Below are 288358 nucleotides of genomic sequence, written 5' to 3'. Positions count from 1 at the left end.
AGATTTCTCTTTAAAATACACAACATAAAATGGCTGTGTTTGCACAATAAAATAGGAGAGGTTGCCTATCGCATCATGTTATGCTGTTAGACACAAAGCTGAGTGCCGCAGCCAACCTAAAAGGTGATGATAGTTCAATATGAGCTAACCTCGAGCGATCCAGTGGTTCAGTTCAATTCACATTAGCACACAAACATATGGCTAAACTTCTCACTGAAGTCAATGGGCCTACTCACATGCTTAAGTTAAGCAGGATCAAGGTCTAATGTTACCATCCCTAAACATGCCATGCCATAAGTGCCTTGTTATGATCAAAATGTGAGCCTATGAAAATTTGTTAGGAGAAAAAGTATGAGAAAGAAAATTACATTTTTCAAAATATCTTCACATCACTAAAAATAGCTACAAGAAGAAATTTGAAAGATCCCTTTAAAGTGCAAAACTTGGACCAGTTATTCACCTTGATTTACTTTTTTCCAGCTGCCTTGCATCTCAGAATGAATATGGCCTTCTCCAGGCCATTTCTCATCTCTCCCTCCTACATCTCCCATTTACAACCCTTTGTTTGTCTTCCCCTTCTTTCTAGATCTTTACATTCCATTGTGAGGTTCCTCATCCTGATCACCACTTCTCTTCAGAGAAGGAGGATGATCCAGGGGTTAGTGTGCTCGTCTGGGATTTGGGAGAAGGGGGTTGAGTTCCCTGCTCTGTCACAGACTCTCTGACTTCGGACAAGTCAGTCTTTCATTTCCTCATCTAGGGATAATAGCACTTCCTTGTTGTGAGAATAAGTGTGTTAAAGATTGTGAGGTTCTCAGATACTACAGTATTTGGGGCCTTAAAAGTACCCTAAATAAAGAGTCTCTTTTTAAAAATAACCTTTCTTCGAGAAGTAGTGACTGCTCGGCCCACACTTCCCAGCAGCTCCTGGCTTTGTTTCAATTACAGTAAGCAGGGCTTCCTTCTGTCATCAGGGAAAGTGCTCGTAGGGTTGTTGTTCTTACCTCGCCCAGAGGAGGGACAGATTATTATTATTGATATATAACAATTTACAAAGATTAGAAGAAGGCAGGCCAGAGGTCTCAAGGACATTTAACCTAGGGCCCTGATCATGCCATTTACAAGACTGCCTGCACAAGGCCCCATTGAAGTCAATGGAGTTGCACTAGTGTAAAACCAGAGTACATGAAATCAGAATACAGCCCTTAGGGCCAAATGCTGTGCTGTATCCCTCAGAAGGTACAGCACAGGAGTCAGAGCTCAGGAGTCGGGCAAAGGTGGCTTTAAATCACATGTATGCCCCATAGATTCTGAGTTACTCTGGAGACCTATATGTCCCCTGCTGGTGTAAATTAGAACCACTCCAGGGACTGCTCTAATTTATGACAGATTTGCAGCCCAGAATAGCCAGTGTGCAGAGTGCCCCAACCACTCCCATTCCTGCTGAAAATTTTCCCGTGTAGAATTTTTTTGTGAACATGTTCCCATTTTTAGACCAGCACTAACTGGGAGAATTCGACCTGGTGCCATTCTGTTCCCTTTACTCTGCTGGTGTGACATAAAGAGGCCTTAGTGGGGACTAGAATCTTGCCTCTTGTCTTTGTATTTACTTGTAAAGTACTATGCTCAACTATTGCTTTCATCTGATAAATAGTTATAATAATAGTCTGGTGTCTGGATATTACTGTGGCTACTGACCCCCGAAAGCAGGATTTCTTAACACTGCTTTCACATTTAATTTAGCATATTAAAACCAAAACTATAAAAAACAAGAACCAAGCTGCACTTCCATTACATTTAGTTGGGCTTTTCTTAATGTTGCAATTCAACACTGGGTCCTTTTGAAGAAAAATAAATTAATCACCCTGTTGCAATAATAATTCCATGGGAATCCCACAAAAGGCACAGAACACTTTCTTTGCATAATTTACTTTTTCCTCTGACTCATTAGAGCACATTTCCTTGGTACGTAACTGAAACCCAACACTTCTCATTACACACCTTGGGAGTATATAACTCCTAAAGAAGGTTACCAGAGTATTTACACATTAAACATGTGTATTCATTAAAAACAATGTCGGAGGCCAGGAATAACTTATGCACTGACAACTTACAAGGGTTTTTTTGAACACCCATTTTTCTGTTATTCACAAAAATGTCTTCTTGTTACCATAGAAACTGACACACTTCTCAAAGAAACACACCAGTACACTCCTTTGTTTTTTGTTTTCCTTCCCCTCACAGTACCTCGAAGTACATCTGGGATCCTATTGAGTTAACAAATTGCGTTAACAGAGATAAGTGACAGTTTACTGTCAGCAAGCCCAAAAATATGTAAGCAAACAAATTTGGCAAAATCCACCCAGCAGAGTTGATCTGAAGTTCAAACTAAGGCCCCAGTCATGCAAGCTGCGTTTCATGGGCAGATCCCAGTGCCCACATGGGCAGCTTTTGGGATTAGGGCCCTCTGTCCTCACAATCAGCATTGTAGCAGGATGAGTCGGAATATAAAGAAAATTTTCTCAAATACTCTAATGGAAGACAGGTTATAATTATTCTTAATAGGCAAGATCAATAGTCCGCATCACCATTTTTAATTGTGAAGCTCAAAATTTCCATTAACCATTTTTTTATTTCCCTCCTGATTTTGTTCCATCTTCTAAATTCTATCATCACACCTTCACTGCATTATGGAAGGAAAGGGTTCTGACCAAGTGAGGTAGTTAAATCAGTCTCACCCTTATATTTTAATTATTTTTGTGGATTCTCCTCTCAGTAAAACATTGCATAAATTGAGATCCAAGAGACCAAAGTGAGGGATGGGGACATAGTGCTCCCCAAGAGGGGGTTTGGGTACATTAAACAATAGGAGGAATGCAACCCAAAGTACAAGTTATTGCTATGCTACTATGTAGAAGTTGACGTTAAGAGGTGAAAATGCCAAGTTTAAGTATGAAGTAAGTAATGGTAATGTAAGGTTTAAACCCTGGCTTTTTGGTTCCTGCCTATAAAGCCCCTTACGTATAGGTGTTAAGATCACAAGATTTTTAAATGAATAAAAAAATTACCCCGTGGCTACCCATTAACCTTTTCTTATAATTACCTGATTCCTTTAATTTAACACTGGGTTGTGGAATTTTTTGGAGGGTGGATTTTACATTTAAAATGCCTGATCTCTCACCCATGGAAATCAATGGCAAATCTCCCTTTGAATTCAGTGGTGCAGGATCAGGCCCTCAGTTTGATTAAAGGCAGAACCCAATATTTTCTGTGGTCCACTGGCTCTAAATTCCAAGGCTAACTAAAAATTGTATGGCAGTCTAAAACAAATAGTAGAACATTCACAATCAAAGTTTGTTGGGGAATTAAATATTGATTGCATTCTTCATTATAGTATCAATTTAAATAAACCCTGTTTGATACGGTTTCTGCCATTTATTTTACACAGTGGTTAAACATTTTGTTTTGCCATGAAATGCAGTATTGACACTATATATAATTGGACTGTAGCAGTGTATGGCAGAGGTAGGAATTGGCTACTGGTAGGTTGAAAGGGAGGTTTTTGTCATAAGCAGAGGGTTTTGCAGGTGGAAGTCCGATGATGCCATAGGTGGTGGTAACCTGGAAGAATCTTTCCAGTTGCACTGATTATGGGAGAGAAGGAATGCTCCCAAAGTGCAGCAGTGTGGCTTTGATATGCCTGTGTAGCATGGGCAAGTAGCTTTAGGGATACTCATGCAGGAAAATGTCATAGAACTGGGGTGTGCAAACACAGTTTTGACTCATTTCAAACCTAATGGGACAGTGTGGGTTTGATGGCTTGATTCACACCCAAGGATTGGTTGGCTTTGTGCTCTTTTTAGCAGAGATTGTGAATAAAGGAGAGGATAGGATGAGATAGATGACTGCATAGGGTGGATACAGTTTTTGTCTTTCTTTCTGCCTGCTCCTGAGAGACTGTGGGTGGAAGGAGTAGCAACATATGGCGAGAGAGGACTGTAATAGAGCAAATAAATTCAGTCTTTCTTTATTCCATACACTGGGCCTAACTCCTGGGGTTGCGATGAGGTTCTTTACTTGCTACATAGTACTGACTTCCTTTTAAGTAGTGAAATATTGCCCTGATCGTACAATTGAGCATGTGTGGAACCCAGATTTGTATTTTTAAAAGTGATTGAGACATAGGGGGTAGGGGATCATGTGATTAAATTAACAGGGAAATGTTACAAATTCAGATGAGTTTTGTAGAACCAAGAAATAATTTGTCTTAAAGGGCCTTGAACTCACTGAATGTTATCCTTAGAAGGAAGGAAGGAAGGAAGGAAGTGAAGATGTGAGACTACAAATGCGTGAGATTTAGTAGTTCAGGTGTGAATATTTTCTATGCTTTGATCTCCAGGGATTTGCTTGGCTCAAAGAAATTATAGGTCAAATCCTCAGGTCCTTACTTAGAAAAAACACCAAGTGCGTGTTCTAAACAGAGCTTTGCCCAAGTAAGGACTCAGTAAAAGCTGAGTGGGTGGGGGAAACACGTCCTATCATTGATAGGGAGTCAGTTACCTCTGCAGCACCATCCTCATCTTCTATGGAGGGCACTCTTCCAGATTGAGAATCCATGCAGGGAGGGAGCAAATACTGGACGGGCAGGCCTTTGTAGCATGTGGGTGGGGCAAGAAGGCCTATTTGATGTCTATGGGTGGGGTGAGGAGAAAGAGTCCCCTGCAGTGCCCAGCCATAGAGAACAGCAATGACCACCTCCCAGGAAAGGGAAGGCAGGGCAAATAGAGATGAACGTTATCCCTCACTGTGTCTGCCTGAATTTATGTGGAAAGATAATAGAGTCTAGAGTTTTATTTCCCACCGAAGGGAAGAGAGAGTCTTCAAGAGCATACATGACCTAGGGATGTCCTTGGTCAGGTGGCTCGACTGGAGCTGTACTAAAAGGGAGTGACTGGGAGGACACAGAGGTTTTGGATCAGCTATGGTGATTTGTGCCTCTGTGCAGATAGCCCCTGACCTTCTGAAGATCCCTTAGGATCCACATGGATACCAGCATATTTGTGTGGTTTGAGGCTAAGCTCTAAGGCACATTCCAAAAGCGGGAAAACCTTGCTACCTCCCTCTTGTCAGAACAATCAGGGAGAAACTCCTCAAGTGGATCCTAGCAGAACTTTCCTTCCCCTTGGCCCCTCCTGTGGGTTTCTTTGGACAAGGGGACAATCTGGTTCTAAATAAGGGCTTCAGGATTTGATATTTTGGTTGAAGTTTTAGGTTCAAACACTCTCCAGCACTCAAACTTAACCTTGTGGAAATCACAAAGGTCTACCTTATTTTATGCTTCGACCATGCAAAACCATTAACTTTGCTATGGAATTTCAACACAAAACCATAAATCAGTTCAGGCTCACTCAGAAGGCTTGTGGAATTGGTGAACCTGCTCTGAGTTTTGAATTCATAAAAGAAACCAAAAGCTAAGTGAATTTCATCTTGAACATTCCACACAGCTCTGTTTAAAGGCAAACTTGGCTCATGCCTTGTCTCCCACCTTTTTCCAATATTTAAGAGCATGAGAATTAATAAGACAATCAAACAAAACACCCCAAGTAGAATTAGGCACAAATTGCGTGAACCAAGCTACTTAGTGCTATGGCAGAAAGAGATTAGCCTTAATACACATTTGTGTAATAACCTCAGGATTATGTTAGTAGTGTTTGAGATCCCTGTATGAAGAAAGAGTGAATAACTTTATAAAAACAATACTTTCTGTGGCAGAAAGTGTGCTCGGAACATTTTAATACAATAGGAATAGGAATTACCTGGAAATACTACAGTTCTCCTATCAGTAATGTCATCATGCAGCCAAGACAGAAGATAGTTAATACTGACAGAGTGGGGCATGTATTCTGTGTAACTGAAGATCTATTTCAGTATATATGTCTCTGGGGATTGCATTTTCAGTATATTAAATACGTTACTGTAGGTGTACGTGCATTTCTAGTATGAGTCACCGTTGTTTCGGTACATGCATGATATCTCTGCATTTTCTGTATAATATGTAAGCAATAAGCATCAGTAGAAAGTAAAAACATTCAGTTTTTGAGTGTATATGTATTCCAATGTGGCGGAACAAAAATATTTTTAAGACACTTTCCAAAATGGAGGAGAAAAATCTCAAAAATGTTCTGTTCTACCCCATAGGGATATAATAGAGATATCATCCTGACCCATTTACAGCACCGTTAAAATATATAGTGTGGATGGCATGGTCCAGTTGTAGGGACAGAAGAGCTGATTCATCTCTATTAAAGTTAGTGGAAAGACTCCACTGACTTTAATGGGAGCTGAATTGGGCCCATACTTAGGTCGCACATGTTAATTATATTGTAATTGGATTGGTGGGGACAATGCATTATAACCATGTTGCAACCCTGACTTGTTGCAGGGTAGCCAAGCCCCTTAGGGTATGTCTATACAGCCTGCAGAAGAGAGCCTCCCCTGCTAACCCTCTAAAAATAGTTATGTAGGCAGCACCTTGCTGTTGCGGCTCAGGCTGGAGCTCGGGCTCCAAAGCTTAGGGAGGAGTGCTGCCTACACACCTATTTTTAGAGGGTTAGTCCAAGTCTGTCAGCCCAAGCTGTCCGGCTCTCTTCTACAGGCTGTGTAGACATACAGGGTATCTCCCTCATGCAAATTTCAGATGGACAACAGCAGTCCTTGTCCCTGCTGGGCTCCCGGTCAAGAATGTTAAGGAAAAATTCTTCCAGAACTTTAAGGTTTGTTTTGACTAAGAAAAAATCTGTTTGTTTAGGTTTTAGAACTTGTTAGCTAGCATGTTCTAGGACTCTAGTGTAGACAAGGTAAATTGTTCTTTCGCATATGCTAGCAGGTTGAGTTGAAGCCTGTTTTAGAATGTGCTATACGTGCTGGTTAACATTCTAAAAAACCCACCTTTTATCCTCGTCAAGAAAAACTCTTACATGATCTTGCTCAAGAGTTTAGGCTTTATTAGGCCTTGCTAAAATCTTTTCCTCTTTCTTAAAAAAAAAAAAAATCACACTAAACAAGAATTTCTCCAATCTGCATTTCACTAAACCATACACTTTATAATCTCCCAATCTCTTGGCAAGTAGCAGATGCTGCTGCAAGGTGTTGTATTATTAAGATTGCATCATTTTTATGGCATATATTTCATTTACTAGCAAATTATGAAAAATCATTATCAGCAATTTAAGCTCAACTACAGTTGACAAAAACAAATGAACAAAGAATATTTGGGATGGCGTATCCCTGCCTTTTCTATTGTATTTCTCTGCTAGTTGCTGGTTTGTAAAATTAAGTCATTTGCAATGGGTCTCCCAATCAGTGTGAATCAGTAAAGTCAATGCAAAGCACTATGGCCCTGATTTTGGAAACACATACATGCTTAATCTTGTTGATGTGAGCAGTCCTACTGAAGTCAAGGAGACTACTCCACATGAAAAAAAAAAAGTGCATGCTTATACTGTTAATGGTACACATTTAAATAAAGAAAGTTAATTTTTTTTAAAAGCCTGTGGTTCTCATAGCAATTAACTACTGTAGCTATACTGTACTACTGTAGCTATCTAGTTATCAGAATATTACAATTGTGCAATATACATCCGTTAATATTTTAGGAGGAGATTTTCATAAGTGAACAATGGAGTGGCTTTCTGTCACACTTATACTCCTGTGTCCCTTAAACATGTTTGAAAATTCCATCTTTATTTTTTAACTGCAAATAATGGTTAAAATATCTGACCTAGCCATGTGATTCTAATTCTGCTTTCCCTTTTCAAAATTAAATGAAGGAACCTAAAGTTCACAAACCAAAAATGTGAAACAACTGACTTTTAAAACAAAAAGAATTTAATCAATTATTGATAATGCCTACAATACACTGAAACAGTGCCAGATGGACTGTGTGAAAGGCTACCTGATGGCAGGGAGTAGAAAAAGTATATATAATATCTCTCAAGAAACTGATCCAAGGTAAAAGGAACAAATAGTACACTTTGATGAGTCATTAACAAATGTTTTAGCAGAGGTGAAACTGCACTATGCCAGCACTTTGTTAACAGGAGTGGTGCATCTTCATTTTGTGCTTATTCTGCACTGTTAGTGGAAAAATATTTCCACCACAGGAGCAGTGAGCATATGTAATGCAAACATTTTGACAGCGAATGTAAACAGCTTTACTGCATTTTAAACCATTAAATCAAGGACACAACTTCCATGCATTTGCAGATTGCAATCTTCTCTCACTGTAGTGAAGATGGTGCTGCATCTGTTTTGTGTTTGTAATTCCATTCTGTGTTGTGTCACTTTGACTGGATTTAAAAATATATGGATATATGATATTTTTATTGTCATGGACACCAAAGCCACACTTGTAAACATAATGGGGCGATTCAGTAATATATTCTGAATAAATATCTTAAACAAATAAACACTTGGATTGGGATCCTGACTCGCAGCCTTACTCGCCTTTGATTTGTGGCTTCTTGCATTTTGATTTGAATCAATTGGCTCAAGCTATATATTTTTGGCTTAGCTCCTGAATGTGAGCCTCAGAGGAGTCCATTCTTGTGAGGCTGCCATAGCTAGGTGTCTAACATTGTTTCTGTCATGGGAAAGTGCATATAAAGGGTCTGTCCTGGAACGCAACTTTTTTTCAAGCTACCCCATTCCCCCCACCCCCTTATCTTTTTACAGAATGGTTCTACAGGGAAATTGAAAGTATTCTTGAACAGGAAAGGAAAGTGTATGTCAGGATGGGCCCTTTATGTGATGGACTGGTGCCCCGGGAAAGAAACAGCGACAAACGTGCGGTGCAGGCAGCATTTTGTGGAGGAGGAAAAGAAAAAGTTAGTTACCAATGACAAAAGAAATGATTTGTAAAGGAAGTAATGGGATTCCTTCAGATTAAAGGGAAAGTTTTCCTTCCTAATAAATTATTTCTCTCCCTTGTTAGTAAATCATTTCCCCCTCTGAATACATTTAATTAGCTATTCCTTTTAATTATTACTTGTCCAAGTGGATCTCAAAGGCTACAACTTAAAAGGAGCCCAACAGAACACTGGCAGAAGCCACCACCAGCCAGCCATGTCATTAATTGGGAGACAATTATACTCTGACTTTCCTTTATAAAAATATACTACAGTTAGGGTCCAAAATGCTGCAGTAGCACCATTGCAAGCTGTGACACCATGGGCTAATAGGAAAGGCTCCCATTGATTTTGATTGACTTTGGATCAGGCCCTTACTTCGTGCGAGTGTGGTATGCTAATGTCAGAGTTTGCATCCTTAGTATACTGCAGTCTTGGAGAGTGGCTAATATGATAATGTGTTCTTAGTTCAGGAAAAATTGCCTCTGGACTATTCTTGCTTACCTGTGAATCTAACACATTACAGTGTATCAGAGTATATTCCTCTTGCCCTCCAGCAGGAAACAAACTGGGAACACTTGTTTTATGGGCAAAAAGAGGTTTTGCCATCATGTCATGCCTGTAAGTGCCGAGCTGTGTTTTACCTTATAGCCCTGCCTCTATCCAGTATGTGGCTGGCAGACTTGTACATTGAGATTTATTTCTGAATCAGCAGCACAGCAATGTCGCCTGGGTTCTGAACACACACAGGCTCACAGCTGGCTTGTCCTGATATTTTAAAGTCACTTCCAGTAGTGCATGATGTGTTCCCTGGCTATTTATATTTGTCTATAGACTAGACATAAAAACTATTTGAAAATGTAACCTTAAATCTTTTGGAGTAGTGGTTTGGTAGTGTAAGCACCCAGAAGTCCCAGTGGTTACCTGATCCCCAATTTTACCCCATTGCTCCCCCAATTGGTGTGGCTCCCTCTACTTTAAGCAGCTAATGTGTGTATGACATTTATAATATGCTCCTCACCAAAGTATCTAGGAGTCACTCTTTATGGGAAGAGAGCAGCCCTCTCTCCCTTCTTCACCATTTGAAATGTGAAGATGCTCTGGGGTTTATTTGCATTTAATGACCCAGAGCACACTGCATGCTAATTTCCTGAGAAATAGCAGAGGAGGATCTTAGGAGTCTTGGAATGTACAAGAATATAAGATCGTGTGTACTCTGGGTCCATAAACTGCAGAGAAATTCTAGAGTGCCTTTACATTTTAAAGGGCTAATATGAGGGCAGGAAAGGCTGCTACTCTGATCATCAAGAGACCCACTTGACTTTTCCCCAGAAGTTGGGGAGAGAGGGTACCCAGCCTTGCCCTAAAGCTCATGGCTGGGAAGAGCTTTTAGATTGTACCCTGAAATGAAGAACTGACTAACCAGTGGAAACAGGCTGTTGGGGAGCCCCTGTCCTGCCACTAAAGAGGGGAGTTACTAGCAGGCTGTCTCTATGCCATGCCAGACTTGTCATTGCAAAAGAAGGTTATTGGTAGGCAGAGTCAGGTGAAAGGTTTAAATCTTAATCAGAATTTCAAACCTTCCAAATGATTTGGGTTCAGTTGTACAAATCGGTCAAGGTTTGGGGAGGAGCTTAATTTAACTGAGCCAATTTGTCCACCTAATTAGGGCCTTTTTAAACCAGTCAATTAATCACCCCCTTGAATAGATCTCCTTTAGTAGCTACACTCAGCGCCACCAGTTGTGGCCACTACTTTATACCAGCTCTGTAATCCTTTGCCTGGTTATATAGGGAATATCTTCCAAAATTTGATTCAGTGAAAATTTCATTCTGTTTGACCAGCTGGTTGGTGAATTTAAACAATTCAGTGCAATTTTTCATCTTAAGTTTTCATGGATTTCTTTTGTGAAAATTACATCCCATGCTTGATTTGCTGTAGAGGCAGTAGAATGTCTCTACATCTCCATCATATTAGCCCCCAGCCAAGGGGTGTGGCCTGAAGAGAGAGGGCCTGGCCAGAGGGCCTCTGTGCTCCAGCTATTAATAGCTGCCATAATGACTCCATAAGGCCTATTGCAGCCAAATATAAGCCTAGCTTATGCTGATGACCAGATTGGTCCCTGGTCAACCCAGAATCCAGGGCACCACAAAGATGGCACACAGCCAGCCTTAGCTCAGCTGCAGCACACAATTGGGGCCAATAGTTGTAATACTAATTAGTGATGGGAGATTAGGGCGATCTCAAGAACTTCAGAAGTTGGTTGCAGAGTGGGTATCACCCCAGAAATTGGGTTATTTATTTGAATCTTATCAACCCCTCTTGGGTTTTCAAGCTAAGCAGGAAAATTAGCAAGAAGAAACTTTCCTCATAATTTTCTAATGCTTCCTGCATATGACTGGTCTTAAAATCTCACAAGCGTATCCTTTCATGTGGTATTTCAACCATTTTACTTCCAGTCCTACATGGAAACAAGAAGGGTAGAAGGCAAGACAATAATAGTGGGAAAACATACCCAAACTTTTGAAAATCTCCTGAATGGTTTAGTTTGAATTTAGTTAGTCTTCTAGGCAAAGGTTTGGATCAGGGCTTATTTTTATCCAAACCAGTCCATTGATCTACTGAGATGGGCTATTGTGACAAAGATCAATAATAAATAATTCATTATTAAATTTTCCGTGTGTGACTGGATACTGAGTGCCTCACCATATCTCAGTTTCTTATCAGTCAATGGTACTTGTATGAGCCCCATTACCGGGATATCTGAGCCCCACAGTCTTTAATGTGTTTATCTTCACAGCAGTCCTGAGAAGGAAGGAAGTGCTATTATCCCCATTTTACAGATGGGGAACAGAGGCACAGAGAGACAAAGGGCCAGATGTTTAAAGGTGTTGAGGTGCCTAACTGCCACTTACCTTTAAACATCTGGCCCTACTTGACTTGCCCAAGGTCAAGCAGGAACTCTGTGGTAGAACAGGGAATACCCAGGCTAGCACCCTAACCAGGGGACCAGTCTTCCCCTCCTTCTGTGCCCTGGTGATAACACACACTGCATAACAGGTGGTTCAATTTACATTTCCCCCCTCATGGGGTCTGCTTTATTAAGCCAAAGCAAGAAAACAAACAGTTTAGCTTGGCCCATCCAAAGCACAATCAGTTCCTTCGCTGGTCAGTGGGGTTGTACAGATCAGCTCATCTACTCTTTCAAAGCCTCACAAAGACCTTCCAGCTCTCAGATGCCTGTTTTATTTTTTGCTTTGTGAGCAGAAGCAAGCTCACTACCACATTTTAATTGCAGTTGTTTAAAGAAGGGAGGGGGGGGGCGGGGAGGACTCAATATTGGATTTTCTTGCTGTTATTTTGTTTGGGATATTTTAAAGCTTGTCATTTCCTGGAGGAAAAAAGTTTAATGTGTCAAAATATATCAAGCTTTCTGATTTTGAACAGGGCTCACTGAGTTTTCTTGCTAGCTGTTTCAAGGTTCTGCTGCAAATTAAATCTGTTATGACCAGAAGTGTAACTCTCATTAAATGGTAAACATCTGTGGAGAATACCTACAGTGTCCTTCCTTATTTAAAAAAAAACAACTCAAGAAAATCCATTTTTAATGCTAGCTGTTGCTAGCTGTGTTAGGATGCTCTCATTTTTTATAGTACTTGAAAAGAATTCATGTTTGCATAACAAATTAAAGAAATTCAGATTGTCAATGCACACCTCTGCAATATGTCCTCTGGGCTCTAACCTTACCCACAAATTCAAAGTCCTTGTTATGATATGCAAACTAATGAATCAGTTGAAGGAAGTTTTTATATTATGACAGTGTTTTAATGTTTTTTTTTTCTGATTTGAAAATTAGCTGTGACTGTGGCTGTAGATTCTGTGAACTTTCTAGCTAAAATTAGTCTTTCCACTTGGGGATGTTATCGTAGAGAAGTGATGGTCTGAAACTAGAATCATTGATCTGAAACTCCCCCTTCCTTCCACACCAGCACCCAAACTCTGATGTTTGGATAAAATAAACTACAGATCACAACCATCCTGCCTTTGCAAACATGTCTATAATGGCTGGGCATTATATATTAGCCTGAACTGGTTTTAAACTAGGTTCAGTAAACAGTTTTAGCCACAATTCAAGAAGCTCAGATCACTTTAGAGCAGTGGTTCCCAAACTTGTTCCGCCGCTTGTGCAGGGAAAGCCCATGGCGGGCCGGGCCGGTTTGTGTAGGTACCGCGTCCGCGGGTTTGGCCGATCGTGGCTCCCAGTGGCCGCAGTTCGCTGCTCCAGGCCAATGGGGGCTGCAGGAAGTGGTGCGGGCCGAGGGACGTACTGGCCGCTGCTTCCAGCAGCTCCCATTGGCCTGGAGCAGCGAACTGCAGCCACTGGGAGCTGCAATTGGCCGAACCCACGGACGCGGCAGGTACACAAACCGGCCCGGCCCGCCAGGGGCTTTCCCTGCACAAGCGGCCGAACAAGTTTGGGAACCACTGCTTTAGAGGAAGCAAATACTCTGTGTGTGTGTGTGGGTGGGTGTGGGTGGGTGGGTGTAGGGAGTGAACAGGTGAGCCTGCACTCTGATCACTTAGATGCCAATTAGTTCCCTAGAGAAAGCTAACTGAGGTAATTAGAAAACCAGGCTAGTGGTCTGAGTGGAAAAAAGAGCCAATTAGCCCTCAGCCCAAGTCTGATAAAGAGGCACAGGAAGGAAGTGGGGGTTGGGGTGGAGAGGGAGAACATGAACATGAACATAAACATGAACATGAACATGGCTAGTTGAGCCCAGCCACACAGAGGCCTCAGGGAAGGGAGACCTCTGTTTCCCTCAGGTCCTGATGAGAGGGCGGAGAGCACAGAAGATATTGTAAACAGACTGTTGCACAGGGACTGTAGTGGTAGTGGTGGAGGGAACTCAAAATAAAAGGCCCTGTGCATGCACAACTAGTGAAGTCTGCACAGTTTCTGTGGGGCAAGAAGACAGGAGCAAAGGCGTGCCCTGTTGCATATAGAAATCACTTCTCATCCATTGTAAATCCCTTTTCCTAAATCAGTTCTTTCTGAACTTTAACAGTTCCAGAAAGTTGCAACCAAATGAGTATCTTGATCCATTAATTGAGACAATACCCCTCCTATTCTGTCTCCATGAAGTGCTTCATCCTACTTTTATGACTTTGTAACTCTCCAAGTAATTTCCAACCACTCACTCTGTACATCCTCTTTTAACTTCTTCTAAGTCCCCTCTTCATACTTGGCGGTTCCTTTCTCACTCATTCTTGGGCAGGTCTAGATCTTTTCCACTTCACTAAACTCATCTTTACTGGGATATAGACAACTTTGTTCTGGGATATAGACAACTTTTTTTTACTTGGGGGTGCCTAGAATTAAAAAATAATAAAATGATAGTTGTTGGATGTTGGTTTAATGAGTTAATTTGTCCACTTTAAATGGGTTGTCATCATAAGAAGATGAAAGGGTTTCAGCCTTTATGATGCTTTATGACTTATTGTGCATAAGATGTTACCAGATTGTAAGGATTTCTGATTTGTAAAGTCTTATGCTGCCTTAATATTAAAGGTAATTTAGGTGCTTATACTGCATTAAGGATATTTTCTTTTAAAAAAAATCCCAAAGGAATCCCCAAGAAACGAAATGCAACCCCCACCTCCCATTAATACATTGTTAAACAATCTAAAAGGGCCTAATCCTGCACCAATGAAGTCAATAGTTGATTTTCAGTGGGACTTATGCTCCAAGGCCCAGCTTTTTAAAGGTATTTAGGCATTGCACTGGTCAGTGTTGCAATGGCTTACTGATCTAGGAACCTAAATCTCATTTCCAAAAGGGATTTAGGCATGTAGGAGCCTGAATCCCACTGGCAGTCAATGGGGTTTAGGCTCTTAAATTCCTACATCCCTTTCATTCACACTAAATGACTTTCACTGTGATTTAAGTGCCTAACTCACTTAGGTTCTTTTGAAATTTTTGCCCATAATGATTTTCTTTGATAAAGTTTAAAATACCCACATAATGTGAGCAGTTGGATAAAAAGAATGTATATTGTGTTGGATGCTTAGTCGGAAGGATATAACTTTAAAATTTTCCCTGCATCTGTGTGTGTGTGTGTGTGTGTGTGTGTGTGGCTTCACCACACATAAATTATCTGTTTTTTCTTTTTCCTCTTACATATGGAAAAATATATGGAAATTTAAAAGATGAGAGAATATCTGACATTTGAACCAGTCTCTGTTTATTCACATTTTAGATTCAGGCTGGAAGGTAATTCAAGAATCCATCCAGATAAAAAAGCACTGCTGTGCAAAGTAAAAGAAAAGAACAACAAAAGTAAAAGCCCAGATCTTTAAAAACTATGGAGCTGAAACTCTGTTTAGCATTCAAGAAACTATCTCTAGAAGAGGAAGCACGTTACTTGGTATCATATTGCAAAAGGCTGTTTAGCCCTGTTGTGCTCACTCAGAGCTACGTATTTACTTTTGTCACTGTGTAGCAGCGATTGCATTATATCCTTCCTGCCAGGACACCAAAGAGAAACAGAAGGTTAAGTATAAATGGGGGAGGGGAAAAGAAGGATGAGATGTGGCAAGAAAGAAGCAAGAAAGTGAGGAAATAACAGTTGAAGAGTAAGGAAAAAGGTCTTAACTCAGTAAAGAGTAAGTTATTAAGGAAACAGGGAGGAACAGGAAAAGATCATATGTTGCATATTTGGGATTACTACTGCGATTGTGTTTCTTTTGCTGATGTCACTGAGGGCAAGATAATTTGATCAAAATACAATAGATACATTTTTATTAGAACATACATAAAAATGGGATGCACAGAGTCTGTCTCTGCAGTGGCCTAGAGGAATTTCCATGATTTGGGCCATGAATGTTGAATAGAAGACTTGTAAAAAGTATGTCTCCCTTAAAGATAGTTTGCCAGAGTTTGCAAATATGGCTAAAGGAAGCTGAACAAAACAATGGTCATCATGAAGGTCTGATCTCCAGGCATGCAAACTCTCACCAGACACCCTCTTGTGAGTCCTTCACCTCATTGGAAGAGGTGAGGGGGCTTTAACGTCAGATGCATCACTTCAAAATAATCTGCTGGAGACAATTACACCATGACCTAAAGCTAGGGTGACCAGATGTCCCAATTTTATAGGGACAGTCCCAATATTTGGGGCTTTGTCTTATATAGGTTCCTATTACACCCCACCCCGTCCCGATTTTTCACACTTGTTGTCTGGTCACCCTACCCAAAGCCCACTGAAGTCAGATGGACCAACATTTTTAAAAGTGTCAAGTGATTTGGAGTGCTTCGATGTTGGTTGTGCAACAGGAGAAAGTAAAGAGGCCCAGCACTTCTTAAAAATCAGGCCTCTGTAGTGGGGCCGCAAGCTGAGCACTCAAAAACTGAATCATCCAAGATCACTAGTCACTTTTGAAATTGTAGGCCTGGGATGGTGTGTTTCATTTGACTTCAATGGGCTTTGGAGCAGGCCCTGATTGCAAAGTATGACAATATATAAAGTATTCTCTAATGGCAGAGAAGGGAGAAGGACTTTCCATCTCATTAAGAGTACATCTCAACTAGGATAAAAGGGTGTTAATTCATTTCAGCTGATGTTATAAAACTCTAGTGTAGACAAAGCAAATAGTAAATTGACATGTAATAGCTGGTCTAAGTGAACAATGACGGAAGCCATCTAATTTCAGTTTATTGGGTTTAGTGTGCAGGTGCTGGGTGATGGTGCCTTTGATATACAGTAGGTCAGATGAGATGATCTGGTGGTCCCTTGTGGTCTTAAATTCTAAAGTCTATGATTCTATGTATTAAGATATAGTTCACCCTATCTATACCAGGGTTTTAAAATCTGTTGGCTAACACATTTAAAAAAAACAAACCGTTTTTATCCTAGTCTAGACAAGACCCAAAAAGGGCTTGAGGACTGGGTGGGGCTTGTGGATCTCCAGATGGATTCATGAGAAGGTGAAGTGCAAAAGGCAGCCAAATGGGTGCATGAAATTGCAACTACCACTTAAAAAAATGGTTTAAACATAGCTTATTGGGGGCACAGAAGACAGGTGGATCTAGAGAATCAGTTGGTGCCAACAATGTGAGAAGAGTAAGGATTTCTGGGGATTAAAGACAGGAGTGAGAATGGGGCATTGTTTATGGAAAATCTGATTCCCATTCTACTGGAGTTTGATGTGAAGTGTGACCCAATAATCACTGAAAGGGATTAGTGAATTCTGATGAGAAAGAAAAGCAACCTCTGCTTTCACTAACACTGAGTAAATCAGGAGTAACTTCATTGAAGTCAGTGGGGTACTCTAGTGTAGGGGGAAGCAGAATCACCTCCAACAAGTGGGTTAATATTAGAGACTGGACAGCCTGATTCTTCACTGCCTTGTATAGTTATTTACACCTATGCAAAGAGGAATAGAACTGGTTATAAAAACACTTCCTAACCAGAATTCTCCTCTCACACTAGAGGTTGCATTTTACCCTCCCTTTGCAGAGGTGTAAATGACTGCACAAGGTGCAAGGGACTGGAGAATCAAACCCTGGTGTTAATGGGTCAGATCCTCCTCTGGTGTAAATTATAAGAACATAAGAACATAAGAAAGGCCATACCGGGTCAGACCAAAGGTCCATCTAGCCCAGTATCCTGTCTACCGACAGTGGCCAATGCCAGGTGCCCCAGAGAGAGTGAACCTAACAGGCAATGATCAAGTGATCTCTCTCCTGCCATCCATCTCCACCCTCTGACAGACAGAGGCTAGGGACACCATTCCTTACCCGTCCTGGCTAATAGCCATTAATGGACTTAACCACCATGAATTTATCCAGTTCTCTTTTAAACTCTGTTATAGTCCTAGCCTTCACAACCTCCTCAGGTAAGGAGTTCCACAAGTTGACTGTGCGCTGCGTGAAGAAGAACTTCCTTTTATTTGTTTTAAACCTGCTGCCTATTAATTTCATTTGATGACCCCTAGTTCTTGTATTATGGGAATAAGTAAATAACTTTTCCTTATCCACTTTCTCCACATCACTCATGATTTTATATACCTCTATCATATCCCCCCTTAGTCTCCTCTTTTCCAAGCTGAAGAGTCCTAGCCTCTTTAATCTCTCCTCATATGGGACCCGTTCCAAACCCTTAATCATTTTAGTTGCCCTTTTCTGAACCTTTTCTAGTGCCAGTATATCTTTTTTGAGATGAGGAGACCACATCTGTACGCAGTATTCGAGATGAGGGCGTACCATCGATTTATATAAGGGCAATAATATATTCTCAGTCTTATCAAATGGAGCGATGCTGATTTACATCATCTGAGGATCTGACCCAGTAATACTGCAGTCACAGAGTCTGATTCTCCTCTGCATTGATGTCAATGGAACTGCGTCAATACACATCAGTTGAGGACCTGGCCCATGCATCACAATGAATGTGCATGACACTTTAAAAAACAAATACATGACAGTTTCCTGCCCTGAGGATCTTACAATCTAACTGAGACATAACACAGCAAAAGACGACCGTAAACAAAGGGAGGAAAAGGGGGAGGATGAAGGGAACAGTGAGAAATCATGACAAGCTTACTTTGTATACACAGGCCATTACTTCCTTCTCATTGTAAGTGTTTTGTTTAAACAGGGATGGGATATTGAGTGTGTATGGTTGCATTAAAGTGAATGTTGTGTATACACAAAGAGCAAAACCTTAACTGTCAATCAGGCTGTGAAAGGAAAGCACAAAAAAAGCACTAGGAAATGTCTGAGCCCAGTGTGTTACTCACTCTACAACTGCCATCCTGCATCGATTCACAGCACTGGGCCCTCTCAATCAGCAGGCAGGCAGGGAGTAGACTCATCCAGCCTGATTTGCCATCGCTCTGCCCCACAGTAAAGTGGGTGTAAAACACTACCATTATGAGTGTGGTCCTTGTACACCCACTTGACCCTGGTGTAACTGATTACGCAAGGTGCGGGGCGACAGGGCATCAGGCCCATTACTATTTAAATGGGCACTATACAGAAAGCAGATTCTTGCTCCATCCCCTATGTTTACATAGCTACATGGAAAACAATTAATAAACCAAGAACCAAGGGAACAAAAGCAGATAAGTGGACAGGGTGGATGGTGCTGGTGTGGTGACTGGAGCGGGAAGGCTGAGGAGAAGCAGCAAGTCTGTGGGCAAGATTTGAAGTAGGTGAAGGAGGCTGTCTGGTGTACAGGATCAGGGACACAGGGCATGTAGTTATCTTGTCAGACATTCATGCTAGGGAGAGAATTTTGAAGACTTCTTCTAAAAAAAATAACTCCTGGACAAAGGAACCCAATTCCAAATCCTTTTCTTCCCAGGATTGCCATACAGACCTGGTGGAAAGAATTTATTCTTTTGAGACAAAGAGAGTGAATGTTGCACTACTTCTCCCCTCCTCTCCCACCCCCAGCTCCACCACCAAATGGAACACCCCCTCCCCCCCGCAACAGTAAAAACTAACATTTTCTGCAGAGAAACTGCTAGGAAAATATTAACAGAGGAGACATCAATGAAGCATGGAACTGAGAAGAGATGGGTCATGAAGAGGAAACAGGTAAACTAGCTGTTTGTTGCCTTTTAGGGTATTCTCACTCAAGTACAGTGGTGACAAGTGACATATTGGCCTGAAACTCAGAGTTTGGACATGTTTCTTCACTTCTTTGGATTAGTACTTTCCATTTGCTTCACCTCTCTTGAGTATGGTTACAGGAGAGTGAACACTGCAAATCTGAGATCGTTTTGATTTGAATTTTCTTCCCACTTGATACTTAGGACTCGATCCTAATCCTATTGAAGTCAAAGGAAGTTCTGCCATTGACTTCAATGGGACCAGGATTTGTCTGTAATGGGATCAATCTCAAATCCAGACTGATCTTTATTATGTGTATATAATATACAAAGAGCTATCTGTTCTCCCCTGTGCAGTGGGGAGAATCCTGGGCCTCAAGGAGGATTCACCCCCAAAGAAGTACAAGTGGTATTTGCACCACTCTTCTACACTGGAGATCCTGCCAGTGAAGGGCAGCTTTAAACTGTGATGGCATTTCTGTATAAGCCCCTCTGATAGAGGCTTCCATGGGGACATGGTGAATCAGTGTCTTGACAGTGTCACCTCCACAGCCAGCACTGTCCACATTGTGACTACACTGGTCAGCTGCATCATCTCTGGTGGAGTGATTGTGGGCACCTTGTGCCACTGTATCTCTCTTTCCACCAGCAGGGGCACTGTGTATTGGTCATCTTCTGTCTTTTTGGTATCATTATTGTCAAGCAGCCATTGTTAGTGCAGCTCATACATTGCAAAGAGAATGTGTTGTTCCAAGCGATTGCACTCTTTTGTAGGCAATATAAAAGTATCTTGCTCAGTCCAGTCTTTCTTAAAACATTGAAATGAATCCTTTCAGATGATCCATTTTAAGATGTAAGCCTGATTGTATTGTCTTAGCAAACATCTGGTTCTGTTGAAGATTATTGAATAGCATTTGTGAAACATAAAAATATGAAACATGAAACATATTAACTTTTTCCTGTTTTAAAAATATTTGAAATAATGGGACCAATCTGATAGTGTTCAGAAAGACCTCAGTGGCTGGAAATCTGTAAAGGAAAAAAGCCAGACCCAGGTCTCCTTCCACCATGGAAACTTCTGGTAAGACTTGCACTTCTATATGTTTTTTAAAATATTATCTTTGCTAAATTGCTTTTTGCCTTCAAAAACATCTCTCAGATGTTTTGTTGTTTTGCATGTGCTATAATGATCACAATTAAACAGTATATCAGATACTGTAAAATGTTGTAAGCATAGATGGGTCAATGAGGCCATGTTTAGATCAGTATCTGCATTAGGCTCAAACCTGGGTTTGAGTTTGAACAGATTAGGAATAGGAGTTGGATTTGATATATGAATTCTTGTCAGCTGTTTTTACAAGATTTCAACATCTAGTGGCAGAAATTCCATAGGATCACCTGATCTCAAAAAATTTCTGTCGGTCATGACATCATTTGTCCTCATGGTTAATCTTGTGACATTTCTTCTCATGAGACTTCAGCTCCCCCTCTTGAAAATGGCCATGTACACCACCGTGGTTCTCCTGAATAAGTACTTATATACTTAACGGACTACAGCCTCACCTGTGGCTCAGATATACTTAATGCTATTAAGAAGGTGTGGAACAGAGATGGCTCTAAGATACCTTTCTTTATCTTTCCCTAATTCTGAGGCTGATCAGGGGTTGACCATGCCCTTGAAATAATTTAGAGCAGACTCAGAGCACTCTGTCTCTGTCCTTTTTCCTAGCCATGAGCCAGGGTGACTTTCCTGTTGACTTTAGTGAAGCCAGGATTTCACCCCAGGTTTGTAATAGTTTTATATCCCAGCAAGATTAACTCACTATTTAGCTTTAGGGATGAAGGATGGTTTTCTGATTAAGGCACTGCACTGGGACTCAGAATATCTGTGGTTAGTTCTCTGCTTTGCCACAGTGTTCCAGTATGACCTTGGGTAAGACACTTGAACTCTATGTGTCTCAGTTGCTCATACATTAAAATGGGGATAATAATACTTTCCTATCTCACAGCAGGGATAAAGAAATTCATTACTGTCTGTGGGGTGCTTGGATCCTGCAGTGGGTGCCATGTAAGACCAAAGATAGGGAGGACATTGTGAGGGTAAATAATTTGAGTACCATGCAGTTTCCTGTGAGGGAATTTGGATGAGCTCTTAAAAAGCAAAGTTCTGTTCTGCATGGACGCTGAAAGATTCCATAGCAGTTTTTTAGATGTAGGTATTGTCCCAGTGTCCTTGCTAAAATTTCCATAGCCTCTATTGTACAATTTGCTTGTGTCATTTGGTGGCTCTCCTACACCCCAGAGGTGGCTATATTTCAGTACTACTGCATGTGTAGCACATAAAGGGCCTTCTTATTCTCAGTTATGTGAAGGATACACAAATGCCTAACCAAACAAAATGTGGATTGGGTGCTTTCTACTTAAATCCTGCAGATAATTACCTCATCCACTTACCTGGAGCTACCGGTAGTAGGTGCGTTCCACTCCTGTGGGGTAGAAACGTGCAATACAAATTCCAATCCCAGCCCAAACTCTCATGTAGAATGCTCTAAGAATAGAAGAATGTAGCCTGTGCCATGTTACTGCTGCCAAGCAATATCAGACATCACACAGAGTTCATTAGTCAGTTTAAAAGACAAGTCTTCTAACTAGACGTGTGGTTTAAAACTATTCCCCAGTGATGTTCTGGGCTTCAGACTGAGATGCTTGAAAATAAGTCATATCTGCTACTGTTTTCAAAAGAGTTCCCCAGAAATATAGCATGATTGGTTGCCAGGTATAAAAATCTGTGTTCTAACAATTTGCTCCTTGCAAATACAAAATGGCAATAATCCACCTCCCTCCATTTTAAAATAAGCAATTTAAATTATTTGTCATATTTCATTACTGGTGTTGGAAGAGAGATTGACATGTATAATTCTGTTATGGCTACTTTTGTACATCAAGTGTTACAAATTCATCATTTCACAATAGAATTATGGCATGGTAATTAATCACAGATTGTTGTCTCCTAACTGTCTTTCCAATTGTGCTGTTCTGACTGCTAAATATTGCAATCACACACATGTTTTGCTATGTATCGCTGAACTGAAAGCAGCCAAAGACCATTGGGTTATATTTTGAATACCTGATTCAAAAAGAAAAACAATCCAGTCTTGACACAATGTAAAGGTTAGATGCGAATACTATGCTTGTTTCTTGCCAAGATTTTTTAATTTATAAAATTTGAAGGTATAAAAAAGAACATCTGCATTGTATACACACAGCAATATGAGCTGGATTTTTGTATATGTGTAGTTGCTCATGAAAATTAGGTACAGGCAGGGAAAACTTTTTGAGAAAGTACTACTCTGCAGAAATACATAGCTATTAAGATAAAAGCAGATGAGGGCCTTGCTGGCTCAGAGGATTGGTAATAGGATATGGCACCTTTTTCTTCCAGGTTGCTGACTTGAATCAAGTCCAGATTGTTAGTGACTGAAAATTGCTGAAGTACCATCCAATATGTGTTCAGTGGCCTCTGTCAAATGGGCTTCTGGCTGCAGTCCAGTTTCTTGTAACAGGTGTCCACCTCTCCAGGACCACCCAAGATGGCATCTTTGGGCCAGTCTGAGAAGATTTGTATGGACACTGAGAATGAGCTGCCCTCTCACCTCACTTCCAGGGTATATCTATATTGCACCTTTGAATGAGCTTCCTAGCCCAGGTAGACGGACTCACATTAGCTGGGCTCAAGATAGCATGCTAAAAATAGCAGTGTGGTTGCTGCAGCTCTGCCAGAGACCCAAGCTAATCACCCGAGTTCAGACCCAAGGGATCAGGTGGGCTTGAGAGCCCAAGCTGCCGCCTGAGCCATAACATTCACACTGCTATTTTTAGCACCCTAAATTGAGCCCAGCTAGTGCAAGTCTGTCTACCAGGGCTGGTAGATTCGGTGTAGATATACCCCTACAGAGTCTCTGAACCAGGTCAGGGTATATACAATGTGGGAAACTTGCACCCTCACAGTCTTTGTTATACTAGTTCTGTGGATAAATATGATTCTGGTTTCTATAGCTGTCAGTCAGCACCTTTTACTAACAGTGCTTCCATTTTAAAGGGGTTCTTTAATGATGAAGATCTGAGCAGATACTATTTTCTCTGTTCCTAAATCAAAACTGGTTTCTCTGGTACCCGTCACTTCACTTCCCTCTCATTTGTTCAACCACTTTCCCCCTCCTTGCGCCATAGCATCCTTATTTATTAAAATGCTGTTTAAATAATGACATGAATAGAAGAATACGTCAGCCCTGCTTCTGCCAGTAACATATTCTAGATTAAATGGCAAAAAATTGCATTACCATGGAGTTCAGATTGCTTGGTGGCATGTCACCTCTTTGCAGAATGCTAAGTTGAACATAACTCAAAACATCTGAAAACCAGCATATGCCCAGTTAAGATTGCCCATGCAAACTAAACTCTGCTCCAGTATGTCCTGTTAACACACATACCTTTACTCTGCCAACCACACAGTTGCTGAAATGTACATACCCATTCACTCTCACCCACAGGATTCCATCTGACACTGCTAAAGGACAAAAGGTGTGGGGAAGAAAGAAGATTGAGTGTACCACCTTCCTTCTGTTCCCCTGGAGCTGGCAGTAGCCAATGGGAATGATTTGGATACACTCTTAGTGCAGTCAGTGTGTTACACTAAATGGTGGAGGCAGTAGTTGGGCCTGCTTGGTAAAGATTTGTCTGGGATATGAGGACATGTGTGGATTACTTTGTGGTGTGTGACAGCTGTGACGATGGTATGAGATCTATGTTTAGCACCCTCTGATGAGTGTGAGCAAAAGGCAGGGCTGCATGTGTACCTTCAGGATCCAGAATGCATCATTTCAAAGCAGTATTGTGTATGTCAGATAATTAACAGGGCACAGGCGTTTTATTACAATGGGTATTGTCAGTAGCAAGCTGCGATATGAGAGTTGTCTAAGCATTTATTATCTGCATGCACATCAGGTAAAGTGAGCATGGTCAGTGTCAGGTGTAGCTGCACTAAATGATGGAGGCAGTAGTTAGCTGTGTATGGTAGACGTGTGTTTGTGAGATCTGTGGATTACTCTGAGGTGCGTAACAGCTGTGGTTGTGATATGAGGCAATCTCTGTTTTGCACACTATGAGGATAAGCAAATGGAAGAAGTGCATATTTACTTTCAAGATGCAGCTGCATCATTCCTATGCAGAGTTATGTAGGTTACGCCACTAGCACGGCATAAAGCTATTACAAAGGATATTGTCAGCTGAAGTGGAGTAGAGGAGAGGACTCTAATGCTTTAATGATGGTTAAGTGAAAGTGTAGGCTGAGATGTCACCCTGTGGGTAAGTGTATGAGAGCTGTAAAAGGCTGTGTTGTGGATCTTAAATTGTACGTGTGTGGTATTCATTCTGGGGAGCTGGCTAAATATGTGAGTGTATGCCAGGATCTGGAACCTCCTGAATCTTATAGTGCCAAAGGCCAGTGTGAGTCTGTGCTACATGCCTAATGAGGCATTGCTCAAAAGAGGGTAGAGGGAAGGTGGCATGAGCAAACTTTTTTTTCCCTTTATGTCCTTTAATAATGTTAGATGGAATCCTGTGGGTGAGAGTGAATGGGCTGTAAAAAGAGCTGAAGAGCTTATACATTTCAGCAGCTGTAGTGTTAGCAGAGTATGTGCGTTAGCAGGGTGTACTGGGGCATTGCTGAAGGATGGTTTTCAGTTTTGGTGTGAGCTTTGCTCAACTCAGTGTTCTGCCAGGGAACGACATACCACCAAGCAACCTTAACTCTGCATTAACATTGTTTTTTGGCCCTTGAATTTCTTAGTTTTCTGAACAGGAAAAGATATGTTATTGGTAGGTGTGAATAGTCATTGAGGCTGTTGTGCATATCATGTTCCGCACTTTTCATACTAAGCCAGCCATCCCCCTCACCTCCCGACACACACACACCAGCTGGCCCCCTCAATGCCTGCTTTGGAACACCTCCCTAGCCGTGCCCTGACCCATTCACTGCATTCCTCCTCCAACCTGGCCTCCACCCATGGGCATAGTTTTGGAGGGATAAGGGAGCGTTGCCCCCCCCAAACTGCAAGCCTCAGGCAGGAGTAGAATTTGGCCCCCCACAGCCCCATTGGCCTGACTGGAACTGCCCCACCCCCAAATATAGAAGTCAAACTACGCCTATGCCCCCACCCCATGACCCCCCTCCCCGAACCCTTTCCCCCTCCAAAGGGGAAGCAAGGAATTCATCTCGCTGAGGTGTTCACTCCCTGGTATATATACCCTTCTATTGTTGTTACTTCCCCCTCCCCCCCATATCTTGACTCACATGCAGTGTCTGGAGCAAAGCACAACCTGTTACAGTGGAATGGTGTTCCTGGTCATGTTTCAGAATGGTTGGAAGGTGATATTTGTGGCAGGGCCAGTAACAGAAACAACAGAAAGCGTTTCTGTTCCAAAATACTGGACATTTTATGTTTGAGAGAAAGATCCTTTAACCCCTGCCTAAAAGATGTACCCCATCTCTGAGAAACAGTCAGGTGTCAGAGCTTGTAATGTTTCTATGCCATACAGTACACATTTTCTGGTCAGCCATGAGCCCGCCAATTTCCCGATTAATTTTCTTCTAATACTTACTAGGAGTTTTCATTCTGTTGCTGAAGCAATCAGTCAGATGCTCAGTCCAATCAGAGTCCAGCCTCTCAAGTCACCAATTAGATGCTGCAGAGTAGGCATAGACAATGCCTACAGAGGCCACCTTTCTCCACCCAAATCAGCCTGTAGTCCGCAATCTCCATGTCATGGTGTACTCCTTGCTGTCCTGCAAACTTCTATGCCTTGTGATCCAGGACTCACCCAGAAGCCACACATTGGAAACTGTACTGGTAGAGAGCACATTTCTTTTCCCTCAGAGGTCAAGGTACCTGAGCTGTCAGTTCTAAACCTCTATGCTATAGGTCTTTGAAACACCACATTAATCTGCGCTGAAATCAGGAAGCAGACACTTTCCTTCCCTGCGCCTATGTAGGGGCTAGTAAAATACAGATTTTCTTAAACAACCAATCCAAGGCTTGCTTACCACCCGTTCTCATGCCCAACCCTTCTGCAGCTGCAACCCTTCTTTCCGGCCCCATTCCCACACAAAGTCCTCTGGATCTGGCTCCTTCCCACCTGATAACAAAAATTATGGTTAGACTGGCTGATGACTGTTCTCCTGTGTTCACAGTAATCATCCCCATAAATTAAAGACAGACACAACTTGTATCAAGCAACCTGAGTTATTAAATCTTTATTCCACAGGTATACAAAGTTTGGACTAGAAACGTCATTGGTGGGGTGGTCAGTGGGGCAATGGTATTGGCATGCTCCCTTGAACTACCCAGACAAGCACAAAGTTGCAACCCCTAGCTCAAATGACTCCAGGTTTGGGTCACTAACCCTGCCTTGCACCCTCTAAGTGCACGGCCGTGCAGATGCTTATTAAGCCCCGCACAGGGGCTCAGGGCTGTGGCGAGGAGAGATACCTCTTCCTGCTGGCCCCAGCACAGACCTGCTGCGGCGGGGAGAGGCGCCCCTCCCCGCTAGCCCCAGCACAGACTTGCCCCGGACTTGTCATGGCCAGGGGAGAGGAGCCTCTCTCCTGGCCTGGAGCTGCTGCAGTGAGAGAGGGCTGGGGGGGAGTCCTCTCTCCCCACCACAGCCCCGAGGCAGCCTGCACCCCAAACCCCTTATCCCCGGCCCCACCCCCCGCACCCTAACCCTCTGCCCCAGCCCTGAGCCCCCTCCTGCACCCCAAACCCTTAATCCCCAATCCTACCCCAGAGCCCTCCCCCTCCCCCCCGCATCCTAACCCTCTGCCTCAGCCCTGAGCCCCCTCCCACACTCCAAACCCGTTGTCCTCACCCCTACAACATGAGTTTTGTTATGTGCACCAATATGAAGGTGATGTGTCACACATCACCTCCATATTGGTGCACATAACAAAATTCATTCCGCACATGGACATAAAAAAATTAGAGGGCACACCGGACGCAACCCTAACTATAGGAGTGCTGCTGCACCATTATGATTTCTTTTTAACAGCTGTGCTTTTCTTATTTGATCTCATCACATTTTCCCTATTTCAACCTTAAGCCACTTTCACTTAACCAGCACTCAGGATCCTAGAGAAGAAAAATGCAGTCATTACTATTGTTATTTCATTATTATGAATCATGTTTATTTCAGTAGTGCCCAGGGACCAACAAAGAATGGGGTCCCATTGGGCTAGGCACTATAGAATACATAGTCATAGAGAGTTTAAGGCCAGAAGGAACTACTAGATCATCTAGTCTGGTCATCTGTATATCACAGGCCACCAACACCACCCAGCACCTGCCCACTAAATCCAACAATCAAAATTAGACCAAAATATTACAGCCCACTGGAGACTAAACTATTATGTGCCACAGGCAGAGAATAGGAGGGACCCAGGGGCACCATCCCCCCAAATGGCAGGAAAGTGATTAAGTCATACATACCCAGCTAATCCCAGCAAGTGATCTGTGCTCCATGCTGCAAATAAAGGTGAACCCCCCGCCCCACCAAGTCACCGTGAACCTGACCTGGGGGAAAATTCCTTTCCAACTCCACATATGGTGATCAGTTAGACCTTGAGCATGTGAACAAGAACCAGCTAGCTAATCAGTCCCTGCTCTGAAGAGCTTACAATCTAAATAGGCAAGATAGAAAAAAGAGAAGAGAAAGGGAAATCAAATGAGTTATAAAGAAGCACGAGAGGAACCACTTGAGTAATTCTGTTAAAGTAATATTGGACCCCAGATTTGCTGAGATATTGGTTTTTATTTTAGCATTTTTAGATTGTTCAAGGCTAACAATTTTTGAAAGTTCTTGAAACAGTTTCCTAACATTTTAAATAACTTTACTATAAGGAAAGCAGCCAATGTTTTATGATCCCAGACTGGAGGTCTGACCCAGTGTGGTGCTGAGGATCTGTAATCCCATTGACTTCAAAGGACATTAGGAGTGCTGAGTAATTTGTAGAACTGCGTTCTTAAATGCCTGAGAAGTAAACTGTAATTGTTACCCTGTCCAGTCCAATCAAGCTGATTTTTCCCTCCTCAAGTTGTTCACTCCTTTTACATGATAGGTCATAAAGCACAAAAAAAGAAGAAGAAAGTTAGCACTTTTTGGTGTCTCCCTATAAATAAATCCATGTACTAACATTACAGCTGATTGGAAAACAGGCCACATTTTTTTTCAAAATTCATACTCATTTTTATTTCAATTTTTTCAGGCTTTTTTAACGGTTTGTTGAAATTTTGAAACTTTTTGAAATTTCAACATTTTTCAAAAATTGAAAATTTTCTTCCAGCTTTTTAGCTGGTCAAAACCAACCAACCAAAAAAATCACTGAAAATGTTCAGGTTTTTTTGTTTTTGTTTTCTTTTGGGGGAATTTCTTTTGAAATTCAAATGTTCAACAAAAAATGTAAAAAAATCAAAATTAAAAAAATGTTGATCAGCTCTACTATCTGTTACTTGGCATTATTTTTCTGCCCGATTATCTCTCTCTCTCTCTCTCTACATAAAAAACATGCTATTTTAGAAATCCAGGAAGTAATCAAACAGCAGCCATTTAAATAGAATATCATACCAATTAGTAAATAAGAGACCAGTCTTGCTCTCATTCAGATCAATAGGAGTTTGGTGGATTATTTCAATGGGAACAGAGTAGGCTCAAAGTTACTAACTGCATACAGTAAATGAAGAGAGGCAAATTCAGTTATGCAAGCAGACACAAGTTTTTAATTCCCAAGGACAGGGCATTAGTAAAATGAGTGCATTAAAAATATTTTTAAAAGTTTTCAAACCATGGACCTAATAAAGGACATTCTCTTATTTTGCATCTTAAGTGTCTATAGAGTTAATTCTTATGAGAGATGAAATTTCCAGAAAATGTAAGGGAAGACTCATTTTAGCTTTGCAGAAACGTGGATAATATAATATTGATTACTATGGCAGTAAAAACTTGCACTCATACATACATTACTATACTGTTCATGCAGTACCTGCATATATTCAGATGTGTGTACTTGGTATGCAGAGTTTTGCTAAATCACTACACTGGAGATGGCATATCCTCATTAAAACCTGCAGGGCTTTTTCATAGGGAATAATGAACTTTTTATAGCCTTTTAAAACTAGCAATATCATTTAATGGAGAATTATATCTCTGCTATAGAATTATATAGATTCATTTTAAAATGTTATAGAAAGGCTATAATTCTTCATTACATTATATAGCTTTTTATAGTAAATTCTACAGAAGGGTATTGATTTTACCCCATTACAGTCTATAGGAGTTTTCTATAAGGGAATAGAGTATTGTAGTGTTTTCAAAGAGATGTTTTTTTGAGAGTCCTTTTTCTCTGAGCCTAACGGCTGTTTTAGCATCAATGTTAATTAAAAACAAAACTAAGATAAAAATAGTTGTTTAGTTTCTAGTGTTCATTACTTGAGACGTCATTGACTGTTAGTCAGTTGATACTACTGCACTCTGAAACCTTCATGCTGATACACAGAGTGTTCCCAGCCTAGCTGATAATGTAGAATTAAGGAGGCAGCATGATCTAGAGTATAAGGCAAGGAACAGAGAGTTAGGAATGGATCTGTGCAAATGTCTGCCATTTCTCTTTGTAGGGATTGGGCAAACAATTTATTTTGGCTTTCACTTTTCGAGTGTATGTTTGGGGGGTTGTTTCAGGCCTTACATTTTTATAAACAAAATTCAAATTGCAAACTGAAATGCAATAAAAACTGCTAAAATTCACCTATCATGTAAAAATCAGATTAAATCCCAAATTGTATATGATGTCAGTGTGAAAATCATGCATTGGCTCAGCTTCACATGAAAGGTTGGTGAACTTTTCATTGAATCTGAGCTGAATTTCAAGTTTATAATTAAACCCAAATCAGGAGAGTTTTATAACATTTTGATATCTCTATTCAGGGAATCCATCTTTCCCATTGACTCATGACCATAGGCAAGTGACTAAATCATTCTGTGCCTGTATTTCTCAAATGAATACTGCCCTACCTCACAGAGCCATTGTGAGGCTTAAAACTTACTTTTAAAGCACCCCGGGTTCTTTAGATGAAAGATACTGTAGACATGAGGTAGTATGGTTCAATGAATTGGGAGTGGGAGACAGGATACGTGGGCTCTATTCCCTGCTCTGCTACTGACTCACTTTATGTCTGAAAGTGAGTTATTTTGCATATCTGAATCAGTCTGCCCATCTATAAAATGGGTATAATGATACTTGTGCACTTTTTGAAACACACTGAGCACAGGGATGAAAAGCACTATGTAAGGACTAAGTTTTATTGAAAGTACAATATTTTATATACCACCTATCAAACAATGAGAGAACCGTGAACACACAAGAAAAGTATGAAAAATATGCAACAATTGTCACTCTATTAGGGCCAAATCCAGGCTTCGAATATACATGTTTACCAGTAAATCCAGGGCTAGGAGTGCACTCCAACTCAGCTCCCTAAAACTAGTAGAGTTAATTTTCTGTAGGCTACAAAATGGTATTCCAGGTGGGGCTTACAGTGTAGGTGCATGCATTATGGCACATAAATCCCCTGAAATTCTCAGGACCCTCACATGCTATACCTTGAACAGATTACTTGTGCTCACTGTCATGAGTAATATGTGCAGGCAGTTGTGCAGGGATTGTGTGAGCATTCCCAGGCTGGCTAGAATATGATGCCAAAGTATATATCATTTGCATCATTAATTTGCACCTATTTTAGGTTCAACTTGAAGACACTCCATGTTCTGAGCTTTGCGGGCTTATTTAAATGTATATTTAGGTCAGTACTAATAATTCTAGAAGGATTTCCAATTAAGAAGCATTGTGGGTTCTGAAGTACCCAGTAAGCACTCAGGTGAATTAGGGCTAGCTCTACCGTATAGGCACAGCAAGAGAGGAGGGCAGGCCATTGTGAACAGAGAATAGAGTTAAAATCATAGAAATGTAGGACTGGAAGGGAACTCAAGAGCCCCCTGCACTGAGGCAGGACCAAGTATACCAAGACCATGCAGGACAGGTGTCTGTCTAACCTGTTTTTAAAAATCTCCAATGATGGGGATCCCGCAATTTCAATTGGAAGCCTATTCCAGGGCTGTATAGGTAAAAAGCTTTTTCTAATATCCTAATATGCTGCAGATTATCCAATTATTTCTTGTCCTACTTCAGTGGACATGGAGAACAGTTGATTAATGTCCTCTTTATAACAGCCCTTAACATATTTTGAAGACTGTTATCAGGTCCCCCCTCAGACTTTTTTCTCAGAACTAAACATGCCCAGTTTTTTTAACCTTTCCTCATAGGCCAGGTTTTCTAAACCTTTTATCATTTTTGTAGCTCCCCTCTGGACTCTTCAGTCTCTCCAAATCTTTCTGGAAATGTGTCACCCAGAACTACACAAAGTACTCTAGCAGAGACCTCAACAGTGCTGAACAGAGCAGGATAATTACCCCAGTGTCTGACATACAGCACTCACATTAATACACCCCAAAATGATATTAGCCTTTTTTTTGCATCTGTATCACATTGTTGACTCATATTCAATTTGTGATCTGCTATAAACCCAGATCCTTTTTGGCAGTACTACTGCCTTGCCAGTTATTCCCCATTTTGTATTGGTGCATTTAATTTTTTACTTCCTAAGGGTAGTACAGTAACTCCTCGCTTAATGTTGTAGTTATGTTCCTGAAAAATGCAACTTTAAGCAAAACGATGTTAAGTGAATCCAATTTCCCCATAAGAATTAATGTAAATGGGGGGGTTTAGGTTCCAGGGAAATTTTTTTCACCAGACAAACTATATTATATATATATATATACAAACAGTATACGTTTTAAACAAACAATTTAATACTGTATACAGCGATGATGATTGTGAAGCTTGGTTGAGGTGGTGAAGTTAGAGGGTGGAAGAGGGTGGGATATCACCAGGGAATGCCTTGCTGCTAAATGATGAACTAGCACTTGGCTGAGCCCTCAAGGGTTAACACACTATTGTTAATGTAGCCTCACACTCTACAAGGCAGCACGAATGGAGGGAGGGGAGACAGCATGGCAGACAGAGACAGAGACACACATCCTGTGTGTGGGAGAGAAAGAGAGATATTCACTGCCCCTTTAAGTATGCTGACCCCACTCTAAGTACATTGCCTTTAAAAAAATCAGGAAGTTGAGACAGCAGCTGCGGCCAGCAAGCTCTCTCCATCCTGAGCCCTGTCCTGTCCCTACCCTGCTCTATATGGAGAAGGGGTAAGTGGGGGGCAGGAGCAGGGGGGAGGAGGACACCCTGACATTAGCCCCCCCTTTTCCCCCCTCCCCTGCACAGCAAGCAGGAGGCTCCCGGGAGCAGCTCCAAGGCAGAGGGCAGGAGCAGCACATGGCAGTGGGGTGGGGGGGGTGGGGGGAGAGACAGCTGAACTGCCGGCAATTGGTAGCCTGCTGGGTGGCTGCTGCACGGGGAACTTAGGGGGGCTGCCAGTCCACCCTGGTTCCAAGCCCCCACCAGCTAGCTGCAACGGACTGCTCTTCCTGCAAGCAGTGGACAAAGCAGGTGGCTGCCAAACAACGTTATAAGGGAGCATTGCACAACTTTAAAGGAGCACGTTCCCTAATTGATCAGCAACGTAACAATGAAACAACATTAACCAGGATGACTTTAAGTGAGGAGTTACTGTACTATGTACTTATCTTTATTTAATTTCATCTTGTTGATTTCAGATCAATTCTCCAATTTGTCAAGGTCCTTCTGAATTCTAATACTGTCCTTCAGAGTGGTTTCAACCCCTCCCAGCATGGTGTCATCCACAAATTTTAAAAGCATACTCTCCACTCTATTATCTAAGTCATTAATGAATATATTAAAAAGTACCAGATGCAGGAATGACTCCTGTAGAATCCAACTAGGTACATCCTCCCAATTTGACAGCAAACGATTGATAACTACTCTTTGAGTACAGTCTTTCAACCAATTATGCACCCACCTTATAGTAATTTATCTAGACCACATTTCCCCAGTTTGCTTATGAGAATGTCATGTGGGACTGTATCAAATGCCTCACTAAAATCAAGATATATTATGTCAACAGTTTCCCCTCATTCACCAAGCCAATAACCTGTCCAAGAAGGAAATTAGGTTGGTTTGGTGTGATTTGTTCTTGACAAATTCACATTGGCTATTACTTAGTGGCCTATTTGCCAGAAGCTGGGATTGGGTGACAGAGCATGGATCACTTGATGATAACCTGTTTGTTCATTCCCTTTGGGGCACCTGCCATTGGCCACTGTCAGAGGACAGGATACTGGGCTAGATGGACCTTTGGTCTGACCCAGTATGGCCATTCTTATGTACTTATATTAACCTCTAGGTGCTTATAAATTGATTGTTTAATAATTTGTTCCAGTATCTTTCCAGATATTGAGGTTAGGCTGACTGGTCTATAATTCCCTGCATCCTCTATGTTCCCCATCCTCCACGAGTTCTTGAAGATAATTGCTAACAGTTCCAAGATTGCTTCAGCTAGTTTCTTCAGTACCCTAAGATGAATTTCATCAGGCCCTGCTGACTTGAATACACCTAGCTCATCTAAATATTCTTTAACCTGTTCTTTCCCTATTCTGGCTTGCATTCCTTCTCCTGGCTAATATTAATTGTATAAAATATCTTGTCACCTACGTTCCCTCTCAGTTGCGTGCCTGTGCAGCTGTGCAGGAGGCCACCAAGGGCTGCGTAAGCGTGCACACTGCACTCAGGGGCATGGAGTGAGGAGGGGGGGTTGTGATGGGGGAGCTTGGGGTGTGCCTGGCTGCGGCAATTCCCCCAGCCCTGAGGCTGCGGCGGGACGAGACATCTCTCCTCCCTAAAGCCTCAGGGCTGTGGCAGAGAGAGAGGACTACCCCAGCCCCAGAGCTGCTGCAACCAGGGAGAGGTGCCTCTCCCACAGCCCAGGTGCTGCTGGGGGGAGAGAGGGCTGGGGGGAGTCCTCTCTCCCTGCCACAGCCCCGGGCAGCCTGCACCCCAAACCGGAGCCCTCACCATCCTGCACCCAAGCTTCTGCCCCAGCCTGAGCCCCCTCTCACACCCTGAACCGCTCATTCCTGGCCGCACCCCAGAGCCCACACCCCCAACCCTCTGCCCCAGCCCTGAGCCTCCTCCCACACTCCAAACCCCTCAGACCCACCCCGTCACACATCACCTCCATATTGGTACACATAACAAAATTCATTCCACACTTGGATGGGAAAAATTAGAGGGAACACTGCTTGTCACACTTAATCTTTTTAGTGAAGACTGAAGCAAAATAGGCATAAACACCTTAGTCTTCTTGATGTCATCCGTTGTTAACTGACTTTTCCTGCTGAATAGTGGACCTATATTTTCCATCACCTTTCTCTTGCTCCTGATGTATTTATAGTACTTCTTCTTCTTGCCTTTTATGTCCCTTGCTAGGTCTAACTCATTTTGTTCCTTATCCTTTCTGATTTTGTCCCTACGTGCTTGTGCTATTCTTATGTAATCATCCATTTGTCCATGTTTCCACATTTTGTAGGATTCCTTTTTGATTTTCAGGTCATTAAAGTGTTCCTGAGGGAGCCATATTGGGCTCTTATTATTCTTCCTATCTTTCCTTCACATCAGGATAGTTTGCTGCTGTGGCTTTAATATTGTGTCCTTGAGAAACTGCCAGCCCTCCTGAACTCCTTTTTCCCTTAGATTTTCTTCCCATGGGACCTTATCTACCAGTTCTCTGAATTTGTTAAAGTCTGTTTTTTTGAAGTCCATTGTCTTTATTCTGCTGCTCTCACTCCTTCCTTTCCTTAGAATCATGGACTCTATCATTTCAGGATCACTTTCACCCAAATTGCTTCCACCTTCATATTTGTAATCAATTCCTCCCTGTGAGTCAGAATCAAGGCCTAAAAGGTTGTTCCCCTTGTTACTTTCTTCACCTTCTGAAGGAAGAAGTTGCCCCAATACATTCCAAGTACTTATTGGAGATTTTGTGTTTGGCCTTATTACTTTTCCAACAGATGTCTGGGTAGTTAAAGTCCCCCATTACTACCAGGTTTTGTATTTTGAATATTTCTGTTATTTGTTCTAGAAATGCCTCATCTACTTCCTCCTTCTGATTTGGTGGTCTATACTATTGTTGACTCCTACCATGACATTGCCCCTGGTTTTCCCCCCTTTTATATTCACCCAGGGGCTTTCTATGGTCTGCCTCTCACTTCCTTCTGTACTCAGAACAAGTATGTATATTCTTGATGCATAATGCAACACCTCCTTCCTTTTTTCCCTGCCTGTCCTTCCTGAACAAGCAATACCGTTATACCAATATTTCAGTAATGGAATTCTGGAAGATGGTGAATTAGGGGAGAAAAAATCCCAGAAAGAAACAGATCCTGAGAAGAAAAGAGAGAAGCAGGGAAGAGGAGAAGAGAATAAAGAAGGAAGGGTGAAAAAAGATAGGGGGGGACTCGATAGTTCAGGGAATGGAAAGAGAAGAATAGAAACTCTCATCTCTAGCTTGCAAGGTCAAATCCTGCTTAGGTTACTGTAACCAAAATTTGTTACCATACTTTGGCTGCTGCTGCTACTGTTCTTAGTGTTAGTTGATGGGCATCCATATTATAGGAACCACCACCACCTCCACAGGTTGTTGATGCTTCATTGGTAGTCTCAGCAGAGAGGTGAGAGGCTGAATTAACTGGAAAGTGATCCATGATCCCTCCTAATCAGGGTTGGGCAGCGCGGGGAGGCTCACAGTGCCACTGCCCAAGGTGTAGTAACTTCGTGGATGAATAGAGACCCTGAGTTGTCACTTGCTTAAAAAGGAGGAAGAAAGGACATAGAAATCCTACATTGCATCTTGTAATACTTCTACATTACAGCTGGAAGGGGACTGGATTTTCCATTTCACAGGAAATGCCTTGATTTTTTTATTTTTTTTCCATTCCAAAAATGGAACAAAGCATTTTTTAAAAAAAATTATTCAACAAAATGAAATTCAGAAAAAAAATAGTTTCAGATTGAGTGAAACTAACCTTGTGTTTAAATTTTGATCTCGTTTAATGTTAAAGAAAAATTATATATATAAGAGAATTTTGTTTTGAACATTTTTTCCTAAACAAAAAACCAAAACCTTTTGTTCCCAAAATGCCAAAGCAGGAGGTTTTGACATTATCGAAACACTTCACTTTGTGTTTTTTCTAAACAAAATTGTCAAAATTGACTTTTTAAAAATGTTTTGATTAGGGCTGTTGATCAATCGCAGTTAACTCACGCGATTAACACATGATTAAAAAATTAATTGTGATTAATCTCACTGACAATAGAATACCAATTGAAATTTATTAAATATTTTTGGATGTTTTTCTACATTTTCAAATATATTGATTTATATTACAACACAGAATACAAAGTCACTTTATGTTAGTTTTTATTATAAATATTTACACTGTAAAAATGATAAACAAAAGAAATAGTATTTTTCAATTCACCTCATACAAGTACTGTAGTGCAATCTCTTTATCGTGCAAGTGTAACTTAAAAATGTAAATTTTTTTTGTTACATAACTGCACTCAAAAACAAAACCATGTAAAACGTTAGAGATTACAAGTCCACTCAGTCCTACTTCTTGTTCAGCCAATTGCTAAAACAAACAAGTTTGTTTACATTTACGGGAGAAACTGCTGCCTGCTTCTTATTTACAATGTCACCTGAAAATGAGAACAGGCATTCATATGGCACTTTTGTAGCTGGCATTGCAAGGTATTTACATGCCAGATATGCTAAACATTCGTATACCCCTTCATGCTTCAGCCACCATTCTGGAGGACATGCTTCCATGCTGATAATGCTCGTTAAAAAAATAGTGCATTAATTAAATTGGTGACTGAACTCCTTGGGGGAGAATTGTATGTCTCCTGTTTTGTTTTACACGCATTCTGCCATATATTTCATGTTACAGCAGTCTCGGATGATGACCCAGCACATGTTGTTTGATTTACGAACACTGTCACTGCAGATTTGACAAAATGCAAAGAAGGTACCAATGGGAGATTTCTAAAAATAGCTACAGCACTCAACCCACGGTTTAAGAATCTAAAGTGCCTTCCAAAATCTAAGAGGAACGAGGTGTGGAGCATGCTTAAAAGAGCGAAAGTCTTAAAAGAGCAACATTTTGATGCGGAAACTACAGAACCCGAACCACCAAAAAAGAAAATCAACCTTCTGCTGGTGGCATCTGACTCAGATGATGAAAATAAACATTCATCGGTGCACTCTGCTTTGGATCGTTATCGAGCAGAACCCATCATCAGCATGGACGCATGTCCTCTGGAATGGTGGTTGAAGATGAAGGGACATATGAATCTTTAGCGCATCTGGCACGTAAATATCTTGTGACGCCGGTTACAACAGTGCTATGCAAATGCCTGTTCTCATTTTCAGATGACGTTGTAAACAAGAAGCGGGCAGCATTATCTCCTGCAAATGTAACCAAACTTGTTTGTCTGAGCGATTGGCTGAAGTAGGACTGAGTGGACTTGTAGGCTCTAAAGTTTTACATTGTTTTATTTATGAATGCAGGGGTTTTTTGTACATAATTCTACATTTGTAAGTTCGGTCTTCATGATAAAGAGATTGCACTACTGTACTTGTATTAGGTGAATTGAAAAATACTATTTCTTTTGTTTTTTACAGTGCAAATATTTGTAATAAAAAATAAATATAAAGTGAGCACTGTACACTTTGTATTCTGTGTTGTAATTGAAATCAATATATTTGAACATGTAGAAAACATCCAAAAATATTTAAATACATGGTATTCTATTATTGTTTAGCAGTGCGATTAGTCGCAATTAATTTTTAAATTGCTTGACAGCCCTAGTTTTGATGAAAAAATTCTGTCCAGCTCTATGCTTGCCAACTGGTCCATGACATTGATACAATGTGGGCCAAATTTTTTCCTTTAGTGGAGTTACTCATATGAATAAGGTAAGCAAGGTTTGACTCTGCTTTTACAGCTCTGCTTGTACAGAGGTTTTTCATAGTAACTGAGTCCCATAATATTTTCCAGAGCTAAGTGATACAGTGTAAAATAGATGATTGTTTCCTAAAACACTGAATTATAATTTTCATGAAGCTATCATTAGGGGTGGAAATAAACAGGTACCAACTGGCAATCAGGAACAGCACAAACATATTTTGTCTTCCAAATAAGCAGTTGTTCTCTAAGATTGTGGTTATCAGTATCAGGCAAAAACAAGATGCCTTTGACAAGGTATTAAAAGCATCTGGCAAAGGATTGAGATTTTTTTAATTTTTAATTTTAAGTCTATCATTCGCACTAAAAGTGGACTGCAGAGGCTTTAAATATCTTGAAACAATCAGGTGATCATCAACATTCCAGAAGGGTTTATTTTTTGACAGTGAAAGCTCTTCCAGCTTGCATTGTTCTATTGCAGCTTTTTTCAGTAAGTGCTCTGTGCATAAAAAAATGTGTGGTTTATGTGTTAAAAGCATAAAATATGTGTGCTTGGGAACAGGGAGAGATGTTCCCTGTTCTTCATCAAACTGACTTTGTCCTGTGCAGAAAGGCTATGCTCCTGCACAGGGGCATGCAACTCACGCGAATCAAAATAAAATTTGGGATTAATTTCTTAGGAACAAGGATGGTTAGTTTGTCCCTCACTCTATCCCCTCCCACTTAGGGCACAGTCCTGCCACCTTTACTCAGGTTAAGGAATACCTTACTCCATGAGCAAGCCTGCTGAGTTCAATGAGACTGCCTGAAGAGTAAGGTACTATTCAATGGGCCAGAACATCAGCCAGGGTAAAATGTCATAGCTTCATTGGCTTCAGTGGAACTACCAGGATTTGCACAAGCAGAGAATCTGGTTCAGTGTGAATAAGAATAGCAGAATCAGGCCCTTTGTGTTTCCTTTCTTTTGTTCTCCCTCTTTTTTTCCCCTAGTCTTTTCTTTTTACCTCTTCTGTTTGCACCCAGGAGGAAAAACTTGTATAATTATTAATGGTTAGGATTGGGAAACAAACATTTTTATCTTGTTATCTATGCAGTCTCTGTTTGATTTTATTGTTGCCAGAGAGAGGTTTAGACTCAATGCTTCTCTCTATATTTCTTTTATTTAAAAATTGTTAGAATAATATATGTTCCTGTAAAAGCACAAGATATGACCCAAACCTATTGTTAAATAAAATTATATATTTCTGAAATATGTCACACTTTTTAAAGAGGTGTTTTAGACCATAGCCAGAATTTTCAAACCTAAAGTCAGGTTCCTAAATCTATATTTAGGCATCTAAATAAAAGTGGCCTCATTTTCAAAGGTGCAGAGTACATGCATCTCCCATTGACTTCACTGGCATTTGTGGGTGCTCAGTATACTGGTAATCAGGCCAGTTTTATTTAGAAGCCTGACTTTTGGCACCCTCGGTATGAACATTTGGGCCCAGATGCACTAGCAACACTGCCACATGTGAGAGCCAGTTCAAGACATGTCATGACTCCTGCTTCAGGTGGACAGGAATGGATACAAGCATCATGATTTGATTCTCTCTGTATTTGGATTGGGGGTGGGTGCAGTCTGTTTCACTCCACAACCCCCATCCATGATGACTAATTGTAAGAGCTGCTGTGTATCCTTGGAAAGAGTTGTTCCCTTTTTGTCTCTAAGATGAATACAGCATGCACAGTGTGGATGCAGAGTGTTGCAGGGTGAAAAATGATGAGCCGGGCAGTCTGACTCTGCATCATTGAGAGCACAGCTGCATGGCCGCCTCCTGCTTCTGCTTAGCAGCAAGAGAACGGTCTGGAGGCTTGATCCAAAGCTCTCAGAGTAAATGGGAATCTTTCCACTCATTTCAAAGGGCTTTGGATCATGCTCAGAGAGGAATGAATAGTCTCTTTAGCTTGCTATCACCCTTAAACCCATGACCACTCATATAAACTTGTTCTCTGCCTACAACTCACCTCTTACTTACCCTGCATAGTTGTGAGTAAGGGAGCAGATGCACAACGAACATAGGTCTCAATGTTAAGGATTGTGCCTAGTGCTTAACCTTTCATATGTCCTGTGCATGGCTTCCACACACTAGCACCAAAGTACAACAACTTTGCCTTCCCGGCTGCATGCTGCTCAAAGTCTGAGAAGGTCAAGAGGAAGATTTTCAAAGGTTTCCAACTCCTATTGACCTTCACTGAATGAAACTCATGGAATTTCACTGAGAGTCAATGAGAGTTAGGCATTTAGCTGCCATGTGAGCTTTTGAAAATATCCCCCGGATACATTAGTACTCCTGACTGTTGGGTGAAGGTAGAGGAATGGGAGTTGGACAGAGGCAAAACATGTCCAGGGGTTCGGGGAACCTCATTTCCTTACGGCCCCTTGAAAATCCCAGCCCAAGAGTGTGGCAGAGAATGAAGAGGTGGTTGGAAAATTTGGTAGAGAAATTGAAAATAAACAAAAAATGCAAAAATGTTTTCCATTTTCCAGGCACATCTACTTGTTGACCCTTACTAAGACCAGCTTGTTGTCCTCAAATCACTGTCCTCAGAGGTGGGAGGCAGACTTTCAAGGTGTACGTTATGATTGTCATCAAGTGGGGAGAGAAGAAAGCCTATATTTAACTGTCTGATGCCCCTATTTCTTGGGAGGGGGGGAGGAATCTCCATATAAATTATAACCCTATCTGTGGGAAAACGCTTGCTATTGTTATCCCAAGGGGTTAGATGTTCTCTTGTACAAGTAGGAATTAAGTATACACACCTTTTTAATACCTGAAGAATTCAGTTTGTACTCTGAAATGACATAAAAATTTAGTAATTTCTCTACATGCCAGAATTCCACCTGCAGGCAGAACAATATGCATTCTGGATCCTCTAACATCTGGTCCAGAACAGGGTGGTGATGTTATGAATCAAGATGAGTACAATGTTCCTGTGCCTTTTAGATCAGATTAGATGATCACGATGGTCCCTTCTGACCTTAGAGTCTATGAGTTTGCTAAACCCACACTAAAAATGATTGCATCCACAGGACAAAAGGATGTCTACATAATTGACTATCCCTCGGCCTGCGTCGCTTCCTGCAGCCCCCATTGGCCTGGAGCAGCGAACCACGGCCAGTGGGAGCCGCGATCAGCCGAACCTGCAGACGCAGCAGGTAAACAAACTGGCCCGGCCCGCCAGGGTGCTTATCCTGGCGAGCCGCGTGCCAGAGGTTGCCAATCCCTGATTTGTACCAATCATAATGTTGTCATGATTACTGTTCTCAGCATCTTTGAAATGTAAGGCTATAGGCCCAAATCTCAGAATTCTTACTCAGCAGTTACTCAGTCCATACTCAAGCAAAGCTCTTAGGGGCAGGGACTGTATCTATATTTTTGAGAAGTTCCTATATGAATGGGGCCCTGATCTTGACTGGAGCTTTTGGGCATGCAACAGAAATAAGTTAATAATTATTAATGGGACTTTTACCCACCCAAGGACTGAATAAATGCTAAGTGTTTCACAATCTGTACAAAACAGTTGTTGCTTTTAAAATAAATATAAATATCTGGATAAGTATTATTTCTGGTACCAAAGGAATATAACATTTGGTACATGTTGCCCTCTTTAAAAACTACTTTTTGGTGAATATTTGTACTTGTGGAAAGTACCAGCCTGGCAGAAAGTATGCAGTGTTATTGGCAGAGTCAAATTCTATATTTATCATTAAACAGCTACAACCTCGGGGTGAGTGCCAGTCTGTTCCTATAGCCCGCCTACTTTCTTCAGACATGGTAGTATAGCTGAGTGGGTAAATAGCAATTTATTTAACCAATTTCACCTCAATTTCAATTTTAAAAATGTCTGTGGGTAAAGCTGGATGAAAAATAGGAAAAATTTCATACAAAATTGTCCCTTTTTTAGTTAAAATTTTGAAATTTGGAAAATTTTAACCAGCTCTAGTCATGATCAGATTATTTTTCTTTCATTTATTTGTTATTTAAAATATTTGATTAACTGTTTCAAAAGTTGTTTACAGCATGCTATTAAATGCTTGTATCAAAGCTCCATTGATTTCACTAGTCTACAATTTTTGAGAAGTCATCTGCTTCAGAGATAAAATGTGCTATTTATTATGTATTTTGATGTGCTGAATTCAAATATGACAATTAAAACAACTGATTGGCTACTGTTTCTAAGATATTTAAGTTTTTACATTTTATGTCTATGTATATTGTGTAGAGTTTTAATCATAAATTGTAAACCTAGGTCTTTTCATGTGTTGATGGTTGCTTTACATGATAATATTTCACCTGTCCTGTTTATGTAACACTTTAAAAATCAGCAAAAGGGTTATATAAATAAAATTTATTATGAAACAAAAGGCAAAAAACTATTCTGTATATAGTTTAGTCCTATTCAGTGTCTACTTGGCGCTTCTTGGCTTGTCTCTTGTATTCATTAAATAGAGCATCTCTTGTCACTGTCCAGCAATAGTCTGCAAGCATTGATGGGCTCCATTTGCCCTGATAGCGTTTCTCCATCAGCGGCACTGCTATGGGTACCCGCATGGCCCCGCAGTATGCCAACATTTTTATGGCTGACTTAGAACAACGCTTCCTTAGCTCTCGTCCCCTAACGCCCCTACTCTACTTGCGCTACATTGATGACATCTTCATCATCTGGACCCATGGAAAAGAAGCCCTTGAGGAATTCCACCATGATTTCAATAATTTCCATCCCACCATCAACCTCAGCCTAGATCAATCCACACAAGCGGTCCATTTCCTGGACACTACTGTGCTAATAAGCGATGGTCACATAAATACCACCCTGTACCGGAAACCTACTGACCGCTACACTTACCTACATGCCTCCAGCTTCCATCCAGGACACACCACACGATCCATTGTCTACAGCCAAGCTCTAAGATATAACCGCATTTGCTCCAATCCCTCAGATAGAGACAAGCACCTACAAGATCTCTATCAAGCATTCTTAAAACTACAATACCCACCTGCTGAAGTGAAAAAACAGATTGACAGAGCCAGAAGTCACCTCCTACAAGACAGGGCCAACAAAGAAAATAACAGAACACCACTAGCTGTCACCTTCAGCCCCCAACTAAAACCTCTCCAGCGCATCATCAGAGATCTACAACCTATCCTGAAAGATGATCCTTTACTCTCACAGATCTTGGGAGACAGACCTGTCCTCGCTTACAGACAACCCCCCAACCTAAAGCAAATACTCACCAGCAACCACACATCACTGAACAAAAACACTGACCCAGGAACCTATCCTTGTAACAAAGCCCGATGCCAACTCTGTCCACATATCTATTCAAGTGACACCATCATAGGGCCTAATCACATCAGCCATACCATCGGTGGCTCGTTCACCTGCACATCTACCAATGTGATATATGCCATCATGTGCCAGCAATGCCCCTCTGCCATGTACATTGGCCAAACCGGACAGTCTCTACGCAAAAGAATTAATGGACACAAATCTGACATTAGGAATCATAATACTCAAAAACCAGTGGGAGAACACTTTAACCTGTCTGGCCATTCTTTGGCAGACCTGCGGGTGGCTATCTTAAAACAGAAAAACTTCAAAAACAGACTCCAAAGAGAGACTGCTGAGCTGGAATTGATATGCAAACTAGACACAATCAACTCAGGGCTAAATAGGGATTGGGAATGGCTGAGCCATTACAAACATTGAATCTATCTCCCCTTGTAAGTATTTTCACACTTGCTTCTTATCAAACTGTCTGTACTGAGCCATCTTGATTATCACTTCAAAAGTTTTTTTTCTCTTACTTAATTGGCCTCTCAGAGTTGGTAAGACAACTCCCACCTGTTCATGCTCTCTGTATGTGTGTGTATATATATCTCCTCAATATATGGTTCACTCTATATGCATCCGAAGAAGTGGGTTGTAGCCCACGAAAGCTTATGCTCTAATAAATTTGTTAGTCTCTAAGGTGCCACAAGTACTCCTGTTATTTTTGCGGATACAGACTAACACGGCTGCTACTCTGAAAACTCTCCATTGTTGCAATGTCCTGGTGAAATCGCTCGCCGTGCTCGTCGCTCACTGCTCCGCAGTTCGGTGGGAAAAAATCTAGATGAGAGTGCAAAAAATGTATCTTTAGTGACATGTTGCAACCAAGGCTTTTGTATGCCTTGAGGAGGTTTTCCACCAACAACCTGTAGTTGTCTGCCTTGTTGTTTCAGAGAAAATTTATTGCCACTAACTGGAAGGCTTTCCATGCCGTCTTTTCCTTGCCACGCAGTGCATGGTCAAATGCATCATCTCGAAGAAGTTCACGAATCTGAGGACCAACAAACACACCTTCCTTTATCTTAGCTTCACTTAACCTTGGAAATTTTCCACGGAGGTACTTGAAAGCTGCTTGTGTTTTGTCAATGGCCTTGACAAAGTTCTTCATCAGACCCAGCTTGATGTGTAAGGGTGGTAACAAAATCTTCCTTGATTCAACAAGTGGTGGATGCTGAACACTTTTCCTCCCAGGCTCCAATGACTGTCGGAGTGGCCAATCTTTCTTGATGTAGTGGGAATCTCTTGCACGACTATCCCATTCGCAGAGAAAACAGCGGTACTTTGTGTATCCAGTCTGCAGACCAAGCAAGAGAGCAACAACCTTCAAATCGCCACAAAGCTGCCACTGATGTTGGTCATAGTTTATGCACCTCAAAAGTTGTTTCATGTTGTCCTAGGTTTCCTTCATATGGACTGCATGACCAACTGGAATTGATGGCAAAACATTGCCATTATGCAGTAAAACAGCTTTAAGACTCGTCTTCGATGAATCAATGAACAGTCTCCACTTATCTGGATCGTGAACGATGTTGAGGGCTGCCATCACACCATCGATGTTGTTGCAGGCTACAAGATCACCTTCCATGAAGAAGAATGGGACAAGATCCTTTTGACGGTCACGGAACATGGAAACCCTAACATCACCTGCCAGGAGATTCCACTGCTGTAGTCTGGAGCCCAACAGCTCTGCCTTACTCTTGGGTAGTTCCAAATCCCTGACAAGGTCATTCAGTTCACCTTGTGTTATGAGGTGTGGTTCAGAGGAGGAGGATGGGAGAAAATGTGGGTCCTGTGACATTGATGGTTCAGGACCAGAAGTTTCATCCTCTTCCTCTTCCTCGTCTGACTCAAGTGAGAATGATTCTGGTGCATCAGGAACTGGCAGTCCTTCTCCGTGGGGTACTGGGCGTATAGCTGATGGAATGTTTGGATAATGCACAGTCCACTTTTTCTTCTTTGACACACCTTTCCCAACTGGAGGCACCATGCAGAAGTAACAATTGCTGGTATGATCTGTTGGCTCTCTCCAAATCATTGGCACTGCAAAAGGCATAGATTTCCTTTTCCTGTTCAACCACTGGTGAAGATTTGTTGCACAAGTGTTGCAGCATATGTGTGGGGCCCACCTCTTGTCCTGATCTCCAATTTTGCAGCCAAAATAAAGGTGATAGGCTTTCTTAACCATAGTGGTTATACTGTGCTTTTGTGATGCAAAAGTCACTTCACCACAAACATAGCAGAAGTCATCTGCACTGTTCACACAAGTACGAGGCATCTCTGCTCACTTTGGCTAAACAGAAATGTGTCCCTTTGCAAAATCAAACACTGACAAATAAGAGAGCACGACACTGTATGATTTCTAGAGCTGCTATAGGGCAATTTGTTCAGCAGAGTGATGTAAGCTTCGTTATGACTGCATCATCCATGACTTCTAGGAATAACACGATGCAATTCATATCATGTATGACGCAATACCAGCTTCAGATTGCATCATTCATTGTTTTGCCTAAAAAGCACGTACTGTCCAAACCCAGTCATAGATTTATTCATAGATCCAGTCAAAGATGTATTTTAGTCATTTCTGGTTTAAATTGAGATCCCTTCCCTTTATAACTCACTTATCCTCCGCCATTCCCAAGTCAAGGGTCGTATATACTGACCCAATAGCATATCTTGAAAACTAGAACCAATCAACAATTTTAAGCATCATTTTCGTTCTCAGTGACCCAGAATTAGTAAAGTTTGACTACATTTATTTCGGAAGCATTTTGGCTGTAGAGCAGTGCGCTGTGATTGGTCATAGAAGTCACATGGTATTGCTTCTGTTCCCTTAATGGATGAGTGCAATCACAGTAAGCAAATTTAATATTCAAAAACTCAATTAAGTGCAACTCAATTGTCTGAATGTTTATGACAAGTGAACACAAAAGAGATGTGAACATGGCTGAAGAGAATTCATATTTAAATTTGAGCAAATAGTCACAGAAAAGTTTTGCATTATTCCACCCAGCTACATGCTATTATAGCTATGTACTTATCCAGGAAGACCTACTTCTGGGTCTTATCCAAAGCACACTGCATCAATGGGAGTCTTTCTATTAACTTCAATGGCCTTTGGGTCAAGCCATCCAGGAAGGAGAAACTAGAGATATTGAGAATAGGTGGGATTTAAAGATGGGAAAGTTGAGGCACACAGAGTTTAAAAGATTGGTACATGATCACACTGTGGCAGACCAAAAAAGAGAGCCAAGAATTCCTAACTCCTGTCTCCTGTCTTTAGCCACTCAATAATGCTCTTTCCAAAGTACAACATCAACAGGATCAGAACTTGCTTCCAGGTCTGTATGTCCTTGTTCATTATGGGTGAAATTCATCCTGTGCAAGGCCTTCTGCCTCATTTAAAACCTGAAAATACTCTTCCAGAAGAGAGAGGGCAAAGTGGCTGCTGCACCACTGAGGGGTGCTCCATCATGGTCCCAAATGCTCTGGTCATGAAAATGCCATTCAGAGGAGGACTAGGAGATCAACAGTTATGTGGATCCAATAGCCCCGTCCCCCTACATTGGGTGTAAAGATGCTGAGGCTGCTATTCCAGCCTTAGTCCCAGATTTGAGCTACAGCAGGTCTGACCTAGGCTTGGGTATTAGATTCCATCCCTTCCCCTGCTGGGTTCTCCACACAAAGACAGCTTACTCAAGCTTTGTGTTGGCTGTGTGTGAATTTAATGCTAAATCAATACTATAACAAAACAAGACCCCACTGTGGGCTGGAGCAAACCCTTCTGTGCAGAATGGAACTCAGGGGGAAGAAAACGCCACAGGTTTTCCTCCCTGCTCAGGTAACTGGCTACAGGCCTGATCTCCAAACCTGGAAGACCCTCAAGACCCCGCAGTAGGGTGACCAGATGTCCCAATTTTATAGGGACAGTCCCGATTTTTGGGTCTTTTTCTTATCTAGGCTCCGATTACCCCCCACCCCGTCCCGATTTTTCACATTTGCTGTCTGGTCACCCTACCCCACAGAGGGTTTGTGCTCTTGGTACCCCATCCACTTCCTGGCAGTACAACTCCAGCAGACTCCCTCTGGCAATGGTTGTTTCTGGGACTCCCCTCTAAAAGGATGTCTGCTGTGGAGAGGACTCCATGGAACAGGGAACCCAGCCCCTGGGGGATGCATGATGTGCATCCACCAACCCTGCCCTCACCCAGTGCAGGGCTGCTCACCACTCATCTGCAGATCACCCAGCCCCCTCCTCCTCACCTCATGTGGATCCAGATCCTGCAGAGGGTCTCCACTGGGGAAGGCTGCTGCTGCCCCAGTGATCACTAACTGTCCCCTCTCACACGGAGGGTCCCTCTCCGTGTGGATTTGGGGATACATCTGGACCGTTCTCATCAGTATGTTTAACCCCTTAATCCCTACTAGTCACATATGTTCAGCAGTAAAGGAGATTTGAGTAAGTGCTAGATACCAAGATAATGGTTTTCTCCAGTGGTGCTCAGAAGGACATAAATATAGTTCTCAAGGCAGATTTTTAACCCTAATGAATAGTGTCACATATGTATGGTCCGCAGTTCTCATTAAGGTTCTTTTCTCACTGTCCTTTCCTTCACTATAGTTGTATTGTGAAATTTGCTTTCATCCTGCATATATTCAGAGGGGGAACAGACAGGTAAGTGTACTTTTCACATTGTCAGAGCAAGCTGTATCAGTTTCGGTTGTGTCTGACGGGCCTTGGCTCCTCACTGCTAAAGAAAAATTATTAAGATTAATATTCTTCACATGTTTTATTTATATTTACTGACCTTGCCCCAGTGAGTTTTTAAAGAGACACTTTCATGTTAAAATTCCTTATTTGTCTTACTAATAACTTAAATTATTAAAAATGAAAGACCTTTTAAAATCTAGATTTACTTTTCACCATAGTGTTTGTTTACTTTCTGCACATCATTAATGGCCTGAACATGCAATCTTCCTCGTGTGAATAATCTTTATTCACACAAGGGTGAATAAGGGTTACTCAGATGACTAAGGGATCCAGGATCAGATCCTAGGACTCCAGCCTTGCAGACATTTCTGCAAGATTTTCAAAGGTGAGTAGTCTGAGGAAAACTGCTCATGCACATAAAATTACTCGTGTGTATGTGTTTGCATCATTGTTGGGCTCTGATACTGCAAACACTTAACAAAAATAATTTTACTCACCTGAGTAATCCCATTGAGATTAAAGTTACTCCCAGGAATGAATGATTGCAGGATTGGGCCTTTGAAGTCCATGGCAAAATGCTTGTTCACTTCAATGGGTATGGGATGGGTGCGTTTCACTGTGACTGCTTGTCATGCACACAACACTAGGCAGTTAGGGCTGTAAATGCTTCAGGGGAATATTTAAATCCAAACCAAAAATTTAAAAAAGCAAAATGATGAAATATTTGGTAATTAGGAATAAATCTCATTTCATTAAATCCTTTGTATAAATATTACCATGCTATTATTATTAGGCTTTGTGAAGAATTATATGTTACACAGATGCTACATTTTGGACTTAAAGTATCTGCCATGCCCCTTTAAGAAATGTGGGCCAAATCTTATAGTCCTTACTCAAGGATTTTTAATGGAAGACTGATGTTTTTGGCCCAAATTAGGGAAATCTAAATCCTCTCCTTGGACATCTTTGTATATTTATGATATGGAGATTTTCCACTCCAAGACTTCTTTTAACCTCTTTGATCTCTCAAACTGAATGCCTCTTAACTTCACAAATAAATTAGCCAGTCCCAACCTCATCTAGCCTTGAGACGACAGTGGCTTTTTATCTTTTTTTCTTTTTCTTTCTAAATCTGCATCATCATGTTTTTCCATTGCCATGGCAATGCAGCTAAGTACACAGAGAAGTGCAACAAACCAACTGGATGTTAAAAGTTCGTGCAAAGATAGAATTACTAACTAAACAAATACTATTGGCAATATGGTTCCAGCAGGGATATTGAGGGTTCTCTCTCTTTATCTTTGTCTTCTTGCAATCCGATTACAGGTAAAAGTGCAAACAGTGAGATGAAAGCTGACACATCAGGGTTTGTAAAACAGGCATAAGAGAAGAAATCTGCATAAATGATATTACGGGTACATGAAAAAAAGTGGTGTTTGGTTCGAATTTTAAGCAGTTCTGGCAGCTTCTAATGAAAATATGGATGGTTTAGCACTTCTTTAGTGAAAATAACCCTGCCCTGAACTTCAGATAGCCGTCTTATTGTTAATGAAGAAATGGTGGAACAAACAATCAAGGGCATAGTACAAGCAATGAATCAGGGAAGAGTTCTTTTCATTTAGCCTGATAACACTCTCCATATTGTTATGTGTGAAATGAATAATAATTGGCCCTTCAGTAACACTGCAAGACAGCTACCTGCAGGGGCAAATTCTTTCAAATAAAAAATAAATAAATAGTAAATAAACACGGTTCCCTTTTATGGTTTATAAAATAAGGTCTTATTTTTAGTGAAAAGCATTCTGATTATTCTTCTAGGAATCTTACAACAATGCCAGGGAAAGCCATAAATATTTTATAAAGAATGATAATAGAGTTTTCTGTGCTGAGGAAAAGTCAATGATTTTTAGAAAAGGGATATGTGATTATTTTCCGACTAACTGCAACAATGATGTGACATTAATTTTAATATTAGTTAATAAATATTGACATTAGTATTTAAATGAGTGTAATCAGGCTTTGGTTGGATATTGGAAATGTCATGATTTTGTTCAGCAATTTCATTATAAAAGCTTGACTATTTCCACTGATGCAATTATACAGTCTTTATGATAAATCTCAGACACTTTTCTGTATAATCCAATTGTACTTTATAAGAATTGTCACTTATCTCTCTGTGTTATACCATGATCTCATCAACTTTACAATCTGACTTGGAAAATGAGTTGAAAATGCCAACCAGCCGCATATGGCATCCTCACACAAATTCAACTTTGATGCAAGATTTTTAGAACTATTATATCAGGCATAGCAGTAATCTGATCTCTTAAGCCTACTTTTGCCTTTTAGAGCTCACAGTTACTCAGAATGTTATTGGTATCTGTTTTGCAGCCACTTAGAAAATAAAGGTAGAAAGTATCTACTGGGTCATGTAGGTCATCTGAACCTGCAACCATGACTCAAGCCAGTAGTCTTTATTCACATGAGTAGTACCACTATAAGCAATGAGACTTCTCGTGCGAATAAGAGCTGGTTTTGTGAGTAATAATTGTATATTCTCCAGTGCTTTGTCTTGGTCAGTTTTAAAGGTGACCTGAAAATGATTTTTTTTTAATTTTGTCCTTTTAAAACTTTTTTAATGACATATAAGGAAGGCCTGAGAGATTTTATTTTAAAAAGAAAGAAAACGTTTTTTTCTGCTTCTTTCTTTGCTTTAGTAATATCAAGAAAGTTAAGTCTGCTTTTTCCTTGTTTGGCTGGAGGACTTTTTTGGGTGTCAGAGATGGCTGCTGTCTGTGCTCTCACCCCTTAACTAAAATGTCAGGGCTCTTCTAGCTTTAACAAAAACATATTTTCTCCAACATTTTTATTACATGCTGAATGTAGATAGCCATTGCGAACAAAAAACAGAGTTTTTTTACCTATTATCTACTGCCTATTATCCTCTTTGTCTGCCACTTCTGAGATTCCATCAGATAATGCTATTAAGTTTGTCCAACATGATTTGTTCTTTATAAACCCAGGGGGCTAAATTCATCCCTTGTGTGACACTGCTGATTTGAATGGTGTTAGAACATTGATGAATTTGGCCCAATCTGTTAATTGCTCATGACTCCATTATCCTTTGATCCCTTTCCCTCCCCACTCTAATATTTGTTTCATTATTTTACTAGGGATATAAGTTAGATTTGTGGTCTGACAATTGCTAGAACTGCTTTTTTGTCCCCACACCTGTTTTGAAGATAGGTATTTCATTGGGAGTGAAGTAGGTGTTTGCTTTTTCCCAGTCTTCTGGAGGTGACCTATGTAGTAATGTGGCTTTTCAATAATAATGGGAGTTGAAGCATATTGATTAGTTTCTGCACTGTCGGGGCCTTGTCCTTGCATTCCTGGACCAGCCAAAACACTCCTTACATCAGTAGACTCCAGAAAAAGCTTTACTTCTGAAAACCCCTTGCCCCAAAATACCACTGTGAAAGGCCACAGAGTAACAAAATGGCAAAAAATGCAGAGGATCCTGGAGAATCTGGCTCCTTCAGAACAACTCCCCCCGAGCACTGAGCTCAAACAGAAATACTGGTGTATTTTAAACTGCATGAGAGCTGGGGGCAAAGAATGGTGACAATATGACCAAGGGAAAGCTGAGGAATGCCCCGAAATGTGAATGTGGTGCTCCTAAATGAACACTTGAACACTACCTGATGCCATGCCACCCAAGGAACTGTTTGCGATACGTGACAACACTAGGTCTTGGCTGCAGTTTTGGAGCGACAAGCTCTGCTGATGATCAGTCAGCTGCCCTATCTCATTTTATGTGATCCTGGAGTGTGTTTTTCCAGGTGTGTTTTGTTTTCTGGTTATACAAGCTTGTCTTCATGTTTCAAATTTACCTGGAGGGTTGAACAACAAATACGTGTAATAATCAATGGGCCAAGATAAATTTAGCCTGCAGGGGGAGGTGCAAAATACTCCTTCCTGTACTAAAAAGACCCTTTTGCCACAAGTGGGATTCATCCTAAGGGAAAAAATAATATTCCCACTGGGTCCTTCTCCTTTCTATTAGGAGTTTCCACTGGGATGGGAGCAGTGAGCTTCTTTATTTTGACTGTGGCTCCCTTGGAGCTCTGTTGGCAGATACTGGGTCAGCACATCCCACAACAGCTCTGGCCAGCATAACCAACTTTTGGAGCTGCTCTGGCTCCCTAGGAGAGCTCAGCACAAGAGAGATTATGGTTGCTGTCTGGTATGGCAACCTTGCAGATTTTCCACCTCAGACATCCACTTTCAGTGTTTACATTAGCATAAGCCAGTATAAACTTTGGTTGAATTTAATCCTATATTTATAGCCAAACAGCACCTAAAACCATCATAAAATTGTAGACAAACATAATACACATGCTTACAAATACTCCATTACAAGTACAGGTAGTCCCCTTGGTAGCAGTGAAACTAAGGTCTAAGCACTACCATTATACAGCCCAGTTTTACAGAATTTAAAACTAATCTATTAAATTTTACTCTTTGCTGAAATCTGCCAAGAAAGGTTTTGGCTTCAAGTGGAAACTGTCCAAAAAATACACGTGGCCATTTTAAAGTTATGCAAGTACAGAAAAAAGGTAAATTGGGATATTGAATGGCTCTGGAGCTATGTAATAGGCTATGAGACCTTTTACCTCAGGGTTACCACTTCAAAATCTAACCCAGGTTAATAGTGAAAGTTATTAACATATGATGGCAGTACAATGACCTCTATGTGAAATGTGTTTGGTGGTCTCAGTCCAGCTCCTAGTGGAGAGAGGTCCTCATATCAAAGACCAACTCCCAGGTGGCACCAATTTCTGCAATTGGTGACAGTCTCAAAAGTGAATCCGTGGACTAAGTGAAATATGAAGTAATGCTCTCTCTCCTGGAAGCATTCCTTGCAGAGCAAAGTTGAGGCTCGGTGGTAAGGCACTGTCGGTAAGTTTTTGTGACTACTACTTTTACAGTACCTGTTGGTTAAGCAGAAGATGTCAACCTCTAGATCTATCAGTGGCCATTGCCCGGGATTCTCTGCTTGGTGACTCCATCTAGATACCTTGTTTTGACCCTGTGACCTATATTGCAGTTCCTGTTTTTCATTTTTCGTCTTTCATAATTAGTTAAATTCTAGGTCGGGGTGGGCAAACTACGGCCTGTGAGCCGGATCCGGCCTGCCAGCCATTTTAATCTGGCCCTCAAACTCCCACTGGGGAGCGGGGTCTGGGGCTTGCCCTTCTCCAGCACTCCAGATGGGGAGCAGGGTCGAGGGCCGCTCCATGCAGCTCCCAGAAACAGCAGCATGGCCCCCGCTCCGGCTCCTACACGTAGAGGCAGCCAGGGGGGTCCTCTCTGCATGCTGCCCCCGCCCCAAGCGCTGCGCTTGCAGCTCCCATTGGCCGGGAGCTGCAGTCAATGGGAGCTGCAGGGGCAGTGCCTGCGGACAGTGCAGCGTGCAGAGCCAGAGAAGGGACATGCTGCTGCTTCCGGGAGCTGCTTGAGTTAAGCACCGCCTGGAGCCTGCATCCCTGAATCTCTCTCCAGCCCCACCCTCCTGCCCCCCAAACCTCTCATTCCCAGCCCAACCCCAGAGCCCACACCCCCAGCCGGCGCCCTCACCCCCCCACACACCCCAAACCCCTGCCCCAGCCCTGATCCCCCTCCCGCCCTCCAAAACCCTTGATCCCAGCCCAGAACACCCTCCTGCACCCCAAACTCCTCATCCCCAGCCCAAAGCCCACACCCCAGATGGAGCCCTCACCCCCTCCCTCCCCCACCCTATTCCCCCACCCCAGCCCAGAGCCCCCTCCCGCACCCTGAACTCCTCATTTCTGGCCCTACCCCAGAGACTGCACCCCCAACCAGAGCCCTCACTTCCCCCCCCCACATCCCAACCCCAATTTTGTGAGCAGGCATGACCCGTCATACAATTTCTATTCCCAGATGTGGCCCTCGGGCCAAAAAGTTTGCCCACCCCTGTTCTAGGTTCTGTGACACTTCACCTCATCTGAAGGGACAAACTTTTCTTTGTTATTCCAGTGAGTTCCACCCTCCTCTCCCAGATTTAAATAGGGTGACTCCTTTTGCAAGCATCACACTCACAAATTAGAAAGAAAACTAGAAGTTTACCAGATATGAATTTGTAGTCACAAATGGTTTCAGTTTCATCAGTGAAATCTGGTGATCACTTGGTCTATGCAATCCTTTCAGGACAATTCTTAAGCACTTCACAGAGAGGCTTGTTGTTTTCTTCATTATTAAAAATGAGATCTAAAAAGAAAACGCACACAAAAACAGAATTGAAATCAAAGCATTTAGGGGTGTGATTTCCATCAAAGTCAACAGCAATTTTGCAAGTTTAAGGCCTTTTGAAGCCAGTGTAAACCAAAAGCCAGGACATTGGAGGTTAAAGCTCAAACAGTTTTTAAACTGCCTCATTGTGCCTATGTATTGCAGCATGAACAACATAGTATGTTATGAAGATAACTCTCAAATCCTATTCAGGGAAGCCTGCAATATAGATACAACAGGGTATGTTAAGGGTTGACTTTCAGCCTTGACTATATAATTACCTAGCCATTGCTGGTTAAAGCCAGACACCTAATGTTTTTTAGAATGTAGCTTTTTCTTTGCAGATGTACAGATCTGGGTTTTTTGTGCTTAGTAAATTTAATGTTACTATAAATATGTTTCAGTAGAAATCCGATCCATCTAATGATGCATCCATTGCATCATTTATACCTATGCAAAGTAGCTGTAAAGTGCTACCATTCTTTCTTGGTATCATTTTATACCCCTGGTGTTTAAGGCGGAGAGGGATAGCTCAGTGGTTTGAGCATTGGCCTGCTAAACCTAGGGTTGTGAGTTCAATCCTTGAGGGGGCCACTTAGGGATCTGGGGCAAAATCAGTACTTGGTCCTGCTAATGAAGGCAGGGGGCTGGACTCAATGACCTTGCAAGGTCCCTTCCAGTTCTAGGAGATGGGATATCTCCATTTATTTATTTACTTCCTTTGCACAGTTGTTAATGACTGTGCAAGTGCAAGGTAATAGAGAATCAGGCCCAGAATATGTAAATGTGTTATAAACAGTATCTATGAGGTTAATTTATATTTGGCTCATGTTTCTCAAGGGCTATTAACAATATATTGCTTTGTATTCTTAGAAATCAGTGGTACCCATGTAAATTGGCATTGTTATTGAAATAACAAAAGAAATCCCCTGGAGGCCATTTAAAAGCAGTTTGTTCTAGCCAAGGCTCCCAACTAGTTTAATTGTACTCTTCCTGTTAGTTTGTTAAAACATGTATGCAAAGATATAAGGAATGATTGGGGAAAGCATTCAGTTTATAAATATGTGATTCATGAGTTATATGTGCCTGCTATTCTTGCTTCTCAGCTGCTGCTATTCAATGTACTTACATGTGCCTACAGCATTGATGTCACCACTGTCAAACAAATAATCGAAAATTACAGACTTTAAGACAGCATGAGCCTTCATTCCTTGGTTTATTGGCAGCTTGTGGTACATAAGGAGTGCGGGATTGGGCCTTATATTCCAAAGGACAAATTTTGTTTCATACTGTTAGAAAAGCTAGTGATGATTAAGAATGAATAGACAGGTGTGTGATTTATTACAAATTAAGTATTTTTTAGAGAGACAGAGTGTTTATTTTATTTTTCTATGTTATGAATTTCATGTTTTTGATCATTCATATAGCCTTTCTTCCAGATACATTGGGATAGATGTCAGCCACTTTAAATGTCATTATAACCCAAATCCCGCACAGAAATATAAAAGTTGCTATCATGGCAGAATGTAATGTACACATACTTCTTATTACACTGTAGTTTAAAATGTATTTTCCAATTACAAAAGTATATAACATTTTCTAAACAAATAGTCTAATTTTGTATACGTAGGCAGCTTTTTTAATAGGATGCCACAACTGAAAATTACCATATAATTCTTAAGGTCCACTGACACAAGCACATTATTAATCTCTTAATGAAAACATGAGGATTGAGCTGTGTTTTGCACCTTTTTTTACTTTTTACTAAGAGCAGGCAGCAGATTGTTTTGATCAATTGGAAACAATTACAACAAAGTCTGTGGGGCTTTTTACAGCTGCATTTAATAGTGAAGACCAGACTCTTTACCTCTGATTAAACTGGTTGCTGTAATGCCCAACTATTTTTCTGTTTGTCTGAAAGTGGTGAGTTGAAACTTTAACAGTTAATCATGAACTTGACTGAAAAATACTCAGCTGTATGTCAGCGTAAATATAAGTATTTGCTATATTTACTGTGTGGCATGCATATACATTTCTCTTTTGATTCTGAAAACTACTCTGATGCATTAAACTATGTTTGGATGGAGAATCAACCAGCACTACCTGTTTCAACAGTGAATTTGAGTTAAATAAGATGGGTAAGAGGAAAGCTGAATACCCTATTTGCACATTAAAAGCTGATCATTAATCCTATATTTTAACTCTACAACTGTCAGGAGCTATTATTTCCCAAAGAGTCTGACAGTTCAAGGGATAAACTGGAGTGGGTCCCATTATAAAGGTCTATGAATAGACGTCAGAATAGTTTGTGCATCAAATCCCAACGGCTATTAAATGTGATACTTTAAGAATCAATTTGTAGCTAAATTAAGGCTGAGGGATGTGAATCCTGGGACAGATTCTAACAAAACAGGACATATAACGTATAGTGTGGCTTTTTAAATACAATTAAGCAGATGTAAAGATGTAAAGAAATGGTTTTTAAACCTTGAGACATCCATTGATATTCTTCCCCCTATACTTGGAAAACTGCTGCAGAAAAGAGATCAAACTAGGTGATGTGCTGAAATATTGCCTTCAAAATTATGTTTTCAATTGACTTTAGTGCAGATCAGTAAGAGAGCTGATAGTTTACAAGTATTTGAGAATATACAATAAATAAAACCAAATAAAACCAAAGAGCTCTCTTTGTAGAAAATTGTAGTTTCTAACAGGACATCCTGCTGAGTTTTATCTATGTTCATTAGGCTTTAAAGCTGGGATCAGCTAATTCCACATGAAAAGATCTGGGCACTTACAAAACCAAATAAGGGGTGATGCTGTACTTAAGCTTATTAAGAAGTTTTAGGTTAACACTAAAACCTGTTTAAAATGGTTTGTTCATAAACAGTGGCTCTTTTCACAATACTGTACCATCAGTCTGATTCCTAACAGGAAAAAACCAAGCTACGAGGAAATCAGGTAAAACCCATGCAATTGCGGCTAAGTTTTTAAAGTCCATCGACTTTGCTTCCACACCCTCAGCAATTAAAATCTTAAAAAAGGCTCCATTCACCACCATGTTTCCCCAGTTTTATGCCACGGTAGCTCCACTGAAATCAGGGAATCGGGCCCAGTGTATATAAATATATGAAAGGGGAGGACTGGAAAAAGATTGACAATCGTACTTTACCAACAGAAATTTTGTAGCTATCATCGACGTTTGTTTCTGTAACATCTTTCTATTTAACAGTTTGCATTTCAAAGTACTGGAGACATTAGAGACCTTTATAAAAATGTGATGATTTGTTTAAGATATAACTGCCTCTGTACTTAGAAAGTTAATCATTATTTATTATTCAAAGTAGGTTGTAAATATAAAATATTATGCATAATGAGGCCACAGATCATTTTAATAGCTGAAAATGGAACCCAACTTTTTATTTAGGCTATAGAAGAACAGAAAAGAGTTTATTGCAGTAAATACTCATTCTTTATTCTGTTTAGAGCAAGCTGAGAAATGAATGGAAATTCCATAAAAGCCCCACTTCATACTTCACTGCTTATTACAGATTTTAATATTTCATTTGAGACAGCTAAAAGACCTGTACTATTCTGAACTATAATATCTAGTGAATCATTTTCTGTTTTTGATAACTTTGGATTACGTATTTCTGCCTTTTCTCATACTGTGAAACACAATTAACTATTAATCACTGTACAGCCTATCATCCCAGTCTCCTTGTTCAGTCAGTTCTAGTCTTCTTCTCCAGGATCACTGTCTGAATCCCATTCTTCTCCCTAGGCCCAGTCACTTTGCTCAACCAGTTCCACCCCCCATTTTGCCCCAGCGCCTTGTCTTCTGTCCTCTTGCCCAAACAGTCCCAGTTGTCCCCTCCTGGATCCTTATATTAGTCTCCCTCCCTTATCCAATCTAAGTCCCTCCCGACTCCTTGTCATAGTCCTTTTGCCCAGCCAGGCCTAGTTCTCCCCCACCTGCCCAAACTGGGTCCTAGTCCCAGTCTCCTTGCCCAGCCAGTCCCAGTTTCTCTCCCCGCCCTCCAGTCCCAGTCTCGCTAGATCTCTTGTTCCAATCTACTCTCTTTCCCTCTCCCTGGTCCAGCTTTTGGACTCCCTGCATTTGAATCAGACAGCTCCCTTCTCCTCCACGCTGCATGGGTGCCACTGAAAGCACAGGAGAGACAGGCTCCCTGTTCTCAGTTCCAGTGCCTGGCCCCACCCAGGACCACATCAGCCATTACAGAGAAAGTTTGGCTTCATTCCTGTAGCCTGGGACTGGAGCATGCTCAGTTGCTCTGCAGGGTGGTGCATGCACAGTCTGGTTAGCAGTAGGAGATGCAAGAGACTTAAGGATGCTCATGAGCAGAGGTGATGTGTGGGGGAGGGCATGTGGGGACATATGCCTCTTCAGGGTTGCTGCTTGGCTTGTACTGAGCATGCTCACATGGACTGAGCATGCTCAGTAACACCTGCTGAGACTGCTGCCCTCACTCTGTTTCCCCCCCCCGCCCCCATCTGCAGGTAAGGGTCATCTCTGCTCATGATGATAGAAGCTTAGAAGATTTTAGCTAAAATCAAAGAAGTCTCTACTGAGCATGTGCAAACTGTGATTTTTTTTTTTTCAAAGGTTTATACCTTGGCCAGATTTTCATGGAGAGGACAAAAGGCAGATCCCTGCCACAAAGACCACCCTCTCCCACATTCCAAGTCCATGCTTTAAAGCATGAGGGAGCTAGAGCTGTTCAAAGAACAGGTCGTTACAATGTTTTAATATAGGCCAAACTATGTATTTTTCTCCAGACTCATTCTCTGAAACGACTGAACAATTTTGGCTGAAATTTTACAAAACAATTCAGCCTGAGGCAGACACCTCAGAATGTAAATTCCAGTGCTGAATGGTTAAAGTTTGGCAAAGTTATAAGCAGGATTTTAAAATGGAAAGTGGAAACGTTAATAATAGGGCACGCTACCAGCCCCTCCTATAATATATTTATTTATATGCACACAGAGGCTAATCGACTATATTGGTAGGTGTGGGTGTGTATACATACACATACATAAACATGCCTGTGTACTGAAAATTTGTCTAGTGTTCAAAATAATTTGTTTATATGTGATCTCTCTCTCTCTCTCTCTCTCTCTCTCTCTCTCTCATATATATATATATATCCCACTGACTTCACTGGGAGCAGGATGATCAGTACTGTAATCTTATTAGAGGAAAATCAGTTCAGAAACCATGTCCTACTTTTGTTAAATGCAATAATGGAGGGTAGTTTACACAATTGACTGTTTATATTTTGACATGTTAATTACTCATCTAGTTTGTGAAAATGGGTTGATTCATTAAAGAAAATCTAAATGTCACCATTAAGAAAACATTTCTTTAGAGAGCAATAAATCCAGGTATATAAAAATAGGCTTCTGTTTGTAACCTTTAAAAGAAGAAGTAACTGTTCTTACTGTCTTTCTTGTAGAGAGCCAAGTGCAATCACCACTAGAGGAAATGATTCAATTCAGCTCAGTTTCAGCAGGAAAGCTAATTGTAATGTGTATAAAATGTAAGAATATCTGTGCCTGCTATGCACACATAAAGGTTTTGATTTGCATAAAAACAGTGCTGAATTGGAGTGGAAACAATGAAAGAGTGTATAGGTAGTCACCTGCCCCACCACCCTGTCTCTGTCTACTGAAAGGGAGTTTTTGGTTTCATGGCAGAAACACAAATAAAGCATGAAGCTAAATAATTAAAGCCTGGCATTATGGGCCAAAGTAGTTTATTGTTATCTGGAGAGTATTTGTGCATTACCTACAAAGCTTATTTTGAAAGATTTTAACTGTTTTTCTAAGAGAAAATGTAATCCTGTCTAGCATTTGCAAAACTTATATTACACCAGGAAAAAAAATACTCAGCAACACAGCACATCTGCTTATCTGAAACCTAATATTGTTATTGTAAGGTTTTGTAAAACTCACTTCCTGTCTTTATACTTACACAACAGGATATTTAAATTACAAAGACAATGAAGAAGCTAGGCAAAATGTTCAAGTATTACTCTTGACATTAAATATATTGTGGTTAATTTGATACTATGATTCCTGATGAAGTAACTTGCAGAAATAATTAGTAAACACAAGGTCACTCCTAGAGTAGTGTTAATTAAACAAGCTATAATTATTAAAATCAATGAGCACACAGTTTAACCATTTTATCAGCTGTTCCACTATTCTGTGAAAAACTAATAACTTCCTATTATAATGCCAGCCATTAGCCCCAATACACTTAAGGACCTATCACTGGTTCCATTGTTAACTTGGTCTTCAAGGTTTCATATCACAGCTGTATCAAATAGCACTGGGTTGACACTTAGCACACAGGTGTGTTTGGATGTTACTCTTTCTAATACATCAAAATTAAATCACATCAGCCAGATCAGATATAGAAATAAAATTCTCATTTTCAGACACTATTTATTTGCTTCCTAAATCTGAACATGAATGAAGTTTAAGTCCATAACAAAAAGCCTCTAAGTTAAAAAACAAACAAACTCTCCATCAATATCATTTTATTTATATTCAGTTTATATTGATGAAGCTATTTTTAGCCCAAGTGTCCTTATTTGTGGGCACTTATGATTTATATGCTTTGCCATCTTGGAATGCTAACGGGAACCAAGCTTGCACCCTTTTAACTGCCATTGACAACTGCCCAGTCTCAGTGGCTCTGTCTACACTAGCTTGTCTTTGAGAAATCACTTGCCACTGTAGTATTTCCCCTGAAGCTCCTCTGGCAGCAGCAATGGTGAGAGAGTTAGGGTAGAACAAGACACAGGCATTTTTAACCATCATGTCATATAAGCCTGCTCAAAGCAGTCTTGTCTATGCTAGACATTTTTGGGGAATCTTCCACCACTGAATTAATGCCAGTGCAGCTCCACTAATGGTATTCTGTGGTGTTCATTCAATGGTGGAAGATTTCCCAAAAGAAGTCTAGCATAGACAAGGTGCAGGGAGCTACTAGAGTTTTCCCCACTGTGTTGTTTAGATCTGCTCTCAGCAAGGTTAACCCTATTCAATTTTGAAAAATGAAACTGGAGGCTTCTTCATGATTTATTTAATAATAAACTGTCATACTAGTAATCTGTAGCTCTCAAAGAACTTTACAAAGTTTAAGTATCACAAAGCCCATTTCACAGCTGGGGAAACTGAGGCACGGAAAAAGTGACTTGCTTAAGATCACCCAGTGCCAGTACTGTGAACAGAACCCAGGTTGCCTGACTCCCTGTTTTTCCCAGACACAACAGACTATTATCAAGCTAAATTTAGCTTAGTTTGGTGTCCTAATGTGCATAGCTACACCATCACCTCACAGAGGATCCTCTCTGAATCACATTTTTTCCTCTTGCTCCTGGGCAGAATAATTTGTTAGCGCCCTTAACTGGGTGTAGTAGCACACTCCCCTAAGCCCCATGTTGTTCAGCAATATTGGATAACATATTGGAAGGGGCAGAGCCAAGTCTCCATCTACTCTTACCCGCTTCTTTCCCTCCCTGATCAGTGAGGGGAGGGATTTACTGGGCATGCAATCCATTCTCTTCCCCCTGTGCCTGGACCCAAGGTCTGGGGAGCCCTAAAATGGTCACAAAGGGGGCTGCTGGGAAAAGTCTCACTCTTCCTTATCCACCTGAATTAGTGCCAGGCAAAATCTGTCCTTACAGTAACAATGATGAGCACTAAGGTAGGAATAAATCTTTTGGCTAAGATAAAGTGTATATATAGCTTTTGTTAGTATAGATTTAGTATGACATTATACTTAGTTTAGTAAATGGATGCTCTCTATACCTTATCTATCACAGATGTAAAATATAAATCAAATTTATAATCTGCAAATCCATATAAATGTTTTGAGGGCTACATTTTGCATCCAAATCTCTGATTTAGCTTAAGTGTAAAAATCATGTTGTTCTCTATTGACTACAGATCTGAGGAAGCTGAGATGCATGAATATGATAGTTAAGATAAGACGCAACTTTAAGTTACATAAACTGGCCACACATCCACTTGTTTTAGACAAAGTGTAGGAAGAACTGTCTGTGTGCTGAATCCAGTGAGTTTTGATCAGATAATGCCCTTTTTTGGAGATTTTCCACCTCACATTTGGAAGTCATGTGGATCTGGAAAACTACATTTCTTTGTAATATGGTGGGAAATGATTAAATAAAAATGTTACTGTCAGTCTCTCAAATGCATAATCTTACAAGGTCTGGAAATTTACCAGTGAACTGCCGAGGGAAATTTTTTTACTCTTAATATGGACTAAACGTATCTGGTAGTCAAGGAAAAAACACTTGGCTAAAGACCAAACAGATATTTCCTTTTCTAAATGTCCTTGTGAGCAAGTGCAAAAGTGAATGGGATGTTTGCATGAATGACTTCACTAAGACTTGTAGAGCAATCCTATTGCACAGTATTATAGCAGAAGCGTGTGCAAAGGAAAACTAATACAGCTATAGAATTCTTTGTAACCACTAAGGGTCTGGGGTGGAAGGGACACACAGAGCGCAAAGCTTGCTGGGCCACTGTTAACGTTCTGTTGCGTTGTCTTCACTGATGTCTACACGGCAGTTGGATGTGTGATTGCAGCATGTGTAATCTAGCTAGCTCAGGCACCAACAGCTGTGAAGCCACAGCAGCACTGACTTCAGTACGGGCTAGTCACTGAGTAGGTATTCAAGGGACTAGGTGGACTGGTACTACCCGTGCTGCTGCGGTTTCACGGCTACAGGTACCCAAGCTGCCTAGATTAAAGCTATTTGGGGTATCCCCAACGTGGCCATTGCAGTATAGAAATAGCCTGAGAGGCAGGACGAGTAGCAGAACAGCACTGAGGAGTGGCTGTTAAGACTAACCGCAGGCAGAGATCATTGAGAAGAAGCTGGCCCATCACAGCACCAGAATCACAACTTTTGACCTTGCCAAGCTGTCACTGGCTGGGCCACCACTAACCAACTACTCCTTGTCCTCCACAGTGTGTAAAAGCTGCTGAGGGCAGCAGTAGTTTACAATACCAGAACTTATGCTTCCCTCAGAGCGGAGTACAGGTCTGTCGCATCTTACGCGTATTTAACATGCACGAATTCAGCTTTACGCGGTCGGCAAAAACAAAAACAAAAAAACAAAAAAAAAGAGAAAAATAACAATTTAAATACTGTTCCTGTAGTGCGGGCGATTCCGCCCGCCATTACACTCAATGTAATTTTGACTATATGCGGTTTTCGCTTTACGCGCTGACTGCGGAACGTAACCCCAGCGTAAGATGAGACAGACCTGTATATAAGATGCTATATTTCCTATGCTTTTCCCCTCTCCACCTCGCCATGCCACAGCTGTTAGTAGTAGCTGACCTCTCATACAATGGGCACTGAGACAATAAAAGGGGCAGTGCCTGCATCATGAGAAAATGCCACCACATAGCCTCCTTTCCCTCCATGAAATCCCTTGATTCACAATCTCTGTCCTCCTTACTAAACAGTAAAAGGGAATCTATGCCCCTAAATTAGATACTGGTATTTTACACTGGGCTGGCCCTTAAGGGAGCTAGGCATCCAAATCACATTAAACTGGACACCTAACTCCCTTAAGTTCTTTGAAAAACCCAGCCTAAGTGTCTATGTAGGTAAACCAAATGAACTTACCAATATGCACTCACGCATATCTTTGGACATTAGTACCTGTTTTATTGAGAGATGGAATGTTGGCTAGGATAGCTTTAGCAGCAACATTTTGTTAGCAGTTTGTTTTGGGGTTTTTTGGCAGCATTGTCACTACATTTTGCCACATATTATGTTTATTACACTTTACCTGATTGAAATTAATAGGATGCTTGCCCCCTTTGATATCAATGGGATTTGGCATGACATTTTCATCTAGGAGGAATAATATTTCGGATATTGTGTAATATTACATGGAAACATATTGAATAGAAATAACAGTCTGATTAGTGATGCATCTTATGTTATGAGAAAATTGTTGTACCAGTGATGTGGACAGCAGCTCTACTGCATATTATTTTATTATGCATAACTCTTTTACTGTGCAAAGCCTCATTGAAATGAATAGGACACTTGCACCATTGATTTTAATGGAATTTTTTGCAATAAAAATCATATGCAGGAACATTGTGCACAGAAAGAATATGAGAGCTGCTGGTGTATATGAGAACTGTTTTATGGTGTGCACACTTGTATATTAGTCTTCGAGAAAAAAAGCATGATGCAAATACAAATAAAAAAGATGAGACATAAACCCACAATAGCAACATTCAAAATCAAGGATTCCCCTCTGTCTTTAAATTACCCTATTGTGCCTCTGCTCTCAAAAGCAGAATAAATTATTCTGGAATAAAGTGATTTTTGTTCCAGAGGAGAGTGTCCCCACAAGGAGCTATTCCAGGATAGAATCATTCATTCATAGATTCCAAGGCCCGAAGGGATCATTGTGATCATCTAGTCTGACCTCCTGTTTAACACAGGCCATAGAACTTCTCCAAAATGATTCCTAGAGCATCGCATTTAGAAAAACATCTACTCTTGATTTTAAAATGGTCAGAGATGGAGAATCTACCAGCTACTGCTCAGTAAACTAGGCCACTCCATTTCCTTGTGTAAATGAGATCTCATATGAGTTCAGATGCTCTTAACATTACCCAATCTTTTGTTGCCTCTGATTCAGCCATATTAGCTGCCACACAGGACCTAGGTGCAACGAGATGACAAGGATTAAATAGCAGCCCAAATGTGGAATTCCATTTCCAAGTTCGTCAGGACATCCTGAAAACTTACTTGAACAAAGCTTTTGTACTTAATAGGCAATTGTACTATAGAGTGACTCTCAGCATAATACACCCTTTCTGTACTTATTTTAATAACACACTGAAAAGAAGTAAAGGGGATTAATCTGTAGAAAATAAAGAGGTAGAAGTGCATGCTCAGATCCTGAGCACATTGCATATTACTAAAATATTGTTAAGTCCTCACCACAGAGGTTTCTGAAAACCTAGCAGGCTCTAAGTAAGGTCTTTGTTGACATGAGTACCTCACTTGTTACAGAATGCTCTGGGTTTATTAGCTTTGGAATTTAACAGGGGAAAAAAAGCAAACGACTCTCAAATTCTGTAGCTAACTGACTTTAATAGCTCACTTCTGCCTTTCAAACCAAATGAAAACGATTACCTAAAAAATCTTCTGAAATTTCTGTTCAATATTAGGGTATTTTTAATGCTAGTAATTATGGGTATTTGTTTCAACTTCTTTCTCATAGTTGCAAGGGATAACTTAACTGGTTCACAATTCTGAATGATGTAAAAAAGATTTATGATTTTTCTATGATTTATGTATAAATTAGGAGATTAGCCCATTTGGCACAAACATTCATAGAGAAAAGAAACAGCAATTAAGAAAAAAACATTGGCAAGTTTTTGGAAGAATTCCCATTCTCAGAACAGTTTTAACTAAAACTGTGCATATTTTTCATGACTTTGGGTGTATTATTATTATTGTTATTGTTATTGTTATTACAGTACCATAGGTATTCATTGTGCTTTTACTGTTTTAAATATGTAATATTATATCAGAAACACAAACTACACTGTATAGGTTTAGAAGTAATAGATCTAAAATAACATCATACCTACCTACAGTATTTCAAGATTCCATGATTCGACTGTAATATGCAGGCAATGCTATATTAATAAATGGGTTACAGCCACAAACATCTGATTTGAATACAGATCCGGTATTTGAGCAAAAGTTCAGAGGCCTTCAGATTCAGGGTTTTGGTTTGCCTCGTTGTAAAGTTAGAAGCCATTTACAAAATTTGGCTCCGGCCTGAAATGGGATCTGCATGAATGGACATCTGTGCTGTTGTGGAGCCCATGTGGATCTGATTGCATAGCAGAGCCCTGGATTTCAAACACCGCTGAAGTTTGAAGGTGTTCAGATCTAGGATTCTGATTTGGGCATATCTCTAATTACTATCTGCAAATTTTCAAATTTACACTTAGATCACACAATTTTGGCAAATTAAATATGTTATGCTAGCTTTCCCCCCCCCTTCTCCTGCATGTCATTACAGGCCTTCATCTCAGTGCTTATGGCATATTATGTTACAATGCTAAAACTCCAACAAACTTCCTCTTAAACATGTTACTTCTACTCTGTTGCTCTTGATATTGATGGCTATTTTGACCTTTGCAGTTCTCTAATTACTGAAGCTTTAAAATAGTACACATCAGGTAAAATGTTCTCTTTTTGAAGTTCCTTTTTCCTTGCATGCCTGAGTTGAAAAACCATATAAACCAAGATTATTAGAACACACAGACTATTGCATAAAAGTTGAGGGTAAATTTGACCAATGTTTGCAAAAACAATTAGCTGTTTTGTTCCACTTTTACTTTTGGGGGTATTTCCCCACCATGTGATATTTAACTCAGTAGAGGATGGTACATACATGAGTTTCCCAGGCTGTTATATAAATTGTTCAAAGCAGCCTGCTTATTAAAATCTATAAACGAGCATTTGTGCAATCTCTTTTCTGCTTTCCTTTAAGTGTATGAAAGATCACCAAATAATACACTGTTTTAATGGTAGCAATCAATCTATTTGGTTTTATGATGAGAGTTATATTTGACATGTTATAGGTCATTTTAGTTGTTGTACTTTCTTTGTTCAGTCCAGTTAGAAAAGAGTACAAACACTCCGGTGCAATCAGTTATGCATGGGGGAACATAATAAGATTTTTTGGGGCTGAGAAATAGCCAATTGTTTTGCCTTTACAAGAGTGCAGCACATTAATGGTTCGGGTTCAGTGTGCCGAGCAATTAGCATATTGTAGTTCCATAATCAGTAGTCAGCATGGAAAGAAAAAAGACCACTGAAATATGACCTACCAAAGATAGGAACTCTTTAAAAACAGGCATCCTTACTGAATTTGTCTTTCTTAAAATTAATTCTACTTTGTGGCCTAGTTCCTTTTATTTCTAAAACTATTATGGGCCACATCTGTGGAATCCCATATCTGCTATTTTGAAACCAGCTGCTGTTGAGATTCTTTCAGTTAAGTTGAAATTAAGAACAGGTTTGTGGGTTCCCTACCTGCTGTGAAGGTTTATAAAATTGCATATGGGTGAGAAAATGTGACTGCCTGGGTTGGAAAAGTTGGTATTTTTATATAGTACTTAGTATGAAGTTAAAATAACCATGTGAACTGAAGCTGTACTTACTTTGCAACATCAACTTTTTCAGCTTTCTTCCTCAGTGCCATTGTAAAGGCGCAACTAAATAAGTGGATTTAAAACAGAATGTGAAATCTGGATTTAATTGAACCAAAGTGTAGAAATCAGAATCCTTCTATAGCTTAGCAACTGTGTTTATGTTAGAGGGGCAAATGACTGACATGACAGTTAAAATGCTGATTCTATGAGAGAGTTCACAAGATTAGTTCTGTCATAAAGAAAAATTAGGTTGATTATAATATGGGTCACACGGGGGCTATAGAGTCAATTCCTGCTCACTTTACTCATGTGAGTGGTTCCATTAAAGGCAATGGGATAACTTGTATGAGCAACGCAAGCAGGATTTGACCCACATCCTCACACACCCATGAAATAATAACTTGTCATTAGACTTGCCAAAAACACTGGTGTGGTTACATGTTGAAGGAATCTTCAGATGTAGAAAGGTTGTGTACACACTTTAAGTTCGCCTAATGGAAAGTATTATTTTAAACTATTTGCTGGATTTATGCGTGACTAAACTAACAGGGCACGAGAGCTTGACCTCCAGCTTATGCAGATTCACAGCACATCAGTATGTAAAACTATGCTGGATAGTGGATAATGAATTGGCATCGTACAAACTTCAGAAAGGATCTGGCACTGTACGGCTACTAAAGAATATCCAGATTTTTGTGGTGTAGATTACAAGTCAATGTATTTTACCAGAAAAAAGTGTATTTGTTACTGATTGAAACCCTTTTTGTTTCACAGTGGAATTCAAGCCACAGATAGAAATTAACCGTGGTAGTAAACCAGCTGGTTAGAAATGGCATTTAACAAGTTTTAATTGCAAATAGACAGAAATATTGGTAAAATGTTATTTTAAAACATAATCACTGATCATTGTTGTGCACAATAATCTTTGTGGTTTCTCAGATATATATGATGGTGGTATAGATACTCATATTTGTAAATTCTGATTATACTATCTGTATTTCTAAATTCAGTAGAAAGAATCCATTTTAGAAAGGTAAATAATAGATAGTAGAAGTTCATTTGTTTTCATTGTTGTTGTGCCTTGTTTTACCCTGGGTGTACTTTGTATGCAAAAAGCCTGGGTTAGATAAAAACAGGAGATGAAGGCAGAGTTACAGACTGTAAAGCTGAGAGGTTTGTTTGGTAAGGAATGTTTTCAACAAACTTGATGAGAGACACCAAGAAAACTGCCAGTTTGAATGAGTCCTGCAATGTGGAGGTAGAATCTTCCAGAGACTAGGGGCCTCAGGTCATCCCGATAAGCATTATTTAGATGTACTTTATAAATTTCAGATGTATTTGTACCAAAAAATCATACTCGACAGCACTAGAATTAAATAACTCTGAATTAGCATACAGTGGAAACTAAAACAACTGACTCCTCTAGTTACAATTCATTGAAAGTATCTGTATGTATGATACGAATATGTAATATTTAATCAAAATTTAGTTTGTTTGCCTGCCTTGAAGTTTTTATATATGTTTTCACCTCCTGTTTTTACAGCGACATGGCCTTTTATTCCTTGATATTCTATTATAGTGCTTCTCAGGAACCTTTCTTATCTAAACTTCCACCAATCATTCCTAAGGCTAAGTTATGCAGACAAGTCATTGCACAGATTTTCATCAAAATGCCATTTTCCTTAGCTTGAGAAAGCCTAGTCCCAAATGCTGAACAAATAATTTATTAGACTGTAGCAAAAGTAAATAAATGTTTTCCTGCTCCATGTATTTCATTAGCCAGACTTATTATATATACAAGCCTATAAATAGCAAAATATGTATTGAGCCATTAATATCACTGACAATCTCATACAAAATACTGTAATTTAACTAAAGAACTTGAAATGAGAGTACTTCTCTGGGAAGATTTCAGAAAAAGATAAAATTGGTAAGCAGTGTGGATAATAATGCAGATTAATCAGCTAGGATAGTGATATGTTAATAACCTATTTTAAAATTAACAAACATCTTCTCTACCTGAAACTTTTAGCAGTACCAGTGAGGTTATACTAATTCAATTTGCATATCTTTTAAGTATTTGAATTTGTATATTGTTCTTCTCATTTTGAAACCAGAAATGCTGGAATCAACAGGGGAAACATGACAAAATCCATTATTTAAAAGTTACATGGAGAGATGGACTCTGATAATGACTTTCTGTACGATTAATATACACGATTAATATTGTCATTAGTGTCTGTACCTCTTCTGAATTTGGGATTCCATTAATGTTGAGTTCTTCTCATCTACTAAACTTAAGGCCCAATTCTTCAGTCCTCCTTCAGAGACCCATTCCCTACTCTTTATTGGAGTAACCAGTGCAGGACTGAGTCCTATGGAAAGGAAATGTGGAAAATATTAAGTATCTTAAGGCACTGTATAGAGACGCAGTAAGCACAGCCCTGAGTGAGCTCACATTTTACTGTCTAAAGGAAAGAATCTATACAGACTAGAGAGAAAAATAGGCAGGTCATGAAAATCACATTTTTATGTGGAGGAGCTTGGAAATCTCATACACCTTTCATTGCTCTAAACTGTCAATTTTCACCATATGGAAATTATTAGCCTAATACTGTAGTTTTAAATACTGCCCAGGAATGCTGATTTATAATGGATATTTTATTCTTTGAGTAAAGAAATGCTAAACTGCTATATAAACTATAACGATTAGGAAAATCTGCACACTGCATTGCGTGTGCGATTAGCGTTAAAGGGATGAATTCTGCTCTTATCTATGCTTGTGTAAATCTGGAATAACCGAAGTCAGTGTCCTTACGGCAACTGGAGTAACTGAGAATAGAATTTGGCCTTGAGTTAAAAAAAAAAATCTGTAGGAAAGGTTAGGAAGCATAAGGAAGAAAACACAGACTTTGGAATATAGATTATCTACCATGATGAAAGCATTTCAAAACACTACATTAAGGTGAAGAAACTGCTTCTGAAGTATAGGCTAAGTGCATTTTAAAAAGTGTCCTTTCTGTGAATTTAGACAAGCTATGCATATGCCTAATATTTTTCTGTGAATTAGAATGAAATTTGATTGTTCCAACAAAATACATCCCACTCAGGCATTCATGCTGAAACCAGCAACAATTGTCAATGACCTTTAACATGCCTGCTATTCAAATTAGTGCAGATCATTAATCACACATAGCTTACATTTTATGATTCGTGTATCCTTCATTACAAACTTTCTCTCTTGCTTGCTGCCCCCTCCCTCCCTTTTTTCTTTATTCCAAGTCCTCTGGTAATAACCATTGACAATTGTAGGGGTTCAGAACAGGATCGTACATTTTGGAAGCTGTCGGTAGTAGTTTCTGTCGCAAGTGCAAGAAGTTGGAGGAGTGACACAGCAAAGTCAAACGTTGCGTGCACAAATACCACAGCACTAGGTAACCGTTTTCAAGCGCAGAGCTTGATTGTCTGGCAAGAACCACGTTCGGGGTGTTTGGACAGTGTGTTCCTCTTAACTGCTAGTTATTCCTAGGTGAAACATGGCAGAAAAGGAAAGCTCTGGGATGTAAAGATAATACTAACCCGCCTCAAAAGTTCAGCATGGCAATTCTACATCGTTATGATTATTACAACAAACAAACAAAAAGCAAGCACTCACAACCCCCAACACACTCTAGAAGTCTAGCACCAAGCTTCAGAAGATTAATTTAGGGTTTCCAGTCATAGACTAAACATATTCCAATCGCCTATGGCACACATACTTTGGGTGATTAAACTGAGCTTTGCAAACATACAGGAAAATACATACAGTTTGAACTTTTCAAACATATGAGTGGCTTATTTTTTTAAAAAGCCATATGGCAGATTGATTTGCTCAGAGCTCTTTCAACTCTTCCAGCGTAACTGTTGAACACCATTACCCTTTGATCTTGATTGAGGACTTTAATGTTTTTGTTACTGTGCATTTGAATAAATCTATAAATATTTTACCAGTGGAGTTAAAAAAAGGATGTTTCTAATATAAATGCATCTGGAGCAACTCCAAGCCCTTACATTTCAGAGCTTATATATGTGGGGAGTGTATAATAGTTTGCACAAACATAACTTTTCACACAAAACAATACACACACACACACACACACACACACATCCACTTCTATGATAGCTTCCAGTAATTCAGCTCTTGAATGTTTCAGTCATTTGAAAGAAGGTGAGATACATAACAAATCTGATAATGATTCAGTCCTATTAGTGGAATAATTATTTGTATATGACTCATTTCGAGCATCTAGACTTTCCCCGCATTGTACCAGAACTTTGCTGATGAGACAATAGTAGATAGTGTGTGCATTTAATATAGGACAGACCATTCTCCCATCTGGGGGAAGACATCAACCTATACATTAGAGGAAGCCAACGAAAAACAACCGGGATTCTCCAAAGCCACGCTCGATCTTTGGTCTGGTAGTCAAAGCAGCCCCGGCTGGCCAAAGGGCAAGGGAAAGTTTGGCGCTGAAGGGGCCCCTGGGTTGGGGCTTGGCAAAGAGGGTTTGCAAGTCGCCCCCCCGTCCGCAGGAGTGGAGCTGGCGCAGTGAATCATGTGCAGTTCTTTCCTTATTGCATTCAGCGCATGGTTTCACCTTCAGATTCTTGTTTGTCTGTGTGTCCTTTCCCAAATAATATTACCTTACGCGAACGAGGTAAGGCACAGGGTGGGGTGGAGTGGGGCAAAATCTCCGTAGGATCCTTTTCTTTTTTTTGGGGGGGGGGGCGGTTTGGGGGGATGTGGATCCTCTTAATACGCCCGTGGGAAAAACTTCGCTTTCCCAATTAATGGTTAGTCTTACTCTGTAATTTAAGGGATTTAAAAAATGGTAACTTTGTACTGTTTGCCGAGAAAGAGATCATTGTTACTGCAGTGGTGGTGCTGTTGGGGGAATTTATGGGCTGTATGAGCCTTTTGGCTTTGTACACTTCGTCAAAGGCGGGGGGGGGGGGGGGGGGAGGAGTGGAGAGAGAGAGAGCTTGAATGCTATATTCATCCATGAAGAAACAAAGAACAAATTGCCTTACTTTAAAGTAAAATGCTTTGGCTAATGAAGGTGGGTGATGGGACTTCAAGCTTTCGAGCCTCGAGTCGCTACTTAAATTATTAAGGGTTTTTACTGTGTAGTATTGATTCAGTATATGCATGAAATGCTTGATGCCTGGGGTGTGTGTATGTGTATGTGTTTCCCCTTCATTTTTTAGTTGCTCTCCCTTCAGCTGCGCGTATATAACTGAATGATAAACATTAAAAGAACTACACAGCTTATCAAAGGAAGTTGGGGTGGGTGGGGGTGGAAAACAAGTATTCACGAATAGACACTGGAACGCTGAGAAGGGCTTGAAGGACAATGTGTAGCAATTACTTCCAGAAGATGAAAATAGCCCATGGGGTGCGGGTGGGGTTGAGGGAGGGAGTTTAATGTTTATATTTTTAAAAAGGACAGAGAGAAAGAAGAGTAGAAATAATGCAATTCCAGACATTTTGTGCGATAAAAGCTTTCCTCCTCCCCCCTCCTCCTCCCACTATCTCCAGTGAGAATTAGCATACCAAATAGTTGCGATCCTAATTTGAATTAAGATGCTTCGACAAGTTTAAGAAACTTTGTCTGGCTAAACTTTGTGGTAAGAGAACAAGTTGGGATATTAACATAGGCTGAATGTGTATGGAAGCTTGTGTAGAATGACAGTCACCCTGTTGTTTTTGCTCTAAGACCAGCTAACCTCTGCAATTAACTACTCCCGAGAAACCCTGGTTTTTAAACTGAAAAGTGCTGGTTAGGAGTCAGCACCATTTGTTATGAGCGTTAATAAGCTCCCAGCAGTAGACAAGTATCTTCTGGGGAATGTGCATTGTGTGTCTATGTCCATTACGCATATAGCTAAAGAGGCACTTGGACACTAGATGTTCAAAAATAAATTTGTTCAGACTTCTTCCTAAACATGAACCCTGGTCTTTATTTAATCCAGATGCAGGATTCCACCCCCAACCCCAACCCCATATTTGCTGCCTTATTGTTGGTTTACATTTTCTGAAAAGGCGACTGGTGTAACCTGTGGAATTTGAAATGCAAATAAAAGCCTGTGGGAGTTGAGGCAGAACAAATCAGCATTTATAAAGTGAAAAAGATTTAATGTCTTTGAAACCATTGCAAGATTTTTTATAAGAACTGAATCGTGACGTCAAGTCGTTTGAGAAAGATTTTTTTTTTTTAATGTCTGAAATGCGGGTATGTGAAGTGCTTACAGGAAAAACAGATTACAAGATTAACATCTGTTAACATGATCGTTTATCTACAGCCAAAAATAGGTCAGTCCTTTCTTAAGGAAATACGACTGCTGGGCGCATGATTAAATAATGAATTTAGACTAATGAGTTAGATACAGTCCGTGTGTGTTATAATCTGACCAGTGACAAAAATATTTAATTCAGAGACCTTTGGAGATCATTGTAAGGTCAAAGTCCCTTTTTAGGGAGAGGCACAACTCTCTCTCCTCTTCCTCCCACCCCCCTTTCTTCTTCTTTCCGTTCCTTATTGCTAAATGTTCTCCATCTCCTCCTCCCCCACTGAAGCAGTAATGAATGTTTTCCATCTCCAGTATTGTTAAAGGACACCAACTCTTTCCGTGCAAATGGCTAAGTTTCCTTAGCTCTGGGGTTGTTTTGTCATTAACTGAGACAGTGGCAAAGAAGAATAGGAAACGCCGATGCAAAGTAGCTCTCTGCTTTGCATCTGCCTACCCCCTAACTGTGATTGACAGCCCAAGCCTCCAATCGCCACTTCTTCCTCTCCCGAGCACTGAGTGCATTTGTGTTACTACTCAGACCTAGAACCAGGCTGCTTTATTTATTTACACATACCTTGGTGTGTGTGTATAGATAGAAATCTGCATAGGTACATCAAATCTCATACAAGACAACCATATACCTCTGTTAGGTCCATAATAATGAGTATGTAAAGAGTCAGCATATGAGAAGATTTCAAGTAACAAGTTGAGACTTGCTGGAGGAGAAGAAATATAAAATGATCTCTGGCTATATTTTTACAACAGCGTTGCAGTCATACCTATGTGAGGCAAATGGTGTATTGACGTCCAAGAATTACACCCGTTCTCAGGTCATCGTTGTTTTAGCAATCTTCACCGTAAATTATTATTTTTAAAGTGACTGCAGATGCTCTTATGAAAATCACTTTGGGCCCTATGGAGCAATCGATTTTTAGACAGAATTCCTCATTGATTTCAGAGAAGATTGCTGCTGAAAAATTAGAATGGTCTTTCATACCGGGAAGTAAAACAAAATTATCATGTTTCAAACTTTCTGAAGTTTTTGTAAAGTTTTTTTTTTTGAAGGGCATAAATATTTAGTTCAGTGCAAATCCTTGAATTTAAAGCTCATTGCTCTAATAGAATAAAAATGCTGCTGACCAACAGTCTCTATGAATAATGGTCATTTCTAGATTACACAATAGGCACATTCAGTAAAGGAATGCCTGTCATGAACCATACCAGGTTTTGTGCTTAGTTAATCCTCTACCCCAACTTCACTCCAAATATTGATGTTATCATTTTATTTTTGTTTGGTGTATCAAGAATGTGCTACTTGTAAGTGCAGTGATCCAGACCTTCAGTTAGAGGTTAGCATTTTCTGTGCTTAAGGGTGGATTGTCATTTATCTTTTGAGCTCTTATGTTGTGTAATTACGGTAAAAGGATGGGTGGGTTAGAGGTAGGACAGTTAAAGGACTAAATGCAACCTTTTGTATAAAACAACTGCCCAATTCACTCCGGAGATGGCCAGAATCACTCCTTGTAGACGGAGCCCAGAGGATGTCCAAAGAGGAGCCTTTATTCTTTGGCCTTGTGCCACATACTTTATTTCATGCCTGCTACACTAAATGAGTTAACTACCAAAGGGTTTTTCATTAACTCGACTTGGCAGCCACATATTTAACTTTAAAAAAAAGAGCGTAACTTAATTTAAAAACGGATCTGAACAACACAGCGTGGAAGACTTTTACTCCTATTCAGCCTATTTTAATACCAGATTACCTTTGTGCCCCTCTTCTTCTCCCCAACCCCGTGGGTCTGGTGCTTTCAGGGAGGCTTGTTGGGATGGGAAAGGGAATTGCTCGACTTTGTCTTCACCGTTGCATTCCTGTGTTGCATTAATAGCCTGCATCGCCTGGAGGAGGCAGAACACGAATGCAACAAAAAATGCAACGGCTTTCAGATTGGTTGCTGTGGTAGAGGTGGTTTTGCAGGGCTGATGTGGCTGGAAGGTGTGTGTGAGAGAGAAGGGGAGGGTTTGTACCTGGGCTGGCCGCACGAGGGGAGCGGGCCAACCCCAGCAGCAGCTTGTTGCTGTGTGTTCAGTGCCGAGGGAGGGAAGCAGGGAGGAGTTTGGCTCAAGCAGCTCTTGCATTCAGTTGTCCGCCTTTATAATGTAGCCAGGACGTCACAGCCATGTACTGTAACACAAGAAGTTAAAGAGGCAGAGGGGAAACAGCCACCCCTCAACTTCTAGCCCTTAACAAAGGCAGAGGCAGGCAGGGATCTGTCAAGAGACACAGGCGCCGAGAGGGGAGGAAAACACAACTGGGGGGGCTCGGAGAGATCCAGGGAGGCGCAATTAATGGAGGAGGAACGTTTTGAGGAGGCGAGGGAGGGGGCAATTGAGCTCAGGCTGCCCCAGAGTTGCCCTATTGGATTACGTGGGGATCTCGTTGCTGGTGAAGCATAGTGGCGTGCAAGGTAATTTACTTTCTATTTTAAACTCCAGTTTGTTATTGTTGAAGGGAAAGCGGGGGGCGGGGGGGGACTTGTTGCAAGGCGTGGCGTGCCCAGAAATAATTACGTAAGTATTCAAACCGGCTTGGTGTTGCTGACAAGAGGGGCAGTTTGTTCTAATGGCAAGGAGGGAGTTTGTTCCTGACAATGTATCGATTTGGAAAGCTTGAGAGAAGGGGATGGGGAGGAGGGGGTGAAACAGAGAGAAACATCGCTCTCTGTCTGTGGACAGATGAAACTTGCTTGCAAGGAACCCAGATGTATTTCTGGGCGTGGGATAAGGCACTAATACAGTGTAGTTCTGCAAAACAAAGGGGAAGGATGGTAGCTGAATTGCAGTTTTCCTGCGTTCACATTACACTGTTGGGCTTTTTTTTTTTTTTTTTTTTATCTCTGATAACACAGATGAACGGACACAAGTTCTGATTAATTCTACTGTATGAGTGAGTCACAGAAAATCTTTATCTTTCAATATTATGGTGCCACTTTCTCATTAGTGAAGGGAGGACTTTTATAGTTTGTTTTCAAGTGTTCTGTAGCTGGAATGCCCAGGAGACAATTAAAAGTGGGATCAATTTTTTTAAATGCTGTTAACTCCAAAATATCACACTAAAACAAAGGTACTTCATTTCATGTAGTAATGTCCATTAATCACATAGATGTGAAGTAAATACCATTTAAAATTGTTCTCTCAAGCTGAAGGCAATAATTATGTTCCTTTCCTCAGTAAAATCTTGTCTGTACAGTAATCAAAATGAAACTGTTCTTCATGTAGCAGATAAATACTTGTATAAGCTATTTAAATATTTTTGATGCTAAGGTAACATAGGCATCATACATATGTTTTGGTTGCTGTGGAAAAACAACAACCCTCATTTATGTAGTGTTGCTTCGTTTTATGTCAACATGTCCTTCAGTTGTGTCAAAACAAAACCTGAAATAAGCTGTCCTGTTTATGCTTTCTCTCTCTCTCTCTCTCTCTCTCTCTCTCTCTCTCTCTCTCTGTGTGTATATATATATATATATATATATATATATATATATATATATATATATATATATATATATATATATATATATATATATATATATAAAAATTGAATGTATTCTGTCAGGTGGTGAGAAGAGATAAAGAATGGAATTTATCTGAGGTTTTTCTAGTAAAACTGGAAGCTGAAGTTGTATAGGAACACCTGTGGTGTAATTAGTATTACAGTTCAGTTATTCAAGGAGACATCTTTAGTTTCACAAGAATAACTGCCATAGCCATCTTGAATAAGCTCTGTGTAATAAAGTGATCTGCATGTATATTTGTTTTACTTTGAAATAGTGGTATTATGTATACCTTCACTAGTTCTCAGACATTATAAAAGACTCTTTTCAGTTGTATCTAATAATCCTCTTCTGAATTCATTTGCAGGGCCTTGATCCTTTAAAGTCCAATGATGTGATATCCTGGTTAGCAAGACATATTCTGCATTACTAATGAAAAAAATAAAACCCAAAACTATGATCAGATTGCATTAATTTGAAGTAGTTGAACAGTGCTGATAGAAAAAAATCTGAGAGAGAAAATTTAAATAACATGGTCTTAAAACACTGACTGATATAACAGATGGGTGTCCAACACTTGTTGTATATCAACAAAGAAGTGGTGCTCATAAATTAGCATAGCTTCTTTCTAAGAGGTTTTATAGCTCATCGTGACCTTTTAAATTGCTAAACATTACTAAAACAATATGCATCAAGAGCTGCAGTCTCTCACTAAATATGACTGATTATTACTCAGTAGTCTGGGGAAATGAAAATAGCATTAATACTAGTGATGTAAACTATCTATTGTTATGACCTCAACAACTGACTTGCTGCCTGGAAAGGAATTACAGCAGTGACATTTAACTTATATAGATTAAAGTTTCCCGACACAGTGAATATCACCTTTTAAAAAAATTAGCTATATCTTATTTTTCTATAAGTAGTCATAGCACAGTGCCATCACCAAGATCTAACAAGACCGGTTATCATCACAGGAATAGTCAGTGAACAGATAAAAATGATTGTCATCATTCCAAATGTTCTTTGCTTGTCAAACTGCCCTTAGCAGCACCTTTTCTCCATTCAGCTTTACTCCAGCAAACATAGAGACTCCTCCCCCCAAGAATTATTTGAGAAGGAGGAAGGGGAACCGATATGCCTCACTTGAGTGAAAAATGAGAACCCGTTAAAATTATACTTTCTTGGTGATGTTTGTGTGGCATACATCTGATGGCATGATGTAGGACAGACTGGAGGAGTATAATCAGATGAATGATGTAGATGCTAACTTTTGTAAACTTTGGGCAGTCTGTTTATTTAGCTTTGTTAAGGTCATTAAGTGCAGTGGGCCAAATCCTCAGCTGGTGTATATTCATGTATCTCCATTGACTTTAATGGAGTTACACCAGTTTATACCAGCTGAGGATCCAAGCCGATTACTTTTACACTGTGATTTTTTCCCCCTACCCTTGTGGAAGAAAATATAATTACCATACTTACTAAGGGCTTGATCCAAAGCCCACTAAAGTCAGTAATAGCTTTGGAGGGCCCCAATACTGCAAAGACTTACTTATACCCTTAACTTTACACACCACTTACTTAATTGGGATGATTCATAATGTGTTTTTGATGAAAAAGAAAAAAAAAGCAAGTGTGTAAGTCTTTGAGCTTGGCTCAAGTTTGTAGATCCCATACTCAGATTGGAAAATTGTGTTTAGGGTGTCCAACTGCATTATGTCTTAACACCATAACAGTAGGAAGCTGAAATACAAACTGATTGCATATAGCAGGAATAAACTTGCCTGAGCCTGTGCATTTAACTCGTAAAATGTGCTTGTTTATATTTTTAAGACACGAGGGTGAATGTGTAGATGTATGCGTTTTAAGGATGAACATGTATTAGATTTCTACCAGAAATGGCATTAAAAAAATCCCCCACTGTTGCTCTTTTCATAACTGTGCACTGTTTGTCAGTTTGGCAAGAATGTATGAGCCTTTTTATACTTGCTTTTGCCTATGAGCTCAGTGCTGTCCTCTGATATACATGTCCTCCGCGCCTATTGACTTCAGTGGGAGTTGTATGAGTGTATCTCAGGGTAAAATTGTGCTCTGTATATTTCAATAGCGGAGATTCCAACTGTTTGGAACCATGGTAGATTGGAAACTATGAGCTATCTTAACTTACTTTTTCTATAGCCATAAACTGCATCCAGATAATTAATGACTGGATGGCAAAAAACAGCAGAAAGTCAAATTTATTTGATTAGGCATCTGCAATATAAATATTTGAACCTTGCAGTAACATTCCTTTTTCAAAGCAGACATCTTACATGATGTAAATGTTTATACATTTCAATGCTAGGATAAAGCTGTTATGATTCAGTCACTTAGGGCAAAATTCTGTTTTCGGTTACACCACTGTAATTGCACAGTAACTCCACTGTAATCAATGCAGTTACTCTGGAGTTACATGGGCATAACTGAGAGCAGAATTTAGCCCTTAATTTCTTAAAAGAAAAAAATGGAACCTTCCTTTTCCCAACATTTGTACTAAAAATACTCTCAGCAGAAATGATTTTAATAACCTTGGTATTACTGAACCTGCTCTAAAATGTACTAGTGGATCATGGTTCAGGTAGTTAACATTACCACAGCTTTCATTAGTATTGTAGTACTTGAGTGCATGTGTTTACTTTCATTACCTGACTGTAATCCTGCAAATGTCCTGTCTCTTGGCTTGCTAAACTTGCTTTCCTGTCTGAGGCCACTGATGATGATTACCTAACATTGATGATTAATTTTGCTGTTGCTGTTTACACCTTAACTCAGGTATCAGTAGAACTACATCAAAATTGGTATACATTTCCTATAAACAGTTTCTCCCTACATTCCAGAAGCTGGTTTACAACAACAGTTCTTATGCAAACAGTCTCAGGATATTATGCATGTGTTACTATGTTTTGAAGGGATATTGGCAAACTCTATTTACATGATGATAAAGTTACATATTTAGGTTTGTTAATGAATTCAGTGGTCTAAATTGTTTAAAACCTTATGGGAAGAATTAACAGAGACTTTTAATGTGGATTCAGAATTACTTACGTTGAGCTGAGTATTTCAAAAGTATTTTGATTTTTGCTAACCTTTCACTAAAATGATGACTTATTGGAAATAATTGAATTAGTACCATCAGTAGAATATTATATTTAACACTTGCTTAACAAAGTCCACATTTTACTATAGACGGATATAGAAGTCATAGCCCAGATTTTGCTGTCATGTATACCAGTGTAAATCCATTGTTACTCTGAATTTACACTGATGTATGTGGGAGCACAATTTGGCACATAGTGCTTAGCTTCTCATTAAAGTTGATACAGTTACTAAATACGTTTCAAATCTCTAAGAAATGTGTATTGTCTATCTCTTATCTGTCCGTTTTCTTTACATCTTGCTGTCTGGCGTTTGAGCTTTCCTTTCTACATGGTGGCTGTCATGCTTATGTCTAGAAGGAAATGTTTTCCTCCATCATATTTCCAAATTGCAAAGTACTGTAGTATAATTTTGTGGCTCCCAAAATTTTTAAGGGCAGTTTCTGAAGTGATCTAGCTTTTAATCTTTTTTTTTCAAAATGAAATGGAATCTACAAAGCATGTACAATTACAATCTGCAACTATTCTTAGAATTCAGACATGTTTAGTATATACTACAGTGATGAAAACAAATACTTAACACACAGGGTAATGGCTGGATACAGGTAATTTAGAAAAACCAGTAGCATTTACTCCAGCTACACTACATCTATTTCATATATATTCATTCTGATAGATTGCTTCAGTCTTTTTGTGTGTGTCTGTAGCTAACAAAATAATATATTTCATGAAATTACTGAAAAGAATGTAAAGAAGATATGGAAGATCTATGCATCAGGCAGTTCTGGATCTGAATGTTTGCTGAATATAAGACCTACTAATGTATTTTAGTGTTTTCAAGGCACAAGTACATATTTTTCTTTTCCAACAGGTAAAGTAAAAGAAACGCTATTGAGTTGGCATGTCACTTTTGCTCATGTCAGATCAGGCTCCTTGATATGGCTGCACTATTATTAATTTTTTCCCCTCTGTTCATTTAAAAGGATGGTGAGCAGGGAAATGGTGTTAGCTTTCAGGACATACTGTGACAGACTGATGGAAATTGAGGTGCTGTTTTTATTTTTAATTTATTTATCAACCCTGATTTAAAACAGTCCTCAGGTTTCAGAGTTTTTTCCAGTAGTATGACACTTTCCAAAATGTGTCTTGATCACAATTATAGTTAAAATTAAAAACATTTTCCGTGCTTGTCATGTTAAAAATAGATTTTTTTTAAAGGAAATTATTCATGTTCTTTGTTTTAAAAGGGCAACATGTGTGTTTCTTCACCATATGGTAGCATTTAACCCATATTGTATGAACTGACTAGGAGTTGCATTTAAGTGTTGATTTATTTCAGTACTTCAAAATGTTCTTTGTCTGAAATCTAGTACAGTAAATGATGCTTTTAAGGTTGTGCAATGGAACGCTGTGTTTAGCAGTTGTGCTTTGCTGTTACAATGATACTAGGTTAATGAGTAAGCGCTTTTTTTTTTTTATTCTCAAATAATTTTCTTAAAAAATAATCCAGCTCTGAATGTTGAAATGATTTGTGGGAAGACTTATTCACAATAGTCAATGACACAATATGGTGTCAAGAGTTGCAGGGTGAGATGTTGCAGTCTCTGCTGGCTGAAACTAGAGCTGCTCCTTTGATGGTTGAGGATATGCTAAGCAAGATTTAGTTCTAGTGCCCCAATAGTCTGCCCACATTAAAAGGTGCATTCTTGTTCACTTTGGTCTAGACTGTGAAGTATGTATGTTGGTGAGCAGACCAGTATTACCAACCCCAAGTATTATAAAACTATCAGTCAGCCTCCCAAAAATCATGGGATTAGTTTAAAAATCATGTGATCATTATTATTATTATTATTTTTAAAGAAAATACATTTTGAGTTCTTTTGTTTGCTTTCTCGTTTTTGAGCTTTTAGGGCTCACATTTTCAGTCTTCACTGCAGCCATGAGGGCTAGATGCTTTTACAATAAAAGCTGAAATTCTCCTATTGTTGTTTGACTCCAAGAATTAGGACTTTAATGGAACACCAAATATTATTAGACTTGCGATAGAACTGTCAGAGTTGGCGACATTTAGTTACGTACGTAAGTAGTCCCATTGACCAAAGTGGAACTGCTTGTATGAGTAATCAATTGCTCTCCAGTATGTGTAAGGGGCTTACAGTCTGTCCCTTAGTGAGGTCTTTTATGGCCTTAAAGTATACCCTTGAGTAGAAAAATATTCCAACATATCCGTAATGGTGCACCGTATAAAAGATATGTTGGCTTCTTGTAGTTGCAGATTGTACTCTTAATAAATTAATTTGTACTATAGTGATTGTAAGTACATGGTACATTTCTTAAATCATGTCATTGGAAGAGCTCTGTATAATACTTCTACTAACCTCAGTAAAATAAAACGTGAAATAAGATTTCCAACCTCCCTCCTGTTTTGAAACCATTGAGGTGTGCACTGGGGAGAATCTGTTCCTCTTGATGTCTCCTTGAATGCCACTACAGGTTTCATATATTTTCATACCTGGTCCCTTGCAATGTTTTGTATTTAGTCCTCCCTATCATTGTTTAACAGCAGTACCTTGTTGACACCATATTTAATAGCAATACTAATGTTGATTTCAGGGACAACGTATTTCAAGGGAAAAAAGAGATAAATGTGTGTTCATTGATTTTCAGGAAAATCTGTAGGGACAGAATAAATACATGCTGCATGTAGATAAGCCCTGGTTCCTTTTCTTATTTTCTAGATGAGTTTTACCTCTGTAAGTGAACGCTATGAACCGTGATGCATAATTTATATTGACATTAACAGTGATACTAGAGGAATGTTTTAATGCCAGTTTGAGAAAATATCACAATTAATGTTGATAACCCTGGTCCCATTAAATTGAAATTGATTTTAGTAGAAACATCCATGCCTGTGGCATGACCATAAGTGGTATGATGAAATAATTCACTCCTTTTCATAATGCCAAGCATATTGGAGAGTTCATGTTATCATGAACAGTGCACACCAGGTGTCAAATGACTTGACAGATATACAGCTTCACTTCTGAATGGTTTCTTCCAATTAGAAAGTAACAGTTTTTAAAGGGATCAACAGAGTAACGGGGGTCTCTGAATTCTGTAATGTCAACAGGTGTGTTTTTGCTATTGTTATTTATTCAGATAGTTTTTAATGAGCCACAAACTATTTGGTAAATCTTGGGTAAAGTTAGAAAACAATACTACATGGAAATCGTGGGATTAATGGTTTAGTGGTAGGGATTAAAAGTGGTCTCAGCAAATTACCCTGTTGATAGAGAAGCCAGAATCTGTTAATGGTATTACAAACAGATTGGTTTATCAGTCAGTTATTTTCTAGGTTGATTAGGGATTATAAATTGCTCTGTATTTGTACTACAAAAGTAAATTGTGTTGGGACTGCTAATATTCCACATAGTTATTTTAAATATTAAGAGCAATGTCAGATAACTTTTAAATCCTTATTTAGATGGGCATCAGTTGTGGCCAGAATTTTTCAAAGCGGATGCTTATAGTATTTGGATACCAAATAGGTGACCTGACTTTCTGAGGTTCTGAGGAATGGAAGCTATAAGTGCTTGGGCATCTCTGAAAATCAGGCCATCTATTTAAATGCTTAATTTTAGTGCTGAAATTGTTGGCCTGTGTCTTTATTTGTTTCTTTGCAGAACCTTAGCATGTGTTGGGTGCTTCTGATAATCAAAATGATGTGCACTTTCTTTTAAACCAGTGGTTCTCAACTTGAGGGTCACAACCCTGGAGGAGGAAGGGAGTTATGAACACGTGTCAAGGAGTGGTGATCACTCTGCCCTTCCCATTTTGCTGTTTGGAAGTGGGGGGAGTCCTGGCTAGCTGAGAGGGGAAGGGGCAGGGGTGAAAGTAATATTAAACTCTTACCGGTACGGGGGCCGGTTCCGAGCCCGCGGAAGGGGCGGAGCTGGGGGGGTCAGCCTCCTCCAGCCAGCCCATCCATACTGCTTGGCCCGCGCCACCAGGGGCTCCGGTGGCGATTTAAAAGGGCCCAGTGCTCTGGCTGCTACCGCGGCAGCAGCGATCCCAAGCCCTTTTAAATTGCCAGCCCCGGGGCAGCTGCCCCTTTTGCCCCACCCTGTCGGTGGCCTGGGGGACGCAAAAGGGACAATGACATTAAAGTGGTGCATACGGGCCGGTACCGGCTTCTTACCGGTATGCTGTACCAACCTGTACCAGCCTACTTTCACCCCTGGGAGAGGGGTCTTGGTATGAACTTGGACAAGGGGGTTGAGGTATGGAAGAGGTTGGTTGTTTTAAATAGTGACTCTTGTGTGCTATATTCTAATTTTTAGACATAAAATTCTCTTCCCATGTACCAGTAGTTCATGTTTTTACCATTTATACTTACCTCATAGGTCACTTGCTCCTCTGTGCCTATGCATACAACAGTTGGTGTAAACTGGCACATTCTGAGAGTCTCCCTGACAGAGAGGAGTCACAATGGAGTCCTTCAGATATTTGCTGCATCTTTCTACGTTTGTCTTGGGAGATACCGTTGCTTTCATTGTGCTGCCTTGTGCTGATCTGCAGTTTATAGGCTTTTCATTACTAGCCACATTAGGGAAATGCTGTTGTTTGCCACTGGAAGTGAAATGGCAGATAAAGAAAATTGCCAAGTATGATAACTTCTTAGATGCGTCTGGAGCACTGCAAGGAAGATTCACACACTAGACAAAATCGTAATTGTTCTCTAATACTTTGGCTCTTACAAGAGAAGAAGGGGAGGATTCTAGTGCAAGCAGAGAAATCTCAAAATGGTTTAGATGGAAAGTGGAAGATCAAGGTCGCTGCATAGAAAGCTGGAGGTTGGGCTGCCAAATTTACTTGTTCTCATGTTAGATGAATGAATAGCTGCAAGGACATTGGTGAGTTGAGTAGTTTGAGGGGAGGAGAAAGGAGTGGAGTCCTTGAGAAGTGTCATAAAAGTTAATTCCTTGCCTTTTTAATACCAGTCTCCTTTTTCTTCTAATTAAAAATCTAATACTCCTGAAAATATTCAATGTTCTTAGTTATTTTGAAGGAGCAGCCCTCTTAGAATGATGAGAAGGATCAAGGCTTGCATCCTCAAAGAGTGTAGGAGTAGATAGATGGTTAACCTTGCTCTTTTGGGTACAGCATTTGAATTTTGCAACTCTGGAGTACAGGAGATCAGACACAGAGAGAGCAAAATGAACACAGTGAGAGATTAGTTTTTCTTTGACAGGGTTCAGGGTAATGGCAGGAACAACAAGTCTGCCTGAATTTTGGCTTGGGTCCTATCTCTTCCATAACCTAATTATGTAGACTGGGACAGGTTATTAAGCAGCATATGGGGACCCTTTATTCTCTCAGCCAATACTAAGATGGGAACAGTGCCATTTGGGTCACATAAGTCGAGAGAGAGAGAGAGAGAGAGAGAGAGAGAATGCAGTCAGGGAGTCTTTGTCTTCGCTTTCCCCATTTCAAGAAGATGCATGCTCTTCTCAGATCTCTAAATAAAGGGAAGAGACAAGGAGATATGTGACAGCTAAGAGGACATCAGACATCAAGCAAATTTTTGTTGTTGTCCTTAAGTTTCTGTTTTCACTTTGGTTTGCTGAATGTATTTTAAGGAAGTGTGTGGCACTTAAGAGGCTGAAATTCCTCTGCTTCACACTCTGATTGAATTTAGTCTATACTTTTGGCACAATAATTCTTCATAGGACAATTGAAATTTCCTCAGTAACTTTTGAAAAAGAAAATATTTACTACCTTTTGCATAAGAAACACAAATATATTTTTTTTCAACCCTCTGCCCCGACCAAAACAAACCAACTTTACTCCGATTTTTCTCATATTCCTTTGGGGTTTGTGCGGACAGTGGTTGTTTAGCTAGAGGAACCCAAACTTCTCCCATGCTAGGACACACACATTTTGATAACATCTTGGAGCTAGGCCACTTTTGAAATTCTGAAGTTGAACGCACACAGTCACTCCTCTCATTCAGGATAAACTAACAGAACTCTGCCAAGATTAGCTGATGGAACTGTCAAGTTCTGTCAGCTGCCTCTGTTTTCCAGTGCGGAAAGCCTGCTTTGCTACCTCACCAGCTCTGCTCCTCACTCAGACAATAGGGAGCTGGGCTTGGGCAGCAGCAGGTAAAGTGAGTGGGGTTTGAGCAGGGCTTTGGGGTGAATGGAAGATTTAATAGGAGATGCTTGTGAGTGGGATCCATTTCTATGCGGGGATGCTGGGGTGTTTCTGAGAAACCAGAGGCTCTTTATTTAGGCACCAGTGTAGAGACACTTGACCTGAGCTCTGTGGCACACCATTCAGCGGCATTGTAGGGAGCCAGGGAGCGTTAAGCAGCTGTGTGGAGGGGGTTGTTGGATTGTCTTGTGTTGTATGGTGCCTAGCACGGTGAGAATGTGGTCCGTGATTAGGGCTCCTAGGTGTTATGGTAATACAACTGATACATAATAATAATGGGCAGAGTGGGGAGGGTGAGGAGTGGAGATCTTTGGGGGGGGGAATGGCGCATAGAGAAGGAGGGGCCAGAGCAGGGGTGTGTGTGTGTGGTGGGGAGAATGGAGAGGAGTTCCACTTTGATTAACCACCTGTGGTTCATCAGAATTTAGATAATCTCTGATGACTCACTTATGGTTTGTTAGAGTGCACATAGATCTTCTCCCCACTGCTCCTTGCTCCTCACATACTACTCTCACATAGCCCTGCTCCGTCATATGCACCCCTGGTCCGCACCATGACTCCTACTCTCTGGCTATATTCAGTTTTTAAACACTGTCATAAAAAGCCTGAGTAGTCGGGGTGGGGTTGTGGTTTGAGGAAGCATATTGAGGTGTGGGGCTGTAGGCAGACATGAAGTGGCGCAACGGGGGCAATCTGGGTCATGCACTGGAGGCTGTGGGAGGAATTGGGCTGTGCCAGGGAACAAGGGGAAGGAGTACAGTTGGGATTGGGGGGCAGGGTATATGTTTATCTTGTATCCATCTGAATAACGTTTAGCATTTGCAGAGATTTCTTAAACAAGTTCCATCAAACAACAACAAAATTTATTTTGTTAACACCGGTTACAGTTGCTCAAGCGTTCATACTACCAACTCATTCGTAAGAAAAATCAGGAGTCAAGTCACTAGTTAAGTACACACACAACCTTTGAAATCTACAGTTGTGATTACCTCTTGCATATCCACCGCCCACATCTGCCGCTTCCCTTCACAACCCTAACTCTGACCAGAAACATTGACGGTTGAAAGAAGGAAACATTGGTGGTCTTCATAACATCACCTTAATAACATTGCTATAAACATAAACTATAACACTGAAAAACAATAAATATGATACAACCTTTTCCACTAAAAAACAATTCCCTTGATTAACAATCATCCAACAGAACCCACTTAAACACAACCATCCCCATACACAATAAACACCTACACTTCTGTGTGACACAAGTTCAACATTTTAGATGATTAGAAAAGCTCCATTTCTAACCACTATGCTTGGTTGGAGTTAAATTATGATTATTTCTTATTTGTATTATAGTAGTTCCTAGTGGCCATGACTGAGAGCAGAGTTCCATTGTGCTAGGTGATGTACATACACCAAATCTTCAAGGCAGGGACTGACTGACTTTGTATATCTTTTGTGTGCATGTGGTTATATGGCTTTGTTAAATGTGTCATTGACATTCTTTAAGGCATATCTGCTATCAAGTTAAATGTTAAGAAATAGCTGGTAATTACCAAAGCCCTCTTTAAATTAGTATTAAACTATCACAAATTAAATAAAATCTGCGTAATCTCAAAATTACTGTACATTTACCAAGCAGTTAGTCAGAGCTGGCTCCATGCTGACATTTAAAAGATGTGCTGTGTGTGGAACCTGGACATTTGGCAATAATCTTCCTGGCATCAAACGCTATCTGGATGGTCATGCTGTGGAAATGCTTTTTGTTTTTCTCAAAAATCAGCTGGTGCCACACAGGGAGTGAGTGCCATCACATCATTCCTAGGACTTCTAGGAAAGCGGTAATGATAAAGAAGCCTTAACTGATTATTCTGTTGCTGTTGGGGAGTGCTTAGAAACTTGATAGATGCCTGAATATCCTGGCTGGCGAGGAAATGAGTTTACCAGATACTAGGAGGCTGATTCCATGCATCATAGTGAAAGGGCACAGAGTACTTTTTGAAGAGCAGGAAGGGGGAAACATTTGGCTTGACTTGTTGAGTAGAATGCATTCATGTAGGCTCAAAGTGTTTGCATGCTCAGACTGGGTAGCATGGTGTACACTAACCTCCTACCTTTGTTCAAACTTTAATGGAAATTTTTAAACAATTGAAACATTTTTTTTTTTTTTACAATATTGGGATATTAGTGGATTATACAGCATACTTAGTCCTCACATAGAAGTGAACCAAGGGTCATTTCTATACATTCTGTGAACCAAATGCAGATGGGAATAAACCAGTGCAACTCCCTGGGCAGCCTTTGGGCCAAATTCAGTGATGATGTAAATAGTTGTGTAAATTACAAATTGGGCAGAAATTTGTGTATGTTGCAAAATAGTGGAATTTGTATCAATTTGGCATTGATTAGGAACTAAGTTTTCTGCTCAGTTACTCTAGATTTATATTGGTATAACTCCATTGACTTCAGTAGAGTAATTGAAATTTACATCTGTATAAGTGAAATCAGCATTTAGTCCGAGGTCTTCAAAATGAGCATAATCTATATGCCAGGGAATAGAAGATGGGCTGGGGGCAGGTAGCCACTTGTAGCAGGAAAACTAATTAACAGGAAGAGATAAGATAATGGAGGACTCCATGTTTCAATGTAACTTGCATCATCCTCAGCACTCCCAGATGTAGTCCTGGTGTAAGCAAGGGCAAACTTTGCTTACTCCCTTTTTCATAGGTGCTGAATTTGGTTCCCATAGAATACAAAATCAGTGTAATTTAAACTCACTTTCTGATCGTAATTCTGATCTCATTTATTCCAGGTCTGTAATTTACACTACCACACAGATCACTGCTGAACTTGGCCTGTTTGTGTGAGCACATAGTCTTCTGTGTGCATACACACACAAAAATATAACATTCAAGGGCTTGATTGTGTAGCTCCTACTGACATTAGTGAGTACTTACTACTCACATGAGGAATAGTCCCATTGACTTCAGTCGTCGGTAACGATTGCACAGGCTTGTCCTAAGTGGGGGTAAAATTGCTCAGTAGTCCTTGGATTGGTATTTCCTGCAAAAAGAGCTTTAGTATTACAGGCTATACTCTTACAAGTGTGAGATTTGCATGTTGTTTTCACTTCTGCCACCAGCATCAGCAACCATTTAAAAATGGAACTGAGGAATGTGTATATAAAAAACTCATACCTAGTACATGAAAAATAGGATCTATTGTTACACAGTTATCTGAAACTGAGTAAAAGATAAAAATAAATATTCCTTTTCTTCCCTTTTCCCATCTCCCCAGGCCCTTCCCTCTGTCTGGCCAAATTTCTGTCCTTGGTTACATGCCGACAACCCCATTGACATTGAAATTGCAGGGGTGTAACTAAGGGTAAGTTTTATTCCTCTCTGTATACGGGAGGTACATGTGTGTGCTATATGAATCAGGTGTAGGAGCTGGTTAATCATGAAAGAAAAAATGGCACATGAATGAAATGTGAATGAGAAGAGCCATGGTCACATTGTTTGCCTAAAGATGTCATCATGGCACAGACATGCTGAATATTTTCTTTAGTTGCTAGAATATGACAAAAGAATAACTTGTTAAGTAACATCAGAGAAATGTACTTGCTCAGTAGACTAGCAGCAAATGTACAATACAGTAAATGCCAAAGGCAAGAATTCAATTTAATAGTGACTTAAGAACCATGCAATAGTTCAGAATTTTGCTTTCCACATCTCATGTCTTGATAAAAGAACAAAAGATTTGACTTTTTTTTACCTCTCTAAGAAACAGTTCCACTTTACAGAAGATGCGCATTGGTTTTACCAGTATTTAGTTTTAAAGACTATACCTGGACAAACTTCCTAACATTGAAACTTTATAACTTTGTGTTTGTTTGGATGGACACACACACACACACACACACCGAGTAATGTCACAGATATATTTTCAAACTATAAAGGTGTGTGGTGCTAATCAGAACCAATAGGTACTCTTAAGGCATCTTTACATTTCCAGTTAGGTTTTGAACTTTTGGACTACTAAATTTTATTGTCCTCGTTAAGAGTCACAGTCAGTGGAGTCAATGGAGTTAGACCAGGAATTAATTTAATTAATTTTTGTTAAATATTCAAGGGTTTTCTAGTTTGATTTTTAGATTAGTTTAAAACAGGTTAGAAATTAAATTCGTTTAAAATCTTTGGCTCGGGGCATCCATACTGCCACCGTTTTCAATCAAAATAATTGCCACCAGTATGAGGCTTGGAAGTGCTTTCCATACTTTAATAGTTTTGCCCTGATATTCCACCCTAATCCATGTACGCAGACACTAGTGGCCACTGGGTGGCCCCACTGAAGTCAGTGCAAAGGTTTGCTCACACGGGTCATCTTGCACAGTTGGATGCTTGATTTCAAATGCAGCCTGAGAGTCATAATTGGCCAGTTTTTGAACTCAAACTCATCACACTGGTTTTCCTGATCTTTTTAGCTTCCAGAGTATTTGAATGTGAAAAATGGGTGATTTACTTTAAATAGTTTTCCTTCTATGTTTGTCTTGCTATCTGCTACCCAAAAAGACTATATTTTATGCATGAGTGTAATCTGTCCATTAGTTTATGGCTCCAAAGTCTTCCTGGAAGTGTCACAAATCCAGTGTCCCTGAGTGCTAGATTTAGTATTTGAAGCTCAAATTTAGTTTTAAAATCTATAAAACGTCTGTACTCCTACAGCTCCCAACCGGTTGTGCTTTCAAAGAAGCTCAAGCGCTCAGATTATTGTTTCCAGAGTCCACTTTAATTTATGTTTAGTCAAATGGTTCACTATCCATCTTCAAGGGTTACTGTCAACTTGAAAAATCACATTTGCCTGAACATTTTGTACCTAATGTAGTTAAAAGCATACTTACTCCTTACAACCAGGACAGAGCTTTACTGGGGTTAGAACTGTGGCCTTAGTACAAATGATCTTTGGGTCCAGTTCTTCCACCTGGAAATATGAAGGAAACTAAATCATATCTACGACAAGGGCCGAGCCAGTAACTCAGTATGGAGAGTGTTTCTCAAATGAGGTTGCACATTTATTAGGAAAAAGTGGAGAAGAAAAAGAATTTGGATGGATGGGGGGGGGGGGGAGGGGGGCGTTAAAAAACAAACATAGCAAAATGAAATAAAAATCTGGTATATTAAATAATCAGACAAACTACCAGTGGCCCAATTCTGATTCCTTTGCCCAGCTACCCTAAATGCTGCAGCGTGATGGCATCAGTGAGCAGGCGGAACTGAGTGTGGTTCAGTTGTGCTGGCGTGACTCCCCTACCTGAGTTCACTTGCAGCAGCAGCCTCTCTGTGTCCTAAGGTGATGTCAGGATGTCCTCATCCACATCCTTGATGCTGCCTGCCCATGCACTCTTAAGGTGCACATCACTCCTGAGAGCCTCCACTCCCTGATACACTCAGGAGCCATCTAGATGCTGGGATGAGGTGACAGCCGGGAGACCTGGTCTCTCACACAATACCTGGGATTTCTACAGCTGAAAGGAGTTAGTAAGAAAGTTATTTTTCTCAGTTTATTTTGTTCATTTATGCATGGTCACTTTCAGTTTCTTCTGTATGGTAAATTTCTTTGTTGCTGAAAAGATTCTTATAAACATTGATAAGGAAGCAGAAAAATCATTTTCATTTCATGTTTTTAAAGAGGTAACCCCTGTCCTCTCAAATTGTAAGGTGCTTTATCAGAATCAGGATTTCTTTCTTTTTTTTTTTTTAAATTAGACACACATTCAAAAAGTTTCAGGTGACGGAGTCCCTTCAAGCTTTTTTGCTGACAAGACTTCCTTGCTTGAGCAAAGTTGAATTGCTTTTATAGGTGCCATCCAAAATGGCTGCTTAAATCCACGGGAATTTTGCATGAGTCAGTCTCACCCATTTTTATCAAAACTACACTCTTATTGAGATTAGCCACTGTAAATGCCAAAGACCGGTGCAAATAGAGATTCAGACTTAATGGGATGATGAAATATATGCAAATCTTAAGCACATAAGCAAGATTGATGCATTTGTTTAATCACATTTAGAGATCCAGGGGCAGATCAGAGCATGGAATTTGCCCCTCAGTTTGAATGGAGAAAACTGTTCATGTTGCAGATAAAACCGAAATTCAAATCTTGCAAAGATTTACACACCTTCTTACCATTTCAAATTTGTTAGTAGCCCCATTGACACTTCAATGGGACTATTCACAGTGCACAAAGTTAAGCAGTGTAAGTCTTTGCAGTGAGAGGGCCCAATTTCTTTTTAACCCCTTGTCGCTGGGAGTCAGGTTTGTTGATTAAGTATGATTCTTATTGCTAACAATGTGCTATGCAGACACCACTGTTCCATCAAATTAACATTGATTTCTATTATGGGGCAAAAGACATAACTGTCCACTTAAACAACGAGGAGTCTGGTGGCACCTTAAAGACTAACAGATTTATTTGGGCGTAAGCTTTCGTAGGTAAAAAAAACCACTTCTTCATATGCATGCAACTATCCATTTAACACGCAATGCATTTGATGTGTTTTTTTTAAAGGGATGAAGTAAATATCAGTGCTATTTAAATATGGCATTTTCCATATCTACTATATTTAGATTGGGAATGTTGCAGAAATAATCAATGGGCTGACACAGTCCTTATTTTATTCACCATTGGTTTATTTCCCAATTTGTTTCTATCAGTACATGAGTAAAATTTTCCAAACCACTTAAGACAGCTGAATCCCACTGACTTTCGATGGCTCTGTGTACGTTATGAGTGAGGTATGTTTCCTCTGCTCACTTATACTTGCTCACGTTAGCTCTCATTAAGCTAGCACAAGTATAAGTAGCATGGGCAGCAGCAGTGGAGGCATGGCTTAGCTGTGCCAAGTACATACCCACCTGTTTCAGGTGGGTTTGTACTTTGGATGGCCAAGACTCTGCTGCAATTGCCTGTGCTACTGGGCTATGCTTCTATTTATACATGCACTAGCTTGATGAGAGTTAGCATGAGTAGGTACATGTGAGCACACCCCTACCTTGTAGTGTGGATGTAGCAAATGAGACTTAGGCTCCTAAACCATGCAGGTGCTTTTGAAAACTTTACGTCCATACACTCGTGATTCAGTGTTAGCTCAGCTAAAGTAAACTTGTTTGTGGTGGGCATGGCCATTTTGCGGAGAACTCAGCCAGCTGAAAGCTTCATGAGAATCCATCAAAGCATTTCTTACTGGGCTAATCATTGTGGTATCTAGGCTGCAAAAACTAAATTAAGAATCACATTGGGCCAGATTGTGCAAATTATACGCGGCCCTGACTAAGAGGTGGTGTGGAGCTGCACTTCTCAGAGGGAACTCCAGGCAGGGTTAAGGCCTCAGGGCACAGTCCTTCACCTTGCACAACCCTGCCACACAGAGGTAGTGTGGTGCAGCTTGCTCCCACTCCCCAGCTAGCTCTGCAGGTCAGTGTAAGGACAGCATGATCTCACCTCTTCCCTTTCCTGTCCCTGTTGGGTTGGCTTGTGCCTTTAATTACAGACCCTTAGGGGAAGGGACTTCAATTGCAACCTGTCACTGTGAAGGTGATTCAAGACAGGTAGGAAGGTGCTTTGGAGCCTCTTGTCCTCACACATCTACGTAGGGAAAGGAGACAATTTAGCCCATTCCTTTTGTCTGCAAAGGATCCATCATCTCTTGATATAACTTCTGTTACTTAATGAGAGATTTTTTTTACAACATTCATGCAAAATCCATTCTTCAGCTGTTGTAACTGAGGGAAGGCCTTCTCAAAAGAGAGGCTCTGGCCTTTAAATGGTCAGGCTCTGGCTTAACTTGATATCTGGTGTCAGAGTTCTACAGCTCATGGAGTTTCACTGCAAAGCAAGAACACCCTGTCCTCAGCTCTGTAACATGCAGTCTTGGGCATCATCACATGTACCATTCCTAGGAGAGCACTGTTGTCTCACTGGATCCTGGATGGAGAAGCAGTTTCAAAGATAGCTAAGCCCTAACTCAGTAAGGGATTTGGGGATTCAGACCAGGATGTTGAAATGAATGAGGAGCCAGTTGAGTAGAGGAACGCTAGTGTGATATGCTCCTGTCAGCCTTGTGAAAGGTGACTGTGCCTGCTGGAGTTGTGATGTAGGCCATCACCATCAGCCCAAGGTAGAGTGCTCTGCAGCAGTCACATCTGGAAAAAGTGATGAAAAAAGTATTGATATTAGGCTAGATCCTTGTCCAAGAGAAGTGAGCATATTGTCTTGGCTAGTCAAAGATGGAAGAAGGCAGTTCTCCTTGCTGTAAGTAATTTCTGTTTAGAACAGTCCAAAAGGACACAGAGATTGCATGTTACCTTGACAATTAGTGGACACATACTCTTAATAAAGGTCAACCAACATTCCGATCATTTCCTTAAAATGTCATTCTCTTCCTCTCAGCGATACTGCTTTCTTATAGGGTTGATATTAAGCCAATTTCTTGTTAATCCAGGTGCCTTATTTTTCTCATGTACTGCGACATCTAGGTGTCTCTGAAGTTTGTGTCCGGTAAGAGAGATGTATGGGTAGGTGGGTGTCATTAGCACATTAGTGGCATTGGAGCTGATGATGTGTTATGAAATGAGCTAGATCCTCCATAGATTTTTGAAAAGGAGAGGAGATAGGATTGAACTGTGGGGTGGCCTACATGCCCATAAACATGGTAAGGCCAAGTTTATGAAATTAACAATGAATAGTGAGATTTAGCCAGTCTGTACTTGGTTACTATCTCCTTGGTTATTTGAAAAGATGACCTCCGTGGCACTGGCAGGTTAGAGATCTTGCAGTTATTGGTGCAACAGGAAATCCTGACTTCCCTAAGGGCCTCTGAGTATTTAAGAGGCAACCTATCGTATATTATACATGTACTATTGATTTAATAATCTGCAGGGGGTTTTTAAAGCCAAATTAAAAAATGGAGCTTGTAGACGGATTCAGATAAACTAGATCTCTATTAATGCAAAGGGATTAAAATATAACTGTTCAGTATTTACATAAACATCCATTATATTAATGTACAATAGACAATTTATGCAAGCCGTCCTTGAGGGCTTTCCTTTTCTTACTTAAATTTTAAGAAGAATTATTGACTTTTCTGGACAAGTTGATTTTATGTAAAATGTCATTGTTTTAGTGCATCAGGTGACTTCTAGTAAGTAATCAAATTACTTTTCCGTACATATAAGATCTCATGATTGTAATGGCACAAAATCAGAATGAAGTGTTTTGTTTCAGGTTGTGTTTATCTGAATTGAGATACTTCGGTTTGTCATACCAAATCAAAATGTTGCATTTTGACTCGGTTCGACATTAAACTATGTCTTCCCTGACATGAAGCCTGATGAGAACTGTAATTCAGGCTCCTCACACCCCTCTCCACCCTATGGGCCAGGCTCCCATGCTGACTAAATCTCTCGTGATGCACTATGGGTGGGACCAGGAGGCACCTGACCTACGGCTTTCATGGCATTGCACTGATTTAAAGAAAACATGGTTTCATGTTGAGCTGAATCAAAACTAAACATTTTCGTTCGGCTATGTTGAAATGTTTAATTTTGATTCGGGAATGTTTTGATACTTCCCAATGGAAAGTTTTCGTTTTTCTATAACAAATAAATATTTGCCACAGAAAGACATTTTTCACCAAAAATTTTGTTTAGTTGAAATCCCAGTTCTCCATCGAAAAACAGCTTTGATGGAACATTTTCGAGCTGCCCTAGTATACTTTTTTATTTAAGAAAAGATATCTGCACGAACAAAAACTCATAAAATACAGCTGATTAACTTAAAGTGGCAAGAAAATATTAGGGAGTTGGGGGCTGGGGAGGGAGGGAAAAACAGCCTGTATTAGTGTAATTGTGATTAAAATTGATGAAATAAAGAGTTCATAATATTGAGTTTATAGCATGCTATGCCTATCTTAGTATGGCTTGCTCTTTCACCATTTAAAGTCACAATGGTCATTTCAGTTGCAATATCTCAGTAAGGTTGAGAGAAGGTACACTTTAATACCTCTGTTCATCAGACTCCATCTTGTTGATCTCTAGTACACATATACATAATTTCTCCAAACTTGTCCTATATCAGTGCATACAAGTGGCTTTACTTTTTACCTTTGTCCCTTTCAGGTAATGTAGATAAGAGAAAATCAGGTTTTCTTCTTCTGCTCTTTAGACCAAGGGCATGCTGCCTTGATTAACACAGTAGTTTCCTGACTTCAGCAGGTGGAAGTAAGCCTCTTAGTGGTTACGCAGAAGAATTTTAATTTGCACTTAGACTTTTAGGCAATTATGCCTGTCTGCCTTAGGGTTATAAAAATCACCAGCTCAGTGGGTTTTATCAGATTTTATCAGGTTCTTTTTTTCCCCATGTGGCTCTGAAGAACAAAACGTGTATTTGAGAATATGTTGATGCTAGAAACATAAAGCTATAATTTCAGTTGATAAAAGAAAACTTCAGTTATTCTTAAAAGTTAAAAGGGAAGTGATGAAACACTAAGATTCTTGGTGTGCTGATAAAGAAATCGCAAGAAAGTTAGAAGCCTCAAGAAGGAGGAGGGGAAACGGAAGAGTCATTGGTGATTGGAGATAGGGGCATTGTGAGAGAGTGAAATCAACTGTTTGGATGTTGAAGAGAGGGGAATCATTAGAATGGTCATCTGTTATGGAGGGCTTTGTTTGCTGGAATGTAGACATTTCTGATGGACAGGTAACGTTTTTAAATAAAGATGGCTAGCTCCTCTTTGAGTCTACACAGTGTTGAAGTCACTGAATGATTGTTTCTGATTCTGATGGTTGTAAATGTAAGAGCTGCTGATTGATATGTCAAACAGGTGATTTATATTTTGTGATTGCCAAACATCATTGAATGAATTTATCTGACTCAGTGTGCCTGTAGTTGAAAGATGTGCTAGGAAATAAGTGTTGAATGAAGTAAAAAACAAAACAAAAAGATATTATTTTCAAGTAAAATGTACACATTGTTAAGTAACAAGATGTAAATAGCTTTTGAGCAGTTCTTTGACATCAGTTTAATTTAGGATCAGTGTGTCTGTTCATTTTCAATGCCCCAAAATGGAAAATACCTGTCAGTGATTATACAATAAAAGTTGCAGCCTTCTTTTATGCTAATAGCATTACCCACAACATAGCAAAAAATGGGCAGTTTAAAGAAATGATTGAAGCACATCACCCTCGATAAACTCCTCACATGCCTACTACTACATTCTGCAAGTGAAAAATCAGAGGAAAAATTAAAGGAAGGACTGTAGAAATAAACACTGACTTTATGCAAGAGCACATGAGAAATGATTCAGTAATAGCTACAAGTATTCATACAAGGGGGAGGGGGGGAAACAAGCACTCCCAATTAATAGTATCGATTCTACATCTGAAAAGAGAACTGCCAAATCCTGTGTCCAATTTGTTGAAGATGTCCTCTAAAAATACAGGGAAAGTATGATGGGGTGGTTTTGCCATTTGCTTAGATGACAAAGATAATAAAAAAAGTAAAGAACTTCTCAGTGCAGTCATGCTAACTTCTGAAATACAGGTGTCAGTACCCTATTTAAAGCTCAGTGAGAAGGTTTACAGTTTTTTCCACCACCACCATCAGCCTCATGGTTGGTTGACTGAAAAAAGGAAAATTGATGCCCTAGTCTTCCATCGACACATTTTCACTTTATTTTTGGAAAGCAGCATGCATTTTGTAGGTTTTTGTGATACTTTGTTATAGCTAGGAAGGCTACACAGATTACTGATTTAGGCAAAAACTTTCAGGCCTGGGTGCCTAACGTTAGACTCCTAAATCCATCATTATGCATTTAAGTGTAAGTAGCCGGATCCTCAGAAGTGCTGAGTGACTACAAATCCCATCTAAGTCCATAGGAGCTGCAGGTGCTCAGCACCTCTGAAAATTGGGCACTTTTATTTAGATACTTAACTGTGGATTTAGGAGCCTAAATTTGGACACCTGGACTTGGAAAACGTTTACCTATTGGGAACCTGCGTTGTGTTTCTTGATGCAATAAACTATCATAAAAATGTTAGCACCTAGATTTGAAAATTTCAGCCTTAGTTTCAAAGAACTTTAAACAGTGCAGTTCTTGTTTACAGAAAATTAGTAACATTTGATTACTCCCAGTATTTTAAAGCACTGTCTTTTGGGAAAATTGTGCAGTTACATATGGAAGTTATTGATTTCAACTTCAGTTAAACAAAATGTAGAACACAATCCTGTCGACACTTAATACATGTGAATAATTTTAAACACGTGAGTAGTTTTATTGGACTTAATGAGATTATTTATGTGGGTGAAGATACTCAAATGCATACATGCTTGCAGGATTGGGCCTTGGTAAAGTGTCAGTTAATGACTGATAGACAGCTATACAGCTTCATTTTTCTTTGATTAAGTTGAACAAAAAGAAACAAACTTCTTTTTCAAATATATGGAAAGCATATCAATGCAGCCTGGCACCAATCTAAACATTCAGTTTCAAAATGAAAATCATGTTAGCTCTTCTGTTGTTTCAGTAGGAGGAAAAAAGTAATCTGGAAATAGGATGGGGTTTGGATTTTTACATATTTCACCACTTAGTACAATAAATACATTCATAGACCTTTACTAAAATGTATCTTTATGGTATTCTCTAAATATAGAAAATGTAATGGGTGTAGTTTTTTCAGTAGCAGTGTGAAAAATAGAAAGAACATAGAATCCTTAATAATAATAATAATTTTAAGTTATAATTCTGAAGTGCTGACTTCACCATACTGAGCTATTTAATGGTTTTACATAGAGCCATGAGACGGATCAAGCTTTTTTCTAATACAGGGCACTTTAATACACTGTAATTTGAGTGTATCAGTTATTTATATGTAGGCAGCGTACAGCAAAACATGTGGAAATGTTATGACTTCATCTTTTTAAAAAAACCTGTTCATAAAATAGCAGTTTTAAATACAACCTGAAATACCACGAAACAAATGTAGGCAAAATATGAGCTGCAGAACACATACATTTCCCTGTTGTTATTAAACTTTTAACAGGATTCACCGTGTGTCATTTTAAAATGACTTCCAGGTATTATCCAGAATGGTTTAATAGCTTTAGATACTTTTTGGCTTGTTCTGCAGAAGAAAATGGGTCCCTTTCTAAGTAGCAATTAGAACTTATTGAGACCTTTTATATTCTAAGAGATAGAACAAAGCGGGTTTGCTTTAAAAACTTGGTCAATAATTCAACTATAGTAGGTCAGAGCCTTTTCTCTAAATCATATTTATTTTTATTTTTGTATATGCATTGCAGTGGTGCTTATCACCATGGAATCTGATTACACTTTATACAAACAAGTAAATGAGAGAGTATTGTAAATCACAGCTGCGATTTCCTAGAGGAGCCCTAGAGAGTTGGGCACCTAACTCCCTTAGCCTATGTTGACAATCCCAGTCTACATCTCTGTGTGTGTGTGTGTGTGTGTGTGTGTGTGTGTGTACACACACACATACTATAGCATATGACTATCTGATTAAGCTTTGCCATATTAATTATAGCAGTTGAGGAAGCAGCTGCTACTATAGTTAAGGTTCAGTTCCATCTCTTATTCTAATCTCTCTGGTTCAATTGGTCCTAATTTTTACAAGCAATTTTACATGCTTTGCCTTAGCTCACAGACAGGGTTTTTGGCTTTGAAATTTGGCTGAAATTTGAAGGGAGTACTTTTGGGGGAGTATTCAGCATGAAAAAATATACTTTTACCATTTAAAAAAATTGGAAGACTCCCATTGGCTTCAGTAGGCACTCAGAAATTTGTCTCTGTGGTAACTAAGAAGGTTTGACAGTAAAATTTGTCAGCCTCGCCTGACATTTCTAGAGGAGACAAATCTGAAGTGTCTTCGCATAGGTATATGCAAGAATGATTGGCCCAGAAAAGGTCAACAGGGTTTGCCTATTTTCTTTTTCTCATAATACAAGAAATAAGAATACAAATAAAAGAAAAGTTTTAATCTGTGGAACTCATTGCCATAATATATGGTTGAGACAAACAACTGCAGTTACACTGTCGAGGATAGAAATTAGATCAAGGTTCATACTTCAGGACATATGTCAACCACTAACTGCCTGGAGTTAGGAAGATATTTCCCTATTAAGCATGTTATTGTACAATTTTTTTATTGCTTTATGCCTTCCTCTGAATATAGGTATTAGCCACTGTAAGTTAAAAGGATTCATAATTAGAGAGGCCAGAGGTCTCATCTTATGTCACTGTTCTTATGTTCCTAAGTAATATTCTCTTTTTAGGAAAAGTGTAGACTTTTTCTATGTATTACTGTTCATGTTACTCAAAAATCTTTTAAAAAAGAGGTCATCGCATGCAGTTGCAAATTTTATCTCAGTACCAATTGTGAGTTGAGGACAGCACTTGATAACTTCCATTGTTTTTGGTTTTACTTTTACATATTAGTGCTGCCAATAAAGGTCCAAAGATCCTCAGCTGGTGAAAATCAGGGTAGCTCTGCTGATGTCAGTAGAACTAAAAAGGTCAGCGCCTGCTGAGGGTCTGGCCCCTCATGTCCTAGATTAATTTCTAATTTGATAGTGTTTCGTAGCTGTATTTGAGACTTATACTGTACTAGAAACACGCACTTGTGTATTGGGGAAGTAACAATATCTTGCACTGAAATATATGCCTCCTCCGTTTTATTGAGGAATAGCAGCACTAGGCCTCCAAGTGTTACTCAGTCTTCTCCAGAGAGGCCAGAGCTAAATTATTTTCAATCATCAAGGTGCAACAAATAGAAAGGGGGCAGATTTGATGTAGCTTGCTTCTACATTCACAGGAAAGTTAAATTCTGTACTATCAGAATAGTTTCCTGTTTAAATTGTTGGGTTTTTGTTGCCCACAACTGGAATTCAGATAAAGCAAAATCCAGCTATTTCTCTCTGTCCTTGACATGTATTTGTTTTTCTTGGCACAGCTGAAAAAAATGTTAGAACAAACTTCATGGTAAGACACAAACAGAATAATTAAAAACTTTTACATGGATGTGTGGCTTATCACTTGCTGTTTACTTTTCATTAGATCAATGCCTCTATAAAAAGAATTATAACACTCCCAGGAATTCTTTCTGGAGATGCTGGAATTAATGTGTAAGGGTCTGTGATTTTGTACTTGTTTTTGTTTAATCATCATGGAGAATCTCCCTGGAAAGCTTTTATAGTGCTGAGTCAATAAGAACAACTTTTTGGCTTTAGCCTTTGTTCTCCTGTTGTTCTATACGTTATTTTGATTGAGGAGTACCACCAGTGCATGACAGCTGCATGTTTTCCTTTAGCGTTTTCACCAGTAGAGAACAATAATAATATGGAGATAACTTAGTTATAAAATGCATGGATATTATTTCACTTATTTGAACCATAGACGGGAGAAATGGAAATATGAATCTGTAAAACAATAAGCATTCTTCTGATAAAGAAGCATTTTAAAAGAAATGAACTTTCAATTTAAGTATTTCTGCACTGTGATAAAGATCTATGTTGTGGTTTTATGCCTTCAAGTTTAGTCTGTTTATATCACAAAAGGATATCTTAGTGGCTTAAATATTTTTGGTTTGCACATACCTTATAAGGAAGTGTAAGGTGATATAAACTGTTCTTTCCGTTGCTCCCTGCAATAAGTGCATGTGTATAGAAGCACAGCACATTTTCAGTTTCTGAAAAAGTATGAATCAGAAAATGAATTAAAAATTCGAGTCTGCATGCAGTAGTCACGCACAGTGCATTTGAAACTAAGATTGAATATAAATATATGTTCTTGCAGTGTAAGTAGGGTGACCAGATGGGATGAAGAAAATATCGGGACACATGGGGGGAGGGTCCCTGCTGGTGGAGCAAAGGGGGGAAAAAAAAAGGCGGAGTCCCGCCGGCAGAGGGGAAAAAAAAAAAAAAAAAAAAGCCGAGTCCCGCTGGCGGAACAAAACAAAACAAACAAACAAAAAACAGGAGTGTGAAATATTGGGACAAATTGTGTCCCGACCAAACATCGGTCGGGACGCGGGACAAATGCCTAAAAATCGGGACAGTCCCGATTTTATGGGGACGTCTGGTCACCCTAAGTGTAAGTAACTTTAGTGTAATATCACACAGCCTAGCAACAGTTCGACATCAAGATGGCTCATTGCCTTAATTAGCTTTTAACTCTATAGGTGAGGCAGTAAAGTGTTCTGTAGTATATAGTAACACAAATGGATCTTATATTCATATATGTTGGTCACTTTTACAATGTTAGTATGGATGGCAAACATGATTTCTTACGGGAAATTAAAAAGTCATAAGTATAAATCTATAAGCCTACGAAATTATCTGTGCAATTTGTTTACTTTAAGTTCTAAGAAGCATTATTGTGCAAAAGTGTAAAGAGCAGTAAAGACAGGTCAATAGTACATAGTGAAAATAATTTGAGCTTTTAATCAAAATCACATCTACTATAACTATTAGTTTGTATTGCTCATAAATGTACACATGTATTTTACAATGTGTAAACTACAGTATTTGGAAGTCCTTGTATAGATGTTCCGTTAGGAGAATTATAAACAAATAAATAGACTGATTACAAAAGGTAAATTAATAGGAAAAGATCAAATAATTAACTTATTGCAATGATTAAGATTTTTTCACACTGTTACACAATTGGTCACTGCCTTGCTTAACAGGATTGGTGTAATAGTTATAACTCAAATTTCACTTCTTTGATGGTATTTGTAAAATAATGTGTGTGCCTTTAAGGGAAAGTGAAATCAAATGATGGTGTTAGACTCAAAATATTCAGACCTATACATGAGTCACAGTGTTTCAAATAGAGAAACTATTGGTCAGTTACAGTAAAAACCCAGAAGAGAAAAACATTTAGATATGATTGCTAATTACCCCCTCTTTAAAAGTAGTGTATGCTACACTAACATACCATTCATATCAACAACATACACCGCTACCTCGATATAACGTGACCCAATATAACACGAATTCGGATATAACGCAGTGCTCCGGGGGGGGGCTGCGCACTCTGGTGGATCAAAGCAAGTTCAATATAATGCGGTTTCACCTATAACGCGGTAAGATTTTTTGGCTCCCGAGGACAGCGTTATATCGAGGTAGAGGTGTACTATTGCTCAGGTGTAAAAATACTTTGTAACTACAGTGCATTTGATTGAAACACAACTGCTGTGGTTTCAAGGCTTTCTTATGTGGCTGTAATCTTATCTGGCTTTTCAATAGGGACAATCACAATAATGAAACAATGATGCCTTTTCAAAGTCTTCGTGAAACACAATTAAAATACAGAAACAAAACAGGTGACAATTGCAGTGGAAGACATGTACATGTTCTTCAATCTGTTCTGGGTACACCAAGAGTGTTCAAAATGTGTCCAACTGAAGGGTTTGTGTTGGCAGTTTGCTTGGAGATTGAGGCTCCCACAGATTTGCTTAAAAGGAGAGAATTCCATCTACCCTGGTCTTAAATAGGGGTACTCCCAGTGCATTGGATAAAGATGGACTATTGCACGCTGGATGCAGTAATGCTTTTTATCTTGCAACTCCCTGTTAAACATAAGAGAGCCTTGAGTCACATTGTATTACTCTGTGGGCCACCCATAAACAATACCAACAGCTAGAGCTATGGTGCTGAAAGAATTAGAACATACAAAGGCCTGGACCAAAACCGGATCTGCACGCAATCCTGTTCTTGTAGGGAGAGGGTGCTTTAAGGTTTGGAGTTAAGGCACCCTGTTTAGATAAACAAAATAGCATTAAAGGTCAGAGAAGAGAGAGAATTTTTCTTACTATTTTGGGGCCTGATTCTCTGGCTGCTTTTCACATGGAACTGTCATAGAAGTTAGACTAAACTTAGAAAAGGACCTTTATAGTTTTAGAATATAAAAGGGAATACAGTTATTTTAAATTTAGAAATATTCTTATTATAAAGGAAGATAAAAATGGCTAGAAAAATGGCTCGTTAGAGAGGAAAGGCTGATGTTTTTTTTCTAATGCTGGTGTAATGACTTCACGGAAGTCAATGTAGTTACTCTGGATTTACACCCATGTGACTGAGATTATAAAAACTAAAACTGTGTGTGTGGGTGGTGGGAGGGTAGGAGCTCCTGTGAGCAAAGGACTTCACCACTAGCTCTAAGGGCAGGTCTTCACTACAGGAGGGGGGGGTCGATTTAAGAGACGCAAATTTAGCTACGCGAATAGCGTAGCTGAATTCGACATATCGGAGCCGACTTACCCTGCTGTGAGGACGGCGGCAAAATCGACCTCCACGGCTCCCAGTCGACGGCGCTTACTCCCACCTCCGCTGGTGGAGTAAGAGCGTCGATTCGGGGATCGATTGTCGCGTCCCGACGAGACGCGATAATTCGATCCCCGAGAGATAGATTTCTACCCGCCGATTCAGGCGGGTAGTGTAGACCTAGCCTAAGACTAAATGGGTGCCCCATGACTTTGCTGGCATAAGGGAGCTAGGAGGCTGTCATAAGTTCCCCTTGAGGAATACTGCCATCGTAGGGGAGTCTCTACCCTGGCCCAGTTACACCATCTGGAGAAGTCCTGGGTGAAAGGGATTTTCCAGGGGCATTTCTGGGAGAAGAGGGTTGTGGCCAGGGCATGGCTATTCTTTGGCTATTCCTGGCAGATAGACATAGGTCAGATCACAGGCTGCTCTAACTTAACCTCTTTCATGGCAATCCCGTCACAGGGGCGGTGCAAAGGTGACATAAAACCACCTTCCCATCTCTCTCCAGTCCCACTTTGGCCCATATTCCAGGTGACCAGTGTATGGTCATTCCCTTCCTGGAATTGAAGTTAGTTACAAACTAGAGGACAAGATGAAGTCCAATCCAAGCCTTTTCTCCAGGCTTGGCTACTCCTTGGGTTCACAGTGCATTGTCTGTGCCTCATTACCAAGTTCCCTGTATCAGGGAAACAACTCTGAAGCCTGCTTCTTCCCTTGTTGTGCCCTCCATGCTCAATATTGTTGGCAGGTATTGGTTTCAGCTCCTATATCCGGGGCAGGCTATTAACGTCGTCTTGCCCTGGACCGCAATGGGGTTTGTCCATCCCAGCACAGCTCCACAGCTGTGTAGTAGATTATGAGAGTGGAAGAAGTGACTTTTTCATTATTTTCCTTTGTATGGCAATACAGGATTAATGATAATATCATAGTCAATCCTAATTATGATAGCGAGATTATAGTTTTCAAGGAAAATTGTGGCAAAACCAAATGATCAAGGCACCTTTACTGACATTCAAGTAGTCAGCATTACACAAGGTTGTCCAGGTGAAGATGGTTTTTAAATTTAATCTGTTTTACTATCTAGTTTTACCTACGGGTAAACTTCACACTTGGATGGCTAATTTTAGACACCTGAGCTGCATCCATATTTGGAAAACTAAAGTAGCTTGATTTTCAGAGATTCTGAGCATTCAGAGCTCCTATGAAGTCAGCGGGAGCTGCAGGTGCTCATCAATTCTGAAATTCAGGTCACATTTATGTACATGCCAAAATATAGATTTAGGTGATTAATGTCAGGCCACCTACATTTGAAAATTTTGGACAATGTGCCGTAATCTTCTGAGAAAACTGTTATACAGATGAAATAGAGGAAGGGGTGGAGGGAGTACATTTTAACAGTGTTGCCAACTCTCTATGATTTCGGAATAGATGGTGATTTTCTGAAAACCTCAGCTTCTGGAATCAAGTGATTACAAGAGAATCTCAGTTTTAATTTGAAACAAAAAGTGAGTCCTAGACCTCATGGTTGTGAAGAAGAGCTTGAAAACATGCACTGAGTTGTACCCTCAAAGCTCAAAAGCCAGCAAGCAAATAAAAAGAACCCCAGCAAGCAAATAAAAAGAATAATAAAAGAAAATGTATTGTTTTTTAAACATCTCATGAGTTTTAAGCCAGTCATAATTTTGGGAAGCCTGACTCCTGATTTTTGAATGCTCAGATTTGATAACACTGTATTCATTATTTTTAATGTGCATGAGATGCTGATTTTAAAACATATCTGAAGGTAGGTGCTGTTTATCAAATAAAATCTCCATCTCATTAATAAATAACATTAAAAACACACAGAGAGTTCTGGAAGGGCAGTGTAAAGCTTATCAGTAGTGAAGTAAAATGATATTTTTCATTTCCTAGTAAAGCTGTATTTTAAGAGTGTGACATTGAAAGGAATCGTACTAGATTACAAGCCTGGAACAACATGTTTTTATGAAAAGAACCTCCTTATGTTTAAAAAAGAAATGATATAGAACTCTCACTTGGAGACACTGCACACAATAGTGGTAATGTTGCTTATATTTTTTCGTAAATAATGCTTTCCCCCCCTTTTTTCTGATTTTGAAAGATTGTGTAATTTTTCCATAATATCTTTACATTACCGTCACAAGTAAAGTAGATTTTAAGCAGTGACTTTGACAAAACTACCATTACCTAAGAAAGTAAATATAGGTGTGCTTATCTAAGCTTGGAGGTGGTTTTAGTCTAAGAAGGTGAAAACCTTTTTAAGTATTAGCAAATACTATGGCTGCCTGTTGAAAACTTGCCAAGATACATTTGGAAGTGTCTTTTTATGCAAATATTTTCAATTTGTTTTATGTTCGTTATTATAATAAAAAACTTAAAAAAAAGTGTACTGAATAAACTTGGGAGTATTTTGATCCTTTTTATACACATGCTCTACAATTAGTACTGAAAGTAAAGTAGATATGGGATGCTAAAGGTATTATATAAAAATATATGGTGTATTTTGATAGTTTGAAGTACTATGTAATGATAGTACAGCTAGTAATTTATATAGAGATCAAGAATTATACAGTGCAACTAACTATTAATTATTTACTACTTTCTCAGATGTACAAGTTTATTAAAAGTAATGGGCAGGCCATACATTGGTGGCACAGAAAAGTGAAAGCTAATAAAAGTTGCGTAACATAAATAAATATGATGATGGCATTTAAATATGTAGCAAAGACAAACTGCATTTGTGTGTTAGGAATAGAATCACAAAACATCCCATAATGAATCAGTCATGCAGTAATCCATGCTTATTTGTTGTGTAACAGCTTTAAGGATTTAGTAGTATGGTTCAAATTGTACTCTTAGAGTTAGAGTCACTGTTAGATTGTGCCTCCCCGGTGGCAAATCTACCGGTTTAAACATCAGCCTAAAGAGCACAGGAGTATTTGTATTTATAGAAAAGTAATGTGTGTGATATATATGCACATGGCTTTATTTGTATAAAGTTTTTGATAGGCTTTTAAATCAAAGCTGTAGTTGTAAGAGCTAGGACTAGGTAGACTAGATGGTGGGCTAATCCCTTTAAAAAGAATACATCAGCTCTGAGATTTGCCACTAGAAATCCTATACTGTAATTTGATGCTCTGCATGGCCAGCTCTTTCTCAGTTATTTATGTATTAAAAAGATGTAGAGAAATTTTTTGCTAGCATGTAGTTGTGCCTGACTTCCGATGTGCTGTTATTCTTCTTGCTTAACATTCTTAACCAATTCCCCAGATTCTGCTATACAACAATGTAGCTAAATAGGTAAGACTGTCTGTAACCCCAGGGTTCAGAAAGGCAGTGGAAGGTTCTGCTTGAGCTGCTTAAGCTTCCCAAGAAATCTGGTTAGTAGTGTGGTTTAAAGTAAGCATCAATTGTTTCACTTTAGCTAAGGTTTCTCAGAGGAGCCAGAGAGTAGCAAAGCTGTCTTTATCTGAAGCGACAAAGCTTTATTCTTCAAGGAAACTGAGTTTAATGACACTTCTATTGCTTCTTCCATGCCATGGCTACCTGTCTATTTATTTATTTTATTGGTTCAGTAAGAGATGAGTTCTGGCTAGGCAGCGGAGGAGTTTAGTTTTACTCTCGGGGCTGGATGAGATGAATGGATGTTTTCCATCCATTAGCAGTGCCCACTGATGAATGGAGAAACTTTGTTTGAAAAGATGAAGCTTGAGTCCATAATGATAATTTGCACTTAATTATTATTGGAAGTCAGATAGTACATTTGGCACTGTATAAAACAATTCAGAGTCCCTGCTCTGAGGAATTTACATCCTACCTAGACTGTGGCAATACAGATTAGCCACATATTACACTCTGGAAGAAGCACCAAACCTGATGTGATGGATCTTGTTTTGGAGGAAGACTTCATGGAAGAGATGTTTTAAGGAAGTATTAGGATGATGGAAAAGAGGTTATTTGGTGCCACAGGGGAAAGGTCATTGTAAATGCAGTGTAAAAATATGTGAGGACATGAATGGGAGAACAGTACAAAAGATGCATTAGGGAGGAAACTGGAGTGGACCTTAAGCAGCACAAAAGGGAATAAGACAAAATGAGAACAGAGATTTAGGTAGGATGGAGTTTTGCAGGGACTATAAGTGGAAGAAAGGAAGCTTGAACTTTTGATATGCAAGACATTTGAATGGGGCAGTGGCATGATCGGATTGATATGAGAGTAGAATGATTTTAGCAGCAGCATTTTGAATAGATCCAAGGGGAACAAGATGAGAACAGGGAGGCCAGAGAAGCTGAAGAGAGAAATTGTTGTTGGCCTTGTGAACGTTGAAGATATAGTACTGTTTTCATCAGTGATGAAGGAGGAAGAAAGTTGAGAAGCTTAATTTTAGATATTAAATTCGAGATGGGCAGTTGGATACATAGGCTGGAAAAAAATAGTGGGTGCTCAGCACCCACCAGTCACAGCTGTTTGGCGGCACCACCCATCAGCTGATTGGGGGTGCTGCCCATCAGCTATTTGGCAGTTCTGGGAGGGGCTTGAGGGAGGGCGGAGACCAGCGAGCAGTGGGTGGAGGCCTTGCGGAGGGGGGTAGAGCAAGGGCAGGGCCTCGGGGTCGGAGCAGGGGTGGGAAGAGGTGGAGCAAAGGTGGGGCCCTGGGGAAGGGGCGGAGTGGGAGCGGGGCCTCGGGGTGGAGCACCCCGGGGAAAAGTCTATGGTTGGAAATCTAGATGGGGTTGACAGAGAGGTATTCATGGACATGCTGAGTTGGCAGAAAGGAAGGATTTGTTATGCGGGGGGAGAGAGAGATTTAGAAGGAAGTTGCCTTGTTTCAGGAAGGCATGTAAGCGTGTGTTTAAGTGTTTTTTCCTGAATAGGGATGCTTTTCTGAATTGGGACCAGGAGGCAGTAGTTGAAACAGTATGAGTGGATAAGATTCCTTAGGAAGAGCATAGAAGAAGAAGAGGAGGGAACTACTCCTGAGGATATGAACAGATTATGGGAGAGGAGAGGAGGAGGAGCTTCCTAATGAGGCACTCAGAAGAGTTGGAAGAACTGAGAAAGCAGAATCACAAAAACAGAGGGAAAAGGAGTGATCAACAATGTCCTGAAAAAGAATAATTCTAGTGAAGGGGTCCTTAGACTTGGGCAGGATGAGGATGTGAGTTACAATTTCATAAGTGTAGAGAAAGTGGATGCTGAAGGCAGACAATCCAAGAGGGGTTTAGTGGACAGGAAGGGGAAGCAGCAAGTACATATGGCACAGTCAGTAAGCTTGGGGGGCAAAGGGATAAGGAATACCGGGTGGCAGCTGGATAGGATTGTGGGTCACAGGAACATTTCTTAGGGTAAGTGCTATGGGGGCCTGCTTTGAAAACTGATGGAAATAAGCTAAGAGTGTTTTGCATGCGTGAGACAAAGGAGGATACATACTAAAATGGAAGGTTCCCCTACATAGATACTTCTATAAGAAAAACACTTTCTATTGGTGAAGAACAGTACTGTATTAGTCATTCTGTTAAGTTCTCAGTTCTGGTGATAAGAGCATTTTAGAAACTCGGTATGGGGTGTGGTCACATTTCTAAAAGTGGATAGTTAAAAATCTAACTACAGTGTTACTGTAACATATTTCATGGTGCTTGCACTTTTTACTCATTAATGTTTAGTGTGTCATCATGTGTGCGATACCAATTTATCGCCAAGGAAAACAATCAGATATATCCAAGAAGGTGCAGTTTTACTTTACGCAAGAATTTGGACAGTGGGCTTATTTTTTGGCTTATTTGCTTTCCTTTGTGAGTGGCAATATCAGAATGTTTTGTGGCAGATGTTGAGAATCAGATACTCTGGTAGAGTCACAATGAACAAAGCACAGGTCATGGGGTGGTAAGCATAGGGGCTTAAATCTCTCCTTTGCCTAATCCTGATCCTGGTTCTGTTCAGTGTACAGCTCTTCCTACTGCTCCAACTTATCGCGGCCATTAGGAGCCACAGGAGGCCAAAAATGCAGCCCAAGATTGGCCTGGTGTATGGCTGTCCTATCCATGCCCCCTTTCCTTCTGCTGACAGCAGAGAGGGTGCATGGTTTAAGAGCCCTTGACTATTTCAGGATCATTCCTGCACTTGGGTAATCTTCCTTGGTCAAGTTCTGGCAGTGCAGCGCAAAGCCACCTCATTGCACATGAGGACCTGGTCCATAGATTTAATAGTCTTTGAATAAACAATCTTCTGCTGCACCACCTGTGCTGTGTACAGTCTTTCAGAATCTTCGTCTGTTTCCTAGCAATATATTGCACTTCTGTTCACATTCATGATATTTGGACTGGGCAAATGAGAGAAAGAGAGAGAGAGAGAGACTGTGTGTGTTGGAGGTGGAGTGCAGTGTGTGTGTGTATGTATGTGTGTTGGAGCTGCAGTGCAAAGGATGTTCAGGAAAGAACAATTTGGATAAAATGTTCCTTAAGAACATATTTATAAGCAACTGATAGGATTCCTGTTTATCTCATTCCTTGACCCTTTTCAGTGATGTTCTGCGTAAATAGTTTAGCACTTTATACCAAAATAAGACAGACTAGACTGATAGCTGAAAAGTTTGATTTCAGGTTCAGTTTCTCCTCTCCAGGGTTTATTGTGGCTGGAAGCTTTGCAATTCAAAAATTGTCAACTTGTGTTTCAAATGTATCTGGTATACAGGACTCTCACTTTACACATTTTCCCCCTTTATGATAATAAATAAATTAATGCCCCTGTTGTATAAGCAACTCATACAATGCAGTAACTTTGTTTTGGTTACACAAGCTAGAGAAGAAATGTTTGCTTTTCTAGACTAACAATGATAGAACAGTGCAAGGTTCAGTATATTTCATAATTTGATTTTAAACATGCATTATGTTGAAAGCGCTCATATGCTCTGATGATGGGAGCTATAGATAACCCTAAAATAGATTGATTAGATAATAAAACAACAATAGGTGATTCTTGGGTTTTGAAAACTACCGTTGAACCCAGGAACTCGCAGTGACTCATTTAAATCACTAGTAATCACAGATATCTTACCAACTAATGCTCATAAAATAATTATATTGTACTTGTCAGTAATGGCTCTTTGTAAATATACACTGATATATCACTCATTTTAGCTGCAGATGCAAGTGAGCGTCAGAGGTACTATATACATTAGCGATAACTAGGTCAAGTTACAGTCTTTTGAAAGTGCTGGATGTCTCCAAATTCGCATGCTCAGGGTCTGATTTATCACTGTTACTCCAGGTAATTCAGTTGAAATCAAAATTGGTATAAAATAGAAATAAGGCAGTGGAGCATCCTATACATATAGGGCCAGATTCCCCGCTTGTGTAAATTTGTGGAACTTGGTTGTCTTCAATGGAGCAACAATGATTTACAGTAGCTGGGGATCTTGATCCATAGAGCATATAAGAAATGTTTGTGTTTGGAAGGGGGGCATACAATGAACATTTGACATTCATAATATGTTGATTGATGTAGTACAAATGATCATCAAAAATATTAACTACAAGATCAGATTAAAAAATCTCAGAAAAATAGACCAATTTTGTACTTTTGAAAAGCTTATTGTAAAAAACTTTCAAGAAAACTGATAATGTGTTTTTGGTGCTGTGTATTCTGAGATTAGATTTTTATGTTGACTTTCTGTGCTAAATAGTGCTACCTCAGAAGGTAATGTTTAACAGAATGTTTTTATGGTTTACTGCACATAATTATCTCTCTTTATATTCTAGGCCACAGTTCTTTCTTTTTGATGATGGGATTTTTTTTTTAAAGCTCTTTCACAAAATGGAACTTTGAAAGAGATAATAATGGCAGTCAAGGAATTTGTTTGTCTTTTGCAGTTTCTGGTCTAATAATAGGTGGAAAAAGTAAACTAACAGCTTGCCACTGCTGCTTTGTGACTTGAAAAATCTTTTTTTTATTACACCCAAGATTTAATAGCTAATCAAACAACAACATTGTAATCTTAAATCTGTTAACAAGTTACTGGCTGGCAATAACTCGATATGGTAGAATCATTATTTTGTGTTTATTTGAGCAATAGGACATATTAGGTGTGAGGGTTACTGATTACTTACCTTGAATTTCTTAATTCTTTCTGCATAGCTTATCTCATGGTAACTTATCTTAGAAATAGCCCTATAACTTCTGTTAACATGCTGTAAACATAATTGCAGTTATTATTATTATTAAATTTTCACTGTGTTGTAATATATGGTTCTTTGCATTCAGGGATGCAGCATGCTTTTATTGGGTAAGTCATTATTGTTATGTATGTATATAGTACATCTGACCTTGCTGTAGCAAGGTCATCAACATATATTATAAATAGTGTGACCAGATAGCAAGTGTGAAAAATTGGGACTGGGGGTGGGGGGTAAGAGGTGCCTATATAAGAAAAAGCCCCCAAAATCAGGACATCTGGTCACTCTAATTATAAATCATTAGATCCAGTTCCCCATTGGTGTAACTGCTAGTGGCATTAGGGAGGGATTTGGCCCATTGTGACATGCTATTGTTTCATTTTAGTTTGTAACTGGTACACATGTTTCTATGCCACTAAAGTCTTGACTCTTGATGGCACAATGTTTTTCCATTTTCAGTCAGAGGTCCAGATTCTCAGGTGATGCAAATCATTGTAGCTCCACTGATGCCAGTGGAGCTATTCTGACTTACACCAGCTGAGGATCTGGCCCTTAATGTGTACATGTGTTCACTACATTTATATTGGGCAAATCTGAGAGGAAATAGTAAGAAAGTGTGTGTATGTGTATATATATGGTATATCAACGGAACTACAACAGTTTACACAAGCTAAGGATCTGGCCCCTATTTTTCTACAGTAAGTGCAAAAATAATAAAATATTTTATTTTCAACCATGGTGCTGCAAATATCAGCCTATCTATAGTATTTTTATGCACTTAAAAAACATCTAAAGTAAAACATGAAAATACTCCTCCTAAGCAACTTTGTATCAGCATCCAGGCTGACAAATTTTGGACCTATGCAATTTGAAATGGCCAAGTTATAAACCCTTGTAAATTGGGTTTATAATGGAAGTCCTGATAAGATAACATTAACTACAAAGCAGTATTGGGTGCAGTAAAAATTCTGTGCATGTTTTATTCACACACATGCATGAATAGACAGCATCAATGGCATTGATTGGAATAAGAAAATACTGTACAGTATTTAGGTGGATTTGCTCCTATTTGGGAATGAATTGTTTTATTTTTGCTTTGATATCAGATTTGGGGAGTCTTTCCCCCCCCTTTTTTAGTTTCAGTACAGAACATAATAAAGTGGCTTCCTTCAGTGGGGTTTAACAAAATAGGAAACGGGTACATTAATGTCCAAAAGTTAAGTAAAGTAGACTCTTTTCCAAGGCATTTATTAAAATTTAAAATGTTTATATTCAAAATTAGAAATGATTTCTATAACACACCAAAATATCTGCTTTTGACTTCCTAATATAGATCATTAATGACCCTAGGAAAAAACCCACATCTGCACTGGTTCAGTTCTTGGCCTTTTTAGGTCTAATCAATAATCACATTGTGTATTCAGCTGTCTATTTTTTTTCTCCTGTGAGGTCAAATTTAACTATTAGTCTTTATATTTCAGAAGAAGGACATAGACTGCCTTATGCATAATAATATTGGTCTCAGTGTTTCCTTCTGAGTCTAAATTGTTATACCCTCACCAAATGAGTAACTGTTAAAAGGTGTATTTCTATTTTAAATATTTTATCTGAAATTTAAGATGCTCTTTTCCACTCCTCTGCTGTGTACAGAATCTTTGGAAAACTCTAGGAAAGTATGTTGATCATGAATGCAAAAAAGTTTGCTCTAGTTTTAATGTACACAAGGAGATTTAAACTGATCATTGCTCTTGTGTACTGCGGGATGCGAAAGTGGCAACAAGAGGTAAATAGTTGCAATGGTTCTTGCTGGACGATAACACAGCTGCTGCAGTAAAGCCATGTTATGGTCTACTAGTCACATTTGGGCAGTCACCTCTAATTCAAATTTCTTATTTAGTTTGGATTAGAAAATAAATTAAAGGAAGCCATTAGATTTATATATTAAGTTTATTTTCTTCTCCTGGAAGATTTATGCCTTTTCTATTTTGTCCTGTAGCCAGAAAAAGTATTCTTGAAAGTGGCTTGCCTTTAAAATAAACTTTTTTTAAATTTTAGACTGTAATATAGTGGTCTTAAGTAACTGTCTTAAAATAAGGGGGTTATTGTAGTCAATTAAGTCTTGTGATGGTGGCGTTTTGTGATTTTTGTGTGTGTGTATATATGTATGTATGTTGTTTTTTCCATGGAATTATTACTGATACTAGTTCCCTTTTATTTGTTTCTTCATGTTAGAGTGGAAATGTAGTTTGTTCATAATGGATTATTGATTGGTCTGAGAACAGCAGAAGCCCCAAGGCCTTGTCATCAATGGTACTTACTCTCCCAGTAGTGAATGCATCACTTCATGCAGCTATTTGGGACCCGTGTCTGTGGAATATAAGCCTGTAATTGTTAATCTTGTTCAGAACAGTTTTTAGGGAGAGGAACTCTTTATTGTTGTTGTGGTTCCCCCCCCCCCCATTTGTTCAATGAATAGTCCCTTTGTTTTCGTAGTAAAATAAGCTTGTCCAGGATGTTAATGATGTATTTTAATTCATTGCTTATAATACTACAGTGTAACTAATAAAGAACATTTCTTTGTCAACAAGAGGACAAACATGCACAGTACACTGAAACACAAAATATGTACTGAGTGGGTGACAGCCCTGTGTTTCTCAACATACCCTGTAGCAGTGCACAAGAATAACCTTTTCATAGAACTGCTTCTTTAGAAAGCACTAAAAACTGGGTTATGGACTTTTTATTGTTCTTCTGGCTTTAGGTTTGACACACATCACCTCTTTGCAGATACCTAAGCCTTTTCAGCATTAGGTGTCTTTATTATCTTTATATATATATATATATATATACACACTGCACTCCATTTATAAGAATCACTGATATGAGAATCAACCGCATATAGTGATCAAACCCGCTGGGACAAAATCATTCCTATACTATACTCCGCTTATAAGACTCAGATAATCCAGGACTGAAGTGATTCTTATAAAAGGAGTGCACTGTCTATCTGTCTATCTGTCTATCTATCTATCTATCTGTAAGATATACACACTTTCATCTGCTAAGGGTGTGGTGCTGATTCAGAATGGCCTGACTCTGCTTTCTGAGGCCTGGCTGTCCATTTGAGGCCTGCTGTGGAATGTCATTAGATCAGAGCAGGAGAGAGACATGTAAACTTATGACATAGTCAAAGAAGCTCAAAATAATGTGTCCATGTTAGAACTTCAAACTTTTCAACACAAAAGGAATAGACTCTTCAGCTTCAGGGGAAAAAAGAACAGAGCTATTAACAAATACAGTAAAATGCTACTCTAGGATTTAAATACAAAGATATAAGCGAGTTGAAGTAAACTCGAATAATAGAAATGCCTGGTTTATTTTTCTAGCAGCCTTTTTAACTCTCTCATTTCCAGTCCTCTGTGGCAATTTTGGAAGGTTTAAACAATCTCAAGAGATGTGGTGTTAGGATTTCTGCTTTAAATAATTAAATACTTTTAAAAATTAGGAAGTCTTCCTTTATAACTGGTTCAGTTTTTTGGATAGCTTTTTGGCAGAATTAACTTAGACGGCTCTCAGAAAATCAATGCAAAGTCATGCTGCCTTTACCTAGTGCTGGTTTACTTTGTAGGCCACAGAATGCCAGGATTTCCTGTGAATTCAAGGGTGGGTTTACTATTTAAAGACACACACTTTCTTCCATCCTCCATCTTGGTCGAAAGAATGTTATCTGCTGAAAACAGAGTAAAAGGGATATAGACAAATGAAGCTGTCCATAAAAGGACTAAAGAAGGCATTTTCAGTAGGACTTTTGCCCAAGTAAGAACAGCAGGATCATGACATTGATCAAAACAATATAAAACTAACCATTGTAATGTTCTTGCAGAAGACTCTAAATTCTGCTATGAAATCAATGGGGATGCATAGGTGTGAGGCCTATAATGTGGGAGTATTTCAGTAGTCTAGTATCACTGAGGCTGCAATGCTGCAAAATGGTGGAAATTTCTCACTCTATCTCTTATCCCCTGTTATTAGATACTTGAGTTGTCTTTTTCTCTTACAGTGAATGCCCTTGAATATAAAAGTCTTTTAGCTGTCTAATTTGAGCTTCCTGAAAACTGGAAGGCATGGTTGCTGAGTTATCACTCTTTTGATACATACTCCTTCTTCACCTGAACATATTTATATTTGCTGTGTACTATTGCTCCGTCACCAGGAGGATCCCTTCTTCACACAATCATGTGCCAGCATTATTTGTTGTTGGAGAAGTGTACTGGAGTGATGATCTGCATTATATCCAGAATCTTCTAGGACAGTGGGTCTCAAAGTTTTTTACTGGAGACCCCTTTCACACAGCAAGCCTCTGAGTGTGATTTCCCCCTTATAAATTAAACACACTTTTTCATATATTTAACACCATTATAAATGCTAGAGGCAAGCAGGGTTTGGGGTGGACCTTGACAGCTCGCAACCCCCCATGTAATAACCTCGCGGCCCCCTGAGGGGTCCCGACCCCCAGTTTGGGAACCCCTGCTCTAGGAGACACGATGAGCAACATTTCTACAATGGATTCTGTGCTCCTTTCATCCAGGGCTTGGAATTCACATATCTGAATTGAAAATGTCTTCTTGCTTGAAAAAATTCACTGTAACTTCCCATATCTGATTCTTTTCTGCAATTTTTCTTGCCAGTGGAGACCTGTCCCTTCATGTAATGTATGGTCAGTACAGTCCACATAATACAGTTTTTAATAGACTTGTTCACAGTTTCAGGATGTGGTAAAAGAAGTAAATAACCTATCTATCTAAGCTTTGTGAAGCATTTGTCCATATGTAAATATTTTATAGCTATCAGCCATGAATTTGGGGTTAGATTTCATATATATATATAGTATCTACTCCAGTGTTTTACTTTTTTCCCCACCCCTCATCAGTTTCTAAACTTATTTTTCAGAAATATTTTATTTTTCATTAATTCTTTCCTGGCTGGCACAAAAGGGCTGTAATGGTCGTCTAATTGGCCAGCTGAGAAATCTCCACCATGTAGCCAAATACCTTCATCCTCTGCTCCCAGCATGTATAGGTAGCATGGTGAGCAGAAGTGTGTGTGTCTGGAGAGTGGCTGCTGGCATCACTGAGGCCCTGTGTGACGGAGCAGGGAGTGGGGAGGATTGACCTGGGGATGTCACAGGGGAGTTTTACTGGGACTATCTGCATTGGGAATGGGATAGCAGGGGGTGACTTCACTTGAGCCTGTAACTTGAGCCAGGAGGGGGGTTGGGGCCAGGTGGACAAAGGCTGGAGGAGGAGCCGGGGGAAGGCTGGGTGAGACTGCTGGAGTGGGTTTCAGTTTGGAGCGGTATGGGGAAACGGAGGGAACCCCAAGGCTGGGGTCTAAGCTCCCTGCTCTCCCCCCCGTTTTCCCCCCTCCCCCCGAGGGACCTGACTGAGGGGTCCTGGTTGTACCTACAAGCTCTGTTTGGGACTGTGTTCCTGTCATCTAATAAACCTTCCATTTTACTGGCTGGCTGAGAGTCACGGTGAATCACAGGAAGTGAGGGTGCAGGGCCCTGACTCCCCCACACTCCGTGACACCCTGATCCTGCATATATTTACCCAAATGCTTAACTTTAAACACATGACTTATGGCAATGGCACAACTCAGCTGCATAGTTAAGCCCATGCGTATGTGTTGGTAGGGCAGGGGGTCTAGAGCAACTTTGGAGCAAGCTGTAAGTAGCATTGGGGACGGTAGGGGAGCTCAGTGGTGGTGTAATGTCAGCCTTACCCTAGATTCCATACCAAACACAGCTCAGCTGGACCCAAGGATCAGGGCCTTTAAATCTATTTTAAAACAGTAATCAACCGTAGTGAGTTAAAAGCTGGTGGCTTCCACCTATTGCACCAGGCTAAGTGTTGAGCGAAACAGTTAGTCACTAATAATCTGAATGTTAACTGAAGCGTCTAAGCGTAGTTTTTTTTTTCTTTTTTGATTGTGTCTTGAGGCATTGAAGCATTCTTTTCAAAGTTGATATTTTCATTCTGAACTCACCATTTCCTCCCTTCTTGGTGGACAACAGCATTGTTGTTCTGCAAAGAGTCCTTCTAGCAATGTGACAATCAGCATAGCACTCAAACAGATAGATGAGAGATTCTGAGATTGTTCATCTACAATATGTGTGTGTACTGGGCATTCAGCCTTCCAAAGCCTACACATGACACAATGAGCCAGCCTCTATACAATAAAGGAAGAAGGATTTTGGGTGAGAATTACTTTACAAGACATGATAGTATCTTGGTAATTAAGTCTAGGCTCTAGAGTGCATGTTATGTTTTTATTTTATAAGTAACCATTTTGTTTCCAATACTTTTACTTGCTTCTGTTTGAATCGCTATGCTGTGTTTAATACACTTACACTTGTTTTCAGTATAAACATTGTGGCGGGTTGGATCACAGAAACCCCCTTGGGACGGATGTGCTGAGACTACTTCTAACTCATTTTCCCTGCCAGCTTGGGACTCCAGAACGCTGCCTGTTTGAGCCAGACACGCTAGCCTGCTACAAACCCAGACCCAGGTCTGAACAACGTCCCCCAAAAGCTGCAGGTTTAACTGAAAACAGTTTAAGAAGTGTTCCTGGCTCCAGCACTCAGATACCCAGCTCCCAATGGGATCCAACCCCCAAATAAATCCATTTTACCTTATATAAAGCTTGTACAGGATAAACTCATAAATTGTTCACCCTCTATAACACTGATAGAGATATATGCACAGCTGGTTGCTGTCCCCAGGTATTAATACATACTCTGGGTTAATTAATAAGTAAAAAGTGATTTTATTCAATACAAAAAGTAGAATTTAAGTGGTTCCAAGTAATAACAGACAGAACAAAGTGAATTACCAAGCAAAATAAAATAAAACACACAAGTCTAAACCTAATACAGTAAGAAAGCTGAATATAGATAAAATCTCACCCTCAGAGATGTTTCAATAAGCTTCTTTCACAGACTGGACACCTTCCTAGTCTGGGCACAATCCTTTTCCCCTGGTACAGCCCTTGTTCCAGCTCAGGTGGTAGCTAGGGGATTTCTCATGATTGCAGCCCCCTTTGTTCTGTTCTACCCTCTTATATATCTTTTGCACGAGGTGAGAATCCTTTGTCCCTCTCTGAGTTCCCACCCCTCCTTCTAAATGGAAAAGCACCAGGTTAAAGATGGATTCCAGTTTAGGTGACGTGATCACATGTCACTGTAAGACTTCATTGCCCACTTGCCAGCACACAGATATACAGGAAGACTTACAAGTAAACAGAGCCATCATTAGTCAATTGTCCGGGTTAATGGGAGCCATCAAGATTCCAAACCACCATTAATGGCCCACACTTTGCATAACTACGATAGGACCTCAGCGTTATATTTCATATTTCTAGTTTCAGATACAAGAGTGATATATTTGTACAAATAGGATGACCACACTCAGTAGATTATAAGCTTTGTAATGATACCTTACAAGAGACCTTGTGCATGAAGCATATTCCAGTTACATTATATTCACACTCATTAGCATATTTTCATAAAATCATATAGAGTGCAACGTCACAAACATATTTGAGTGCTCTGAGTTAAGTGGAGCGATTAACTGAGGTGGAATTGATAAGCTAAGATGTGTTGTTTCTTTGGAAACAGTGAATCTGTGAATACTGGGGGGTCTCCTGTGAATCAGGTGCTGGACATTCCAAGGAAGTGATCAAAGGGCTCAAGGGCTGGGGTGTCCCAATTGCTAACCTGTAGAGTGACTGCAGGGCTTGTAAGGCCTGAAGGGAAATGCTTGGGTTGCTTGTGGCAGGTGTAGTCAGGGAGCTGACCCATGATAGGCACAAACATGGCTTCCTCACACTAAGGGCAGGTAGTAGCGAGGTTCCTCACAGCCCTAGGTATCCTGGAGAAGCATCCCAGTAACCAAGGGCCAGATTTTCAAAGGTGTGTAGGTACCTAAAGATGTAGATAGGTGCCTACTGAGATTTTTCAAAAGTGCCTAAGCAGCTTAGGCATCCAACTCCCATTGAAATCAATAAGAGTTAGGCACATAGCCTGCATAGGTGCTTATCTGAAACTCTTGATTCAACAAACTGGTCTGGAAATTTCCTGAGAACAGGTTTTCCCTTTACTTGGTCCCTGTCCAACATACCATTTTGACACTGCTTCCAGGCTTAGAAAAATTAAAAATAATAGGGCAATGAGTTTGAAGCTCAGGAAAAGTTTGGTTATGGTTCAAGTTGGGTTGTTAATTTATTTGAACTGCTTCGCTCATTATTGCCCTATGTGGGGTTTTTCTGGCTTGTTTGTACTTTTGGTACATCTTTCTGGTTCCCTGAATGACAGCCATTATTTATTTAGCCAAGCATGTGTCTTGCGGGGCTGTCCCTCAACTCAGTCCTAAACTGCTAATTTCAAGGATCAGCAGTTCAGATGCTGTCTTTGCAAACTTGTTGCTCAGTTAGACATTTTAGCTCTTGATCGGATGTGATTTTCCCCTGATAAAGTAGTACATTAGTTCTGGATGTAGTCCTAATATAAAAATGTGTTTTATTTGAAAGAAATGAATTTGAGAAGTGTTTCTTGCAGATATTTGTAGTTGTATTGGTCCTTGAGGAAAAGGTAGATAATGTGATGCTTACCTCTTAAAACTATAAACAGCTAGTAACCAAAATTAATTACCCTGAAGATCTAAACTGAATTGTTTTTCAGAAAATGAAAAGTTAGATTAGCTTAAAAATAATTAGTGTTATTACCAGGGAATATAACTGAGTGCCTGAGATGAATAATGTAATTATTTTAGATTGTGTTAGATTTATGATGTTATTCATGGTTAGACTACATGTTTTCACTTCCCAGTTCAGAATAATCTGAGATGAACAAAGTGACAAGGCCTTAGACTTTGCAACTGTAAATCTGTTTCGTTGATTTTTGCATCAGAAGTCTCCAGTGAAAAGTGTGTGTGTGGTTGTAGTTGTGGTGTTTAGATCTGGCCACATCTTAAGAAATTGCTTTCTTTTCTTACTACCAAAGAAATGGATTGACTCCATCCATTAGTGCATACAATATTCTTTCTTTCAGATAGAACTTGCTGTTCAAACTGATTAAGGGGGCTAGAAATAACGAAGAAACTTTTGATTTGTATTTATAAGGGGACTGAAAAAGCTTATTTTATAATGTTAATAATGTTGTTTCTCTTTTTGTGTGTTCAGGGTGGCGAGTTGGTGGGGAAATACATCTTGTGTAGCTGAGATAAATAAGGGACCCAGTTTTAAAGATGGTTATTACTATACATACTGTCATGCAACAGCTTGTAAAATTCCATTTGTTCATCACTGACCAATGTGATTTTAAAACTAAGGCCCTGCTTCAGCAAAGCATTTAAGCACATGCTTACCTTTAAGTTCCGTTGACATAACTTTAACCACCATTAACATCAGTGAGCCTTTAAGCACATGCTTATTTACTTTGAATTGGGGCCTAAGTCTTGGATCAGCATTTTTTTTCATACTGGATGCCCAACAGAAAATCATCTTTAAATATACAGAATACTTTGTCAATCTCTGTATTCTGGTTTCCCTTTTAATCAAAATGTGAAGTGCACTGCAGTCTGCTTTCCTGTTACATGAAGTACACCCCACATCAAGCACAGCGGAACTGCCCGAAATACAATTTAATGTAATTTTCAAGAGTGATACAGTATTCTATAAAGAAAGTCTCCAGAAAAGTCTTTTATCTCTGGGCAAGCAAATATTTTTAAATGAAATTATAAATGACTATAAAGCCACAGATTTAAAGTGTAACAACCACTTCAAGAAATGGTTTCCTAATGTAAAATATATATACACAGAGACATATAGATTCTCTCTCTCTCTCTCTCTCTCTTAGTTTTGAAATAAGAAATATAGGAATGTTTAAAAATGGATTTTCCCTGTTGTTGAGACTTTATTCATACTATTTTTTTGGGGGAGACACACCCCATGGCGCACACACCTCTTTTAAACCATGATGTCCTTTGTCCCTGTGTATAAGTAATTCTTTTTACCCCAAATGATATTTTAATTAATGTTGCTTTGAATGCTAACCATTTAAACTAAAATTGTGCATGTTATGGAATATGAATATAAGCTAATGCTTATTATTAAAATAAATAAAAGTATAATATGTTTTTGAAATTGGGTCTGGTGACAAAAATCGCCCAAGGAAAAGTATAAATGGTTTTAAACATATTGAAGAATCTACTTACACAGTTTCTGTATTTGTGTTTTTGTTTGTTTCAGGTGCTCATTGCCATCCGCTTACAGAACATACATGAATAAAGTGACACCCCAGACTCTTTCGAGCAATTGATAGGGGAAACTTTAACCTGAGAATGAAGAGAGAAACACTCAGCAGAACCGTATGATTGAAACCACAGCCCAGCCTTCTGTTGTTGGACAAGGCTTTGTCCTTTTGCCCTGTACGACCGATGTTGCAGTAGTTCAGATGGATCGCAGCAAGGAGGCAGAGATGGAATTACGAAGATCCTCTAGTCCTAGCAAGGTAAACAAGAGTGACATTGATGGAGACAAGTCCATGTGCCACAGCTGCTGCATCTGTGGCAAGAGTTTTCCTTTTCAGAGCTCCCTGTCTCAGCACATGAGGAAGCACACAGGAGAGAAGCCCTATAAATGTCCTTACTGCGACCATAGAGCTTCCCAAAAGGGAAACCTGAAGATACACATTCGGAGTCACAGAACAGGCACTTTAAGTCAGGGGCATGAGGTGGAGATGGGAGAAGCACAGCTTGGAGAGATGGGAGTCTCAGAAGGCCTTGATGGATGCACCAGCCCCACCAAAAGTACATCTGCCTGCAACAAGATTCTGAACGGGGCAACTCAGGCAGACAACAGCAAGATTTTGTTGAGAAGCAGCAAGAAGGAGGTTGTCACAGAGGCACCACCTGCAGAAGATGACAAGCTACCCACTTATCAGTGCATCTTCTGCAAAAACAAGTTTGAGAGAAAGAAAGACCTGGACCAGCACCTACATCAAGTCCATAAGCCGTACAAATGCAGGCTTTGTAGCTACATGACATTAAGAGAAGAGACACTGTTAAACCACATAGAGAAAGACCATATTACAGCTCAAATTCCAAACGGGGAAACTTACACCGAGAATTGCAAGAGTGAGCTGAATGCAGGGGAATTTCCTTGTGAAGTCTGTGGTCAGGCCTTCAGTCAAACCTGGTTTCTCAAAGCTCACATGAAAAAGCATAGAGGATCGTTTGATCATGGATGCCACATTTGTGGCAGAAGATTTAAAGAACCCTGGTTTCTCAAAAACCACATGAAATCACACGGTCCAAAGACGGGGAGCAAAAACAAACCAAAAAATGATTTAGAGCCCATAGCCACTATTAATAATGTGATTCAGGAGGAAACAATTGTGACTGGCTTATCTCTGTATGAAGTTTGCACCAAGTGTGGGAATCTGTTTACAAATATGGAAAGCCTAAAAGCACACAATGCTGTACACTTGAGAGCTCAAAGAAGCAGTACTGAGAACAAAGCTGAGGGGTTAATTGATGGAAGCCTAGATCCATCTGTAAATAAGCAATTTTTCTTACAGTGCCTGAATCTGAGGCCAGCTGTAGGGATAGATAGAGTTACAAGTGGACAGCCTGGAAAAAGGGTAGCTGAGCTGGATCCAGTCAGTAGCTACCAGGCCTGGCAGCTGGCCACCAAAGGAAAAGTAGCGGAGCCTTCTGAGTATGTTAAATATGTGGGATGGGATGAAGTCCTTGCTGATGCAGATGTGACTTATGACAAGGATAAAAGAGAATATATTCTTGTCGGCCAGGAGAAGCGCAAGCGAGATCAGGATTCACCCAGCTCCTCCAGCAACCCCAAGAAGAAAAGCTGTGTCAGTGGGCGCTTGGAGAAGAACAGCAATGTGCAACAAGGAGAAAACTGTATCCTTGCCCAGGGCGACCTGGACTACAGACCCTCCTCAAGGCAGAGCAGAAGGGCATCCCAAAACAAGTCCACCGAGTGCTTTGAGTGTGGAAAGATTTTCCGCACCTACCACCAAATGGTGCTCCATTCGCGGGTGCACAGGAAAGAACGCAGGAGCTGCAGTGAGAGTGGAACCATTGCTCAGCCAGACCGGTATGGATCCAGCAGTGAAGAAGGGGATTCTGGTTCTGTTAGTGGGCCAAGCACTCCAGGCTCAGCGTCTGCCCCAGAAGATTCTGTGACCTCTGGAATGGGTGAGGAGGGTGCTGAGGACAGCTCTGAGGAAGGAGTACCTGAACCATCACTAGGTAAGCTCATACACAACATTCCCCCCCCCCCTTTTCCCTATGTTACCTTTTCTTTGTCTCTAGCTCTTTTAGATCCCATGCCTCTTAGCCTCCTGGGGCCTGAATGTGGGACACAGCAAGGAGCAAAGGATCAAAATGATAGATGAGTAAAATACCATAAGAAGCTTAAAATTAATGTGGATCAATTCTGTAGCCTAATTAACATTGTTTATAGTCTCAGCTTGATGATTCAACATTTCTGATGTAAATAATAAAAGTGAGATCACAGGAGGTCTTTGCAAGATACAGGTAAATTTGGATTTCAAATGAAGGACAACTGAGAGGTAGCTTAGTTACCCCTAGCAACGCAGTTACCTCTGCTGTTTGCTTCAATATCTCTGCTGTTAGCTTCAGTATAGCAGTATCTTTCCTGGACATCTCCGGGCCCAATTTTGCCCTGATTTACACCCTTTCTGTTGTCAGTATACAGGGGTAGTTAGAGCACAGTTTGCCTGCTATAACCTTGAAACACATAAACTTGTTAATTGCTAACGAGAAAGGCATTCCTTCCTCTTTTCTTTTTCTGTGCTCTGCTTCCCCAAACTTGTGTTATAACTCTAAGGCTATAATTAATCTCTCTGGATTAAAGCAGTCCTCTGAGTCCAACTCTGGCTAAATGGAACAAATTATTCCCCAAATAGCAGCAAAGTAAATATTTAAAGAAACAGTAAGCACTTTTATATCATTTTAAATTTTTGTTGTTTACTCTCCTTTGTTTATAATGCCCTGTTAGAAATGAGAGATAAACATTTCTTTCTTTACTAGCCCTCTGCTTTTTCCATTTGGCAAACAATGACATTTCCCCCCATTTTCTTTTTCTTTCATGAAGAACTAACTAATCCCGGTTTTGTAATGTTTAACTTGTTTTCAGGAGCATCAGTGAGGAAGTCACCAGCACAGTTCTGGGAATTTTTTTTAAAGATATTAGTTAATGTGTGCTTCCTCAGCTGCCTAATGAATGTCATAGAAGAACAGCAACAGGTTCCAGGATCATGTATTACGTTATATATTTGATCCTTATTGACAGCAATGATGATGTGTTGTTGAATATATTTTGTTACTGAATCATTTTAAGAGACGTCAAAGTTTGAGCCGAAACTACATGGCATATCCCTTTCTAAATGTAATGCTTAGATCAGGGGTCTCAAAGACGCGGCCCGCGGAGCTCTTCCCTGCGGCCCGCCAAGCTCCCCCCCCCCCCCGTTACTTCCGGTCACAGCCAAACTTCCCTCACCCCCCCCCCCCGAGTTATTTTATGTGGCAGCTAAGCTCCCTGCTCACTGCTCCCCAATGTTTGGGGCCGGGTCTCTCCCCCGGCCTCGTCTGCCACCCCCATGCACCTCCCCCGAGTGTCCCCCGGCCTCACCCCTGCACCCCCTCCTATCGCCAAATTCCATCCCAGAGCCTGCACCTCCACCCCCTGCCCCAGCCCGGAGCCTGCACCCAGCCCAGCACCCAAACTCCATCCCAGAGCCTGCACCCCAGACCTCCACCCCCACCCAAACTCCCTCCCAGAGCCTTAGGCAGGTGAGGGCGGAGTTTGGGGGTGCAGTTTCTGGGCACCACCGAAATTTCTACAAATCTGCCACCCCTGGAAGAGGCAGAGCAGGGGTGGAGTGGTGGTGCAGCCCAGTGCAGTGGGGGGGCTTTAACAGAAGTAAATCTAACTAAGTGCATGTTTTGTCCTTTGAGTGAGGTGCATTACTGAGTGTATATATTTTATTAAAACCGCTTGGAAATGACTTCTTGTAGGAGCAGCAGTGATCAGTATGCTCTGTATAATGCTTAGCACTTTCCAGGAGGGAGGGGGGAGGAGCACGCTCGGGGGAGGGGGAGAAGAGACGGGGCAGGGGCGGGATCTCATGGAAGGGGTGGAGTTGGGGTGGAGCCGGGGCCAGCGAGGGGGGGTGTCAGTGATGCGGCCCTCGGGCCAATGCACTAATCCTCATGTGGCCCTTGTGGTCATTTGAGTTTGAGACCCTTGGCTTAGATCCTCCTCCCCTCTTCCCCCAAGGGTTGAAATCATTATAAAAATTAAACCCTTTTTTTGGACCTAAAGTGTCCTTTTTTGGGAACAAAACTTGTCTTGGGTTGACTTCACTGTAAGTTGTCAACTTTATTAGCTTCACTGGGACTTAAGTCCCAGATGGGCAAATCAGGGGCACATTAGATTAGAAGGTTAAATTAATGAAATACCAAAGCCAAATTCTTATGTGCTTCCCTGCCCATTTTAAAAAACCACAACTCTGATAAGTACTAGTGACAGATCAATCTAAGTATTTATGTCATGCTCAATAGTAGGCCCAAAATTTGGTCTGTCCATTTATTGTTGTATTTATGCAATTTAAAAAAAGTTTATGAAAGTATGCTCATTGCATTCATGTTAAAGTCCAATGGGCACTGTCTGAAACACTCCTGTACAAGTGATTCAATATGTAATTACTGAAATGCGGCTTCATTCAGGGTGAAATGAGGCTGTGAAATTCTACCAGTGCAATGCACAATACCTTTGTGGAAATAGTTGTGATGGAAAATCATCTCGCCAGAGACAGTTCAAATCTGCAAAATTCCTTTCATATAATGCTCAGAGTAAATTCTTCTTCTGTACTGTTCTTCTTAATCATTTGATTTTAACCTTATCTCTTTCCTACCTCAGTTCAACTTCTGAACGCTGATCTCAGAAGTGAAAGCATTTTAAAGTTACACAGCAATTTCTCCCATAATAACCCAGTGCCAATAGGAAACTAATTTTCTTTAGTTGGCAAATTGGTTCTCACCTTCCCTATTGAACAGTGAGAAAGTAGCAAACTGATCAAGCTAAATAAAGATGAATCTCAGTAAACAGATGCATTTGCACTGTTTCTGTGCTTCATTTTATATTCCAAAACATCACATTTGAAAAGCTAGTTAATCAAAGGGACTACTGTATAGTTAAGGAACTTTCTTGTTGCTACTTCATTGTTAATGCAGTTTATTTAATATTTACTAGTGATATCAATGAAGTAAACATTTTTCACAGCTGACCAAGCTTTCCAATTGAAAATAAAATAAGTAGGACACAATCATTTTTAGGCCAAGATCAGTATCTTAATTCCCCTCTATTTATATCTCTTCGGTAAGGCAGTTTAATGGATATGCCATTCAACTGTTTTATACTGTCACCAGTTTAGAGATCGAGGATTGGGTCATTCTGTCTATCAGGCTGTATGAATACTTTGTTCAGATAAAGGAATTTTAGCCCTCTTGAGGTTGCTTATTCAATTCATGAGGCTTTCCCGCCTCCTTTATGAACTAAAACTTGAAGTCTATAGAGTATAGGCCAAATTCTGCCTTCATTTACAACCAGACAGCCCCATTAAAATCAAATGCTTTGTTATGCTCTTTAAATTGTCTTTTGTCCTAGAAGTGTTATGGTTTGCTACCCTCTGCTGAGGCTCTTCTAGTTAATCTCACAGGGTCAGGTGGCCTTTTTAGTCAATAGCAAAGCTCTAGCAGCCATCTTCAATAGCTGTAAGTGAACGATGTTCTCAATTTTTACAGTTACTTTTCCCCACATTCACTTTACAGTGTTATTTTTACTCAGAATGTGGCTGGGCAAACCTCGTGGTGCTCATGAGACTATTTAAAATTACATTATTTACTTTTATTTTCATATCTTAACTTCCTTTTCCCATAACTTGTATATGTTACTGTGGGACTACGAGCCTGAAAGGCAACAGGGCCTTGATCCTGCAAGAGGGCTGAACTTTCTGTCCCTGGTCCAACATAGCATTTAAGCACATAATTAACTTTAAACATGTGAACAGTATAATTTAGCTGAGCATGTGCTTTCTGGATTGGGGCCAGAATGCATGGCACCTCACAGAACTGAGTCATATTAGAGGAGCAAAAAGCATGGACCAAATGCAAAATAGCTCTGAGTCTCTCAAATACAGAGTGTTCCTACCCTTGACTTATCCTTTGCTAAATTGCTAGAGTCCTATCATTCGTTCTCAGCCATGTGGGTTGTGTTTGCAAACCCAGATTACCATCCATCAGAGGCTCCCAAACTGGCGTGTGGAGTACTTATAGCTGCATAGACTTGAAGGCCTGAAGGGACCATCATGTAGACTGACCTATTGCAACATTGCAGGCCACAGAACTCCTTCAATAGGCCCATACCTCTATCTGAGTTACTCAGAGCCTCAAATCTTGGTTTAAATTTTTCAAGTTACAGAGAATCCAACATTTACTCTAGTTCAAACCAGCAAACTGCTGATGATCTGTGAAAAACTGGCAGGTCACATGGTGTTGGCTCTCCTCCTTTTATTCAGCTGTTAATCATTTTAAAAGATGACCAGAAATTGCATTCCTAATAGCATTTTTCCATGTAAACGTTCACTGCAGTTGCCATAGGAATGTTATGCAAATGAGAGGGGAGTGGTCAGTGTGATGGCCAAAGGGAGAAGAGGTGGCCCATTAGCTATACTGTCCGTTAAGAAGGAACTGCACTATGAAAAGATATAATCTCTGTGCACCGTTTGTCAGTGGCATGAATGGCAGCAACAAATAAGGTTATGTCAGCATTTCCATTATGGTACATTTGAAGCTGCCCGAGCCAGGTGCAAGCAGCTGTTGCTCAGCACTTGCATGGACTTCAGCCTTTTTTTTTTTTTTTTTTATTAGTTTCAGATCTTAACTAAAAGTGGTAGGTTAGGGGTCATGCATCATTTCCATAAATGTACAAGGAGAAACTATCTCTATTTTTAGCCCATCTGCTTCTCCCCCAAAATATATAATTTGGTGAGCCAAAAAAAAAAAAAAAAAAAAAAAAAAAAGTCAGGACATGCAAGATAGTGTCTTTATTTTTAGGCTGAAAGTGGTCACCCTAATTTGATCCCCCCATGGGCAGCCCTAAAGCACAAAACAGGCAGAATTATTGCTCTCCATATCAAAGCCATCATTGAAACAAAACCGTATGGGAAGACACCTGCCACACCATTCCTTCCCCATTAACTTGTTGTGATCCAGCTAGATCTGTGTCTGCAGGTAACTGGGTGGGGGTGGTTTGGGGTTTTATTTGCTTTTTTGTGTGTCCTTTTGAGCTTGATCTCTGCAAAGATCTTGTTCCCCCCAAAAAACAACAACAACAAACAAATAAAAAAACAAAAACTAGTGTCATAGTGTGTTTGAAGCTTAGAAAGTGCTATGGCATCAATTTGTTCATTAAGGCATTATGGGCTATTTCAGTTTTGAAATCTAGAAAGAAGCCTCAACTGTGATGACATGACTGCCAGATGGTTGCAGGTGGGAAAATGGGGAAGCAAGTTCAAGTAGTTTTAATTTAATATTTTACAGAGCAACAAGCAAGTAGCCGAAGAACAATATTTTGTATCCTCCACTGTAGTGCTCAAGGGATTTAGCGAAGGAAATAAATTACTTCCCCCTATGTACACATTCTCTCTCTGAATGAAAAAAGTTATAAAATAACTGTAGAAAACCAGGATTTTTAACTTTTGGAGGTGGGGTAGAGGAGGAGGAAGTTTTATTATTCTAATTCGTCTTTTTCCAAGAAAGGGAGGAAGAGGAGAGAGATCATTGTGTACAAGTGGGAACCCTGATTCAAGTGGGAAAGTTTCTCCTACATTTAATGTTTTCCCCCCATTCTCTGCCTCTACCTTTTATGTATCTTGTCTTCTTCTCCCAGCTTCTTCCAGCTTCTTCCTACATTTAAAAAAGTGACTCCTTTTTACTGATGCTTCTCATCGTAGCTGCTGCATCCTGTTGTTTGTCATTATTTATTACAGTCGTGGCTGGGGGCTCACTGAGAATGGCGCCTCAGTGTGCTAGGCACTGTATAAAAAGAGTAGTAGGCAGCAGTTCCTGCCTCGGAGAACTTACCATCTAAATAGGTAAGACAGACAAAAGATGGGGGAAGGTTGGAGCAAACAGCCAGTCAGCACAGGGGGCAGAATGTTTAGTCAAAACTGTAGAAAATACTCTGATAGCATCATTTGTGTTGGGAGGTTCCTGCTTAGACTACTTCAGCAGCTTCTTTGCTGGCTTCAGTCTCTGACTCCCCCATACAGGTTCTTTCCCCAAAGGCACATGAGTCCTAGTGCTTCCTTAGGGGTCTCCACTGTAAAATTCTGGGGCCAGGCGCTGCACTGAGCAGCACAGTGGAGGTTGTGAGGGAAAGAGAATGCTGAAGAGGATCAGTGAGGGGGAAGCCCTTCAGACCTACTCCCAGGGTAGCAGGGTGTTTTGCTACTGCAGTTAAGAAAAAAATATATAAGGATAGGACATCACATCACTACAGTTTCATGTTCATCAGAGATGAGAGAGTTCAGAAAGGGTTTACAAAAACAAAAACTTTAGGATGGCAATGGAAGCATGTCTGGCAGCAGAAGCACATCCTCTCCTGGTCATATAGTTATAGTTGATAGTTATAGACTAACCTGAATATTCTTGATATCAAGAACAAGAAGTCAGAGCTCTTAACCTCTTCTCGGTTATGGTTGAAGTTCTAGGCACTGGAGAAGTGCCTGTTTGTTTTAGTTTTTAACTTGTCCAGTGGGATTTCTTGGGGAATCAATGGTTAGATACTGCACTGTGCATGCACTGTTTTATGTAATGTCTTGGTTAATGAACTGTAAAAACAGCATATTATTACATGTACATTAGGAGGTGTGGCAAACAACACTGAGCACACAGCCATAATAAAAAGAGACACACAACTGATAGCATATGATATCTATAAATTGGGGTACTTGGGAAGAACTATAGGGAAATCTCTGAAGTCTGTTGAAATTCTTTAGAGTAGGAGAGATTTTTGCAGGAACAGAATGGGAAAATGCTAATTATTTTGCAAAAAAAAGACTGTCCCTACGTAGTGACCACTAGTCTTTTGGGAGGTTAGAAACATGAGCATGAAATAAAATGAGATTCAGCTGTGAAAATGGTAAATTAATACATTTGGGGACAACTGGTGAATTCTTGGCCCCATTGAAGACAGTGTGAATTTCTCAGGATTTCACCCTAGTAATCTAACAGCAATATATGCAGTGGGAGAGAAATATTTGGAAAGCAGTTATCCTCAAAGAGGCATGGGGTAATAGTGGATAATAGAGCTGGCTGACAATTGTTTAGGATGGTCCATAACTAAAGATAATGGGATGATACTGAGCAAAGGAAAATGTAGACAATATCAGAAAAAAATGTGCTTATCTTTAAATATGAGAATTCCCCCTGCCCCCAGAAGTGTTAAAAGCCTTATTTTTTGAGTTATTTAAAAAACTAAAATAAATAAAGCCCCAAGAATATAATGCTCTTATTTGTATGATTGATTAAACTTAGGGAAGAAGAAATGAGTTATTAGTGAGGGCATATGGGGAGATAATCTACAACATATTTGCACATACAAGTGCTCCTTCTGTCTTGGTGTGGCTGAGGTGTAAGCAGATGCACATATGGCTCTATATGCCCCTAATTCTGGCCCAGGGCTTCCTACCTCCCTGTAAGGAACAGGATATTTCAATGTGGGATACTTTTGTGTCAGGGTTTTTAAAGTTCTGTAGAATGCATCGACGTTACTCTGTGGGCATAAGAGAAATTAGGCAAGGTTTGGGATCTGGTAAAGCCCAAAATGTGTGTTTAGTTTGCACTAGAGGGGTGTAAATTCTAGAGTACACTATCTTACCATGCACTAATTGGCCTGTGTGGATCCTGCTGGCACGCACTAGAAGTTCACTAATGCATGTTAATGTAGTACTCTTTGAAATGGGGACTTTTAGTGCGCACCATACAGGATCCACACGGGCCAGTTAGTGCTCAACATGCCAGTGCACACTAAAATTTACACCACTGTAATGTGGATGAACGCACTGAATAGAAAAGGCCTGTGATACTAAAATTAGCATAACAATACTTTAGCTGTATTGCCAACCCCAAGCATAGAGAAGTCATTCCCTAAATGTCATGATACTGGCTTAAGAATTATGAAATTTTAAGAAAAAATAAATGTGGGTCTTTTGCCTTCTTGGGTCACATTTCCAGCTCTTCCCCTCAACCATGAGGGTTAGAATTTTTTTTTCTTTTTCCAGTGAAAGTTGAGATTCTTATATAATCATGAGCAGGATATCATCAGACTTGTGATAAAAATCACAAGAGTTAGCAATACTGCTTTCTGTTTTCTAAGAGATTCCTAATAAATGGCAAGACTAGAATTGATGAAGCTTAAAGGTTTGCCATGGAAAGGCAAATCCTTAAGAGAACCTGAAAAGAAGGACAGGGGAATGACTGGACACTAAACCATTTGCGCACGAAAACATCTTAGACTTCCACAAAGTGCAACAATTACAAATAAGGACAATTCCAATAATTTAGATTAGTTGTATACAAATGAAGAAGAAAAAAGAAAGCATAATGCTACAATTGCACAATACATCAGCAAAATCTGACAATGTCTGAGTTGACTGTCAGTATAGAACACCTCCCCCCATGCACACTTTATTAGCAAAACTGATTCAGAACCACACACAAAAGGGTGATTAATGCCAGTACTTTCAAATATCACTGCAGGTTGATGACACAAATGTAGAATAGAGGGGTTAATCAGAGGCCAGGGCCCAAGTTCTTTGCAGTCACACACAAGAGAAATTATGTAAGGTTTGGTATCTGGCAAAGCCCAGGCTGTCACTCTTGGCAAATTCATGAAACCAAGTTTAGATCAGTATATAGCTTGAACCATGGTTGATTCTAAACATTTCAAGAACCACTGGTGCCACCGGTTTCTCTTTGGCACCATTCTTGTTAACACTCTGAGAGCACTATTCTAACACACTCAGGGAGACAGTGGTATTACTGCATGGCCTGGAATGTGTTTTGCAAATCATAGATGGCAGAGTGCTATTTGTGAGCAGCATTGGGCCAGGGTACCCCTTCATAGCAGAATCTTACAGCACCCCTTTTAGGAGTGTGGTATGTTGCTCCAGACCACAGTGGAAATGGACATAAATGGGTATCTTTCTAGTGTTACGGCCAGTGGTCACAATTTGCTTCTATTTATCCTTGGATTACCAGGGGTTAATGTGAATAGAGAGAGGAACTGAGAGGACCGAACAAAACAGAAATGAGTGTTTTGCACCAAAAGGGAATGGATGACAAGGAAAGGTTTGGTAGCTAGAAGCACTGAAGGGTGTTGGTGAGAGAGAAGAGGAGCCAGAGGACGTATATGGGAATGGCTAATCCTCCAATTATACTGGCTTTAAGGTCTACACGCCAAATTGCTTGGCCTTTCCTTATTTTAAGATAAATGTAGGAGCTTGTAGCAGATAATGGAAGAAGTGATTGATTAGAGCTGAACAAATACATGTTGAGTATTGGCCTGCTAGCTGTGCTCTGTGTAATTTTATGTATTATACTGACATCATACAAACTAACCTTTACCCTGTAGGCCTTTTGGGTTATTTCCACTGTGTTTCTGATTGGCCAAGTTCCTTTTTTCTAGGTTCCGTTTTACTGAATCTGAGGCACTGTGAGTAGATGAGCTCAAAGTATTTGCATACAATACAAGTAGCTTAAATTCCTCTCACAGTGGAGCAGATAATGTGGTACAGATAATGTCTGGTCCAGTCAAGTTGGTGCTTTAGGCATGCTGGGCTAGCTGTGGACACCTCAGTAGTTAAATGACTTTTTTCCCCAGAAATTAAATCTTTCTTGCTGCTCCTAGAAAACTTCATTAGCAGCATTTGGAGGTTTTAGATACATTAATAGTAGATTTGCTGCTGTGATTGTTCTCCCATTTCTTGCACTTTACCAAACTGCGGTAGATGATTTCACTTGAAGCATTTAGTTATAATTGGTAAGTTGTGAAAGGGCAGCCAACTCCCAAGCACACCCTCGTAGCCCAGGGTGGGACTGCAGGCCTCAGCCTCAGTTTCCCTTCCATAGGTTCCCAATTATCCACAGAAACTTTATGTCCAGTAACAAACTCCCTTCTTGGGGCCTGGTTTATTAATATAAAATGAACCCAGAGTAAAGTCAAACCCAAAGTAAAGTCTCTCTTCCATCCTAGTCTCCCACTGGGAGCAGCCCCTCCTCCCAGAGGTCGCTCTGGCTCCATCTCTCCACTAGGCCCAGTTATCAACTCATCCCAGGCTCTAATGATTCTGTCTCTCCCCTTGAGATTGGGGGTTGCATAGACCGCCGTTCTTGGGGCAGTGTTTGCTGAATGCTCAGGCTGCTTGCCAACACAGCAGCTCTCCTCTCTCCAGCTTCCTCTTCCTGTTTCCCTCTTTATAAGGCCCAGGTGCCTTCCCTTAAGCCCAGTTGGGCAGCAGGTAGTCAGTCACAGGTGCACTGCTTTCTCTTAAAGGGGCCAGACAAAGGGTTTCTTTTTATAAATTTCTTTTTGCACACAAAGGGCCACAGTTAGGCTAGATAATTTCTGTAGACCTGTGCTATACTGCAGATGAAGTGCTGTGATGGAGCAGAATGTTTAGCTGGAGCACATGGCAGCTTATATCAAATGAGGCTGTAGATATTAGTAATTCCATCCTTTAGAGAAAAGTTGTACCAACACATTAAGGGATTTCCTAATCCTTGCAGTCATGTGTGTTTGAAAAGAAAACTAGGAAAGTGAGGGTATTGTGAAAAGATTTGGAACACAGTGTAAGAAACTTTTACTACCTAGACATGTAAGATCATACCAACTCTGTTGAAGATGTGCTAAGCACCAGTAGATCTGAATATAACTCCAGTAGCTTCTGGATGTAACTTCTGGAAAACATAGAGACAAGATCTCTTATTGGACCAACATCTGTTGGTGAAAGAGACAAGCTTTCGAGCTACACACAGCTCTTCTTCGGGTCTGGGAAAGATACATAGTCTGGAGTTACCTGCATTTAAAGATTAGTCATGTCTACATTATTTTGTATGGCCAGCATCCATTCCTTGTTTACTGAATACTCTAACATTTAAAAAAAAAAACATTTTAGGGTGAGATTCAGAAAAGCACAGATGGCAGTTAGCCACCTAACTCATTTGTTCCTTCAAAAATCTCCCCCTTTAGGTTAAATCTATTGTATGTATTTTGATCGCTGGTGTATGTGACTTTTTGCTCTTCTTCAGCAAATGTTAATGATATCTGCATACATGCACCTTCAATTTCTGTATCCAGTTGGAGAATAACTTACTTGACTTCCTCAAGAACTTCGCCTCTTGATCCTTAGTCTAGTTGGTTTGTGAAAGTCTGTATAGCATCTCTGGATTTGCTTATTACTGGGCTTTTGAATGTTTCTATTACAGCATGCTATGTCACTCAATGTGACATTTATACTCATTAAATCATGTCCTGAAATGTGGAGATAGATCTGATTAAGAGGTTCCCCTGTCTTGCAGTGTTTTTTTGAGAGACGAAAAAAACCCAGCTGGTGAAACCTGTTTCAGATAATGGAATTGATAACAGTAATGTTTTGAATCTGATTTCCAAATATTTCTGTAGCACTGCAGCTTCTTTTAAAGGGTTTCTAGTGATCTGTAAATAATTGCTGACAAGGGATTTGTACAGATGCCTTTGATGTTTGATTTTTTTGCTGCTCTTAATATCCTGGTTCACAGTTTGCCCCCATCCACCTTAAATCCAGACTCAGGTCTTCTTTGTTAGTGCTTTAGATTCAAGAGTGGGTGCAGTGTGTCTCTCAGTGGATGCAATGGACTAAATTCTGAATGGTTGCAAATGATGTAAAGTTAGTGCAGAATTTGGCCCAGTGTCACCCAATGGTCAACTTTTAATCAAAAGTTGCCTTTTACAATTATGGTATTCACTAGGCACTCATTCTTGCCTTTATTTCTCTCTCTCTGCACCTTTTTCATAGCACCAGTCACCTACCCAGACAGAAGATTATTTTAGTTTAGATGGACATCCACTTACTATGCTCAGACAACATATTGTCTTCTCTGAGTTATACCAGTATAAGTCAAGAGTACTTCCACTGCAGTGAATGGAATACACTGGTGTAAAACTGGAGTGAGAGCACGGTGTGGCCCATTGTTTTCAATTGTCTCTTAATTGCCTACAAGACATTGCAGGACCTGCATTGGGGATGCTTGGAAGATGCAAAGTTGAGAACTAATCTGTGTTTGAACGTAGCTGTTTTGGAGGTGACACCTCTAATTTTTGTTACATCTTTTGATGTTTGGGTTGTTTGAGTATTATGCTGTAGCGAGGTGAAGACTCACTGGCGCGGTGCCTCCTGCTGGTCGTCTCGGGAATTAGCTGTCCAGCATATGGAGCGCCTCCTCCTGGCCAGTGTCTCACCTGCCACTGGCCCCCATGTCCCTCCCAGACCCTGGTGCCCCCTTACCTTGGGGTACTACCCCCTGGCAGTGCCCCCCCACTCTGGGTCTCCCCTCCCAGGGGAACCCCCAACCCTCTATCCCCACCTTGCCTCAGTGGCTACTGCCAGTCATCATCTAGCCCCTGCTCACTAGGGCAGTCTGCAGTCTGTAAACCACTCATCACTGGCAAGGGGGGTTTTGGACCTGCAGCCTTTCCCTGCAGCCAGGTACCTCTCTCTAGGCCTTGAACAAGGCCTGCAGCCTGAGTTGCCGCCAGGCTGGAGCTCCCCAGCGCCTCTTGCCTTTCCCCAGCACTTCTCTACCTCTGGTACCTTGCTCCCAGGCAGCTAGGCCCTTCTCTCTCCACTGCTAGAGAGAGACTGACTTAGTGCCTGGCTCACAGCCCTTTTATAGGGCCAGCTGTGACCTGATTGGGGGGTGGCCCCAGGTGTGGCTGCTTCCCAGGAGCTTTTTCTCTCAGGAGCAGGGTAACTGCCCCACTACATATGCCTTGGAGCTGCTTTACTCTTTGGATCAGATTTACAGAATAGAATCTCTCATGGCTTAAACACTGACATGAAGGCTCACTCTTTTTGCTCATAAAATTTCAGGTTTGGGTTTTTTTTATGCTATGGTAGTACTTCATACACACTCTTCATAATGCAACCTTGAGTCCAGATTCATTATCATGCACCAAGATGGCTTGTTAAAGCCTGCTTAGGACTCTGGCTTAGATTTCTTACTGTACCAAGTTTGTGACTATTGCTATTGTGCCATTTCTTTTTTATACATATCTATGAATTACTCTAAATGACAGTGATGGACGGGTAGAAATGTAGGCAATTATTTTGATGGTGGCTTTGTTTTTCATGTCAGTATAAAGAGTGGGCTTGATGCTACTAGTTGCTGAACACTCTGGCCCCAATCCAGCCAAACATTTAAGTACTTACTTAATGTTAAGCATAGGAATAGTCCCATTTACGTCAGTGTTAAGTGCTTTCCTGGAGTGCTCAGCCCCTTAGGACTTTGAGTTTGTAGTCCCTTAGGGTCAAATCAGTCTTTGATTGCATGTATGTAATCTGTGGTCTCATTTGATCATAATTATTAACATGGTCAACTTTCTTTTTCATTTTGGGGGAATGGAGTTCAAGGAACCAAAGCATGCCTCAATATCTGCCCCTCTATTTTTTAATTATAGCTGTTGGAAATTACTTCAAAGGTAAGACAATAAGCTACCTTGACTAGTTTAAAATCGTAGTAGTTGCACCCAAACATCAATATAAGTTATACAGTGCCACTTACAGTTCCTAAAATCTATTTAGTGCACATTTTCTGTAAAGAACATGCCAAACTGGAGGAATAAGTTCCCTGGAGAATTGTCATATTAACACTTGCTAAGCCAACAAATACGACTACAACATATTGCTGTTAACAACAAGGAAAAGGAACATTTTACATTGCAAAACTTCCAATTTCTAATGGGTAAGTATCCATATAGCAAAAATAAATAAATAAATAAATAAATTGCCATCACAATTTGATGCATAGTGGAAACTCCACAGGACACAAGTTCAGTTAGACATGGAGAGTTAACCACTTTTTTCCCTTTAGAGGGGATCTGTCCAGATCATGGCTGAAACATGTAAACAGTTCATTTTGGGGAAGCTTACACTAGTTTGTAGATAAACAGAAGACTTCGATTTCAAGCTACCAGTTCAATCTGTTGGCTTTCACAACCCCCAAATTATTATGTTTTAATTTTAACATTTCTTGTTACTTTAAATAACAAGAAAATAAAGACAAAGTAGTAGTAAGCCCCAGGTCTGAGAACAGATATCAACTGAACTGAGTTTGTTGCCAATTCATGGTGGTATTATTAAACTATTGTGTAACCACTAATATATAAAGTTATAGTAGTTCTAGAAGTATAGTGAAACTCCAAACAAGACAATTCCCCCCGCCCCCCTGCAGGGATACAGAAACATTGATTTAAAACTGAATTTGGAGTTAGTTTATAATTGTAACAGAAGACGCTCCTAAACCTTGTGTTACTTTGAGATAACAGATTCGTCAGACTGTTGAAGGCACCAGCTCTACCTGACAGCACTTCAGAGGTGTGTGTTATCTCAAAATAGCATATGTCTTGTCATGTCTTATTGCTTAAATAGCATTTGAGGCAAGTTGCTGTCAGCAAAAATTAAATAAATAATAATAGGGAAAAAAAACCTGAAGAAAGTCTGGATTATTATTTGCCCTACATTGTGGAAATTTGTGAGCTTTTTTCCTAGAAATGTAAACGTAAAGTTTAAACAACAATACTTTTTCCCCTTCTGTGTGAAACAGTTTGCATGTATTTACAATAAGGGCCAAGCGCAAATGTCATCAGGCTGAAAGACTGAGTATAGAATGTACTATGGAAATTCCAGGCTAGTACTGGGTATTCCAGGCTAGCCATTTCAAAACTTTGATAAAACATGAGTTCACATAGAGAGCCAAAAATGTTAATCCTTCAGAAGCTTTAAATACTTGTTTGTGTGTGTCAGACCTCTATAATTCTTTGTGCAATTAAAGTATTTTATGTATATGTGCATACATGATACCATCATACTAAAATTGATCAGTTCTGTTTTTCAGCTGCTGGCTACTTTTTAAAATCTAAGGGGGTGTACAAACCAGCATTAATTCATCTATGAATAACGTCCCTTTTCTTCTCCAAAAATGTTTATGTTCAGAGAACAGAAATGAAAACTACCTGGTTGGATAGTGTTAGTAGCAAGGAAGTTTATTTAGCAGATTCAGTATTGCCAACCCCAAGTATTTAAAAAACATGAATCAAGGTCCCTCCGCCCCCAAAGCATGTGACTGAATTAAATCACAAGATTTAAAAGAATAAATTTTACGTTTTTCATTTGTCTTGTGCATTTTGAGCCTGTAGTCTGTATTTGGGCTATGCTTGCAAACTGTTCTCTACATTAATGAGGACTAGAAACTTTTTTTTTTAAATGAAATCTGAGATTCTCATGAAATCTCTTGACTCCAGGAGGTGCGGCTTGAAGTAAAACACAAAATATTGTGAGAGTTGAAACACAGTCTGTTGAAGTCAGTTAGACATGGAGAGTTAACCAATGACTCTACTAAGTATGTTTTGATGCTCACATATGAAAAGAAGTGCCAGTGTACTTCTTTGTACAGAGGTACAGTCCACAAGTGAAATGCTAACCTAAGGTCTTTAAAACTTTGACCGTCTTTGGTAGGCTATGAAGAAGAGGGCCCTAAAATATTTTTTAAATTACTTTAAATTAAATTTAAAAACTTTGCAGGTGATGAGTATTTATATCCTAAGCCCCACCCTCCAGGAGATACAATGATATCAGTAATTCCTTTTGGCTACTAACAGTTGCTTTATGGAGTTGTGTGAGAAAGGTGTTCCGCACATAAGGGGCATCATGGAAAACATGAAGGTGCTTGTTGCAGAAATGGCAAAAGCACCCTGTCGGGGCAGACAGTGCATGTCAGAGAGGTAGGCAGTAGGGGAGAAGTTAGGGGGTCTGTAGGTGACAGCCACTAGGTGGGAGAGGGGAGAGAAGAGTCTGAGTGTTGTTCAGCTAAAGAAAATAAAGGAGAGGGAGGGGATGGAAATGTTAGGATCAAGACAGGAGTCCTAAAGAACCCCCACCATGTTTCTCAAAGGCCTCAGGCAAAGTTTGTGGGAGGAGAGCCTACAAGTGCAACTGCCAAGGGTGTGTCCAAGAGGAAGAGCCAGGACTCAGTGAATGCTAGGTAGCAGAGGAAGTGAGAAATGAAAAGGTCATATGTTTCTTACAGATGTAGTGAGGTAGGTAAAATGAAAGGGGACGAGGGAGGGAAGTTAAGAAGAGGTGATAATAGCAAATTCAAGTATATAAATACACAATTCCATTTTGATAAAATCTTTATAAAATCACCATGTTGGCTGTCTTCCTCTATGTTTGACTGTACAGTGCTTTTTCTACTAAAGGCAAAATATTACTTTATTTTATTCATCATTGAATAACATCAATTGCAAGCATCTTGAGGTATTTGATTTAAGTTTGAAAAATAATTTCTAATAAGACGTTTGTAATTTTTGCAGTGTGTTTCATTTTTCTTGGTGTGTTGGACTGTTTATTTTCCACCAAAAATGTTATGGAATAAAAAGACAGAAAATGATGCAGGTTGAACCTCTCTAGTCCGTCACCATCTGTGGTCCGGCATGATTTTAGTTAGCCAGATGTCTGCTTATCGTGGATGGGGCCAAGTTTCCCGCGGTCCAGCAAAGTCCTGCCAGTCCTGGTTCTCAGTGTTCTGTGCTGTTGTTTAGCTCTAATTTACCCCTAAATATGTCTTCTAAGAGACTAGCAAGCAATGGAAGTGTTGGTAATGCTGCTAAGCGTAAGCATGTGTCAATATCCATACAGCAAAAGATGGAATCGCTTCAGAAATTGGAAAAAGGCACATTGGTACGTTCCTTGTGTGAGTTTTACAATGTAGGGTCATCTACAGTGTATGATTTGAAGAAGCAAAAGAATCAAATCCTTAATTTTTTTGCTGAAAGTGACAGTAAAAAGAGTATGAGTGTTCATAAGACATTGAAGGAAGGGAAAAGCGGCGATTTCAGGCAAGATGATGATGGCACAAGCAAAAATACTCCACAAAGAACTTAACCTGCAGCATGTGTGAGACTATTCGCAAAGATGGCATCAGAAATTTAAAAACAGGCATGGCATTAGTCTACATCATGTGTGCGGTGAAAAAAGAAGTGCAGACACGGAAGCTGCCACTAAGTGCATTTACAAATTTGCGCGATTAGTTGCAAATGAGAAGTTATCCCCAGAGCTGGTATACAATGCCGATGAAACTGCTCTCTATTGGCATTTTATGCCTAAGAAAATGTTGGCTACTGATGCAGAGGGGCCACCATCTGATACGAAGGAGTTGAAGGAAAGAGTAACTGTCCTTGGTTGTAGCAATGCAGCAGGCATGCACAAATGCAAGCTCATGGTTATTGGGAAAAGTGTGACCCCCAAAGGCATTCAAAGGGGTGAAAATATTCCCAGTGATATATCGTGGCAACAACAAGGGATGGATAACGACTAGTCTATGTCTCGAGTGGTTTGAGAAATATTTTGTACCGGAGGCAAGAGCCCATTGCACCTTGGTCTGGATCAGAAGTGCTAAATTGTGCTGATTCCCAACAATTGCTCTGCCCATCCTAAAGCAGATCTGCTTGTCAGAGATAATGTGGTGGGACTGTATTTACCCCCAAACTGTACCTCACTGATTCAGCCTTGTGATCAGGGTATCTTACGATCCCTGAAGTGTATGTACAGGTCTGAGTTTATGCACCAATTGCTAGTATCGCTTAATGATAGGAAGAGTTTGACAACATTTAGGAAAGAATTTAACCTCAAGAATATGATTTGGACACTAGCTAGAGCCTGGGACAGAGTAACTATCTACTCTGAAGAATGGATGGCACAAATTGTGGCCAGCCCTAATGTTTGAGGACAGTCCTGACATCAATGATGAGTCCGAGTTCACTGGATTTCAAGTGTCTGAAAACCAAAAAATTGTTAGTGAGTTAATGAGTATGCCAGAGGTATGTCCTACCCTGTAGTGCTTGAGCTGGCCAAGGATTTGGGAGAGGAAAATTTACTAGACTGGATGGAAGTCGACCAAGATGCACCAATTGCTAGTCAAATGACGGATGAAGAAATTGTGCAAATGGTACAGCAGGGAAAAAAACAAAGATAACAAAGAAGCCAGTGATGGTGATGAGGATGTCGCAGAAAAAATTTCTATAGATAAATGCATTCAGTTGACAATAAATGTAATAGAAGGACTGGAGCAGAGACATTTCATTTCTGAACAAGAGATCATGTCTCTCTACATGATACGAGAAAAACTCATTAAAGAAAAACCAAAATACCTGTGACAAGCCCAGCTGGAAGATTGGTTAAAGGTAACGAAGAGGAGCAGTGAACAGCACTCTACAGTCGAAAAATCCTGTTGCCTCCACTTCATCTACCCCGGATATACCTACAGCAGAGACCCCAGATATAACTCACTGTAGAAGGTTCGTGCCGGGGCTCGACCCTCCTGGGCAGGAGGGGAGCCACACCAACTCACTACTGGTGGAACAAACAACCAGTTAGTTCAGGACTCAGGCCCTCTGGTGCAGGGGCTGAGCAATCAACAGTTAGTTCAGGACTCAGGCCCTCTGGTGCAGGGGCTGAGCAATCAACAGTTAGTTCAGGGCTCAGGCCCTCTGGAGCAGGGGCTGAGCAAACAAGCAGCTGAGGAGCCCAGGCCCTCTGGGGCAGGGACTGGGCAGACGAGCAGTTAAGGAGCCCAGGGTCTGGGCAGACGAGCAGTTAAGGAGCCCAGGCCCTCTGGTGCAGGGGCTGGGCAGACGAGCAGTTAAGGAGCCCAGGCCCTCTGGTGCAGGGGCTGGGCAGACGAGCAGTTAAGGGAGCTCAGGCCCTTTGGTGCAGGGGCTGAGCGGCCAAGCAGTTCAGGGAGCTCAGGCCCTTTGATGCAGGGGCTGAGCAAACAATCAGGTAGGGAAGGCCCAGGCCCTGGATCAGGGCGGGGCACATACAGTCACAGCTCAGGCCCTGAGATGCAGGGGCTGAGCAGATACACAGTTAGGGAGCTCAGGCCCCCTTGTGCAGGGGCTGAGCAACACTCACTTGGGGTAAGCCCTAGCTCCGACACCAGAGCGTTGGGTGAGGGGGAAGCCTGCCACCCGTGAGTGGGGGTGGCAGGGGGGAACGCAGGCCCACCCACTCCACTGCGTTCCAGCCCGGGGCCCTAGCAGCGGTTACTGCCGCTGCCGGTCAGTGGGATATCCTGACCGAAACACACTGACATTGGCTCACATGCGTCTGCAGCCTGACCGGGGTCGGCTACCCCCGGGCTACTTCCAGGATCCCCCTCAGGGCCTACCTCGTCCGTGGCACCGGGCCCGGTCCAGTCCACCAGCATGGGCTCCTCTCGGCCGGGGCTTGGTGGCAGGTCCGGCAGCTCCGTGGGGAAATCTGGCCAATTGCACTCGGGTGGCTCCTCCGGGTAACAGCAGGGGCGGAGGGGTTCTGGTGCGGCCTCGCCTTCGGGTTGGGTGTGGGGGAGTTCCAAGGGCTCCTCCCAACGACGAGAGCGGACGGGCTCTGGCGGCTCCTCCTCGTAGTGGGCTCGGGGCAGCTCCGGCCAGCTAGGGCAACGGCCTCGGGCCTCAGAGGTATCCCGGCCGGGAGCTCCCGGCCGCACGTCTGCTCCTTGCGGTGGCCGGAGTCTGACTGAGCTCCGGTGGCCGGCCTTTATACTTTCTGTCCCGCCCCTTGACTTCCGGGGGGCGGGAACAGGCGGCGGTGGCTCCGCCCACTCGGGTGCCTGCAAGGGTGCTCCCTCTTCTGGGCAGGAGGGGAGCCACACCGACTCACTACACTCACATATAATTTGAGTTAGCAGTTCTTGTCACATCACTTTGGAAGTGGAATTCAGGCATCATCTTAGGTAAGTAAATTATAGATTTACCTGTATTATTACCTATTTCTTTTTCTTATTATTTTATGTTTTTTATGCTTTATCTACTTATTTCCTTGTGCCAATATAGTAAAATTGTGTAACAAAACTAACACTTTGTTATGAAGAGAGCCGGTAAGCCTTGGCTAGGCGGCATTGCAAGCGTTGTTCTGTTTATTTGTCTTGGTGAGATAAAAATAAAGAGACCCGCTTGGTACAATATTGACCTCCCGTGGTTCGGCAAATTCTCTGGTTCAACACTGGTCAGGTCCCGAGGGTGCTTGACTAGAGAGGTTCAACCTACATGTTTTCCAGAATGCAACACAAATAGATCAAACATGTTCAATTGGTCCTGCATATCCCTTACTGGATAAAATACACAAATGTACAAAAGTTAAGATGTGTGGAATTATAAACTAATCACACCCTGCCTATCTGTCACTTAGGATGGACTTTGAAAACATGACAGTTTAACAACTGGTTTGGCTGGACCTGTGTATTCTTTGCACATCATTTTAAATGCATCACTAAAGACAGATATGTAACTTGCTGGCAAATAGATTTAATGGAGCAGTTATGTATGTTGTATTGAATGAATTTACAAATTACTCTTGCAATGGGTAATTCAAAAGTTAATACATTGATTCTTGACACTTTTTTCCTTTGCCTGAATTTAAAAATGAGGAAAATACAATAGTAGTTATTCTCACCATCACTAATGAAACCAACTCTTCTAATTCATGCCCACTGGCAGTAATATTTTCTTGTTATGTATATTTTAAATGGTTATTCTTCGCATTTTCTGTTCTTTGTTTTGGTTTAACTAGCTTAACAACATAGTGAGATCTAATGTTGAGTGTCCTATTCAGAGGTGGTTCTACTCACATAGAAAGATACATTTTCTATATATCTCTTTTCACCCAATTACATTTCATTTTTGGGGCACTTATATGAAAGCAGAACCTTCATCTATTCCTGCAGAAAGCTTGCATACATGTGACAATGTGGTTTATTTGTTTAAGAAACTTCTAATGATACCTAGAGAGAGAGAGAGAGACACACACACACAGCAGCAACAGACTAGGAGATTTCTTGCCTTCTCCTTGTCTTGTTTAAGGAGTCCTCAGAGTAGAGCTAGGAAGGGTGAAGAATTCCTCTTCTTTTTAAAACACTAGGGTATTCCCCATTAGTTTTGAACTCTCTGTGTTCACTGTCAGACAGATGTTGTATGAAAGCTCTTAATTCTCCTTTACTCTGCATTGTGGTTCTGGTCTGTTTTTCTAGTTACTCCCCAGGATAGCTGAAGGGAAACTCTTTCCCCAGTATTTCCCTGTTTGAGGGGTTAATTGAGTACTACAATGTGACTGTAACTCAGCAAAAGTTGAGTGGAAAAATGGGAATTTCACAATAAAAGGAAGAACATGCAACTTTCTTCCCTTTTAAGTTGCATGTTCTTACCTGACTGGGGAGAAGTAGCAGTTATCACATCTATATAGCTTAATTCAGAAAGAGAGACCAAATCTATCTACTGTTTCCTGACAACTGGTTGCCATTAGGCCTCTGCCAGTCGACCTGTGGCTAATTAAATTTGTCACAGGTGCAATAATAATCAGTTGGTAGGAACTGAGAAAGTATGGGCAAATCCAATGTAGGAAATCCCTACAGCAGAAGTCAGGGGGTTCAATTCAAGTAGGAGGTCAAGAAAGTAGCATGATGGAGATAAGGCTGTACTAAAATTCCCTGACCTGAAGTCACAGGGTTAGTTTCTGATCTCATTTATACTTGTAAATCCACAGCATTTTCACTGAAGTCAGTTATTGAGCATATCCAGACTCAAGGGGCCAGAGTCAGTGAATTTATTTGCATATACAATGGTATAACTGATCTCAGAGTCTAGCCCGGGCCGCATGCGGCCCGTGTGGGCTCATTGTGCAGCCCGCGGGGGGGTGAGTAGGCAAGCGGTGGGTGAGGGAGGGGGGCTGAATAGGCAAGCGGGCGGGCAGTGGCGGGGAATGAGTAGGCAAGCCGGGTGGGTGGAGGGATGAGGAAGCGAGTGGGCGGGCAGTGGCGGGGGGGCAGGTGAGCCGGTGGCGGGGGAGGGGGAGCTGAGGAGGCGAGTGGGTGGGCAGTGGCGGGGGGTGAGGAGGCGAGCTGGGCGGGTGGGGGGCTGAGGAGGCAAGTGGTGAGTCGGTGGCTGACCTGTTCTACTGATCTGGTCTGGCTCCCATCCCCTCTCCCAGGGCCGGCTCCAGGCACCAACAAAACAAGCAGGTGCTTGGGGGCGGCATATTTCTAGGGGCGGCATTCTGGTGCCGGCCATCATAGGTGCCGACTCCGGGGCATGGGGAGAAAGTGCCCTCGCCGCCCCAGCTCGCTTCCGCTCCACCTCCGCCTGCTCCCCTGAGTGCGCCGCTGCCGCTCCGCTTCTCCCCCCTCCCTCCCAGGCTTGCCACGCGCGAAACAGCTGTTTCGCGCAGCAAGGCTGGGAGGGAGGAGAAGCCAAGCGGCGGGGCGCTCGGGGGAGGTGGCGGAGGTGAGCTGGAGTGGGGAGTGGTTCCTCTACCCCCCCGTTACTTCCTGCGCCCCCCCCACCCTAGCTCACCTCCGCTCCGCCTGCTCCCCTGAACGCGCCACCGCTCCGCTTCTCCCCCCTCCCAGGCTTGCCACGTGCGAAACCGCTATTTCGCGCAGCAAGGCTGGGAGGGAGGAGAAGCCGAGCGGCGGGCACTCAGGGGAGGCGGTGGTGGTGGAGCGGAGGTGAGCTGGAGCGGGGAGCAGTTCCTCTACCCCCCAGTTACTTCCTGCACCCCCCCACCCTAGCTCACCTCTGCTCCGCCTGCTCCCCTGAACGCGCCGCTGCTCCGCTTCTCCGCCCTCCCTCACCTGAGAGGGAGGGCGGAGAAGCGGAGCGGCGGCACGCCCAGAGGAGCAGGTGGAGCGGAGGTGAGCTAGGGCAGGCGGTCACGGGGGGCCCGCAGGAAGCAATGGGGGGGGAGAAATGCGGCACGCCGGGGGAGGAGGCGGTGCTGGGGATTTGGGAAAGGGGTTCGGAAGGGGTGGAGTTGGGGTGGGGCCGGGGGCAGAGGGGCACGAAAAAGAAAGGTGCCTGCCTTCCACGCCTTCCTCATTCACACCTCATTCATTCAACAGGGCAATTGATTACAAAGTGGGGGGAAGATCTTATTCTACTTCTAGCAAAAAGACATTTTTCTTTTACCTTAATTATACTACCTTAGGGGCCTGCTATAACATATTACCAAGGTTCAATACTGCTGTTTCGGTGGGGCGGCGCTGGGGAAGGAGGGTTTTTTTCCGCGGGGCAGGTGGCGCGGGGGTGTGTGTGTGTGTTTCGGCGGCGCTGGTGCTGGGGGGGTTGTTTCTGTGGGGCGGGCGGCACTGGGGTGTGTGTGGTGTTTCGGGGGGGCTGGGTGGCGCTGGTGGGGGGTTGTCGGCGCTCGGAGGGTTTCGGCCCTCAGCTGTTTTCTTTCGAGTAATATGGCCCTCGCCACTTTACGAGTTGTGCAGGCCTGGTCTAGCCCCTGGACTTTGGATGGCTCTTAAAAGTTGAGAAGCTATACCTTATTTTTCTTATTTCTATCATTAACTCGGTGACTTTTATCTTCTCTTACTCTGAAAATTCACTTGGCAAGTTTTTTGTAGCCACTAGCCGATGATTTTATAAAAGAAACACATACCCAAACCATTCATGTGGTTCTTTAGAAGTAAAGTAACTTATTAATAGTTTCACATTTTCTACAAACAAAATGTGATATTGAATTTACGTAGTCATTTAGTTTGAAATAGCTTGAGGTTTAATGGCAAAAATCATCTGTCACAGTAAACTGAGAGCCATAATCCCATTAACTTTTACTAGTTCTGAAGACTTTGGCTATTTGATTGCACTATGGGAATTTATGAACTGCTGGCAGTTTCAGGTTCGACGAAGGATTCTGTTCCTTCAGCCCTGATGTTAGTCCTCTTAGGTGAGGTCCGCTTGACTTGTGTTGTCTTTGGGAGACAAGAATAGAGCCCTAGATGTTTTTTTTTTTTTTTTTTTTTTTTTAAAGGGCAAACTATTAGAAATATTTTTTATTTTTATTGTTGTTCATGGGAAATTTTGTAATGATTATAAACAGTGCTGGAAATATTCATTCCACTCTGATGAGATTTCTCTGAGTGAGTGCCATCAATTTCTGCAGAACTTAAGCTTTTTTTAAAAAAATGGTCTCTAACCCTTATGGTTGTGATGCATGTAAACTGTGTGGATCTGAGGAACTTCTGTGTTCATAAACCTGCAGAAAAACATTTCTCAGTTCTTCCTTGGAGAAATTATCAGCTTCACATAAAATCTGGAAAGCAAAACAAAACAACAAACAACCCCTTCCCCCCGCCCCAAGATTTTCAGTTTGAAAAAATATCAGATTCCTATTGCATTAATTCACACAGTTGTTAAAACCAAAAATAACTACAAAATAAACTCCCTCTCCAGTCAGCGGAGCTAATTATATGCTGTTTTTCACAGGCCTCCTTTTTAGAAACAGTTTGCATTTTTCACAAAAATATCAAATCTTTTTTTTTTTTTTTTAAAGAGGAAAGAAAAAGCCAAGTGACATATTCACAGAATTATTTCTAAATGGAATGTTTGTCAAAGTTTCCCATGAAATGTCAGCTGCTCTTTAAACATTACATGAAACAATGGAACTACGGAGTAAAGAATAGAAAACAGTATGGAGTAGAACTATCAGTAATGCTTATGAATAAAAAACAGTGGGCAAGATTTTCAAACATGTGCCTGCCTATTTGTGGACATATAGTTCTGTGTATTTATACAAAGCTGATGTGAATGAGCACAGTGGTTGTTTTGTGCATATGCAGAGTCAGTTTGCCAGGCAGCTGGCATGCACATGTATAAATAACTAGATATATGTGCATAGAATATTTGTACATGTAAATGCATGAAAACTGTGTGTGTGCAAATGCACAAAAATCTTTGAAAATTGAACCATATATAACCAGTACTGTCTTACTGTTCTCAGCATGCACCAGATACCATGAATTACTGCTGAGAAAAAGGGACTGCATGAACCATTCAATTGTGAGCCCACATTTGAAGTTCAGTGGTATCTTAATGAAACCGTTTGCCAAGCTCCATTTCAAACCATAAATAAAACAACCCAGCAATTGGTTACTGCAAACTGAGAAGCATTGTGAAAATCTGTATATTTCCAAATGTTCTGAATTATGACTTTGTATTCTTCGTTATTTATGGAAATATGTTACTTATGTTTGCCAGATTATGAGAGTGGCTGCCTATATGTATATACATTATTTTGGGGTTTGCTTATTTGTTAGCAGATGTATTTTTAGCTTAAAGCCGAGTAAAAATAGGAAAGATGGAAAAGACAACATCCTTACATTAATGACTAGATGTGAGATTCTTAAAATGTTTTAAACATTTAAAACAAGTGAGAGAAATAATAAATGGCTGGGAAAGCTTTCACAAATAAATGACTGTCTTCAAAGCTTCTTTCCATATAAGGCTCAGATTTAAGATATAAGCATAGCTGAAAGGAGCTGAAATATGTGATCATTATATACTAATAAATAGCTGCCTTCTTACTGTGCAGTAACTTTACATTCAAGTCAAGCTTCCTTTTAAGTGCAGTTAGCATTTGTTTCTTCTGTTTTATGGCATGCAGATTACTTTTACATCTGGCATCTTGCTCAAACATAAGGCAACACTAATTTGTATAATTAATATACCAACGTGTTGCCATATTTCTTTGCTGACCCACACTAAATACTCTGTTGATCTCTCTGTAAACTAGCAGTGGAATTGTGGAGACACTGTAGTCTCTCCAGGGTGAGGTTTGTGAGGCTTTTTGTCATAAAACGAAGTCCATCTCTCTCTGCATTTTCTCCCTACCCCATCTTTGCCAGTTCACCTGTAGTTTCTCATGTGACAGTTTTCCAATTTTTCTTCAACTATCCTGTCCCCAAAATGATTGAAATCCCAAACTTGTTCTCTTCCGTTTGGCTTGATGCCTCTATCCATACCACAGGCTCAGGAATGGGGTATATGAGAATTGGGCCCACAAAGTGTAACTACAGGCCATGTGGGGCTTAACATGTTTATAACTACTGAAAGGGAGCCTGACCACTATGTACAGATGGTTGTAAAATATCTAATACTTACTGTGAGGAATGTATTTTGGGAAGTAGAGATGGGTTATGGGCTTTTGTATAAGTGGTGAGGTGTTGCTGTTTTGTCACAGGAGAATGTTAATTAGTTTCTGGTAAAGTAAGTGGTACTACCTAGGTAGTGGGTTGGTGAGTGAGTGCTTGTGAAAAGTCAAAGATAGGGCCAGTACCTAATGGTCTTGAAATCCAAATGACTGGTATAACCAGGCTTCAGAGTCAAAACAAAGGTAAACTTCCAAGGGGGGGGCGGGAGAGAAAGAGAGAGGTTTAAACTAATAGTTCAAAAGCTTCCTTCAGTCTGGTTTCTTCATGAATGTAATCAGAGAGGATGCCCCTACACACACTGCTTCGATCAAGCAGATGCTTCAGAACAGCACATCCTATAGAAAGAGTCACCTACTGTGCTACAATTGAGTCCAACCATACTTCCCTCACAAGTCTTACGCTTCCAGTATTTCTTGTACTTAGGGAAACAGCCTTAAAGCCAGCCCCTGGACAGGGTCTCTCTAATGTTGCATTCCAATGAAGGAAGTTAATATAAGGCTCTGACTCATGTCATGCAGGGATTTGCAGAAGACTCATGCTTTCTACTGCCTGCCCCCCTGTTGCACAACAGAAATGCTGTATTTCTGCAGTGTTTGGGCCTTATGAGGCCACGGCAGGCGTCTCAGGGTTTGGCCCTACGAGAGTATAAATACAGAATGGCTTGCCTAAACACCACAGGTGAAGTTTAGTTGCTGTTAGAAGAAATAGGCAATAGATTTTCTGTTTTCAGACATCCCATTCTACTGAGTACACTTCTTCAGGCTGTTATTTCACCAAGGGATTATTCTGACATCATAAACCACACAAGGAAAGCTCGGGGGAAGGGGGGCTTTGGCCTTAGTAAATCCAAGATGAAATTACACCCCTTTGTAATACCTCTGCAGTATGTGCTTTTACTTAGAGCTCAAGATGCTGTCTCCTTCAGTTCAGTGACTGTGAACTGTAAATATATTGCCCTATATTATAAGGCAATAGTTCGGAGGATTGTTAGTGGTTAGAAAATTGCTGTTTGGTGCATTACCCTTGATGCCAGTTTCAAAGCTGTGCTGCCAGTTGCTATCATTGGAATTAAAAGACCATCAGTCAAGTAAGATAGCCAGGTAGTTGTTGCATAAAGAATGAATGTAATGTAGGTCATTTTGCAAATTTCAATTCCTCAAGAGTCCCATATAGTTTATAAATATGGCTCTGCATTTATTACCTCTTTTAAAAAAATGATTCTTAAGTAAAGTGTAATATTCTAACCTTGGACTATTTTTAGCAAGGCTCTTCATTTCTCATTTGTAGGCTAAAGACATTTTATCAAAGAAGTGACATACTAGATGCTGAACGCAAACTATGTAGCAGGAACAAAAGAGACAAATGCACTTTTCAGCCCTGCAAAACTCATGAACAACCAAGCTTTTAAGAGACTTAAGAATGAAACATCAGGTTTAGATTTAGCTGGTGTATTTTATTCTTGCAGGTAAATTGTGCAAAATAAGCAGAGTTGGTGAGATGAAATGCCCTTTAGACAGTTTCACTGCTTCACTGGGGTGGTCCTTGGGGTTTTCAGTAAAAGTTCAGCTTTTATTTCAAGATAATGCTTATCCCCATCTCACTTCGTACAGCATTGAAGGAGTCCTAGAGGGAAATATTTCCCTCCTTCATCTAGGAGTGCTCTTCACGGTTACTACTTCACTGTTGACTAAAAGCAGGTTGAAAGATTTGAATAATAGGCTGTAACTCAAATGGATAACCTCTATCATTTATTCATGATGGATCTCAGAGTAGCCAATATCTATCAATAGTAATGTTTGTATCCTTCTACCATAGTATGACACTTAAGAAGTACAGTGATTGAGAGGCTATAGATGACCTTATGGTCATTTTATTAATTCCTCTATCTGAGTTTTATAAACTGTTCATTCTTTATGCCATGGAACCACAGGGTCTTCAGGAACCTCTGCTTTCCATAGCTGGTAGAATGCCCTGAGTTCTTTTCATATGATCTATTCATACTCAATCCTCTTTCCCTTGAAGTCAATAGCAGTTTTGCCAGTGACTTCAATAGGAACACAAACTGTGCATATTGTATAATGCTCAGTAGCTAATGTAGATTGTGACAGGAGAGAGGGTGTGCTGTCATCTGACCAGACAAGGAGAAGGGGGGAGCTCTGAGGCAGCATGCATCATTTAAGCCAGGGAAAGGAAGAGAAGCTCTCTGGTTCCTCCCCCTTACATTAAGCCTTGTTCATATTTGCATAGTCTATACATGCAGATACTAGGCTAATACAATGTTAAAGTTGAGCTATTAATCACAAAATCATAAGTAACACATCACATATGCTCTGCTATGAAATGCTTCAGATGTGCATCTAAGGTAATACAAAAGGTTAAAAATTCAAACATATGAACCAGTTGTACACAATTTAACCAGTCCACACACAGTCTTCCTAGAGTAGCATTACTAAAAGTAAAGAAAGCCAAGCAGCGGCACAAGCAGCGAGCAGCGGCACCCAGGAGCCGGCAAACAGGGCTGCTAACAGGGGAGTTTAAGTGGGAGTTTACAGGGGGGAGGTGAAAGGGGGGGCAGGAGGGCGCGGTGTTCGGTGTGCTCTGTGTCCCCAGAGGCTGCAGGCAGAGACCATGGCAGCCATGAGCCCAGCAGCCAGGGACACAATGCAGATGATTGCATGTGGCAGCTGTGGTATGTACATTGTCCTAGCAGGGGCGCCTGAACAGAGGTATGTCTGTATGAAATGCCGCCTAATCGACCTGTTAGAGGAAAAGGTCCGTGGGTTGGAGATGCAGGTACAGACCCTGGTAGAGTTTAGAAGGGGATTCGAGCAGCTACTGGAGCAAAGGCTGGGAGTGGCGGAAGGGGAAGGCTCAGGGGTGCAGGTGGAAGCAGGGGCTGTGGTCTCTGAGGGGGGAATGGCAGGGGTAGAACAAGAGCAGTGGAAGCATGTGACCGTGAGAAGCAGGCCAAGGAAAAGGAGAGCTAGTGAGGGGGAAATAGAACTCAGGAACAGGTTTGGGTGTTTGGATAACGAGGAGCGGACGCAGTGGGAGGTAACTGATGGTGGGAGGCAGAGGAAGAAGAGAAGGGCAGCTAGTCCAATAGAGAGAGGGGAGGAGTTGATGGAGACAGCATCAATACTCAGCCCCAGGAGGATACAGGATGGCACTAGGGGGACTATAAGGGAAAATAGAGACAAACAGGAGTTATGACTGCAGGGAACAGGGGATAGATTAGTAGATCGCACTGTCACCAGGCAAAGGCAGGTTTATGTGATTGGAGACTCCTTACTGAGAAGGTTAGATAGGCCTGTGACCAGGGCGGACCCAGAAAACAGAAGGGTGTGCTGTCTGCCGGGCGCTAAGATACGGGATGTGGACCTGCGGTTGAAAAGGATCCTAAAAGGAGCAGGTAAGAACCCCTTGATCATCCTTCACGTAGGAACGAATGACACGGCTAGGTTCTCGCTAGAGAGAATCAAGGGAGATTATGCCAGGCTGGGAAAGACGCTTAAGGAAGTAGAGGCTCAGATTATCTTCAGTGGGATTCTGCCTGTTCCTAGAGAAGGACAGCAAAGGGCTGACAGAATTGTGAGGATAAATAGCTGGCTAAGGGAGTGGTGCTATAAGGAGGGCTTTGGGATGTATGGCCACTGGGAGGCTTTCGGGGACCGACAGCTGTTCTCACGGGATGGACTTCACCTGAGTAGGGAAGGAAATAGACTTCTGGGAGGGAGGCTGGCTCATCTCATCAAAAGGGCTTTAAACTAGGAACTTGGGGGAGACGGTTGGGAGATGTCCAGTTAATCTCCACGCCAGATTCCAACACTGAAAAAGAGGGCAAAGAGATAAGCACAGATATACGTAGGGGTGGGGAATTGGACATAAGAAGGGGGGGGCGGATGGACAGTACGGGGTCCGTACCAAATTGCATAACTAATGGGAGAAAGGATAGACAGCATACAGTAAGATGTTTATACACGAATGCGAGAAGCCTAGGTAACAAAATGGAGGAATTGGAGCTCCTGGTCCAAGAAATGAAACCTGATATCATAGGAATAACCGAAACATGGTGGAACAGTAGTCATGACTGGAGTACAGGTATGGAAGGGTATGTGCTGTTTAGGAATGACCGGAAAAAAGGTAAAGGTGGGGGTGTGGCATTGTATGTCAATAATGAGCTAAAATGTAAAGAAATAATAAGTGATGGAATGGATAAGACGGAGTCTGTATGGGCAATAATTACACTGGGTAAAAGAACTACTAGAGCTTCCCCTGAGATAGTGCTTGGGGTGTGCTATAGACCGCCGGGATCTAGCCTGGATGCGGACAGAGAACTGTTTAATGTTTTTAAGGAAGTAAAAACTGATAAGAGCTGTGTAATCATGGGGGACTTTAACTTCCCAGATATAGATTGGGGAACAAATGCTAGTAACAATAATAGGGCTCAGATGTTCCTAGACGTGCTAGCAGATGAATTCCTTCATCAAGTAGTAACTGAACCGACGAGGGGGGATGCCATTTTAGATTTGGTGCTGGTGAGTAGTGAGGACCTCGTTGAGGAAATGGTTGTAGGGGACAACCTTGGCTCGAGTGACCATGAGCTAATTCGGTTTAAACTAAATGGAAGGATTAATAGAAATAAAACTGTGACTAAGGTTTACGATTTCAAAAAGGCCAACTTTAATAAATTAAGGCAACTACTTAGGGAAGTGGATTGGGCTAACATACTTAGGGATCTAAAGGCAGATGACGCCTGGGATTATTTCAAGCTGAAGTTCCACGAGCTGTCAGAGGTCTGTATCCCGAGAAAGGGAAAACAGTTAGTAGGCAGGAGAATTAGACCTAGCTGGATGAGCGGGCGTCTCAAAGCGGGCGTCTTTTTTTTAAGAAAAAACAGAAAGCATACAAAGAATGGAAGAGGGGAGAGATCAGCAAGGAAACCTACCTTATTGAGGTCAGAGCATGTAGGGATGCAGTGAGAAAGGCCAAAAGCCGTGTAGAGTTGGACCTCGCGAGGGGAATTAAATCCAATAGTAAGAGGTTTTATAGCCATATAAATAGGAAGAAAACAAAGAAAGAGGAAGTGGGACCGCTGAAGAATGTAGATGGAGTGGAGATTAAGGATAATCTAGACATGGCACAATATCTAAATGAATATTTTGCATCGGTCTTTAATAAGGCTAATGAAGGGCTTAGGAATAGAGGGAGCAGGACAGAGGGGAATAAAGGAGGGGCGATTGACATTACAGTATCAGAGGTGGAAGCCAAACTTGACCAGCTAAATGGGACTAAATCGGGCGGACCGGATGATCTTCATCCTAGAATATTGAAGGAACTGGCGCGAGAAATTGCAAGCCCCTTAGCGATAATTTTTAATGAATCTGTAAACTCGGGGGTAGTACCGTTGGACTGGAAAATAGCTAATGTGGTTCCTATTTTCAAGAAGGGGGAAAAAAGTGACCCGGGTAACTACAGGCCTGTTAGTTTAACTTCTGTAGTATGCAAGGTCTTGGAAAAAATTTTGAAGGAGAAAGTAGTTAAGGACCTTGAGGTGAATGGCAATTGGGACAAATTACAACATGGGTTTACGAAAGGCAGATCGTGCCAAACCAACCTGATCTCCTTCTTTGAGAAAGTAACAGACCTTCTAGATAAAGGAAATGCGGTGAATCTAATATACCTCGATTTTAGTAAAGCGTTTGATACTGTGCCGCATGAGGAATTATTGGTTAAATTAGAAAAGATGGGGATTGATATGAAAATCCAGAGGTGGATAAAGAACTGGTTAAAGGGGAGACTGCAGCGGGTAGTACTGAAAGGTGAACTGTCAGGTTGGAGGGAGGTCACCAGTGGGGTTCCTCAAGGTTCGGTTTTGGGTCCGATTTTATTTAATCTATTCATTACTGACCTCGGAACCGAATGTAGGAGTGGGCTGATAAAGTTTGCGGATGACACAAAGTTGGGAGGTATTGCCAATTCGGAGAAGGATCGGGATATTCTGCAGGGAGACTTGGATGACCTTGTAAATTGGAGTAATAATAATAGGATGAGATTTGATAGTGAGAAGTGTAAGGTGATGCATTTAGGGATGACTAACAAGAATTTTAGTTATAAGCTGGGGACGCATCGGTTGGAAGTGACGGAGGAGGAGAAGGACCTCGGAGTCCTGGTTGATCGCAGGATGACTATGAGTCGGCAATGTGACGTGGCTGTGAAAAAAGCTAATACGATCTTGGGATGCGTTAGGCGAGGTATTTCTAGTAGGGACAAGGAGGTGCTGCTTCCGTTATACAAGGCGCTGGTGAAACCTCATTTGGAGTACTGTGTGCAGTTCTGGTCTCCTATGTTTAAAAAGGATGAACTCAAACTGGAACGGGTACAGAGAAGGGCCACTAGGATGATCCGAGGAATGGAAAACCTTTCCTATGAAAGGAGACTCGAGGAGCTCGGTTTGTTTAGCCTAACCAAAAGACGGCTGAGGGGGGATATGATTGCTCTCTTTAAATATATCAAAGGGATAAATACCAAGGAGGGAGAGGAATTATTTCAGCTCAGTACTAATGTGGACACGAGAACAAATGGATATAAACTGGCCGTGGGGAAGTTTAGGCTTGAAATTAGACGAAGGTTTCTAACCGTCAGAGGGGTGAAATTTTGGAACAGCCTTCCGAGGGAAACGGTGGGGGCGAAAGACCTCTCTGGCTTCAAGAGTAGGCTAGATAAGTTTATGGAGGGAATGGTTTGATGGGATAACGTGATTTTAGTCAATTAGGCATTAACGAGCCATCGCTGGTAAAATAAGGGTCCGGCTGTAGAATCTTGCCTGTATGCTCGGGGTTCTACTGATCGCCATATTTGGGGTCGGGAAGGAATTTTCCTCCAGGGTAGATTGGCAGAGGCCCTGGAGGTTTTTCGCCTTCCTCCGCAGCATAGGGCAGGGGTCGCAGGCTGGAGGATTCTCTGCGACTTAATTTAAAGACTTCAAGGGAAAGTGGGTGGGTCAGCTTTTGTGGCCTGCATCATGTGGGAGGTCAGACTAGATGACCATATTGGTCCCTTCTGACCTTAAAGTCTATGAGTCTATGAGTCTATGAAAGCTTTTAATAACGAAAATTATTTTGCACTCATGTTGCTTATTAATCATACTGTGTTTTGTTAATGTTTTTGTAAGTGCAGTGAATGCAGATCTACGGAGACTGAGATCAGAATGTACAGATAGATTCACATGTGGTGCATGTTCATAAACTACAATGAAACTAGAGAACAAAATTCAGTCAGATTTAGAAAATAAAGAACGTGCTGGACCCCCCCTTTTTCTGGCAGGATTCAGAAATGAGAAATCATTCCCTATCCACTCCTGTAGCCGAAAGTGAATCGATTCCTGTAAAAGTAACCCAGATGTTAATGTGATATCAGCAAAACATGTGAACAAGCAATATATGCTCTCAAATGAGACCTAGGAATCTTAGCTTGTAGTTCCCAGTGTGGAGACTTGTTTACACCAAGTCTTTATCCATCCCACTGTATGCCAGTGATTCTCCATGTATATTATTCATTTATTTATAAGTTTCCATGGCATCTAGAATCCCTGTCATGGACCAGGACTCTGATGCTAGGCACTGTACAAAGAATAAGAATATGGACCCTGCCCCAGATATATTCAAGGTCACTTCAACCACACACTAATCAGGAAATTTGTTTACTCAGTTTCTGTCTCAATCCAGGGGAAAAGATGGGGAAAATCAGTGACACATCCTAATCATTCCTAATATTGGTAGAACATCAGGGTAACTACAACAAGACACCTACCCTCCCAACAAGACACTTTAATGATAGTTAGAGGCCCTAGAGAAAACAACCATGGCTCCAGTTGACGATATGGTCCTGCATGTTCTGTATGGTCCTGCATTTCTAAGACGATCCAGACATCTTGCCAGCATGCCCATAAAAGATCAAGGCTCAGTTTACTAGAAATGTGGCAGTCTCTTGGGCTGAAAGGCGAACTTGTCAGTAGGTCAGCAATAGAAGACAGTTGCCTTGGGTTCCCTCCGTATGTGAAGTAAGCACTATAACAATAGCCTCCATATTCCTGCTTCTGTTGCCACACCTTTTGATAAAACGATCATCAAAGCAATGGTCTTTTTTTCCCATACCCTCATCTCCCAACACATACCTCCAAAATTCTTGTTGCTTTTATTTTTATCTAGTTCTGGTGAGGGCCTTCCCAGTTTCTTTGGGACGTGGCAGGGATGCTGGAACAATTTGTATAGGGGGGTGTGCTGAGAGCCATTGAATCAAACTGTAAACCCTGTATATAATGGAAACCACTTCAAGCCAGAGGTGCAGCAGCACCTTCAGCACTGCTAGTTCCAGCATCTATGGGACGTAGCATGGGATAATGGTTCACTTTGGTTACAGCTATTTGCTGTCTTCAGCTTTCTGTTTTGTTGTTGTTAGTTGCTACCCAGATCCGATCAGCCTACAGTTGTGATGAGCAAGATCAAAAAATTCTATTTTGGAAAAGCTTTCCTGTGACCTGGCTATATCAGTGCAGACATCTACCCTTCAATCGTTTTCCGCAAAGAAGTGGTGTGTTAGTATTTTAAAGTTAATGTTTACTCTGAGTTAAATTGCAACCTCTGGAAGCTTTCATCTGCCTCTGAAGAGAAGGGTGAGGAAGTATATTGGCTAGAGGGAAGGAAAATCTTTGGTTTCTGTTTGTTGCTTCCTGACATGAACGGGACAGACTACCCATCTCCTACCAATTGTGACTGAGTAACAAAGAGTTACCAGGTAACAATCTTTTTTGTTGTTGTTGTTGAGCGGTGCTCACTGTGGGTAAAAGATCCCAGCTCTATGAAGAATATGTACGAACCAGATGGAGACTTGCACTTCTTCTGATTATAAAGACAAGTAGAATCATTGATAGCTATGAGAATGATGTCAGCGACCCATGGGTAGGCAAAACATTGTGTTTTGATGCATGCTTAAATCAGTAAGAAAGGCAGTTCATGTTTGTGCATGCTCAGAACACAATTTAAAACTATGGCAAAGTAGATATTTCTCATTTTAGACTATGTACTTAGTTAAAGACTTAACTCAACAGCAACTTGGTTTTTATCTGAGAAAATAAAGGTCCAGATCTTGCTACAGTTGAAGTCCAAGGCAAAACTTCTAGTCACAAAACTGGCCTAGAGCACCTGAAAATATTTCCTGTTTCTCTGACAAAAATATTTTGTTTTTGTGCTTAAATAACCCCTAAATGGATTTTCTCACTTTCCAAAATGTCTTCCTCAGTGTTGAAATCAAGTATAAGAAGTTGGTAAGAATCTTATAAGAACCAACAGAAATAGGTTTAGAATCCAATCTATCTTGCCTCTGGCATATAGCAGAACCCTGCTCATTTACATAAATGACTAAAAGACCTACTGCAAAGCACTGTACTTTATGAATTAATGAATAAGCACAATGAAGAAGATGTTGATCATAAAAAGTTCTTTATTCATTGATTTTGAGTATTGCAGTTTTTTTCTGTTATACTTTATAATGGAGTCTTAGGCCTGGTCTACACTACAGGGTTAGGTCGAATTTAGCCATGTTAGGTCGATTTAAAAATGACTGCGTCCACACAACCAACCCCGTTCTGTCGACCTAAAGGGCTCTTAAAATCAACTTCTGTACTCCTCCCCGGCGAGGGAAGTAGCTAGGGTGACCAGATGTCAAAACTGAAATATCGGGACACGGGGGGCAGAGCAAAAAAACCAAAAAACGCCGGCGCGCCCCCCCACCCTCTCCACCCCCGCTGGTGCAATCCCGCGGGCGGCCCCGGAGCGGGGGCAGCAGGCCCCAGCCCCCCCCCCCCCCCGTCCCGCTCGGGTCCCGCAGGGAACGAACCGGGCTGCCGCTGCCTCCACCCCGTGGCTGCCCGCGGGATTGCACCAGCTGGGCAGCCAACCCAGACGCGACAGGCCAGGGGCTGGGCGCAGCGTGCGCGCTGGGTTGCCGCAGCAGGCCCGGGCTCGGGGGGTTCGTGCCCCGGGCGCCAGAGCCGCAGCCGCTGAGCGCCATGTGCTTGGCCAGCAGCCGCTTCCTCCCGTCGCGGCAGTGGGAGCTGCAGCAGCGGCTGCTCCCGAGTCCCACTGGCCGCTGCCCAGGTGAAGAGAACAGCCGCTGGCTGGCCCCGCGGGCCGCCTCCCTGCTCCTCCTCCAGGTACCGCCCCGCCCGAGTCCTGCCTGCGCTCGGGCCAGGCCGGACTCTCACTCAGCCTGGCCCCGCGCTCTCCTGCGTCTCCCGGGCCTCCCTCCGGTACTGCGGAGGGAGGAGCAATGGCGTGCTTGGGGAAGAGGCGGGGATTTGGGGAGGGATCCAATCCGGCAGTGACGGGGTGGGGCTGGGGGTGGGGATTTGGGGAGGGATCCAATGGGGGAAGGAGGGGGTGGAGTCGGGGGGGGCGCGAGCCCCTCCAGGCTCTGCCTGTGCGCGGGAGCCTTTGCTTGTTTGTCCAGTGTCCTGACCTAACATTGGTCGGGACGCGGGACAAACAAGCAAATATCGGGACAGTCCCAATAAAATCGGGACGTCTGGTCACCCTAGGAGTAGCGCTAAAATCGACTTTGCTGGGTCGAATTTGGGGTAGTGCGGACGCAAATAGATGGTATTGGCCTCCGGGAGCTATCCCAGAGTGCTCCATTGTGATCGCTCTGGACAGCACTTTGAACTCCAATGCACTAGCCACGTACACAGGAAAAGCCCCAGGAATTTTTGAATTTCATTTCCTGTTTGGTCAGCGTGGCGAACTCAGTAGCACAGGTGACCATGCAGTCCCTCCAGAATCGTAGAGCATAGAATGTTTCTACACTCCCCCTATCATCTCCGTCCCTGAGGTTATCACAGATTAGAAGGTGAAAAAAACGCACTTGCGATGACATGAATTCCGAGCTCATGCAGTCCTCCCGCACTGATAGGGCACAGCTTAATGCATGGAGACATTCAGTGGCAGAGGCCAGGAAAGAATTAAGTGAGCGCGAAGAGCAGAGGCAGGACGCGATGCTGAGGCTAATGGGGGAGCAAACAGACATGATCAAGCGTCTGTTGGAGCTGCAGGAAAGCCAACAAGAGCACAGACTCCCGCTGCATCCACTGTATAACCGCCTACCCTCCTCCCCATGTTCCATAGCCTCCTCATCCAGACGCCCAAGAATGCAGGGGGGGAGGGGGAGGAAGACTCCGGGCACCCAGCCATTCCACTGCAGAGGATGGCCCAAGCAACAGAAGGCTGTCATTCAAACAGTTTGATTTTTAGTGTGGCTACAATAAGCAATGTGGCCTTGTCTTTCCCTCTTCCCCCACCCCACCCAGGCTACTTTGTCCGTTATCTCATTTTTTTTAAAATTAATAAAGAAAGAATGCATGGTTTCAAAACAATAGTTACTTTATTTCGAAGGGGGGAGGGTGGTTGGCTTACAGGGAATTAACATCAACAAAGGGGGCGGGTTTGCATCAAGGAGAGAAACACACAACTGTCACACCGAAGCCTGGCCAGTCATGAAACTGGTTTTCAAAGTCTCTCTGATGCGCAGCGCACCTTGCTGTGCTCTTCTAGTCGCCCTGGTGTCTGGCGCAAAACGATTGTCTGCCATTGCTTTCACAGAGGGAGGGGCGACTGTCGCTGGTGGTTTTGGGTACATGTCGTCAATGTTTTTGCCCCATCAGGCATTGGGAGCTTAACCCAGAATCCAATAGGTGGCGGAGACTGCGGGAAATGTGGGATAGCTGCCCACAGTGCACCGCTCCATAAGTCGATGCTAGCCACAGTAGTGAGGATGTACTCCGCCGACTTAATGCGCTTAGTGTGGACATACTGTATAAAATTGATTTCTAAAAATTGACTTCTATAAAATTGACCTAGTTTCGTAGTGTAGACATATCCTTAGTAACATGAAACCTCACTACAGTCTCCTACTCTTAGACGTTTGTTGACAAGTGCAGTTTTGTGTGTGTGTGTTTGTGTGTGTGTGAGAGAGAGAGAGAGGGAGACTTATTAGGTGTCTGAATCAGCAAATTGTGGATTAGCAAAGTTCTAGTGTAATAGCAGTATGGCAAATACTTAAGCCTTTTGGTAGGTAGTTACAGTCTTCCTGCATGTGGGTTTACCATAATAGCGCCTCTATAATTAAGCATCTGTTAACATTTTCATTATATAAGCCCCTATTTTCAAGAATTTAGATTTTATGTATAAAAGCAAAATGTATTTTAACCAATTTTATAGGAGGCAAACATGAAATTACAGGCCTGTTTCTCCTTTCACACTGATATAGATCAGGAGTAAACTGCAGTGAAGTCTTCGTTGTCAGAGTGGTGTAAAACTGGTGGGAGAGCAGAGTCAGGTTCCAAATTTGCCATATGAGTGGACTGGTGCGTCTTGGTGTTTCTTAAAATTTGAAGTCACAGACATTGAGATTTAAGAATTGCACCTTCTGCTGTGGGCATTAACTAAAGGTTTTTAGTGCTTTAATTCTGTTTACTGTTCTAACACCTGTACAGTTTGTGTCTTTTTTTTTTTTTTTTTTTTTTTTTTTAATTTTTAGAAATTATTCCAAAGCCTTTGACTGGAGCCTAGGGTGACCAGATGAAAGGAAGAAAATATCTGGACACATTGCAGGGGGGTCCACCGGCAGAGCGAAATATCGGGAACAATTTGCGTCCCAAAATTGGTCGGGACAAATACCTAAATATCGGGACTGTCCCGATTTTATCGGGACTTCTGGTCACCCTACTGGAGCCACTCTTCTTTGTGTGGTTAAATTCCTTCTGATTAAAGCTCCCTGAATAGTCATTAACATCATATACCAAGAGCAGGTCTGTTTTCTCCATTCTAGGGTGATAGTGGGGTCACTGGGAGATTTCTATACTATAACTTTTAATCCAAGTTACAGTGCTACAGGGATGTTTCACTGCTTAGCACAGTTTGATGCACCTCAAAGTATCTTCGGAGCACTTGGGGCAGTGTCTCATATGGTCAGTGGGGAAGCACTATAACAATTTCAGTTATTTCATATCCGGTCCAGAATATCAGATATTTTAAGATGGAAACAGGCCAAGAAACCCATCAAGATCCAGCTCCTATGAGTTAGCAGTACCAACATTTTTCCTTTCAAATATTTGTCTAACTCATTTGTACATCCATTTATATTAGCTGGTCCTTTATAATTCATATGTCTTCCTGCAAGAATAAATGCTTGATGCCAGAAATTTCACACCTAAAAATGGGAGTGTGTGAAAATGAGTGTGCAGTTGTGCAGAAGTATGATAATTAGATAAGCTCTTTGAGGCAGAGACCATCTTTGTGTTCTGTGTTTGTACAGCACCTAGTACATTGGGGTCCTGGTTCATGACTGGGGCTTCTAGGCACTATTGTGATATAAAGAATAAATAATAATGAAATGGACAGGCCACCTACAGGGTCTTACATGTTGGGGAGTTAAAACCCTGACTCAGATATCCGGTCCCAGCAGATACCTGAGGAAACTCCTGCTGCTGCTGTTTCAAGGGTAATTGTCAACAAGTGACCATGCTTCCGAAATAAAGCCAGCAAGAAGTAATGGTTAGCTGTTTGTCAGAAAGTATATACGTTAATGTACTCACTGAATGTACTGTGAACTCAGTCCAAGAGGAAGTTCAATCCTTTTTGTTTCTGTTTCAAACCCTGGTTCATAAAAGCATTCATTTTGTGCTAAGGATTGAACAAGACCTTGTAGATTCCTTTGCCTGTACAGTGTCACTGCATTGACCGGCTGTTAGGAGTCACTTTTCAGAAATTTGGCCCTAAATGTCAATATCATTAAGGTTTTATTAAAAATGGTGTATCCTGGAAATACTGTAGACTTTTGGTGCCTTTTTTGCCTATGCCAACAAAAAATTAAAATCCTGCAGATAAGTGGAATTTCCACATAATTCCACTTGAAGAAAGACCTCATGAAGTACGTAGCACTCCATGCATTCTGTCAAAGGATTTCGAATGTGCCCTGTGTGCCCTGATACAGGGGCAAGGCTCTTCGTTGGCAGACACTTGGTAGAAACATCCGTGAAGAATTTTAAATGGATGAAAGCCTGAAGAAGGCTCTTCCTAGATGACAGTTCCATTTTGGAACTCTCATGGGAACTGAAAAGAGCTATGTAGTCCAAAGATTACTCCTGCTATCCCTGAAAAATGAAGATCAGGAGATTTGCAGGGAGAAGGAGCTTGCTTCTAACAGCCCAATGGTTTTAAGAGTGTCCTCCTTCCATTAGCTCTGTGATTACGGGGCCAGAAGGTGCTTCCTCCTCTTCCATCTCCAACGCACAGTCCGCTGGTAAATTATAGCATTAGTTGTTGACCATATAGAGGCCATAAACTGTGTGGTGAGATTAATCCAGTACTAAGGCTGTAAATAACTCCTGTGGGTTCTGAGGCCCACAATGAAAGGTCTGGACCAAGGATAGGGAATATTAGAGTACAGGACAGCAGTTCATTTGTTCTTCCCCTCAGCCAGCTCCACAACTCCCTGAAACACAGCTGCTTCTTTATTTTAGCCTGTGCAGCAGGTTGGCCTATCTTTAGAATAGGCTATCTCACTACATAGTCTGCCTCATCCACGGCTTTCCACTGAGTTCATGTCTTGGAAGTTTGTAGATGGACCATACTGAATATGGGGATTTCTTTTGAGGAGTAGAGATTGCCACATAAACCCAGGTGGGAGCTAGGGTCCTGGGCTTTGGGGGATGGAAGACAGCTAGAGAGGTCACTCCAAGGGGAGGTGAAGGATTTTATTGGTGTTTTCAGTTTTGAGGGCAATTCCAGCTCCTCCAAAGAGAGTTCACAGGTTCTAGTTCATGTGGCACGCCCACACATCTTGCAGGGTTCACTCAGTCCTATGGATTCCCATCTTCTTAATAGCTCCAAATTAAAGGTGTCCAATCATAAATCACTGGGCAATCCTATCTTAAGAGGGATAGGAGAGAAAGAGAAGCTCCCTTGTGTATGTCTTCACAGGCCATGTCAGTTCCTTTTAATTTGAATTCTAAAACCTGTCAGCCTAGCATTTGGAAACAGCGAAGATTCCATTTCTGTGCTTGCAGTAATATTTGAAATTTCTCTTTCTAAATTTAAAATGAAGTTCAGAGTTCTTCTGAAAATTACTAAGAATGATTCCAAGAGATAAATATATTTTTAAAAAAATCTTTTCAGGCAGAGCGATGTTTTCTTTTGTATATCACCATTCTTTCACTGAAAATCATTTACATTTTTGTGATTCAGTAATGGTGTACACAAAGTATTGCTTTGTTTCTGGTGTTTTTTCAGCCTAGTAACAAGGTGAGTCAGATAATAACCTAGATAATTAGGTTATATAAAAACAATCTGTCTTTTAAAAATGCAGTTTGACTCTTTTATAGCTAGAAGTTTGCCACCATTAACAATGGATCAGTTTCAGTCTTGTACTGCATATAAAAGAAATCTGACTACATTTTAAGGAAGCTGGAGATTGTAAATATAGAACAGTATCCCAGTAACCTAATAAAGGTATTTTTGGATAGACAGAAAGTAGAGTGTTTTGTAGAAGAACCAAAGCAATACTTGTGCTGTAGACTTTATAACATGTTTGAAAACATAGTGATTTATATTTTACCGCAATGTTAAAAGTACACCACAGTCCTTAAATATTTAGCTATTTTCTAATGAAAAGTTATTCAGCGTAAAATTTTATTTCATACTCAGGTCTAATACTGAGTGCTTGTTAGCTTTTTAGCACAAGTGACAGTAAAATTTTGACCCATGAATTACTGATGGAGTTTAACTGAAGTCTGAACTTCTTTATACTTTAGTAGAGGGGAGTAAATGAAGAATTATTGCCTCAAGCAAGTTCTCCCACTTTTCATGAACGCACACATACAAAACATGGAAAACATCACCGAATTTCAAGGGATTTTTTAAAAGAATATTATGAGCAACTGAAAATGGAGAATGTAAATTGTTATTTATGTTGCAGTGCTACAGATTTGAAAACCAATTTGAGGCTCTGTTGTGCTAACTGCTAAATAAAAATATACTGAAAGAGAGTGCCTGAGAACATACAATCTAAACAGACAAGACAGGCAAGGAATGGGAAAAAGTATTATTATCCCCATTTTACAGATGGGAAACTGACCTACAGCAAGATTAAGTGACTTAATCAAGGTCAGACTGAAGTTTGGAGGAGAACCAAGAATTGAACTCAGATTTCCTTAACCATAAAACAATCCTTCCTTTTATAGTTTTACTTGATACATGGAGGGTAGAGCAAGGAAAGATTACTGGTGAGAAGAAGAAGGAAGAGGAAGTATATTTGGAAGAAGTGGATCTGGAGATATTTGAAGGAAAAGTGGGAAGTAGTTAGATAGAAAGTGGGAACAAGTAACTTAGAGGTGGCCTTTACAGCTGAAAGATGGCGTTGTGACTAAAGCACAGGACTGGGAGTTGGGTCACCTGTAGTCGGCTACTAGCTCTGTTGTAGATGTTACCTATAAATTTGAGCAATGCAGCAGGTACCCCAGGAAGGAACACAAAGATTCAAGTAGAAGAGGTGGAGGAGGAAAGCATCAATGCAAGACCCTTAGGAAATCAGAAAAAAGCCGTAAAAGACTGATTCAATAAATCATGCTCTGCTAACTCCTCTTGCTGAAGCCGGACAAAACTTTTTGACAGAAACCCTTTTCAGCAAAGAATGCAGATTTGGGCCACCAAAACTTTTTGAAAAATTGTGTCAATTTTGCCAAGTAACTGTGGTTGAAAAAACTTCCAAAAAAATCAAAAGGTTTTGTTTTGACATTTTCAGACTGAAACATTTTGACTTTTTAATTTGAAGTGACTTTTTGGTTAGAAATTTCCTTCAAGCTTATTTTAAAAAATAAATGTTAAAAAAGCTAAAAATCCAACCAAAATATTTCATTTGACCCCAAAATAATTTTTTTTTTAGGTTTGCCCAAAATTTTGAAAAATGTTTATTTTGAGTTGACCCAAAACTATTTTTTTCCAGAACTGCCAGCAAACCAAAAAATCAGTTATTCACACAGCTGTACCTCTTAGTAACCTAATGTACCACAAAAACTTCAGCTGCTGAATTCTGAACTGGTTCTTTGAAGGGTGTGGTTAGTAGCTGCATTTGAAAATGAATCTCAAAAGACAATAGAATATCCACCAGCAAAAGCATGTTGTTCCTTAGATATTAGAACTTTCTCCTGGGATTGAATGTGTGTTATAAGGCTTCACTGTCAAACAAAGGCAAGATGAAAACTCTTGCTCTTATTCTTGTGAAAGTCCTTAATTTTAGGGGGAAAAGAGAGAGAGAGAGATTCCTAAAGGCTACTTGGAGATGAAAAAGAAATTATAGATGATGAGTTTGGGAGTTCCAGAATTTCAGTAACAGAGTAACAAAAATAAGACATTGCTGTAGGAAGTCCCTGGAAAGCTTTGGCTCCACTATGCTGTAATTTTCCCTGGCAAATTGCATATGTTTTGGAATAATAAAGCTGCTGACTTTATTAAATCCAAAGGCTTATCGCCTATGCTAAGTCTCCAGGAAACTTTAGAGAACACTGTCGAACAAAGTGAGGTATTTACCATAATGCCAACGCATTCTTCTCCTGTCAGAGATGATAAAACATCCTTAAATGGTGTATTCAGTCTTTGCTATTTTTGTTTGTTTACAATTCATTAGGCATCTGTTGACAGCAATGTTATGAATTTCTTACTTGATTATGTTTATATTTGTGACCCTTTGTGAACTGAGGTGGATGGATCAAAATAGGAACCACACCCAGATGAATGTGCCAAGAGATTTTGGGTGCCCAGCTGGAAGCATCTTTAAGGATACCTGTTTTTTTCCCCAGAAAGTACTGTATGCCTGCCTTCTGAAAATCAGGACTTTTTAATATGTCTCAGGTTGGGCACCTAAAAATGGAGGCACAACAAATCACTAGTAACTTTTGAAAATGTAGGCTACTGTTGGGCAACCTGTGCGGTTCGCTGTTCCCGGTCCATGGGTGCTGTGGGAAGCGGTGGCCAGCCCGCGCCACTTCTTGCAGCTCCCATTGGCCAGGAACGGTGAACTGCAGCCACTGGGAACTGCGGGCGGCTGTGCCTGTGGACGATCAATGTAAATACTGTCTCATGGCCCGCCAGCGGATTACCTTGATGGGCCACATGCGGCCCACGGGCCGCAGGTTGCCCACCACTGATGTAGGCCCTCGAATAAAAAACTCCTCTCGCTACCCTTTTGAATTTTTGCTGCAGAATGAGAAGTGGTGTGCTAGATTGAAATCCCCAGAATCAACCCAAGGTCTACGAGTTTGGTTTCAGATTTAATCAAAAACACAAAACCACTTTTTTTTCTGATTCCAATTCGGATGTAGCCAAAATCTTGTGAGATCAGTGGATTTTGCAAGACTTCTGCCATTTGAGGCCAACATCTCCTTTCACAATAGTTTGGTGCCTCGGAACACTTGCTCTAATTTGGCATCCCCAGTCCCAGCCTAAGCATGATTTGGATGCAAAAATCAGATAATTTCTACTCATAGTTCTCTGTTCTCTTATTACATCTGTTATCTTCTATTAATTTGTTTGCCTTTCTTTTTTAGTTACATATAAGTAAAGGTTTGTCCTCTAAAATATATTTACCCAATTACTCCTTAATAATTCTCTCTCAGTTTGAGCTGTGGAGGCATTACTAATTTTTTAATTTGTGAGCACCCTATATTTCCTCCCTCCGCTCTCATCTCCTTTTCCCTTTATTGTATTTTTCCTGTATTTAGCTCTAGTATCTAAACTATTAGAGTTTAAATTGCATTTTCCTGCACTTAAGTGTGTGAGAGTTGATTACCTTACATCAGCAAGGAATGGCTCTGTTAGAGGTAAGATAGAGATTGGCATTACCTCATTCTCCTACTAGCTGCACGAATTAAATCCCTATTTTATTTATATTGTTCTTAACCAGTGCAGCCATGAGCTGAAATTGAAATCTCCTTAGCATCTCAATTTTCCTTAAAATTAGACACCTTTCATTCCCGGTGAAGATGCTCCTTCCTATAAAGTAGACAACGCTTTTACCCATTATCCTCTTATTAGGCCATTGATTTCAATTAAAAATCAATGATACAATATTGCCTATTATGTAGAAGAGAATATCTAAAATTCTCTAGTTCTTGTCTGCATGTCTAATTACATCCAGGAATCATCTCTGTTCCCCAGACCAAATACAGCCTCAATTATAAGTAGGGCTTGATTTTCCCTTAACTTCAAGAGTTACGTTTGCACCTGGGGTGAATTTGGTCCTTTTTGTTAAATACACCATATTAAAATAGTCTGAGCTGTAACAGAGAGAGAGAGACTATTTTGTCATATTTACAAGAATGAAGTGCTCCCCCTCTGATCAGAATACCCAATATAATATTGATAAATGACTTCCGTCCCAATAATTCAGGATTACACATTTAATTATTCAGAGCATAGAGAATTTTCTCAGCCCCTTGTCTGAGCTCAAGAATTATTTAGCAAAATCTACAATGAAGTACTGTGAGATATTTTTGTTCCCTTTCTCTGTCCCGTTGGTAATTCACACATTTCGTCATAGCAAAAGTACTTTAATCTCTCTAATGGTGAAGTATAATGGAATAATATTCACAAATATGTCGCAATATTGCTATCATTGATTTCAAATTCTATCCAAGAACTTGTTGTAGTCCAAAAAGGCTTTGAAACATGGACAACTCCCTTATGACTTTATCCTGGAGAGGATGTAAAGTTGTTAGAAACCTTAATCATATTTGGTGATGTTATACTGCCATTGAACTCCTCTAAAACAAGTTTCCTTATATTGTGTTAATATATTCAATAAGGATGAAACCCTCCCCAGTGCAGAGGGCTTATCCAAGGTCACTTGCACCAGGAATTCCACTCCCAGCTTAGGTGGTGCATAAGGCATTGGGAGAGCTCTCTGCATGGGGAAGAATTTCACCCCAAAAGGATACAGCTACCTCTTGGGTTTGCTGTACTCGGAATTGACAATCACCTGAGTTGGAGCCACATCAACATTGTCAGTGCTTCGTCTTGCTTCCTATGTTATTAGCAGAGTAGAGTAGAGGGTCTGAAATTCCCTAACTTTAGATGAGTGACTTGCAAAAACATGAAAAATTCTTTGTTCTAGAAAAAAATCACTTAGGGCCTATCCCTCAGGTATAGCTAGATGATTACCCTTTATAAATTATGCAAAATAACATAATCAACATGGACCGTAACTCTCTGCAACGTTCCTCCCTTGCTGCGACAGTTAATTAGATTTGCATCACCTGTATATATCTGGTATAATCACTAATGCATTTCTGAGCCTGGGACATCTTTACCTTCGTAACTTCTCATGATGCTTTCCATCCATGTAATCTGAAACAATTAAAAAAAAGATTAATAAAGAAAGGAAAAAAGTAGTAAAAGTTAAGTTGCCTGTTGATCTGTTAAAAATTACTTATAACATCCTTCTTTGTAGACACTTATTTCCTTCACACATGTAACAAATGTACCTAGGGCCAGATTTTCAAAGCTACGTAGGTGCCTAAAGATTCAGATAGGTGCCTAATGGAATTTTCAAAAGCACCTAGGAATACCTGTGAAAAGTGCCACCCATCAGCAGCAATGGGGGGTGGGGGGGACTTGATGGGGCCAGTGGTGAAGGGGGGTAACCCTAGCATGACACTTGCTGAGGAACACCAGATAGCTCCTCCACCCCACCCCCCTTTGAGCAGTCTGGCACCCATTGGCCAATTGGGGACGAGGGATGCTGATTGTCCTGCCTCTTCCAGCTCCAGGATGTAGGCCACGTGGTTCTCAATGACGTTTATTCATACACATTATCTACCCATAGCACCTAGATACTGTGTAGACTGGAGATTTAGCAACACATAAATAGACATGTCAAGCTTTAAAGTTCAAATACTACATGTTTTGTGCAAAAAAGTTTTGGTTCCATTGGATTCCCCTTGCTAAGATACCAGAGTGGAGAGTAAAAGTCCATGAAGTCTCTGCATAGATGATGATGCCTTTCAGTAGATCTGAAATCCATGTGGATCTCAGGCTGTTCGTTGGAGTTGAACATCCCTGCCTGTGCCTTGGTCATCTGGTTGAAAAATGCAGAAAAAACATCATTTAAAAAATGTGCACAGCATTTTTTGTCACATTTTCAAAAATATTCTACCATATGGTTAAAAAGGAACAACTGATTTTTGCAAAAAAAAAAAAAAAAAAAAAAAAAAATGTTAAGGAAAACGTATCAAAAACTAGAATTTTTTCTACCAGCTTTATACCCAGGAGTCAAAATTGCCACTTCCCCTTCAGCACCCTCAGTGGGAGAATCAGGGAAAATCAGAGAAGTTTCCTTTATGAGTCGCCTTCTTCCTCTGACCCTCACTGTGTGCTTTCCCTAGGAGAGGGGAAGGTTGGTCCTGTCTTCTTATCTAACTATGAAAGTAAGTTTACCCAATTGTTTGTTTACTTATCTGAAGTAAATTATTAATTCCTACCAACCTCCTCTCCCCTCATTCAGTGGTATTTTGGGATTTAAAAAAGCAACTGTGGCCATCTGATTAGAATGCTAATAAGAATGCAGTTCAGAATACCAATGCAGAAAAGGCAAGGTTTTGGTACATTTCTACTGTGTTTCTCTAAGGAAGAATATGGCCCTTGATTGCTCAGAGGTTTTTTTTTTTTTTTTTAAACCAAAGGGTTAAATAAGAGAGGGAAAAAAGATTAATTGAAAATCCTTTCCTGTCTACTTTTTAAGGGCTTAAATTGTGAGAAGATATTAGCTAACTGTTCTGAAATTGAGATAAAGTGAAAATAAAACATTGGATCTGAAGAAATATTAAAGGAAAAAATCAGTTTTTAAGAAATGCAGATACATCTTGGGTTGAATTCTACCCTTGGAGATGTGTGTGCAACTTCCATTGACTTGCATTCATGTATCTTAGGGTGGAATATGTTAAAATGAATCTGGAAGATATTGTATATTCCTTCTAATTTCCACTTGTTGGCCAAAGCTTGAAACCTGTCAGTTACAGTTTCCAAAGAAACTGGGACCACACACAATGCAAATTGAAAGACTGTGGTTTGGTTTATAAATTGTGAACAGGTGCCATCTAGTGATACTTTGAGTAAATGCAACGTATAGTGGGCATGCTGGAGACAGCTGTTCTCCGAATGAATGCCAGCATCTTATTGTATTACATTCTAAACAAAGACCATTTATATTATCAAATGTTCCTTGTCCGGAACATTATAAACATTTAGCAGTTCTAAAAAGTTTCAAAACAGTTGAAGAAATGGCTTTGCCTTTAAAAACTGGGGCCAGTTGTTAACATTATATGTGGAAGTTTTTAAACAAAATCATACTGTTTCAATACAGAGTTATAATTTATTAGGTTGGCAAAAAGCTCTTAAAAGGTCACTTATCTCTACTGTCTTTCAAAGATTTCATTATTCCCCACAGCTGTATGTAGAACTGTCAAACCTATCCTTATATCACAAGCATCCAGTTTAAAGGATGACACATGGTATTGTAATGGAGTTTGTACATTGTTAACCTAATGCATTGACCCTGTGTTGATTAACTACAGCCAATGCAGTGTTTGGAAACAACAGAGATTCTATATTCATACTGAGAGGCACCCATAGTAGTAGAAACTCAAATGGGAAATATACTGGCATATGATACCCAATCCTGCAGTCCTTACTTGAAGAAGACTCTCATTGACTTTCAGGAAGTGATGTCAGTAGTCGTTTTGCCTGAGTAAGAATAACAGGAGCTGGCCCATGGGCTAAAGTTCCCAACTTGCTCTAACTCTTTTTTTGATTTATTTTAAAAGTAGTTTAAAGGGTCAGGGTCAGCACAAGAAGCCAATAAAAACCCATGTGCAAGGCCCCCAAGGAGGAAAGCCTGAAAGGTGGATGGTTCTCACAAGAGTATAGGAGTTAGCTTTGTTCAAAAACTGTGTAGTTCTGGATGGGGAAGGGACATGGTCAAGGCAGCTGGTTGGTTGATTCATTGCACTCCCCAGTTGATTGAACACACACCCCACAGTGGCCTCTAGCTACAGAGCTTCTGTGGAACCTAAACTGTTTCTCCCAACCACCACGAATGGAAACCACCACCTGTCTGTCCTCCTTCAAAATGAACCCCTCCCGGGATCAGGTGACTCGGTGAGGTATCAGAGGGGTAGCCGTGTTAGTCTGAATCTGTAAAAAGCAACAGAGGGTCCTGTGGCACCTTTAAGACTAACAGAAGTATTGGGAGCATAAGCTTTCGTGGGTAAGAACCTCACTTCTTCAGATGCAAGTAATAGAAATCTCCAGAGGCAGGTATAAATCAGTATGGAGATAACGAGGTTAGTTCAATCAGGGAGGGTGAGGTGCTCTGCTAGCAGTTGAGGTGTGAACACCAAGGGAGGACAAACTGCTTCTGTAGTTGGATAGCCATTCACAGTCTTTGTTTAATCCTGATCTGATGGTGTCAAATTTGCAAATGAACTGGAGCTCATCAGTTTCTCTTTGGAGTCTGGTCCTGAAGTTTTTTTGCTGTAAGATGGCTACCTTAACATCTGCTATTGTGTGGCCAGGGAGGTTGAAGTGTTCTCCTACGGTGAGGTGTAATTTAAATGTTGGCAAATCAGATCCACAAGTTTCCTTTAAAGTGTTGTTAATCATGTCTTTTGTTTTTTATGCTTTGTTTTGTTTTTATATAACAGAAGCTACTTTAATGCTTCTTCAGTGCTGGGCCGTTGCCTGTGGGAGGAAAATATATGTATTTGTTATGAGCATGTCTGCAGAAGTTGTAGGAAGGATGGATTTACAAAACTCAGGTGATCTAGCTGAGGAATCTAGTACTAAATCATCATGGCTGTCAACTTCGGTATCTTAAGCCTCTATTTCTTTCCCATCAAAGAGCACACACTAAAACATTCTAGGTTGCTATTATGATTTTAAAAAACTATACAAACATGTATAATGGCCGTGGAAATAAGAGATTTGTATGCACTGCAGTCTCGTGATATATATACATGACAAATTATATTATAACTGTGCTATTTGGGAAACTCTGTGGTTTCTAGAATGTGTTTGTGACAGGACAGAGTACAATTGTGTTGCAGATGGACTGAGAGATTTGGACTGTAAAACTTGAAGTCATTTAATTACATGTTAGACCCTGACTTCATGTGGAAGAAGTACACTCGATTTGATTACAATGCTGTGAGATACATAACTTAATTTGTGAAGATATGTAACCTCATTAACCTACATATAGTCAGGCCTGCTTACTCTGAGTCACTTTAGAAGCCACATTTTTATGTTGATTAAAGAAGAAAATCCGATTACCAAGTCAGTTTTGTATACAGTTCATGTTATAAAGATTAGTTACCACCTAAACCTTGCATAGCCAGACATGCAGATAAACCAAACACAGATTAAACAGGTCTGAAGGAATATATTTAATGTGAATCTGTGTGCGCCTATGTATGAAAGGATTTAAAAAACATTTTATTGATACTGACATTGCCTCATCTCCATCACTGCAATAGTACTTATGCCTACTCTTCTTCCTCCTATCATACCCTGATTGATGGGAGCAAAGCGGTGTAACTACTTACCTTTTCAGTTTTGGAAGATCTATTCCATGTATAGCTATGTCTAACTGTGTCTTCCTTACTGATGATGATAATATTTAAAAATCTGGATTATATGGGCCTATTTCTTAGGCTTGGTCTTTTTTAGGCCTTTTCCTGGTCTTGACATCAGTGGGATTTTGCCAGTGGGAGCAGTCTGAGGCCTCAAATGTGATTTTTTTTTTTTTTTTTTTTGTACGTTGTATGTTGAAGTATGTTGATAACAAGAGTATATGCCTTAAGACTAATGCAAGCAACCAAAAGGGGTCTGCTTTCTATAGTATGACATTTTCTTTTCTGGTAGCATTAATTGTGGTCACTCCTCATTTTTCCTTTGAGTTTTGCATGTTTAAAACAACTGAAAGCAGTATCTGCAAGTGTTACACCTCTTGGGGTAAGAGGTCAAAACGTAGATAATGTTTGCCACAATCCTCCTCCTCCTGTGCCCCTTCTCAAAAACAAAAAGGGCGAGGAGAAAGGAGAAATCCAAGCCACTTTCCAGCTCCTCTGGATATGTTTTCCTCTATTTTTTAAAAAAAGGAGAACTTCCAAACTAAACCAGCCTGTGGCAGTGTTTTTCAGCATTTCCTTTGCTTCTCCCGCACTTAAAGCTTAAGCCTTGTTACTAATTGGAATACTTGGGAAAATTCCTGAATTCACTGTGCAGTAGTTCAAATACTGAAAGTTTTACAGTATTAACAACAATCCTTTATCTCTTGCTACAGTGGTGAGTCGTAGAACTAATTATGACTCACTGCTGAGCTGTAGAATTAATATTTCATTGTATATGAAACTTATTTTAAACATGATATATTGCTACCAACCTTTCCAAATTGCTAAGAACTTGGGAGCTTTGAGTAAGCCAATAAATTCAGTTTCTCACAAGCATTAAAATTCACCCCTCAATTTGAAAGAAAAATTACCTCAAAATAAAACTTTAAAAGTGCAGTTCACCCAAAAATAATCCCCTCCTCTGCTTTCTTGTTCATGGAAGATTCTTGTAGATTCTAAGATTCTTTGTCCATTAGCTCTTAAAGGGGATTACTGAAGTTGCCAGTAAATGGCTAATGTCTTTGGTGATCTCAGTCAGGCTGTCACAGAGTTGTTTCATGCTCGGGCTGAAAGGCCCATTGACTTTTTTAGAAATGCCACACATAGTTATTGTTGTAGTTTCCTCTGTTCTTTTACAAAGGAGCAAGAGAGGACGCAGGAAAGAAAGGAAAAGGAAATGCAGTTTTACCTAGTATTTAATCAGCCAATGGAATTTACTGGCATACAAACTCATCAGCATGAATACTGTGGCTGGAGACAGAGCCTTTTACCTCTAGGCAACTGGTTCAAAGGCCTAAGTCAGTGGTGGCTTAAAGTTATCCAGTGAAGGTTTTCTATGGCCTATGTGCAATTAGTTTGGTTTGAATTCAATTCCTGGTGGATGGCTGTTGCCATTACCACAATGGATACTTAATGGCACCCTATTTGGCAGCCTTAGCAGAGAGGCCAAAGTCTTGTGTTTGTAGCCACTTCCTCTCAGATCTCCCCATTTCCCACATTGTTTCCCTTCAGTCCATCCAAAAGACAGCTGCTAAAATAAATTTTTCATCCATCCACCACCTCATCTGTCAGACTGCCTGTGAATCTTTCCTCTGGCTCCCTGTTGCCTGCTGTATCTGGTTTAAACTTCCCAGCCTCACCTTCAGAGTTCAGCTCAGCTCTGCCCAGGCTGCATCTTGGATCTAGTTTCTTATCTTGTCCCTCTGATCCCTTTGTTTCTCCAGTGATGACATCCTAACCATCCCATTGTTTCTTCTGATGTGTCTTTGCTCATTCATTCTGTGCTCCATGGAATGACCTCCCAATCCCAGTGTGCTCGTCACCACCTGCCTTCTCATTCAAATTCTTCTAAAGACTAGCTTCTTCTGTGAGGCCTGCAAACGTTGAGCCACATCAAGCAACTGCCGTCTCCATCTCAGCGTTACATAACTGGGGAACAGCTGTCAGCAATAAGACTTTTAGAAAACATAACATTCCATGTTAACACTTTGTTCTGGTGTTACTATGCCTTCCTTAGACTATAGGGCAGGGGTTCTCAAACTGGGGGTCAGGACCCCTCAGGGTCATGAGGTTCGTGGGGGGTCGTGAGCTGTCAGCCCCCACCCCAGACCCCGCTTTGCATCCAGCATTTATAATGGTGTTAAGTATATTAAAAAGTGTTTTTAATTTATAAGGGGGGTCGCACTCAGAGGCTTGCTAAGTGAAAGGAGTCACCAGTACAAAAGTTTGAGCATCACTGCTATAGGGTATGTCCACACTGCAGTCAGAGGTGAGACAGCAGCATGTGTAGACATACCTGAACTGTCTTTGATTAGCTAGCTCGCAGTGTGGCAGCATGGGTTAGTTGCTCAAGTACATACCCAGGGTCCTGGGCCTGTGCTGCCGCAGCGTCACTGCTATTGTTATTCAGCTAGCTAGATCAAAGCCAGGGGCGGCTCCAGGCACCAGCGCAGCAAGCGCGTGCCTGGGGCGGCAAGCTGCGGGGGGGCAGCCTGCTGGTCGCTGTGAGGGTGGCAGTCAAGTGGCCTTCGGCGGCGTGCCTGCAGGAGGTTTGCCGGTCCCGCGGTTTCGGCGGTAATTCGGTAGCGGGTACGCCGAAGCCGCGGGACCGGCAGATCACCCGCAGAAAGGCCACCGAATCCACGTGACTGCGGACCGCCCGCAGGCATGCTGCCGAAGGCCGCCTGACTGCCGTGCTTGGGGCGGCAAAAAACATAGAGCCGCCCCTGATCAAAGCTAGCTAGATCTAGCTATGATTGCCCTATAGGCATACCCAGTGAGTGCCTCAGGGGCAGGGTCTGTATTAGTTTGCTTAGTGCTGTAGAAGACACAAGACACAAACAAATAGTAACACAAATTTAGTCAGCATGCAGCCTGAAATACAACTTTGACACCTATTGGTTCTTCTTGCTCAAAGTTGAGATACATTTGGTGGGGCCGTGTGGACTGTCTGTGTTGTCCTGTGGATAAAGGACTTGTTTTTCCAGGTTTCTCAACCTGACATCTTTCACCAGCACCAAGCTCACTTACATCCTATTTTGTATAAGTTTGGGCTGTATTGTGCTCTATGCAGGAAAAATGTGTGCATGACCATGACCCAGGAAGCTTGACACTATCTTCAGTAGGGATAGCTCAGCCCATAGGGTTCTAAAAGCAAGAATGTAGAAAATTGTAGTTTGAATTCTCCCCTACTTCTTGCCTCATCTTCTCTTTCTGGGCTTCAAGGTTTCCTTTCTTCTCCTCTTTGGCCACTTGGGATTTGGCTGCTTTTTGGTGTGGTTACTGACCTCCCCATTCCCGTTCTTTAGTATTTCTTGACTCATTCTTCCAGTTGCTGCCTTGCTTTGGCTCTTTGGAGACTCACTGTTCTTAGAGCTACCTGAAGGACTTAAATTTTTAGAGATGCTTTTTAACATGAATTGTCATTTCATCTTATTGCTTTGATCCTCTTCAGTCATTACACTCCATCATGGTGCTGCATTGACAATGGATATCATCCACTGGCCTAAAATGGCTGTCATGTCTTGTACCCAGTGGAGCCTACAACCAATATTGCTGTTGCTTGTTATATTTGTCTCCAAAAGTCTGCCATCCTTGCTATCCACCAGCTGCCCTGTCATGGTTCTGACTGCCTTGGTTCCTTTCCTGTCAAAGCCCCTTATTTCCAGGCAGAAAAGAAGCAGAAATAATGGTCTCGAGACCTTTTGGCAGCATGCCTACTACTTCCCTCTAAAAGCGGTTTGGTTTTGTCAATTCTGTAATGCCCTTGGCTTCTGGTAGCAAGAATTACGCATTTTATCAGTCTTTCCACACTTCTGGCTTGGAAAGCCTCATTAATTTAATAATACACCTCTACCCCAATATAACGCTGTCCTCGGGAGCCAAAAAATCTTACCGCGTTATAGGTGAAACCGTGTTATACCGAACTTGCTTTGATCCGCCGGAGTGCGCAGCCCCGCCCCCCCCAGAGCACTGCTTTACCGCGTTATATCCGAATTCGTGTTATATCGCGTTATATCGGGGTAGAGGTGTACATTGTAAGGAAGGAGAACAGGTGGTGGTGAAGTAGCCAAGATTCTGGCATGTCTGAGTGTTGGCACCAAGAAGATTTACCAGTGTTGGTTCTCTGTTTGGAGTGCCTACACAGGCAGGCAGCCGCTTGTTAAAACAAAAATTGAGTCATCATTTTCCATCTCCACTGCAAACATTTTTTTATGCATCTACACAAAATGGATTTTTCTTTCCATGCCTGAATTATAAAACCAAACCAAACCCCGCCGCTAATTTAGATGTGCATCCTGCTGTGTTATTGATCCTATGCCCTTTCTTTCTCCTCCTTATCTACACCAAAGCTAATGAGCAGGGCCAAACACAAAGGCCTACCTAGCTGCTGCACAATGGAGAAGTATTGTGCTTAGGTTTGGGACCAGCTTCATAATTTTATACGGTATTTCTGGTAGCTGTGGAATTGCCTCTAAACTGTATTAGCGTCAGATTGCTGTGGTCTTGCCTAATCACTTTTATTTTTAGAGGGCATTAACTTATTTTCCTGACCATGTGGTATATTTGATATCCTGTACATGTTCTTACAGTGTCTGTGATCAGGAAAATTTAAGGCAATGTCAGATCATACAGTTTTATTTTGTCTAGCAAAATATCTAAGAGTATATTTGTATTCGTGATGTATATATGTATTCCTATTGTATCTCTATTTTGCCCACGGTTGTTATATTTATTGTTTACTTGTTAAGCACCTTCACTGGGCTCAGTACTGTGAAGAGACAGAAGGAGAAATGGTTCATGCCGTGGGGAACTTACAGTTTATATTGACAATGTGCCTCAGTTCTGACCTGGAGGGACACATCTAGGGGTGAGATGTAGTTAAGATTCCATACTCATTGAGTCCTTGGGCTCTTTCCTGAGACTGTCAATAAGGTGCCAATTTGTATCAGCTGTAGTGGTGGTTTCTGCCCTGAGGTTTACTCTAGGGATCAAGGAAGGCTGGTCTGAAGTTAAGGCCCAGGACTAAAAATCAGGAATCTTGGTGGACAAGTCACTTAATCTCTCTGTGCCTCACTTTTCACTAGTGCAATTGAGAGGGCACTGTTGGTGAGGTGCTCCCATACTATAATAGTAAGCCAGAGATATGTCTATAAATAAATACACAGGTCACTCAACTGCTGCCACGTGATGATTCTAATTCATCACCTACCCTAGACTAGTGACAGAGGTGAAAGGGCTGGTATCTCATTACCAGTTCTCTGAGCCGTCCATTTCCCCATCTACATGGATTTTCTAAGCATCATGGTTTAAAAACGTAATTAAAGGCATGGACACAGATACTCCATAAAAATAAAAACGTAGAGATCCCTGCAGTCTATGGGGGCAGTGTAGCCAGCTGAGGCCAGTTCACCATTCAACCTGAGTAACACACTCAGCTATAACTCATGAACATAAAACTCTACCCAGCCTCTCTGCTGGACACAGTGCCAGCAATTTCTCGGACATAGAACCCCAGAACATACTACCTTGAAAATAGGAGGCTCTGGGGCAGTGGTTCTCAACCTAATTATCATTTTAGGCCCCATCCAATACTACCTTTATGGCCCTGAGGGTGTTACATGGGCCACAGCTGTGTGCTGATTGGGCTGTAGGTTGAGAACCACTGCTCTGGGGCCTCAGCATAAAGGTTGCCAGATTGGATGAGGCCCTTTGGATGGGTCTTTGAAGGTGACGGTAATAAGGAAGCTGTTATGTAGGGAGAGAGTAGAGCTTACTGTATGTAGGGTTTCTCCTGAATGCCTCTGGAGTTTTGTCTTTGAAGCCTGGAGGGTCAGTCCCCTAGATAGCTAAGCAAAATATTTCATAAGGAAATGTATATACAAATATCCATCAACACACACAGTCAACACCATATCCATTTCTTTATTCCTCCTGGTACCTTGACATCATCCTCTCTCTTTAGCCTGCTGAATTTTACACCCACACTTAATTGCAAAGTGCAAACCATCTTATTATGCCTGAAAAGCAGATCAACCTGGTACCATTTATGTTGACAGTTAATTGTGCCACAAAATTGGATGCCAGTTTCAGGATCCTTTTACTAAGGTGACCCGTTAAGTGTGACATAACTAAAGTGTTATGTCTATGCAAAGTAATCTGTGGTCTTACTGAGCTAGGGAATACCTTGTGGAAGGGGTTCTTTTGTATGGTGTAATATAACTGATCTCATTTTACCTTAGAATGGCAAGTTTGAATTAAATATTTATCAATGTTTTCCAATCAGTTCTGAGGCCTTTCAGATTTTTACCAAGATGCAAGCCTCATACACCTAGCATCTCTGAAAAAAAAATCTCCATGTGCAGCCTAGAATTGAACAAACTTTATTGAATTAGTCTGCTGGTTGCCTATTCGTGTTTTCTGCTGCCCAGATTGTAAGAGCTCAGTAGGTTTTATTTTCACAAGCAGCAGGTGTCCTCCCAGACAATGCTGGAGAGATTAGTCAAATTCAGAATCAAGAACGTTATGAGTTGTGAATTCCGTTGGCATTTTCTCATTCATCTTGTGGAATGTTTCACAGTTCTGTTGAGAAAGTGAAGTGAACAATATAATGGGTCGTTTAGCCATTCATGTACTGGGGCTATGGTTACCACAGAACTTGGGTAATGCAATATTTAAAGTGTTTGACAGCAAGAATAAAAAGTGCAGTTTGTGGGTGAAGCTGGAAGTTGCAGAGTATAAAATTATAAAATAAAACAAATGGCCCTTTGGAATAAATTTTGCGTTATCCTTCAGAGAGTGAGGGGAAATTATGAAAAAAAAATGTTCAAGAAACACAACTGGAAATAATGTGGTCCTAATAAATGTGGAATCCAGAGGTCCAAGAATCATTCATTTAATCCTCATGGCAAGTGCGATAGTACAACCTACTTTGAGATGGGAAGAGTAGAAATAAGGAAGCTAAATTGTGTCACAGAAAGATTACAAAAAGACTTCAAATTGTATTGTGCAGATAACTATTCTCTCCCCCCCCCCCCCCCGCCCAAGAAATGTCGATACAAAACATGTATTTCTTTTTTCTCTGTACCTGTAGAAGCATTGGTTTTCTTTGTCCAGGCCCTTTACAAGAAGTATTCAGGTTAAAGTGGCCAATAATTTTCATGTCTTCTTGCACTGAAGTTTTCAATCATGAGATTAAAAAGTAAATAAGAAGTCAATTCAGGAAATCTGAGTAAACAGTCCAAGGTACCACTGGAGACCATAAACAATCAGTAAAACAAGAATTAAAAGGCAGCAAGTTGGCAGGAATATGCTCAAAAATATTATCCTAACATGTTTATACTAAGAAATATAAAAGAAATGTACCCATTACCCATGTCTCCACATTTGCTACAAATAAAAACACACTTGTATTTTAACTACTCTTTGTCTTTTTGTTTTTGTTTTTTTGTTACAGCCATTCTTCAAATTCTCAACTACTGTAGTAAAACACAGAGGCAACATCCCCAACCAGTTGCCCCAGTTAGAGAGATATCAATGAAATGTAATAAGGAAAAGCCAGTGTGGTGTAAAATAGAAAGTCCTATTTCACAACTAGATAATCAGGGAATATGTGGCTGAGTGGAACAGTTGGAACTTGTTCTTAGATTCCTGAGCTCTGATTCCTCAGATTGTTATTCCAGTTTACATTGCCATCACTCCGTGAAAATGAGTGCATTAGTGAGTCAAGTCTGCTGAAGCAGACTGACCAAACTGTGTATCAGTAAAGGCCTGAATCTCAAGAACTATGGTCAATTTATGCAGTATAAAGACTTAACAGCCAAAAAAGTTAGCCATTAAGTGTCACTTCCAAAATTAGTACAAGAAGGAAGTGGGGGTGGGTGAGGGGTTGGTTAATCCTGTTGCTTGTACAGCTCAATACTACCCTATTAACTGCTAGTTACAGTCATTCCAGCAGTGTGTGAGGACTCCAGTTTAGTCCTTGTAAGTCTGTGTCCCTATATAAGGTCAAGTCCAAACTTTGCCCCTGCAAAGGTTCAGTTGCCTCCCACGTGGCTAGGAATGGCACTGTGGTGCCCTACCTCAGTTTCCCCTCTTCGGAGCTCTGTAAATAAACTCCACCAGTCCAGAGTCCTTAAAACATTTCCCTTATGGTCTAATTTATTTATGTATTCATTTATATATTATTCATAACAATGTTTAGTCATGGGGCTTCTCCCCTTCACCTGGAAAAGAGTCCTTTTCTCTCCTGGGCCCCTCCCCAGCCTTCCCACCAGGAGTCTTTTTCCGCCCTGGCATCTCAGTCAATCCTGGGGCTTCTCCCCTTTTCCCAGGAGAGGATCCAAGCCTTCCAGCCTCACTCTGGTTCTACCCTGCTTTTGGCAGGCCGCTCCCGGCCTTACCTGGCTGGAGTCTTTTAGTCCCAGAAGTCTCAGAGTCTCCTGCAGTCTTCTGTTTTCCGCATCCTAAAGGAGCCACCTAGCCCTCTGCCAGAGCTTCCTTTTCAGGTTTGTTTCTAGCCCTCACCTGAGACACTGGTGCGCTGACCCCTCCATCATTCCCCAGCCTTCAGCCCTCTCTTGCTCAGAGAGCAAGGGCAGCTCATCCAGTGTGGCTGTACCATCCCAAGTCCTGCCCACTGGGGCGGGCACCAGGCTCAGCGGCAGCTGTCCCTGGTCGCACTAGTCTGGGAGCATGCAAAACACTAAGGCTGGTGCTTGCCCCAGTGGGCGGGGCTGAAGGAGCTGCCCACGTGGGATGCTGGCTCTTGTGAGTGGTGGCCAGATGTGTGGCTGCTTTTACTGCTGCCGTTCCCGGTAGAGCCCTGCAGCTCCTCGGATATCCACTTTATATCCATGGATATAAATTTGGTATCCGTGCAGGGCTCTACTGGTAATAGATGTCTGTCTGACTACACTTTGGCCACCACCAGATAAGATATTTGGGTCCAAAAAACTTACTGTGAAATCACACACCTTCATTAACCTACATTACTGTTGGAAGCAATGGTGTAGTCCAAGTTCAAAAGTTGGCCTAGAAGTTGATTATTAAAGAGAATCCGAAAAAAGTGAAGAGCAGTTCTGGAAGCACATTTAAAAGAGTTTATAAATAATTTTGAAGTTTTAGCAGCATCTCAACAACAAGGAATAGAGGTTATATTTATGCAAATTAAACACACATGGTGTTCTTGAAGTATGTTGCCTCTTAGAGTTAAAAAAAAAAATGAAATAATTCTGAGGAGAAAACATGTCACTGTTTGAAGTTATGACTTTCCCTTGCAAACTGTCCTACATTTTGTTTTGGAAATGAGAGGCCTTTGTATTTAAGCTCAAGTAGATATTGAGTAGGCCTCAACAGACCTATCTTTTTACATCGCTGTAGCTTTTTTCCCCTCAGTACCATGCTGTCTCCTTCTCTTTTTCCTCTGCCTTCTCTGGCCCTAGAGAGAGAAGCAGATAGGAAGGAAAAGCCACATTTTACATTCTATACAGTGCAATACTGTCTCCCACCCCTCTACCAGTATGCTAGAGAGGGCAGTGGTCTGATATCATTGCTAGAAAGACAAGTGAGGTACTGAGGAGCAGGGCCGGCGCTTCCACTAGGTGACCCTAGGCGGTCGCCTAGGGCGGCAGGATGTGCGGGGCGGCATTTCGCCGCCCTCTGCGGAATTTTGGTGGCGGGGGCTTCTTCTGCTCCTGGTCTTCGGCGGAAATTTGGCGGCGGGTCCTTCACTTGCTCCAGGACCTGCCGCCGAAGTGCCCCAAAGACCCGGAGCGGAAGGACCCCCGCCGCCGAGAACACAGCTTCAAAGGAGGAGCTGTCGCCGATTACTGTGGAGGAACGCTGCCGCCTAGGGCGGCAAAAACCCTGGCGCCACTCCTGCTGAGGAGCTGCCTCTTCTGCTTGCGCCCACTCACTAATGACTGTTGCATTTAAGCTCTGAAAGAGAGGATAGCAGAGGAGAGGTTAGAGATGGTACAAACAGGAAGAGAAGGCAGATACTGTGCAGGTGGAATAGCACCCTCTGCAACAGGGAACACATTTATGTAAGAAAACACATCCCTGATGACAGCCTAGTCAAACCTGCAGGACAAACCTACTGCTAAGTAGGATCATGGGACCCAAATGGCAGATTGTCTTATGCTCTATAAGAAAGCAAGTCTGATGATGTGTTGGGTAAATATGCATGAAAAGATCAGAATTAGTCTATACCTGTTTTAGCATCTGTCTCCAATGCAGTTCCGGTCTGTAGATATTAGCCTTTTAAGGTTTTTGACTTGTTTTGCAGAGAGATGGGAAAGGCCTAGCAGGCCATCCAGTCTATCTGCCTGTCTAAACTGTTAGTATATCCCCTTTTAGCCATCAGTTAGCCAAGCTATATGTACTTAACTCTTTTAATCTTTCTTCTTAAGTCCTTTCCTCGAGCCCCCTAATTATTTTGTTGCGGTTCTCTGAACTCCCTCCAGATTGTCAGTATTTTCCTAGTAGAGTGCTGTCCAGTACTGTGTACCATATTCCATGTACAGTAACTAGAGTGATGTAGAAAAAGATAATTGTGCCATCCTGTCCCAAGATGTGATGCGTCTGCAGCCCAAAATTGTATTCACTTTTTTGCTGCCATATCCCATTCTATTATATTCTACTTAGGGGATTATAATGTGCCCATCACCATGATATCTAAACATTGGGGTGATGCGTTAAGCAACATTACTAATGTGTCTCATGCAGCACCTTCTGCCTAGGGGGAATATATTTTTTGTGGTTGTTATCAGATGCTGTTATTTGTGAAGGCTAGGCTGAAGAAATGTGTATTGCAAACTCATGTCTAATTTGGGGTCCACTATTACATCTATCTTTTTCAGGATCAGTGCTTTCCAGATTTGTCCCTTCCACTGGCCATCTGGTTTTTGGGTAATTTTCCCTCACATGTCTTAGATTGCATTTTTTCTGAGCTGAATCTCATTTTATTAATTTCAGCCCATGTTTTTATTCTCTCTCAGTCCATTGCTTTTTTTCCCTTTTTGCATTGGTTTTTGCAACTCCTCCAAATTTTAAAACAATTTACTGAGGGTTGTGGTGGATTCTCCATCACTGCCAGTTTTAAAACCCAATATTGGATGTTTTCCTAAAAGATCGACTCTAGGAATTAATATGGTGAAGTTCTATGGCCTGTGTTATAGAGCAGGTCAGACTAGATGATCACAGTGGTCCCTTCTGGCTTTTGAAACCAAGAATCTATTGAAAAAAATTGATTTAACCTGAAATTTTAATTTAATGTGTTGTTTAGTGTCACTTCTGGATCATTAATGAAAATATTGAATGAAATAGGACCTCATACAGTTCTTTACAGTATCACATCTAGATACTTTCTCAAAACTAGATACTTGGCCTTTTATCATTATCATTTGTCTTCAGCCAAATTTCAAATTATGTGATAGTGTTCATATCCAAGTGAGACTCTGTATCAGATGCTTTACTAAAATCTAAATACATTACATTTACCTCTTTTCCTTCATCACCAAATTTTGAAATGCTATCCGAAAAAGCAGTCAACTTTATCTAACTAGTTCAGTTCTTTAGAAACACGTGCTTCATATTGATCGTGGTTCCATTATCTTCAGATTTTTAGCCTGGTTTCGGAGGCTTTTCCTCATTTTACAAGAAACCCTGTGAGTTAAAACAGATGTACAACCCGTTCTGAATATTGGTTTGGTAGGGAGCAGAGTTGGGGAGGGAATAAGGTGTGTGTGTGTGTGTGTGTGTGTGTGTGTGTTTGTGTTTTTTCCATCCACTTGTGTAGGATGCATAATGGAACACAGGCAATGGCAATTATAAATGATATATTCCTGGAGAACCATTCTAATCCCAGAGTGTTCTTATATTGCTAGACCTTGAATTCCCATAAAGTAAAGTGTTTCATGCATTCCTGCTTTACTCTCCAGTGGTCTGTGATGTCATCAATATTTTAAATTGTGCCTAAGCTGAGGGCGTGAGATAATATCCACAGCCACCTACCAGCTGCTCCATACAGAATCCTTCCTCTCCGGTTGCTGGCCAGCTAACAATGATAGACAAAACTGTAGCAGTAGTGTGATGCTTTGTAGTGCAAAAAGTCCTTTTAGGTACAGCAGATGAGATAGTTTAAGTTTGACTAAGAAAGAATGACTTAAGATAAAAATGAGAAAGAGGTGGGTGGAGGGAGAAAAGAAAATGAAGGACTGCTATGCCAAGAAATGTTTCTATGGCAAATGTGAATTATAGTCCCTCAGGATCATCCCAAAGGCATCCCATTCATGGCTTTTTGCTGTGACCAGGCCGTAATAAAATCTCAAACATTTCTTGTAACAGTTATGCCTGCGTTGCACTGACTAAAGCAATATTTTATACCAGTGATTTAAGGAAATAGTTAGTACCCTGTTTCAGTTGGGGTAGGGGGGCTGGGGAGCAGGCAAAAATATTAAATTTTTGTTTTACAGCTGTTACTAGATCAAATACTGTCTTCTATATACCTATGTACAGAGGAAGAATAGGTCATGACTCACTTCTGATTGGTTACGTGTGTTTGCAGGGTTGCAGTTTAATCTGAATATTAGTAGCCGAAGAGCCGGTGAGAAGTAGTCTGGGGATTAGAACAATGTCACAGCTGTGTTTTGCTTTGCACTGACCCGAAGTATCTTTTGGACATGCATGTGAATAGTGGCAAAACATTGTCTATATATGGCATAGATTTTGGCTTATGGAAATGCTCCTGAGCCAACCTGTTAAAGTTGCTGCTGGTATTTTGCCTAACATATCCATCCATCCTGCATATTGAGAACATCCCTTATGTGATGTTGAATCTCAGTTAAATTGTATCCAAAAAGAAGCTACAAAGACCAGTTAAATACTATGCTTTGTAATCATCTTGCAAAGGAACATACATCATAAAGCAGTGTGGGCTGGCATGCCTTGTTTTACCTCTGCATAATAAACCTCTGGAACTCATTGCTACAACATAATATTGAGGCCAAGACAAAGCAGCATTTTAAAAAGATTTAGACAGTTATATGAATAGTAACATTCACAGTTTTATTAGTTAGTATTTAAATGGATGAGTGATATGAACCTTCCTGCTTCCAGGCACAGACCAACCACTAGCTGTCTGGAATCAGAAAGAAATTTCACCAATGGGTAGAGTATTCTGAAATCGTCCATTATGGGTTTTTTTTTTTTTTTTAATTTTTTTTTTTTTGGATCATCTTCTTAAGCTGCTTTTACCAGTCTATGCCAGAGAAAGGATTCTGGATCAGATGAGCCACAGCTATGATGCGATATGCCAGTTACTAGGGTCCTAAAAATAAGCTTTGTCCTGGATTTTTCATAGTTATACTTTATTTTCAGGCTTAAAAAATAATCAGACTCCTCCTTTCTGGTTCTCTCTCTTATAAACACACACACACCTTTTCTTTTTCTGTATCGCCTTTTGTGGTCTTTTTGCTCCTCGCCTGTGCACTTTCCTGATCGTCTCTCCCATGACAATGCCGAATAAGCAGGCCTGCTCTGATTGCCAGTGATTGATGGCAAGAGTGGCTTCCTGGAGTACTGAAATTTTCATGTCAAGCAAAGTGCCTTCTTCTGAATGGGCTTCTATTCAAAGGCTGGTGAGCACTGAACTGTGGGTCCAGCTGAGTTGACCTAGTTTGCAAGATTTTAGAGACATCTTGTGAGTTAGTGGGATTCTTTTAGTGAAAATATGAATAATTGGAATGTTTAGGAGAAGCTCTTCAGTGGTGTTTTGGAGCTATGACCCTTTACAGCAGCTGAGGATCAGCCCCTCAGAGTCTTCTCTTTACCTCCTGGTGTACCATTCTGTATGCCAAAGAACATTTCCTACCCGAGGTGCTGACTTAACTGTGCATTAGTTAGTGTATAAATGATTGAATGTATTTCTTCATTCTGTGCTGCATTTCTCACCCAGACAATCCTCTTTCCCGGGTAGCTAAGCTGCACTAGTGTGGATAGAAAGATCAACAGCCTACATCAGAGCTCCCATCCCTGTATCTGTACCATTTGTTGTTAGGTGGTTTGGAAAAGCTACCTTTTCCCCTTGTTCCCAGGCTCCTTGTGCTTTCCCAAGTCCAATCCTACATTGAGTATATCACTGCTCCAATGCTAGTTCAACTCCATAACCTTTGCTGGCATATCCAGGTGTACAAGTTGTGCCAAAGTGAGATCAAGTCCAAGAAGTATCAGACGAGCACAGAGCTTCGGAGTAGTAATGGGCTTCTACCCCACGTGTCCATTTCGCATCCTAATCCATTTCAGATTCAGTGGCAGCCAGTGTTTCCCAACTCCACAGACCCATTGAGCAACAGTTCCCCAGTCTGTCTTGAACCCCTTACTTACTGTATGTTGCGTTCAACCTGGCCATTAGGCTGGTGCAGTCTCCATTGTTTATCGCTACAATTGAATGTTTTATTATTTACTTTAATTTATTATTTAGCATGTTGGTCAAAGGACTTCACCATTTGGAAGCCTAAGATCTAGCTCACAAATATTTGACAGATGTGCTTTGAAAATAACACAGATGTGCAGTGTCAAATTACATTCCTGCAGCAGTGTCTTTGTTTCAAATTATACATTTAGCTGGTTGTGTTGTTCATGTGCTTTCAGAAGGCCTTCCTTCCCTGTAACACAGGAAAAACAAGTTCTTTTTCAGACTTTATCCCTTTGAGAATTTGAAAGAAAAATGATCTTAACAGAGTGAGCATTCAACCTTTATAAGATTGCAAATCTGTGGGTTATTTTTAACCTAATTACACTGAATTAACAAAAGCTTAAGACTTTTTGCCTGAATTAAAGTTGAGGCTAAATAGACTTTATTTGCAATGAAACTTCAGCCTAAAACATACTTTTTACATTGTGCAAGTTTAGAATAATGCCTATGGCACCAATGTTATATTAAACAACAGTGCTTGATTTTCTAAAACATTGGCTTTTATGAGTTGATGTGAGAGGATATGCAACTATAGAACAGCTCACTCATTCCCCATCTTCACTACTCCCCCAGTTATGGTGATCACTTTGGATTGTTGACATTTTAGATGGAACATGGTCCCCTTACACTTGCCTAACAGTGGCTCATTAACTCCATGTTAATTGAAACTGAAAGTTTGTCAGATGACTCAATTCTGTTACATGTTAAATGGATTCAGTGAAGTAAGCATTACTGCTGTGATGAAAACCTCTGTGGAATTGATTGTGAACTGATTTGGAGGGATTCAAAGACTTTATCAGTAGCTCTTAAAGATAAGCATTTGGAGAACTATTGGAGTTTAGGAACATTCTAAGTAATCTAATCATGCTGTTTTCCCCCCGAACTTCTATAAAATCTACCAACTATGTTCCATTTCTGAACTATATCTTAGATAAAATATTACTTTCATTGCATGTTTGAGGATGGGAGGAAGAATGGAAAAAAGGAAAGAGAAAACAGAAAATTGAAAATCCTGTTTTAGTTAGGTATTTTAGGCATCCATACCGATCAGCAAATTCAGCAGTCACAAGCATACCTAAAATTCAACACAAACATAAAACTATGTTAAAATAAAGTTGCATTTGCTTTTAAACTAACAAAACCCAGGAAATTCAGAATGTAGGCTGTCTTTACCTCATCCTATTATACCTGGGTATTGCAAAGGTCTCTGTTAAGAGAAGGATTTATGGTATATGCCATATGTGCTGCAGTACTTATATAAGACCTTTATATGCTAGGTTTCAGTGTGGAGCCGATTTTTATGGCTGAGTTATAAACCCTTTGAAAATAGAGGCTTGTAATGGAAACAGTGACAGACCTTTAACTAGTTCAGTCTTATCTGGGTCCATTATCTTTATTTTTGTTAAAGCATTAAATGGCTGCATATTTGTTTATCTTTCTCTCACTCTCTGAATTTTAACAAGTTTGGATTATCAAATTGTTCTTCCTTTTAAAATGTCATGAACATGCATCATTAGATAGTTTATCCAAACTTCAGAGTGATGCTTTCAAAGTAAATTGAGCTATTGTGTCTTATTACAATGATTTCCTTGGTTTTATAATACATTTAGTTTATAGGACACTTAATAACAGAATAACTGCCTCAAGTTTGCTTCCCCCCCCCCCCCGTCTCTCTGTCTCTGTGTATCTTATTTTAATCTTGAATTTGATTTCTTGGTTTTGACATAAGTTGCTAATTTTGTTTTTTGATTGTCCTGTTCAGGTAAAAAGCCATACCACTGCAGTTTTTCTGAAGAGGGAGCAATGGTAACATCTCAGGTAGAAGAGCTTCCTAAATTTGGAAGTGACAATGCCAGAGAAAAAGATGCCAATGAATCTAAATCAGAGCTATCAACTTTGGTATCTACCCTGGAAAACAATATCAAACGGCCTTTTCCAAAGTATGAAGCTCAGAGAAATTCTTCAGACTTAAAGATGCCAGCATTTCAACCTAGACAAGAGCTTCCTTGCTCCAGTAGTACTGCTGACTTTGCTTCAGGAGTGGGCCAGACATCTTTAGATGCGGTAGTAGACTTGAAAACCTCATTGGAAAAGCAGGCTAGTCACCCTAAAGAAAATTTCTCAGACTTGTGCAGGGAGCACCCTGTTCTCGAAAAAGGGAGAGAGGCACAAGAAATGGTTCCACTAGATTTAAGTGAAAAATCAACAAGGGCTGATTCATGCAATAAGGGTTTTACCTCATCTTTGCAGGCTGATTTGATTGTCCACCCATGTCCTTACTGCAATCATAAGACCTATTACCCTGAAGTCCTGTGGATGCACAAAAAAATTTGGCACAAAGTCAGCTGTAACTCGATGGCTCCACCATGGATTCAACAAAATGGATTCAAGAGTATAAAAAACAACTTGGTTTTTCTGGCAAGAAGTGGACGCACTGGTCCTCCTCCATCCCTTGGTGGTAAAGAATGCCCACCTTTGCCTGTTGCCAGGTTTACACGCACTCAAGTTCCAAGTGCGTTGCCAGGATCCAAAAGCAATTCTTCCCCTGTTGGGATGACTACAAAGCCTGGTAGTATGCATCAGTCTAAGGACAGCCATTCGTTTGGCCACTGCGGTTCACGGTCATCAGGTCTTGATGGGTACAGGCAGCCCAAATCAAACCATACCCAGGAGCAGCACAGCATAGCAGCACAACAGCCTCAGCTTAAAGCTAAATATGAAGTAAACTCCAAACTGATGCAAGGGGGAAGCTTTAGCAGAAGCCTAACACCCACCCAGACAGTCGTATCAAGGCCCACCTCACAGCCTGCCAACAGTAAACAGGTAGAGAAGTATATGATTCCCCAAGGAAGTGCTGGTTTTCACCCTTCAAGTAAGCACTGTGCATCTGACCCGATAAAAGCCAAATTCAACCCACCGCCTCAGTATCACCCTCTGTGTAAAACTGAGCAGTACACTAAACATGAAGATCCGTCAGTGCCTCAATGGGAATCTCACACCAAGGCTGGGAATGAGATGAGGACATTGGCAAACTGCACAACAGGAACAAGAGCGAGTCCACTAATGCAGCCTCAGCCTAGCACAGCAGGAGCTTCTCCAGCTTTACACTCCATCAAACAAGAACCAGCATCAGAGGGGCACGAGAAACGTTTGGACATTTTTTTTAAGACCTACATTCCAAAGGACCTTGCTTCGTTGTACCAAACCTGGGGTGCCAATAGCCCTGTGCTGGATCATGCAGGTAAGGCTTCTACATGCTTTTTGTTTTGGTTAATTATATTGTTTTCCCATTTTGTCCTTCTACTTGTCCTTCAGGCTACGTCTACGCTATGAGCTTAGGGTTGTGATGCTAGCTCTCATCTGAGCAAGCATGTTAAAAATAGTAGTGTAGCTGCTGTAGCACAGGCAGTGGCAGTGGTGGCACATGCTAGCGGGCCTGATTACATGCCCCGGTGGTTCATGTACTGGAGTAGCTAGCATGGTGCTGCCACTGCACTGCAGCTGCACTACTGTTTATACTTGTGCTAGCTCAGTGAGAGCTATCACAAGAATGTGTACACAAGTTGGGAATCACACCCCTCGCTCGTAGTGTACATGTAGACATAATTGATAAGAACTCTGTTACTCAGAATATTAGCAATGTTGAGTGGGTTTGAGTAGATTTCCTCAGGTACAGTAGTACGGTAGATTCCCCTCCCACACACTGTGTGACATTTCTATCACAGGTCAAATGTATTTGTTTCCTCGTAGAGTGTTACTAGTCCTTTGTCCCGCTGTTTCAAGTAGGCTAGAGTTACACAGATGTTCTGTCACACTAAGATCCTAGTGATCCGCTGGTCCGGGCACAGATCATAACTTTTTCACTTTGGGCAAAATAAACATTCTCTAGGGCTTAATTCCTGATGCTATTTTGGCTCTCTTGTTCAGTTTCCTCTACACATAGTTTTTCCAGGAACAGACAGACATACTTACACATCTTTCTAAACAAAGAATCCTAAGATCTTCATTGTCCATATCTTTCAAAAGTAGACAGTCACTTGGAAAATATTACTATCTTGGGCTGTTTGTATGTGTCTAATTTTACAAAAATGTATCTGTCAATTTACTTTGACAGGAAAAGCATATGTATAAATAGCCAATTTAAAGTTCAGAGGCTAATTTGTTTTAATGTAGTTTTACAAGCAGCATTAAAAAAAGTACCGTGAATTTCCTTCCATCTGTCTCTACCCTTCCCCACCCCTCCAAAAAAACCACCTTTTTGGTTTTGAAACTAATCACCACCGTCTCTCTCTGACTTCCTGCCAGATTTTGCGTCTGTGGAAACTGAAGATTTACTCTTAGGGGGGGAAAAAACCCCTGGGAGCAACCGTTTTTATAAATTTTAAGATTGTTTTTTTCACTTTTCTTTCAATAGCATCTGTGCAACATGAATCTTTCTATAATGAATTTAACTCAAACAGAACCCCTTTTGTCAGATCTTTACTATAGGAGCTCAAGATTTTCACTCACAGAGCTGAAAGGAGCTGGGGAGTGTAATGCTTTCTGTTTTGTCAAGGTAGAGTTTCTAGATTTTAAAAACGTAAAACCCAGACAGTTGTAGCTAGGGAAGAGGACAGCATAGAGACAGTTTTGGTGAAATGCCTGGAAGGTGTGTGCATGATGATTTTAGCAGTCATGGTGTGGCTAGGGAAAGAAGACCCATACTGCTGGGTTACAGGCTTGCTGGGAGGTTTTTTGGGAGGCAGGATGGCAACATGAGTCTGCTCAAGAAATGGTCCTAGACATGCACATCTTGACCAGCCTGTTGTCTGTTTTGCTTACTAGTACTATCTCTCTTCATAAAACACTTTGAGATCTATGTATGAAAAGTGCTAGATAAGAGCTGGGTGGTGGTGGTGTTCTTCTTGACTGGTTGATGTTTCCTTCAGTTGGCCCCAGAGTGTAAAAAGGTTTACAAAAGTTGGCCCTAAGCACCTGCTCTTGTAAAGCAGGAGGGGAACAGGGACATTCCCTGTTTCCAGGAACACATTGTCACAGTAGCTTGTTTGTGTGTCATCTGTGCTCAATTCGTTGGTTAACTACAGGCTATTTTTCATTTGGCCCTCTCTGCTCATAGGGACATTTTCTAAAAAATTTCCACCGCTGCTAATGCTAGTTCAGCTCTGCCAATGTTAGCAACTTTGGGTACCTTACCTCCTGGTGACATTATTTAACATCAAGTCATGTAAGCCTGCCTGGAATAGATCTGATTGACACAATGAGCTCCCTCCCAACTATGCTAGCCAAGATGGAGAGGAACAGGAGGAGCACCATGAATCTGACATCAATGACTGCAGAAACCAGAAGATGCACAACAAATATTGGGGCAGAGCCAGGCAGAGGAGGAATTCTATAGGAAGGATTTACTTGCTGATCTACTTTTTTTGAAGTAGAATTTTACTGTGTAAATACTGCTTTAGGGGAGATTTTCAAAGGCACATATGGAAGTTAGGTGCACTTTGACTTTCAATGAGAGTTGGTTGCCTAGCTCCCATTTGTGCCTTTGAAATCTCTTCCTTAACCTAGAACTGTTTGTAATGGCCAAGTTTTAGACTTTTGTGGCCTGGTTTTCTTATATGTGGCCTTTGAACAGCTTTCTTAAGCTCATTCCATATAGAATTTGCAGGTCACTGGTGCCACTACCAATGAATTGGCATGGCACTGTATATTTTTCAGAGGACTAAAGGTAAAACTGCTGCACATGAAAGAGACAGGATTCCACCTGTTAGAATGATGTAGCAAAGCCCATCTCAACTCTTCCCTCAGTTACATGCAGTCAGTCCCAACCAAGGACAGAATTATCCCAGTGAGTCTTTATTATGCATTACACAAACAAGGCTTCAATTTGCCAAGAGAGATTGTGTTGCCATTATGAAGAATTTAGGGATGTTCTGCCAATTACATAGGTTGTTCCTAAGCCTCTTAATTCTGGATATTGAGTACAGTACCTCATGCAATAGATCAGCCTTGATCACAATAGAATATTCCATTTCAGGCATTTTGGTGTGTGTTGGAGCATGTTTGTAGCTGGATCATGTTTGTAGCCTTTGCTTTTATATTTTAAATTGGCTGTATCTGCTCACATGAGACTGGTGCACAGTTCTGTTTTCTGCTAGTAGTCTGGTGTTTCTTAGATTCTTTGGAGATAAGAGTTGAAAGTACTCCTGTGGTACTAGTATTAGACATCAGGGCTTTTACATCAAGGACTAGATAGTTTGATTACTGCTTAGTGAGGGTTTTGTTTTTTATTTAAGTTTGGTAGAGGTGAATTTTCCTTTTTATTCATAGGGTTATTTACAACTGTCATGGTACTAGGGAGGACATATTACAGCAGCAGGTGCACCCTTTCCCCTGGGATTCCCGTGAGACCAGCTCTGTGTGCTGGTTTCACAGGAGCTCCCATGAAAATAGTCACTTTTATTTGCATCCAAACACCTGTGGTCATCTGTCCCCCTCTTATTCAAGTATAGTTTATCCTGAGAGATGATCTCACAGAGGTAGTATGTTGTGACAATGGTGTCCATCAAGACAAAGCCTTAAAATACCAAAAGCTTATGATATCTCTCTTAAAGAAATCAAACAATGACAAAAATATGTGGAAGTAATCTGGTTCTTCCATCTGTTTTTGTTTTGTTTTGTTTTTTTTAAATAATAGCCAGAAAGCAAATCAGAAGGGGTAGAGATGCTAAATGAATTTTTAGGTTACGTATTCATGTACAGTAAGCTAGCTGGCAGAGTTCACACTGTGTAAGAAAAAAATACTGCAATGGACCCTCTCTTCTAGAAGTGTCATGTTCAATAGGCAAATCACTATTTGTGCTTAAAGCATTTTAAGCTCTGGAATCTTAGCACACAGCAGTTAGCCATTATTTAAAATGTTTTCACATATGATCTTCATTATGAGGTGAACTGATCTGTTTCCCCCCTTACTAAAATGTAAAAATTTCTGGGCTGGTTTCCACAGCTGGTTAGCTAAATATTATTTGTATGCAGCTAGACATGTTTAAAAAACAAAACAAAAAACCTAGCTGTTCTGGTGCTGAAGTTGGCTAAAACTTTAAAGCAGAGGTATGGAGCAAAGATGTAGCAAGAAATATTGAACCCAAAATAAATGTTGTCACTAGCTATGGTGAGTGCACTATATAGAAGATCTGACTCTGCAGTCCTTACTCTGGCAAAATTCCTGATTTCCTCAATAGATTGATTGAAATGGGACTTTTTACTCAGTCATGACTCCTAAGATTGGGCCCAGAATGGTTAGCCAAAAGAACTTCAGGTCCTGCATTAAAACCCATTGACATCAGCGTGAGTCTTTCCATTGTTTTCAGAAGGCTTTGGATCAGGCCTTAGTTTCTGAAGTGGCCAGGATAATAGACTGTAAGGCTGGACAGGACCATTAGGATCATCTGTATCATACCCTAATGAGTGACTCCCATTGACTTTAACATGAGTGGCATGCGTGGATTGATGAGAAAATAAACCTAAATTGTTCTTTCTTGCTGTGACTGTAGTTGTTGTTGGTTATTCTACAATAACACTTAGAGAGACCCCGACCAAGATCAGGGGCCTATTGTCCTAGGCATCAGAAGAGCCAATTCCTGCCCCAGAGAGCTTACAGTCTGACTAGAGGAGACACGCAAAGGCTGGGAGAAAAGATGTATAGTTATCTCCTTTTTACTGGTGGAACATTGGGACACTGAGAAATTTAACATCTCCCTCAAAGCCACATAAGAAGTCAGTGGCCAAACTGGGAATTGAACCAAGCCTTCTGAGTCCCAGTCCAGTGCCTTAACCATGAGATTGTCCTTCCTCTATATGAGATGTATTTTGACTTAGTCCCAAAATGAATGGTTTAGAGATAACAGCACTGATTTCATGGGAAAACATATCAGGGTCCCTTAAAGCACTGCTTTTAGCTTTGGTCTCCGGATTGCAGCCATAGTTACTTCTGTCTTGTTGGGGATAGATGCTAATAGGGTTTTTATAGTCTGTTAGCCAGAAACTAGAAAATCTGCTAGACCGCTGCTAGAAAATCTGCTTTAATCTTTCATAGATCATGGGGAAAGTCCTGTTCACTTTATTGAAATGAAACTCCCAGGGAATCAGTGGGAGTTTTGCCTAATCCTAATCGTAAAACTTAATGCTGCTCATCTTTACTCACACAGAACTTCCACTACTGATTCTCTGGGAGTTTCATGTGAGTAATGGTGATCAGGATTAGACTTTGCTAAACCAGTGTGGTTCTGTATTCTCTCCCTAGAAGCAATGTGTTGGAAAGGAACATATTCGGGGGTGCTGTAATGAAGAGAGAGAAAATACTTGTACAGAAGGTCTTTTGAACTAATTTTATAATGAGCCAATTATTATTATTTATCATTTAAATGGTAAAACTGGAGCCCTCAACCAAGCTGTACAAAGAGTGAATGACAGCGTGGTCGCTAATCTTCTTTGCCCTTTTTTTTGTGGGCATCACACTAACCATATACATTTTGGACATATTACCGCTTCTTGCTATAATTGATTTAAAAGTGTAATTTAGCTTTTTAAAACAATTGTCACTTTTTTGTTAGAATTTTTACTTTTTTTTCTGTGCATTGGTCAATTAAAAAAAAAAAAAAAAAAAAAAAGAGCTGAACCGTCACTGACAAACCCTTGAGAATTTGCTTTAAAAGCCAAGGCATTCCAATGGTAAATTAAACATCAATTCTTTCCTTTTGAGGAGGGCTTCTTACCAAAATAGAAAAGATGTTCAAACATTTTAAAGAAATGCCCAATAAAAGTCAAATGTGTCTTTTTTGATCAGCAGCAAAAAGACAAAGACCAGCCCTTTAAGTCAGATACTGTAAACTGACCTTTGGGAAAAAAGGAGAGGTTTGAGTAGTTTTCCACAAATGCTAATGGCCTAGAAAACATGTTTACCAAGGGCTGGTAGAAGGCTGCTGTGTTGCTACTAGCTCAAAATGTCCGGAATGACACTTTCATTCACAGATGTCTTTCGTCTGTGCCTCAAAGGTCTGAGGTCAAAGCAGCACCGGCAGGCAGGTAAGCAGGGGCTAAAGGTTTGATCAGTTTGTGATGGCTCCACTCACTCTGTATTTGTCTCCAAGGTATTGCAGCCCGGGGGGGACATTCGGGCTCTGGTTCTGCTCACTTCCTATTATCCATGTGACTTGTCTCCGCCACGCTGGAGTCACTTTGATTTGCCTGATGTACTGCTTGACAAAGCTGGGTGATGGCTGAAAAGTGGATCCAGCTGCTCTGAAAAGTGCACACCTGACATGCCAGTCCTGGTGCGGGCACATCATGGGGAGCATTTTTTAATTCAATGTAATTTATGCATTCTTGCAGTCCTGTGTGTGCCTGGCCTGTCAGCCAGTGCCTAGATGAAGGCTGACAGTTGTCATCCAGGGCCTGAAGGTAGCCTCACATAATGACACATTAGACATACTAATGATGTTTTCTTCTGGCATAATGTTTTCTTCTCAACTTTCCACTCCCCCTCCCTTTCTTCTCCCTCCTATCTACCACAGGGATGCTTAGGACACAAACACGCCAAGGAGACTATGTCTGCATAGAATGTGGAAAATGCTTTAACCAGCACAGTCACTTCCGGACTCATATGAGGTCCCACACAGGTATCTTTTCTCACCAGTTTTTTGTTTTGTTTTATTTTTTAACCCAACTAACAGAATGTTGAATTTAGTTTTACCTCCCGTACTAACCTAAATAATTTAAATATTTTCCAATATGCAGTACCCTAGGTTTTGGTTTTGATCGGTATTGCTCTTGTTTTCTACATGTTCCATACCTGACCCCCCCCCCCCCCACGCCATAAAATTGCAATGCATTTGAGATAAGCCTGTTTGCAAATGCTTTATTTTAATTAGAGAGTAGGATACTCAGAAATGAATATGCTAATGAATTCTGTTGCCACCAGCACAAATTGAAATCAGAGTAGCCCCTTTCAGCAGAACATAAGGCTTTGTTTTCTTTCATCATTGCTATTGACTGGAACAGTTTTGTATGAAAACAGATCCTCCCCAGACTGGTCAGTTATAAACTCTAAAATCCCTGTCAGCATTTTTACCCTAGAATGATCTGCTATTGAGAACGTAGCCAGCTAAAGCTACCAGTGTCAAGATACCTCATAAGCATTACATGAGACAGTGAGACTAGCGAGTTCTCTTTGAGAAGTGTGAATGATGCATACATAAGCCAGTCTGATGCAAAATGACAGAGGCCAAATGGTAAGTAATGCAAGAAGAGGGTCCCTCTACACATACACTGATAATTAATGTTGTCAGTGATTGCTTTCTTCAGCACCGAAGTCTGAATTAAAAAGGGCAGTGCCCCTAGGCTGCCATTAGCACACTCTCTTACAGTAAGTGTTACGGTAAATTGGTATTTTCCGGCCACAGGCTAGTAGCTGGTGTCTTTTTTTGAATGTGGTTAATCTGTAATGGTCTCAAATAATGTACACACACTAACGAAGCTTGAATGTTCATCTGTTAACAAGCCCCCTTGTTCCCACAGTGGTATTTGAGTCTAATGGACTCCGAGGTACTGAAGTTCACACCACCTCCGCAGATGCCCCAAAACAAGTATGTTTTACAATTAATTGGGTGTTTGGTTTTTAATGTAGTAGCTGGGAAAAAGTTGCACAGTGATACTCATCAGTAAAGCACTGACTGTTTTATAACAAATATGTAAATAATAACAGTGTTGCTTTGATTTTTAGATCCTAAACTTTTTTAGCATTTTACCAAAGACTGTTACATATAGAAGACAGTTAATTGTGGGTCAGATAGTTAATGCATAGATAAAGATGTTAACAGTGTATTGGGGGTGGGTGGGAAGGGTAATTGTATAATGCACAAAATGGTATATAAGTGTAAGATCATATTTTAAGAATCGCTAGAGAGAGAGATTTGCTTTTACACCTAAAAAGTTACCCACTGCAACAACACAAGTAACACTTGGTCTGTGTTTTTCTGAAGAGTATTCCTATCGTGATATCCTGTAGCTGATATCTTTGAAAGGCTCTTACCTTTCAGTTTCTGTGGACTCTGTGTGGTGGTGTGCTTTCCTGTTTCTAATGTACAGTGTTTCCTGTCTTGACAAACACTTTTCAGTTCTCTGAATTGGGCTTTTTATGTATTAAAATAAAACAAACCACTTAATCTACCCACGCCCTTCTTCAGCCTTGGCAAGTGGGCTGTGGGCTTCATCTTCTTACAAGCAGTTCTCACTCAAATTTCTATCTTGAATGATGGCTTTTTACCGTTTTTCTCCCTATTTTCAGTTTTCTTTTTTATTGCCACAATATTCTAGTCCTTCCCTTCCCGCCAAGCCCCTGAAAACAGTGTGGGCCAAATTTAGCTTTGGGGTAAATGGGTGCAATTCCATACCAGCTCTGAATGTAGACCTTTATTAAATTTAAGGACCTAATTCAAAGTGTCATTAGAGTCAATGATCCAAAACCATCCCCACAAGAAGTCATATCGGAAACCACAGCTTCATGCAGTTCATATGGACTTCATGAGGACTCTTAATAGTCTCCTCCATTGTGTTGGCCTATGAGGTAAAAAGGCTGGAGGTTAGTCTGGAAGCCCACTCACCATCACAGCAATGTGTTGTGCCACCATCAGTCCACTGGGATAGCCAAGGCCATCTCTATACAAAACCTTTCTTTTAGTGCTAAACCAACCCCAGGTCAGTAGCGACTCAAAGCTGCTATTATCTGATGACCACTTATTGCCCTGTGTGAAATGGGTTTGGTGCTCTCCGCCCATTTTTCAGTTTTCATATCACTTCAACCATCACCATAGTTGATCCTAATTGGTATCTTTGTTGGTAATCTCAGCAGAGGCACCAAGGATCGAATGAGTCATGGAGACTGAGCCCTGTCCCCTTTAGAAGAGGTCTCTCCAGGTTATTGTGAGGTGGGCTGAATTGCTGCTACCCATGCTGTTCCTGTTCTGGGGATAAACGCAGGACTTCCCTCTCCAGGGCTGTCAACACGCCACCTTTTATCAAAAATAAATTCATATGAGAAACTTCAGAAAAATAAGAAACAACTTTGTTTAACGTCTCTATGAAAGGGTTTTATCAAATATAACAAGACCCATCACTAGAAACACAAACACGAATCCATGTATGCCCTTGAATTTATTTTTATCCTCATGACTGTAAAGTATCTTCCCCTCACAAATCCTATTTTAGTAATTTAATGAACGTATGCCTTAGTGATTAAAAAAAATCTCAGTGATTGTAATAAGATTCATACATTGTAGGGCTTTGAATTGAATCAGGAATCACTGACCTTTTAAAATTGAAATGCAACTCCTGTTCCACAAAGAAGATGCTTATTTTTGGTGAGAGGGGCAGGGGGAAGGGAACGTAATAACTGCAAGGGTATGCCATAATTAGAGAATTACATATTGAGATTGCAGATGAATTCAGTCCAAAAGTGTTCTGCTTACATCGATGATCCATTAAATTGGTAGAAAGGCATGACTCCTTGATAAAAGTATTTGACAGACGGTGAAACACTGTGTGGCTCAATGGGGGTCTTCGGTGAGCTCTCATAAATTTATTAACATACATTTAGCAAACCTAAGCATCTTTAAAATGTGTGTGCTGTTGGATCTCTTTCGTCTCTTTACCTTTTCTGACTTGTCCCAGGCCTAGATCAAAGATTTTGAAGGCAATGCTTTTTGAAAGAAAAAATAAGATTGCAATTGGAAGTCTATTTTAAAACACAGACAAATTGTAAAAAGGTCATTTCTAGGAGTAACAGCTGTGGTAACAGCTTACTTATCTTTGCAAACTCATGCTGTGCTGCAATTTATTGATTAATTTCTTCCATGGCAAACTTAGTTCGCTGTTGTAGTCTTAGTCAGTGTTGGTCTATCTTGGTTGTAGCAGATTGAGCTACAACATTTCTCTATGCAACAACTTCCACAGGATTGGGCAGAGGTGAGCTGCACCAATTTCTCAGTCTATTGCCATTCAGTCACTCTTCCACAGAGGTTCCAGTATGTTCACCATCAGCCACAGATAGTTCTCTTCCTCTTCTTTGTCACAATTATTCTTTAATTTCAGCCTTTGTTTCAGTTTGTCAGTCTTTGTCAATTAAAATGAAAATGTTCTGTCGTCTATTGTCCGTGTCCTCAGAATAAACAATGACTTTATACCCTCCCCCCCCACATTTCACCTGTAAATCCCCGAGGTTTTAGAGAGTATAATTTAATTTCAACCTGTAACGCTGGGAGCTTTTAGAAGCATAGAATGTATTGAGAACAATGACTCCAGCACTCTGGCAACACAATTATTTCCCAATTAAAATATTGTCATTCCACTGTTTTTTTTTAATTGGAGATGGAGCTATTCTTAGAGAGTTTACAGTGTAGAGTCAATTCAACTTTCAGCAGTACCATACTCTTGCTCCCAGCAAAAACTAGTAGCCACCACTTGCAATAGCTTTAGAATAAAGGTTTTTCACATTAAGAGAATTCATTTCATATAATGTTGCCTCCCCACAGGTAAGAAATCTTCCCTTGAGCATTATTTAAAGTGAAAAAAATTAATTTTGGTGTAAGACTGTATACCACAGTTCCCCTGACCCTTCTGTATTCAAACAATGAAACTTATGAATAACTTCCCCTTATAAGAAAGAGAGAGCAGGTTCTGCAGTCCCAAATGTAGCAGTTTACAATAGTGTTACTATTATTTGGAGACTTTCTTGTAGAATAATTTAAAGCCAGCACTATCACGAAGCTAAAATTGGTTGTCTAAAATTAGGCACCTGAATCCATATTTGGGCACCTAATTTAAGGTGGTGAGCAACCACTTTATTGGGAGCTGCAGCTGGTGACCACCTCTGAAAATTGGGCTGCTTACTTAGGTTCCTTTATAAAGACTATAGGCACCCAAGTTTGACAATTTTGGCCCTAGCCTATAACTTTATAAGGGTTTCTTGTATCACCATCAATGAAGAAATATAACCAAATGAAATATAGGAAATAATTAGGTGGGTGCCTGAGTCATAATATTTTTTCCTGCTTCTATCTGCTTTTGCATGACCACCGTCTAAAAACAAATTGACATTTTCACCAAATACATTTCCTAAGTACCCTAGTATAGTTCCTAATCTTTTACGAAGGACAAAGAATACACACTACGTAATCTGAGTCAATACAGGCAGTGCAAACTCATGCAGATTTGCTTGAAATGCTGCCATATTAAACGTTGAATATTCTTATAGATGCTAAATATCTGAATATATTCATAATTAAGATTGCATATTCCACAATGAATATGTATCACATTTGGAATACACTAAATAGCATTCCAAAGACATGATTCAATAAGCATGAATTCTGGGAGCACACTCATGATGGGTGCAAAATGAAGCCAGTTCCCTCTTGCAACAATCACTGTGACTGTCTGAATAGATAGACTTGTGTACCACCATGACTTTAAAGGCAATGTGTTTCATAAAGTGTTGAGCGATGGATTTCACAGGTAAAACTGGATCCTGTGGCATTGTACTCAAAGGCCAAAGTCTCAATGAATTCTATGACACAGGAACATCCATAGTTTGCCTTAAAAATGGCATCAGTATTGATAGCAATTTCTGGCACAGATATTGTTCATTTAACCCTTCCTGTTTCATTTTTAAAAACAACACATGATTGTCTACCCTGTAGGTTTCACAGACCATCCTTAGTTCTATGCTCAAATATTTTGTTTAAACAAAATACTCTAGAAAATTGTAAAGGACGAGTAGTTGCTCTCAGGAGATGTGATTTGCAAGATGGATGACAAGATTATGACTCCTCATCTAATTGGGATGATACGTGTAATTTAAAGCATCTTTACAATACTTTAAGCATAGGCATTAAGTCCTCTGCTCAAGTATGCTGATTTGTACAACTGAAACAAACAAGTAAAAAACCGTTTTTAAAAGCTGCTGACCAGAAAAATATTTGTCATTGGAAATCTCTCTGTCCTGCTACTCCTGTGGTGCTAGAACCCACTGGCTATCATACTTTGCAAATGCAGTGTATATAGCTAGCACAGCTCTTGAAATCCTTTTTAATTTAAAATACATTATTAAAATTGGTTTTACAATGGAAGGCCATGCAACCTCAGTAAGAAGACATGGCCTCGGACCTTCATTATCTTCAGCATAGCTGTATAAAATGTTTCCTGTAATGTTCAGTATCTATCCTCCATAAATGCAAATAATCAAACTTTTGGGGGATGAATGGATTGTTAGGACTAAGGGGGAAATGCAGCATTATGTTATTAGAGTTTGGGGGTTATTTTTTGGGGGGTGGGGATTGCTGTTTTCTTTAGTGTGTTTTTATCTTTCTTGCTATACTACCTTACCTATCCTAGAGCACTCAGGACAAAAATTGTTCATATCAAAAATGTTATTAATATTATTGACTTCTTTATTTTATACATTTCAGATTTTAATAATGGCAACTAAAAGTCCTGTTTATAACATTTTGCTCACATATGAAATGTCATGTCCCAGTTCCTTACTGAGTTTTTTTTTAAAGATCATGATTAATAGTTCATTTCACATTATTGCAAATGTTATTTTTAAATAGTTATGTTGGGAACAAGAATTCCATTAATCAAAATAATAGATAATGAACAAATAAATGGCAACCTAATTTGTCTCATTCATGGATGTGGATTATAATGCAAATAATCCAGGAATCATGTAGGTTGCTGCACTTGAATAAAGGACATGCATATACTGTATGTCCTTTAGCTCACAAACATCACAGATGACTTCTGTGAATGCAGCTCTTGTCCCAACTTTTTCCCACTTATCTGCAAACTGAAAGAGGCAACCTTTTCCAAGCTGAAAGTTGTCACTGTATTGCAATATTTTTCAGTAATTTAACACTGACTTTTCCCAATATAGGTACAAAAACCTGCAAGGTGCCATCATCTTGTAGCGGAACATGTGAAAGTCCTCATAAGGGAGATTTCGTGTGCAAACCAGTTTTGATTTGGTAGCTTTATGCTTTGTCTATCTAAGACGTCCTTCTTCTTTTCTTAGAAGGAGTTATTTTTCCACTAGGGAGAGACGAACCCACCATTTTAAATGGCAAAGTTTCTCCTTTGGAAGAAATAGTTCTATCCCCATATGTTAAAAAAAGCCAAGTGTACCACACACCAGCTGGGGCGGTGCACACTGTAAGGGCCAAATTTTTAGCAGCAGCTTTTAATTTTCTGCTTGCAAAAACATATTTGCATAATTGTACAGTTCCCAATTTTTAGCAGATAAATCAATTAGTGGACCGCCATCTACCGAATTTGCATGTGCAAATGCAGGTGAGCAGGCAGCTGTGTTCGAATATTTTTGCGGGCACGTCGTCAAATGGTTCTCTGAAGCTGATTGAAAAGCACTGAGGTGCCCTAAACACTGTAGTGCTTACAGGGTCTGACAGTGCCTCCCTCTCTCCAATCTAGAGTGACTGCGTTTGCCTACAAAAGTTTGAAGTCTCCTTCCCCACCGTGAAGAAATAACATTTTGTGTGATCTCTGCTCATGTACTTTTTTGCTATTTCTCTTAAGATGGAAATTGTACACTCCCATTTTACATTCACATTTGCTGAAGGCTGAAATTTTCTCTCAGTATAGGAAAATGTGGCCCTTAAGAGTGGTTGTCTTCTTTAAACCTGTAATTAGGAGAATTCTTCTAACTTGGCCTGTTTGGAAGGGAATTGTCAGCCTCCCCCACCCACCACCACAGCCCTTGGTCCCCTCTGTACTTTTATATCTTGTGGGAAGATGATAACCCCTTTCATGTGACTGTGCTACTGGTGGCACTCTATCTGTGGGTGGATTGCAGCTGGACCTTTAGGCAAACCTTCCTCCCCAAGTACTGATTGGTTTAGCTGTGCTACAGAATTACCCCTAATTGCATCCTCAGGCCAGGGTCCTTTTTACAGTTCTTACCCAGAGAAACTGGGGCAAGATGTGTCCCTCCCTTCCAGCACAAAGAATCCTCTCCCATGTTCCCCAGTGTCTCTCTAGCTGGTTCAGTGCGAGATGTTTTAATGATAGTGCTTTCTCTTGGAATTGTGGCTCTGTCTCTCAGGCATGATGTAGCCGTGCAAAAATGTAAAACATCTTTCTTAGTTTACTGCAGGAAATTCAGCATCCAACTAAGGAAGTTTTATCACATCTCTTGTTCAGTTACTATTTCCTACATTTCAAATATACTGCAGCCTGTACAGCAGCTTTTTTTTTCTTTAATTTTGTTGCAAATCTTTCTGACTTACCCCAAACTTTGACTGGTAAATGTCATGAATCTCGGGCCAGCTTTAATTAGGAATTTTCTAAATCTATTAACAAAAGAGATACACTTAATACATTATGTCAACCAGAGCTGGGCTTTCTTTAGCTATTTCCAAGGCTGCCATAGGCACAGCTTGAAACTTGCTGGGATTTTCCATGGGTGTCGTATTTTATGTTGTGCTAATATAAAATGGTCTGTTTCACTTCATCAGGACTTTAGCTTAAGGTTAATGTATTTATGTAAGATTAATCTTGCCATGTTGTTTTAGTCATCAGGATTGTAAACTGCATTGTTCATACAGTGATTTCTGAATGCCATTTTAAAGCTTACCCAGGGAGCTGCAGGCTCCCATTTATTCCCAATTTTATCTTGCAGGTCACTTGATTTTTTAGAATATCCCTTTCTGCTTTTCAAACATGGTAATTATTTATGAAAATTGGTAAAAATCCCTCACAGGTTTGGACAGAGCTATGTTAAAGTTTTGCCTGTCTTTTCTCTCTCCTTCCGTGGCCCTCAAATTCCCCTTTTTTAAAAAAAAAAAAAACTACTGTTCAGTTATAAATCCCTTTTTGTTACTGCAGAATTCTGCTTTTTGGAGTCCTTCCTCTCCCAGCCATTCTTAACCTTTTCTTAAGTGCTCCTTCAGTCACTATTATTTGCTATTCTAGTATGTCAAACAGTTTATAGGAGCCTGACATGCTTTGCTCTCACTGGAGATTATTAAAAAATAACTCTTTGTGATGTATTAGGTCAAAATTAATGTGCATAATGCTAAAAAATGTAGCTCAAATATGCATGATGGTTCTGAATAGGAGCAGAGATGTAGTGTTAATAGGAAGATTATACTTAGAAAACAAAAGGAAGGAATGAGATTTTCTCTGTCTTTTTTTCTTGTAGGGGAGAGACCATTCCAATGCAGATATTGTCCATACAGTGCCTCTCAGAAAGGGAACCTAAAAACACATGTACCGTGTGTGCACCGGGTACCCTTTGACAACAGCCAGTACCCTGATCGGCGATTCCAACAACCACAAAGTGATGATCCCAACAACCCTATAGAAGAACAGCTGGAAAACTTCCCTACAAGCCATCAAATCTCTGGAGTCACTGTGCTAGAGTAAAAACAGTGCTCTGCTAGAATGGAGATGCCTCTGCACTGTTAATCATTTTAAAATAAATGAAGATGCTTCACAAGATATATATAAATTGACGTACTAATCAGTCCCATGGTTCCTTATTTCCTTTATAATAAACAGTGGAGTTGGCAAGCACTGTGGCAGTACAAGGCATCTATATTAATCAAGATAAGTTTGAGACACTGGAATAATTAAACTATATGTGATTTGGACAGCGTGAAGAATTTAAGTACTGTAACAAAAACCTCCCTGATGCTCAGAATGACTATTTGATACATTTGAAAACCAGCAGTGGATTTGGGGGCCGAACAAGTATTAATTAATGAAACTGCCACTGCTTGTCATGAGGAAAAATAAACTTTTAAAAAGGAGGACGGGGAGGGGGAAAGAGGTGGCATTTGGTGCTTTGGAGAGCAGTGCTTGATGAAGGACTAAACAGAAGACCATCATTCTACAATGGTTTGTTTCATTACAGTTTGGGGACCACTTGCATTTCTAAGTCTCTTGTTCTTGACTGCGCACCATTAATAGTATGTGAATATGGAAATTGAAACACTTCCACAGAAATGCTTATATTCTGCTTTGGAAAAGAAAAAGCTGGTTGAACACTAAGAAAAATAGGCTTTGGTATTTTACTCTCAGGACCTTTTTTGTAACAGGGCTACTTTCTTTGACCTGATCACAAAGGAAGTCTGCACGTTTAAAAAAATTATTCAGCTGTTTAAAGCCGCTGATCTGTACGTTTTTAATAGAAAAGGAGTCGCTGAACAAGTTCAGGCTGACCTAGGCCCTTAGGGTACTGTACGCTCCTGTATTTTTGTTCAGCAAGCCTGTTACCCTTCCTTTCTGGGCTTGGTGACATTTTGAAAAGATGAGTAACTTCTTTTGTGGTGGCAGGTTAATGTTCATATAATGTGTCATGTCTTGTACTTGGTGATCACTGGTGGTGTTAGGAGGAAAAAAAGAGCTTTATATACCTCTTCTACAGTAACTCTTTTAAATGCAAGTTTTCAAGGTGGAGGTTGTGGCACATAGGTTGGTAAACCATGCAGTGTAAGCAATTAAAAAAATGTATTCCACAGATATAAATATTTTCTTTTCTCATTGCTGTGACACTATGTGTGATGGTAATATTTCTGAGAGTTTCAGATTTTGCACATATAATTTTATGCATTATCAAAAGTTACTGCTGCCTTGAAAGAAAATGTTCTGTGAAATTTTTTGCAAAAGCTTTACTAGGTGTTTTTTTTTTTTTAATTGTAACATTTTGTAAAGGCAGGAAATGGATTTAAAAAACTCGCATGCTAATTATATTTTTCAAAAAAAGCAATAATTTTACATGTACAGAAATGATGCTAACCTTTAATACCGGCGAGAGCAACAGTTTACTTAATACAATAATGGAATAGTGCTGTTTTTGTAGTAAATGGGCTTCTGACACAAAGATTTGTTTAAAAAAAAAAAAAACATAAAGCGTGATTTTTCTGTTCTAACAATTTTTTTTGTTTGTTTGCTTGTTTTTTTTTGTAGGGTTTTTTTTTTTTTGGTTTGTTTGTTTTTAAACCTAGTCAATAATTGGTTCTGGCTATTACTTGTTACTTGTTGTGAATTACTTGACAGTTCTTGTTACTTTGCAACACTTGCAAAAATGCAAATATAACTTTCTTATGTAATTTTTTTTACTAATTTTTCCTCATACTTTTACACCAGATGTATACCAGAATTCTCTGTAGTCCCAGTGTAGTTAGGAATGTCTGTGCAAATACTTATAAGTGACTGTCGTTGACTGTTTTGTAAAGTTATTTTGAGGGAAGTCGCCAGACACATTCCACTGTGTACACGCACACAGACACATACACACAAAATTGCTCTGTGGATTAATGATTGATCATCATTTTGGGGTTTGCACTAGCTTTTTTGGTTGCTTTCTGAGTCATTTTTTTCTTGGATAAAAGTAATGATGACAGTTCAGGAATGCACGAAAGCTAGTTGCTTATCTTATTTGTTTGTGTTTTAGTTATTAAAATCTCTTCTGTACCCAAAATGGCACAAAAGTGTAGTGTACATTTGTAATTTTTTTTTCCTGTTTTGCAAGCTGATACGGAAAATCATAGTTAATATTTAGAGCAAATGTTGCTTTCTGGAACCTTTTTTCCAGAATACCTGACAGAGGCGAGGATAGTGCTGTCACTGCCATTACCGGGGTACTAATCAGCAAAGTTACAATCATAATTTAGCTACATGAAGAACAACAGTAAGGGAAATCAGTTTAAATAATTATATGCTGTGTATAGCACAGAAATGAGATTTTCACATAATTAAACAGGAAATGGGAGGAGTTGGTGAGGGAAAGCCAACCTCAAAGACCAGCCACTTTCAGATGTGAATCATAGGCTTTCTTGTTCCTTCTTTATCATTGTATTGTATTGATTTTTTAATTCAGTTAGACCATAGTATTTAAAATGATTTGTGTTCTTTATTTATTCAGTTAATTGGTTTTGATCAGCTTTTTTAAACAGCATGATGATTTTTTAGTATGACACACTCCTGTAAGCCATCTTCTGACTGTTACAGACTTTCTACTACCTCTACCAATCTACTGTTTCCTCTCCTTAACAGGTTTTTACAGTGTTGCAGTCTAATGTAACTTAGCCAATAAAGGGTATGATTATGTATACTGCAGATTCTCAGTGTATCTGCCATCCCTCTTTTTTTCTCTCTCTTTTTGCCTTTACTTTTCGTCATACTTAAAAAAGCAGGTGACAGATTCTCAGCCACAATGTTTTTTCTATAGTGAATGTTTTAGATTGACCAAAATTTTGTCAGACTCAAAGTAACCTCTTCTTGAAGATAATCAACTAGTGTATTGTTGTGTTTCTGTTTGCATCCTAGAATTCTTACTGTCAAAAATGTATGAATAAATTCTTGCATAGTTTAAAAAAAAAAGGGGGGGGAAAGCAAATCATAAAGCCAAAACAGGTTTTAGTTTTGTGTTTCAAATCCACTTAGTGAAAAGCTCAGCACAAATTGCCATCCCCACCCAAAGAAAGACACTGCTTACATGAAAACAGCTAATTAAAGGAAATTACCCTTTAGAAAGTATCAGCTTGTATTTGTCAGTCAGGTAAAATCTGTCTCTTGAGTGATCTCCAGACTTTGACAGTGTGTACATTTCATGGTAATCTGTGTAAGCGTGATACCTTCTAACAGTGCCTCACGCTGCATACAACACTTTTATATTTTGGAATGCACATATACATTTGTCTCATTCAATATTTTAGAGTATTCTATACATTTTGGACTAGTTTGTGAACCTTTTACTTACATTGGTATGCATGTACTCTCAAATGCTCACTTTTGGGAGTAAGGCATTCACAACCTGGCCTGTACATTTTTCTCTGTACTCATGTATTTAACTATAGAAATATTTGTGCAGCCCTATGAAATGATGAGAATGCATTGACATATTAGGAATTTCTCTTTTGCAATTCCCAAAATGTGTGATTTAACTAGCCTGTGGGGAGAGAGAGACTGGAGTGAAGAGTCTGAAGCAGGATACCATTTCACAGTTGATTCTCTGATGTTTTTAAATTTGTTGGATTGCAAGTCAAGAAGATTGTTCTTCATGTAAAAAAACATCAGCCCAGTTTTTGTAATTCATACAAAGCAATCCATTGTCCTCCGAGTCACTTACTGTGTTTTTGCTTTCATCGTTCAGTTTCATACTGGGTCGAATTTTGTCCTCTTGGGTAAAATTCCTACTGATTTCAGTGGGAGCTTTGACTAATGTGTGCTTGTTAGGACCCAGTATGTTTCAGAAAAAAGTTAGAGGGACTCTAAGATAAGACAGAAATATTTATAACTCACGCTTACCTCTTTTATTAAGAACATCATATATTGGAAGACATTGTGCATTGGGCCAGCACAGGTGCAAAAGGAAGCGGGATGACTCGAGATACCTCCCCTCTGTTCATGGACCAAACATTGTCTGAGTGTCTGCACTCTGCTGAGAGCACAGACTGCCTCTTGCTACTGCCTTCTGGGGCACTACCCATTGCAGAGGGGACAGAGAGAACTGGAACTACAACCCTATATGTCTCCACACGAGAGAGCAGAGCTGGCTCACCACATAAGGGTGTATATGTTGGCATTCCCTGAAGACAATTAGCAGGCTGCATGCTGGGATCTCAGCTCTGTTACAGTAATTACTATATTGCAATTGGATTGATCTGGGGAGATTTTCTATCATCTGTCACGGTAGGGACCCCAAACTAACGAAATTGACTGACCTCTTTAACCTTCTCATTGTAAAATGTAATCTTTATTTATTTCCAATAGCACCTGTCATGTGCTAGGCATTTTCCAAACAAAGAAAAAGGTACAATCCCTTTCCCTAATGATCTCGCAACCTAAAGACAGACAAAAAGATGCGGGGTAGGGAGTAGCAGCAAAACATATATGCAGTTATGTTAATGGAAATACATAGGTATTAAATAGGATAAGTATTTCCAAATTGCTTCTTATAGGTTTGTTGTCAGTGTGAATGAGAGGTTTTCTTGTGGGGATAGATAGAATAGGTCAGTTCTTCAAGGTGTTGAGTAAGAAGCAGCAGCAGGACTTGGTGACAGCTTGGATGTATGAGGCAAGGAGAAGGATGAGTCAAAGATGACCCCCAGATTGTGGGCTTGAGTAAGAAGGAGAATGTTGACCTTATAAGAGGAAGGGGTTAGTGGAGAGGGTTTAGAAGAGATAAGGAGTTTATTTTTGGCCACATTAAGTTGAAATTCATGGTGAGATATCCAGGAAGAGTTATCCCAGATACAGGACTATATGGCGACAAGATAGAAATGGTGGAAAGATAGAGTTGAAGCTGAATCAATAGAGGTTAGCATGGGAACTCAGAGTGGTGAAGATGTCATGAAAAGTGTAGTCAACAATGTGAAAAAGCAGCAGTGATGTCTAAAAGGATGGGGATGAAGTAGAGATCATGAAACTTAGTTAGGAGAAGGTCTGTCTGCCCCAACCTACTTTATTAGGGCCTCCATCTAATTATGGAATAAAATAGACAAACTGGAAGCAACAGGAATCTTCCAACAGTTTAAAGCTGATGTGTCATCTTATCCTGCAAGACAGGTGCTCATTGCCCTGAATTATTTTGTGACAAAAAATGAGAAACACCTTTGGGACCCTCATTCCCTTGATTGGCAAACCATCAAAGGATATGACTATGTGTGGCCAGGGCAAAGCTGATGTTGTTATTGTAGCTAAGGCTGGACTGAAAGACTTCTCCAGTCCCCAGAGAGTTCCAAAAAATGCATCTTTTACAGAAATAAGCAGACTCTGACTAGCCCCAAAGCAGAGAACATGATGGATCATCACTTTAGAGGACATAATATATTTAAAGCAGATGCTGTATTGCAACAATCCTTTGAGGCTGCTGGAGGATATATGTAGATAGCACTCTCCAGGATACTGTATTTGTAGGTCACATCATAGGGTATTGCATGAAAGAGCTGGGGATGCCTCGCGCCTTTAAAAAATACATGTACTATTAAAATGGCTTCCCACTTTTGTGATTATACCTTTGACATTCTTACAACCACATACTAATATTATGGTGAGCAGCAGAGTGGCTTTATGTTTGTGCTCCGGAGAGAGGCTCTATTACCTGTGTCATCAGTATTTCCTTCAAAGGTGAGTTACTCTTGAAGAGGTCAGAAAATGGTACCCATCTTCCTTTCCTGTGAAATGAGATTACTGCATATAGCTCATTGTCAGCCCAAGCACTGTGCCTTAGAAGATCCTCAAGGGAAGGAAGATTCTCTAGGCAGAGGAAAAGGCTTTATTAGTCTTGTAAGTGGCCCATTTTCAGTTACGACACAAGAGGCAAAAGAATGTGGGACAGCTTTTTCTAAATCCACAGTTCAGCAGCAACCCTAGGAAGCAGATTCCTCTAGTGTATGTGGAAGTGGCTTTGGATAACAAGTAGATAGCTTGGTTCCTGCCACTAGGGTATTCCACAGAATTCTACTGTGGTGTTCTGAAAAATAAATTGATGTATAAAGTGAGAATGTCTGTCAGAGAACCCATGAAAACAACATGGGACAGATATACAGGAGAAGTAAACCTATGTTTACAGAGTGGGGAAAGACCCTTAATTCTTACCACTGTGGGGTTAGTTTTTATGATTTGTAAGGATCATTAAAGGAAGTATTGTTTGATCCTTCCTGTTACCCAGGGCCTATCTGCACTGTGCTTCAGAAGAGAGGGTTGACCTCCAGAATCCGGGACTGAAGCAGTGAAGAACCCTCCGTATTCTATTCCCCACTATTCCCATGGATTTGGGTGTCTGGGAGGCAAAAAGCAAAAGGGGAAGATAGTGAGCAGCCTAAAGTACATTAGCATATAAAGTGTCAGAGATACCCCCTCCCCCACCAGTTCTAAATAAGGCCTTCTGTGATGGAAGAGCTGAAGTCGTCTTGTATTTGATTTGGTATCTTCTTGTTTCATGAGCTTTCAGTCCTTTCAGCAAGGCCCAGCTGATGGGCAACAAAGGGAAATCCTCCAGGTACTATGGTGTCTGGGCAATTTTTAGACAGATACTTTGGAACATTTCCCTGGGATTACTCAACTTCAGTCCAGCATTTTACCCACTATCATCAAATGGGCAATGAGGGTAATAACACCAGGCTCAGCTGGTAGTTGTGTGCACTTTAGCAGGTGTGACAGACCCAGACCAGTGGGGTACAGGAGTCTGGTAGAGGGCAAATATACTGGTCACTGGATGAGTAGTTTTCTGTTCCCTGAGTGACCAGAGAAGGGGCTGCACTAGAGTAATCAGGAACCTGCTAGAACCAGTTAAGGCAGGCAGGTTAATTAGGACACCTGGAGCCAATTAAGAAGAAGCTGCTAGAATCAATTAAGGCAGGCTAATCAGGGCACCTGGGTTTTAAAAGGAGCTCACTTCAGTTTGTAGTGCGAGAGTGTGAGGAGCTGGGAGCAAGAGGTGCAAGGAACTGAGAGTGAGAGGGTGAGGGTGTGCTGCTGGAGGACTGAGGAGCACAAGCATTATCAGACACCAGGAGGAAGGTCCTGTGGTGAGAATAAGGAAGGTGTTTGGAGGAGGCCATGCGGAAGTAGCCCAGGGAGTTGTAGCTGTCATGCAGCTGTTACAGGAGGCACTATAGACAGCTGCAGTCCACAGGGCCCTGGGCTGGAACCCAGAGTAGAGGGTGGGCCTGGGTTCCCCCCAAACCTCCCAATTGACCTGGACTGTGGGTTCTTCCAGAGGGGAAGGTCTCTGGGCTGTTCCCCAACCCACATGGTGAATCTCTCAGGCAAGAAAATCCGCCAATAAGCGCAGGACCCACCAAGATAGAGGAGGAACTTTGTCACACAGGGTAGTACTGGCTCTGGCATCTCCCTGGGTTGGAGTCCCTGGATGCTCCTTGAGATAGTTTGCCCCTGAAGTGGGTGGAGGTATGTGGTTGAGTTGCTGCCCCTGGTACTGGCTGCTGCTTGCCCTGAGCTGGGGAATCTGTCTGACTCCTGCTATCAGCTGTGGATGTTCTGTCTGGACTTGCTGTCTCCTGTCTGGGTGTTGAGCTCTTCCTGCCCCTTGCTCACTAGGCCTCCAGCCCTGGTTCTGCCTGCCCCCTGGCTCATTCCCTTGTGGCCAGGGAGAGGTGGCTAGAATTCTGCCGCAATGAGTATCACTCTAGCCTTAGCTCCAACTCAGTGGCCATGGGATGGGGTTTGGAGGATTGTGTTCTTTATGGTTATTGTCATCCCAACCAGGTCTCTCTATAGTTAGACTGAGGACTCCCAAGCAAAGACTTCCTAGAACAGCCCTAACTATAGAGAGTGTCTCATCCACTCTCCACATCAGGAGATTTCAGCCACTAGCCTGGAGTGGTGCAGAATGTGGCTGAAGCCAGGAACATCCCAGCCAACTGGGAAGACTTACCAGGCCTCTCTTGTGCATGCTGCCCCTTGCAGGGCCACACTAAGTTACATAAACTCAGGCCAGTGATCCTGGGATGGCTTGTCTGAATAAGTGCCAGCTACTGTGCAAGTACAGACTACTGCAGAATTTGGCCCAAGTGTAGGCAGGGGCCGCAGTATGATTCAAGAAGCTTGCTTCTACTTTTTTTTTTTTTTAGACCTGTTGATCTGAGCACTAGGGATAAATCCAAACAGACCCAAGGGAAATTCAGGTGAAGTCTCCATTTTTCGCTGCTAAAGATAATTTGATGGATGATTTTATAGATCCGTCCTTTTGCTCAGTGTTGTAGGTGATGTTGGACAAAGCCATTTACCAGTTCAGGGCAGCAGGAAGGACAGGCAGTGAGCAAGTGTCAAAAAATGACATAGGCTTTTCGCTCGCTGCCAGTAAGGCTGATGATTTACTTCATAGTGCACTGTTTATGGGCTACTCCATTTTTTACATTGTCTCCAAAAGTTTTAGTGCCTTCATAGAAAGAGACACCAAAGTTATTCCCTGTATAAGGTACTCATATGGCTTTTGTATGCCCCAACAATACGAAACGATGTGAGGAATTACATGTGGAGAAAGCGTAAATGAAGCAGTTTGAGAAACCGCAATAAGGTCATTGCTAGTGCAACTTTCCTAAGCATGAAATGAAATTCTTTGTCAAGTGAATTTATTCTCTGCAGGGATAAAATTAGCTACCATTGTTAAATCAACAGCAACTTTAAAAGAGACACAAAGGTAGCTGGAGTCATCACTAAGCCACGTGAATTTAGTTCTTGGAGTTGTACCCTGTGAATATTTTGAAGAAAAATAGTCCTTTGCATAACTCTTACTGGATTTTTTGAAAAATAAAAGTAAACTCAAATGATTAGAAAAACATTCCTTGAATGTTGTAACCAGGAATTTTTTGCACTGGTCAGAATGACTCCAGTAATTTGAACTTGCGAGAAATAGCTGAACACTTCATTGACATCCTGGGAACAGGCATCATTATAGGTAATTGCTGGTAGGCTTTAAATTGACTTGACCAATGTTCTTACAGAAGCTGGTTTGGAGAGGTCAAATCAAATACTTAAAAAAAAAAAAAATTCTTAAATTCCTTGGCAGCTGTACCAACTGTATTTGGTAATTATCAGAAGAAGCTTCTGAGTGACTCATTGGAAAATATGTATTTTTAGTTATTCTCCAGATCATTTCGAATGCTTCTGTAAGGACAATAATTTTTTGCAAGATTATAGAGTTTCTATTATGTTTTAAAGGTCCATATTTGGATTACAGAGCTGCTTAGCAGCCTCAAGCAAGATAGGGGCCCCTTTGAGAAAGGCACTGTACAAACACACAGAGGCAGTCCCTAAAAGAGCTTACAGTCTAAACAGAGAAGACCCAGAGTAGTCCAAAAGAAGTATTATTAGCTCCATTTTCCAAATATAGAACTGAGTCAAAGAGATTTAGTCAGGGCCGGCTCCAACTTTTTTGCTGCCCCCCGAACCCTCCCCCGCCGAGCGCCGCCAGAGCCCCCCCCCCGCGCGGAATGCCGCACCGCGCTGCCCCCCCGCCACCCCAAGATTGGCCGCCCCTTACTAGGTGCCGCCCCAAGCATGTGCTTGGTTGCCTGGAGCCGGCCCTGGATTAAGTGACATCCTAAGATCACTTAGGAAGTCTTTGGCACAGCCAGGAATTGGACCCATATCACCTGAATGCTAGTCCAGTACCTTAACTACAAGATTATCCAACTCTCTGAGGTCTGATTCCAAAGTCCTTCCTGAGGTAAATCTGCCATTTATTTCCAATTAGTTAATTATTTCCAGGGTATTGAAATGCCCTTGCAATTTTAATCTAATCTCATGGGTGCCATCTCAATGCAAGTTATGCTCACCTAGAAAAAATAATAAACTAAATTCTAAAATCTACATTACTGTTAAGGATGAGAAACAAACCCAGCCATGCTCCCGGCAATGCTTGGGCACAATGCCTGTGTTGTTGATGATGTCTTTTATATTTAATTTTCTTCCTTTAGTGGATTTATTTCTCCACTTACCATTAATGTCATATTATAAAACAAAACAGGAATCTATATCTTGGTTCTCTTAGTACAATCTGCCCTACATAAGGGACAGTAAGTTGCTGCACTGGTCAAGGAGCAGCCCAGGGTTTTCTTCCCTTGTCCCACCTTATTTCAGGGGAATAGCAATCTATTACTGATCCCTACCAGTACAGAATTATTACCTCTCCCTCCAGCAGCTTGGCTGTGATGGTTGATGGTTGGGGAAGGAACTTTTGACTCCTCCTACTCTCCACCCACTTGTTGGGGGAAGAGTAGTGAGCATGTAGTACTTACTTATCCCTAATGCACTGGACTCCCAAGTCCTGGGAGGCCACAGAGGGGCTTGCTAGGAAGTCGTACTCTCCCTTATGTTCCTGTACAGCTGCATAGACTGAGCTACAATCTGGCCCTTAGCCATCAGGGAGTGCATAAAGTGCTAGGTGTGAACATTTGCATTTGACCAGGGCTAGGAAGGGCTGGCTACTCGCTGTCCTACAATACTTAATGCAGGAAGGTCTTACCCAGGCCAGGGCTCCCTATGTTACATTCTTTCTACACTTCCAGAAGCTACTCTATATAAAGAGAAAATAAGAATGAGGGCCAGCAAGGTAGTGCTACCACTGACTGCTCTAACTTATCTATGGGAAACTTTTTTTGCCCTATAATTCAATAGAGAAAGTTTGATGCTTAATTTTTTTTTAAGTCCTTACTTTTTAATTACACAACATATCTGTGAACAAACATATCACTTTTGTCCAGCTGGAAGGGGGTAAGATTTTATTTAAGGACAGACATTAATAAACAAAAAGAATTAGGGCTGTCAAGTGATTAAAAAAATGAAGCACAATTAATCGCACTGTTAAACAATAATAGAATACCATTTGTTTAAATATTTTGGATGTTTTCTATATTTTCAAATATATTGATTTCAATTACAACACAGAATACAAAGTGTACAGTGCTCACTTTATATTTATTTTGATTACAAATATTTGCATGGTAAAAAAGCAAAATAAATAGTATTTTTCAATTCACCTCATACAAGTACTATAGTGCAATCTCTTTATCATGAAAGTTGAACTTACAAATGTAGAATTATGTACAAGAAAAACCTGCATTCAAAAATAAAACAATGTAAAATTTTAGAGCCTGCATGTCCATTCAGTCCTACTTCTTGGTCAGCCAATCGCTCAGACAAACAAGTTTATTTACATTTGCAGGAGATACTGCTGCCTGCTTCTTGTTTACAATGTCACCTGAAAGTGAGAACAGACATTCTCATGGCACTGTTGTAGCTGGCATCGCAAGATATTTACATGCCAGATGCGCTAAAGATTCATATGTCACTTCATGCTTCAACCACCATTCCCAGGGACATGCGTCCATGCTGGTGATGGGTTCTGCTTGATAACCATCCAAAGCAGTGCAGACCGACACATGTTCATTTTCATTATCTGAGTCAGATACCGCCAGCAGAAGGTTGATATTCTTTTTTGGTGGTTCGGGTTTTGTAGTTTCCACATTGGAGTATTGCTCTTTTAAGACTTCTGAAAACATGCTCCACACCTCGTCCCTCTCAGAGTTTGGAAGGCACTTCAGATTCTTAAACCTTGGGTTGAGTGTTGTAGCTATCTTTAGAAAACTCACATTGGTACCTTCTTTGCATTTTGTCAAATCTGCAGTTCTTAAAATGAACAACATATGCTGGGTCATCATCCAAGACTGCTATAACATGAAATATATGGCAGAATGTGGGCAAAACAGAACAGGGGACATACAATTCTTCCCCTAGGAGTTCAGTCACAAATTTAATTAATGCATTATTTTTTTAACGAGCATCATCAGCATGGAAGCATGTCCTCCGGAATGGTGGCTGAAGCATGAAGGGGCATTGTAGTGAGGCGGTGTGGCTCCCCGCCGCCCCGGAGAAGGAAGAGCCCGTCCGGAGGCTGGAGTGGGCGGAGCTAGGGAGCTCTGAGCCCGCCCCTCAGAGGGTCAGACAGCGACCCAGAAGTATAAAGGCTCGCCTTCAGAGCTCAGTAAGGCCCCAGCCACTGCAGAGGCCAGACGCCTCCAGCCTAGCCCGCGACTGGGAAAACCCTGCGGCCCAAGGCGCCCGCTACCTGGAGGAGTTGCCGGGCCTGCCCTGCGCCTGCTACCCGGAGGAGTTGCCGGGCCTGCCGCTCGCCGAGGAACCTATGGTGCTGGACCCAGATACGATCCGAGGGGGAGTCTGGAAGTAGCCCGGGGGCAGCCGACCCTAGTCTGGCTGCAGCACTGCCAGGGCCCATGTCAGTGTGTTGTGGCCGGGATCCCCACTGACTAAGCAGCGGAACTTCTGCCTCTGCTAGGGCCCTGGGCTGGGATGCAGTGGAGTGGGAGGGCCTGCGTCCCCCCTGCCACCCAACTCGTGGGTGGCAGTCTCCCCCTCTTCCAGGCCTTTGGAGGCTTGGGCCTACTGTCATTGCTCAGCTCTGCGTGAGCCCCTGACTCATTACTGTTTGTACTTACTGCTCAGCCCTGCCTGAGCTCCTGACTCAGCATTTGTTGCCCTGCTCTGATCCAGGGCCTGGGCTTATTGCTACTGTTTATAGTGCCAGTGCTTAGCTCCAGCCCGAGGGCCTAAGCACCTGACCCAGTGTTGCCCCGCCCTGACCCAGGGCCTGGGCCTACAGTATTTGTTCCTGTTACAGCAAGGGCTGCCGAGGGAGACCCCGTGGCCAGGCTAATTCCCCAACATCAACTGTGTGTAGTGAGCCGGTGTGGTTCCCTGCCGCCCCAGAGAGGGTCGAGCCCCGGCGAACCCTTGTACAGGCATACAAATGTTTAACATATCTGGCACGTAAATACTTTGCAATGCCGGCTACAAAAGTGCCATGCAAATGCCTGTTCTCACTTTCTGGTGACATTGTAAATAAGAAGAGAGCAGCAATATCTCCTGTAAATGTAAACAAACTTATTTGTCGGAGCGATTGGCTGACCAAGAAGTAGGACTGAGTGGACTTGTAGACTCTGAAGTTTTACATTGTTTTGGTTTTGAGTGCAGTTATGTAACACAAAAAATCTACATTTGTAAGTTGCACTTTCACAACAAAGAAATTGTACTACACAGTACTTGTATGAGGTGAATTGAAAAATACTATTTCTTTTGTTTAACATTTTTACAGTGCAAATATTTGTAATAAAAAATATACACTTTGATTTCAATTACAACACAATACAATATATATGCAAATGTAGAAAAACATGCAAAATATTTAATAAATTTCAACTGGTATTCTATTGTTTAACAGTGTGATTAAAACTGATTAATTGAGATTCATTTTTTTAAATCACGCTTAATATTTTTGAGTTAATCGCGCAAGAGTTAACTGCGATTAATCGATAGCCCTAAAAAGAATGAGACTTATCAAAACCCTATAAAATAATCCTTCTCAAACAAGAAAAAACGTTGTAGCCTGTGCCATATTGGTTCTCATTGGCATCCGTGTACATTTGGAGTAATTCACTGGCATCAGTGAGTATCACTGAGTGCAGAATTTGACTTCCAGTCACTAATGCATTGGAACTTAACTGTGTAAACATACACGTGTTATTTTATGAAAGACCGGGAATAAAATGGGGATAGCAAAATGATATTAGTCCCTATACGCTTGTAACCAAATTGCACCACCACCAATTTTAAAGCTCTACTCCCCATTTAAATCAAGAAATCTGCTTTTAAGCTGATGGCATATTTTGGCTCCTAGCGTTTGAACTACAAATTTTTCCTCTGGCAAAAGGGCCCATTTAAAAGTTTCAATCTGAAATAAAACAGAGCCTAAAAAGGTGAAGGCAAACAGGTTCAGGCTTCCTAATGAATCACCTGAGTAGAAGCAATGAAAATTATACTTTAAAACTCTTTTTAAAAGACTTGGCTTTACCATGGAAATTATTTCAGTTCAAGTAAAAAAGCAATACTAACCAGGGGGGAAAGTGTCATTGAAATAGTCTTGCTATCTTTTTTTTTTTCCCTTCCAGAAAAAAGCTTGAATTATACAGTCGGGAAGCTACATAGCTAAGGAAGATAATTCAGCAAGGGAATTGTAAGTGAATATTGGAGAATATTCACAGAAATTGAGTTTTGAATTCCTACACGAGAATATTCACACAAGAAGCCTGATTTCAAAGGTGACAGTCATGCAGTCAGGGAACAGAAACAAACCCTTTGACCTATGTGTCCCATGAAAACAACTCTAATTTTGTGTATCAATTCATAATAAACGGCTGCACACCTCGAATTATTCAGAGAAATTGTGTCAACTTCTTTTTAATAATGAATAACCTGAGAATATTGCGACCTGTTCATTGACTTTACAAACAGAAAATGAGACAAAATAATCAAATAATTGAGTTATGAATTATTTGCTCAGTTCTAGTATTTTAAAAGCTGTCATGCCTATGTTGAAAACATGTCATATGATCAAGCTTAGCCAATATCACCACCTGGGCCCACTAGAGTTTCCTCAGGACCTGCTCCAACCCAACTTGTGGTCAATGGAGGTCCTTACTGAGGGAACTACCTTTCTCTGGCTTTACATGATGGCAATGTGCATCTATGAAGAGGGCACTCATACATTATCATCTGGCACAGAGAAAAATATCACATAAGCCAGGTTGGAGTGATTTTGTTCATGGTGGAGGAAGGTCCAGAGGATCCTAGGGCACTATTCTTTCTGAAGCCATCTCCCATCCTATTCCCAAGAACCAGTGTAGGCTGCTATGCAGGAAGCTCCTGTGGAGCGATGCAGAGCACAGTGTTGAGGTGTGTTCATTATACACACACACACACACACACACACACACACACACCCCATGTTCTTCCAACCCTCCTCCCTTGGTTGGTGGAACTGTAGAAGTTTTACTCCCAAAGGGCCTTCTGTATCTGTGGAGGTCTATCTGCCTACATGTCTAAATACTAAAATGATGGGGGGCTATATAAGTATCTGAGCACCTTGCAATCATTGATGGATTTCTCCTCACAGCACCCCTGTGAGGTAAGGAAGGTATTTAATGGCTTTCATAGAGTTTGATTCTGTTTTAGTTTTAAAAACACTGTTCTTTAAAATTAATAATTGGGAGGTAAGTGAACTGTTTGTACTGGCAATCTATCCTATCTGCATTGCTCTATCTAGATTTTTATGCCAGGGTATCTGAGTGCCTTATGGTATCCTATAAATCCGAAAGGAAATCTAAATAAACACTGGCCTTAGCACAGGTAGCATTATTGTCCTTTATAAGTATAGTTGTGATGGGGAAAATACATTGAACAGATGAACAGCATTGTGTCCTGTGTGCAGTGAATATAATAGCCGTCTTGAATGCTTACAGGTGAGGGTTCTGCAACTATGAAGCCACCATGTAACCTCTCTACTGCTTCCCCCAGTCGCACTATTGTAAACAATTCCATTCTTCCTGAGGAGCACAGTCAATGTGGCAAGTCTTGGTTGTGAAGAGAGAGGTAATTCCTGATATCCAATAGTCCCTCCTCCCCCCCCCGCATCAAAGACTTTGAAAACCCAGTCAGAACTTTAACTTTAATCTGGTATTCACTGGGGTCCAGGGCAATTGTGATTGCACTGTTGTTTAGTAAGTGGACTGCTGCATGTTGCACCAGTTGCACCTTTTTAAGTGTCAATGGTTTCATTCTGAAGCACGTAGTGTACATTGATAACCAAGCCCAACGGTCATGAATGCATGGATCATTCTGAGCAAGACATTTCTGTCAGGAAGAGGCACATTCTCTGGTAGGAAGATGGTTTTGCATCTGTTGCTATTAATATATCCAGCACAAGGAAAGAGTTCAGAAGGACCCCATGGTTATATACTGATTTCTTGATTACTCCCTACTGAGTGTGATGGGGTGGTGCTGGCTAGTTTTGAATATTTTCATTTCCCAGACAACATCACCTGTGTCTTATCCAGATCTAGATTCAACCAGTTACTTTTCAGCCAGTTGCTGATTTCATGCAGGCTCTGGAATAGGTGGGAAATGGTGGACTGTGATGTAGAGATGGGTGTCATCTGTGTATTACTAGCATTGGAGTCTGTGCTGTCTTAATAGTTCTCCCTCGGGGGAGTGCCAGTGATCATCTGTTAAATCCCAGTCATTCCAGCTGTACGGTAGAAGATGATCTAGCACAGATTCTGTCAGCATTTTAATGGAATGTCTTAATCATCACCATCTTTGGAGAAACAAATAACAAAGTTAGAGGTAATGTTTGGTCCATAAGAACTTGAAAAAAATTAGAACAATCTGACGATAAAGGCATCTTATGGATGGAAAATAGCCCTTTGCTATGGTATCTTGAGGCCTGTTTCTGCTCCTACTGAAGTCAAAGAAAAAGCGGCCACAGACTTCAATAAAAGCATGAACATGCCCTCGTTCTGTATTTCCAGTGCTTATTGCCTTTACTACATTCGTGTTCTTATATTTGGCTTTCAAAAGTCACAGGGCAGTATGAGCTCCCTTTCCCCAATATCACCATAATTATCAGGAGTTAATCGTCATTATAATCTTGTCATTGGGCAAATCAGTTACTTTAAATGTGGTCCTTCTTGCCCCTGATCAATTCATCTCCAGTTTAAAAAAAGAGCTATTTCATGCTTCTGTACATTCCAGTTGCTACGGAATGTCCAGCCTAGTTCTGCCTTCACTTATCCCCTATACTTCCCTTTTGGACAAGGCAGGCTTTCTCTCTTCTAGTCTTTGCATTCCTTCCAAGTTGATGCACATAGTCATTTGTAATCAAGGCTGTAAATTGTATTTAAAGCTGTCCAGCACTACCCATGAGTAGCTGAATCATAAATGAGAGTATTGTCCTGCCTGTACTCTTACTTACCCTTCCATCCGTAATAGATCCTTTCATTTGTGCTCAATTAGCGTTTCCACTCTTGCATTCAGTCCCTGAAAGTTTCCACTCTTTTCTTCAGGTCTTGAATGCTGATGGTGTTGTAGACGGTTGCCTCTAGCCCATAATTTGTTTAGCTCTTTTGTGCAATAAATTTCACTTGAAAAAAAAAAAAGTAGTTTATTTGTTTTGACAAGCCCAAACACGATGGCTGTATTGTGCCTCTAACATGTCATAATGTAAAATAGTCCCTGCAATTAGCCCTGGAATAGACTGCTTAATATTTTTTTGACAATTGGAAGCTCAAACCATAATGCTCCTTTACTACAAACTCATATATTAGAGGGATGATCCTTTTGCTTTTGATTCAGAAGAGAGCCAAGGTGCACCAATCATAGGTCAGAAGCAGTCATTTTTAGAACAGAACCTCACAATGTTTAAGGAAACAGTACTTTTCCTTTCACTTAAATGCTATTATACTTAGTGGACAATAATAACAGGAGTACTTGTGGCACCTTAGAGACGGATTTCAACAGTATGCCATCCTGAGCCATTTCCTATGGCTCCTGACTGTACTGCTGTCCTGTTTCACAGGTCAGTAAAATAACTCCACTAGGATTCTCTGACGTCAGTGCAGTAAACCTTCACAGTGCTGCTAGCTGCTCCTTGTTAGGTATTATAACTCTGCTGGGACTTGAGCCTGATACAAATATTAGGAGCCACATATTTTGCAATTGTTTGTTCCATTGCTACTGCATCTTTTTACATTTGCTGATATCTTGGGGGGCTGGGGAAGGGAGGTTAAAAAGAAGCTTTCCAGCTCAGATAAATGTTTCCTTTTTTCTTCAGCTTCTTCCTTCCCAACCCCATTTCCTTTATTTTAGAAGAAGGAAAAAAGCAAAATGTAAAGCAGATTGCCCAGTCCCACTTCCTTGCTTTGGATTCAAAACAGCAAATACAGTATATTTACACTCTTTTATTTCTCTCCTGCTGTAAAAGTTGCTGGTTCTTCAGAATCACTGTTCAATTACATTATGAATATGCTCCTAAAAGAGGATTCTCTTTCACTGTAAACAAAACTGGCTTCTGTTTTTATCCCATGAGTCCTTGGATATTGTTCACCATTTCCATTGTAGGTAGAACGGTATCAGTTTACTTAGAGCAGTATCTCATTTTGGTGTCTCAAGTAGGCAGAGCGTATTTTTGTGGGTGAAGCTTGGAAGATTCTTACTACCTTCCCCCACCACCCATTCAACCCCAGGATGGCAGATTATTTTTATTTCTCAGGGCCTTTCTGAATATCAGAGGTCCTTAATCTTTGTCAATGTTGATAACAGGTTTAAATCAAATACAGAAGATCAAATGCCAAATTAACCCTGGTTTAACTTGATTGTCATCAACAGATTTAAACCAGGGAAGAATTTAGCTTTGAGCTTCCATTATTGGGGCTCAGCATCTGACCCAGGCTTGTGCTATATAAGACTTCTACAGGAGAACCTCAAGGTGCAGTAGAACTTGAAGATGAACCCAGAATCTCTAAGGCGTCTCAGGAATGCACTTTCCTGGTATGGTATTGTTGAAGTTCTGAATGCTTCCAAAATTTAGTAGAAGGATGTGTGATTGCTCTCACTCTGGTTGAGAGTTTGGTGCTGGATATTACACCACAACTGTGTTTCTTCTGATTTGCTGAGGCAGTGGTAGAAGAAGAAAGGATAAATTGGAATATCCAGGATTAGAAATTTTAGCCAATGTTATGCTGTTTATAACTCTAAGGAAGAGTAATTAAGGGACTGATCTTGCAGACCCCGGCTTACAGAGCACCCACTGAAGCAAACTGAAGTTCAGTGCACAGAAGGCTTGAAAGATTGGGCCTTAACTAGAGAAAGCATAAATCTAACATGACCATCCTCTGACCTATTACTGTAACATCACAAAGGGATTGAACAGAAAACTAGAAGCTTTGAGAATCGTTATGAACAAAACAGGGGCTATTTGTGGCTTCATAATTCATTTAAAATATTTCCTTTTAAACTAATACCAGATTCTCTGATTACAACAGGCCCTGGGTTCTTTAGGAAGTGGCTGGGAAAGGGATACGCTAAATTCTTTATAATTTTGTTTTTGTTTTGAGGAGGTACAGGATTGGTTAATCTGGGGGAGGAATATAGAGGTGGTTATATTAGCTACATTATTACTTAATGTTGTATTTCTATTTGGGTCATGTTGCTGACCTATGTGATTTTGCATCTCTGAGAAGATGTTCACTTGCACATTGGTGACCTTTGCATTGTATTACATTGGTGATTTTTAATAAGGCATCTCTATTATAAAGCACAAATGGATTTCCAGTCAGTCATGGAATTGGCACTCTCTAGTTCTTTGGTTTTGACTCCTCCGGCTAAATTGAGAGGTGAGCACGCAGAATCTAAACTGGTGTAATTAAAACCTTCATCTGGGCCCTTAATTACTAATTTCAGCAATTTACACTTCCTATCACTAGCACCCTTTTACTAACATGAAACTTAAGCCCACCTCTGAATTTGGCCTTTTGTGTCAAAGTTGAAGGGAATTCTCAGTTGGTCTGACTTTTACACTAATAATACTGCCAACCTCAAGCACTCAAAAATCCGATTGGACCCCCAAAATAATGAAATTGACTTAAAATGATATTTTAAAAAATAATACATTTGGGGTGCTTTTTATTTGTCTCCTGATTTCCGAGCCTTTAAGGGTACAGTCATTTCATGCTTTCAAGCTTTTCTGTGAAACCATGGAGGCTACAAACTTACTTTGTTTAAAAGAAAAAGAAAGCTGACTTTTTCCTGCAATCTGTTGACTCCAGCGGTTGGGTCTTGAAGGAAAACACCAAATATTGTGAAACTCATAATAAAATCGCAAGAGTGTGCAACAGCATACTGATGAAGCTGGAAGAAGGAGAAAAATACACCATCTGACTCTCCCTTAGACCTCTCTGAAAATGGGAACTGTTTTGCAACTGGATTGTGTATAAGATCAGCACTATGGCAACCAAGGCATTAAGGGTACATCTACACTGCAAAACAAACCCCACTGCAATAAGTCTCAGAGCCCAGGTCAACTGACTTGGCCTTGCATGCCTCATGCTATGGAGTTAAAAATAGCAGTGTAGACATTCCTGCTCCAGCTGGAGCCTGGGCTCTGAGACCCCTGCTTCTTTGCTAGATTTCAGAGCTTGGGCTCCAGCCCAAGTGGGGACATCTACATTGCTATTTTTAGCCCCATAGCAGGTACTCCACAAACCCGAATCAGCTGACCTGGGCTCTGAGACTTGCTGCCCTGGGGTTTTTGTTTTTGTTTTTGCAATGCAGACATACCCATAAAGACTGAGTCTGTCCCCTTCCCTTCTGCCACTGCTCAGCTATCACAATCTCTGACCAGTTACTACTGGCCTTGTAGGTGGTTACTATCCACAGATCTTGAGTGCTTAGATGTTTAGTCATTTTCATTTATTGTATTTAGAAAAATCATACTGAAGAGTCAGCACTTAAAGTGGTGAGTTATGTAAATCCTAACTTTGCTTAGTAACAATTTAACTAAACTGCATTTTGGGGGAGAGAATCTTCATAGAACTCTGCCCCTAAATCTCATCAGCAGGATATCAACTGACTTCACAGTTAACCAATAAAATCTCCTGTTACAAGCATTACATCGTCAGAACAACTGCTCATTGGCTGAGCATTCCTTGGAGCTATAACACTGTTTCTATCAGCTTCTTAAAACTGCCTATTTCAAAATTAACCCTTTCATGAGTGCCAAATGCAGCCACATTATCTTTTAAATATAGTAATTTACACCTAGGGGATTCCTAATCTTAACTCTTCCCTGTAATTAGAATACATTTGAAAAATGCTTCAGATCTCATGTTCTTGCTGATTCAGTGATCTGGAACGTCTAAATTTGGGGATCTTCCCCAAAGAAGCCTATGTAAATAATACATTTGTGGTGCTTCATTGAAAAGCATTTACTGTGTGTATATTTTTTGTGTTCTTTTTTACAAGCACCTTTCTTGTCTTGGGGCCCTATTTGTCTAACTAGTAAATCATAGTCCAAATCTTAACATTTTGTCCTGAAAAGAGGGTCAACGTGTGCTGCTGATATGGATTTTTCCACATAAATTGACCTTGTGCAGCATTTCTACTTAGTGAATTATAATCAGTAGAGAGAGCCAGACATGTACAAATCTCAGTGGCCTGATTTTATTACATGCACTTTAAGGATAGTCTGTTAAGGTGGAATGTTGCTTGGATGGTAGTTAATAAGGACACCGGCAGACGAAGTCCAATAAAACTGCACAGTTTGTACAAAAATTTGAAAATTTCCATAGCTGCAACAAGTTGTGAAACCAGTGTCACCCCCATGCACCTCACATATATAATTACACACATAGAGGAGTTTGTGGCATGTCTATACAGCATGCAGTAATCATACCCTTTGGTGTTGCTGTACTGGAGTTTTTTCAGTGTTGGGCATTAGTCGGGAATCAGTAATTCTCCCATAAAAATTAATTCCAAGTAGAAAGTAAAATTCTCAGTCCAGAAGGGAAAAAATCCTTTAAAAAATAAATATGTGCCTGTTCTTATAACTATGTATGCCTGTATAGATATCAGCATGAGTATTGAATGTGTAGGTGGATTGGTTCAAATGTCCATTTCATTTGTATTCATGTATATAGTGCCCCAAGAAGCACAGGCTAAGCGTGTATGGACAAAGAGGTTTAGATGGAGGTTAGGGAAAGGGAACAAGAAAAGGAAATGTTTATACAAATCAATGAAGCAGCATTTCAGAAGTGTGCTTTTAAGAGGGACTTAAAAGCGGAGAGGCTATGAGCCTTGCTGATGACATCAGGGAGGACAAACCACGTATGGAAGAAGGAAGAGAAAGTCTCCATTTAAAGAAGTTATCCACAACCAGAAAATGCATGAGATAAGTGATCCCTATCATGCTGCTTCCAAGCTATTTCAAGGCAGCCTGGCATTTATCCCACTTTGATATACATCCTTTGGGCACCTTATGGCATACATTGAACTGGAGTTGCCTGCAAGCAAAGCACAAGTTGCAGGGATATAAAAAAGCCTCTTATTTTGTCATCCTCAAAATAAAACTGCCACTATGTTGTAAACTCTCACTGTCCTGACCCCCATATGTCTAGATAGTGCAGAAAATACTGTACATTACAACTCACACTGACTGGACACCTCTGGGATATCTTAAGTCAAAGGTGAAATTTAAGGATGGATTATGATGATTTTCTCAGTAGAAATCAGATTATTACCATTATTAGATTGTGGATTTTTTGTATTGAATATACAAGCATTTGACAAAGTGCTACACTATAATAGTCTAATAATACACATTTTGAACCATAAAATTATTATATCCAGTCTTAAAAAGTTAAATATGTCACTATTAGGGTAGAGTAACATAAAATTCAGTTTATAATATTAAAATTCAAAAAATGACACAATGTTATCAATCACGTTCCCTAGTAATATTAAACTTTCCTCATTTTTCTTTAATTTTTGCATTTTTAGTATAATAAATTGAGATTAAAGCAAAATCCTCATGTTCAAGGTCTCTTGGCGGTGAGTGGCAGTAAAGTTACACATAAAGTGATAAGAAAACAAATCATACAAAAATCTAATATTTAATAACATTTCAGACAGATTACGGAGATTTAAGGCTCTGAACTGTAATCAGCATTGGAACAGCGCAGACATTCCAGTAATTACAGAGGGAACACTTTAGTCTCTTTTGAAATAAATGCAGATCATCACCACAAGGTTTGAAATAAATTGAATAGCTATTGAAAATTTGAGATTTTCTTTTCTGAAGGATTCTTATTTTGCTCCCAATGGCCTTTTGTGAACTCTCAAAATATTTTTCTTTTAGCTGAGAGGAGACTGACAACCTAAGGATTCTTTGTGTGTGCGTGCGCTAATATTATTATGCATTTAAATGTGAGCTTTGGCATTTCTTCAGTTTAAAAAAAAAAAGTGAAAGTTTCAAAAATATTTCCCTATAAGGGCTTTAATATGCCTGAATATGTATTCAGCCATTTTTCTGTTTTGTTTTTTTTAGAAGTCCCCACACTATAAAAAGTTGCATTTTTATTCATCTAATAAATGGGGAAATTCTTTAAAAATTTTATTCAATTGACAATGAATTGATGGCCAAATTACACAATAATGCAAAAAAAAAAAAAAATTGAGTTAACTGGTCTCTCTCTGTACATATCAATTACTTAGTGATGCATTATATGGAATAATCTTATTCAGCATGTCAAACTTTTCAACTCAATTTATAAATTCAGCTGCATCAGCCTCTGCATCATTTACAACAAGTAATTGTTAGCTTCTCTAGAAACCAGTGTCTCTGAAGAACAGGATAGATTTATTGTCTGTGTTATACTCTGGGACCTACTTTACTTTGTGAACAAAATGGACGCAATGAGTTCCACACAATAGAACTAAATATTGCATATTGTATTTTGTAGGCTGAGCCTTTTCCTTTCTTTTTTTTTTTAATATTGTTTTTATTTTGTGCCAGTGGAGCTCTCCGGTCTTGAATATGTCAGTGGGCCTTGAATGTGCAGTCACATTCTGAGGTATGTCTTTGAACTCTTCAGTGGTGCTTTGCATTTCTTTGAGACCTTTTATGGGGAGGAGATAGAGAAATATGGACAAAAATGCTGTGAGGTTGTCTCATTATTTCTCTTCCATTATAAAAAAAAAAAAAAAAAAGAGTTCTTGTTAGACAGGAAGACCTCCGTTATATAGTATATTCAGCATCTCCTCATGGCTTCATACTGATCTTTGCAGACAGCATGGGGTAAGGCTTACCTATTTAAAATGGCCAAGACAATAGTTCTGTATCTGTTCTGAACAAAAAAATTATCATCATCAGCTAACCATTACGTTTACAAAAGTTTAACTTGGTTTCTGATGTGTATTTCACCTTTGGCCTTTTATTGTTGAAACATAACACAGAGAAAGGGAGGATAATCATCTGTGATCAGCAAAATTAGAACCCTATCCTGAAGCCCTTATTAAATCAGTAGGAGTTTTGTCTGTGTAAGGACTGCAGGGGGGAATGCATGCATGCACCTACTTAGGGCCTGCCACCCTTACTTATGGGGAGTAATATTTTACTTCTAGAGTAGTCCCACTGCCAAGTACTGTTCCATGTGAGGAACTACTAAGGGAATAAAGTACTATTCCATGTAAGGTGGCAGAATCTGGCCTGTAGTACATTTAATACAAGAAAAGCTTGTTCAGTACCATCAGAGTAACAGCACTTACATCACACAGTCAGCCACTTCAGTAACACCAGGAAAGAATGCTAGGTGTGTGTACGTCACAAGTCAACTGGACATAATTTAAAGATATTTATGGGGGGATTTTACAAAAGGCCATTTGGGTTACAAAAAATAAAAAAGCCAATAAAAGTTTGGAACAGAAGGGTATTCACAGAGATATAATAGTATATTTTATAATGGTTTCCTTTCATTGACCTTACAGTTTAGCAGTTTTCAATTCTGTATGGGTTGAAGAGAGTAGGGAGGAAGAGAAAGGAAAGGGGACACATTTTGATCTAGTTTCTCTATAATAGTTGTATAATTATTTGCCATAGTTGTGGTTACATCCCTTTGCTTAGCAACTGTCTGTGTTCATCTTTAAATGTGATGAGGGATCTGAGTTTACTACCCTGGTTCATTCCTTGTAATAACACACATAAAATGTAATGCATTAAACAAGTTTAATTTTAAAAATCTATCTTGCACATGTCCCTTTGACAGGAACATTCCATGAGCAGTTATCTTTTCGTACTACTTGGGCCACAGTCTCTGACAGAGATTACTTTATAACCTGAAGTAAAAGTATCAGTATAAAATGTAAGATTGTATACATGGGATTTCATCCAGAGTGCTCAGCCAAAAGAAATATCGAACCACTGCTAAATCATCCTAATGAGTTAAGTATTGTGTATGGTTTTGTTATTTTAAGCAAATGTATTCATATTTGCTTTTAAAACTATCAAGGATCGGTCTAGGAAATTTTTCAGTGAAAGGAATGTGTGTGTGTGTGTGTGTGTGTGTGTGTGTGTGTGTATATATATATATATATATATATATATAAAATTACATAGGCTTATTTTTCTCTGTGGCAAAAGAGTTTAGCATAATTGTTCAATGAAAGAATCAAAATTTTCGTGAATAAAAAGTGGTTTTTCAAGCATTAGCCATACGGGTTTCCCATTTATTGTACAAAATAATAAATAAACTTCATTCCTTTTTTCTTTCTTTTTCACTTTAATGCCTTGCCACCTTTATCAAATCCATATGTTGCAAAGAATCGGGCACTTTCATTTGAAAGCAGGGCTATAAGGAATTCGGGTGACCAGACGTCCTGATAAAATCGGCACCGTCCCGATATTTCGGGGTGTGTCCCGCGTCCGAATTGTCCCGATATCCGCCGGCAGTGGTTTTTTTTTTTTTTTTTTGCTCCGCCGGCAGGGACTGACTCGGCTTTTTTTTTTTGCTTTCTCCCCCCCCACCCTTCCCAATGTGTCCCGATTTTTTCTTTCCCTCATCTGGTCACCCTATAAGGAATTATACTTACAGGGTTAAGGAAAATATTTGAATGGGTTCCAGTTTAAATAGGGGTGGGGAAGGAAAACGGGAAATGGTACACATCAACTTGGGCTGACAGCTTGGGTGCCAAAACAGGAGCTTTCTATAGGCACAACTAGAACTGCCTTAGTCTTTATATTCCACTTCTGATTTCTGTTGGTGTAGGGAATAAATAACTACTGCAGTTCATCCATAAATGTGCTCCCTCCCATATGTCAAACACCTTCCAAACATCATGCTCAGACCATGCCTTCTTGTTTTTAGAAATGCTTTCCACTGTCTCATATGCCAGCTCTGTGCCAACCAAAGGTTCTCCTGCCCTGGGGGAATCCTCAGCTGAACTCTTGGAGCAGCATAAGGGACACATTTTGAGGGTTAGGACCTGACCCTTACTTTTGAACAAGCAAGCAAGGTTCCACAGTGGTTCTAGTCATGGCCTGTTTGCCTATACAAATGCTAATAGATTGTATTGACTGACTGGATTTGTTGTTTTTCATGAAAGCTTCAGGAGACAGTCCATGAAACAGTGCCCACAGGTAATGGATCTAGGAGAATGAAGGAATTTTCACTGTATACTGCAGAAAGTTTTTGCTTAAGTTAAAGATCAGTGTCATCGTAGAATGTATTTCTGCAAGTGTTCAGTTTTCCCTTCTCCTTTAACACAAACACTGCCTCAGTAATTAGAAATGAGTTATGGGATTTAAATATATATTATTATATTATTCCTGCCTCTCCTCTTAGACTAAACTAAATGTCAGTTTAAATTATTCCAGCTCTATGCAAAAAAGGCCTGCTGTGGCATAGGTTTTGTCTGAAAAGTAGAGATCTGTAAACTTCGAAATGATGGTTCCTTGTTTTTGTTCTTATAGGAGAAGGCACAATATGGCTGTTTACAGCAACTGGGAAATCGGACAACAACTAAGAATGTCACTGTGTTCTCTAATGCGATGCTTTACTGTGAAAGTTCAGGGAGAGACACTAGTGATGGAAATAACCCAGCAGATATTTTCACTACTTTTGACACTTATAATAGCTTTAAAAATTATTATTAAGATATCTTGGAGGCGAACCACAAATTTGAGTAAAATGAAAAAAAGAGAGAGAGAGAGAACTTAGTTATGGACTATATGCACATGCCTACAACTTACAAATGCACTTATGTGTTAAAAATAACATATTTGGCCATCACTTTCTGCTTCATTTCTCTTGTAGGGAGCTGTCCTGTGGTGACATCAATGGGGATATGCACAGCTACCATCAGGTTTTTTGCCGCCCCAAGCGAAAAAAAAGGCAGGAGTGCCGCCCCTTGAAAAGGGCCGTCCCAAGCACATGCTTGGAACACTGGTGCCTAGAGCCGGCCCTGGCTACCATCACCTGTGCAGAGCTCATTGCAGAACCCCTTCTTATCTATACCTATGTCATTTCAAATCTTATCTCATGTTGATTGTAAATTTCATGTGGCAGGGATCTGTTGTTCTATTTGTCTGTAAAGTGCCTCCATATCTGCACTATAGCATTGTGTACATAATATTAAAATTATATGTGTTATGGTAGTGCCTGAGGGCCTCAACAAAGATCAGATCATTGCACTAGGTCTTGTGTAAACACATCGAGATAGAGACGGTCTCTTACTAAGAGCTGACAGTCTAAATAATCAAGACAGACAAAGTCTGGTAGGTGAAGCACAGGCACAAAGAGCTGAAGCGATTGGCCCAAGGTCAAACAGCAGGTCAGTGACAGCCAGGAATAGAGCCCAGGTCCCCACTGGACCATATTGTCTCTAGTAAAACTGCTGTGTTCAAAATGCTGTTTCCAATGCAATAATTGAGAATATCAATTCACAACCCCTTAAAATAGCATAGAGAGTAAAATTTAAAGTTCTATCCAGCAGAAAACATTCAAGATCCTCTGCAGCCCAACAGACTGTGATAAGTCTCAGAGAGTGACTGTGCAACAAACTGATTAAATCAGGGACAGGCTGGTCTGCTAAGTGGGGTTGCTAAATAAAAAAACCCTTCATGTCGCACCAGGAAATGTGGCGCAACTCTAAGCAGAGGAGTACTCATATGAAGACACTCCCTCCTTCTTGCACTTGGCAGCTTTGAGTGTAAGGCCAGGTTCTTACAGCCCTAAGTCTGGATGCATCCCAGATTGCAGGTACAAAAGATAGATTGGTCTTGGATAATTATTAGTTGTTGGGGTTTTTTAAAATTACCTATTGTGAGGAGGTCCTTCGATCCCCCTATTGTTGCATGAATCACCTCAGGAGGAAATTTGTAACCCAACATACTCAATATCATCTCTCAGCATCTAGGTGGGATGACTGTGCTCTGAGGTAACAAGTATGACTCTCTCAGTCCAAGCAGAAGCTTCTTCAAAACCAAAATCTCCCCCTACTGAGCTTTGGCATGAGGGGATGATTCAGAACTGTACCCAGGCCCAGAATGAGTCTTAATGCCAGTCCTGCTTCAGAACCTCAGATCTTAAAAACTCAGAGATTTTTGGGAAGGGTTGAAAGACAGCAATAGATCCTAATTTTATAGTGCAGTCCCTACTACTAAAGACGGGTATTTTTCGTTTGCAGCGGAAAGTTGGCCAAAATTGTATTTTATTTTATTTATTTAGTTGATCTTATTTGATTCACATTCTGATACCGATAGCAGCAATTAAATCAGACTGGAAATGCAGTAAAAACCCCACAATGACTGTTCTGTGCATCCCAGATCCGACACACGAGGGACCCTACTCGCTGCTCTTTTCAGGTCTGACCTCACCAGTGGCTCATCACATTAACTAACAAAGACAGACACTCTTCTATATCACTTAGCAGATTAAATATATTAATGCTGACAAACTTTTTATTAAAAGTCCTTATAAGTTTAATAGTTATGTAAACTAAGTAATAAGTAAAATGATCAAAGTGACTTCAATGGGACCTAAGCATGCTTTAAAGTAAGCGTGTGCTTAAGTTCTTTGCTGAATAAGGATAAAATGTTGAATCAGAGCCTAAGTGAAGGAAATGCTCTTCCATTATAAATGTTTACAGCTGGTGTTTGGTGCCCCAGGCAAAATGGGTTTGGTGATATCAGTCCAATTCCTTTTGTGCTTATATCCCAAAAAACACCACTCATATTGGCACTTATGGCATTCTTGTTGGCAGTCTCAGCAGAGTAGCCAAGGGCTGAATAGTCTTGGGGCTGGGCAAAGGTTGAGAAACAATGGAGAAATGTGCATTGACACTGCATGTACTGTGACTACTCTGTAGAGGAATACAGAAGTCTAGTTTTTCTTCAAGTACTGGGAGGGATAGCTCAGTGGTTTGTGCATTGGCCTGCTAAACCCAGGGTTGTGAGTTCAATCCTTGAGGGGGCCATTTGGAGATTTAGTTGGGGATTGGTTCTGCTTTGAGCAGGGGGTTGGAGTAGATGACTTTCTGAGGTCCCTTCCAATTCTATGATTCTACTTGCTCATATCAATTCCATCCTAGGTGTGCGTGCGCCCATGTACATGGTTGTCAGAGATTTTTGCCTTAGCAGTATCCATAGGGCTGGCAGTGGTGCCCCCTTGAGTGTCATGCCCATGCGTTGGTATATGAGGCAGCACCGGCCTTACGCCCTCTCAGTTCCTTCTTACCACCTGTGGTGGTTAGTTGGAGTGCCTTTCCTTGCACTGCAAGGGCTAGTGATTTCATCTCTACTGACTTCGAGCCTTAGAGCCTTGTAAATAGTTTGTTTATAGTAGTTAGTGTTAAGTAGTTGTTAAGTGTAGCTAGTAGTTAGAAGCTAGAGTCCCGGTGGGGACTTTGCCCCAGGTGGGGCATGCCCCGGTCTCCCGGGTTTAAGCCCTGCGCGGCCAGTAACAGGCCTATGCCTGCAAGTGACTCACACAGCAGCTGCCTCAAGGGCTTAGGGGGAATCACACATGAAGGACAAGTGCAGAATTTGTAATAACTTTTGGCCCAGGACTCAGAGGGAGTGGGCTATTAATTTGCAGGCTCTCCTCATGGAGTGTGCCCTTTGTCCGGCTTCCGAGCCATCCTGCCAAGACTCGCCGAGTACCTTGGCCTCAATGCGCCCCCAGCACCAGGCTCCACCCAGCACCGCTCCCCATTGCTGGTGCGCAAGAAGAAAGCAAAGAAGCATGGCTCCCCGGCACCAGGCAAGAAGGGCCATAGGAAGGGACCCAGTTTGGGCTGCCCAGCCACTCCAGAGCCAGGCATCCGTGCCTCCCCGGTTGGGCCCTTAGCCCCTCAAAAGGTCCACCACTGACTCCCGGGAGTGGTATGGGACCCAAACCCCTGACGGCACCAAAGCCTTCCCAAGCTCCCCTGGTGCCGAGAGAGCAGAAGCCTCCGCCTGTGATGCCAACACAGCATGTGCCGCTGGAAATAGTAAAGGCTCCCTACAAGGGCAAGCCAGCCGCTAAGACGCTCAGAGGGCAGTGGAGCGCCACCGATTCCCTGAGATAAGACAATGCTCTCCACCTCCGCACCGCAGATGGCCAGAGGTGCAGCCCAGACCCTCTGGGGCTTGCCCACAGGCACCAGCACCGCGATCACGGTCCCTGCCATCTCGATGCAGATCACCTAGAGGGAGGTGCTGGTCTGCATACTACCGGCACCATTTGCCCTCTTGCCCGTTGTTCTCTTGGCGCAGATCTCAGTCACCTGCCCTGTGGGAGTGCTCCCCGTCATGTCTCCGGCCTCCCTGGCACCACCACCAGTCTCCTCGATACCGGCACCAATCCTCTCGCTCCGGGGACCGTGATCTCTGAAAGGGGATTCCTCCGGCATGGGAGGGCAGTTCAGCCCCGCGCCTAGACTGCACTGGTGCGATTAGGCACCCGAGGCTGCGTTGACATCGACAGCGCTGCCTTGGCAGCGTGGCCAGTGGCCAGTGCAGTGGCCTTATTGGAGCACATGGAGCGTGCCGGTCATGGCAATGCCCCCTTCACACTGCTCATATGCTGCCACCTCGGAGCAACAGCTGGCGGCACCAGGCTTGGTGCATGAAACCTGCTTGGAGGCCCACCCGATGATGCCCCTGAGCCTTCCTCAGCAGTTCTGTCGTCATCCTCATCCCCAGACGAGGCGGTCGTGAGACCCTTGAGGGCCAGCCCGCTGGATGATTTTAAGGAACACCAGGCCCTGCTTCGATGGGTGGCTGAGAACTTGGGCCTAGAGGTGGAGGAGATGGCCAAGCAGGCGGACATCTTGTTTAATGTCCTCTTGGCCTCTCCCCCAGCATGTATTGCACTACCAGTGCATGACGGGGTCCTGAAAATTCGCAAGGCCCTCTAGCAACCCCCTTGTCCATCCCTCCCATTTCCAAAAGGGCCAAAATCAAATACTTTGTCCCGGCCAAAGGGTTCGAGTACCTTTATACCCACCCACCTCTGGTCTTAAAAAGGACAACCAGGGGCACACTAATTCAACTCCCAAAAATAAAGAGACCAAAAGACTCGACCTTTCTGGGAGAAAAATTTATTCAACAGCTAACCTGTAATTCTGGGTGGCGAACCATCAGGCCCTCTTGGGCAGTACAATTTTAATTTAAGGGACTCCCTCCGTAAGTTCAAGGAGTCCCTCCCTCAGGGTCTGGCCCACAAATTTGGAACCCTGGTGGAGGAGGGCACTGCAGCGGCTAGGTGCTCCCTCCAGATGGCATGGGACACAGCAGACTTGGTTACATCGGTGGCGTTCATGAGGCACAGCTCCTGGCTTCAGACCGCCGGCCTGTCCCAGGAGATGCAGACTTCTATCCAGGACCTCTCATTCGATGGGAACAGTCTATTTTCAGAGCAGACTGATGCAAGACTGCATGGGTTAAAGGACGCTTGGGCCACCCTTCGCTCTCTGGGCATGCACATGCTGCAGTCTGCTCATAAGCAGTTCTGGCCGCCCCCGCTTCCAAGGCTGTGGCAGCCTCGTCAAGGGCCTGCAAGGAGAAGGGATAGAGACACAAGGTTTAGTCATTGCCGCCCTTCCTCTTCCCGCTCACCCGCACAGTCCGGCCTGGCAAAGCATCCCGGGGACCAGAAGCGCTCACTTTGAAGGTGCGCTCGAGAGCGATGCCACAGTCAATTCCCCAGATCCACCTTGTTCTTTCCTCGACCTTCTTTGTCCCTACTGTTCAGCCTGGTCATGGGTCACCTCAGACCGCTGGGTGCTGGACATAGTATCTCAGGGCTATCCCCTGCAATTTTCGGCTGTCCCTCTATCCCACCCCTCCTCTTCCTGATCCCTCTTCAGGGACCCTTCTCACGAGCAACTCCTCATCCAAGAGGTAAAGAACCTCCTGCTCCATGAAGGGAAAAGGGTTCTATTCCCACTACTTCCTAATCCTGAAAGCAAAACGGGGCTTCAGACCTATTCTGGACCTACATCGCCTCAACAAATCTCTCAGAAAGTTGAAGTTTTGCATGGTCTCCCTGGCCTTCATCATTCCCTCCCTGGATTCGGGAGACTGGTACGCCGCCCTCAACTTGAAGGACACCTTATTTTCATATTTCCGTATTCCAAGGTCACAGACGTTTCCTCCATTTCATAGTGGGTGGACGCCATTTTCAATTTACGGTGCTGCCCTTTGGCCTTTCATCAGCCCCAAGGGTGTTCACAAAATGTATGGCGCCAGTGGCTGCTTACCTGAGATGTCGAGGGGTCCAGGCCTTCCCGTATCTCGACGACTGGCTCATCAAGGGCAGGTCTCAGGAGCAAGTGCAAGTGAGCCTCAATTGGTGCGTTCCACCTGCCACAACCTGGGCCTATTAATAAACAAGAAAAAAATCCACTTTAACGGTAGTCCAGTGAATAGAGTTCGTTGAGGCGGTTCACGACTCCACGTGAGCCAGAGCCTTCCTTCCTGATCAACCAATCAGTCACATTAAGGCTCAATACTGCTGTTTCTGCCAGAGGAAAAATGTAATTTGGCTTAATTTCCAAATTCCAACAAAAATATGTATTGATTCTGCAATGCAAATGAATTATATTTCTATTTTTATCTGAGACCTTCCTAGCATGTACTGATGCAATAATTCAATAATTTTCTTACAACTTCCAATAAATTTTCCCCATTTGGATCCCTGCTCAGCCCAATAAATCAAACCTAGTAGAGGCATGACTATAAAAGGGACACCGCGCTAAGGGTAGTTCACGTAATCTGTGCCTATTAATTGTATCAGAGACCACCTTTTATTTGTGCTTCCATTATAAATCCATTTTGAAAGGGCAGTTTGTCTTTAATGGGTTAACTGATGCCACATTAATAGAGAAGCTATAACATGACAAGCAAATATAGTTTAATGCATCCTACTTTGAATTCAGAGTTCATATGTATTCCAGACAAAAGGCCAAACAAATTTACAACACTTCATGCATTTCTATAGAGGAACATTTTTACTGAAGGATATGTAAATATTGCACTAATCAGAGGTTCTGGAATTCCAAATGCCACAAAAGGTTATGACCTGAAGCCCTGCTAATAGATGACTGAGGGCGTAGACTAAGTAGTTCTGAATGACAGCAACCACAGGGTGTTTTGCATGAAAAGTAACCTCTAATAAATGACCTCTGCTTTTTTCTTTTCAAATCTATGACAGTAATGAATATGAAAGGGGGAGCGGTGTACACATCAAGTGTTATTTACACCTAAACAGAGCAAAAATGGAGTGTAGTGTACAGTATGTACTGGCTTCAATTCAAATATAAAACAGTGGGTTCTTTTTAATATTTCAGCAAATACTTCACTATTCACCCATAGGGAAAAAACAGGATGAAATAGTAAATACTCCTACACAAAGGTAAAGCTATTAAAATCAACACTTGTTTTTCAGAACTTGTTGGGTTACAGGGTCTGGATGAAACCTCTTGGAATGCTGAACGAAGCTTTCATGTTAAGCTAAGTTGTGATCTTTAGCTAGGTAGAGGGTTGTGTCTTCTGTGGGGGATGAGCAAAATGAGGATGTCCTTTGTAAAGTGCTTTGAGATCGGCTGATGAAAAGTGGTATATAAGAGCTAGGTTTTATTATTATTATTTTATTTCAAAGCATAGATTCCCTGCTAGTAGATGATATTTCCACTTGGGCATTTGTAGAAAAGGATCCCGGACATTCTCCCAAAATCCAACCAGAGACAGAGCTGGGCTCTTGAATGAATATTGCAATTTTAACAATTCTGTCCTAGTGATCTGCATATCTTTATTTCATACCTTGTCAGAGAAATTAGAGATGGAAAAGAGCAATTATGAGTGGTCATCTTGTCCATCTTCCTGCCAGTGCAGCTGCAGTTATATTCCCCAGTGCTTTGTTTAGCCTAGTTTTACTTGAAATGATTTGCAGTATGTCTGCCACTACTTCAATCTCCTTTCCTCCTATGCTTCCACTGCACCTAGGAAGAGCAGGACATTGAAAGGCCAAGCAGGGAGGTGCTATATATCCTGTGCAGTGCAGAACTCTGCTGTGTAGTGCATCTCGCTGTAGCTGCTGGAAGGCGGGGTGGAGTGGCCTATGGACACTGTGGGAGATGGAATTTTACCACTTAAAAGCTAGTTAGGAGCCTACGGGTGCAGATAGGCTCCTAATGGGATTTTCAAAAAGGCCTAGGTGCCTGACTCCAATTGATTTAAAATCGGCTCCACAGGCCTAGACAAAGCCACCAATGTACACGGAATGCCCCAAGCTGCAACTACAGCCCTTGGGCATTAATCATGGCAGCAGATTATTGGGCTTTGCCTCCAAAACCATCTTAAATCTCTTGTGTGAAGCTTGCTTGCTTGGGATTTGGTCACGTAAGAGTATATGGATGCAGCATTTGGTCCACTGGGAGACCCTTCCACAGTCTAATAGACTTCACAGTTCAGGAATTTTTTCTGCTATTCAGCCTAATTCTTTCTTTGCTTAATTCCATCCCATTACTATTTAGTTAGTTAATTTTATACAGATGTTTTATTTGTAAAAGGCACTTATGTTTACTCAGGCATTACTACCATTGTCTTCAGTGGCAATTTTCCTGAGTAAGGAGTCCAAAATCAGGCCTTAAAATGCATTCCTCATAAAATGTATAAAACTATTCTGTATTTACATGTTTATATAATGCTCAATCCATCAGGTAAAACTTTTGTTGCCTTAAACCAACCTGCAAGGGTGTGCTCTGTGCATGTGGGGACTGGATGACCCAAAGAGAGAGGCCGAGAGACATCTTTTTATCATATGTATCATTTTCTAATACCACACTCATTAGCATGGCATCTGAGCTCCTATTATATATATGGAGCCTTTCATATTTAGGTATTGGTGCAAACCCAGACCAGATCAGTAGAGACTGGAAACCCCTCATTATTTTCTGAAGAGTTTGCGTTAACGGAATGACTGGGTGATCTCATTGCAATTTTTAGTAAGTACTCAGGTGTTAGGGAGATTGGAGAGAAGGCAAAGCCCTTTTATTAACTGCTCAGGACAACTAGTTAGGTTTCCAGAAATATCTAGTTCAAATGGAGTATGCTCAGGGAGTAAACACAGGTATTATTATAGTCACTCCCATACTAACTCTGCATGATCTCATGAGTGAGGTCACTCTCTTCCTAGTAAGTGCATGCTGCTGTTTGCATCCCAGTTTTTTAGCTCCTTCAATAACTAATTCTTTGTCCGGTTGACATGTTAGCTTCGAAGTAAAATCAAAAGTATCAAAGTCATTGAAATGGTCACTTATTTCGGCCTCACATATCTGGCTGATTTTTTCAGGACTTGTGTCACAGCCTCATAGTTGTCTCACTGTTGCGTGTGCTCCACCTGTCTCTCTCTTGTTTTCTTTTGTTGTCTTTTGACTTATACTTAGATTGTAAGCTCTTCTGGGCGGGGACTCTTTTTTTGTTACATGTATGTGCAAGGGGGTCCTGATCCCTGAGGGGGGCTTCTAGACACTACTGCTTTGAACCAAATTTTCTCAAATCCAACCATTTATTTTTGCTTTCCTTTTCTTTCTCTTCTCCCTGTGTGGTCATCGTATGAATGCAACTAAAATTAACTTCCCAATGATGTGGAATACAAATACCTGCACTTTTGAAAGAGTATAGGTCTTATTTTCCACCCCCTTCCACCAATGTGACTCCAATGACTCCTTACTTTTGTTTTACACTAGTTTGACAGGAGAATCAGGTCATTTAATTTTTAACTTCTCCTTTCTGGAACATTCCTTCTGTTGCCAAAAGTTGTGGGTGCAGAATGAAACTCTTAACAGTCAGCTCTACCTGGCCCTGGCTTTACTGCAGGACCCTGAGGGAGAGCGTCTTTTATGGTGTAGAAAAAGAAGCAGTTAACAGTTTTACTATCCATTTCATCCTCTCAGTTTTTACAGCAAAGAGAGTTGTCATCATTTTAGGATTATTTTACTTGTATCCATTTTGTTCCACTATCTTTAAAAGCTCATTTCCCATTTAGTACTACTTGGGTTCTGCCCTTTTCAATCCCTCAAGTATCATGGAGAAAATGAATGCAGTGGCCAACAAAATGAGCAAACAGAGAAAGAAAATGACACTCATCTTTACTAAAGCTCAACAGCTGTGTCATAATGTCAGCCTCTTCTTGCACTTAGGGAAAGTGAAAACACCACAGCCAAGTCTGCTGTTTCCCATTTATAATGATGTCTTTACTTTTGGCAGAACCCACTGGCCCAACGTTTCCTCATGGTTTCACCGGCTCATTTCCATTGATACCCATGGAGTTAAATCAGTGTAAGGATGTGATCCAAATCCCTTTGAAGTCAATGGAAGGAATCCCATTGACTTTAGTGGGATTTCAATGAAGGTAATTTGGCACATTATATTAGCACCTGGCTACTACAGAAGTGAATATTTTCAGTGATTCTTTACCATTGTCATAATACATTAACTCCTTAGTCCTTCAAAAACTTCTGTGAGGTAGGTAACTAAGTTGTAGTACCTATGTTACAGGAGATTAAATGAAGTACAGAGGTTGTGACTTGTGCAAGGTTTTAGAGGGAGTTAATAACACAGCCTGGATTAGGATGCAGACACTTTTGGTTCCCAGTCTTGTGATCAGATCACTAAACAGCACCCCCTCTAATCATTTGTATATATTTAAATTTCCTTCGAAATCCAGTATGGGAAATGGTCAACAAGTGAAAGAGAAAGATCTGGGGGAGTAGGAGTGTGTGTGTGGAATTTGGAGTGTGGGAAAGAATGAGAAGATGGAGGTTATGGGAAGAAACACAGGAAAAAGGAAACGAGGTTAAAATTGAGGGGTATGGTAAATGTGTGACAGAAGAGAAATAGAGGGGAAGGAAAGAGACTGAAAGAATAGGGATAGAAGGGGAAAATGTAAAACAGGAAAAGAGAAGACTCTCAAGGACTGGCAGAGATGGAGAGACAGCCTGAACAAGTAATCTGCTAATGAAAAATTGAAAGGAGGGGGAAGGGCAGGGTCAGAGTGAGGATTAGGAAGTAAATATATGTAAATTAGTCTAGAATAGCAAAATCCTGGTCTTTCCTGGGATGTTCCCTCATTTCAATTTTCCTTCCTATATTTAATAAAATTGTCTCCCTTGGCTCCTCAGCAATATTTGCATGTAGTTGCCCCTATGAACATATCAGCTGTTGAAAGTTCATCAAGGGATGAGTTAATTACAGTTAGACAACTATAGCTAGGGTAACAGCCCAATCTGGAAGAATGAGTGTGAAGTCAGTAGTTTGAGTTCTAATCTCAGCTGTGGCTGTGACTCTCTGGATGGCTTTAGATAAATAACCTAGGGTCAGATTTTCAAAGGTATTTAAATGCCTAAAGATGCAGATGGGTGTCTAGTTGGGATTTTCAAAAGCCCGTAGAAAGTCCCACTAGACATTTACAGTACTTGCATCTTTAGGCCCATACAGTCTTAACCTTTTTGACTGAGTTGTCTCAAAATAGGGCCAATAATCCTTACCCTACCTACCTGACAGGGTAGTTGGGAGGATTAATTAATGTCTCTAGGGAATGTGTAAACCACTGTGCAACTTGTGATGATTGTTACTAACTTTCATGACAACCTCGCAAACTCATAGTTTCTTCTTTTCACTAAAAAGGAGTAAAATTCTTGGAATATGAGGTTTTGGTTTATGGTTTCTCAAACCTAGTGTAAATCCATAAGACTTTTCTTGCTTATATATGTTGGTACTGGGTAAATAATGCAAAATATGTTTTGTGAATGTTCAGTCCAATTTTTAATGGAATTAGCTTCAGCTGCATTAGTGCCACTTTGATGCTTGCTTTCTGTGAACATTTGTGTGATGGAATTTTACTGGCACAAGTGCTGTTGGAAAGCAGATTTGAAGCTTGCACAGGAAAGCACTCGTATTCCTGGAAAGCAAATCTTACTTTTGTTCTAGTGCAGTTTTTGGATAAGAAACGTTATTATAAAGAATCACACTTGTGAAATCATGGAACAAAAACAATACCATGTGGCTTATGTTATGACCAATCACAACTAAGCAACACATCTGGAATTTAAAATTTGCAATAGCAAAGCCATCCTGATCTTTTCATAGACATTCAACTGTCCAAAAATGGTTGAAATCACCGACAGCTACATTGTGGCTTCAGCCTAAAGTGGCTGTGCATCCCTCTGCATGAGCTCATAGGACCTACTTGGAATGCAAATTCAAAGGTAGGCACAACAATATACAGATGTTTGCCCACCCAAACTTTTCTTTTCTAAGGGCCTGATCCAAAGTCTGTTGAAATTTTCCATTACTTAGGTGAGCTTTGGGTCAGGGTTTCAATGAGTCCTAACCTGTCCCCATTGAAGTCAGTGGCAAAATTCTAACTGACTTCAACAGAAGTCCAGCAGACTCCCCATTTCCAGGCACCCCTTTGTGGCCAGAAGTGTTGCCACAGGGCCCTCCCTCTGCTCCTTCTCTTCGGGGACCCTTGAGAGGGCCATATAGCCTCTCTCAGGGCTATCAGCAGCCCTCTCCTGAAACTGAGTCAGTAGCCCAACATCATTCAAAATAGTCTCCAGTGTCCCAAACACAAAGTCCCTCATAGTAATCCCAGGTTCATATCCATCTCCAATGCTCCTGTTGTCCACAGAGACTGTATTCTGCTCAGCAGAAGCCTAGCCTTCTGGCTCAGGCCTCCTTCCTCTGTTCACATGTGCCCAGGGGCGGCTCCAGGCACCAGCGCAGCAAGCGCGTGCCGGGGGCGGCCTGCCTGTCGCTGTGAGGGCGGCTGTCAGGCTGCCTTCGGCGGCATGCCTGCGGGAGGTACGCCGGTCCCACAGCTTCGGCGATAATTCGGCGGCGGGGACGCTGAAGGCGCGGCAGCGGCGGACCTCCCACAGGCATCCCACCGAAAGCCGCCTGACTGCCGTGATTGGGGCGGCAAAAACCATAGAGCCGCCCCTGCATGTGCCCTATTCTGAGAACGAAGGTGGCGTATACACTACCCTTCTTCTGAAAGCTTCTCCCGATTGGCTGGGGGAGAGGGGAGCCCTGCACCATCCTATACTACATGGATCCGAATCCCAGGCCCTTAAAGTGACAGTGTCCTGGGATCTTTCCACTGAACTTCTAACTCTGTAGCATCACCTCCTCTCTTCCAAACACACTTAGGAAAAGTAAGGCTCTTCACCAAAGGCTCTTAAGCAAAGTAAGCAGTCATGGGATAAGAAGGAAGGTACTCTCATGGGCCAGTAACTTATTAAAAGACAGGAAATAAAGGATAGGAATAAATGGGCAGTTTTCAGAGTGGAAAAAGGTAAATAGAAGTGTCCCCCAGGGAACTGCATTGATAGATTCATAAAAGGTCTGGAAAAAGGGGTAAGCAGTGAGGTGGCAAAGGTTTCAGTGATACAAAATTACTCAAGATAGTTAAGTCCAAAGCAGACTGAGAAGAGTTACAAAGGGATCTCATAAAACTGGGTGAATGGACAACAAAATGGCAGATGAAATTCAATGTTTATAAATGCAAAGTAATGTACATTGGAAAACATAATCCCCCATAGATACAAAACAACGGTGTCTAAATTAGCCGTTACCACTGAAGAAAGAGATCTTGAAGTCATCGTGGATAGTTCTCCGAAAACATCTGCTTGATGTGCACCGGCAGTCAAAAAAGCGAACAGAATGTTAGGAACTATTAGGAAAAGGATAGGTAAGACAGAAAATATCATAATGCCACTATATAGATCCATGGTACACCCACATCTGGAATACTGTATGCAGTTCTGGTCGCCCCATCTCAAAAAAGGCATATTAGAAATGGAAAAGGTACAGAGAAGGGCAACAAAAATGATTACGGATATGGAACAGCCTCCATATAAGGGGAAATTAAAAAGACTGGGACTTTTCATCTTAGAAAAGAGACAACTAAGAGGGGACATGATAGAGGTCTATAAAATCATGAATTGTGTCGAGAAAGTGACTAGGGAAGTGTTATTTACCCTTTCTCATAACATAAAAAGCAGGGGTCACCCAATGAAATTAATAGGCAGCAGGTTTCTTCCTACAATGCATGTGGAACTTGTTTCCAAGGGATGTTGTGAAGGCTATAACTGGATTTAAAAAAGAATTAGGTAAATTCATAGAGGTTAGGTCCATCAATGGCTATTAGCCAAGATGGTCAAAGATGCAACCCCATGCCTTAGGTGTCCATAGGCCTCTTTCTGACAGATGCTGGGAATGGGCGACAGGGAATGGATCACTCAGTAAATTGCCCTGTTCTGTTCATTCCCTTCTGAAGCATCTGGCACTGGCCACTGTTGGAAGACAGGATACTGGGCTAGATGGACCATTGGTCTGACCCAGTATGGCCGTTTTTATGATTTATGTTCCAGTTTCAGCTGGTATCTGAACCTGTGCTCAAACCAGCACCCCTGGAATGGACTGTTCTTATCCTCCTCCCCCTTACGGTTAGTGGGCCAGTACACCCTGTTATAGGGAGCAAGATATATGCTTGTAATGTGAAAACCTAGCAACACATTAAAAAAATAATCATCAAACAACTCTCTCTCTCCTTTAGTAGGAAAAAAATAATGCTATTCCACTAACTTTTATTATTTCATATGTATTCACATAGTTGTTACCTAGTTGCCATTTATTGTAGAGTGTCCATTCTTGCATGTGGTACCCCTGTGGTACATTGCCAGTGTTTCTGGTTGCAGCAGAGGGAAGACCCATAAGGTCACCTTTTGTTTGATCAAGTGAGGTGTCAGAATCCCTTTACATGTTTTTTTGTTTTTTAAAGTTCTATAGTCATACTTGGTGGTAAATTTCTTGGTAGATGAACTGTCTTGTGTGTATTTTCACTCTGGTTTGCAACATAAAGACTATAAGACCATTAGCTGAAGACATTTTGAAATAGTTTTTATTCCTTGAAGTGGTTAATATTCTCTATAGTACTGATAAATCTCTTTTTGAAATATGGCCTACAAAATAGGCCAATGGTCCTTTCTTTGTTATTGTATGTTTCTTTGACTTTACACTTACTATGAGGGCATTTAAAACAGGAATCTTTTGGCAGGAAAGGTTATGGCATCATAAACGGGTATCCATGTGTGGTACCAAGTGGCATTTTTACACATATACTAGTTAAAATTAAAAGCCTGGGGCCAAGATTTTCAGAAGTGGCTAGTGATTCTGAGTGCTTCAGTTTTTGGGTGTGCAACTTGAGATTCCTCAAAGGGGCCTGATTTTTAGAAAGTGCTGAGCACCTGCCCTCTGATAACTAAACCCCTTTAAGCCATGTCCAGCTGGACACCCCAAAACAGAGGCACCCACAGTCACTAGATTGCCTTTGAAAACTGAATATCCAGAGAGGGGTGCTAATGTTGTGAAGTGAATGGAAGGGGGAATGGCAGTTCTGAACTCTACATGCTTACCCACTAAACCAACAGATTGCCAAAAAGTAATCTGCCAAGGTATTAACATTGCTCCAAGCAGCATCAATGCCGCTCCATGCTTCCTACTGTCTCCTCCTTGTGGGACATAAGGTACACTACGAGCAGCTGGGAGTAAACAACTCATGAGAGAATGGGGCAGGGAAAGAACAAGGAACTGTGTAAAGTGATTGCCTGGGAATGACACCCCTATGGAAAAGTCCTGAAGAATTTTACAGACAATAACATTTTCTACATGTTTTGGAGCATGCTGTGGAATTCAGTAGAAAAGTTGTATCCCTACGATAGAACTCCATAGGATAGTTAGAAAACAAAAGCTTTAGAAAGGATAGTAATTGCTACTAAATGCTAAAGGTTTTTAGAGTCAGTTTTAGAGAAACCTATTGGTTGAATTCCTCTTAAATTTTATATGATCTTGACATAAGGCAAGGTTCCATTCTCACCCCATTCTCAACAGGTCAGAAACTTTTGACAGGAAAATGAGAAGGAATCTCAAGTTTGTGGGTGGGTGGGTGGGGAGGGGGTTGGTGTAAAATGAACATTTGGGATCAAGGTGATAATGAGGTAAATGGCTAATTGATAAATAATATGTTGACTGTATTGCTAACCTCAAGCAGGGAAAAATCATGATTCAGGTCCCCCTAAAAATCTTGAGATTGGCTTAAAATCATGAGTTTTTTTAGAATAGCAAAATTTGGGTTCTTTATATTTGCATTCTGTTTTTGTTAATCTCCAGCATTCACGTTTTCAAGCTGTACTCTGCAACTATGAAGGCTAGAAATGTACTTTTTTAAAAAAAGAGCTGAGATTCTCATGTAATAATATGGCTAAGAGCTGGGATTTAAGACTCAGGATAAAATCATGAAAGTTAGCAACGGTGGATAGAAAATGATTAATTAGGAGGAGTTAATAGAACACAGTCTTCTTTCCTTAGAAAATATCTTTGGAGAAAGTTTTCTGGTGATTATTTTACAAAGGGGTATTCACATTCACAAAAGGTATTCACATTGCAGATCCAAACTTCCTGCGGCTCTTCTGCAGTCACTGTATAAATTCAGTCCCCTTTCATACATAGCCGACATCCCATGTCAGAACTTGAGCTGCCTATAGTCAAGCCTTTCTGAAACATTCATCCCACGTAGCTATCATAGTATCACTTACAAAATTGTCCCTAGTTCCTTCTGTCATTTACTCAGCTATGGCTAGTTGTTTTCATCATTAATCCTTGAGCTGGAACTGTGTGTGTGTGCAGGCTAGAATAGCAGAAACCACCTATTGTATTGAATTGTGTGGTGACTTTGTTATGCTGATAGCATTCCAGTAGAGAGTAGATGGAGTTCACCTACCCCAAAGGAAGGCCACCACCTAAGCTATGGCCTCACCTATCCTAATGTAATCATATTGGGGAAACTTTTCTTAGGGGGTGATGGTTTACCACAGAAGTCCTTTTCCGATATGAAGTAAATGAATAGATGGGAATAGTGGGTCCTCATATCTAAAGTTCAAAACAAAAAGGAAAAGTAGCATTTTGTTATCTTTTCCCTGACTCCTATATAGTTCAAACATGCCTTTTGATTTATACAAACAAAATTTTATACATTATTATTACTATGTACTTAAGGCAACAGAGCTATTATGGTTTGAAAAGTGGCTAATGCTCAGTTAACTTTCAAATATGCATATATTTTCTCTGGCTCTGTAGAATAGATCAGTTTACACAAATACGAACAATTATGAGTTTATATTTGTACATTGTGCTTTAGCCTGCCTCAAGTTAAAAATATTGAAAAGTTTTTAAAGTTCCTACATACATGCCTACTAATTAGATGACAACACTTCTGAAAGGATCATAATATGCATATTAAAAAGTTCTTTAGTTTCAAGGGAGCTATTATAGTTTACTGGTAAATATGCACCAGTGCCTAGGGAAGAAATTAAACCATGAAAGTTAAGTAACCTTCAGGGACTGAGTAAAATTCAAAATATCAAGACGGTAAGGGTGAAAATCCAGTCAGACACGTTGTTACCCCCACTCTCATATGCCAAGGTTTCCAAAAGCATGTGTGATCTCACTTAATGCATTATATGTGCTGCTTGCAATTCTGTGGTACCACGGCATGTGTTAAAGACTGTGTCAGTCAAATTGGATTTTCAGCTATGAATTCCTTTGAGTCTATGGATTTAAGTCAGAACTTAAATGTTACTTAAACAAAGGGATTTTTGTTTGTTTGGTGTGATTACTCACAAGATGCCAAAAATGCCAGTACCAAACTCAGGCAAAACTCTCATTGAGGTCAATAGGCTGCATAAGAGCCGAGTAGGGAATTCATGGTTTTGTTCACTATAATTAAAGATGGGCCTAAACCAGGATTTTGAATCTCAATCCCTTTAAATTTCAGGAGTGTTCAGAGTTTAATCCCTACGCCTAAACTTGCTCCTCTAGTTTTGATTGTAGCTCAGATCCAGAATCAGAATCCGCTTATTTTCTGGTGCTGATTTGCCAAAATGTCACTAAAACCTCTCACAAGAGTTCAGTGACATAGATTCCAAGTCCGATGCCTAGTCTAGCCCTAATTTAGGTCAGGATATTCTGAAGCATGTTTTCCTAGCTCTATGTCTCATCCAGCCAGAGCAGTGGAATGAATTACCCAGTGACTAGGTGAATTTGGGGCTTGGATGAGACTCAATCCAGACTGAGATAACGTTGGGGGAAACGGCCAGAAGACTTGGTGGAACTAATCTTGGCAACCCTCATAGAGGAAATGTGAATTGTAAAACCATTTGTAAAACGTGCATAATTTGGAACTGTTATTAGATTCTGGACTGTTCCTAGACATCCTTGTAGTAGCTGTGACCAATGGTACTTTTTTCCATCTGTGCCTGACAAGACAAGTGCAACTTATTCTTTCCAATGTAGACCTGGCACAATTATCCATGCCTTTGTCACCTTGCGATTAGATTTCTGTAATGCACGCTATGGGGGCCAATACCTTGGAACCATTAGGAAGCCTAAGCTAGTGCAGAATGCTCTTTGTCACTTATTAAGTGGAGTTGCATGTTGGGAGGTCTGTACTGATTTTCAGTAAGCTTCCAGGTGGACTTCAAGGTGTTGGTTTTCACCTATACAGCCCCAAATAGCTTGGGGCCTGGTTATGTAACCGATAGCCTCTGTTCCTGTGATATATTTCCACAGTTGAGATCAGTGAAGGTGCTCAAGCTGGCATGCACTCAATATAAGTGAAAAGCAGTTGCTAGCATGTCATTCTTTGTGAGGGGTCCCTAGTTTTGTAACTTACTCCTCACATTGATCCACCACAGCCTGGATTTGTTAACTTTCCGAGAACATTGGCAGGCCTACCTTTTTCCTTCTCTGTGTTAAGGCTGATGAGGAAGGTGTGGATTGAGGGGGATATATTTATGGGTGGTTCTTTGTCTATGTTTATATTGCAATTTTTAATTTATGGTGTAGGCACTCAGAGCACTGGAGGGGCAGCAATAAATATATTTTAAAATTTTTGAATGAAATAAATAAACATGTTAATGGGGTGGTAGCAGCAGTATAGTTCAAGTTGAGACTTTTTACTAATCAATTTTTATAAGTGTTCTAAAATCAAACTAGAGCTTTGATCCTCTCCAAACTTCTGTCCCCCACTCAGGATTGACCTCTGTGTCTGCCACTGCCCCTTTGGGGAAGCAATATTTTAAAAGTTATTCAGGGTGAAGATTGGATCTACAGTGTGGCTCAAATCAAGCTGATGAACTAGAAAAGGTCATTTGCATATATGTAGCAACATTGGTGCCCTTTTGAAAGCCAGAGTGTCTGCAGGCAGACTGATGCTAGAGTAACTGGGTGGCTCAGGCTGTAGTCATTAAACCCATACAGCACTCCTGCACTGTTAGTTCAGTTCCTGCCTCTAGTAGCTTTCCGAAAATTTGTGTTCTGCAGCGGCTCCTTTTGGTAATTTAGCCCTGAGAGCTCACCTTCTGGTTTTAGTGCTGATATACTAAAATGCTGTAAAATCCAGATGCACACTCAGATTTTACTTAAAAAGAATAGTCAAGGAACGTACCATTAATTAAATGAAGGGAAGATGAAAGACCCTAGTAAGCATCAGCATTAAGGTAACATAACCATGCCTGATGCTCCTCACTTGTTTCCTGAACACTGGGACTGAGCAAGACCAAAGAAAAGCACGTAGCTGCAACTCTCATCAGTGACAGCATAATCAAAGGGGTTGAGAGCACTCTTCTAAGTGCTGATGTAAGGTCAACATTCACTGATGTGGTGTCAGAATAACTGCTGTGCATCAAAACCATAATTTATGTTTACCATGAAAAACAAACACAAAAAACAAATCTTAACTTTCTACGATAATTTGTCAAATCTCCACAATCCAAGGGTTCACACATGTCAGTTTTACCCCTCAAAGTGCTATAGATCCTACTCTATAAAAGGGGGACAAAGGAAATGTTAAACACTAGAAACATTTTAGTCTCCTGACCCTTTTTAAAACAGTCATAGTTAATAATTCCCCGTTCCCCGCAAACTGCCATAGACACACAGAGCAGGACACATTCTACAATTAATATTTTAAAGTGATATGCTAGCCCAAAAGACAGAATATTTAGGCCCTCTTAGAATGGATATCCAGATGCAGTCTGGGGCTCTACCCCCCCTCCCCTCATATTTCTGTGTCACATTAGGACATGAGTAGAACATGTTGGGGCTATTCGGTCAAGGGTTCCTCAGATACAGCCCCACCAATAAGGAGCTGATTTTAATATTCAAATTGCTCTAAAACCCATATACATAGTGAGATTTTCTTGCAAACTGATATTCCACAGTAAGGGCTGGGGTAAACATTTGGAGAATATCCCTTAAGGCCATTCACATCTCTCTGGGCTATTGTGCCAGGCTGTACTCATCTGCATAGAGTGTTCTGATTCATCTGAGACCATCCCATTGAGATGAATAAGCCACCTTATACCTCTGCTATCCTCCCATGCTGCAGAGGGTTGTGCAGAGCTCCTTTTACACTACCCCTGCAATGGAGTGTAGCCTGGGGCTCCCCTTCGCTCATCCTTGCTGCCTCCAGCTGCTAGATATGCTCCTTATAGCCCCAAGGTTACCACCTTCCTTCCTTCCCAGGGCCCTCCAGCCCTGCTGGGACCACGTAAGGGCCAGAAGGAGGCCAGAGTTCATAGTTGAAGGGCACTGAGGTGTTCCCATGAACCTTTCTTATGACCTCTTGCATGTGCCTCCCCCATCATGCCCCACTCCCTATCACCACTTCCTCAAAAAACAAAGAAAATTCACTGCCCTGAAACTTTACACATTTACACAGAGTTAAGGTTGACTATCAGTGTCTTATATCTTTCCAGAACACCAAATGTACCTATACCTAAACCTCTGAAAAACAGGAAATACAGAGCTAATGTATGCACCAGCCCTGCCCTGCAAACTTAACTCTGCCCTCTTTGAGCAGTGCTTTATCCCACCCATTGACAGACAACCTAGTGTTCTGTCCTTCTAGATCAGGGTTTCCCAACCTGTGGTACATGTACCCCTGGGGGTATGTGAGACATCTTGGGGGGGCGGTATGCAGGAGAAATTGTATAATGGCAGATTTTATTTATTATTTTATTTATTACATTTTTCATACGAGGAGAGCAGCAGGGTGGGGAGGGGCCTCATGAGGGAGAGGGGTGGAGGAGAGGAAGGACCCAGGGAGTGGCGGGTGGTGGGGGGCTCGCAGGGGAGGGAGGTGGAGGAGAGGAGGGACGTGGAAAGTGGTGGGGGCCTCTGGGGGTGGGTGACGGAGGGGAGGAAGGACTCAGCCACGCAGCGGCGGGCGGAGGGGCCTCGGGGAAGGGCGGAACAGGGACAGGAAGAGGTGGAGCACAGGCCCAGGCATCTGTTGGTGAGTCGGCGGGAGTTGTGCCAGGGGAGGCCTCCCCTGGCCTATTATACCTGCCGCCTATGAGCACAGGTTCAGTTGCCCAGCAACTGTCCAATCTAACTGAGCTCAGAACTTAGTCAGGGTTTTTTTCTGGTTGTATACATTGTACTATAACTACATCTGTATGTAACAGTGAAATATGGACAGATGGCTAAAGACAGGTAGTGTTAAGAAGAACACACAAAGTATCAGTGATGAGAAGGTTAGGGGTACGTAGGAAGCTGGTAGATCTGGACGGGGGTACGCGGGCAGCTAGTAGATATAGAAGGGGGTATGCAATAAGAAAAGTTTGGAAACCTCTGTTCTAGATGATATGGAACACCGTGGGGGTACAGCACATCGGCACAGTAGCAGAAATTGTCAGATTGTGTCCTCAGCAAGAGAAAAGTTGCATTGAGGGCAGGATTAATGAACACCAGCTGGCTACATCTGGCCTGTATTGAACCACTTCACCTAATTTGCACAAACCACCCCAGAGTTGCCAGATGTTAGCACTCTTTGGCCCCTTTTGTAAGGATTCCCTCTGGAACATCGCCTGCATGCCCTTCTACCCTGTGGTGCACTTGTCATGTGTGCTACCAGACTGCTACAAATCCCCTCTGCAAGAATAAGCTATTGTGCTCCTTTACTTGAACGTGCACATAACTCAGCACAGAAATTGGGGATCTATGAGCCCTTTAGGTGAAACTACACCTCTCCTTATACCATAGTGTGGGCTGCGGCAAACTAATCCCTGCACTAGTCAATACCGCTTCTCCTAGCACAGTGAAGGGCAGTTGGCGTGCATGCAGATGAATGAGCGCATACAATTCTGTGCGACCCAACACACCACATAAAATGGCACATTTACTTAGTCATTCCTTGTGGCTGTTTATTATAGGGCAGCCTTGGCTGAAGTGTACATACAGTACATCACTAGTGGCCCTTGCCAACTCCAGAGGGCAGAGTTAAGATTGCAGGGTGGCGCTGGTAGATGCCTTAACTCTGCGTTTCCTGGTTTTCAAAGGTTTAAGTGTAGATGCATTCAGTGTTCTGGAAGGGTATGTAGCACTGCTGGTCAAATTTAATTCTGTGTCGACAAAGCTTTTGGGCAGTGAATATTCCAATACATGTAGGTCACGATTCTCCACTGCATTATAGCTTGTCATTTTCACCTGTGCAAAGGAGGGGATTAAAATGCTACCATTAGTGTGAATGGAGAATTCTGAATTAACACCCACTTTGAGGAGCTGTTTAAAAGCTACCAAGCTGCAATACGATAGCTAATCAGGTCCACAGTGGTTACTAAGGGTAGATACTATGCTGAGACTGCTTTTAAAAGACGCATCAGTGCATAAATGCATATACATGTTTATAAACTTGTGCTTAACTCACCCTGGTGTGGGTGAAGAGGAGTTGGGTAACCGCCCCATGCTGTGCTGGAGAGATTTTATCTCTGGAGAGAGCAGGTGGCAGTATTGTAATGCCACCAAAAAAGGGCAGTTATAATTAATAGCTAAGTCTCCATAGATGTCCCATTATATTAGAAGAGGCACTCACCCTGGCTAGTCCCTCCATTTCTGGGCTGTGTTTGTTGGCAGAGCAGAGATTGTGAGTTGGTCCCCAATATTTTGGGCACCGGGGGCCTGCAGCCTGCATTCTGACAGAGGTTTCAGCACCTTCACCCCATTCTGGCATACAAGCTTTCTGTCAGAGGAAGCCCGCATCCTGGATTCCCCAGGCTATGAATCAAACACTATATTTGAAAAAATTGGGTTAGCATCAAAATAATTAAAAAACATTGAGGACAGACCCTGTGCAGGCCAAACCCACATGCACTGTAATTATTTCAGTCAAGTAAAACATATCTCATCATTTTTGTCTAAATAAACCTATCTCCCCCTGAGCCTATATGACCCAGAAATGACACAGGCACAGGACAGAGTGTATTATTCTCCTCCAGCTATTTTCACCAGTTTTAATCAAAAGTAGGTTTCCATAAGAAATTAGGAGGAAAAGAGATGAATGTCCTTCTTTCCTTCCCTCAATCCTCTAGCCCCACTGCCACTCTGATGGAGGGAAAATGTGTGTTGCTGCAAATCATTTTCTTCACTCTTCTCTTGCAGAGAAGTTTCTAAAATGGAAAATAACATCTCCCTCAGCTAAACTGAAATTTGTTTGAAAGAATAGTCTTTTTCCGACATTAACTTAACAGGTATCACTCTTGATTCAAAGAAAACAAGTGGTTTCCATTTCAAGGGCTTTTGGAGAGAGGGAGAAGCTGGCAATGCAGTGAATGGTGTGTTACAGCCAAGAAGGGGGGGAGGGTGTTGGATGGGGGGAGGGAGTTAGAGCCATTTGCATTAGTAGAATCTGGCAGCAGTTATCAAAATCCCAGATGTCTCTTTGCTGATGTATGAGTAATGACACAGCTTGATGTTTATGGACAGCTTGTGCTCTCACAGAGAAGGTGTAAAGCAGGGCTGTCACTCTCTTCTACCACAAGATGTCACTAGCACTGCTTGGGTGCTGAATGTGTACTGACAACATGTCGCTGTTCATATTATTAGCAGGGTGCCTTTAATTTTTTTTCCTTTTTGTAGATGGCTGTGCAGCTTCTTTATTGATAGTGATGATGCAAGAAAAAAAGAGAGGATCTCTCTCTCTCTCTCTTTTTTGGTCCAAGCATGTTTAAATCACTACTGGAGCTTTGAAGACTGGCTGTGTGACCTAATAAGGGTAGAAAAGGGGGAAAGATGGGGGTTAACAAACAGGCCTTGGTACGTGTGTATAGATGATCACAAGGATAACAGACCATACTCTCACAGTCTTGCATCGTGGTTAATAAACTTTATTCATGACCTTAATCCCAGTTTATTAACTTTAGAAATAACGAGTTGTGCAGTAATTGCAGGTGTTAAGGGAGCAGTGGGGATTTTTTTTCCTAGAGGGTATCAAATTCTGTGTTGTTATTATATATGCACTAAATCTCCATTAAAGAGCTCTCTGTAAATGTTTCAAGGCTATGCCAGATAGAAGGGTACTTCATCTTGGTTCCTGAGCATGATATCATCTATTTTAAACACTGTGCAGTAACACCTGCCTTATTTATCTCTCTCAAAAAATATGGTGGCTCAACAAGAGCTTTTTTTTTTTTTTTTTTAAAGGAAAGCATAATGTACAATTTTGCGGCAGAGCAGATGTATCATTCATTAGTGGATTTGAGTTAAAACAAATACTTTGTACATAGGATTAGGCACTGCCATTCAGAAGGTGGCAAAATAAGGAAACCAGCTGCAGGTTAGAACCTCACTGAAGTAATCTGTTCTACTTCTCATTATTTCCCTTTCTTTATTATAAATCACACTCTTCTGAACCTGCAGGGTTTTCACTCACATTCACACCAAACTCATGTTTTAAAGTCCATCTTTAAACTGATTTCTCTGACAGAACAGACAACTTCTAAAAGATGGCTACATGCTTATCTGCATATTGTGTCTTTCTGTGAAAGTACTCAGGAGGATATATACGTTTATACAATAGGTGTGAATGTTTTGAGAGATAAATGTGTCATAGTTACCTCAGTCCGTAGTGAAATAATGTACAAGAAATAAGTCAATGGTTGCTGAGGATGCTCAGCCCACTGAAGGAGATGCTCAGCTCATTGTTGGGTGCGGCCATTAGACTCCGATCCAAAGCCTATTGAAGTCAATGGAAAGACTCCCATTGACTTCAATGGGTTTTGGATTGGGCCTTTAGGGGCCAGATGTAAGAGGTCAAGATAGCAACAGGTGTAGCACAGGAAAACAGAATGGAGGGCTGTCAGACAGCTATAAGCTAGGACCAGTGCTGTGTCAACCTCCAAAGGCATTGTTGATGTTTGGGATGAAGCTCTGTAGTATTAATTTTCAATTTTATATCACCCTGTCAATAAATACTTTTTTCCAGGAAGGAGCAAACTCTTTTGGAGAGAATAAGGAAAAATCAGAACAACTGACCCAAATCTTTGTCCGTAATTGGAATGGCAATGAACCTCAACTCTTTAGGGAGGGTCTGGAAACTTAAACAATATGACTTTGGGCAGGATTCTGCACTTCTTGTTTTTTGCAAATTGCAAAAGACCTAAAATGAGGCTTTTCTCACAGTATTCCTGACCCACCTGAAAGCAGGAAGTTCTTGAACTTTTGTGTGTATTTCAATCTAATTTTCAGACCGCAGAGGTTCAGGATACTCTTCAGATGAGTATCCACATTTTCCCTTTTAATGTTCGCCTGTCATTAGATGTTTTAGAGTCTGATCCTGTGACCTTTACTGACACAAGTAGTCTTTACCCATGCATATAGCGCTGTTAAAGCCAATGAGATTACCCACCCAAGTATGAACTAGACACATGAATAAGTATAGCAGAATCTGGCCCAGGGTTTGTAAATGAAAAATATTAGATCCAATAGACAGGCCACATGTCTGGTTTAGCTCTCAATTTTATTCATATATCCATTAATTAAATGAGTGAGATCATAGACCTGTCTAGAGTAACAAGCGCCCCACTATCCCATTACATTAGGCCTCAACAGCTTGTATCCTTGTACAGCAGCCTGTGGGATGTGGGATTAGCTTGCCAGTGGCAAAGCCACAATTTATTTTTGAGGTGTAGGATTTTCTATATGTGTCCACTAGATAGCACAATAAACTTTCTTCTTTTCTTGTCGAAAAACTTTTTTTCTCCCACCCAAAGAGCCATTAGCCTTTCAGTCTCAGAGTAATGGGTCTTCAGGAAAAGATCAAAGTTTCTCAGATAAGTGTTCTTTTACACAATGTTACTGACACTTCACTTTGTAAACTTTTTTTTTTTAAAGGACATATAAACATGCCAAGTGAGATGGATAGACTGTCACTTTTTTCCTCTTTGTGTGTGTGTGTGTTAACTGCTCAATGAGTATCATGGTTGGGTTGTACTGATACAACTGCTTGGCCTATCTTGTGTAAACAGAGAGGGGAAAAATGAGGGGTGTAAGAAGTAATGCCAAGCACAAATTGTGTTTCAGGAACAACTCTGTAAACTCTGATCTCACTTTTCCTTTGATGGGAAATTCCTGTCTTGTCCTTCTGAAATGAGATGGGGGTTTTTGCACTGAAATCAATGTGAACTTGAGGTAAGGCTTGGATTCAAATATATATCCCATTTTTTTACAGCTCAAAAGTTCCTTAGATTTTCTCCTGAACAACATGAAAATAAAGGGACCAGAAGATATTCTCATTGATAACAAGGAATTCAATGCAGTTACTGCTTTTTTTTAAAATAAATGGAGGAAAAGGAATAAAAATATGCCAGATAATTTTGATGCTAGATGAGTTAGTTGTTCACACTATGGCTAAGTCTACACTTGGAGCTAGGGGTGTGATTCCCAGTTCATATAGACATACATGTGCTAGCTCTCATCTGACCTAGCATTCTAAAAATAGTAGTGTAGCCATGGTAACATGGCCAGCGGCAGTATGGGCTAGCTGCCCCAATATGTACCCCCACGGGGTTCAGATAGGTTGTACTGGGGGTGGCTAGCCTGTACTACTGTTGTTGAGGCCCATGGTACTGTGGCTACACTAGTATTTTTATCATACTAGCTCAGATGACAGCTAGCATATGTCTATGAAAGCTGGGAGTCATACCCCTAGCTCATAGTGTAGCCGTAGCCTCAGGGAAACAATGATCTAATGCAGGGATTGGCAACCTTTGGCATGTGGTCCATCAGGGAAATCCGTGGCAGGCCAGGACGGTTTGTTTACCTGCAGCGTCCGCATGTTCAGCTGATCGCAGCTCCCACTGGCCATGGTTCGCTGTTCCAGGCCAATGGGGGCTGCAGGAAGTGGCGCGGGCTGAGGGATGTGCTGGCTGCCGCTTCTCGCAGCCCCCATTGGCCTGGAACAGCCAACCACGGCCAGTGGGAGCTGCGATCAGCCGAACATGTGGACGCTGCAGGTAAACAAACCGTCCTGGCCTGCCAGCGGATTTCCCTGATGGGCCACATGCCAGAGGTTGCTGATCCCTGATCTAATGCTTAAAGCAGATGATCAGGGGTCGGGAGATGTAGGTTCTATTCCCAGAACTGCAACAGCCTTCCTGTAGCAGACTTCCAATAAACTCTCTGTGCCTCAGTTGCCATATCAATAAAATGGGTATTAAATTAGAATAACACTTACCATGTGAGACTTAATTAATTAATTTTTACAAAGTATTTTGAGATCTTTGGGTGGGAAGCACTATAGAAAGGCAACCTATTATTATTATTTTTCCCCAAGGGCTCCCTGCCTTTCCAGTTACCAAAGTGATTTTTATTATTAATTGATGCTTAAAACTGAACTAGAGACTGAACCGTCTAGTCCCTAAATTCTGCCATTAGTGTATAGGAAATATGAACTGTTGCACCACTGTCTAGAGATGAGCTCAGGGCCAAAACCTTGGACATGAACACAAACTAAAATTGTGTGGTTTTGGTCAGATTCAGAACCTAGATCCAGATCTGATTTTTCACAGCTAGTACTGTTTGTAATGGAATGGGGCAAACCCATATCCCAGATGCTAACACCCCTACACAGAGTGCTCACAGTACAGATCTGGATCCAAATTCTCCAACTTGGGCCTAGCTATAGTGTCTCAATCAGGGCCTCTGCCTGCATGTGGTCTAGCTCAAGGTAACTATTGGAGAATCTGTCTTGGTAGCCTGGCTAGTCCTTTCAATCCTATTTTCTTTTGCAGTCTTCTCTCATTCTCCTTTCCATGCCTGTAGGATTCCTTCCCTATCCCAGTGTGCCATGCCCCCATACTCTCACCTTTCAGATCTTTCCTCAAAACACACTTCTTCCATGAAATCCACACAGATCAGTTCGTATCAGTGAAGGATACTGTCACCCAACCATTAACAAGACACTAAAAAAAGAGGATGCACTAAAATCAAACCTTCCTTTGAGTCTCCCAGTGAGTTGCCGGTTGTCTTTCTCCTTGTCTGGAAATGTCTCAGGGCAAGGACCATGTTGTCTTGTGTATTTTGTACAGTTAGTTCTGTAAAATAAAATAAACAAATGATTTCCCCTCACAACATTTAGAATAAAGCAAAACACATCTGTTCCCAGGCTGAAGACATTTATCATGGGGTATATTCTACACTTAGCATGAATGTGCTACTCACAACTATAGTACGTGGAGCCTTGAGTCCATTGAGTTTACTGAGGTGGCTATACAGGACCAGCTATATTAAATGCAAATATTTTGAGAGGATGCCCATTTTATGTCCTTTCTTCTGGAATTCTCGTACTAGAACAATGCATTTTCTTCGTTTACTTTTCTGAGGTTTACAAGGACAAGAATTGCACTGCACCTTTGAAATGGAGAGAAACAAAGGTGCATCTAGTCTGTATTAAAAACTTCCTACAGACTAATTTTGTTTTTTCTGTAGCCATAGGCAAGATTAGTGTGACATCAGATCTGATCTGTTAAGTGCTACATCTGAGCTGTTGAATAGCCCATTGCTCAGCTTCTCATGAACATTTTTTTGATTCTGAGTTGCTGAGTGAGCAAAGCATGAACCGGCAGCGCACTGCTGGGACTTCCTCCAGAGGCACTTGAGGTCCTAAGAAAAATGAGTTGGACGGTCTCAGCTTGGTCCCTAATGAGCAGCAGCAGTAGATCACTTCACAAAAAGGAGTCACGCGTAATTGGCACCGATGACAGAAGCCTCACCAGCAGAGACTCAAGGCTTTGCATTTAAAATCACCTCTTGACCCAAGCCCAGAAGATTCCTCCAGGTTGCAAGGATGGAAGCAGTTGTGGGCTAGAGGGAGCTATCCTGATAAATGTGTGAGCCAGTGCAAGCCATCCTAATAATTGTGTAAACTATGCCACTCTGTCCCAACCGTTAGGATATGTTCCTTGAGATTGTTAAGGGGACTCCAGGCTACTAATTTTGGGCATCCTCCCTCTTTCTCTTCTCAATGCAGCAAGCCCACCCTACTTAACCAACAGCCCTGATCGAGTACAGAGGCAGGCTCCATGCATCTCCTCCTGATGGAGCTGGCAGAGAAAATCGGACACTGGGACAAACAACCATAAATCAGGACTGTCCTGATTAAATCAGCCATGGCTGGCAAGTAAGTTATTAGCCGCCTGTGAAACTAATTGTGATAGTGATACACTCAATTTTGCTGTGTCTTTCAAACACCAGTTGTGATGGGAAACAGCTGTTGGGGGGGAGGGGAGAAAAAGAAAGAAAGAAAGAGCGAGCTTCAGATTCAGAATCATAAGGTTTGTCTTCTCTATTCCCTTTCACAAAAGCTCTTAGATTCTCCTATTCTCCTCTAGACAATTACTCACAGCAGGCGGGGTCAGTCAGGATGAACTCACTGTTGCATTTAAAGTTCATCTGCTGAAGGGGGAAAAAAGAAGGTGGGGGGAGGGGAAAGAATCCTCCCCATTAATGGGTAGAAAAAATGGCAGGTTTAAAATAGGATAGTAATTCAGGTTAAAGCAGTACATAAATAAATAAATGGCACTAGACATTGGTAGGAGAAAAGATATTGTTCAACTGTATTATTTGATGGTATGCTCCATTCATAATAACTCAGGTGAAGGGATAGAAAAGCTTGTGTTGGTTTGATGGCCCGACCATGCAACTGTTATGCGCAGCTTATGTAGAAAAGGGGGGATGTTTTCTAATAAATACAAGGAACCAAGGGACCAATCCTGCTCCCATGGGACTCAGTGGCAAAACTTCCATTTAATTTATTGTTGGCCATGAATTCACCCCTTACCAGGCAGCTCCAGTGAGATCAATGGAGTTACGCGATGCACACTGATGAACATGAGAGTAAAATTTGGCCCAGTGGATCCTATCCCTGCTAGGAGGGTTGATTCGTCAAATCAAGTCGGGTCTGAGGGTTTGTCCATATGAACAGTTAGTGCATGGCAAGCTGAGATGTAAATCTTCAGCTCACTAGCCTACCATGCACTAACTGTCTGTGTGGACCCTGCTGCCATGCACTAAAAGTTCCCTAATGTGCTTTGATCTACCCTGCTTTGAAAGGGGAGTAGATTGAAGTGCACTAGGGAACTTCTAGTGCACAGTAGCAGTCCATACGGACAGTTAGTGTCTGGTATGCTAGCACGAGAGATTTACACTCCACCTTCCCACACACTAACTGTTCATATAGACAAGCCCTGAGTAAAAATTTAAAAGGGATGTAGCCTATAATGGGTCAGGGCATCAGACAACTATTAACTGCCTTCCCCTATGGGAAGTTTATTTCAAGGTGGTTTTATGCCTGGCTCTGAAACATCTGTGATTTGTCACTTTTTGAGATGGGGTACTGTAACTTATTGACCTCTGGACTGATCCAATATGGCAATTCCTGTGTTCCTATCTTCATTTCCATTTTTCCTTCTGGTCTTGTATTTCTCTGCCTCTCTTTCTGTTGGTGTTTTTTTAAAATTGTAGTTATAAATGTGTAGAGAAAAGAAAATGCATTAGCTAATAGCAAGGCAATGTTAAGCAGTTTAACTAGTTTGAAAGAGAATGAGAAGAAAACCAGATCTCTCAGGTTATAATATTTCTGGCTTCCTGTTTGTAAACCAGAAATGTTTATTTTCAATGTCTCATCTGACAATTTTTTTCCAATGTATAATGCTTGTGTCATTACTTAATGGATCATAAATAATGTTGGTCATCACAGAAAAACAAAGTAATCGAACATTTTCTTGTTTTTAGTGTTTGTTTTGTGGAGTCAGGTGTAGTTAGGAGGTCAAATCATCAACCTTTCAGTAATCTTAGTTCCAGTTTGTGGATCCTGGTGTTAAACTTTGTTCTTGTTGATTTTTTTAACAATGGCAAATGCTGCTGCTTAATTCAGCACACCAGACATTTATTACAAGAGATTCAGACATTGCTTTTTCTGAACAGAAAGGTGACAGTGCAATATAAAATATATGAACTTAGAACATTAGCATTTATTGTTTACCATCAATGGTCAAATCTAGCAATAGTCCATTTTGATTTTTTTGTTTGTTTTAAATTTCACATTCACGTGGAGTTAAACTTCCTCCAGGATAAGATGACCTGAAGCAGATGGGTATTAAACACTGTGAGTTTCAACTGTAACCCTGCTAAGCTGACTGGGTCCAAGGTTAATATAGTGCTTCAGTTGGTTTTCTGATCTGAACTGCAGCAAATGTGGGGGCGTACAAGTGTAGGAGTGCAATTTTCCACAGTTTTGAGATGCATGCTTGCCCATTCCAGCCCCCCCCCCGTAGCTAAAACTGAAACCAACAAAGTGTGAATAATGTGCACAGAAGGTGCAATCCTTATTCCTTGACCTGAAATAAGCTCTGACGAGCATAGAGAATGGGAAGGCTTTGAGCTTTGCTGTAGTCCCCTGCCCTCTTCTATCAAGGGGCTCATTTGGCATCAGTATAAATTGCCCCCTGTTCTGAAAATCAGGGAGGAGATGGAAAACAGCTATTAAGCCAAAATACTGGGTGAAATTCTGCCCCTGCTCACACCAGTGTAAATCAGGAGTAACTCCACTGAAGTTGGTGGTGGATCTGCTATTCTTGAAGCAGATCAAATCAATTTGCTAGCTCTAAAAATAGGGGAAGAGGTAAAATCTACCATTTATATAAAAAATGTATCGTGTTTATCATGAAAACACTGTATACTGTATATAAAAGAACATCATGAATGTCAGGCTTTCCGAATTTTTTCTTAACTGATCATCTTCAGATAATAGGAAGCTTTTATATCATTTCATTTGGAGGGCACCTGTCTTACTCAGAATAATGAAAAATTAAATAAGCGCAAAATAAATACCACCCTATCCCCAATCTATGCAGAGACCATTCAACTTCCTGATTAAGGCTCCATCTGGAGGCAGCTACTGCACTGCCCCAGACACATTCCAGTAGGGAGCTCCAAAGCAGCAGCAGGACAGTGCATGGCATTTAGGTTGGGTCACTGGTGTAATTCCACGGACGTCAGTAAAGTTGCATCACTGATATATATGGCCCAGTGAGCACATGAGTATCTAAGCAGGAGCTATAGGACCTCGTGGCAAATTTTAGTGCTGCCACAGATCATTTGCTATGATAAATTTGCGTTAACAGGCAGCAGGATGTCAAACAGCACCTGATATAATTTTCAGATGAACACAAGGCAATACTGTACCAGTAAAGCATCCTTTTAGTGAAAACTGCATACTCAAAAGCGTTTACTTTCTTCTGTTAAGAAATATGCAACCATCACAAATAATATTGCTGACCAAAGCTTCAGGTAGTATGCATGGTCAGATCCCCCACATCTTTCATACTGTAGATGTAGGTGAATGATGAAAAGGTGCTGAGTTTTCAGGCCCTGAGTCAGCAAGGTACTTAAGCAGGAACCTAACTTCAATGGGACTGCTTCTCTGCTTAAAGCTAGCCATGTGCCTAAGTATGTTGCTGAATCAGGGACTAAGTTGTAAAGATTTCCTTGTATGATGCATGAAAGATTAATGCTCCTATTTGGCATGTAAGTTACAGGCATCTTTTAGATTCACATATCTGCAGACAGAAATCACAAGTAAGCTTCATTTGAATAAGAGGGTTGCTTTAGTGCAATAGTAGGAATATATAAAACTTTTTGTAGATGTATTATTGCTCCTGTTGTTACTATAGTTTTAAAAATTCTATTTATTGATTTTTTTTATTTCCCATGATCTTAGGAAAAAAATATATTGATACACTGCATATTCTGCATGAGTATTCATACTGTAGCATGGCTATAGAAGTCTTTAGAATTGTACATTAGATGAAACCACCACTACTTCTGTATACTGCACCTGTAACTGTCAACTTTAACTGCCTGGGTTAGGAAGAAATCTAAGACCCCAATACTGCAGTGAGCTACAGACACAGTTCTCATTGCTGGATCCAGGCTTATGCTTGTAAAAAACTTATTGGTGGGTTAGCAAATCAATTTACTTGTGCGGTGTAAATAATAATGTCTAATAAAACACATTAGAATTTAATGTTATGATTAACAAAAATGAAATAAATTGTTTTTTGCTCATTGGTATTTGGATACATATTTATGAATGTGTAAGTAAAGGAACCAGTGTCAATAATGAGAGCAGATGTGATCTTCATTATGCCAAGGATTGGTATAGAGCAGTCAGTCAAGATGCTGCAGGGTGAATTTACCCATGCTGGCCCTACAGTTGACTTCAGCCATGTGTCGGAAAGACACTAATCTTTGGGCAGTACATATTGTTTGGTGTAGGACTCAGTTGGACGTAGTTTGTGAATTATATTATAATCAGCTGTACTCAGTGTGTTTCTGACAGCAAACTATATCTATCTCTACACATATGTGTATTCCTGGTATATATGCAAAATGAAAAACCAGGGCAGTAGGCATGATGAGGGTAGGGTATAAATATATGAGAGGGCTTTGGCAGTTGTGGGGAGACAAAAGAATATGCACGCCTGGCCCTCTACAGCTACGCAATGCTCCTCTCAGTTTTTCATTACTACTACATAAATTTGACTCCATGTGTCGGGGAGTGCTGGCATGAGGACCTGTGCCATTCACTGCAGAAAAGGATGCTTACACATATCAGATCCAGCAGTGGGGAGGACTTTGAAGCACGCATGTGCTCAGTCAGCAGCAACTCCTTCAGGTGACCAGCTTGCATGGTTTTACAAAAAAAATGGACAAATCACTGGTTAAGTTCTGATGTCTATAGTAGTGATGGGTCAGCCAGATGGGTCACCCCGCCCCTTGTATATTTAGCCTAAGCAGATCCAGGCATATCTTTGCAATCTGAAAATAGAGATGAGAACTTTATATGGATAGGCTTGCTCCTGAGATTTACCATACTTTCTTGTTTCAAGAGGGACAAATACAGCATAAGAGCAGACTCCTTTATATTATGATTCTGCTTCTAGTTGAAGTGCAGGAGTACATGTGCACACTTCAACCTCAAACCAGCTTTGTGTGTTGGTCTACTCTTATTTCATCTGAACTAAAGCAGCCCATCACAGCCCTCATTTTGTTCCAAAAGGACAAATCCTACCTCACTCTTTATGGCTGTGGATGCAGTGGAACTGATCTATTTGTGCTGTACTGGGAAGAGGGGGTGGATGGAACCCATGAGAAGGATTGTGATGGGTGTAGAAAACCTGCATTAGATGCAAAGCGGTTAGGGTTGCCAGGTGTCCAGTTTTCGACCGGAACGCCTGGTCAAAAGGGGACCCTGGCGGCTCTGGTCAGCACCACTGACCAGGCTGTTAAAAGTCTGGTTGGCAGCGCAGCAGGGCTAAGGCAGGCTCCCTGCCTGCTGTGGCTCTGCGTGGCTCCTGAAAGCAGAGGCATGTCCCCCCTCTGGCTCCTAGGCATAGGGGCATCCAGGGGGTTCCGCACACTGCCCCCCGCCCCAAACACCGCTCCGCAGCTCCCATTGACCTGGAACCATCTGTGGGGCAGCGCGCAGAGCCACTTGGCCGTGCCTCCGCATAGGATCCAGAGAGGGGACATAATGGTGCTTCCAGGAGCTGCTTGAGGTAAGTGCCACTGGCAGCCTGCACCCCTGACCCCCTCCTGCGCCCCAACCCCCTGCCCCAGCCCTAATCCCACTCATACCCTCTGAACCCCTCGGTCCCAGCCCGAAGCACCCTCCTACACCTCAAAATCCTCATCTCCAGCCCCACTCCAGAGCCGCACCCCCAGCCGAAGCCCTCTCTGGAAAAGACGTAGCCCTGTAGTTGGGCTGAAGACCTGGCCTGAAGACTCTGGGTGGCTTATACATACAGAGCTCAATTTATCCTAACTTGGGTAGGATCACATGTGACCGTTCTGGAGTGCTGAGTCACAAGAAGAAGTAGATCAGCTCAGTCCTGAGTGACTCTCAGCAGAGACAGTTAAAAGAAAAGACACTGCTATGCCACACCAACCACAAGTGGGTGTGCCAGTGATAAGTCCACTTTGACAAGGATGTATGTTCCCTTCACTTGGAAGAGCTCAGTTTTACAGAAGCGTTGTGCACAACAAGGAAAATTGGGGTGGGATAGGTTGGAGAGAATGAATGTCTGGGGCAATGAATCAGTGTCTATGGGGTTATACTAACCATTGCCCTGTGACAGAGCGTGGCTGTATGAACTACTCTGGTTGTATGGCTGCAGCAAAACACTCTGAAGGAAATTCTACCTTCTCTGTCCCCCCAAATGGTCATGAAATACTCCAGTGGCAGCCCATCAGTGTAGGCTGTGGCAAATGGAAAAAATGCCAGCCTCTTAGTGACTAACTGGAGTGCTGTTTTGTACTCACATTTTCTAAAATATGGCTTTATCATTTAAAATGATAATACAGAATGTGAACTAGAACAATGAGTATTTTGAAAACAGAAAATAAATAAATAAATGGCTCACTAATATTGCTTCAAATGTGGTTTCTTAGGATGCGCACATCAATAGTGTGACTGGAGTTTCATAAGGATCTTAGGCACACAGATGTAGTACACATGCATGGTAGCTGAATTGACAAGACAGACCATGATGGCTCCAAAGGGTCAATAAAACATGCACCATGAAGGATTTACACAATAGACAGTAATGACTTCTTTGGAGCTGTTACGGTCTATTGGGTCAATAATAATCCACTTTTTAAAGAGTGCCAAAATATGAATTTACACAACAGGCCATAATGGCTCCTGATCTATCAGATAAATGATATGAATTATCAACATTAGTGCCCATACTGCAATGCACATTTAACTATTATATTGTATAGGGTAAATAATGCATGCTTCAAACTATATATTCATTTTCAAAAGACTGATTTATAACAAGATCTTAAGAGGCTGCAATTTTGTCTTTAACACAAGTTATTGTAGGTTTATTTTTCAATATTATCACATAAGCAGTTATCAAGCTAAACTATTTATTTGTTAGCTTTTTGTTTGTTTATTTTACCAACGTAGTTCTCAGGCCTGCAAACCTTTTCTCGAAGTAGTAGCCCTTGTCGCCCAATTATGCCTGTTGACTTCAATAGGATTGCTCAGGACTACTCACATGAGTAGTGGTTTTCAGAATATGATATTTAACCAGTTTTGATGTGAAAATAAATATTCAAGACTAAAATCTTTTAAAATAACATGTTCTGCGTAGATCCAGCTATCAAACTGTCTATATAGAGAAAGAGAAAAAAAATACTTTCATGCACTATCTCATCTTTACAAATAAGCTATAAACTCTGAAAATGCTTAATTTATACCAGCAGATGGTGACATGCAGCAACAAGCTCCAAATGGTAACAAAACTTTCCAGCAAACAATGTGAAAACACAAGGTGCATTAAAATGAAATATGAATTAAAGAGGGAAGGGGGAAATAATGAAAAGTGTCCATCGACATTACATATGTGATGCTTTTGTCTATTCCCAAAGCAAAAAGAGTAAATGCAAACCATTACAGGTGAAAGTTTTCCTTGCTTCTCTGCTGAATTTATTTTAGTGAGGATAGAACATTTGGCTTAGTTGTAGAGTATACTTTTAAATTAAAAAAAGAAAATCATATTAAAAATAACATGAATGGAAAGCTGTGAGAAAACCCTCTGTACAAGAACTGTCATAAACATAACAAAAGGGACAGGTGTGTACAAGCCTATGATGCTGTGGTGAAAAACCACATAAACTTACTTATCCAAGGGTATGTCTACACTACGAGAGTAGTTCGATTTTACTTAAAGCGAATTTGTGGAACCGATATTACAAAGTCGAACGTGTGTATGCACACTAAGGACAGTAATTCGACTTTGTGAGTCCACACTAACGGGGCAAGCGTCGACATTGGAAGCGGTGCACTGTGGGCAGCTATCCCACAGTTCCCGCAGTCCCCGCTGCCCATTGGAATTCTGGGTCAAGCCCCCAATGCCTGCTGGGGCAAAAAATGTGTCGAGGGTGGTTTTGGGTAACTGTCGTCATTCAACCCTCACTCCCGCCCTCCCTCCGTGAAAGCACCGGCGGGCAATCAGTTCGCACACTTTTCTGGTGATTGACAGCGCGGACGCCATAGCACTCCGAGCATGGAGCCCGCTGCAATCATCGCTGCAGTTATGGCCGTTGTCAACACTTCGCACCTTATCATCCACCTTTTTCAGAGGCAGATGGTGAGAAATCGGGCGAGGAGGCTACGGCAGCGCGGTGAGGACATTAACTCTGAGAGGGGCACAGACCTCTCACAAAGCACGGGACCCCGCGCCGTGAACATCATGGTGGCAATGGGTCATGTTGATGCTGTGGAACGGCGATTCTGGGCCCGGGAAACAAGCACGGACTGGTGGGACTGCATAGTGCTGCGGGTCTGGGATGAATCACAGTGGCTGCGAAACTTTCGGATGCGTAAGGGAACTTTCCTGGAACTTTATGAGTTGCTGTCCCCTGCCCTGAAGCGCAAGGACACCCGGATGCGAGCAGCCCTGACTGTCCAGAAGCGAGTGGCCATAGCCCTCTGGAAGCTTGCAACGCCAGACAGCTACCGGTCAGTCGCGAATCACTTTGGAGTGGGCAAATCTACCGTGGGGGTTGCTGTGATGCAAGTAGCCAACGCAATCGTTGAGCTACTGCTCTCAAAGGTAGTGACCCTGGGAAACGTGCAGGTGATCATAGATGGCTTCGCTGCGATGGGATTCCCAAACAGCGGTGGGGCTATAGATGGAACTCACATCCCTATCCTGGGACCGGACCACCAGGCCAGCCAGTACATTAACCGAAAGGGCTACTTTTCAATGGTGCTGCAAGCACTGGGGGACCATAGGGGACGTTTTACCAACATCAACGTCGGATGGCCGGGCAAGGTTCATGATGCTCGCGTTTTCAGGAACTCTGGTCTGTTTAGACGGCTGCAGGAAGGTATTTACTTCCCGGACCACAAAATAACTGTTGGGGATGTGGAGATGCCTATAGTGATCCTCGGGGACCCAGCCTACCCGCTAATGCCCTGGCTCATGAAGCCCTATACAGGCGCCCTGGACAGTGAAAAAGAACTCTTCAACTACCGGCTGAGCAAATGCAGAATGGTGGTGGAGTGTGCTTTTGGACGTCTCAAGGGGAGATGGAGAAGCTTACTGACTTGCTCTGATCTCAGCGAAACCAATATCCCCATTGTTATTGCAGCTTGCTGTGTGCTCCACAATCTGTGTGAGAGCAAGGGGGAGACCTTTATGGCGGGGTGGGAGGTTGAGGCAAATAGCCTGGCTGCTGATTACGCCCAGCCAGACAGCCGTGCGATTAGAAGAGCCCAGCGGGATGCGCTGTGCATCCGGGAAGCTTTGAAAGCTAGGTTCCAGAGTGAGCAGGGTAACCTGTGACTATTAAGTTTGTTTAAACAGAAGCTGAACCTGCCCCCGTTTCTTTACCCAGTTAATGTTGACTATCCTCTCCAGTTACCAACCCCCTTCCCCCCCTTCCAACACACCTTTAAAAATAAAATAAATGAAACTTTGTTCATTAACACCATTTTCTTTATTACGGATTTCGTGGTAAAGGGTTGAAACTGGGTGGGGTGGGGAGCGGGTGTAGTGATGGAAAGGACGCTTCTAAACTCGAGGAATGACAGGCTCCTGCTCTAGAGCGGTCCGCAGTGGTGGACTGGTTGTTTCAACGGAGCCTGCCACCCCTCCTTTTCGGGACTCTGTGTGTGGGGGCTATGTGACTTTGTGGCGGGGGAGGGCGGCTACAGATCCCCTGCTGCGTGGCTCTGTGATCCAGGTTAAGGACCGCTGCATAAGATCTGTAACCGCCCTCCCCCGCCACAAACTCACATAGCCCCCCCACACAGAACATGAAAACCACCTCCCAGACTGACCAGGGTGCCTAGTGACTGCAATGTGTGTGTGACCTTCTGCTGAACCTGCCCCCGTGTCTGTACCCTGGTAAAGGTGACTGTCCTCTCCAATTACCAACCCCCTTCCCCCCCTTCAAACACACTCTCCTCTAAAAGAACATGACGGAAACAGTAATTAACAGAAACATATTTTTTATTAACAACTACACAGTTAGGGGATGAAACTGGGACGGGGGCTTGGGTGAGGTGCTTTTGGAGTGAAGGAAAGGACTTATCAAATCTTTGGGAATGAGAGCCTTCTGCAATTTGAGCAGTCTGCAGGGGTGGAGTGACTGTTTTCACGGCCCCTGCTGCCCCTCCTTCTTGGGACTTTGGGTGAGGGGGGGATGGGACTTTGTGGCGGGGGAGGGCGGTTAGAGATAGAATGCAGCGGGGCTCTGTCCTCCTGCCTCCGGTCCTGCAGAACATCTACAAGGCGCCAGAGCATGTCCGTTTGCTCCCTCATTAGTCCAAGCAGCGTTTGAGTCGCCTGCTGGTCTTCCTGCCGCCACCTGTCCTCCCGTTCACTGTGTGATCGCGGGTATTGCGACATGTTCTCCCTCCACTGGGTCTGCTGTGCCGCCTCGGCTCGGGAGCAGCCCATAAGTTCTGAGAACATCTCGTCCCGTGTCCTTTTCTTTCGTTGCCTGATCTGCGCCAGCCTCTGGGAGGGGGATGCCGGGGTAGCTCGGGAGACACTCGCAGCTGTGGGATGGGAAAAAGGGAGTGAATTCCTCACAGAGATACAGTTTTGTGAACAATGAATATAGTCTTTCTCTGTGAACAAGACCATGCATAGTACCTATCACATGCGCACTCAGTACAAGGTCGAATTTTCAGCCTTCCCATTGAGTGCCTGGGGTCTTGCTGTACAGATCACACAAGCGGGGCCGGACAATGGAATTCGGCTAGCAGGTGGACATGGTAAGCCGTAGACTTTTGGCTGCTTAAAGCTTAATTTATAGCAGTGCCCTCCTTACACGTTCCAAGCAATGCTCCTAGCGTTGGCCAGTTCCTGCTGCCAGCAATCCGGCCAGCATGAACTCTGCTCCTGTCCCACCCCCCTCGTGGCTGTCCCCGGGAAAGATCCCTGCATGCTGCCCTGTCCCGCCTCCACCGCGTGGCTGTAAACCGCCGGTTACAGTTCTGTAAAGGAACAGGCAATCAGTCCCAATACTAACATTCCCCTAATTCAAAGCAGGTCACCATGGGTGATATCACTCTGATGAGGATTTCGGAGACAGAGAAAGACCGCATGCTGCGTGAATGCCAGCAAACACCAGGGCCGTATGCCGCCATGCTTTGCGAGGCAATGATCACGGAGTACTTGCTGGTAGCCTGGCGTGGAAAAGTTTCCTACCATGGAGGACGCAATAAGGCCGCACTCCCCAGGAACCTGATGCAAAGGCTTTCACAATACCTCCAGGAGAGCTTCCTGGAGATGTCCCAGGAGGATTTCTGCTCTATCCCCAGACATATTGACAGAATTTTCCAGTAGCTGCACTGGCAAGGACTAAAAACTAAAGCGCCTAGGGCAAACTAATCATGAAAAACCCATTGTTAAGATACCATTCCTATTCTGTTCAAAATAAATGTTTAAAACACTTACCTACTGATCCTTCCCCTGATTCACGGTCCGGGTTACCGCCCTGGGAGGATTGGTAGGGGATCTCCGTGAGGGTGATGAAGAGATCCTGGCTGTCGGGGAAATCAGCGTTGAAAGCGCTGTCGACTGCCTCGTCCTCCTCATCTCCTTCCTCATCTTCCCCGTCCGCGAACATCTCCGAGGAAGCGGCCGTCGACAATACCCCATCGTCAGAGTCCACAGACAGTGGTGGGGTAGTGGTGGCGGCCGCACCTAGAATGGAATGCAGTGCCTCGTAGAAACGGCATGTCTGGGGCTGGGATCCGGAGCGTCCGTTTGAGTCTTTGGTCTTCTGGTACCCTTGTCTCAGCTCCCTGATTTTCACGCGGCACTGTGTTGCATCCCGGCTGTATCCTCTCTCCGTCATGGCTTTTGAGATCTTCTCGTAGATCTTCGCATTCCGTTTTTTCGATCGCAGCTCCGAAAGCACGGACTCATCGCCCCACACAGCGATCAGATCCAAGACTTCCCGATCAGTCCATGCTGGGGCCCTCTTTCTATTCTGCGATTGCATGGTCACCTCTGCTGGAGAGCTCTGCATCGTTGCCAGTGCTGCTGAGCTTGCCATGATGTCCAAACAGGAAATGAGATTCAAACTGGCCAGACAGGAAAAGGAATTCAAATTTCCCTGGGGCTTTTCCTGTGTGGCTGGTGGCTGGTCAGAGCATCCGAGCTCGGACTGCTGTCCAGAGCGTCAACAGAGTGGTGCACTGTGGGATAGCTCCCGGAGCTATTAGCGTTGAATTACATCCACACTAACCCTAATTCGACATGGCCATGTCGAATTTAGCGCTACTCCCCTCGTCGGGGAGGAGTACAGAAATCGATTTAAAGAGACCTCTATGTCGAAATAAATAGCTTTGTTGTGTGGACGGGTGCAGGGTTAATTCGAGTTAACGCTGCTAAATTCGACATAACCTCCTAGTGTAGACCAGGCCCAAGTCTTTTCAAATATAGGGATGAATACTTGTCATTTTGCAGCAGTTTGTGACTTCCCTATTCTCTTCAGAAACAGGAGCTCACAATCCAGTATACTCACCTGAAGGCCCCTTTCCTTAATAAAGCATACTGTAGTTTGCACACTCAAGAGAAGAAGCCACTGCTCTTATGTCTTAAAAGAACAAAACAAATTAGTATTCTATTAAGCTGATGGGCAAATAAGTCTTTATTTTTTTCCTGATTTTTTTTTTTAAATATTTAAAAAGGGGAACTCTCCTTCAAGGATCCATCTTCTTCCATGTCTATTCTGATATAGTTAATAGATATTTTGTCTTACTCTGACTGTGTGTGTGTATTGTGTGTGTTTTGTGTATATAGAACTCCTTACTTTAGACGAAATGCCCTTTGGAAGAATTTGGGTGTTTGCAGCATCTGAAGTATGATAACTTAACATAGCAAAAAATAGGTCTCAGCTTGAAAAATAGGGAGCAGAGAACAGAATGACAATATAGAAATACTGAAGATTTTTTTCCCCAGTTGCCGTGTCTGTTTCCTGCAACTATCTACAATCTACAATATTGACTGGTTTATCAGACAGCAGGTATCTCTATCAGTCTATCTTGAATTGTCATCCAACAGAAGATTAAACGCTGCCTGCCTCCTTCTTGTGATTTTCAGTCTTCACATCACAAAGTTTTCAATCAAATTTCAGCAGTGTACATTTAGCTTAGAGAACTCAGAGTACTTATCTTCCTAAAGCAGGTGACTTAGACCATGTTTACCTTGTACAGTTCCAAGATATCTCTCAGCAAACCTGTCTGCATTTAGGCCTTGAAATGGTTCCCAAGTTCTTTTTTCCTTTCTCTGTTTCCCTCCCACTCTCTCTCCACAACCAGGCTACTGGCCAAACAACAACAAAGATTCTGAATTACAGACAAGTGCCAGTTTTCAGAAGAGTTATACCAGTGCAGCAACCTTGTGTTGTTACTTTTTAAAATGAAAGCAACATCACCATACACAGTATTGTTCTGTATAGCTTCCTCATTAATAATCTTTTGAATGCACTTATCACCACAGTGGTTTCAGCTCATGAATCAGCTCAACCCTGAGGAGGATGTCAGCTGTGCTCATTTCTTGGTTTACATTGGATACCTGAGGAAGCTGTGGTCTGTTAGGTATCTCAAAAAATAAACTACAGCTCCATTTGTAAGGAATTCAGCACAAGCAAGCTGACAATGAAAAAAGGACTTTTCCTGATAATTAGCATATTTTCTGAATGTTGTTCTTATAAACAGACCAACTAGATTTTGAATAAACATAAACTTGAGACTAGAGAATGCTGGAAAGCAATTATCAACAAAGACAGGTTAGACTGTTGTGGTGTATTCTCTGTTTAAATTAATTATAATATAATATAACTAAAATGACTTTGCCAAGGTTTCACAATAAATGAGTGGCAGAGTCAGGAATTCCAGCCAGAGTCATAATTCCCAGTCTCTAACCACTAGATATTTTGGGCCAATTTATCTGAGCTGTAATCAATGGAGAACCAAAAATGAGATTTCTATCACCACTGACCCCTTTATGCCAAGTAAAAGGGCTGAAGTGGTATAAAAAGGACTTAAAAGCCATGGTTCTGGCCAGGGAAAAATTCCTCTGGTGAAAGAATTGTGAAAGATAGCTACAGGATGTCTTCTGAAGACCCCCTGTAGTGAGGTAAGTAAGTCAGAGGGTGAGGGACCTCTCTCTGAGCCCAGATGAGTGGAGCCAGGCAGTACCAGCCCCTCCCATGGGAAATCAGGAGGCGGGACAGAAAGTATAAAGGGCAGGTCCTGGGATTCAGTTGGGCTGCAGCTGCCAGAAGAGACAGGCACCTTCTGCCCGCTCCCAAGTTGGGAGACCATAGAGGAGCCCCGCCGTGCTGAGAACTGGCTGGAGCTGCAAGCTGATCTGAGGCACTAAGGAGTCTCTGGGACTGCTGCTGGCCACCTACCCTGAGGAGATGGAGGACCCCCACTGATCCAGGTACACCCAGAGGGGAGGGGAGGAAGTGGCCCAGGTACAGTCCCTGTGTGGATGCATTGCTGCTGGAAACCCTGGTCAGTGTGTTGTGGCTGGATTCCTCGCTGACCCAGTGGTGGACCACTCCGCCATTGTTAGGACCCTGGGCTGGGACTTGGTGGGCCCAGGTCCTCCTGCCACTCCATCCCTGGGATGGCAACCTCCGCACAATAAGCCTAAAGGCCTGTGTTTGTTTGTCATCTGCCTGAGCCAAGACATCAGGCAAACTGCTTACTGCTCTGCCCTGCCTCTGGGGTCAGAGAGATCCCCTCCTGAGCCCATAGACTGTTTGGTGCCCCGCCTGGCTTGAGCCCTTGGGCCCGAGCTCACAGACTGCCTATTGCCCTGCTTCTGCCTGAGGGCCAAAGCCCACTGGCTGCTCATTGTCCTGCCCTGCTTGAGCGCTGGAAGCTTTTAGACTGTTTGATGATTCTGCCCTGCCTAACACTTGAAGGGTTTGGGTATATATGTGATTACATACCCTACAAAGCTCTCCGCTCGCCCATGCCATGCCTCCCTGCTTACAATGCTATTTTTAGCAGTGTAGTGTCCCTTTTTCTCCTCGTTGCTGATGCCTTCTCCCCTTCTCAGGAAATAAGTCCCCCATGTCTGGCAGGGAGGAGTCAGCAGGGAAAGGCTTGGGCATTGCAGACTTTTTATCTGCCATATGGAAAGATTCTGGCAAGGGGGAAAAGCTCCACCAGCTCCCCTTTGATGAAGCTTTTCCCCGCCTGCCAGAACCTTTCACAGACATGTAGCTACACACCACAGTGTGGATTCAGCAGGCTTTTCACTGCAGCATGTAGCTATGCATACCCTACATGCCTCTGCCAGTGGTGTATAGTATAGACATAGCCTTAGCTGCCCAACACATAATTTCCCCCCAGAAGTGTGAGGGTAGGTGGAAGGTGACTCTTGTTGGGTTAATGTCCAGGTGGTGGGTGGTGTTGGTGGCCTGTGATATACAGGAGCTCAGACTAGATGATCTTGGTGGTCTCTTCTGGCCTTAAAATCTCTGAGTCTGATTTTGTGCTCCCAGATTGTCTGGGAGGTAGGCCAGTCCCCACTTCCAATTTATGCCCGGCTGTCCAAAGACCCAATCAGATGCTCCAGTAGCCTGAGGTGAGGTAGGTGCAGCATTGCCTTGACCACACTGCCTTTAATCCAGTCTGGATTACAACAGCCCTTTGACACTGAAGGACTCCTGTCAAGAAGAGGGAATCCTCAAGATGCAGAATCCACTGTATTTAATCTGCTTTGTACTGCCAGTGCAACACTAAGGAGAGGTAAGCAACATGAGAACTGGCCTAGCTGTTTGTTCACGAATGCCTGTGACTCTTATATAATGTTAATGAAAATTATATGAACACATCAAAGGGGGAAAAACACTGAAAATGAAAAAAACAGTGACTGACCATTGTTCAACCTGTGAATTGACTCTGTAAATCTAATTTACTTCCTGCGCATGCAAACTGAAAAGTAGATAGAAGTGCTAGGTGTGAAACATAATCCACTTGATGTTGAACATGGGAAATAGTTATAACTTTGTGTCAGTTGCCTCTTTGTCTCTCAGTGGCAGATCCTTTCTTCCTCTTCCACAAGCACACGACTTAAAAAATATCTGGAGCCCAACTATGGGGGCAGGGGTGGGGTACACACACCCTCTTTCACATCAACCTTACAAAAACTCCCCCTTGGACATTCTGTGGTGATAAAGATCCATGGGTGAGGAGGAGGAGGGCCAAATAACAGGCTGAAGGCGCAACCATTTTCCATGACATCATTTCAGACATGAGTTAATGTGGATCCCATCAGCATTAACTGTCACTGGTTCCCTCACCATACAACAAACTTTCCTTCCTCCCATTAGGGTTTTGAAGGCACCCATTGGAGCTAAGGAGACTCTGAAGCAGTTGAGACATTCAGAGCTGTAACAAAGGTGTGCAACACTTATGGTTCCGATGATGACTCCAGTGTCTACTGCTGCACTTGGCCTCTTCATAGATGTTGTTGGCCTCCATGGCTCTCAAGAGATCTGTGAGTTTTGGGGGATTGAGCCCCTGGCCTGTTCCACTGGGGGGCAAATCCACGGCAGCAATCCCTACAGATATGATCAGGTAAAGATCTGGCAAATCCATGCTCATAGTTTCAAGTCCCATACACTGGAAATAACTCCTGTATGGGGATGATTTAGGCAGGCTTCCTCAAACTATGAGGGCTGGCCCCATTAATGGAATCTGGACAATGCCTGCAAGGGGCCTGAAACATTTGTCTCTTTTGTTTGTTTGTTTGTTTACAAGCTTGAAATTAAGAAAATGTGAATGGGTATCTGGGATTTTGTTTTGTTTTTATCCCCTCCATGCATTTTGCAATGTGCAGGAGGGCTGCAGTGACTTCTCTTGGCTGTTAGGAGTCACTCTGGTGCCAACTTTGAAGACTGGGAGTCTTTCTCTCCCCATCTGCTCTCAGTGCTTGCTCTGCAGTGCAGGTGCCCAGTCAGCAGAGCCTTGCTAGTGCGGGAGGAGGAATCAGTGGCGGGCTGCTTCAGGGCCTTGCTGACAAGGAGGTGGGAGAGGCAGAATTAGGTCTGGTGGGGGGACAGGCTAATGGATGGTGGCTCAAAAAGGAAAAGGCTGGGGGAAGAGAAAGAGAAACAGAAACAGGCTGGTGCACTGGAGTCAAGGGAAAAGGCTCCAAGGTGAACAGTCTGGGGAATGGGGCTATAATGAGGGGTGGGAGGGATGAGAACAAGCTGAGGGGACTGAATGATGTATTAGTCTGGGGAACTGTTGTGAAGGGTGAACAGGAAGAGGGATTGGAATTAAGAAGGAACAGGCTGGGAAGATGGTGGCTCTCCTGCAGCCCTTGTTACCCTCTGAATCCCTGTACTTCCATTTTGTCCCCCTTGAGATCCTGTTCCCTGTGGGACTTGTAGATCACTCTCCAATTTCAATTTAGGTCCATTTCCCCACCTCTGAATAAGCTATGCACGCAGAAACATGCTCCTCCATCTCTTTAAAACATTTCATGGTAAATTTATTATACTGGTAACCTTGGGTGGAACTGGCTGCACCACTTACAGCTAATGTTACTTCCCATTATAAGACCTTGTTTTCAGTTGCTTAGAACTTTACCAAACTTCAATAGATGGGGGGTGAAATTTTCGATGCCTGGTGTCTGCCTCAGGCTGTTTTTTTTATTTTATTTTATTTTTTTAACATTGCGGCAAAAATGGTTCATACAGGGGTTGCCTTTTGTCTCCCCTGTGAATATCTGCCCAAGTTTGGCCAAGAGGTTGAGCAGTATTTCCCCTGCCATTGCTCCTCCTCACGCCAAGAGGCCACTGTCACACTAGACACAGGAACTGTCTAGTCTGTCTGTCTTGTGTTCTGTGCTTACTCTGTGGGTGCTCAGGAGAAGGAATCCTGGAGAGTGGAGAGGGGTTCAGAGAAGCTGTGGGGGAACAGGCATAGAGGCAGAGAGATGCTGCTGGGGGCAGGTGGTGGGAAGAGTCCAAGATCAGGCAGGGCTTCTGTGGGGAAAAAAAAGTATGTGATCATTATAAGTGTGTGGGAATTTTTAATGAAAATGACGCCATTTATCAAAACCAAACTTACCAATTTTGATAAATTTCCCAACTCAAAAAACATTTTTGGAAAAAAAAGTTTCAATATTGTTGAAATGTCACATTGCAACATTTTCAAAATGAAAAATTTTGTGTATTTTTTCCTTTGAAATGACTTTCTGTTTTAAAATTTAAGCTAATTCTAGTAACAGTTTTTTTTAAAAAATGGTCAAAATCTAAATGATATGTTTCAAAATTATAGAAACAAAACATTTCAATTGACCCAAACTGAATTTTTGTGTGTGTGTTTCTTTTGGATGTTTGGTTCATGAAAATTTTTGAGATTTTTATTTTTCATCCCAATTTGGGATAGGGAACTTTTCAAAATTTCTAAAATTTTCATGAGATGGGAAAACTGTTTCCCACCCAGCTCTAGTGATCGTGTAATTAAAGATTGTGCATAATGCATATGCACCAGGTAACTTAATTCTGGCATTTCCTAACTTTTGAGTGATTGACCTTGCAACCTTAACATTCGTTAAATATATTTTGTATATAGTTTCATATGCTTTAGTATTGCAATATTTAATTAATAGTTGATACAAGAGAAAATATTCACAATCAAATTGAGGGATGTGAGCTAATTATTTATAAGTGGAATCTGAAAGTAAAAAGTCTGAGAACAAGTGGCTTGGACCACAGTGCTATTGTTTGTCTTATCAGTAAGATGGAGTTTGTGTTTCTGTAATAAAGTTGTTTGTAGTTTAATATTTTGCTCTCGTGTTAGCACCTTTCCTTTTTGATTATCAAACAAAACAAAACAAACACAAACCCAATCCCCCCAACCCTGAAGCAAACTAAACTAAAAAACCAAACCAAACAAAAAACAACCAAAACCCAAAAACAGAGTACGATATTTTTCATCCTAGCTTCACAAATGATATTATTTTTCTCCCAATATCCCTCTAAGTAAATGCATCGAACAGATGGGAAAAGTGAGGTACAGAATGACTCCATTCATTTTTTCTATCTTGTCTTACAAATTATCAGTTCAGATGCATTTATCAAGCAGGATCACAGAAAAATAATGTGACATAACCCAGGAATACATACCAGTTTTTAGAAGCTTTCCTAAATCTTTAATGGAAGCGACTTACTTTAAAATGTAAGTTTTGTGAGGTGATGATCCCCATATTCACTTCAGTACTTCAGAAAATGTGTTAGGACATGGCTGAGGTATTTCAATTTGATAAATAAACTAAACTGTGGTTACTTTTTGAGAATGTTTTGTGTCACGGTGCTAATTCCCTATTCATTTGATTGGGATGCAATGATTTCACGACAGTGTCAGTGCAGGTCTATGGAAAAGACATTATGGTGTCAAAATGAAATGAAACAATGTTAATTTGTCTATGGAAACTGTGTTACACTGCCAAATTGAAACATAACCCTTAACTCAGCCACCTTGAGACTTGGCACAGCAGCCCTGTCAGAGGACCCCACAACACTGGGTGATTTTACAACAGCACACTGGGAAACTACAAATCTGGGTTAAATATTACATGAGGTTAGGCTATTTCTTTTGTTCAACAGAATCGCAACTGTATAGCCTTTCCTAGTATGCTGCAATGTGCTGCAATGCCTCAAAAATGGGAAGAGGCTGGGAGTCTCGTAAAGAGCACTCTGGCAGCTTACCTCAGACTCCTTTTGGCTTTCATTGCTTTGCAGCCCCTCTCATTCTTAACGTTGTATTGCTGCATGCTTTTGGGTGTGAAACATTTATTAAGTTTTACAATGTCCACAGCACCTAACCGACATCTGGGACATCTGAGCTCAAATTAAGCAATGTTCTAAATCTAATTTGGATTCTAATTCCACCAGAACAAAACATTTCTAGTAAAACTAGAATTTGAATATGAACTGCAGTCCAAGGAGCAAGGGAATACAATAGTAAAAAAGAATGATAAACACTCTATCAAAACACCTATTCAGAGGGAAGGAATTATAATTATTCCCTTTACTGCCAGTATCTGTTGAGTTATAGAATCAACTTCTCAGCTGTAGTTTTCTCTTTCATTTTGGTTTATGTTCCTGGACATTTTGGTTTATGTTCCTGGACCACCTTTGAAAAATGGCAATCCTTGATCTCTTGCCCCAGGGCTAGGATTAGCAGATGTCCTTTTGTTTCTTTTTTTCCTATGTTTTCCATCTTCAGTGTCCTTCACCTTCTAGCAGGAATGTTCACACTGAACCTGTGACAGATATTTCTCCATTTGATCATATAGTGATGGAAAGGCTGAGACCTGAAACCATCAAAACAAGCCCCCCCCCCCCCGCAAACCTATTTAGTAGGTGGTGGGAGAGGATGGCAACTGTATTACCTGTACTTCTGGGAATATTGGCAAATCACATGTGGCTGTCACAAAGATGAAGAATGATCCAATAGTTAGGGCACTGACCTGGGACTCAGGAGAACTGTGTTTAATTCCCTGCTCTTCCACAGACATGCTGGGTGACCTTGGTGGCTTAGTTTATCTCTGCCTCAGCTCCCTATCCGGGATAACAGGACTTCCCTAATACTTCCCAGAGGTCTTGTGAGGATAAATACATTAAAGATTGTGAAGGACTCAGCTATGATGATAATGGGGGCCAGAGAAGTACCTAAGAAAGATTGATATTTTGGGAAGGTGGTAGGCAAATTTTATGCATACTGTGCTTTTAAAAAAAATACTGTCCACTTTTCACAGTGGATGACCCAGATGGCTGATCTGGCATTAATCTGACACTGCTTATAAATAAGAGTGATAACATCAGTCAAGTCCCACTATTGGGAGTGTAAATGTCTTGGTCCAGAAGATCTCTATTTGCCTATTGTGGTGTTTGTCATTTCGTATCTGTAATGATGTTTTCTGTGGTATGCACTGTGACTTTTAAGTGTACAATGAGCCCCCAAAGCTATCTGCAAGAGAACTCCCTGGGATTTTAAGCTGGCTCCTGTTACATCCTGAATGGGGTACACTGTGCTCTCTGAGAGACTTTATATTTGTTCTCAATTTGTTCTTTCCTTTAATCTCAAGGCCGAAAGTACATGTTTGAACATTATGGGTCCAAGTACGCTGAGCATTTCTTGAGGGGCTGAATGTGCTTATTCCCATTGACTTCAATGAGAAGGGAGCTGTGAGCACTTAGCACCTCTCCAGAGGAGCTCATAAATATAATTGTGACAGGGTCAGACCAGATGGCTACAGGAGAGTGATAGAAGGCAGATATATTAGCCTCAGATGAAGCAGGTCCCTTTTCCCTGGGTAAGGCAACAGAGGAGGTTCCAGAACAATCTGGAATTTGCTGGAACCAATTAAGGCAGGCAGGCTAATTAGGACACCTGGAGCCAATTAAGAAGCTGCTAGAATCCATTAAGACAGGCAGGCTAATTCATAGATTCATAGATTCTAGGACTGGAAGGGACCTCGAGAGGTCATCGAGTCCAGTCCCCTGCCCTCATGGCAGGACCAAATACTGTCTAGACCATCCCTGATAGACATTTATCTAACCTACTCTTAAATATCTCCAGAGATGGAGATTCCGCAACCTCCCTAGGCAATTTATTCCAGTGTTTAACCACCCCGACAGTTAGGAACTGTCCAACCTAAACTTCCCTTGCTGTAGTTTAAGCACATTGCTTCTTGTTCTATCCTTAGAGGCTAAGGTGAACAAGTTTTCTCCCTCCTCCTTATGACACCCTTTTAGATACCTGAAAACTGCTATCATGTCCCCTCTCAGTCTTCTCTTTTCCAAACTAAACAAACCCAATTCTTTCAGCCTTCCTTCATAGGTCATGTTCTCAAGACCTTTAATCATTTTTAATCAGGGCACCTGGTTTAAAAAGGACCTAATTGCCAGGGGCAGCTCCAAGCACCAGCGCACCAAGCACGTGCCTGGGGCGGCATGCCGCGGGGGGCGGCCTGCTGGTCGCCGTGAGGGCAGCAGTTTGGCGGAATGCCTGCAGGAGGTCCGCCAGTCCCGCGGCTTCGGCAGCAATTCGGCGGCGGCTAGCCGCGGGACCGGTGAACCTCCCGCAGGCATGCCGCCGAATCCACGTTACCAGCAGACCTCCTGCAGGCCAAAAGCCACCTGCCTGCTGTGCTTGGGGCGGCAAAAAACATAGAGCCACCCCTGCTCACTGCAGTCAGTGAGGGGCGTGTGAGGAGTTGGGAGCAAGAGGTGCGCAAGAAGCTGAGAGTGAGTAGGCGTACTACTGGAGGACTGAGAAGTACAAGCGTTACCAGCCATCAGAAGGAAGGTCAGGTGGTGAGGACAAAGAAGGAGTTGGGAGGAGGCCATGGGGAAGTAGCCTAGAGAGTTGTAGCTGTCACACAGCTGTTAGAGGAGACACTAAAGACCGCTGCAATCAACAGGGCCCTGGGCTGGAACCCAGAGTAGAGGGCAGGCCCGAGTTTTCCCCCATCCCCCAACTCCCTATTTGATATAAGAGGAGTTGATCTGGCCTGTGGGTCTCACCAGAGGGGAAGGTCTCTGGCCTGTCC

At 41.2% G+C, this 288358-nt stretch overlaps 1 protein-coding gene across 1 annotated transcript; it reads left to right on the top strand.

Annotated features, from left to right (window-relative positions):
* The first annotated feature begins 76810 nt into the window (after window positions 1-76810).
* Window positions 76811-210110, top strand: ZNF516 (zinc finger protein 516). Its single transcript, XM_065399218.1, has 6 exons — window positions 76811-77088; window positions 124369-126392; window positions 193548-195026; window positions 201355-201459; window positions 202358-202425; window positions 210051-210110. Exons 2-6 carry the CDS (start codon window positions 124490-124492, stop codon window positions 210108-210110), a joined length of 3615 nt encoding a protein of 1204 aa, XP_065255290.1. The 5' UTR covers window positions 76811-77088; window positions 124369-124489.
* Window positions 210111-288358: the final 78248 nt, after the last annotated feature.

Source organism: Emys orbicularis, chromosome 2, assembly GCF_028017835.1.
Source record: "Emys orbicularis isolate rEmyOrb1 chromosome 2, rEmyOrb1.hap1, whole genome shotgun sequence".
Taxonomy (NCBI): Eukaryota; Metazoa; Chordata; order Testudines; family Emydidae; genus Emys; species Emys orbicularis.
Note: the sequence above shows the minus strand (reverse complement) of the source record. Positions and strands in the feature narration are given on the sequence as shown.

What these genes read in the sequence shown, in the direction of transcription:
- ZNF516 (XM_065399218.1), top strand. Translation starts at nt 124,490, where the DNA reads ATGATTGAAACCACAGCCCAGCCTTCTGTTGTTGGACAAGGCTTTGTC. An exon ending in CCCTGTGCTGGATCATGCAG is followed by an intron (nt 195,027 to 201,354) that starts GTAAGGCTTCTA and finishes TATCTACCACAG; the next exon opens with GGATGCTTAGGACACAAACA. An exon ending in TCATATGAGGTCCCACACAG is followed by an intron (nt 201,460 to 202,357) that starts GTATCTTTTCTC and finishes TTGTTCCCACAG; the next exon opens with TGGTATTTGAGTCTAATGGA.